This window comes from Coloeus monedula (assembly GCF_965178545.1).
Source record: "Coloeus monedula genome assembly, chromosome: Z".
Taxonomy (NCBI): Eukaryota; Metazoa; Chordata; class Aves; order Passeriformes; family Corvidae; genus Coloeus; species Coloeus monedula.
The window spans coordinates 54,161,035-54,434,394 of NC_138822.1; the positions used below are offsets into that span (position 1 = coordinate 54,161,035).

At 40.8% G+C, this 273,360-nt stretch overlaps 4 protein-coding genes across 6 annotated transcripts; 1 reads left to right on the forward strand and 3 right to left on the reverse strand.

Annotated features, from left to right (window-relative positions):
- The first annotated feature begins 11,427 nt into the window (after window positions 1–11,427).
- On the forward strand, window positions 11,428–20,778 carry NANS (N-acetylneuraminate synthase). The gene is made up of 6 exons (XM_082300868.1): window positions 11,428–11,561; window positions 12,923–13,138; window positions 16,252–16,351; window positions 16,623–16,777; window positions 17,782–18,048; window positions 19,118–20,778. The coding sequence occupies exons 1-6, from the start codon at window positions 11,430–11,432 to the stop codon at window positions 19,325–19,327; spliced, it is 1,080 nt and encodes a 359-aa protein (XP_082156994.1). The 5' UTR covers window positions 11,428–11,429; the 3' UTR covers window positions 19,328–20,778.
- Window positions 20,779–21,982: 1,204 nt separating this feature from the next.
- Window positions 21,983–31,428, reverse strand: TRIM14 (tripartite motif containing 14; the record flags this gene model as incomplete). Its single annotated transcript, XM_082301215.1, has 6 exons — window positions 21,983–22,569; window positions 23,706–23,798; window positions 24,842–25,004; window positions 26,105–26,338; window positions 27,223–27,318; window positions 31,246–31,428. The coding sequence occupies 6 exons, from the start codon at window positions 31,426–31,428 to the stop codon at window positions 22,034–22,036; spliced, it is 1,305 nt and encodes a 434-aa protein (XP_082157341.1). The 3' UTR covers window positions 21,983–22,033.
- Window positions 31,429–51,858: 20,430 nt separating this feature from the next.
- On the reverse strand, window positions 51,859–158,386 carry RNF38 (ring finger protein 38; the record flags this gene model as incomplete). 2 transcript variants are annotated; one of them, XM_082300847.1, is made up of 12 exons in its annotated part: window positions 51,859–55,720; window positions 60,768–60,867; window positions 61,189–61,310; window positions 62,781–62,865; window positions 64,386–64,492; window positions 67,336–67,497; window positions 69,125–69,295; window positions 73,287–73,454; window positions 76,262–76,475; window positions 81,462–81,655; window positions 101,542–101,612; window positions 157,861–158,386. In XM_082300847.1, the coding sequence occupies 12 exons, from the start codon at window positions 158,384–158,386 to the stop codon at window positions 55,658–55,660; spliced, it is 1,983 nt and encodes a 660-aa protein (XP_082156973.1). In that variant the 3' UTR covers window positions 51,859–55,657. The 2 variants fall into 2 exon arrangements, with proteins under 2 accessions (XP_082156973.1, XP_082156972.1); XM_082300846.1 differs by lacking the exons at window positions 101,542–101,612; window positions 157,861–158,386 and adding an exon at window positions 96,079–96,162.
- A 36,686-nt stretch (window positions 158,387–195,072) lies between these two features.
- Window positions 195,073–255,933, reverse strand: SHB (SH2 domain containing adaptor protein B). Of its 2 annotated transcripts, XM_082301873.1 has the most exons (7): window positions 254,986–255,933; window positions 240,060–240,177; window positions 217,684–217,899; window positions 210,806–210,977; window positions 206,474–206,593; window positions 197,795–198,011; window positions 195,073–196,249 (listed from the first exon to the last, which is right to left on the reverse strand). In XM_082301873.1, the coding sequence occupies exons 1-6, from the start codon at window positions 255,916–255,918 to the stop codon at window positions 197,828–197,830; spliced, it is 1,743 nt and encodes a 580-aa protein (XP_082157999.1). In that variant the 5' UTR covers window positions 255,919–255,933; the 3' UTR covers window positions 195,073–196,249; window positions 197,795–197,827. The 2 variants fall into 2 exon arrangements, with proteins under 2 accessions (XP_082157999.1, XP_082157998.1); XM_082301872.1 differs by having other exon boundaries at window positions 195,073–198,011.
- Window positions 255,934–273,360: the final 17,427 nt, after the last annotated feature.

Consider the following 273,360-nt stretch of genomic DNA (forward strand, 5'->3'; position numbering starts at 1 on the left):
TAAAATCCTGTAGTATGGTAGAGAGCTCCCTTCACCTCATTTAGTCTAATAAAACATGTGCCTAGTTTCTCCTATGAAAACTCAGAATCTGGTATGGCAAGAGGCTAGACTTTCCTGAATTTTGTCTCCCATAGAAACACAGCAAGGTTATTTATTTTACATGATGTCCAGCTGCCATGGAAAAGCTAAAGAACTAAAAATAATAGCAGAAAGCAGGCCCCTAACTCACAACAGCAGACCATAAAAATGAAATGCCATCATGAAGTATATGCCATGCTCTCACAGAAACTTGCTGACTTTGTTCCACAAGTTTTGCTAAAAACACATTCCCATGTTCATTTTCATCACTCTTGTTTCCCTATATGTAAGTAAAAGTAATATTTATTGCACTGCTTCCCTTTAACTATGAATAGTGAATTTTGGATGACAGTCTAGCTACTTCCTCTTTTGCTTTTCCACTGCCTCTTAGTCCTCTGGGGGATTTCTGATGGCATAAACAGAAGTAGGACATTGTGACTTTAAATGAAAAGCAAATCTGGTTACTTGCTTGTCTAAAAACTGCAGAATGGGGATTAAGGCATTTGAAATATAAGCAGAATTACAATGTTTTAAATGGTCCAAGAAAATTATTTTCTGTGTTCCATCAGAATGAGTAACTGAATGTTATTTGCTTTAGATGCAAAGGAAAATACAGTGAGCCATTAGATATGTTTCGATGATGCATTCAAAAATTTGTATGTTACCTATAATTCCGATGCACCATGAAATGCTCTTGCACTGACAAAGCTATTATTACTTTCTTGTTTTCTTACCCTGTGAAAGAAGTCCAGATACCTCCTTTTCTAAAGGCAGGTGTTACTCCTTAGAGAGTAGTACAAAACATAAGAGTAGAATACCCTTTGTTTTTCATCCATTATGGTTTATTGATGTGTCACACTGGGGAGAAGAGTTTATTACAGAAATACTAGATTAATAAACCCTCATGAAAATACGAAAAGGTAATCAGGCTACAAAGGAGCGTCACGATTTTTTTTGTTTCTCTCCATTCTTTGAAAGATGATGACATTTAATTCCAGTTTCTATATGTACTGAGATTTGCTTTAGCAGTAGTTTAAAAGTATGTTTTTGAGCATTTATGAAAATATGGGTTTGCAATTCTCCAATTCCAACATTAAGAAAGTCATTGCAACAGGGTAGTGGGATTTCTCTGACCCTTTCACAATGTTTTTTATTTAAGAAATTAAATAATTAGTAGAACAGATGTTTCTAGAGAAAAAAAATTGAAATGCAAGTCCTTACAACATTCTGTCAGTATGCAAATGATAAAGGCATTGCACAGCTGTCATCTGGACATGAATCACTTCTCAGGAAATCTCTCTTAACTAGAACCTCCCTGCCCAGGAGCCCACAGTTAATGGCAAGTAGAAGGTGAGAGAACATAATGACTAGGACTCGGTCCAGTTCCATTGAAATCAATTAAGGGGTTTCCTCAAACTCCTGATGGCTAGTGACTTTCAAGCTACAGACAGAAGTTAGAAAAACCTCCCAGCTTTTCTCTTACAAGAACCTAGTATTTATAACTAGACTCCTATAACAGAAAGATGGTCCCTACTTGGGGTCAGATTGCCTCTCCTTCATAAGGTACAAGAGCCAAAAAGAACTGGTTTGAGAGGCACATAACGCTACCAGTATCAGTCTGCTCCACAGCAGCTACCCTGCACATCACTTCACATCAATCTGGAAGCTCCCTCAAAGCAGATTTGTAAAGGCCACTGCACATTCACTGACTTGGGCACTCAGAGCTACAATTAACAGTTCTACTAAATGGGTTTATGAAGACTAAAGCCCACAAAGAAAACATTCGTACACATCACTGCCATTCAGCTCAAGCCCATCTGCGCTACAGACTCATGCTGCAGCTGTTCACCTTGTTTCGATGGCACTGGATTTAAAGCTGAGCCATGGTCTATAGCTCCTATTGACACTAGCAGCTTAAATAAGCCATCTGCTTCTTCTGCCTACCTAGGAAGACCAAAGAACAATTCACCTATTCAGACAATAAAACTGGAGACATGTTTATTGCTACAACCCCCAAGGGAAGTCAGTCTTTAAATATAGGTAGCTCTCATCCCCAGAAGAAAGGCAATTTTTTCATGAGAGAGGCTTCTTGGGTACATCGAGTTACCAGCTAGGCAAGAGGGTTTGAAGTGGCCCACCCTTACTTCACATGCATATTGACAAACATGTCTTCTTCTACAAGACCTCCAGTACCGCAGCAAGACACACTGCTTTCAGTTTATCAAGCTGATTTTCTGCCATGAGAATTTAATTAGATGGAGTAATGAAGAGATGCTGCTGGTAGTGTTCACATTGTCAAACATAAACATCCCAAGATAAGAGGTGCAGCTGCTTTCCCAGGAACACCCAGTAGTAAGTAAAATAAGAAACATACCTACAACTAAAAAACATGTGGTGCTCTGCTGCTTTTTTGTTGCTCCTACAGCTGTATCTCTAATCATCACAGCCGTGCATGGTATTCAAACAGAATCTGAGTAAGCAGAGCATAGACATTGTTTCCCTACTGAAGGGAAGCACAGAACTGCACAAAGATGAAGAGAGTGGAGGGATAGACTGTCAGAGCAGAACAGTCGGAAGTAATATAACAAGAATAGTATAAAGAAGCAGGGTCAATATACTTGAAATTATATGAATTATAGAGTAAGCAATACCATAAAGGTAAAGTCTTGCTAACATTTTCAATGGATAGAGTGGGCCTCTCCTTAATACAAAAGATACTTCAGTCCTTTAATAATCTTTGGTGTCTTGCCCTGGAGTCACTCCAGTATGTCCATGTCTTTCTTGTTCTGTGGACCCAAAACCGGATTCAGCATTCCGGATGTGCTGAATGCAGAGGAAGGATCATTTTCTTTCACATGCTGGCAGTGGTCTTCCTAGTGCAGCCCAGGATGCTCTTGGCCTTTTTCACTGTGAGGGCATATGCTGGTAGATAATAAGCTTCTTGCTCCCAAAGACCCCAAGGCCCTTTCTTGCCAAGGTATTCTCCAGCTGCTCAGCCCCCAGAATGTACTGATGGCTGGAATTATTCTTATCCCAGAGTAAGACTTCATGTTTCCCATTGTTGAGCTCTATGAGATTCCTCTCTGCCTGATTCTCCAGCCTATCAAGGTCCCTCTGAGTAGCAGCACAACCCTCTGATGTAACAGTCACTCCTCCTGGTTTTGTATAATATGTGAACTTGCTGTACAGCTCTCTGTATAAGTATAATGCTACTGAACTGGCTTCCAGCTTGATTTTGTGCCACATTTCACAAGCTCTGGAGATGATTGTTCAGATAATTTTCAATTCACCTCACTATCCATTTATTTATCCCATACTTTGTCAGCTTGTTATTAGAACATTGTGAAAGACAGAATTAAAACCCTATTAGAACCAAGGTAAACGATGTCTCACTGCTCTCCACGCAGCAGGCAAGGCAACTCACTGTGGAAGGTTATCAAGTTGGTTAAGCATGACTTCACCTTCATAAGTGCATGGTGGCTACTTCTGATAACTTTTTGTCCTTCCTGAGATTGGAAACAGTATCCAGGATTAGTTGCTCCATCATCTTCTCAGGGGCTCACCTGAAGCTGGTTGGTCTGTTATTCTGTTGATGTTCTTTCTTGACTTTCTGGAAGATAGGTGTGACACTTGCTCTCTTCCAGTCTTGAGGAACGTTCCCAATTGCCATGGCCTTTCAAAGATTATCAAGGCTGGACTCCCAAAGATATCGGCCATCTTTCTCTTTGGTGGAGTATGTAAGGTCTATTTGTTTATGTGCACCTTAAACTGGTCCTTCTCCACCCGGACTAAGTTCTTTGCTCCAGACAAATTCTCTGGTCCAGCCTATTCCTCTGTTGCAGAGCCTTGAGATTCTTGAAGGTTAGGATTATTTTATTGCTACAGACCTAATATGGTGCTCCAAATTTACTCATAATCCAAGCTGTAGAGTTTTACTTAGGTACATACAAATCCAGTGTAGAGATAGGTGTCTCTCTGATAGTTGAATCAGTAGTATGTGGCTCCCCATGGATCATTACTTCCTCAGGAACACAAGAAAACTAGAACTAGATTTTTGATGCCTTACAATTTGTTTTCTTAAGAGCATCTGGTGTGCTAAAAGGAATCAGAGGAAATGCACAGGGAAAAACTCTTATAGAACCTTGCTTTTCCATAAAGGTGGTGACGTCAACATTTTTATGGTGTTATGAGAGGTGTATGAAATGTGATGGAAGGGTCCCTTTTAGTTCTTGGTACAAAATTCATTCATTATCAGGAATAAAAAGCACTACACAGGGACAGAAGAAAAAATTACCTATTTGCAGGTATGTCTGGAACACATTTGCAAGCCAGGTCATTGATTCCCCTTTTCAGGTTAAAGGCTTATTACCAAGAAGAAAAAAAATGTTACCATGCAGAACTGAGGAAGCCTGCAGGAAGCCTCAAATTCATGCCTTATTAAATTTGCTTAATCTACTTTTGTCTAGCATGAATGCCAACAAGGAAGATGATTGATGTCATTGTGAGGCCACTCAATCATCTTTGAAATGTCAGTTGGGAGAGTTCCTTAAGCCTGAATATGGGCAATTGCTATTCATATCTTCAAGAACAAGTTCACAAGAAAACATTTTGAATTCCTCACTAGTGAAAGATTAAACAGAATCTCTGATTCCACAAAGCAGTGACATGTATATTTGACTTCAGTTTCTTATTGTTGTAGAATGTCCTGAATGTCAAGTTCTTACATCCAAAGGAAGACTTGTCAGCCTGCTTGAACTGACGTGAGAGAAAAATTGATTTTCCACAGATGATAACTTCCTAGCATGTCTGATCAAACTGATTGCAACTGTGTAGGCAATAAGCATTTTTCTGTTCTATAACATCAACCCTTGACTTCTCTGACATAACTGAAGGGACCTATTTAATTTACAGCAGAAATGGTAAATGCCCTCAACACCATCAGAAGTATTCAGTGTAAAGTTTTTCTCCAGTAGTATGTTTGAAAATGTATTGAGTAAATTAGTTTACATCAAGTTGTCTTGGACAATCTCTATTACATCTTTGTTCCACAGTTTGGATTCCTGAGGATACTTCACAATACATGGTCTTAGTCCTTCAGTATCACTTCTAAATGTGGAACTTTCGCAACTCCTAAGGTAGTAAAATGAATTGAAACAGTAGCAAATAATCTACCACTTCTTTCATCCAGAAAAGTCCTGTTGGCTTCCTTAGAAACAATAAAGCAGTGGACTTTTCTGGATTTGATTTACAGACACAGAGGCATTTCATGAGGTGCAGGATGAGCATTTCACCTTGCCCAAACCCAACACAGGTCACAAAAAGTTGAGAAGAATCTGACTGCATAGAAGCAACTAATGCAAGGATGCACAAATAAAAGTAACTCCTTATTTCTACTGTAAACGGCTTTTCAAAGTGTGATTTTGTTTTTAACGGTTAAATTGAATCTGAAATAAATTACAGCCACTTGAAATGCAGGGATCGTTGAAGTACATGCTGAGTAAAAATCATAACTTACTGCAGACTGTTGCAAGGTAAGAAAGTCAAGTTAAGAAGGCTCTGGTAGAAGGGAAAAGCCGTTCTATATTGACAGGGATTTTTCTTTTTATCTTTTTAATTAATTGCCATTTTTAAAAGAACTTTGAAAGGTAGTTTGACTATATGGAAAACTGTGTAGTCAAGAGCTTGAAGGATCTGCCAAGATTTTCTCATTTCTCTCCTAAAACAGCAACAGGTTTATGATTGAAATCAATACAGAAGGTGAGGTATTTCACCGCTTTCCCCATCTAAGTGTCAAAGTAATCTACATTCTGAACACATAGAAAGCACCCATTCAGCTGACTTGTCACAATATAAATTAACTTGACTTTTTTTCCTGGGTAATCAAGGTAGCAGCATCTATGGGAATGCTTATTTTTCCAGCCAGAGTTCAGTTTTCATTCTAATACTTGCAAGTGTTAGAGATCTATTTCCTTGCAACAGCACACCTAGACTGATCTGTTGGAGGAAAGCAACTGGGTCCAGATGCAAAATGTGCCTCTTACAGGGGGAACTTGTGACTAACACATATATGGGTTTGCCTGTGATGTGACCTCAGCCCACAGATTGTAGTGATGAGCAGGTCAATGATGAACGATGTCAGCCAGGCAGGCCAGGAGGCTGAGATGTAGACTGGCACTCCTACAGAACCACTGAGGCAGGACTGACAGCCCCAAGCTAAGCTGACAAACAAGCATTCTGTTTATTCTCACTGTTATGTGTGTCACGGGTTTCTGCATCACACACTTTTCAACTGTTCCTCTGACAACAGATGTATTATTTCTGTCCTATGGCTTTCCCTTGTGCCTTTTACAATAGTGTGGAGGCTTCTTAAAGTAATAATTTACATTTACACACCTCTCAGAAAACTGAGAGAGTATTATTCCTCTCCCTCTCTGCCCTCAATTTACAGAGTATACTCTCCTCCCTCCTCTGCTCCTACAGAGTAGAACTGAAGTACAACCAGATTAGAGTGGCATTTATTCCAAATGCCAATTTAGAGATGCCAAAGACCTGGTACTTTATATAAATATTGTGTTAGTTCAGTGCATTTCTCATACTGATTTGTAGCTGCAAGAATTCAACAGATCTGTCAACTAAACAATAATGCCTTGCAAAGCCAGCTGTAAGAATTCAGTTCAGCAATGAGATGTGAAAAGCTTATTTTTGTGATTAGCCCAGTACCATCCAGCAACCTGGTGGCAAAAACAGTGAATCAGAGCTGGTTGATTTATTTCTCTTCCCTAAAGCTTTGGTCACTGTCTCCCTGCTGTCTTCTAAAACACAGGATATACAGACTAGGACAGTCACCTCCACTATATTTGATATAGTCTGGGGCAAGACTGCTCTCGAGGGGTATATTTTACTGACTGTTCATTAAGTATGGAAACGAGGCAAAAATGACAACTGAAAAATCTTTAAACTAGTAGGCCCTCTCCTTTGAGGGTTGTATAGCCCTAAACCTGTGCTTTGTGTCATAGCGCTAATCATGTGTATTGTCAAGTCAAAAACTGCAAGTCAGTGCATCCCAGTAATACACACAGGGTTGGAACATAGAGATCTCTGTTCCTTCAGCTCAGGAAATAACTGAAGGAGAGAAGACAGCTGTGCAGAAGGAGAGAGAAAATATACTGATGGTAGGCCTCTAGCTAAATTGTAAATCTTTTTTTGAATTTTGAATATGTTCTAATGGATCATAGTCCTTCACTTGTGATTTTTTTAGGAAAAAAAGATGGTGTTTAACATCATCTGCCTTTTTGTCATGCAGACCCCTTATTTCTAGCTCCCTTTGTCTCATATTCCTCATAGCACTAGGGAAAGGCTCTTTTGAGTTTCATGACTCAGTCCTCTCAGCTGCTGTTTCCAGCAGCATTTCTCATGAAACCAGTATCCTTCAAGTTCCCCTATCCCCCAGCTTTCAGTCCAGCTTCTTATGCTCCTCAGCTTTTGGGCTTCACAGCATTCTCAGCAATCCACTGGCCCAGTATCAGCCAGTACCACTTTATTCTGTCACTATTCCCTAATTTCTCCTTATATCGTTCCCCTTCTGAATCCCTTCCTGCCTCTGTAACTCTTAATCACTCTTTGTCAGTAACAGTTGTCTCATTCACATCATCCCAGCCACCCCTCCCAAATATTGTGTGCAATCTTGGCCTCTCACTTCTTCCTGTGGAAGCCATTTAAACAGTTACTTAAACTCCACAAGACCTGGTGAAAGTCAATCCATTACTGTAATTTACTGAACAGTTAGCACATGCTGGACTCATTCACAATACACAGCCCTGCTCTCAAAGCTGCATGAGAAAGTTGGTCAGAGCAAAAGGGAAACATGCTGGTCTTCTTAGCTTGTCAGAATCTGTGTGGAAACTAAAATTCATATGCTGGGCTGAAATAAAGAAGATCTGCAGAAATCAAATTCTTGCTGTCACCACCAGGAGATGTACTGCCTGTCACTATTGTCTGGATGGCCCAATAAAAATTATACTGTCATTGCTAATAAGAAACCTAATGCTAGCATTGCAAGGCCATAAGAACTGGTGGGGTGTTAGGTTTGTTATCAGCTTGAGTGAATTTACTCAGTGCAAAGTGAAGTTGGGTTCCAGGTGTCTTTTGTTATGATGTGGAGTTTAAGCGTGGGGTAATACTTGAGACCTTGAAAATACGTGCACAGGCTGGAAACAAAGGCCACAAGAGTATAAACATCTCACCGGCGGTCAGCTTCTGGTTCTTGAGGAGTTATAATCTTAAGCGCTGAGAACACTGCTTTAGACATAAAAAAGAGGACAAGGAAGCAATCAAACAGAAGAGTAAGACAAATAAATTGGTGGCCATGGGAAGTTAATACCCCCAGAATTGCAGAGTATATAGTCCCAGGAAAGGAGACCAAAGAATTAAAATTCACTGATAAACTCAAGCATTTTCAAAATGTGCTAGATCTTGATATTTGAAAGGAATTGCTGCTGGCAAATGTTTGTCATTACTGGATCATCATGGAATTTTCTTCCTACAAATTATGTCAAAGCTGCAAGCACATTACCTGTTTCAAGGACCAAGAATCTTAAAACATCTTTTATCGTGCCAGTCAAGTTTTAGGGCTGTACACAAGTCTATGTCTGAGTGCATAAACTACATGTACTTGTTGTCTCAAGCGGTAATTCCTGAATAAAGCATTATTGCACATAAATTCAGTTTGCCTAGTGTGAAAACTATCAGTGTGACAATCACACAACCATCAACCCTGAAATGGTCAAGCAATTGCACTAAATAATCATTGTAGGTCCCTTCCAGATGGAAGTATTCTATTGTATTCTATGTATACTTCTCATTATTGTCTGTACATACAGCCATTAAATCCTCAGGCTGAGTTGGCTCTCCCGCTGAAATAAAAGACAAACCTGCAACAGAACCAGGTTTTTAGGCATCACACAGGAGCACAGAGTTTCTTAGAATACAATGTTGGAATTGGTGTGGCCAGACCTTCATTAGGAAGTGTTAGGGAGTACAAAACTACCTGAGTTGGAATAGTTCACAGTTTCTGTACTATTATTATTTGTTTCTTACTTCTGCGCTTTATGTTAGAAATATATATATATATATATGTATATAAAACTGCATTTTGTCTTATCTTCAGTTCTACTGCTTTAATACCGGATAATTAAAAGCACTGGATAATTAAAAGCACAGGGGCTGGATCTTCTATCATTTTTGGGCTATAATATGCAAAGTGTTATTCTGTCATTGCAAAATTATTCCAGAAGTTAATTACCTGTGTTCTGGAGGCAATTTTTTCCTTCTTCTTTACCTGATGATTGAACAAGGAACTTGCCCCAGGAAAGAAGGGTGTGTCTGTTCTGTGGAGCTGGTGGTAAACAGTTTGTGCAGGAAGAACCTAGAGCACCTAAGGAACTACAAGGAACAAGCTGGGCATTTGGCCTCAAGCCATGTAGTTTAGTTGGAGAAGTGTCTCATAGGGTGGTATACAAAAGTGTAAACTAAAATCCAGTGAGACATAGCTTATTAGAGGCTTGCTTTCAGGCATTACAATTAAGAAACCCTTAGTGAGCTGCTTTTTCAATCAGCGAATTTTTGGGGTAAACTTTGTTTATAATTACTCTTAGTGTTTGTATGCATGCAGTATTAAGGTTACATTCACAAATTGTTTTGCATAGCCAATATTGAATGTCAGGTGTTTTAATAAATTGTTAGTTAATTTTTAGTATCCTAAAATTCAACAGATTACAGTATGGCTTTCAACTCTATGCAATTCCTGAAATTATGCTGTTATAGCCCATAGGGGGTATATCAGTAATACCTGCAGCATAGTTTTAACCTTTTATTTTTTCTCTGGAAAATTTTCATAAAAACATGAAGTATGTATTACCGATTGCATAAATGCAACCATTTTTATAGGGACTGTATTTTACTCAGATCTCTTTCTGTAACAGTCGTTCAGCACCCCTAAAAAAATTATGCCTGCATTTGTATCCACCTGTGACTCTAGTCAATGTAATTGACCAGTAGAAATTATTAGCATGAATTCTGTTGTCAGGAAAGTTTCTCGTCTATGAGACAGTCTCAGACAACTGACCTATTTCTAGAGAATTGGCTGGGTTTATGCAGATACAAACATTTTATGTGGTCTGCAATTCTTAGTCACACATGCACAAAAAAAATATTTATACTGTGTCCTTACCATAATTTACAAAATTCAATCCTTTGTAAAAGACAGCATCCTTTTTGAGAGCCACTGGCATATTGCAGTATGTCGCTCACCAAGGCCATTTCTGATTTGAAATTAAGGGAATTTCTTAGGCTATTTCTCATGTAGTACTACACAGCTTAGAGTCTGCTGGTTGTGTTCAGCCAGTCACTGCAATCTCTCAGAAGGATGCAATTTTCCCTTGGGAGAACAGCCAACACCAGCAAAAAGAATGGCTGTACTGTAACTGCAGTATCTGGTGCTAACATTGTGTGTTGATGAGATGCAAGTCAGTTTCATATCCCTCGCCAAAACAAAACTAAACAATCAGATAAAACAAACAAACAAACACCAGACATGTACCGCAAAATCCTAACAATTGAAATTACTGATTTTCAGTTCCATTAAAAATCTAACAGATAGGCCCAGAATGTCACAAGTGTATCTTCATGTCTGTCACAGGAGGATTTTGGAGTAAGATAGTCTCAGAAGCGGCCTTAGCCATTGCTTTACATTTTACCATTTTTTTCCATGTATCATTGAAAGTTTTGTCTGAACCAAGTCTCTACAGCTCCTGAAAGGAGGGTGTAGTGTGGTGGGGGTCAGTATCTCCTGCTGCGTCTGCAGTGAGAGGACAAGAGGAAATGGCCTTAAGATGACACAGGGGAGATTCAGACTAGATATTAGAAAAAAAAATGTTATCACTGTCAGGATGGTCGGGCACTGGAATAGGTTGCCCAGGGAGGTGGTGGAGCCACCACCCCTGTAAGTTTTCAAGAAGCACATGGATCTGGTGCATATGATATATCCCTATCAATGCACAGTAAGGGTCTCTCAGGTGGAGCTCCCGGCTGGTGTGTGTTTCCCGGGAAGCCGCTCCCGTGCGGCGGTGCCGATGTCGCCGCGGGGATCGCTCCGCGGCAGGAGCGGCACGGCCAGCGCTGAGGGCGGCCAGCGCTGAGGGCGCAGCGCCACGGCGCCCCCTGCCGGCCGGGAGGTGGCCCATGGGGCGGGCCAATGGGGGAGGCGCCGATTGGCTGCGGCTGGGAGGAGGCGCGGCGGGGCCGGGAGCGGCGGCGCAGTCGCGGGCGGGCGGTGCTGCTGTCGCCATCTCGCCATGGCTCGGGAGTTCGAGCTGTGCCCCGGGCGGCGCGTCGGCGGCGACCATCCCTGCTTCATCATCGCCGAGATCGGGCAGAACCACCAGGGTGACCTGGACATTGCCAAGCGCATGATCCGCATGGCTAAGGTGCGCGCGGGGGGAGGCGGCTGAGCGAGAGCGCCGGGGCGCGGCCGGGGGACGCGCGGGAGGTTTATTCGGAACACAGAGTGTCTGCAGGAAGACCCTTGCATTTCACTCCGGTGAAGGGTCTGGAGCGCTTGTCCTGTGAGGAGCGCCTGAGGGAGCTGGGGTTGTTTAGCCTGGAGAAAAGGAGGCTCACGGGGGAGCCTTATCACTCTCTACAGCTCCCTGAGAGGAAGCTGTAGCCAGGTGGGATTCGGCCTCTTCTACCAGGCAGCCGGTGACAGGGTGAGGGGACATGGCCTCAGGCTGTGCCAGGAGAGGTTCAGGCTGAACAGCAGGAAGAATTTCTTCACAGAAGGGGTGAACAGACATCGGAATGGGCTGCCCAGGGAGGTGGTGGAGTCGCTGTCCCTGGAGGTGCTTAAGGAAAGACTGGACGTGGCACTTGGTGCTATGGTCTGTTTTGACAGAGTGTGTTCGGTCACCTCAAGGACCCGATAATCTCAGAGGTCTTTTCCAACCTAGTTGATTTTGTGATCTTGTGTCATGGCTGCAGCCCCGCAGGTGGGGCCGGAGCTCACGGGGAATTTGGGAAGTATCAGGCAGCTGCTGAACCATCTCTAATTAACCTCCAGTTTGACTTGGTTGACATTAGGGATTTACTACAGTAACACTTGTGTCATTCAGTAAGACAGCCAAGCTCCTGTGAAATTCGGTGTTACATCCATTAGATAGAAAACTGCACATCATCACAGCTCAGGGCATGGTGTATTTAGTTCTGTGACTGGGGTGTAAGTGCAGACTGCTCTAATGAGTATACATCTTCACTGTTTGTGTGACTTCAAATGAATTACTATTCCTGGAGGTGTTCAAGAGGTGTCTGGTGCTGGTGATGTGGTTTAGGGGTTACAGTGGTGGTGCTGGGTGGATAGTTGGACTGGATGATCTTAAAACCAACCTTGATGATTCTATGAATCAGATTCATACTCCTTGTTCCGCAGAATCCTGTGTCCTTTTTTAATGTAAAATTATCAGTGACAGCTAATCTGGGAAAAACACCACAGAAGTCAACTCTTGAATAAGCGCCATGCATAGCAAGAGACTAAGTAGTTTTGTAGGTTTACTATGATTTCTCTCCAGACTACTGCTCTATGAAATGTATAGGCACTTTGAAATAAAAGGGTTTGTGTGTGTGTAGGTCCACAGTCACTCTGTGTTCATTACCATTTCTGTGACTGCTGTGATGATAATGTGAAAACTCCACAACAGATGGGCACATCAGTTGCTAACTCCTTGCATTCAGACTTAGGATGAGTGCAGTTTCACTTGCACTTCCACTCAGTGTGCACCAGCTTGTCTTGCAGGACTGTGGAGCAGACTGTGCTAAGTTCCAGAAGAGTGAACTGGAGTACAAATTCAACAAGAAAGCCTTAGAAAGGCCCTACACGTCTAAACACTCCTGGGGAAAGACCTATGGGGAGCATAAGCGCCACTTGGAGTTCAGTCATGACCAATATAGAGAGCTAAAGAAGTATGCAGAGGAGATTGGCATTTTCTTCACAGCTTCCGGCATGGATGAGGTATGTAAACCATACTGGAATGACAAGGGGAGTCTGGCTGTTGTGTCTGTTGGGTATTACTTAGGTGTGATAGTTCTTACATGAAGAGAATATACGGACAATGAATTTCTAAGAGACCTAGAGTAATTTGCTAGTTCACCTGTGTCTCTGTAATGGTTGAGTAGATGGCTGAATATTTTGGAAGACTTGCCATGTGTGCTGAGATACTTACACACAGTAAGTAATATTAGGGACAAGGCTTCATTTTGATATTCATAAACAGTTGAGGCTTTGAGAGTGTAGATCAAGATGGCAATCAGACTGCACTCCAGTGTTGGTTTCAAGCATACCACACTTCCTTCTGTATTTAAACCAGATTCCTTTCTTCTAATCCCTGATATTTCCCTCTTTTTTTTTCCTCCTTCCTTGTTGTTTACTAGACCCCTGTGGTGTTTCTAAGCAGCAGAAATGTTTATGCCCCTATTTCTTTTACTAATCTCATGGAGAGGCTCAGCACCTTGCCCTGTTACTCCTGAATCATTTACTCATTTTTGCCAGTGGGCTCTTGAACAGTCAGTCACCAGCTTCACAACTCCATGAAACTCCTGCTGCTGTTTCCCCTTAAGACACGTGTATTTGTAACTGTTGCATGTTGCCTACCTCAGAATGATGGTAGTGACAATATTAACAAATGCAACATAAAATTGAAATGTGTAAGCTGGAAAGGTCAGGTAACACTTGAACGTCAGTATAAATGAGAGATTGTATAGATTGTTTTACTTTTCTTTGAGGCCTAGAAAATACAAAGAGCCAAACTGAAAGAGACCCTACAAGAAGTAAGCTAGCCACTCTTGCATATGGCCAGCACAGCAATGTCCCTGAGTTTCTGCAAGTAGACATATCCAGGATGAGACTAGGATGTGATTTACTTAGTCCTTGAGGTGATCTGTTCATTGTCTCACTCTTGCAATCAGAGGAATTACTGATATATCAGTGTTTTTCTTCTTTTCTTACAATTTATTCTCCCACTTAGTCTGATGATAGACAAATATGTTTTGTGTATGTAGCAATAGCTCAGTGCCATGGATTCTGAAACAGATCTGTGAAAAGAGAGTGTAGTGATGTTTCTTTTAGTGCTATCTTCAAGTCCAGAAGACCTGCTGAGCAACGTGCACTCCTTTAAGAAAGGAGTATATGAACCCAGGAGTCTTGGACTTCTTTATCTGGGATCTTAAAGACCCATGTGCCTTTGGGGAGAAAAAAAACCCCCACATTCCTTCTTTGATGTTAAAACCTCTGGTTTCTAAAGGCTGTAGTGCAACACAGAACACCTTTCACAGGCAGCAGCTAAGATCACTTTCTGCTGCTGGAATCCCTCTTTTTCTCTGCTGTGCTCCTTTGTACAGCTAATAAACAGAACTGATACATGTTTGTGCCTTCTTTTTTGAGCACTAATTACATTACACAGCTGCTAAGATTTCTGGTGGCATTTTTGCAAGACAGGGGTTTGGAACTCAAGGAAAATATTGCATAAATTAACATAATAAATCTTTCAGAATATATTAACTTCAGTAAATTTAATATAATCTTTGGAAGTCCAGCTATGTCAAAGAGGTTAAATTTTGTGTTTAACTATATGAGGAAACTAATGAAGTGATGTGTGAAATAAACACAAAGGCTATGAATAACTTCTTTATCTATTCTGTTCCAGTGTGTACTGGAGACAAAGCAGGATCTCACTGAACCACTCCCTTTAATGTCATTCCTGTTACTTGAAATTGCTTCCTGGTTGTTGAATCTCTTAAAGAAAAGCTGCTGGTTTTCAAGAGATATTTACCTAATGAAGAGTGGCCTTAGATACAAGGTCTACCTGTCATATTTAATTTTTTGCCATCTCCTGGGATAAGATCTGTGCCTTTTTAATAGAGAGTACTCACTGTCTTTATGCACAATGCATCTGAATAAACTATGTTGAATAGTTTATTATTAAATTAAAGAGATGCTATACGTCTTAGGTACAAGAAATGGAATCTCCATCATACTGATGGTGGAAAAATTAGACTGAATAAGATGTGATTCTCTTCTGGACGTTAGCATTCTTACTCTGGCACTGAGTAAATTTAACTGTAACAAGGAAAGAGCTGAAGAAATTAAAAGTGTTTGTGGGTGGTTGACAGGGGACAAAGGTAACTATTCCGTTATTTTCCCCAGAGGCGAATGGAGGCTTTAAATAACCTCTTGCCTGTGATAGGTTTGGAATTTAAATTTTCTTCTGATAAAGTACTAATTTTTAAAAGGCCACTTACTGATGTAATACCCATTTTCAGAGAGCCTCTAATAATTCTTGAATTGTCTTCAATATAGCACACATATTTTTAGACAAAGGCAGAGTTTAACTGGCATTTGAATAAACGGTTTTATAGTCTTTGCTTCGGCATATTTTGTTGTCTAGTATCTCTCCTAAAACCAAACTCATTTTGGACTTCCCTTTTTGGGCACTTTTGGGTTTTTTCCTAGTGCTTATTTAATACACTCATACAAGTTTTCAGTGTGGCAAATCTATTCTCCTGCCTGTAGTTTTAAACACTGTGTGGTTTAATAGTTCTGACCTGCAGGATGTGTGTGGCAGGAAGACAGTGTGCATGCTTGTAACACATTTCTTTTTCAACAGGCGAACTCCCATCTGCAGGTAGTTGCTCTCTCTGATAGTGTTTAAAAAAAGGAAAAAAAGCAAGAATGCCGTGGTATGCAACTTCGTCTTTAAGCTGAGGTGGAGCTCACTTGAACTAAGCAGCAGAATGTACAGCTGGTGTGACCTGCTGTGGTGGGAGGCCAGAGACTGCCTTGAGACAGTGATCCTAGTCAAAAACCTGCACAAAAATAGTAGAAGTATGAAAGAAGACACCATAATGATACTTCACCTGGAGGGAAATCAGAAACCAATACTGTCAGGATAGCAAATGTTACTTCAGGAGCAGTAGTTTTTGGGGAGATGTCCATAATATCTACCTGTTTAATCAAGTTTTGGGTTTGCTGTTTTGAAAGGTTGCTTATTTCCAAGCACAGTAGTTCTTTATCCCTTGATCCACCTGAAGTGGAGTGTTAAAACACAGTGATTTTTTTTTTCCTTGTAGATGGCTGTGGAATTTCTACATGAACTGGATGTTCCATTTTTCAAAGTAGGATCAGGAGATACAAATAATTTTCCATATTTGGAAAAGACTGCCAAGAAAGGTAAGCATTTTATTTGAGCCATCTTGGTGAACATCACCATTTCTCTGTAGCTCAGTTATTAGATTTTTCCTCCAATTGATTTTTGGGAAAAAAATCTGAAGTTTCTTTAAAAGAAACTCACCCTCAGACTTTGAAAAAAAAGTGTTTACCCAGCATTCTTTTCTAGTTTTACTAGTTTTACTGAATTACTGTACTTAAAGAATTTAATTTAATATTGGGTAGGTTTCTTGTGGACGTAGCACAAAACTTGTGCATATTTTCTAATGGCTAGGTCGCCCAATGGTGATTTCCAGTGGGATGCAGTCGATGAACACAATGCATCAAGTTTATCAGATTGTGAAGCCCATCAATCCAAACTTCTGCTTCCTGCAGTGCACCAGCGCATACCCACTTCAGCCAGAGGATGTCAATCTCCGTGTTATATCGGTCAGTGAGTAACCCAGAGCATGCCATGGGTAGGATAGCAGAGAAGGGCTGTGCCCTTTTATGGAGAAACACTTCCAGATCTTAGGCATGCTGGAATTCATTTCTGAGAGTTATGTCTCATGTTCCTCTAAATTACAATGCAAGCATTGAAGTAAAAATATCCACCGGATCTTTTTTTCGTAGAACTCATCTTTGAGGAATAGTTTAAAGGATATTGCTGGAGTATTCACAGTTTGACAGAGGAAAACATGACATGTAGTTAACAGGTTAACCCTGTGCTCTGTTGTGCAAAGAAAAATCATGTAGACTGTTACTGTTAAGAAGGTGCGTGAAGTGAGAACATAGTTCTAAATAGGGAGCTAGACGGGAAACTTCATGTGACTATCAGAGCAGTGAAGAAAATTGGTTATACCCTAGTATAGTTTCTTTCATTGGAAATATTATTTGAATATGCCAAATACTGATGTAAGAAAGTTTTCCCAAACTGACCAGTGTTCAAGCACTATCTTAGATTTATGCACACATAGTATATTATTTTTAATAGAATGCCGCATAGTTGCCTTTAATTGCCTTTAGAATTTGGTGACTGTCCTCAATGTATGGATTAAAAGATTGCTTCAGATTTTAAATACAATGTTGAAGAAAACTCTTGGATTAAGTTCAGCCAATCCACTGGATTGTTGGATGAAAATAGGATACTATTACTTACACTGATACAGGCTTCAAAGACCTTGAGTAGCAGAACTGAATTAAAAGGAGAAACGTAAGTTGTAGAGGAGGACATGCTTCCTTTTTCTTGTCACTATTGATAATATTAGTCAGATTTGGAACGTGGTGATTGGTAATGCAGTGTGACTTCTTGAATTTACAAAGTTGCACTCTCTGCATAACCAACTGCTTGTTTAATGGCACAGTATTTGTCCATTGCAGTTATCACTGTAAAATTTGCTTTGTCTTTGAAACTGCTACCTTGGTAATTCAGACCCACTCTGTCATGATTTAAGGCATATCAGTCAGCTTTTCCTGATATCCCCATTGGCTATTCGGGGCATGAAACTGGCATAGCCATTTCAGTGGCAGCTGTTGCTATGGGTGCTAAAGTACTGGAACGCCACGTGACTCTTGACAAAACATGGAAAGGAAGCGACCACCAAGCATCTCTGGAGCCAAATGAACTGGCAGAGCTAGTGAAAGCCATCCGTACTGTGGAAAAAGCAATGGGTTCTCCAATCAAACAACTCTTGCCCTGTGAAATGGCTTGCAATGAAAAGGTAACTTCTGATTTTGGTTTGTGTAAACCTGCAGCTAATTTAGTTCTCTAGCTAATAACTCCATATTCAGAAAAATAGCTTGCAAATTGTTTATTGCAGTAGTGTTTCTGCCTCTGCACTTAAAAAATTTCTCACTGCATAATGTTGGCCATTTTGATTATAATAGAGTTTTATATTTATCATCCAGTGGTTACCTAAGTTGAGAAGAAACATAGAGTCGTTTAGGTTGGAAAAGACCCATAAGGTCATTCAGTCCAACCACTAACCTAACACTGCCAATTCCAACCACTAGTGTATGTTCCTAAGTGCCATGTCTACACGTTTTAAATAACTCCAGGGATCATAACCACTTCCGTGTTCTAGAGTGTTTGAGTGCTTGATAACTCTTTCTGACAAGAAATTTTTCCTAATATCCAATCTAACCCTCCCCTGGCACAGCTTGGGGCCATTTCCTCTTGTTCTGTCACTTGCCGCATGGGAGAAGAAACCAACTCCCACCTGGCTACAGCCTCCTTTCAGGGAGTTGTAGAGAGTGATAAGGTCCCCTTGGAGCCTCCTTTTTCTCCAAGCTAAACACCCCCAGCTCCCTCAGCCCCTCCTCATAGGACTTGTGCTCCACACCCTTCACCAACTTTGTGGCCCTTCTCTGGACCTTCTCCAGCACCTCAATGCCCTTTGTGTAGCGAGAGACCCAGAACTGAGCACAGGACGACTTGACCTCACCAGTGCCAGGTATTTGGTAGTAGGAGTAATATGTCTCCGTGATTGTGTGTGAGCTGCTTTTACACTAAGCTGAAATACCAGTTGTTCTAATCAGATTCTCTCCACTGTGATTTTGAAAAATTTCAGTGAGCCACTGTCCAGTTTCAGGAAACATCTGCATGTTCCCGGCAGCCTGGTTACAGTGAAAGCTTCCATGCTAACTTAATCTTCATTTGGAATAAGTAGTGGAGAGGACAGTTCTCCACATCCTGTTCTCAAATAACTGCAAAATACTTTTTACCTTCTTTTGTTAGACTAATCCTAGCAATGTGTTTAATTTAAACATTTTTTTCCTCCTCCCCTGTAGCTGGGAAAGTCAGTAGTGGCGAAAGTGGCAATTCCTGAAGGTGCAATATTGACACTTGACATGCTGACGGTGAAGGTGGGAGAGCCTAAGGGATTTCCCCCAGAATCCATCTTTGATCTGGTGGGCCAGAAGACTAAAAGAAATATTGAAGAAGATGAAACCATCACTGAGCAAGTAGTGGATAATCATGTAAAAAAAGTGAAGTGCTAAACCAAAGCACTCCATATTTCTCAGTGTAGTACTGCACAACGTATCTAAGTATAGCAGCATGGCAGATTAGAAGAAAGTGGTGTAATTATGAGGATGCAAACAGAATTTTCAGGTTCTTATTCGCAGGACATTTCAGAAACAAGGGGATATAAATTATACAGATTTTATTAGAAACTGTGTAGTATTGTGCCTAGAAAATACCATGATCCTCTCTTCTCCATTTCACTTAACCTGGATCAGTTTGGAGTTTTGCCAAATGTAATACCACACTCTGCTGTTTTCCAGTTTCCCTTTTCTGTTAAGAATACAGTAAATCATGAGAATTTTGTCTACACTTTGAATTGTTCTAGCTCTGTATCTTTTGATATTCCTCTCTTTTCTGCCACTTGCCTAACCCCTCTGATAGCACAACTTCAGTTGGAGTTGAATACAGATAAGTGAAAGTTTACATACACTGAACAGAAAATTACAAATGCAACCTGGATGGATTTTTTTTTTTAAGATGAAAGCCTTAAAAGTGTCATGATAAAGCAGTGGTTGCAGGAATCTGCACTCTGTGGGAAAATGGCTTCTTGAGAAAGCTAGGTTCTGAAGAGACAGTACCAGGAAAGGAAGCATACTCGATATTTAGAAAGGTCCCATTTAAGGGGCAAGAGAGCCTTTTGTGAACTGAAAGGCAAAAGGGCAGGCCAGAGAGATTGAGCAGGGAAGAAAAGTAAATCTGAGATGGATCAGAGCCTAACCTATGCTTCAGAAATTGTGAAAAGCATCTATTGCGAGTTGAGTGAAGTCTGGAATATGAAGTCAATTCTGCAGAGCATTTGGATGTCTGTTTGGACCTGGGGGGCAACTTCTCAGGTAAAGCCAAATGCTGGTGAAGTTCGAGCAGCTGGTTTTTTTTTTCTAACCAGCAAATCCTCTGCATTGGGGTTTTTCTCTCAACACTGGTGTGTGAGATGGCTGAGGCTGATTGCCTGACTACATCACACCACTATGCTTCAGCATGATGGTCAGTGCACCTTTTGTGTGCTCTACTCTTGCATCCCAGCTTCTCACTTTTCAAGTAAGAAATGCAATCCCACTCCTATCGCCTGCTGCTTTTCCTTTGGACCAGTAGGGAACTGTATAGCAGCAGCAGCTGCTGCAGACCAGTCATTCTTCAATTACCTTGCTTAGCACAGAACTGCTTTGGTATAATTCATTTGCTTTTTTTCTGTGGTGGAATCATTTGCTAGTGATGGTTACTTGGAACTTGCTACCTTTGGTCATGAGCTGGTGAAGTATCTTAAATTTGGTGGTGAGTGCTTATGTACCTATGAGCTCTTTCAAAATGTTTACCCTTGTGCAATTCTGAGAAAACTCTATTCATATCTTTAAATGGGGAAGCAGAGGTTGAATCATATATTGACCATATGTGAGCTGTGACTGATGAGTATGCTTGCTTTACATTAAAAAACTACTCAATTGTTAAAAGATTTTTTTTAAAACTTCAAATTTGAAAAATAAATCTAGCTTATAAAACAAGCTCTTGTTTCTGCATTTCCAGCTATGGTCAGACCTTGCCTTTGTCAGCACTGGTGATGATTCCAGGGCCTTTAGTATTTGAACACTGTAAGATTACCTGGCCAGTTTAAAGTAGCAGTGGTTTTTCACTCTAACAGGGCTGGTCCTGGAGACTGCTGTAAGCAAAGGCTCCAGAAGTTTCTGGGACTTTAATTAAAGTATTGGTGGGGGGAGAAATATCCATATACAAGAACTTGCAAGCTGTGTCTCCTAGTTTTATGTGAATATTGCGGATTGGACACAAAGATAAATGGGGTACAAAAGCACCACTGGCCTAGTGTTTTTATTGCACCTGTGAACCCTGCAGACATTTCATTGTCTGTTAGGGGTTGCACACAGCTATTTCTCATGCTTCCACTCAGTGGGAAGAATAGGGCCACCCAGAAGTCCAATTCAGAGTTTCTGTCACATGTAAGACCAGCTAATGGCTATTAAATGTGACCACAGAAGTTCCCACTTCAGAAGGGACCTTTCCAACAGTCAATGCCAGTCTGTGATTTTTCCAAAATTACACTTAAATATGAGCTAATTCACTTAGTGCATTTATTATCCAAATCTGATCTTGTTGATGATAACAATATGCAATATATAATCTTGGAGGCTTGAACCAAACTAAACCTGTTGCCATACACAATTGCAGCCTCTACAGGCCGATGAGGGAAGGGAGTTCATTAAAAAAAATCTTTTTTAAAAGTCAATATCCAAGTTCCAGTAAGTTGTAATATCTTTCAACTGGACTTCTTCCATTTTGCAAGTTGAAAAGTATTACATAGAGCACCTTGGGTGGTACATGAATGCCATTTATAAAAGTCAGATCACCTCCCCCCATTCAAAAATACATATACATTGAAAATTACAGTTGGTTTTCTTGAACTTATTCTTAAAAGTTGAAAGAACTACAAAAATAGGACATGTGGCACTTCCAGTGGTACATCAACATCATTTATAAAAGCAAGATCACCTTTCCTCATTGAAAAATACATACACATTAAAAGTCACAGTTGGTTTTCTTGAACTTCTTTTACTTACTAAAAGCATCATAATTACAACTTTGATACAACAGAGATGAATTCGTGTAGATAATTGCTGAAGTGGCATTCACAGAAAAAGCATGAAATAGTAGGCTTTATTTTGCTTTGTTTCTTATGTTAGTTTGCATGTTCTAATGGACCCTTCCCAGAGTCTCAGGGCTGGATAAACTGGTTCTGTGAACTTGCAGCGGAACGTGTGCAAATGAGACATGCCATCACTAACATTGTAGAAGGAAAGGATTCCTGCTTCGTAATCTAGAAAAATGCCAATGCAATCAGGATCATCCTCTATCAGGATGGGGATTCTCTCTCCCTTGTGAAATGCCCAGTATTCAAAATCAAACTTCTTAAGGCACCAAGATGCTCTGTTCCAGCCAAGTCGACAGGCTTCAGAATCTCCTTTCCTACCAATGGTAGGGTAGGCTGCGCCAATCCACCATCCTGCTCCAGCATGAAGCAGGTCAACTTCCCAGTAATGGCTCCCAGAAAGGAATGCGTCTCTGCTTAGCACTTGCCATAATTGGTCGAACCTCTGGGGACCACAGGGGTAAAATATTCTCCTCCAGCTACAGCTTACTTCAAGACGGTCATCAGACAATTTCAGTCTCGGGTGAATGCTGTCATATTCCCAGGTCGGTGATCTTGCATCTGCAGTGAAAGCCGTAAACATAGTTGCTACATTTATCATGACCCTTGGAAGTCCAAGTTATAAAACACCTGCAAAGGAGCCTAGAGGCAGCAGTGTCTTGGGACAGTCAGAATGCCTGCAGTCCCAGGAACGCAGGCTGGAAAAGGCATGCCAGGGGGATCACAACAGGGTGCTAACGTTGCTGCATCCACACCTGGGTCAACCAAGGTGATGGGGACCTCAGCCACAGCACCAAGGTTGCTTTATGCTTAGGGTTAGGGCTCAGACAGAAATCCCAATGTCCAAGGACACGGTCTGGAAAAGGCATTCTAGTGTGAGCAAGGTGGGGCCCCAACATTGCCGGCTCTACACTTTTCAAGTCTGGGTTATCTATTGTGATGGGGATGCCAGTTGCAGCACCAATGTTACATTAGGTAGGGATGGAGTTCAGCTGGCCACAGAGCCTACAGCTCCAGGGACACCAGGGCTGGAAAATGTATGCCAAGCACATAAAGCAGTGTGCCAACATTGCTGCCTCCACACCTTTCTAATCTAGGCCACCAGTGTGATGGGTACCTCAGCTGCAGCACCAAGCTGCCATTTGGGTTAAGGTTAGGATTCAGAGAGCCACAGCCTACACCTCTGGAGACTAGGTAGGGACAGCAAAAGGCAAGCCAAGGGAATCACAGCAGGGCACCGACACTTATGCCTCCACACATTCCTAATCTGGGTCACTCATGGTGATGGGATAAGGAGAAGCTGTACACAGAGAGTTACGGTCACTTGGTCTGTTCAGCCTGGAGGAGACTGAGGGGAGACCTCATTACAGTTACAGCTTCCTCGTGAGGGGTAGAGGAGGGGCAGGCACTGATCTCTGCTCTGTGGTGACAATGACAGGACCGGAGGGAACGGTCTAAAGTTCTGTCAAGCAAGGTTTAGGATGGATATCAGGAAAAGGTTCCCAGAGGGTGGTTGGGCACTGGAACAGGCTCCCCACGGAGGTAGTCACAGCACCAAACCTGACAGATTCCAAGAAGCGCTTGGGCAATGCTCTCAGACACATGGTCCTGTGCAGGGCCAGAAGTTGGACAGTAGTGATTTTTGTGGGTCCATTCCAGCTTAGGAGATTCTAGGACTCCAGAATAATCATACTTACGTTTTAAGAAAAGCAGCCGATCAACAGGAGTCATGGTTTTTAGCACTGTCCCAGGCTCCTTCTTTGCAGTGGGATTCAGGCTACTGAAAACATCTGGGCAGAGATGAAAAGGGGCAGGTTAGGGAGTCTGCCAGTTTTTCAACTATCATTTTCCAACTTCATGGACAAACTATGTTACTTTTTTGGGGGAGGGGATACTCACTCTGTATGCTTTTAACGTTATGTTCTTTGGATAGCATGGAGATGCTGGACTAGTGTTGCCAAAGAACTACGCAACTGAGAAGAACTCCAAGTAATCACGCCTGATTCCTTAAAAAGTAGCCCCTATTAGATGAAAACAGTCTGGCAGCTGAAGATAGCTGCAGATGCTTGCTGCAGAGCACCTCCACAATGCTTTCTAGCAATCCTACACACATCCCGCAGTGGCCTTTCAGATCAGGTCTGACCATTTGCCCCAGAAACCTGCTACTCTCTTCTCAGTGGCAATTCTCAGACAAGGGATTATTAAAAGGCAGCTGGGTGAAATGTGATGGCCAGTGTTGCCTGCTCACTCAAAGAGCAGCAGGGTTTCCCCGTGGTTATTTAGCTTCGTGGCTCTGTGTCCCATTTGGAAAAACTCCTTGCCTTAATCATGACAAAGGTCACTTAAGGATGAAATAGCTCAAAGACAAAAGGATTTCTAAATAAAACACGTTAGCTCATCTTTACCAAAAATCATCATTTTTTTTCAGACTGAGGCAAATCACCAGGTACATTAATTAGAAAAGGCTTTAAAATTCTAGAGGTACCCCAGTGCCAGAGCACTTACAATGCCAACAGTAACTCAGAGAATAGATACATTCTGTAAGTGTGATGGACTACAGTAAATTGTATTGAAGTATCTGATAGAACTGGGGGGGAAAAAAGCAGCAGACAAACCAAAGATCGTTTTCAATGTTGAAGAGAGACCCCTTACATTTGTAAATCACCACTGCTATAGAGGCATTACACCCATGCTGTCAGAAAAGAGTACCCATGCCTCAAACACTTCCGTTTCTCCAGATGATTTGGTTAAAAGTCCTGTTCTTACTTTAAAAGCACACTTAATTTGCAAAGAGAGCAAAAGAAAGCAAAATCCAGAGCACTCTCCCAGGTACCTTCTTTAAGCCGGGCTTCCAATGGTTTCTCCAGAATGGACTGAATAACTTTGATGAAGTGTTTATAATGGTTAATTAAGTGTTCAAACGAGAGAGGTATTGGATGCCACTCTTCTGACAAGTGGCTGGATTCCTTAATTTCCTTCTCAACTGCTGTGTAGTTCTGAGGGCAGAAAGCCAAATGCTGTAATTAGCAGAGACTGTGACATGAAAGGACTCTTCCCTCCCAGCTCCCATACACCACAGAGCAAGGACAGCTTCATCACTAGGTAAACCTATGGGCCGTAACAGGCAAGCCTTGCTGAGTTCAGCCTGCCTTTTAGCTCATTAGCCTGCCCATTACCGCCTCCTGCCGGTGGAGCCAGTGGCCACTCCAGACATGGAGAACCCAACAGCCATGGTTAAAAGAGATCCCTCCAGGATGGAAATGGGTTTAGCCTGGCCAGGGTCCTTTGTGGGAAATCCCATCAATGGCAAAGTCAAACCACTAAGTTTTAAAAGCATTCTGAAGAATAAAATCCAACCTCCCCCACAAGAAGATCACCACAAAATCATGAAGAGCAGCTCCTGTGTGGAGGTATGTTGCTAGCCCACACAGCAGAATGCCAGGGCCATATCACAGCAATGGATACTCAAGTATACATTGCTGTGAAACTCAAGTCTGCCACATTGTAAGGATGCAAAAATGCACCAGAGGCATCATCCTGTAATGAACGGCATCTTTTGGCTTGTATCAGGGCATAACCACCCTTCCAAAGGAAGGTGAAGATCATTAGGAGAGAGAAGGAGAGAGAAGCTGATGTTTATCTGTAGGCAAAAAGTAAAGTGCTGCCCCCTCCAGTGAAGTGATGGCTATTGCTTATGATGATTAGGATTTCTTGCAATTAAGTAAATTACATATTTTAACTTCCCTCCTGAGGTTTCCTGAGGCCTGCCTTTTCTCAGACCTTCATATTACACTGGACAAGGAAAGACTTGATACAGCAATTGTCTTCAAGATTAAGAGACACATATCTGTCTGTTCCATATTTGTTTAAAATTAACATGAATTTCATACAGACCTGAAATCAATGCCATAGCAGGAACACCTCATAGCTCAAAAATCAGGAACCAAATTTGTTTACCAAAACACCAACACAAAGCAAATTAAAAAACAGTTAGAAAGACGCTGCTTACATACAGAAGGATCTGTAGAAGAGATCATTAGAGAAATTTACCAAGGGCTATCAGGGTAAGAGGTAGAAAGAGACCATACAATACCACCTCCAGCAAACGAATAGGATCACTGTCCTGTTGTATTTGTCTGATTTGAAGTGTGAGGGTCTCTAGGGCTGCAAGCTGTTCTTGACAGGACTCCAACTGCTGATCATGTGCTCCCAGGGCTTGCTGAGTCTTTTCATCAATGAAGTTTTTTGCCAAACTCTCTTCTTCCCGAAGAAGTAACTGAAGTTCTGTCACTTTTTCTGACAGCTGCCTTTTGATCCTGTCAGCATGTGCCTATAGATGAAGCAGAAGAGTGTCTCCTCCCTGCTCAACAGACCATAAACATTTCAGACATTTCTCTTTCAGGCTTTCAGTGCTACATTTTGGTTGAATTTTACTGATTTTCTGCATCTCTTCAGAAACTTATGTCTACCACTTAAAAGAGGGCAGCCATGGTTTACCTGCTGATGTCTGGATGGAAAAGCTTGAGGGAAGATTCCAAGATGCCTATTTGTGCAGTAAATTCTGTTTTCAGCTGGAATTAACGGGGTACAAATTGCAACAAGAAGTAGATCTGGTCCTTCAGTAGCAAGACTTTGACCCCTTTCAAAGCAAGCTAGAGAGAAGTAGCTGATAGGAAGAGAAAGCCTCCAAAACAAAGAGACATTAAACCAAGTCTCTAAAGCCCCCTCAGGCTCTTACTGACATTTCTGTAAAAGAACTGCTTGCAGATGCTCCTTAGAGCAAAAGTAATTTCATGCTCTATAAATGAGGTGCAGCTTAGCACACATTCCCGTCCTTGAGACACAATCAACAGAGCTCTTCTTGTGTTTAGTCAACTCTGAATCCAGGCAATTCAATAAAGCAGTTCAGTGCAATGCAAGATACATTAGTAAAGCCAGAATAACTTAGGCAGCTAAGGCTACCTGCTATTCCTCTGCACAAAAATTTCAGCCTTGATCTTCCAGAGGTGTTAAACTGATCAAGGAATGAGGACCAGGTCTTTGGAGACTCTCCTCTTCTCTCCCTTTGACAGTGTAACATACTGTGATGGATACAGGGGATACACTCTTTTCCTGAGAAGCAGTAGGTGTCTGGGTCTTTGAATAGTTACAGAGAAAACAAAATGTCACCTCTTGGAAAATTACCATCCAGTGGAGAAGGAAACCACACTTTACCTTCACATCATTTACAGCCTGCACTATGTTCCTTCTGTTGCCAGCTTCTTGCTCTTTTCTCTCTTCTAGATGATTCAAGCACAATGCCATCAGTTCCTACACAGCAGTGAAACAAAATAAAACACTGTTTCGTAACAACATCTGTAAAAAAACAAAAATAAGTATCCAGCTTGTTTTCCATATAGGGGGGTGTATCACTGAAATACTCTGTTTCAGAATCATAGAATAATAGAATATTCTGAGTTGGAAGGTACAACTCTTGAATGAATGGACTTTAATGAGGCTTATTAATGCCAGTATAGTGATGAAACATAAGGATCTCAGCATTTCACCTGGTGGTTATACTGTTAAGGTTTGAGAGCTGTGCAAATTAGCACCACCTTCTTAAGGCACAGAGAAATCCAAAGCAAAAAAAACATTTTCATCTTTAAATATGTGGTGCTGTGCATTTCCAGACTACATGCTAATGCATTTAGTAGCTGAAGGGCAGCTAAGTAAGTACTTTTATTTAGAGGATCGGTGGGAGGCTCCATCTAGAATCAAAATTCAGTCAATGTTCAGGATGCTTCCCAGTGTATAAATGACCAATCAGATACCCAGCTATCACTACAGTGATGCTGTAGTCTGAATGTCTACAACAGCTAATTGTGTCAGGATGGCTGGTTATCAGTCACAGTATCTGTGACACTTGTGGTGTTCCCAGCACAGCATAATCAATGTTCTGCTTATGTCTTGCTCCAGTTTCTCACCTGCAGCCCTCTGAAATTGGCTGCCCTCTGCCCAGCAGGTTGAACAGTCTTGGTGTACCTGCTGATGCATTTTTGTCATTAGTACCATGAAGGATACAGTCAATGCTGCCCTGCAGTCTCCACACACTGGTGCTAAAACAGAGGCCCGCAGTAAATACCAGGTAAGCTAGCTCCAGCTGTAGCTGCTATCAGTGTCCTCTTCTGCAGCTGAGACCCAGTCAAGAGCATCTGCATGCACATGTACCAGTTCACTGCAACAGCCCCAGGGCAGCACAGCATTTACACTCTGCAGCATGGACAAACAGAGCATAAAGCATTGCTTCATGAGCAACAGTTTGCATTTCTGACGTGTGTCTCCTTAGAAAACACATGCAGTTTGTCATTGGATTATGACAGAGTCAGAAGAAAATGGACTCCAAGCAAAAGCCAGAGACTCCGCATCTGGAAGGCCCTTGGCACAGATACATCCATGCAAGCAGATAAATATTCTTGCATAGAGAAAGACATGCTATTTATTCCAGCCACAGTTTTCCAGTCTTGTCCCTGAAGAACCAGAAGAGTTCCACACCACTAGAAGATTCAGGACTTCTACCAGATACCAGCCTTCCTTAGTTTATTTTGCAGCCTACACCTCATTCCCTTCCTAAAAGGCTGACAAAGACCACAGAGAAAAAGACAATCTTCCTTCTTTGCTAGTAACACACATCACTTTGTGCACTCACACCCTCACAACAGTGACCATATGCAAATACTTACATCAATCCCCAAGCATTTCTGGTTAAGCATTACCTTCTTTACAGAGGTACATGAAAGAACTCCTTCCTAACGATTGAAGACCCTGACATCAACCCATGTCATTAACCCTGAGGAATCAACTCCAAAAATCTTCCTTTAGGGATTGCCTTAACTCATTCAAGTCTAAACACTGTAAAAGCAAGGATTTCTGAGATGACACTCCTAGCTCCAGTCAGGCTCACAGAACACATACCAGTTGCAAAGAATGGTGATCCTGTGTGCTGCATTCAAGAGCACAGGGAGTGTCTTTCTCAACTATATTAAACAACCTCTGCTCCAGGGATGAAGCAGCTGATGGACCTCACACAACAGTTCCCATCTCTTCTCAGCACTCACAGCTAGGATTTGCTGAAAGAGCTGTGGAAGATTCTCAGTGGAAGAACTGCTGCCTGGCTGATGTCACATCACAAGGGCTATACAGAATAACTGCTCCCAGCAAACAAAATCACTAGTCAAAATACCGTCTCTTAGGCTGTAACTATTGATAGTTTGTGCATAAAATCTCTGCATCCCTAAACCAGTAGATGTCAGCAGAAACCGCCTAGGGATAGAGGGTCACGTGGGAGTACAAGTTTCTACCCTGCTCACTTCCTGATTTCGCGCAGAGACAACTCTTTATCAACAGCACGTGCTTGCCTGTGTCCATCAGACCCCCAGGGTAGCAGCAGAGCTTGTAGCTTTGTGCACTTTACTTTGCCTCAGATCAGGTTGCCACTGCACACCTGTATCATCCACACATTGCCGCTCTGGCCTGAAGGGAAAGCAACACTGTAGTGAGTTCCCAGTGCAAGAGGGACACTTTGGATGAAAGCATACCAGCAGGCAGCAGCCATGCTCTGCATCGCTCAGACGTCTTAAATGGTTTTACCTCTGTGCTGCTGTTTGTGGCAGCCTAATGCACAGCCCTCTGCCCTTGTAATGCTCTCTAACATGAAATGCAATAAAATGCTACAAGGGTTTATCGTGACCTGTGTACTGGCTCACAATCTGTGTGAACTTCCAAGCAGGAAGTTCGGTAGGAACTGTTTCTTCCTAGTGTTTTCTGTAGGAAACCTCTAAGTAACTCTGCTCCAAAATATCACAAAAGGAGTAGGAAGGAACTTTCTGAAATTGTAGCTGAAAAAATAAAAATAAATAAATAAATAAATAAAGCTTCTGAACATCAAACCTCTGTGTTACAGCATTTTAAGTCTCCCAAGTTCAGCACCACAGCATGCAGGCCCCAGCGAGCCTCCTGGCAGGCTCTCCAAGTAAAACAAAGCACAAGCAGGAGTATTGGCAAGCTTGCAAATCTTCCTGAGGATATTTGGTGGACAGCTACACTGGGATGAAGAAAAAAATCTTAGAGAAGACCCGCGGGGCTGGTTGCGGCTGGGATGGAGTCAGTTTTCCTCATAGCAGCCCATGTGGTGCCGTGTTTCAGATGTGACTATACTGTGAGTGCACAAAAGGCTGGGAGGGGACACAAGCAGAAGATGGCGCCTACTAACCAAAGAGCTATTCCGTACTATATGACATCATGTTCAGCAGTAAAACTGAAAGTGGGGTGTCTAGGTGGGTTTGCTGTCTTTTGCTCAGGAACTGTCTGGTGAGTATCTGCCTTTGCATCAGTTTCATTGTTTTTCTCTTCCCTCCACTTCTCTTTCTCTTATTAAATTTTTGTCTCAATCCATGAAATTTCTTGGTTTTAGTGTTCCTCTTCTTTTCCCTTGTCCCACTGGGCAAGGGAGGAGAATAAGCAGGCAGCTGTGTTGTGCTTAGCTGCCTACTGGTGTTAACCCACAACAACCCCTGCTCCCATCCCAGAGGAGTTATCAGAGAACTCTGCATAGACAGTCACTGTGATCTAGCAAGCTACAACGGTGGGGGCAGAGGGTAAGCGGAAGTTACCTTTCCCCTGCCCCTGAGGCATCTGTGTTTCTGTCAAAGGTACTTCCAGTCTGGCAATAAAAACACGTTTTCTGGGGCAACCACACTCCTCTGATTCCACGTACAAGGTCTGCGGATAAAATGCTGCTGCGTGTGACCTAACAGTCAAAGCCACTTCCTCCTTGTCCCCTGATTTATACACCTGTTTTGGGGACGTTTGGGTGTGACTGATTAACTCTTTCTCCTCGTGCACGAACCATATCCTTGTGCAGTAGCATCAGGCTGACCCTGTCTGTATGGGGTCTACAAAGCACTTGCTGAAGTACAGAAAGTACAGAAACTTTGTTCTGCTAGTCAACACAGCCTACAAACCTTGAACTCCACAAGGTGTTTATAAGGCAAGCAAAGCAAGGCTGAAGTCTGAAGATCGGCTTAGTACTGTGGCAATTCACTAATACTCACAGCTACCGCCATCACACCCTGGCAAAGGAACACTCAGCGGCACAAGTTTCAGAAACGAGGGGAAAACCGGCAAGATATAAAACCAAACCAGGAAGTTCTTGGCTCAGCTCCCGGTTTATACCCTCTCTCCACGGCTCCCGGCACTCACCTGCGTGCGGCGGACGGCGTGGGGCAGGAGGCAGGCGCGGTGCCCGCGGTGCGCGCCCAGGACCGGGCACAGAGCGCACACGCAGCACCTGCAGTCCTCGCAGAACAGCTCCAGCGGCCGCCCGGCATGGACACCGCACACCCGCGCCCCCGGCGCTGCGGCCCGCGGCTCCCCCTGCGCCATGCCGGAGGCGGCCGGGACGGCGGGGAAGAGAAGGATGCGGGGCAGGCGGACGCAGGGAGAGGCGGATGCGGGGCAGGCGGGCGCAGGGAGAGGCGGATGCGGGGCCGGCAGATGGGGGGTGTGCGCAGAGGGCGGCAGTGCCACACTGGGCCGGCGAGCCGCGGCTGTGGCGGCGGAGGGCGGCCGCTGCCCCGCCGTGCCTCTTGCCCCCTCAGGGGCGGGCGGGGAGCAGGGCCGGCCCGCGTCACTCGCCGCCGGAGAGGGGACCCGCAGCGGGGGTGTCGGGCAGTCAGTGCCGCAGGAGCTGTGCCTGGGAGCGGGAGAGCCGGGACCATGGGAGCTGCCTCCGTCCGGCGCCCGGGATGGAAAACGGGCTGATTTGTGGAACTTCACCAGCGTCGATGAGGGGTGGGCTTCAGTGTCGTGGCTGAGCAAAACACTTACCTGATACAAAAATGTGGGAAAAAATTGTCTTCAGGGCATGTTTTGTCGCTTTCTATTTTTCAATTAGAATTTTGTGCTCTGAGAAGTGTCATTTACAGAAATCAAAATAGACTGCTCGTGCTCTTACAGAATTTGCACACTTACTTTCATTGGCCAAAACTCCTACCTACATTCAACAAAATTCATTCTTTTTAATGTGCTTGGTTCTTTCTGTGAATAAAAACAATACAGAGTATTCACACACACACACACACACACACACACACACAGACGTGATGTGAAAAAATGGGAAGATATTTAAAAACCAAGCATTTTGGTGGAGCATTTGAGAGTCAGAATATGCATTAGTATGTGAGAACATGGAGCACTGAGGAACAAGGGCAGTCATGCTGAAATCAGGCAGAATTTCATGCCTGCAAAAGAGCTGCTGACAAAATCAAGGATTTAGAAAGTGCCCTGTACATACAAAAGTCATGTTTTTTTCTTGGGAAGTGTTTCATGCAGACCCCACACTACAGTCATAGGAATCTTAGGAATCATTATAAATATCTGTACATTGTTTGCTCTTGTTCTACACACACACAAAAAATGTACTAATGCCTGCTTTAATAAAATAAGAGTTTCACATCCTCTTTGGGACCCTGTTCTGGTGTTTGACCATCCTCAGAAAGAAAACTTTTCCTACTGTCAATCAACATTTTTCTCATTACAGCTGGGAAACCTCCCATGTTGTTTCACTGTGCCTTTCCAAGGGGAGTTTCAGTCTCATCTTCTCAATCTACGCCCATACAGGAGCTGTAGACAGCACTAAGTTCTCTGACAGAGGCTGAACAATTCCAGTTCCTTCCACATGTGTTTTGAAATGCCCAGCTTCAGCTCCAGTACCGTCTTTGTGGCTTCTGCAGGGGGGTTTGCCTGATAGAGTCAGTCTGTGTCTTGTCCAGAGGAGTCTGTGTGTTAAGTAAACGTTCCCATCTGACCACTCAGGAGCACTCTGGCAGTCACACCACCAGAGACTGTCACTGCTGGGACTGAAGCACCTTCACAGTGATAGCTCCAGTGAAGGGTGCCTGCCTGACTCCCTATGCACCCTGCACCCACATGGTAAGACAGGGCTTCCTTTAACAGTTCAACACCAATTTTCCCGTAGCAGAATCTGAGATCTCTGGATCTCTGAAGAGATTTATTTACAGTTCAGTAACAGTATCAGCTCCAGCTGGTGCCTCAAGGAGGAACCCTGAACAAAGGATTACGTGGGCTTTTATACCCTCACAATCTGTGTGCCAGAAAGTCTGGAGTCTTCCTGCTGAGTCCTTGGCTTCTGGTGTGTCTCAGTGTCTGCTCCCCTGGCTGGATCACAGGTCCCTGTGCCCTTTGTTGTGCCAAGGGTTGGCAGTTCCTGACCTCTTGCCTCTGGCTCCCACCCAGAGCTCAACCTGCAGCTCCCACTGCAGCTGCACCCTGAGCTACCTGCGCTGAGTGTTCGTCCCTTTTCTTGGATTGAGCATATGTGCTAATACATAAAAAGGGAAAAATAAAGCTTTCACAGCATCTTCCACTGCCCTTACGTACAACATTATTATAAGTAACAGAATGAAGGCTAACATTACTGTCATAGGGCAGAAATTATTGTCAAGACAAGATCATGAAAGATCCTTGAAACTCAGTTATTGACCCACTGGTTTATCATTCACTACTTGTTTGATATGAGACTGGTGTATCCAGTTTTCCTAATCCAAAATTTTAACAGCAAAGTAAGAACACACTAAGCCAGCATATGGTCCCTCCCTTTTAGGTCCTAATTTGAATTTTTGTGAGATTATCTTGATTAACACTACAACGGCAGGTTGTATATCACTTGTATTTCAAGTGAGATGAGATGTTACTATTCTGCATACTTTCTCCATTCCTCAAACCCTTTCTATATTTTATATATAAAGTACTGGGTCAGGCATTCATTTCCGTCCAAAAATGGGCAGCTCCAGGAATTTATGCCACCACAAAAAGAACAAAAAATGGCTTTCTAACCTATCAGAAGTTCTCAAGCATCAGACCAAGCTCAGAGTTAGGATGACTAACTGTGAACCTGCTTCACTTTTCAGCAAATATAAATAGCCTCTGTGGACACCTATGGCTGGGTGTAAGCATTTGCTAGTGATAGCAGATCAGCTATCAGGCTAGGCAGTAGCCTTCTCAACAGAAAAGGAGAAGAAGAAAAGGCCTTGGCTAAAAAAAAGGTATACCTAGATACAGGGTTCCAGAGTCAACTGAGTCAGACATGGGTGCTCATTTTACAGCTAATATAAACAATCAAGTTGTGTAAGTCTTTGAGAATAGAGAGAAAATTACATATAACTGTATCACCCTACAATCTTCAGGACAAGTAGAGGGGATGAATAGAACATTAGAAGAAAAAGCAAAAATATGCACATGTTGGGATCCCTCCCCTGCCGTGTAGCCCTGGCAGAGGGGCCCTGAGGGGAGGCACGGGGTTTCCCTGCCCCTGGTCAGCCTCGTTCCCATGGGTTGGTTTGTGTTCCCTGGTGTGGCCAAGGACCCTCGGGTCCCGGGACTGTGAGAGTTCCTCAGGAGAGCCCCGGCCATGCGGCTGGAGAAATAAACATCTCTGAAACATCTACCAAGAATCAGCCTACACATATTTCTTTTCCACGGACCGCCTTGTTTGATACATGTGTTACAGTAATCCCCACTGTAACATGCACATGCACTTACCTGAATGGCCACAAGCCTTAAATTTGTCGCTGCAGAATGCTTGGAATGTTCCATCACAACCCATAGCACTGGCAGAAATTCTCTTTGGAAGGGACTCAGCTATATCAGGAACTTATGTTCCGGCTAAGACCAGCCTTTTGGATGGAAATGAATGCCTAACCCAGTATTTTATCTATAAAATATAGGAATGGTTTGAGAAGTGGCGAAAGATGGTGCCACAGATCCCTGTGCCCTTTGCTGTGCCAAGGGCTGGCAGTTCCTGGACTCTTGCCTTGGGCTCCCACCCAGAGCTCAACCTGCAGCTTCCACTGCACCTGCACCCCGAGCTACCCACACTGAATGTGTTCCTCAATACATGGCCAGTCTTCATCACCACAAAGCCACACAACACTGATGGAAGACACTCAGCCCAGGACCCTGGTTCCTTTTCTGGCAAAGTCAATCCCCAGTCTGTTTGTGTCCAGTCTTAATCGTTGCTGAGTTACCTTATGGTTTGGATAAGCCCAGATGCCTGTCTTGATCTTTGTGAGGTTCATGCTGGTACATTTCTGCAGCACCTCACAGTCCCTCAGAACACTGACTCTGCCTGCCCCTTAATCTTTCCTCATCCTCTGCTTCATCCAGTCCTTGTTTGTAATGACAACAAACGCTCTGAGGGCATATCCCATCCTATTGCTCTGATTGCTGTTAAGAACATTAAGGCACATTGGGCTCAGCATCTGTCCCTGGGGAATGGCACTAGAATCCAGCTGCCACTTGGACTCAGTACATCTAGTGACAGCACGCAGTGTCTAGCAGTTCAGGTGTTCTAGCCTATCTATCCAAACAATGTCATGAGTTTGTCTGTAAGGACATTTCAGGGCCCATTACTTGCAGCATTAAAATTTGCACATTATTAGTACCTAGGGCATTTCCCATTACAAACGAACTTATTGAGCTAGATTCTCTGTGCTTTCTAGTGTTTTAAATCATTAATTATGGAGAAGAAAGTTGTGATAAAACTAAATAATGCTTGTGTAAATACTACTGGATTACCAGGTGCTGTTGTAATGCACCAATTTAAGATGTAATTTGCCCCCAGGACTTTGCTGTCTAACACTGGAGGGAAGTGCTGCTGTACTGTGGTTGTGAAAGGTCTGAAGATTTTTTTTGCATTCAGCTCCCACATTCCTCTCTCTGGAGGAAACACCTTTTGTCTTTCAAAACAGGTTTTAAATGCCTCAGAGTGTGCCTCAGGCTGTTTTTGCCAAGAATAATCATCCTCCAGCACAGGCAGTGGAGAAAAGAGTTAAATCAAGACGGAAACAGGAAGTTATAATGTTTTCCTAATTCAGCACAGTCTCAGCATGAAAGCCAGCTGAGGAAGACGTGTGGGTGGAGTAATCTGGTAGGGTCAGAATGGGTTTGAGTCTTCATCTGCTAGTTTTGAGGTGAAATGACACTTTCCTTCTCTGGACTTGGATCCAATAAGCCTTCTGCAAAATAGGGTGCATTTCTGCCAAGTTTGTGTGTGAAGCTGCCAGCATGCAATACACAGAGACCAGGCTTTTGTTCAGCCATAGCATCCTCTATTTCTTTGTACAGAAGATTCCTAATACAAGTTCTGACTTCATACTTGCATGTAGGGGTAAAGGAGGGAAGTCTGGTTTAGTGTACAATTTACAGGTTTTGGTGCAGATCTGGACTTCTTTGCAACCATCTACAAAAAACCAGCCAAACAAACAAACAAACAAATCAAAACCAAGTGGAATCACCACTTCAGCAAAGACATTGAGGACTGCAATTTGAATGGCACTGATACACCATGTGTGTGCACTGAACAGCCTTTAGTCCCTGCCACACAAGGGCTGAATGTTAAATATGGCTGAACTTAAGAATCCTGTATCAAAGTGGGTTGTTTTCAATAGAAGTCACACTTCTCACTGGCTTAAGAAGATAAATAATTTTTACTGCGGAAGTCAGAGTTTATCTTGGTTTGGTTTGCCTCGGGGTTACCCATTTCCAGAGGGCCATGAAGGGAACACCTATTTTATTCAGAATCAAGAGAACCTTCGGGAAACACGCATATATGTGTGTATTTTAGGTATTTCAATTTTACGCTTAGAAAAATGTCTTAGCAGGGCTACATGAGCTCAGTTTTCATGTTCAAGGTTATTTTTCCTGAAAGACAAATAAAATTTTGAAACTCCTAGTTTTACTGGCACTGAATGCTCGTTCTCTTTTGACATTTTCATTAAGAAACCAAATGAAAGTAGGAATTCTTCTGGGGCTTAGCTGCCCACTATTTCATTTTAAAAGATATTTTAGGCTCTCAAAAAAAAATATCAGAGTATGTCTTTCTTTCTAATTTTTAGAAAAATATACTTTCAAACACATACTTTTCAAAGTATACTTTCTGCAGTATTGCAAGAAGATAGTATGCATTAAAGAAGGTCAGAATTATTTCACACTGACATGAAAATTTTGTCTTTCCGTGTAGTGTCACTGAGTTGGCTGTGTACTGGCAAACCCTTTCAACACACACATTTTAAAGCACTGAAAGTACCCCAGACAAATAGGGATAAAGAAGAAGTAAGCATATTTGAAGCTTTTTATGCCTCAGTTTTTAATAGTAACAATAAACCTTGTGTTGCCTGGTCCTCAGAGTTGGGAGGAACATGACAGTGGGAAGTGACTTTCCATTTGTGGTCAATGAAATTGTCAGGGACCAGCTGTAGCAGCTGACTGTTCATAGGTCTTGTGTGGCCACATGGGTTTCATCCCAGAAGGACAAAGGAGATGGTGGATGTTCCAGCAGGACCCCTCTCAATCACCTACCAAGGTCTTGGGAGTCTGGAGAGGTGCATGCTGACAGGCAGCTAGTCAGTTTTATTCCAGTTTACAAGGACATGAAGGATGACCCAGGGAAATACAGACCTCTTAGTCTAACCTCAGTACCTGAAAAAGTTTTGGGGAAGATCATACTGGGTGCTGCTGAAAGGCATTTAAAGGATAATGCAATCATCATTCACAGCCAGCAGAGATTCACATAGGGGGAGTCCTGTTTAATTAATGTGCTGTCCTTCTGTGATGATGTAACCCACCTAGGGGATGAAGAGAAGGCAATGAATGTAGTTTTTCTGGATTTTAGTGACACTCACTGTCCCTCACAGCGTCCTGAACAAGTTTTCCAGCTGCGAGATGATCAGATACGTGGTGTTCTGCAGGGGTCTGTGCTGGGAGAAGTGCTGTCCAACATATTTGTTGGCAACATGGACAGTGGGATTCAGGGCATCCTCAGCAAGCTGGCCACCAACACCAGGCTGTGTGGGGCAGCTGACATGCTGGAGAGAAGGGATGCCACACAGAGGGACAGGCTGGGAATGCACTGGTCTCAGGTTGTTTACTCACCCACCTAATACCTTTGTCTTCCCTCAAGGCTGAGCTCTGACGCTGTTACTTTTGGATGGGTTTCTAGAGGAAGACAAATTCTATTTAGGCAGCCCAGACTACAATTGTTTTCCTGGGCTGTAAGTGCACATTGCTGGTTCATATCTAATTTTTCATCTACTGATATCCCCTGGTCCTTCTCTTCAGGGCTGGTTGCAGTCCATTCATCCCCCAGCCTGTACTGATAGGAGGGACTGCTTCTTCTTTTTATTTGCTTGTATGTGTGGTTTTTGCTTTCCCTGTTAAACCGTCTTTATCTCAACAAGAGTTTTCCAGCTTTTACCCTTCTGATTCTCTCCCTGATCCCACTGGTGTGGGAGTGAGCAACTGCGTGGGGCTTTGCTGCTGGCTGGGGTTAAACAAAATGCAGGGTAAGGTGCCCTCTGGGACAAGCCAAAGTGGGCAAAAACATGGTTACAGGCCAGGAGAATGTTCTCCCTGGGGTAACCACAGCCTCTAATACTGTACCATGAATGGATGCTGGTTGGACTGCTGTCCTTCCCCAGAGTTTCTCACTAATCCTAGTCCTTCCCTGTCACAGGGGAACTGTGTTCACCTCACATGTGTTCACCTTCACATGGCATGCAGAATCATAGCAGTTTACTGGTTTCTCGATTACATGCAATTAGCTGACAACGAGCTTGCACTTCTAGTCTTCTGAGAGGTCTTGGGCTGCAACTGGGCAGGGCAGTTGGGCAGGCACCACCTTAATTCAGATCCTAGAGTTCTCCCAGAGGGGATCAGAGCTCAAGGCAGAGCAGGAAAAGAAAAAGGAAATGCCATTGCTCCCTGTGGCAGAAAGAGAACAGACTCATGGTCATTCTGACCCAAGTTCAGCTACCCCTTGATAACTAACATAGAGAATAAAAATTTTCAGCTCCCGTGAAGCTGCTGAATAGCGCTTAAAGACTAACTGGCAAAAAAGAGAAAAGGATGTAAAGGTATGCACACAGGATGATAAATGTAGCTGGAACCAGTGGAGAAACAGATAACGAGGTCTACAGTGGTTTTTTAGCAAGTTATATAACAAGAAGCAACAGCTCATGCCCAAAGAAAAAGTTTGACGAAAGGTCATCTTTAATATTGAAGTATGCAGGGAATATGACCACCAGAGACCCCTCCTGATGAACCTCCAGGACCATAAAAAGACTTCCAGTAGGAGGCAGATGCATGCAAATTAGTTCTAGGAAAGCGATGCTTATGTATTAGACAAGAAACACATTTTAATTGAGGTAAAGAAATTCAGCCAATTTAAATTTAATAAAGAAATAGATTTTATTCCGTGGCCGAAAGACCGGTCACACAGAAAGCCATGATCGAGAAAAGCAGTCCCGAGCCTGGGGTCGGAGCTGGGTGAACAGGCATAGATCACGACTGCTGCTTTGGCTGGTCCCTTCTTATACAGTTTTTGGGCAGAGTCCGAATTAATTCTATTCTCCTCTCAATTTAGCATATTCATGATGTTTTCTTGTCCCAAAGTTGGGCTGCACAAAGCCTTTCCTGAATTGTCCATCCTGGGTGATTAGTGGGCCATCTCTGATGATGGATGGGCCATCTCTGGTTCCTGGAACAGTTATTTTTAGTTCCCAGAATGTCCGATTCCTTATCAGATGAGATGTAGATATCAGAAGATGGTGATCAAGTCATCGTAGTGTTAATGTCCCGGTGACAAGATCCAACCCCACCTGGGGTGGAATCCTCACCTATTGATTACATCTGTGCTGAAAAAACTTCTTGTTCAACTGCTCTAGTGTTGTGAAATTTTCCTCTCAGCCAGGTTGGTGGGGGGGGTGGTTTAAACTCTGCCTCTGCATGGTTTTATTACATTTCAGTTTTATACATAATAGCACGAATTACATACTGTATTTATAACATAATGAATATGTATGATTATGATGGATAAAACCCCTGTTGTGAAGTTTCACAACATGAACAGAATAAAGAGATATCCTCTGTGTGTCCTGCAGATAAAGAACGTTTACTTTCTAATGCTTCAAATTGTGTTAAAAATTTTATTTTGGCCGATTACAGTATCTGCCTCTGCTCCAGAAGAAGTTGTCTGCTCATGAGGGATGGGAAAGGTTCTTCATGTGTTAGAGGAGCTCCAAATACAGGCTCCTGGGCTCGGGGCAGGCATGCTGGTAATCAGGCTTGGCGACTGCTGGGAGATGTGGGAAGCAGGGACAGGGTGCTCAGCAAGGGCACGAGGGTGGGCGCAAAGGTCTGCTGGGTACAGCCAGAGCAACTGGGCTTTTCCTTGCTGCCAGGGCTGGGTCATGTGGCCACTGCAGAGCCCCAGTGAAGTCCCTGGCAGCTGGGAAGTCTGGGAGCTGCATGGTGGCCCTGGAGCAAACCCCTAGCATTGGATGCTGAGCTGCAGGTGACCCCTCAGCCAACATGAGAGGCAGCTCTGCACAGCCCCAACAGCATCAAGTTTTGCCTTGCCTTTGGCTCTGTTGGGGCAGGGCTCCTCTGGCTTTGGAGAGACACACAAGGACCTGAGAGCCTGGGGCTCTGCAGGAGGTGCTGTTTTCAGACTTGCTGGTAGGGCTCCCCAGAAGGCAGTGACCCCTGCAGCAGCACGCTGGCCCTAGCTCTGGCCCTGGCTCGGGGACCCTGCAGCTGAGCCCATCTGGAGCACAGGGGGCATTTGTAGCCGGAGCCAGAGCCCTGATGCATGCCTGGCAGCAGAAGAGATGTATTGTGCACCACAGCTAGGCACTTGGTGCTTGCAAGCACAAACGGATTTTTGAAATTAAATCTCCTTCCCCTCCTGTTTGCTACCTCCAAATAGGTATTTGCTATGCTGTGGCTCCACAGCAACCATCCTTAGTCATCTTAATGGCCCTTTCTGGACTCTCTCCAGTATGTCCATATCTCCTTTGTACTGGGAAGCCCACAACTCGGCTCATTAACAGCTCATTGAGCCTTTTTGTCCATGTCCAGCGGCCTCACTGAGCTGCTTCTCTGGCCGCTTGTACGGAGACAGGTCAACACCGAAGCCTCTCAGTTTGCTGAATACCATGAGATGGGAAACATTGTTGGAGACTTGAAAACGTTTCCTTTGAAACCTGAAGCCCCAGTCCATCAGCTGGTGGAGGAGGAAGGGCAGAAGAGATGGGAGTCTTCCTTCAAGGATGGTATTTCTCCAGAATAACTTCGGGGGAGGTGGTAGCCCTGCCTGCACCTGCAGTCAGCCATCCTGTCTGGGAAAGGGTTCCCCAAATGCACTCCGACATGCCAGCACTTCATGCTCATTCTGGGTGGCTGACGGCTGAGAGCAGCTCTCTGGCAGCAGACTGGCACCTGGGAAGGCATTCTTAGGTGTTATGTTCCTTACCAGCTTTCCCTGAAACTATTAAGGGCCGAGGCATTCACAATATTGTCCAACAAGATTTTCTCAGCCCTGTCAACTGTTACTGGCAGCACAGGGACCTCAGACAGAGGACAGGAAATAAAGACAGAAAAGGGGCAGAAAGAGGAGGGCCTGGGATTAGCCCCTACATCCCTTGGGAGGCAGCACACATGCAGGGAATAGGGGCACACTAGCAGCCTCCACTGCAATCCCCTTCGCTTTCCCTGGTTTGGGGTCTGATTAAAAAAAGCCTTCCCAAGCTAAACTTAAGAGGGCTGCGTGTGCTTCAGGTAAGCTCCTCTCCCTGCGTAGTGGTTCCTCTCCCTGCAAGAAGTGGTCTCTTCACCAAGCCACACAGTGCCATTAAAAACAGTATGTTTCAAAGCATTCCTCTAAGCAAAAAGATTTTGCCTGTAGTTCAGGCTGTTACTCAGACAGCAGCAGAGCATGGCCACAAGCAGCCCCTCCAGAGAGTTAACCCATGGCTTTTCACAAACAGGTGCCAGAAAAGGATGCATATGCCTCCCCACCTGCTTCCTAAAATAGTGCTGTAAGTCAGACATAAAAGGAGGGGTGAAGGAACCGTCCTAGGTTTCACTGAAGCAGGGATAGAGATAGTTAAGAGATAGTTCCCAGTTACCCCATCAAGCCAGGCTTTGCTCATGTCCTCCCACTGGTGTCCTCACAGCTGCTCCATCCTGGGCTACCTGTGCCTGCAGGGGTTGGGTTAGCTTTTGGGTATCCCTGAGTGTCCCTAGCCTAATGTGTTCAGCATCTCAAAAGAGGATCTCTTTGTAACCCTGCTGCTCCTCATCCCTCTTCTTGCATAAGGGACCTCTGTGCTGACATTGGACAAGTGAATATCTCCTCTTGCCCCTGGGCCGCAGTACAAGCCATGGATTTGGCCTTAGAAGCATCTATCAGAGTTTATCCATGGCTTGTGCACTGAAAGCCTTCAGAGCAGGAGGAGCACCATCCCAGACCCCCTGTGAAACAAGGCACTCAATACTTACATAAAATAGACCAATTGTAATTCATTGATTTACTTCAGATTTATTGCTGCAAGCAAAACATTTTTATTACACAGGCTCTCTGGTCTCCAGCCACATTTCAAAGCATGATACCACAACTGAAGACTAGCTGACAGGAGAGAATTAAAGTGCAACTGGCTCCTTCCTCTCCAGTCACATGCTCTTGCTTTCCACATGACACTCCCCCAGCACCCCGGCAGACTTCCTGCTAATTTGCTTTTTGATGACAGGCAGGAGTTTCAGACCCACAGGACCGCCTGCCCACCCCGGTGCAAGGAGTGCTGTGTCAGCCAAGTGCCTCATGTGGGCAACCACGGCCTGGAGCACAGGAAGCAGCATCACTCCACTGATGTGACTTGAGGGCTGAGGTAGATGAGGTTCTGCTAGGGGCAAGTCCCAGGGTCAAGGCAAACAACTCTCAGCAAAGCCCTAGTGATGGTTAGGGGTTACTGCTTTCACAGGCAGGAGAGGGGTTCTCTAGTGCCTGGTGTTCTAAGTCCCAGACAGGATCAAGGCTGCATATCCAGTACGGAGATGCTCAGATCAAGCAAGACTGGTTTCATGTGGTTTGCTTGGAAGAAGACAGCTAGGAAGAGACAACAAGTTTCAATGTAAACACACAGTCTGGATATGCAACTGAGAGAGAGATTGCCATTTGGGGCTAGGAAATGTTGTATTTCTGCTTGTCATTCTTATCTATGCATTTCACATACCCGCTCTCCCGATTTTGTACTGATTTAATTTTGTTTTCTTCTTTTCTCTCACTGTTGCTGCACTTCAGCCATGGGTTCTTTCTGTGGCATGTTCTGCTTACTACAGACAATGCTCTAACTGGCAGTAAGGCAAAGATCTTTTTTTTCTGTATTATCTTTTCCGATCTACCTCTATTTATGACAACATTCTGATTTCACTTTCTGTTTTTCTACTTTGCTTGTCCACGAGGTTATTGATGAACTGTAGCATCAAAAACACTCTCCTAGGACAGCCCAGCAAAGGTAGCACTGAAATCAATCTGCACTCATTGGGAACAAAGATTTTCTTAGAATAGTTGTTCTCTGTGTCCTCTGCCCTTTGCTTACCCATTATATTATCCTGGTTATCAGTCCTTTGTAATACTTGCTCAACACTGCCAATCGCAGAGCAGGTGGTTCTTGCCTGAGTAACAAACAGATGGTTGCCTTTCAGGGGCCGAAGTACAGCAGCTGAAGTTCCTGCCCAAAAGGCACATTACACATTTCCAGGGAAATAGAAACTGCCCCACTAAGATGTGGTAGATAACAACCTGCAGAGCAGATTTTTGGAAAAAGAGTCCAGGAATATCAGCAGGTAGGTACCATCTATGTACCACCTGAGGTGTATGAGGTGAATTACTATGTAATAATGTAATTATTGAGGAGAACACCACTCCGTGCCTCATTCACCTAATAGCAATGTCAGCAATATCTCTGAGGTGGAAAGGTGTTACCTAATGTCATGGCTGTGCCACAGAGCTTCAGCAGGACTGTAACAGATTCAACACTTTCTGCAACATTCATAGCACACACAACAGCATCTATGAAAGGGCTTAGAGACCGGTTTCCCCCAGCAGTACCACAAGGCAGCAAGGCTGAGCTGTCTGCCCAGCTCACAAGGAGCTTTGTCACATTGGCAGTAATATTGTCCTTAGCTGTGTCTGTTCTGTGCTGTCGTTGTCACAACGGGTAGGAAATTGGTTCAGTTTGGCAATAATCCATGATCCTTCCCACTACTGAAGGGGAAACACGCCATGTGGGGAGGTGGGGGAAGACAAAAGGGAGGAGGAGGGATGGGAGTATGTAGAACTTGCACTGTGTTTGAAGGTTTTGTGTTATAAAACTGCAGCTCTGAGACACAGCGAGATGCACAGGGCAGTGGAGGGAATGCCCCATGCAGAAAGAATTAGTTGTTGAATTGCTGCCATCTGCAGTTCATAGGGAGACTGGAAGCCTTCTGCTGGTTAATGCATTTTGCCTCATCCAACAGGCACAGTGCAGCAGGGGCTTGCTGTGCTTGGCTACAGTTTTCTCAACTCTCCTCGGCTCATTTTTTCCTCCAGGTCCTAAAACAAGAACAAAATGGAAGTGTATCTTTCCATTTCCACTCTCCGATAGAGCCACCTACCTAATAGTCCATGAACTGAGTCCATGAACTGAGGGCAGTAATTCTAGCCACCAAGCTGTTGTGTATCAGCAACAGACTCAGCAGTTTCTGAAGCTCAGGGACGCTGTGATCTGTAAGACAGTTGATGTCAAGATTCCCCTCGGCATCAGATCCTGCAAAATCCATCAGAACCAAAATTATGGGCTCACTACGACAATCCCCAGGAAGGCCAGAGCCCAGGGGTGTTTGGTATTAATGGATTCCCAAGGAATAATCTCCTTAGTCAGCGAATAGTCTCCTTAATTGAGCAAATCTTGTCTGTGCTCCAAATTTCTCATACTCTGAGAAAGATTCACCAAAGCTGATCATTGCTTCTTTTCTTAATGGATTCAAACAGATTGCACCTTTTGATTTACCAAAATATGAATATCGATCTAATACCGATATCCAACTGAGACGGACAAAAACTCTCCAACAGCTTAGAGTTAGAAAGTGCATGTTTTATTTGGCGCCAGGCTCTGTGTGGGATAGCTCCCTAAGACTCAGGGCCCCGATCCAAGCAAACACAGAGCTTTTTATTTACAAAAATTATGAATATCCAAAATACAAATGTATATTCATAATATTAACACCTCCCATTCTCCACTTGTATGTAAATGAGCTTACATGTCATTAAGCATGCGTAGTGTGTGTTCTGAATTGAGTCGGTGGTCTTGAATTGGGTCAGTGGTCCTAAAAAAGATGAAGTAACTCATCTTCCTCATTTTGACCTTTTTGCCTTTCTAACAATCCTAATTACTTTAGTGACCTCTAAGTTTCTTCTTGCGTGACTTTTGGATGGGTTCCCACAAAGGGAGAAAATTGGTGATTGCCCTTGTTCCCTACAACAACTTATCAATGTTTCTACTCCTCATTCTAAGCACAGCTAAACAAACATGCAAATGACAGGTCGTCAGTTATTTGGTAATCAGTTACTAACATCTTAAAACCCATTACAGGTCCAGCTCTCCTAACTATTTTAATTAACTCTCACTGGGCCCAAGTTATTTCCTATTCCAACTAATCTCAACACAGCTAGCCTATAACTAAAATCTCTATGTTTCTTCTAAATCTATGTTTCACTTTCACTTCAGGTATGGAGTTCTGTCAAAATAGCACTCCTACCTGCTACCCCAGGATGAATTTAACAGCTAACCATTCCACAGTGACCTTCAGTTAACTTGAAGGTTTGTGCTTCTGGCTCTCATCCCTAATCCCTCCCCTGCGGTAAAGTGAAGTCACACAACAATTCTTTATTTGTTTCACTCTTCTTCTATCAGTAAATTGATGAAACTTGACTTGTTGAAGATGTCACAGAAAAATGAGGGTACGCAGAATGGTATGACCATACAAATTCATTACTGTGATTGTGTTCCCTGTGACTTCCTCAGCATCTGGAATTGATATTCATCAGAAAATGTCAAACCCCATAGAAGTTTTACGGTTTCCTGTCCTTTCATATGCAGCTAATGATTGTGCATTGTAGAAGCACATTCATTTGTTAAATGAAACCCCCATTTATAACAGACAGATGGTCTGGTGATAGAATTCATTTTAGTATGTGAGTGAGCAATCATCCAAGACCGAAACTTTGACATCTTTATTTTTTTTGATGCTGTGTCATTTGTAGTATTCAACTGCATTTACTCCTTTTGTGGCTAATGGATCATTCTCCATGCTGAAGTCTTAAAGACGAAGCACAATCGCTTCTTTTCATGCTCTGCAATCTCCTTTCCCTGCACTATTTCCTTAAATCTATCAATACTGGCTCAAGATGCAATGGTGTATGTCCTGGGTTGCAGTGTATTCTATTACCATCCTCATGAGATGTTGAAACCAGGTGGGGCAGTGTTCCCTTGCCTCCTCCCTCTGGACTATCTTCTGTTAATGAGCCCATCAACGCCTGGCCTCATGACTCATCATCCCATTGTGAGATGCTCCACCCAGAGGGAGGAACCAAGCATTCCATCCTGGATATAATCTGAGACTCCAAACACCACAGCCACCCTTTCCACTGGGTTCCCAGAGGACAGGAGCTACATTGCCACCACTGGACCTTCCAAGGAAGAGCAGACCCTTCTACAGGATCACTGCTTTGACAGAACCACATCCACCACTTCAGGAGGACTGCAGCCACCATCTTACCGGACTGCTAGCACCACCCTGACTAACAGGCTGTCGGGTTGTATCCTGACCCTGTCAGTTTGAACCAGTGTTTTCTGCCTCTTTTTTTAATTTCCCCATTAAATTGTTATTCTGACTTGGTGCCTCCCACTGGTTTGTTTTCAAACTAGTACAGTGTCCAGAGGAAGATGACAAGCAGTTTGCAGCAACCATTTTTTTAATTTGGCCTGGCTCTTCAGAAAGAGAAGATAAAGCAAAATGTCGTAAGGCCAAGCAAAATGAAATCATACAGGCCCAAAGTGCTCCTGGCTTTGCATGTTGGACTAGATTTAGGTAGAAAGGAAGCGTATGTTGCATAGACTAGCAATAACCTCTGTATGCAGAAGGGATATGGTGTATGATCAACCGTAGGTCAGGAAATTGCAGAGCAAGAGCAAGCTGTAAGAGAACCAATACTTTTTGGTATTGCAAAAGCATGTGTTTTAGCAGAACCAGTATGCATAATTACTTCTTTCAATTAGCACGATTGTTTTAAGAATTTTCACAGAAATAATTTCTAGTTACTGTGCAAAACTATCACAGCTACTCAGTAAGGATTTTTAAGATAGTAGACCATATAAACATTATGGTCTGTGTGCCTCATTTTGTTACTAGTCTGTTGCACATGAAAAAAAGATTTCCATTCCTTGTTTTGAGTACAGTTCCTTCTTGTTTCTCTTGTTGAACTCACAGGTTTATATTCAGTTTTTGAACAAGACTATATGATGGCCCAAGTACTCAAATGAGCTGTGAATTGCTTCTTAATTTCTCTCTCCATATTCTTCCCTTAACTGCCTCTCAAAAAAATCAGACATTCTCCAAACCTTAGCAAGCATGGCTTGGTCAACATGATTCTCCTGCAAACACAAACCTATGGGAAGAAACAGTGAGATGGAGGAGCTTTGTCAGGTATCTCCCAGGACATTTATCATGGAGGACTTTGCTGGCTTGGGCATCTGCACAACTGTTAACTTCAGACTTCTGCTGGTGCCAGGATGAGCCTCTCCAAGATGTCCATTTCAAAATGAAAATTTGCTAAATTTTGTTCTAGGTGGAAGTCTGATGGTACCTGAATCCTTTCACAGCTGGAAACTGCACTTTGGGACATAGTGATGTGTTAACTGGCCCAGTGCAATCCACTGCAAAAAGCCAGCATGTGACACTGTTTTAGGCAGAATATGTATTTCAGAACTGATGGCTCACATTTTTATTTGGGTGTTTGAAAAAGCACAGAGCTTTGTGGGTGCAGTAATTCATACACTCAGAGAATTTGCTGAGTTGAAAAGGACCCATCATGATCATTCTGCCCAACTCCTGGCCTAGCATGCCACCATCCCCTAGAATCACACCATGTACCCAGGAGTATTGTCCTAACCCTTCTTGAATTCTGCCAGGCTTGGCATCATGACCACTTCCTTGGAAAGGCCATTCCAGTGGCAAACCACCCTCTGGGTGAAGGACCTTTTCTGATAATCCAACCTAAATCTCCCCTGACTCAGCTTCAGGCCATTTCCTCAAGTCATGTCTCTGGTCACGAGGGTGAAGAGATCGGTGTCTGCCGTTCACTTGTGAGGATATTGAAAACCACAATGAGGTCTCCCCTCAGTCTCCTCCAGGCTGAACAGACCAAGTGACCTCAGCCACTCCTCATACGGCTTTCCCTCAAGGCCCTTCACCATCCTCGTGGCCTCCTTTGGACTCTTAACAGCTCAACATCTTTCTTATATTGTGGCACCCAGACCTGCCCCCAGAACTCGAGGTGAGGCCACCCCAGTGCAGAGCAGGACAATCCCCTCCCTTGCCTGGCTGGTGATGCTGTGCCTGATGCACCCCAGGACATGAGTGGCCCTCCTGGCTGCCAGGGCACTGTTGGCTCATGTCCAACTTGCCACTAACCAGGACCCCCAACTCTCATTCCATGAGCTGCTCTCCAGCCTCTCGCTCCCCAGTCTATACACACACCCAGTTGCCCTGTCCCAGGCACAGAATCTGGAACCTTCCCTCATTGAACTCCATACAGTTGGTGACTGCCCAGCTCGCTCATTTGTCCAGGTTTCTCTGCAAGGCCTCTGAAGGAGCAGACAGCTCCTCCCAATTTAGTGTTGTCGGCAAACTTACTTAGTATCCCTTCCAGTCCTGTGCCCAAGTGGTTTATGAAGATGTTGAAGAGCACAGGGCTGAGGATGGAGCCCTGTGAAGCCCCAGCAGGGACAGGTCGCCAGTCTGATGTCACCCCATTCACTGTAACCCTTTGCACCTGACCCATGAGCCAGTTGCTCACCCATGCCATGATGTGTTTATCCAGCTGTGTTGTTCTGTCCAGAAGGACACTGTGAGAGCCACTATGGAAAACTTTACTGAAACCCAAAAAGATCACATCACCTGGCTTCCCTTGGTCAGCTAGGTGAGTTACCTTGTTGTAGAAGGAAATCACGTTTGACAAGCAGGACTTTCCCCTCAGGAAGGTGTGCTGGCTGTGACTGATGACTGGGTTGTCCTCCAGATGTTTTTCAGTACTCCCAGAGAAATCTTTTCCATGATTTTACTGGCCACCAAAGTGAGACTTCACTGTAGTTTTCGGGGTCTTCCTTGAAAATTAGGATGTCACCAGCTTCCAGTCAGCTGGAACCTCTCCAGATTCCCAAGACTGCTCAAAAAGCATGGAGAGGGGCTTTGTGATGGTATCAGCCAGCTCTTTGAGGATTCCTGGATGAATCCCATCAGGCCTCATAGATCTGCAGGGATCCAGCTGGAGCAGCAGATCCTGCACAATGTCAGGGTCAACTGGGAGCTGATCTTTCTCAAAGTCATGGTCCTCCAGCTCAGGGCACTGAGACCCCCTTGGTCCATCACCCATGTTAAAGACTGAGTCAAAGAATGCATTAAACACCTCTGCCTTGTCCTTGTCCCTGTTTGTGAGGTGACTTTCCTCATCCTGTAATGGGCTGATGCTATTTCTACACTGCCTTTGTCATTAATGTATTTGAAAAGACTGTTTTTATTGTCCCTGTTTCCGGCCAGCTTCAACTCTGGGTGAGCTTTGGCCACATAAATTTTTTCCCTACAGTGGAAAGCAGAATCTCTGCATTCTCCTCGTGTTACCTGATCTTACTTCCATTGGGCAGACACTTTCCTTTTTTGCCTTATTTCCAAGAGAAGATCCCTGCTCAGCCAAGTTGGCCTCCTGCCTCACCTGCCTGACTTCCAACATTGAGGAATTGCCTGCTCCTGTGCCCTTAGGAAGTGATGTTTAAAAAGGGATCAGCACTGATGGACTCCAGCATCTGCTCGAACATTTTCCCAGAGATTTTACTTACTAGTTCCCTCAGCAGTCTAGAGCTGAGGTTTTGCTGGCATTTTCCCTCCCATCAACAGAGATTTTAACTGCTTCGTTGAGTATGTATGGCAAAGACGGACGCCAATCCCTGCTCACAAGATCCTCTCTGCTGACAAGCAGCAGAACAAGGAGCGAATCTTTCCCAACCACTCCCTTAGCTTTGACAAAGCTGTCACCAAGGTTTTTTAAGAATGTTACAACCTGGGCTGTACCAGCTGTGTGATGCTCCCAGTTGATTTCTGGCAAGTTGAAGTCCACCATAAGGACAACGGCAGTTGAACTGGAAGTGTACCCCAGTTCCTCAAAGAATCATTGATAAGGGAAGACCCTTATGCCATTAAATAAAGCCATCTAAGCCTACCAAGGTTAGCACAGGCTAGAATTGGACAAAAGCTGCAGCAGTGCCACTGCTCCTGAAAAGCCAAGCCCATCTACTGCACATGTAAGACAAAGTAAGAAATGAGGAACTCCATCTGTTCTTAAACAAGCTGTCATTCCTGAATCAGTTGATAAGCACTGTGGGCATGCAAATCAAGGATCAGTTGCAAGGAAACACCACACCTGAAAGTCACATGGTCATGCACACCACAGGGTGAGCTGTGGGGGAAGGTGGGTTACAGCAGACATACAAGATGGAGAAACCAGAGCTGTAGCCAGTAGTTGAAAGCAAGACAAGAAAAAAGAACCACAGAAGAGTACATAGGATGCAGTATCTGGTGGCAGTGATATGATTTACTAGAACTTAGCAACAGAAAGCTGATTTGCCAGCTAATTATCGAGAACACCAGGAGACTCACAAGCAGTGGTAACACAGGACCAGCAAAGACAGACACTGCACAGGCTAAGCAAGAGAGTGAGATGCTGTGACACAAAGAGGGTGGGAGCAGAGAGCAGATCAGGAAAGAGGAGGAGGGCAACTCTGCTCTTCAGGCTAGTCATGGCCAAACTACTGATGATCCTGGAAGCTGCTCTGCAATATACTTGAGTGCAAAAAATGTGGCTTTGCAAGTATCCGAGCTCACAGACTGACACCTTTCTCTTTTCCAGTGTCTCCCAAATCCAGAAGTTATGTGTGTGAACCTGCATAAGGATTCTCAAAAGCACAAATGAATCTTCAAATATGTCTGAGTACCAAGAACGCCTGCTACTGATGCAGCGATTAAATGTCCTGTGCAAATGAAAACCTCTTAAGTAACTACACCTGTCAACTTAGTTTGCATTATCTTAAAACCAAAATCATGCAAGTCTTTTGTTTTGTTTTGTTTCACAACCAGTTTCTCATGTGACCCTGGCTAATAAAACCCATTATAACTCAGGATGCATCATTTACTACTGTTAGGGCACTGCAAAAGTGTAACACATCTTCAGCTGATACACACTGCCAATAGTACAGCTAAGGAGAGCCTTCATCCCTGCAAATTTTTTCTGGCAAAGTAAGATCTTTAGAACGCTGTCCTTTTAGGCAAGGCTTTGAGTACTTTGAGTTCTCACATTCTCAAAAATATGGTACAGGATTTCATATCAGTTTCTTACGCTCAACATAAGATAAAAAAAAAAAAATGTTGTGTGCTACAGTTAAGGTGGCAGAATGTCCCCCTACAACACAAGTGGCTGTTGCCAATAATATTTCAATTTGCATGATCATGCACAGAAATATGCCCAGTAACAAAAGAAAACAATACATCCCTCAGAGAAAGAACAGGACAAAATTGTGTAAGTGTACATCATACATTTATTACTGAACAACTCTCTCAACTCCAAAATTGGGCACAGGGATTAAAAATAAAAATTCATTGCACTACCTAGTAAAGCATTACTAGTAACTCTCATAAAAAATGTACAAATTTTGTTAAAAATTTATCAAGCCTTCAAATGATTTGGTTACAGATATTTATAATACATTTAAAACTACATGTTAAATGATACAATAGCATATGATTTAAAGAAAACACTTAACAAAATATGATTCCAACAAAAACCATAAGCTTTCATAATAATTAGCAAGTCTGAAACACAAGTAGCAAAATGAGGTAACAATGTACCAAAGGAAAAAAACACAGCTTTTACAAAGGCCCAAAGATAACTCAGTTGAAACTGTTTTCTACAATTAAACAGTTGGTTAATCTCATCCCAAGTATTATGCATTGTATTAACAGCTCTGAAGTCACATTCAAGACCCTGTACATAATGACATACAACACATGGCCTTACTTCTTCTTCTAAAGAAAGCCAAAAAATGAGACACTGGAATTATCTGTAGGCCTTGATATCCACTAAAACATCAAATTAAATTGACAGTTTATGCAAAAAAACCACAGCAGTGCCAATATGATAAAGCAAACATATTAGAGGTTGGATGTTTTTGCTTGTTTTTTGGAGAAAAAAGAGTCAGTGGATGGCAGAAAGGCAATGAACATAAAAGAAGTGTTGCTGAATTCAGGTGCTGTCAGGCACCATGGCAGCTGTGCATAAGACATGGCAGTTAAGAGCTGAACAGAAATCCCCTGCCCTTGACAGCCACCACAGACGATGTGGTTGTAGCTTGTCTGAGCTGATTCAGAACATAAGCACGTGTGCTGTTTGTACACACTAACCACGGGAAGCAAGTCCACATTCATCCATGCAAACCAAAGAACCATTCCAGAAGAGATGAGCCATAAGAGTGCAACAATTAATTGCAGGATTTTACCAACTTAGACCCTCAATCTCCTAGATCTCCCACTGTCTCACTGAATTTTAGTAGGGGGAAAAGGGACATTCCTCTAGTTCCAGAAAGAGAACTACTTTCTCTTGGCTTCAGAAGGATGTGTCTTGTTCACTTGTATCAAGTTTAGAAAAAGTACCCTTTTCCATGCTTTGAACTGAATACTAAACACAGAAATGTTAGTCATTTTTAAATCTGTACACAAGGATTTTTTTTTCTTTTGCAGTTATATAAAAGAGGCTAAGTTTTGTAAGACATATGTGGCATATGCTTTTTAAACAACATGATTTATTTGTTAAAAAAATAAATTTTATTAAATGTAATTTAACCTGCTAGGCGCTATTGTGAAAAGCCTATTCTTTAACTCCACTGGAAGAGAGGAGAAAGAAATTCTAATATTTTGAAGTGGATTTTTATTTATTCAGTGTTCCTAAGTAAGGATAGGTATGGAAAGCTTCACTGTTTTTGAGAACTATCTGCATTGATGCCATGAAGATTTTTTTGCCTTTTCTATTATACCCCTGTTATACCTTTTTACAACTTCTGTATTCTTAGTGCTTTTTGCCTACATTCTTGGACTTGTCTGTCCAGCTAGGAGACTAAACATTTTAGAAGCCTCATAAGTAAGGGTTAGTGTGCCCCAGACCCCAAGGTCCTCTCCAGATCACATTCTGTAAACTAAGACAGAACCATCCAGGGGAAGGTTCCTTGGGGAGGGGGGCTCATTCAAGCCTCTCATTGGGGAATTTTTGATAGATATGCTAATTAGTAAGACCTATAATGTTATACCTGATCTTTTTTGGGGGGGGGGGTGGGGCGGGGCATTGCGGTGTGCATTGCGGTGCATTTGACCTGGATGTGCACTTTCAGTGCACCTAAGGATCCTTAAAATAAATAGCAAGGTAAAATCCCTTCTTCCCTTCTAACTGTGTTTGGCTCTTGATTTTAAGACCAGAAAAAGGCATCAGCATAACTAAACAGACAGAAAAACATCTGAAACAGGGCAAAATTGTGCTTTTATTTAGCTGCACAAAGAGCTGTGACTGGTCTGTAGAATGTTCAAAGAGAAAAACCAGCATGGAGAACATCTAACACTGTTTGAAATTGTAACTGATACTAAAGCATAGCAGCATACAAAAGCATCAGAAATGATAATGAAGAAACTTAAAGCTGAGACTGGCAGCAAGTTGTAGCAATACTGGTAATTGTGCCACTTGTGGTGCTGCAACCAAAGTAATGACACTGAATTTATGAAAACAGTTTAATTGCAAAAAGTGCATCCTTTTAGTAACTGTGGTATATACAGACCTAAATATTTTGCTAGAATGTATCAGAGATGTTAACAGTGTCAATGTTAAAAAGAAAGCTAATTTTTTTTCAATGGCCCAAATAAAATACTATTCAGAGCACTTGAATAGGCATTATCCCCTCTATTTCACAGCACTGTTCTGGAAAGTATTCCAAGTTTCTCCTATAGTGGAGCACTCTGGAAACTTGATTGCAAAAACCAAGGGAGTCCCTTCTTCCTATTACACTCATCATGAAATAAGGAAGGGAAAGAAGCAGCATCAGGGCAACTGAGTTCTGCGGTTAATGACCAAAACCTACCTCCTCTTGAGATATGGTGAAAAAAATATGAAATTCTACTTCTCTAAGAAAATGCTAAAAATTGTATTTTATTCATGAAGTTGCAGGAATAAAATTGTAACCTTTTACAAGTTATTTTAGTTACATACAAACTTCCTTGTAGATGACAAAGAATGTATGTGATTAAAGCCAGTGTTTATAAGCTAAAAGATGATGTCCTTAGCAAGTACAATGGCCAAAAGTTAAGAGCTGTTTCACAAAACCAGGACACCCTCAGTGTACTTTCTGCTTCCTTTCATGGAAGAAACACACAACTGGTAAACCCAGCTAGAAAAATTTAAAAGGAAAACAGAAAAATATTGATATTCATATTAGCAATTGAAAACATTAATATTGCTAAATGCGATATTGCAACTCTATATTGATAAAATAACTCGGAAATCAGCCATTAAAAAATCCAGACGTTGTAACATATGATAAAACCCCCAAGGTTACTCATGTATGAACAATCAATCCATTCTTTAGTGGTACACACTTAAAGCCTCCAATGAAGGGGAAGCGTAACAGCTGTTTGAGTAGCAGTAGGTAGAAAGGTCTTTACACCTGTAAGTACGTTGGGGAGGAAATACTAAATGTCTGTAATTGCTGCACCCATCGCATTCAGTGTGCAACTGCAAACACAAGGAAAGGAACCAGTGTACAGTACTAGTACTGTTTAAATAACACACAAGATTATACATTGCAGCATAATTATTACTACACACATACGTTCTCAGTACATGCTGGTATATAGGTTCTCAAACACGCACGCACCCCCCGTCACAAGCACACTTCACTCACCCTCTCACACTCACACCGTTCATCCCCACTCACAGTATCTGAAGGCTCTATATAAGGTAGATTGCTATATTGTTTGGAGCTACCACTTTTTTTTTTCTTTTTCTTTTATATAAAAGCACATGCTAAAAGATCACATCCACAGTAATCTCGCAGCAATACTCGGAATGATCACACAAAACCCAGGGAATGTTAGTGCACACACAAAATTAAGCTAAAAAAAAAAAAAAATCTTTGGAGTTCCACTCACACTTGTTAGTATAACAATCCCATAACTGTGAAGACTAGTTATAAGCTTTATAATTGATTAAGTCACACAGTGCAAAGTAAGGTCCACTGACCCTTTTGTGTAAAGGGTAGGCTGGAAGCCACATGGGTAGGTAAGTTCAATAGAGAGTTCATATATACAGGCAAGGAGAAACACCCAAACCAGATTTGTGCTCTTAGATTGGTCATTCTGAATCACGATGCACTTCTGAGGCATCAGCTCTACAAATCGGGCAGGTGCGATTCGCCTGTAAAACCAGAAAAACAAAAGAGGGTTAAAGAGGGTTAAGACTGACAAATACATTGTTAAGGTAATGTGTATGTGACACTGACATCTGTGACCACTGAAGACCAATTCAAGAGAAGACAGATGTGCTTAGGCCTTTTCTTAGTTTGTTTTGTTATGTTTGAGTGGTGTGGTGAGTTTGCCAATACAAAATTACATTTACAAAAAGTAATTGTGCCTTTTATCTTTTAAGACAAAGCAAGACAACAAATTAGGCTCTAGCTAAGTGATGGTGGTTTTATGAATGCAGATTCACAGTTACAGTATATTGCAGTCAGATGGGTGGAACTAACAACCTGTACTGTATGCTGTAGAGAAAGCCACCAAAACCAATTGAGACATCCTGGGCTGCAAATAAACATCCTGTGTGAAGACGTCATGTTATCACAAACCCTACCGATCAAGAATGACATCATACTTTGTTTATTCCATTATCGTCACACAAAATCATCATACAGATTTGGTCAAAGCTGAAAGCAAACCAGGGAAAAAGGGAGGGGATTTTAGTAAAGGGGAAGGGGAATAAAAAAAAGAAATACAAACAAAGAGAAGATGACTCGACCAAGCAGGTATTCAAGTAACACACACCAGCAGGCCTAGATTTAGCTCTTCAGTAAAGCACACACTGAAAATTAAGTCCTGTGACTTGTTTACTTTTATAGCTTCCTTAAAAAGTAAGACAGATAAGAAGTAGTATTTCTTAAGCTACTGGGAAAATACTTCTGCTTTCTCATTCCCCCTTTCAAATAATGGCTAATTTTAGCAAATGATGAGAAAAATCCCCAGACAATTATGTAACATCTGTGAGTCAATACTTCCCTTGTAAGGGGAAGAGTGAAGAGAACTCTTCCCTATCCCAAATTCTCTATTTCATAGCCACCAAAACTGCAGGACCAACCACTGCCCACAGCAAGTCTTCTAAGGAAACCAGATTTTTCAATGAAAATACAAGCAAAGAGCATCAAGAAATATGACTCTGCAGGTCAGAATTCTTTATCAAGTATTTTAAATCCAAACAATAACTAATCCAATGAAAGTAATACATTATTTATTACTGAAAAACATTATTCAGCAATGGAAGTTAAAGTGAAGGTTTATTTTTCCTGTCAATTTTCCTGCTGTCAACTGTTACCATTGTCCCTAATTTTTTAATTTTAATTTTTGTAAAACATGGATTGGAGTATAAATTAAAATTTTATTTCTCTCTCTTTCACTAGCAGTTTCAAAATATACTTCAAAATGTCCTTACCTGGTCACTTCATGTGCATGATTTTAAATATAATCTGGCTAATATAATGTTTAAAATAAAAAGGTGTGTTATTCAACATTCAGTGGATTATGAATCAGGAGCTATTCACTTAGATTGATAATGAAGTAACAACCACTTGCACCACAGAACAGCATTCAGTAGGAGTAATTTCTTGATAGGAACTGCAGAAATAGATCTACTGTGCCAGGATAAAATGAATACTTATGGACACCACACCACTGCTTTTCAAGGAACTTTTCAAGATCCTACATGAACATGTGCTTTAAATTTAGTCACATTCTTGTGTCTTTCATGAAATTAATTTTCCCTTCCTGGCATTTAACATGACTCTTTCATGCCAAAAGAGGAGTAAGGGGGACATAATATTGTAATATTGACCTTCTAACTTGCCACCCTTCCAGGCAGACTTAATTTTGTACTGTAACTAGAGAGTGCTGCACAATAAATGGATTTACTGTTTTATATTTTTTATAGGAATTTATAGTTAAAATGAACTGCATTTAGAATAATGAAACTATAGGACTACTAGAATCCTCTAAAAACCATTGCACTACTTTGGTGTTAGTCCATCAGAAATAAGCTGAAGTATAGTTACAGTTTGTCTTTTCTCATATATAATACAGCATTTCCTATTACACTGCTAAATATAAAGGCAAATTGTCCTTTTAAGGTTGTTCTAAGCCTTCAGGCTGAACACAAGTCACGGTGTCAAGCTCTCCTTTGGAATGATGACTTTTGTTTTATAGAAGAACACATTTCTCATGTATTCATATTTGACTAGAGGATATAGGGTAAGAAGTAGCCAAATACTGTGAAATATGAGAATTAGGAATACTACAAAAAGTAAAAGGATAACATCCCTCTTTTTAATTCTGTTGTTTCCTCCACTGTATTACATCTTTTCTCCTTAAGACTTTAACCTTGCTTAAATAGGGAAGTATTTTAGCTAAAGTGGGCAACCAAATGCATTGTTACAGAACATTTCCTCTTACTTGCTCAAACTACCTAAGAAGATAGTACTGTCAATTATCCATGCCTACAAGCCACAAAACTTTTTTTAGATAGTTTCTTTACTCCTCCATCATCACCAACAGGCAGCCCAAGAAGAGTATTTTTTAAAGTAATGAGACTGAATCACTAACCTTTTACTTAGATCTTTCACTAAAGTGACATACAATGAAACTAAGAATCAATTTGACTCCATAGTTCTAGAAATAGTCCTAGATAGCAAATACTCTCTTCAAAAAAATGAGATTAAATTGGTAAAAAATAGCAACAAACCAGTAATTTTCTTCTTTTTCTATCTTGTGGAATAACAGTACAAGTGCTGAAAGCCACAATTTTAACCTTCCCTTGCAGAATTTATGAACATGATGTTGACTGGATGAGGTGAATTAAGTGGATGTGGACATAATTATACAATCAAGATATATTTTAAAAGGTTTTCAAATTCATAGATGAATGAACAGAAGCAAAACTAAAACACAGAATACTTTCCAGTTATTATCACTCCCAGATGTTGGCTTATTAACTGTAACCAAGTTTAGGCAGAGGCTTAACTAAAATAGACTGGTGTTACAGGTAATTCGGTACAGCTTGCAAACAAAATAATCTTTATTTCCATATACCATCTTTGTACCACTGTAACTGAACCCACATGGTGTAAAAGTATTGCCTTAGTCATCCTACACTAGGATGGTTTAACCTTGTCTATCTTACTTTGTACTCAGCTCTGGAATAATGATGTCAGTGCAAGTTTTAGTAGGTTTAACTGCACCCCCCTATATTTTGATCGTGTATCTTGCACCTCATTCTGAACACAACCTTTACAAAATACCACATGTGAAGATCTGTTAGAAAATGCAGTTTCTAAAATGGGACAAGAACATCAGCAAAATTATTTCACCGCTAAATAGTACACTATGATTTTGAAAACAGACTACACTAAATCTACTTTTTTCACTTTGCGGTTCCAAATGCTATTTGCAGCTCATTACCAGTTGAAAGGACTAACTCTTAACTTTAAACGTACTACACTGAGTCCCAAAACAGCTTAACTCGACATACTTGTCTGACTCCTGAGTGAGATGTCAGGTAAGAAAGAGCACTAAGAACAGGACAAGCATGCATCATACTTTCCTGACATGTTCTTCTAACTTCCAGAAATCTGCAGATCAGGGGTTCTATGAATCAGAAGTGTGTATTTTTTTTGCATCAATAGCCTGGAAAGAGCTATCTTTAAAAAAGTCCACATAATAAACCTATAGCATCCACTATCTCACAGGCTGGGTCAAATGAGATTTTCTTTAGATAGTACTATCCCTGGATACTCACTGTCCACACCACAACTGAGTTAGAGAGTTTCATGCAATGAAGTTGACACATGCAGTGTGAACGCTGCTCAAGAAGAGGAGGGGATGCTGAAGAACACAACTTTGATACATACAGAGTCTACTCTTAATTTGTAGTAAGTGAATAAAACTGCATACATCTAGCAGAGAGAAACTGCTAATATTATGTGGGGTGTGTGCGTGTGGGTTTTAATATGACGATATAACAACCAGGTATTTAGTTCCTCTTGCTGATTCTTGAGCACGTACGTGAATTCAGATATTTTTGGACCACTTCTACCAAAAATTCTGAGCATTGCTGTAGAAATAGTTTCACTGGCCCTAGATTTTGTAGAAGCTTTAGACATAGACTACCATGGATACTGTAGCCAAAGGGCAATTTCATATCCCACCTTTCAAATCCTTCTCGTTATTCTTCATATATTGTTAGCAAAAAAAATACCACCAATATTAATTTGATTTTTTCATTCTCTGCACATTTCAGCACTTGCCTAAGACATGATGCCATAAAGGCAAGGGGTTTCTATCTCTTTTTTCAAAACAACAAACAGCATCTGTAATTCTCTATGGACCATATCAACATAGTATCATTGCAGTTTCCAATGTTCTGCACAACAGACTAAATGGATTAAAGCTGAATAGAATAAAACAGTAAAAAAACTGAGGCAAGATGGTAATCAACATCTTGCTGAAAGTAGATCTGGCTAAATGCAGCTGGTAGGAATGTCTGCCATAATTTACTTGTATTTCTTGTTCTTCTCACCTTCTGCACAGCTGCTATTTCATCTATGCTCTTACTGGGCTGCTGCCTTGATTCTTGAGACTTTCTTTTTTGTTCAGATTCTCTTAGATGGGTAAACAATTTTGAAAAACTGTAATTTCTATTTATATGTATTTTTGTGTATATGCATACACATAAACGTACACATGTAACCCACTTTATTTGCCCCAGAAACTAACATTAATAGCAAAGTGGGGAAGGAAACGTGTTGGTACTCATTCTTGCCAGACAAGCTATGTAACAGTTGAAGCCACCATCATCATCTATGTCATACCTCCTATATTATTTACTTTTTTTCAAGTATTCTCTAATGTCATGCATTACTCTAATGCACAGTTACTGTTTTAAGCAAATGGAAAACACAGCAAGAGCTGTCCATGAAAATAATTGTATTCACATTCATTTTCCCTTGTGCCAAAGATTATGAAGAAACAATCTTCGTCAATTATTAGAATAATATCCTGTCTAAGCAGTGCTTCCACTCTGCTGGCATTTCTAAGTGTCAGAAACATGAAACAAGGTGAAAAGAAATGCAACAGCAAAATATCCCCACCCTCTCCTATAAAACTACATAATCAATTTCACCTGAGATAGGATTTTTCCTTACCTTCAGCCATTTATCAACACACTTGGCATGGAACTCGTGGTTACAAGGTAAGACTCTAAGTAGCTGCCTTGATTCAAAATCACACATGCACACCACACATCTAAAAAACAGAATGAAGTTTAAATGTATCTGCTATGTAAGAACAACAAATATGCAATTCCATACAAAACTTTACAGGTATGATTGCAACACAGCAGCTATTTTACTCCTTCAGTAGCTACAGTGATTGACATCTGACAATGGAAACTGAGAATTGACTCTGTGGGGTTTTATGGGTGTTTTGTTGCTTTTCTTATTTACTGTGCTTTCACATTGCAAAGCACGTATTCTTGCTCTTCTGACCTAGCTGTGACTGCAAGTTAAAGAAATGAAAATCAAACCATCTAAATCACGGATCTTTGAAAGAGACCAATATACTTACAGCGTCTGCTCTGATTGGTGATTGTTTGGATTGAACCTGTAGGATGGAAGCTGCTCAATGTCTGCTTTTGTTAATCCCCGTGGTTTGGCTTCTCCCAGACGTTCCGCCAAATTCAGCAGTGCCTGCAAAACATGGAAACTAGACATTTAAAAATTCACTGATCAAACAGGCTCTGGTTCTGTTGGTGTTGGGACTGCCACCACATCTCACTACCCCAGCTGGTAGTACAAAACACCCTTCTATTAAGAAATATTTAGAACTTTAGCTCTCCCATACAGTACAAGCTCCTTGGAAAGTCCTTCCGAACTTAACCATCTTTGTAATTATTTAACGTATTATCTTTGGGATTTCAAAACCCACTCCAAGGACCCAATTTCCAATTACTACTGTGACTGCATGTACAGCTCAGCAAGTAATTTGCTTCTGAGGGATCCCCTCACCCTGCTATGAAATTAACAATGCTGGTAAACCAGAAAAAAATTGTCACCTAATTTCCTTCGTAAGAATATTTGAGTCTGGTCTTGTGAGAGAAATCATAAATTTAATGGGACAGTTTATGATTTCCACTCCACATTGAGGGCTAGTTGAATTAAAATATGGAGATTTTATCCTCAATCTGGAAAACAAATACATACCATCAAACTTTAAGTGCTTTTTTTGGCTGCTAATTTTTATGTTAATTTTCTGTAAGCCAAGCATTGCAACTAAAATCCTTCCATGTATATAATTTGCAGTCTGTCATGTATTTAACTCACACTCCTTCATGAGGGCCCTAGGAAACGTGTGATACAGAATCAATGCACAGAAAAGACCCTGTGAAAGCTGCCAATGGTACTGTTTTCTTACACTGCTAAAACTAGGGCCCAAATTCTCAGAAGACATTGCTTCTTCTGAACCACCACAGAAGTTATTACAGAAGTGCTCATTGTTAAACTGAAGATGTGCAACTACACAGAGATCTTAAGGGGAGCACAGGCAAAAAGATGCAAAAATCAGGGTTAATGATGACTAACTCAAGAGAAATCAAATGGAATCCATTAGCTTCAGAACCAGCAAAGAAACAACAGTTGGAACAGCCCCATAATTATCTAGGGTATTTAAGAGGGTTCTGCATCTCTAGATGTGAATTACCATCCCCTTCTGACGGCAAGAAGAACAGGCAGTAAGGCAGTTTTATAAACATTACATTTAGATCAATTAATCCTATGATATTAAAACTATTCTGAAAGTTACACTCATAAAACCAGTAACTTACCCTTTTTGAAAGTGTTTCACTTCTTTCTGGTATTTAAAATCAATTAAATTTTGAAAGGAGAAGAGTAGCATGTAGAACATAAAAGTTGAACAATTTAATGATTACTAGCCTGGAAAGGTGAATTCTGGGAAAGAGCAATAGACAAGAAAGAAAGCTAAACACTCTAGTATCCAGTTTTACAAAAAGAATGTGGAAGGACTGTTTTTGGATTCTGTCTTCACAGTCATTACATTTATTTGAAAGACAAACCAGGATTAAAAGCAAAATATAATAAAATTTTATCTATTGCTTGAGCTAACATCTGTTCTTTAAAGGTAGTTGTAGTTCACACACCAACCTCATAGTTTTCTACCTCTCCATCTTCCACATCCAACTCAAAGCTGAAAGCTGGTCCAACTGCCGGTGGAACTGGGAGCATTGATCTACCACGAGAGCAAACAAGGATAAGGTTCAGCATCATGCTGAAGGAAAGCACAGAAACATCTGGCAGAGGTAAAGTAACCTTTCTGATGCCTCTCTAGTCAACATGTTCTCAGAACTGGCAAAAATGTTACGTTTGAAGTCAAGAACAGACATTTGAAGTGAAAGAGTCACAGGAAAAGCTTTTTCTGCTACTTTCTGATATTGGGAGTGCTGACTTTTTAACTGCATGCACATTTCACTTGGTACTTTTAACCAAGCTCAGCTTTATTACAAAAACTAATGTCTTAATTACCACACACTATGGAGGACTAAAACTGACAAAAAATTGACATTCTGGTTTTAAATGTATTTCTTTAAGTGGATAAAAGACCATCAAAGAGGAATGCTAAGTTCATTTAGGTCTCCAACACAAAAGTCTTTCAAGTTCTGCAAGCCTAAAATACACGATGAAGATAAACAGGATTTGCTACTGGACAAACTTCCATACTGAAGGCAAGCACAAATTCATTTTCTCATGTACTGTGATGTTGGTTAAAGCCGAACCCCTTCAAACTGAGAGATCAGAGAGATGTTTTTCTGCTTGTATTTTTACCCCCCAAGACAGTACAATGGGTCAAAACTTCATCCACACACACGGAAATGACAAATTCAAAGCACTAATATAGTAGAATCAGGAATTACTGTGCCACATCATGTCCACAATGAATAGGCAAGAAGCTATGACATTACTCTCAGACTGCAAGATGCAAAGCTGAACAACTTTGCTGAATCAGATTTCTGGTGCCATTTTCATGCCATGTCTGACACTGCGCATAGAGAAAACTACAGATCTGGTGTCAGTGTTTGATCATTTCCTTGTCAATGTCACCTTTGCCACCAGAAACTTAATCTTTGTTTTCCAAACATTTAATTCTTACTTCCAATACAGAACATTAGAAGATAATACATCTCATGTCATAGACCCAAACTCTTCCAGAGTCTACCATAACACACTACAGATAATTCCTAAATGTTAATTGTTCCACATCTTTTCCAGAAACAGCTAATCAGAAGCAGAACAGAAATGTGACAGCTGTGACAGAGTAGCACTTCAGCCAATAAAGAGTAACACATCACAGAAGCTCCCACCCTTGTATTTTGTAAGTAAGAACCAAACCAAATTAATTTATTCCATAAGTGAAGACTCCTACAATGTGATCCTACAGTGTAACCATGCCTCTGCAAGAGTATCACAGAACTATGATTTAAAATCTGTTGAAGACTTTACCAAGAGTTCAGAAACAAGAGGCTACTGTGCCTCAAAATACCTGCAAAACTACACTGGACAAAAACTGTTCACTTGTATTTTATCTTGCTCAGTGGTGTAGGTTATTCAAAACAGGCTGAAAAGTTTACACAGAAATGGAAGTTTTCCTCCGAGACAGGTGAAATATGCCTGGTCAGTCCAACCATAGGAAGTGCCAAGATGCTTGCTGCCTTCTTAATAGCCTACATGGAAGCAAATGTACTTTTCACTTACAGCACATAAGGTAATAGGCTGGGATGGTAAGGGTGTGGTGGTATTGGCTGCTGTGATCGGTATCTGCTGCGCCCTGTGAGTCTTCGAGGCATAAAAGGTGGGTAAGGCTGCAAGAAAGAAGAAAATAAGCTTCAACTGAAACTTGTGGAACTGGAACTTGTGTCCAGTTTTGGGCTCCCCAGCACAAGACAGACATGGACATACTGGAGAGAGTCCAACAAAGGGTCACTAAGATGGGTCTGGAGCATCTCACGTGTGAGAAAAGGCTGAGAGAGCTGAGCCTGCTCAGCCTGGAGAAGAGAAGGCTTGGGGGGGGATCTTATCAAAGTATATAAATACCTGAAGGGAGGGTGCAAAGAAGATTGAGCCAGGCTCTTTTCAGTGGTGCCCAGTGGCAGGACCAGAGACGTTGGGCACAGACTGAAACACAGGAGGCTTCATCTGAACATCAGCAAACACTTCTTTACTCTGAGGGTGACTGAGCACTGGCACAGGTTGCCTAAGGAGATGGTGGAGTCTCCCTTTCTGGAGATACTCAAAAGCTGCCTGGACGTAGTCCTGGACACACGGTTTTAGGTGGCCCTGCTTGACCAGATGATCACCCTTCCAGCCTTCCAGTCTGTGAGCCCGTGATTCAACATTTTCTATCCTTAATCTCCCCCCTCAATAATGAAATCCACTTTCAGTAAAGCATTATTTTAAAAATCCAGCCTCTGCTAAAATCCAAAAGAATCTCGGCCTCAATTTGAAATTACTATTCCCATCTATAATACACAATCAGACCAACCTGTGCAAAAAGTAGTAATATACAACAGAACTCCTTGGAAGTTCTTGTGTTTTGGTCTACAGTCAGTATAGTTTGGGAAACAGGACATGAACTGCTGAGCCTGTTGTAAATATAAAAGCCCAAGGGCTATTATGCAGGCTTCCACACAAGCAGTTGAGTAAAGAAGCCCTTAAAAAATTCTTTAAAATGAGAATTTTTTAAAAAACCTCTAACTTTTAAGCAGTGGTATATATTTACATTTAGGCTTAAAGGCTTGAAGCCTTTCAAGTGTATGTGGAAAGTTTAATCAGTACAGTTTCTGCAGCTGACCACACCTAGAGAGACACTCAATACTAAAGCTTCAATGCATTCATTCCATGGATAAATCAGGGCACTTTCTGTCATCTTTTACTAAAAATTGTTTTGTATTTTCTACAACTGAAATTCATGTATCCCTATTGAATTCATATTTGAGGGCCTTCTGACCTTATTTTTGAAACAAAGACCCTAAGTCTTTACAAACACGTTTTTCTTCTTACATGTTTGGAACTGGAAAGCACCAAACCCCAACAACCTCAATGACTAACCTAAAATTCCCTAATTTTACATTATGATTAGGTAGCCACAGTCATACATAAAATTAACTTATGAATATAAACACAATGCAAAAGAGCCAGGTTCCTTTTGGTTGAAGTCTTAAACTAGGCATAACAAATATTAATTTTACTGCTTTGCGAATTCTGCAATCCAAAAACATAATTAGAAACTGTTGTGTTCACTGAATGAAAAAGAATCAGAAATGCAGCTATTCCATTCTAATGTTAATGCAAATAAAGCTTTATAAAGATTTAGTATTACTTTATAAAAGGCCACGTGGTTACTTGCAGGAAGTCTCTATTCTACTCCTTAGCAATAAACAACATGGAGCTGAAGCATCTGAGAGGACACATGCTACTATCTGCAGAAAATGGTATTATGTTCCCTACCTATTTTAACAACTGAATTTAAAATTGAAGGAAGTCTGACTCCCAGCAAAAGATGTGTAATTTGACTAATGCATCGAAGCATACAGAAGCTTTCAAGTGTCCTGGTCTCCAGAGTGTCTCATAGTGACTGAAAACTTCATTGAAAATCTGTGCATCTTTAAATTAACCATAAGTTGACCACTTTTTAAAATGGTGAACACTTACTTGAACCTTTATAAAAACTGCAGCAAGCATTTGACTAGGTTCTGTGATTTCAACGAGATTAATTAAAGACAGATACCTGTATATTCTGCAGCTGCAGGGTCTAAAATTTAATTCTTATTTAAAATTTAAATAATACGCCTCTAAAACACTGACAACTTGATACACATGTCAAACAATAAATAATATCAGCACCCATACTTGGGATCTAGCTATTTCTCCCAGCATCACACAGGCAGGAGAGGGTTTTTGTTTGTTTGTTTTTAAAAAGTGACCCACACAAAACAACAAGAACAGCAACAACAACAAACCCCTCACCCATTTCAGGACTAATATAATTGCAGATTCAAGTACAAGACAAAGATCCTATAAGTAGCACCACTGGACACACCACAGAAACACACAATTCAACAAAGTTCAACACAGACTATCCTGCACCGCTTTTAATTTTATTTTGTGCTGCTGCAGCTGAACCACCTGTAGATTACCTGAAAGCTGACTTAAATCAAGATTTGTAACATGGCTATCTTTATAGTATGTATAGTATAGTATGGTATGTTGTGGTCTAAATTATGGAAGCACTCTACAACTGCTTCAAGAGAAGAACTGTTTTTAAAGCATTCTGGCTTTCCTGAGCTGTGGAAACTCAACATATGATGAAGAATTAACAAAAGTGACAACTGTTTTTCTAAACTGTACTAATTACTAATTACTCCCTGCAATAGAAGTCCTGGACTGTGTGACAACATGGAAAGTTTTCTAAGTAAATGCTGCTGCACTCCGCAGATAACGTTACTGGAAATAATTTGCTGGTGTCATTAAATTATCCTTAACTTGATTAACACAAGCTTAAAAGAAAATACCACAGTATGCAGCTATTCCAGTAATGGAATATGATTGCAAAAGTGTGACTTTTCAACAAAATGTACTACTAGAATAAAGATCAAGAATGTTAATGCAGCATGAAAGAGAACGTAGCATAGAAAACAATACTTACTACCCCAAATGACATCTCCTGGTGTAATGGATCATGGGCTAAGAATTGAAGAGGAGCTGAGGGAGGCAACGTTGGTGGATGGGCTGAGGGAGGGTATGTAAAACCTCCTACAGGAAGGTGTTCTCCAAGCAATTCTACGTCATTTTCTATCCTTTGAAGCGGCTAAAAAAAAACCAGAGATAGCCTTTGTTGCAGTAATAGAGATGAAATTTTTCCCCAATAAAGAACTGCAGTCCCAGTTGTATATTCTGTGCTGCTGTGATCAATTTTGTAGTAACTCTGTGAACAATTCCTAGGTCATTAACACTACCCAAAAAAGCTAAGACAACACTACACATTTGATATAAATTCACCTTTTCCAGCTAGCCATGCTTATAGACCAGGAATTTATGAGATCTAGCAAATATAGGAGTGGCTGTAATTTCCTGTATCTTGCATTTTTCAGGAAAAATATTTGCTCTCCTTCTTGCCAGGCTCCTCTCACTGTATAACTATGTGAGAGAAAAAAATAAACCACCATAGACAAGAACTGAAATTGTGCCAGAAAAACTGAAAATCGGGAAACATGGTGGTTCCAGTAGATGAAACTGATAATGACGTCCAGTAATCAAGCAGAGGTTTTCCTAGGAGGGTCATGCAAGTAGTCCTAACAAGCAGTCCAGAGGTTGCAGAAGCATGAGATTCCAGATTAGTTTTGTAGCTAGTCAAATCTATTACATCAGTCAGGTCCAAAAGTGCCCAAGAAACAACCAGAAATTCTCCCTGTTTCATAAATACGTCTTTCTGTTACTGACACTGAATTCCACCATTTCAAGAAATTCAGCTAAGAAAGCCACCTTGTGGAACCAAAGGAATATTCTGTTTTCCTGTTATGCAGAACAAACAAGATATTCTTTAACCACTACAATGCAAGCTTTTTGCCAGAGCTGAAAGTCGACAGACAAGCCTGGGTAAAAACCTAAGTAAGCAACTCAAGCTAAAACCTGAGTCCACACATTTTGTAAAGGAAAGTCTTATAAAGATTACTACCACAGAAAACCACTTTGTTATGATGATGGAAACTGTTTTCCCAAGACTGTAATGAAGTGATTACAACCCTATCCACACCTGAGACACAGCATGAAGGAGTCTCAGCAGTGTTTGCAACAATAAAGCTATATCCTATTTCTGCATTACTGAAATATCTGCATCTTCTACTTAGTGGGGCAAACAAATGGTCCAGTACTCAGATAACCACACAGAAAGTGTGGTAGGCCAAAACTGTAAACCTGGTTTCCCCCTAAATCCAAAACAGGGTCACATTTTCCCATGTTTGCATAGTCCCTATCACTAAGCCAAATCTGCTTAAGCAGACAAGATCAGTAACTTTTTTAAGTGTGAAAAAAAGCTCCAGGAAAAGGACTGGTCATTTAAAAATTAATCAAGAAGTAATACAAAAGAAGCATGTAATTAAAGTAACATTCAGTACTTCTTTCTCTGCTGAGCTTTTCTCTGACATGCTTACTATGCTTACACAACCTCCTCTGGATTCTATTCTGCTTCCTGGGAAAAAATACCTGATGGTGAAGAGAGATCTTTCTGAGAGAAGTAAAAGCGTATGGAAAAACAGCACAGACAATGATGATACCTGAAGCAAAACACTGAACTTCAGAAGTATTTTTTCATCTTTTTCATCAACCAAGTGGTTACAGCTTGGAAGAAAATCCTTGTTTCCTCAATCAGGTACCAGTACTGTGTACCCATCCAGCCCACCAGGTCTACTGAGAGTGGGGTAAGAAGCATTACTTACCGACCGTGACTGCTGTGCTTGGAAAGGAACAAATTGTCCTGGAGGAGGTAAGTGAGGAGGGTGGTGTGTAGAGATATGAGGAGGATGCAAAAGGAATGGGTCACTAGAAATGAGGGGTGGAAATGCTGCATATGGTACAGGTAGGTGCTGGACTGAGCATGCCTGAAGCATCTGAAACAAAATGAAAACAATATATTTTTGTAGCACAAATATTCCCTATACAGTGTTCCATATTCTATGTATTTATTATGGAAAGGTATCCTTATAAGAGAACAGTTCTTTTGCCTTGTTGAAAAAGCCTCCAAAATACACATAAATAAAAACTCATTCAAATACCCAAGGAACAGTGATGAGTACAGAACAGGCTCTAGGAAGTAGCATAGTGTGACATCTGCTACGTGCTCATGAGGTCAGCAGGAGTTTGGATTTTCAATACTCCAGGATTAGACAGGCTCCTAAGTGATGAGAAGATACATTTATCCTGGTTCATTTTATTTTTCCCACATATCACCATCAAAATAATATGCCAGAGCAAACGTCTTGCAATCACTTCAAGCTCGAGATGCAGCTGAGGGACTCTCAGCTGTCAGACTGTACCTAAAGACTTCTGCTGCCTCATATACTATGAATAATTCCTACAGTCTGCTCGGTTTTGCACTTTTGGGTGAGTCCTATGCTCTAAAAGCAGCTCCCTAGTGACAGATACTATGAGAAATAGTTCTTTTTCTCTCCTCCTTTTAAATTCCTGACATAAAAGCAACTTTGGGTACTAAAGTTTGAGCAATAAAATGATGAAGGCACTGCAGGGGAACCGGAATGTGCTTTATAGCACTGTTCAGTTTTACTTCCACCTTTCTATATGGCAGAGCAAGGAACCTGCATTCTCTTTTTTGTTATGCTTTGATCCATTATGAGAATGTCAGGTATGTCTTTTACACTTTTAACAATTAAAACAGCATTTAATTAAGATATTCATTATCAAATCTTGAAAAGAAACACTACCCACCCAGTTTTATATCTAATTTTTTTTTTATTAGTCATGTCACACAGCATACATTTGCATATTGACTATAAGAGCACAAAATGGTAAAAGGAACCAACTTAAAATTAGATTTCAGTAGTGGAAGCGGAACTATCATCTCAATTTGCTGTGACCATGACTAAACATAAATCTTCAAATGCACCAAAACAGTAGTAGATTAATTTGATTTGACTACTGTTTTTCCTTAAATGCTGACTATTCTTTTCCCTCAGTTACTGCATCATTTTTCTAAAAAACAAATACTGTAGGCAAGTCTTTCTATGGTTATAACATATTTTTATTGTATTTATTAAGTTGAAAACTGTCCTCTGAAATAGCTGAAGATAATTTTGCAGCTAGAACATCTCACAGTCCTCTTCAAAACATGAGATTCTTTCGGAAACATCAAAATAGGATTTTATGCAGTAAAGAGTACCCTAGTTCCTATATATATTTGGAATGTTTGATTTGTGCTATGCCCTTGTCACTTTTTTAAGTTAGAGTAAATGAGGCCACCTAGCTTTCAAGCAGAAAGGAATAAAAATTACCTGTTTATTCATGCAAGCTTTTAAAAGAGTTTTTCTGTTTGGACATATCACAGAATGACAGAATGGGTTAGAAGGCACCTTAAAGATCATTTTGTTCCAAACCCCCTACCTTGGGCAGGGACAACTTTCACTAGACCAGGTTGCTCAGAGCTTCATCCAATCTTGCCTTGAACACTTTCGGGGATGGGGCATCCATGACTTTTCTGGGCAACTCATTCCAGTGCCCCACCACCCTCATAGTAAAGAATTTTTTTCCTAGTATCTAATCTAAACCTACTCTTTTTTAGTTTAAGGCCATTCCCCACCTTGTTCTGTCACTACATGCACTTGTAAAAGGCCTCTCTTTGCCCTTCTTGTAGGCTGCCTTCAAGTACTGAATTAGGGCACCTCAAAGCCTTCTCTTGTCCAGGCTGAACAAACCCAATTCTCTTAGCCTCTCTTTGTATAGGAGATGATCCACCCCTCTGATTACCTTGGTGGCCTCCTCTGGACTCACTCCAACAGGTCCCTGTCCTTCCTGTGCTGGGACCCCAGAGCTGGATGCAGTGTTCCAGGTGGGGTCTCACCAGAGCAGAGCAGAGGGGCAGAATCCCCTCCCTCCCCTGCTGCCCACGCTGCTTTGGATGCAGCCCAGGGCACGTTTGGCTCTCTGGGCTGTGAGTGCACATGGCTGGGTCATGTCCAGCCTCTCATCCCCCAGCACCCCCAGGGCCTTCTCACAGGGCTGCTCTCCATCTATTCAACCCAGCCTGTGTTGATGTGATCCAGGTGTAGCACTTTGTGTTCAGTCTTGTTAAACCACATGAGATTTCACACAGGCCAACTTCTCAAGCTTGTCCATGTCCCTCTGGATGCCATCCTGTCCTTCAAAGAACTTTTAAAACTGATGAAGGTATTTACTAAATGACATTTGTTTACTTCATAGCTACACATGCAGTGAGAGAGACAAATATTGTGAAAATAACAAAAGGATACTGGGAAGTTCACAGATTAAGCTGGTGAGCAGGTGACATGCTGGAGGGCACAGGCTACCTTTGAGATGAATTTTTATAGGCTGGAGAAATTGGCTGACAGAAACTATGTAAAGTTCAAAGGCAAATGTGTAGTCTGGCACTGGAAGAGAGTAACTCGGTGGAGCAGGACACTCTGAGACTAATTGGTTGCAGTCAGATTTGCAGAAAAAATACTGGGGTTGTGGTGGACATGTACACAATACCCACAGTCAAAAAGGCTTATGGCATGCTGGGTTGCGTTGCTAAGAACGCAACTCGTGAAACCAGTGAAGTGATTCTGCCCCTCCATTCAGAACTTGTGACACTAATCTCAAGTCCTAGGCCCAGTTTTGGGCATTCCAGTGCAAAACAAAGACAGTGACAACATGATGACCAGGAGCTTGGAGAAAACTGCATAGAAGAAGTGTCAGAACTAGACTTGTTCTGCTTTAAAAGAGAAAACTAAGCAAATACCTTACCACTGTGTCTAACTACTTCTCAAGAGTGGACAGGAAGAATCCAAATCCTCCTCAAGAAGCAAAGTGAAAAAGCACAAGCACCAATGGGACCAAGATGCAGCAAAGAAAACTCAAGCAGACATACAGAGGAAATTCTTCATTACAGGAACAGTCAAACACTGGAGCAGAAGTTCAGAGGCATTGTGAAATCTCCATACTTGGAAATTGGTACTGCAGCAGGTGACCACCAGATGATGCCCTGAGTCCCCTCTTAACTTAAAACTGTTCCTCAATTTTATGCTCTAACAGAAGAAAGCATAAAGTCTGCTTGCTGATGCTACAGAAATGTAACTGTTTATATCCACTTGTACTGGATCTATTCTCTCAACACACTTATTAGCTGTTGTACATTCAAAACAAAAACTAGAGCTTTAGTCCTATATGTATTAAAAAGACAACTGCATCATTGAATTAGAAAACATTTTATGAATTGCACAGATAATATACCTATTCAAAGCAGAGGGTAAGATTGTTAGTATCCATTGGATGGATTTCCCTAAGGCCCAATATAGTTTCAGATTTTTCTTTGTTGTTGTTTCTTAGGACATGTTGCTTTCTTGCCTTGCTGAATTTACTATGTAAGTATTGTTCCAGTCTCTGGGTACTCATTCTGAGATTGCTTTGCTACACTAACACCACCACTAAACAGAAGAAAAAGGCTGCCTCTCATGCTGCCTCAGGGATACACAGCAGTTTATGTAACAAATTTTCACCAACTTGACAGGTAAGGGGAACTGATTCTCACAAATACTCCAGACTAGCCAGCAGTATGCTGCAGACCTTGTTGCCTCTCATGGGGATAAATGGCACTTGGACATGATAAACACAAATTACCTTTACTCTTCAATAAGCAGCTTAAAGAAATAGATGGGTCGTATCAAGGGTTTTGTTTCAGCACCACACAGGCTTATTCATGTCACAGAATGCACCACAGGGAAAGCAAAGTCACACACTGATGGCAGAGACCAACATTACACCAACATCAAAAATGTTCACCAGACGCTGTATAAAGTACTGTGCATGACATTATAGATTTATACTAGAAAAAGATTGAAGCAGCTGTAGTTACAGAGACCCACTTACTGGGGGAGGCACACTGCAAACTGGAAGGTGCTGGCCACTGAAAACCACTGAGCACCCTGGAACCTGCTGCGTGCTGCAGGCTGGAATGTGCTGGCCTGTGCAAAGTGGTATTCCATGTGGAGCCACAGTTGTCACTGTGTATGAAACAGGAACTGTGCCCTGATGGATCTGCAGCAAAAGGGGGAAAAAAAAGTATTTAATAACTTACTGCAAAGTCTTAACACTAACACAGCACAGTACGATTAAAAGCTTTTACTTACATTTCAGAAAAATAATATATTCACAAAGAAAGTGTAAAAGAAGGCACATGGTTGTAATTTCTGTTCATTAAAATGTTTTTATCAATGGAACGTTATTTATTGATTGGAAGTTTCTGGGCAAGAGGGATCTCTCAGTTTAAAATGTTAAAATTTCAGTGGCACCTTAGTCACTCAGAAGTATGTCAGACCTGCCCACCCTCCCTTCTTTCCCCCAGGTTAATTTTATGAAATAAGAAGGTAGTAACTCCCACATAAAAGCTAATCTACAAGCAGTTCAAGTTATTTTTTTATTTCTGAAGGGACTGATTCAGTATTAACTCAAGAGACTTGTATCTTTAAACAACAAAATAATTTTAAAGATTTTCTTTCTTCCAAAGAGACTGCTCTCTTGATTCACTTTCAGGACAACATTTAAGCTAAATTCCTAACCTAAGTAATAGAACAGCTAACCAGGAAGCTGAAAAGGAAAAGTTAACATGACTAAGAGGCAGTAGACCCTAACTATCCAGATTCATATTAGGAAACCATGTAACCCAATTCTCTAACTAGTGGCAGTCCCTAAAATTTAATCATCAAACTAAGATTCAAAGTTATTCTCAACCAACAAACCACACGGGTTGTTCTGCATGTTTGAAATTTTGTTGTTGGTTTTGTTCTGTTGGATTTTTTAACACTAAACAATCTTTTAACACTAATAAAACTGAAAAGGTTTAAGAGTCAGGCAGCACAGATTAATTGAAAGTAATTATTTCAAATCTCTCTCTTCCTTAATGACCAGCCAAAATAGAACCTGCTTATTTAAAATGGAAGAACAGCTCCTCAGGAAGGGGAGAATGAGTAAAGAGAGCTAAACTGTAGAACCGGTAGTGTACAGCCAGACAAACAGAACACAGATCACTGAATAGAGGTTAAAATCTCAACCTGTGTATCAATGACAGAAACCACTCTCAGGAGAGACACTGAACTTGAACCAGTTCTGGCTCTGCAGCAAAAGTTGGGTGTAAGTGCAATGCTGTGCATGATCCTGGAATGTTTATTGGTCATAATAATAGTAAAAAAAGACTTCTCAAAATATTCACGCCCCTGAACTGTAAAGTAGCACCATGGAAGACCCCATTTAGTCTGGAAATACTGACATCTGAGCACAGATGGTGTGTGGCAGTGGGATGGAAAACTGTTCAGCCAGACTTGTCATGATGTAAGCTTACAACATAAAGCAAGAGCATTATCTAATCTGCAGCAGAAGAACTGTTAAAAATAGAAGTTTGTGAGATGGCTAGAATGGCATTGGCTTCCATCCTTGCACTTGGTCCCAAACGCAAATACTTCCCTGCTGAGAACTGCTCTGCACACATCATATGACACATCAGTGCTATGCAACTGCACAGAATGCAAACCAGCTTTTAAGCAGGGATGTTAGAGTTGCATTCTGAGCACATGCAGCTTCAGATCTGGACATCCACACAGCCAGGTCTAGTCATGGCTATGTAGCAACTAGTGTACTTGTGCTGCAGCCTGTTAATTTAGCAGACAACAACAAAGGTTACCTCAACAGGATCACAGAATCATTTAGGCTGGAAAAGACCCCTAAGCTCATCAAGTCTAACCACTAACCCAGCACTGCCACTCCTAAATCATGTCTGTAATTGCCACACCTATGTGTCTTTTAAAAACCTCCAGGCATGGTGACTCCACCACTTCCAGCCAGTTCCAACATTTGACAATCCTTTCAGTAATTTTTCCTAATATCCGATCTAAACTATCCCTGTGCAATTTGGCACCATTTCTTCTTGTCCTGTCACTTGCCACGTGGGAGACCAACCCTCATCTGGTTACAACCTCCTTTCAGGTAGTTTTAGAGATTGCTAAGGTCCTCCCAGAGCCTCCTTTTTTCCAGGCTAAACCCATCCAGCTCCCTCAGCCACTCCTCATATGATCTGTGCTCCAGCCCCTTCAAGAGCTCCATTGCTCTTCCGAGGACATGCTCCATCACCGCAATGTCCTTGCTGTAGTGAAGGGCCCAGAACTTCTTTTACAGGTCCTCATTACAGAATTCTATACAAAGTGCTGTCACAGAGAGGAATTCTTTACTTTCTGGACCAACTATGTATGTAACTTTTTCATATAATTTAAGGAGGATTTGACTAGGCTTGAATGGTTAATTTAGTTATGCAACAAAACTGCTGTGAGTTCTGCTGTTATGTAGGCAACCAACAACAGGCATTGTGAATTCTACTTCTAAATAATACATTTTAACAATTTAATGACTCCTAAGCTAAGGTGAGGTATTTCACGTGAAATCGAACACATAATTAGTAAGTACCATCTCACATCATCATCACAAGAAACTAATTATGAAAGCAAAATAACTGATTTCAAAGGTTTTAGACAGAGACCTAGAGAAATATGCCAATTAATACATTGACAAATCGTTAAGTATGAATTATTAAGTATCAATCTTCTTTATTAGAAGAGTGAACTTTCTTTTTGGTTTTTTTTTTTATTGCCTACTGCAATGCATCATACACATAATAGTCAACAAAAACCACCACTCTGTAAGAAGTCAAATAGAATTTAGTGCTCTGTGACCTTCATTGTCAACTATGAGGTGAGGTGAACTATTTAGTGAGGAGAGGGCTCTTGAAAATGTTGGGAAACTCCCCCAAAACCAAACACATCTTGAACAGCCTTCTGTTTGTACTCTAAAAATTTTACCTGATCATGAATGTCAACCATCACGGCATTCTGCTGTGGTGGGTGAGCGGCTGGGTGCAACATACGAGGAGATACATTCGGTGGGCGAAAGGCTCGAGGCTCTTCTATTGCTTGCTGCTGTCCATAGGAGAGATGGTGATAGTTTTCATCCTGGCTAATAGAATTATGTCTAGACAAACGATCTCTCCTTGTTCTCTGACGTCGAACAGGAGGACTGGAAATGCATTAAAAAAATTAGAGGTTATATAAGCAACACAAATCCTTCTTAATAACTATAACCTCAGACAATCAAATACCAAGAAAATTTTAAACTGGAAAATTTTACTAGAACAAGCTTATTAGATTGGAATAAAACTTTTACTGACAGAACTGTTAGAATCCTTAAAAATGATAGTTTTTTCAGTATGGAAACGCTTAACATTGCATAGCTTAATGCTGTTAGGGAAACCAAGAGAAGAACTCCTATGTAAATATTACCTTGTTAAAAGCTACGACACTTGGATTGCCGCAGTTGTGCTCAAAAGTCAAGACAGCAATCTTCATAGTATTTCCATGTCTTTATTCTATCTAGGTAAAAATCCTTCATTAAATGATCACAGATTTCCCCAGGGTCTTTGTTTCAACCATGCGACAGAATGATTGCTTGCTTAGTGACAGCAGAAAAAACAGCAGACTTCTTTGAAGAAACAAATTAATTTTTCAGCTCTCACATGTTCACTACATAACTGAGTGCTTTCTAAAACTCTCTCCAGAAGATCCCAGGAAATCATGATTGCAGTATTTTTTCTTTCTTGGAGTGGAGAACTTCTGTAGATAGATAGATTTAGACCAAAGCACATACCTCTTTTGAGCAAGTGATCTACAGGTGTGTAAGATTTGATTATATATTCTTATATAATTGTGTGTATGTTCTGGGCAGAGCTGCAAATACCTTGAGCTGAAACTTACATAAATCAGAGACCAGTGGCTCAGGTTCAGCACTCAGAAAATGATGCACAAAGAGGTGATAAACTCACTATAAGAAATTTTGAACAAGTCACTTCTCATTTATTTGGAAGGGGAAAGCACTGCAAGCACAAAATGATCTTGCAGTACTTCCAGCACATGCCTTCCAATCTTCACAATGCACACAAGTTACAGGTCCCAGAAGCAACAGCAAATTAAAGCTACACGGGGTGAAATGGTTTCCCATTTATGAAAAGGGCTAAAGGACCCAAACTGCAGAGAACAGACAAAAAGGATCTGTGATCATTATTGGAACATGTCCTCTCTAACAGTGCATGGAACAGAACTTCTGCTATTACTGAATAAAAATCAAATAAACCTGAAACCTGTTGGCAAATCCCAGGTCTTTCTCAGGTTGAGTCCAATTTTCGTGCTGCATGAAACAGACATACTCTGGGGAAGTGAGACCACTTTACCAGCTATCCACATGCTACTGTGAGTATATGATACGATGTCTCAAGCCACTCTTTTTCAACCCTATTTCACAGAGATTTTATGACATTATTGCCTCTGGAACTGAAACAAATGCTAATTCTCAACAGGTCAGATAGAAGGCACAAGGCCAGGCTGTAACACAGCAAAGAAAAACCCAAACAAACTAAAAAATGCATAGCCACCTTTATTTTTATAAACTACCATAGCAGAACATACAAGCTGAGTTTTCTTCTAAGCATTGAGAACCTAAATTTACATTCTTACGAATGTATTTTTTTGTAAATCCAGTTTTCTTTCATTAAGTTTTTGCTGCATCCTCTATTGCTATATTACTAATATGATTCAACTGCTACATTCTCTTTAGGTAAAATTGGCATATAATTTCTAACCATGGAACTAGTAATGCAGAAGATGTTCTCCTGTTTGGAGTGCTCAGGTTGTTTTAAATTTGCTATTTCCTGCTATGAAATAGAAATGGTCTGAATATTTTAATATAAAAATATCTGTGTGAGGATTTTTCTTTGGAAAAGCTCCAAAAATAGAGGGAAGTTAGGAAAGCACCAGTGCTTCAGAAGAACAGAAATTCTCTTGACTGCCACCAGCACTTAGACAAGGTGGCTTCTAAGACAAGGTAGTTCTCATAAAACTAGTCTCGCCTCTGTCTTGGTTAAAAGGCCTGGCTTTACTTTTCTATGAACCCAGAATTATGAAAATGCCAACAAAAGCTGGCAAAGTTTCTGGAATGTCTTTTTAAATGAACAAAGAAGTATCATTCTCTGGTAAAAAGCAAAGCTGTATTATTTCCTGTGCAGAATTATAAATTATACTATACTTTCAGTCAGCAAAATTCAGAGCATCAGGATACATAGCTTTATTAGCTTCTGAATTATTGGAAATTACTTCAGAATAATTGTCAAGTCATGGGTCTAAACTATTATTAAACATCAGTAATGAACTTGTGCTTAAAGTCTTTAAAAAACAGCCACAAAAAAATTCCTCTGTTACTACATGCACAGTATAAACATGGTAAATGCCAGGTTAAAACAAAGAGACAGGATAAAGTGGTGAAAAAATTGCAGGAATTCCTACCCTCAGGTAAGAACAGTCATCAAAAGGTATCCATAACTGCAGAGTTAGTATGTGCAGATCTTAGTATTTCTAACAAGGGTGATTTCTTTGCAGTAAGACATTCTTGAATCCTTTTAGTTCAGAATTACATTCAAGACAAGAAGGAAAGGAAGCACAGATGAAAGATAAGGCCCAGCAATGCAACAAATCCTCCATTTCACAATGACTGATAAACTGGAATGGCCTTCTCTGTTTCACATAGGCATCCATCATGCTTTTACATTCATAATTTATCTGTACTACATGTAAGTATCTAGACAAAAATAATCTTTCTGCAAATTTACACCAGAAGGCTATCTTTCTTAACGCAATATGTATTTGCTTACAATGAATCAGAATAAAAAACCCACAAAAAATTAGGGCACTGTTATGTTAGGCACAATACAAAATCACTGATACCAAGAGGTAAGGTCTAAATAGTAAGCCAGGTAGTTAAAAAAATCCAGGTAATAAAAAAACCCAAAACAAACTGTCCTGACCAGTAGGAGCCAACTGGTAGGACAGAAGAGTTAGTGCTGATGACACTGGGGCAGTGATGTCCACACTAGACACACTTCATAGGTTTTGTCTGCACTTGCCCTAGCCTGTTTCCTTAAGCTCAATGACCATTTGCAGCTGGAGTGCACCTTTCATCTTATTTTAACCTGAAAACCTGGTGAACTCTTGAAACCACTCTGCAATGAGAAGAGAAAACAAAGCAGGCAAAACAGGAAATTTGCTTCAAAAGCATGTGCATAACCTCACCTAAAGCATTAATAACAGATGTACTCATAATGATCTTAAGAAATCAAACTTTTGATCCATAAGAATGGCTATTAGTTCTGATATGACTCCAGAGCATTCTTAAGACTCAAAAAGACTCCTGCAAAACAAGAAACACATATGTGGTGTTCTCCCTAAAAATCCTGGTTCCTGAAGAAGAAACTGGGTCCAATGCTATTCTGGAACTGACCTAAAGATAGCTCAAATGCAACACTGCACCCAAGCTAAAAAATGCCCTGGCTCAAGTGCAGGGAAACAAAGTACTGACACATTCAAATGTCTCTGATTAGAGCAAAAACTTGTGTTACTACCCAGGACCAGGCGAGCTGGCCCTAGAAAGAGTAACAATTTGTGTCCACAATGCTGCAGCCAACCTAACAGCTCCTGTTGGACTGAAGATGGCTTTGCAATGAGGTGTCTTGCTGTCTGCAAATGGCTTACCTGCAAAAGCCACAGACTACTACCTCAGTGACACTTGACTGCATCTGAATGTCAAGACACTTGTCCCATGCACATTCACCCCTTACACATTTCTGTTCTTATCCTCCATCCCACAGTATATCCAAACTGTTGAGATTCTGCTATCTAGCATTAATCTTGTTAAGCACAGTGCTTAACTCTGCAGGTGTTAATGAACACTGTGAAGAAATTTGTGTAAGCTGACTGGACACCAAACAAACATGACCAAATGCAAATATTCTAGGCATCTCAGTTCCAGACATTTGATGTCAAGATAATGTTGTGGACCAAATGCCCCTAACAGAGCATCCTTGTACCAAATGATATAAAAGGTCTGATCTTCTGTCTTCACAACAACCCTTTTAAGTTCACAATTCAACCTCTTTCCAAAGTCTGACAAGCTGCATTGAGAGCTGCATATTTTGCATGCCACTGACAGAAAGCTTTCAAATTCATGAAGCTGAAGCAAAGATACCAAACTAGTAGGCTCTAAAATTCCTTGCTTCAAAATTACTGGCTGATCATTGTTGACAAATCTGACTTGTGCAATCTGAAGAAAAATAGCTAAATATATCTTAAGCCTAAATTTTATATTCATTAAAAAGCATATTCACTTTTTTTTTTTTAGTACAAACCAAGCCAAAACATTTCTTAGAAGCTAACAGAGACAGTGTGTTTTAACTTGCATAAGATGACTCAGTATTTGTGAGGCAGAATGTGAGGAAATGAAAGCTTCTGTTTTGGATAATTTGTTTAACTGGAATAGCAAAAAAGTTTGTGGTTTTATGCTTTGCTAGACTGTTATCTGTCCAGGCACCAGTTCCAATCTCTCTTCCATGACCACCGGAACTTATTCTGAAAGCTCTGCTTTGAGAAGTTAATGAGCCACAAGGTAAAACCAACATGAAAATCTATATCCTGTTACACGTGAATCACCCACCTCAGCAAACATTTGACACTATGCTAACCTCTTCATCTCCCCAGCTAGTATCTCTCATCTTTATTTTGATTGGTTTTAAGTACAAATATAATTGTGACTTTAATGAAAACGATGGTATTACATGAGCAACTCTTTAACACCTTTAAAAGTACCCAGATGAGAAAGATTTTTCATTGCACTTTTCTACATGCTTTTTGCCTCAGTGCAGAGTAATAGAGAATTAGATTCATAATAAAACATGTTTTGAGCACTCTTTTCCTCAAGTGGACTATTCACATAAATTACATGATGATGCACAAGCCTGAATTACTTCCAGTAACTTTTTAGTCACAAATGCAGTATCTTACAGCCCAGGAAATGTTAACATGTTTACCACATTTAATCTAGTCAGTGCTGCCCCAAAATACACCTTCCTTGAGGTAAAATCAGAAAGAATAAGAACTTGTTTCCCAAGCTACACAGCTTGCTTACCTCCTCCTGTTACGTGCAGGTGTGTTGCATCGTTCCCCTGAGAAGTGGTGTTGGTTGGGTCGAGCCAAAGGAGGCTGCCTATTTGATGTCATCTCCCATGGTCGCATTGGTGGTGATGGGGCTGGTGATGCTGCTGTGTAGTCAAAGACTGAATGGGAAAGGCGTTGTCGCTTGGGACTAGGACTGTCTTCGCTCTATGCCAGTGCAGAGAAAATCAAAACAAAACAAAAACAAAACCCACCTCCAGATGAGTGAATTACAAGCCATACTTCAGTTATTGCTTCACAGCTAGCATTAGGAGTGATTTATTGAAGACTTAAACACCATGAAATTTATCCCCTGCAAGTATTCACCTTTATATTGTGTTTATAAACACAGATTTTTGATGGTTCCCTAAGCCCTGGAAGAATTACTACTAAATTATACTTTAGCAGCACTAAAATATAAAAACTCCAACATCCACACAAAATCAAAACTCTATCAGAAAAGAGTAACATGAAGAAAATAAGGCATCACCTATTTTACATTCCTCCTGCCTCAGCACTTACAGGCTACAGAAGCATGGAAATACGTACAAACATATTTGCACATATGCACAGCAATGGAATCTGTAAGGTCAGTAAGCAGCTGCCACACAGAGCTTGCTCTCTGCATTGCATCCTTTTCCTATCAGGTCTGTACTTAGCTAGTCAGACATTTGCTCTGTACTGTAGCCTATTTTAATTCTGCTATCTCAGCACAGAGATGCTTCATCCATCTAGTTATTTGTGTAATAATAGCCATTCATACACATAACCTGAAAAAAACAAATCATCAATCTCTGGTTAAGTCTGTGTACTTCATTAAAATTCCACAGGTGTGGAATTCCTACATAGTGCCTGAAGTTGCCAGTGCTAGTGATGTGAAGGTCATTCACCTCCAAGGAATGTTTTCCCAGTTGGTTATAAGCACAACTCCTTTTCCTCTTCACTGTGTGTCCATGCTATTGAACAATTCGATAAAGCTGTCATTCTTCTCAGAAGTTCCCACCAATGCCTATGAAGCCATCAGCAAATGCAGTAGACATCCCTCCCCTCCACCCCACTATTCTGCCAAAATTAAAACACATCATGCTGTTAACAGGCATGGCAACTGAAAGTATAGAAAAGTACATGTCATACTTCAGAGATCACCAACTGAACAAACATGGAACCATCCTTGAGTCCAAACATCATGTGAACTTCTCTGACAGAGTTGCTTGTGCAAGCAAACTTACAGTATTTAGCTGCTCTCCAGCTTGTCCACTCACTCGAACACTTCTGTTTCAGTCCACCACAGCACTATTTCCATTACATTTGCATGTAATTGCAGATAGCTGAAGCAGAGAAAACAACTTGTCTGCAATGCCTCTGGGTTCCAGAACTGCCTCCTCCCCCTAGATTGTTAAGAGGTCTCATTTCAGACTTAGTTCTAGACTGGACCGTGGACCTCTCCTAGCTCCTAGCTTTACAGGGGCATTTTGTTTTCTGAACTCTATTAAGATGCTTCTTGGTAGGTTTTCACCACCATATAAGTTTATACTCCAGCATTCTTTCCAGTGCAAGGACACTCTTTTTAAGAACTAGAAATTTTGTCCAGATGTTCAAGAGAAAAAAGGTATTTTTCCTCTCTTTGACTTCTGGCCATTTTAAACAAAATTTTAGAGCTTTTCAGTCTCTTGCTTTCAAATACTTTAACACAGATTGTAGTTTTCCCCTACTGTATCTTATCTAAAGCAATCAGCTTCCCTAGGGAACCAGCTTGATGATGCATCTGTTTGTTGTTCAATCTCTTCTGAACTCCTTAACCAACTGCACTTTAATGTTTTAGAGAAAAATAGGTGAAAAGGCAGGTCTGCACCTGTCAGTTCATGACAATAGATGTCCAGGCAAAGGGTGACTTTTCCAGAAGGCTGCTTCTTCCCCTCAGAAGCTCAACACCAAAAAAAAAAAAAAAACTGGAAGAGCTAGCCAATAAGCACCTTGAGAGCACAGCTTCTGTGAAAACACATGTTTTATTAGACTTCAGAGAACACTGACAAAGGACAAATCTTAAAGGAACTATGCTACAAGAACAAGAGAAAGATGATTTGTGGCCCAATTTTTTGCACCATGATGACTAAGCCTATTCCAAGAAAAAGACAGGTAATAAAAATGCTGGTAAATTGGTATGCTGGGATTTTGTGAGTGCAAAAGAAAATGCCAAATGGAGGAAGGAAAAAAACTGGATTTAGTGAAGCTATCAGAAAACAAAACCTTGAACTAATCAAATAACCACTCCTGTCCTAATACGATCTACACATACCTGGGTGGGGATCTCTCACTGCTACTGCCCTAATTTAAATGTGACACCTTTCCCAAGCATTAACACTAACACACTCTGCCCTGTAGAAAGCAGTCTACTTTGGAAAAACAGTTCTTTTATTATTAGCAGTAGTATTATTACTATTTTCCTTTTGCTTCAGGAGTGCACCATTTCAAAGACAGTGGAGATGCAAACTGCTAAGTGGTTTGCCTTCATCATCACTCCAGATTACTAGCTCTCACAGATATTTCAAATTCTGTAAGTGCTAACTGCCCTCTGCAGTAAGCAACAGTAATTTTAGTCAAAATTGTTTCCCATCAGCAAGAAAATAAAACTAAAATAATTTCTTGGAACTACATGTACAGAGACTTAAAATGTAATAGTGTCTTTTTCTGTACTGAAAGTACAGAAATAACCTAAAGCTAAGTCCAACTTATTTGCAAGCAGATATTACAAAAAACCCCAACACAAACCTGAATTCATTGAAGACTTGGTGTTTTGTCTCAGCGTTTATTAAGAAACCAATTCTCATGTGAACGCTGTATCAAGATAATACCAGCATGCAGGAAAGTACAAGGAACTAATAACAGACATAAATCCTGTATAATTTTGTTTTTATGTTATTTTCAATCAGCATGTGGAATAACTATATATTGACAGTATGTTTTTTCATTCTACTCTATTATTGTGGAATACAATACTTTCCACAATGACAGGAGCTCTCCAAATCCCAAATCACTCTAGTTGTTTCTTGTTAGTATTCAAAATATTTTCTGGGACTACTGATACTTTATCCAGCCACATGCTAGTATTTTTCTCATGTCCAACAGGCAACAAGAACAGACTGGATGACAGTTATCAAGAACACTCTATCTAGCTTTTAACTAACAAGATAAAGTCACTGCCCTTCTTTAAATATACACTTAACAAGAAGAGCATGATGAGCAGGAACACAGATTACATCATATTTAAAGGAAGCAGTATCAGGACAAAGTCATCAGGTTTTTAATACTAAAAGGAGCAGTATATGTCAGACCACTAAAACCTACAGTCTCATCCCTAAAAGTCAGCATTTCACTGACATACCCAGTACAGTTTTGTCTCATTCTCATCTCTGTACCCTATAAACTCTCACAAATGTAATGGTAACAAAAGTGAATAAAGAATATGGCTGCTTGTAAAACAGTGTTTGTTCTATTTCTGTATACATTTCTTGCAGTAATGTTTTATCTAAAAGCTTTTCCATTTTATTTGGGAAAAACTACGTATTCTCACCAAGACAACACCCTTTGAGGTGTATCTTTTTCACTGTCCTTTTCCAGTAAAATTATAGATACTGCAGCCACACACTGATTATCAACCATCACAGAAGGGTACTATTACCAAAGTAATTCCTGCAAATATCTGAAAATCACTTTCCAACTCCCTGTATATTCCTACTTAATGGTCCTGGGAAGCACAAGCATCTTCTCCATACTGTCCATCTCAAATTCAGAGAATAAACTACATCTATTCTGTAGCTTGCAAAAGACCTGTATTTGAAAAGTAAACTAATACTTCAGGAGTATTCTCAAGCATAGCCCTTTCCTATAGAAGGCTTTACACAAGGACAATCTGATGGGTATATGCTATCAAACCCTACCAGGCCGACTAGAAATCTGCAGCTGCATGTTTCCTCTTCATGAGTGCATACTGAAAACGAAATTATTTTTCCTCATGATATACACTGGTAAGCATCAACATTTATAAGCATTTTCAAATTTAACTATAAGCATCTAATCGGCTAGTAAACTGAGTATACTCTGCATATCCTATCTGCTCCAAGAATTCTAACAACTGTAATTTGAATTACATTTCAACATTTCTATTAGTCTGATTGTACCTACAGTAACAGTAAATTCTTGGGCTGAACAGACACTTACATTCAAATGCAGTGGCCTCAGTCTAGTAAGCTCTATAAGAGCTGTGCCCCACAACCCTAAAACCAAGACAAGGGGAATGACTTATGTGACTAGATGGAGCCATTGCAGCCCAGATGGCTTCATGAGCATTACTGCCTTTTTGCATCTCTCCCATTGAAAGCAGCAGAGGCAGAAGTTTAACTTAGGTGTGGCATTACAAGGTACAGTTTATAAGCTCACACAAGTCCCCTGTAGCTAGCACTATAGATACAGACAGCTACAGCCCCCCCAGCTCCTGTCACCAAGAGCCTCACTCCCTTCAACTACTGTCACTGCAAACCTGGTTGGTGCCAACACCTCCAGTGAGATGCCAGTTGCTGGCCTAGTTTCTACTCAAGCTGGACTCACTTAGCTGCTGCACACACATGGTGTAGAAAGTGAAATTACATTGAGAAGTAGTTAAGAAAAGATCTAATAAAACAGGACAGACTGCCGGGATCAGGCACAGGGCTCAGCCAGACAAGTGTAAAGACCAGCCACAGTTTACCTATATTGGCCCTTTTTCTGTCTGGCCCTGTTTTGTTCCTTTCCCAACTCCCTTTCCTTGCCTATCACTTCCTCAGCTAGCACAGTCTCACTGACCTGCCCCAACAACCTGGACCCTCAGGTCTGCATCCTTATCAGTCACAGAATCCTTGTTTGTATGCACTTTTCTGACAGCTCATCAGTTAGTGTGACAGACCAGGTTTTGTTTCTTGTCTTTGTCTCCATTAAGTTTGCCTGGCAGGTTTGTGTCTCTCTCTACATCTTGTTTATGGCTTCCTCCTTTCCCTTATAATACCATTTCATGAGGTCTACGATCAAATAATCTCACTGAAATAAACATTCCCACATTCTACTTACCCTCTTCAGTTAGTGACTGATCAGGTTTGGTCCTTTTATCTGTCTCCCTTATGTTTTGGTTCAACAGATTTGTGCCTCAGAATGTTCCTATTTATTTCTCCTTTTCTTATTATCCTCTTATGGTACTGAAAAGTTCCTTGACCAGACACAACTTACATGAGCTGATGCTCTCTCCTTCCATGTTCCCTTACAGATCACAGAACTCTTCCACTAACAATACGCCACATAATTGTAAGGACTCTGTTAGATACTACAATCCAGGAAGAGTGAGATGAAGACTATTTCTGAAAACAGTAAAAAGTAACAAGAATATGGGAATAATCAACAGCACTACACCTTGTGCCCTAAACAAGAATATTTAATGGAAATGCAAAGGGTTGGTGTAGGGGATGAGAAGAATTTGTTATGGTAAACCAGGAAAGTTTGTCTCTCCCATCCAGATACATGAAGTCCAAAGGACATTCTATCTCCTTGCCATGATAAGCCAGCATAGTTCACACACCCTAACCTGCAAAAACTTTAGCATCAGTACACATGACAGAGGCCAGCTGCAGATCTTGGAATCCAGACAGCACCTGCACTACATCTGCCAGTTCCCCAATGAGCAAACCAGGACACTACATAAACATCACATGTTAATAAGCATAGGTTTTATCATCCTTCCCTGCGGTGCTCTCCCTTGAGCTTCACTCCCAATCAGGTCCCCATTTGATTAGCACTGGTGTCTCAGGACTCCCACGCTGGTAACTCTCAGGTTTCACGAGAGCCAAAGCTTTCACATGCTCATTGTCCTGACTTACTCCTGAAGGATCCACACCTGCATTCTGTGTAAGTGGGGAAAAAAACAACAGGATGAAAAAAGTGGGATCATATTAACTTGTAATCTGACAGATGAAAAGCTCTTGGGAACCATGAAGTTTGACATTTCCTTTAAATATATTCTTAACGTTCTAGCTTTAAATAAAACCAGGAAGGAGCTACTTTAAGAAGCAACTATGAGCAGTAAAGTAAAAGCCCTGTGCCACAAGTGGCAATAAAGTAACAGATTTTATGAACAAGTGGACTACTTCCAAGCCTAATTGATGTGCTTTTTTCAAGACAAAATAAACAAGGCTTATCCAGTTGGACTCAGAGCTGCAGGACAAAGAACTTGTCCATGTATAAAGATTTGCCAGCAGAATCATACTGCAATGACACAAATCTTTCACTGGCAAAAGCTCTTTAGAGGAACTTCAGCGGACAAAATAAACATCAGAAATAAGAATCTTTTGCTAGTATAATTGGATTTGCCCAAAGAATTTTGCTGGCTTAGCTACATTGGCCAACATAGTGATATTCCTCATCCTGCCAACTGTGCGCCATTCCAAATAGAGCATACAACACTGCTTGTTCAACTTCTGCAGGGTAAGCAGGATTCAGTGCCTTTGCTTCAACTCACCACCATTCACATAATTGTTATACATCTTTTCATGAATAAGAGAACACCTGGAACAGATACAGTGGTTTCTCTGGTAATAACTGCAAACTTGATACACACAATCTTGGTATATAACAAAGTGATAAAGTAAAGGTAAATGGGTACATGGTGAGAAAATAAAAAATTTGATATTGATGTCCACACCCTGTATCCTCCAGGCACTACACATAAATCCTAGAATGCAAAAAATGCTTCATTTTTTGTTTTTGAAGAACCATTTAAATTTTACCTAAAAACCTCATTACCAATAATATTCAGAGCTATTTCTTTCTAGCCAAGCTTTGATTTCAGAGTTGTGACCAGGACATAACTTGGAAATGTGGCTGTCTGGGTGCATACCAGACAACTTCCTGATGAAGGAACACTAAGGAAAATCAGAATTTGTTCTAATAAAAAATTCACAAAGAAATGCAGACCTTCACAAAGCTCCAAACTGTTTAAAAAAAAGTAGACGAATGAAAGGAAGGACAAAATGAGCCAATGTGATTCTGCAATTGATTTTCATGCAATGCTAAACACAAGGCTTTTTGAGCCTTTTTACTGTGAAAGAAGTAAAGTGCAACTCAAATAGTACTTTGGGGTACTTCAAGACATACCATTGAGACACAAAGTATCCCTGTGAGTGTCTATAGTTCCCAACTGAACATGCGATACATCTGAGTATTCAAAAAGGAAGACCATTTCTTTCAGTGCTTCAGAACTTTTTCTTGATTTTTTTTCTTAATTCTCACACTGTCAGGAATTAAGAAAATGAATCTGTAACTAGTACTTGGGATAAAAATTCTACAAACAGAGATCAAAAACCACTAAGCAGTTAGTAAACTGTTTCCTATAGCCACAACAAAATCTCAAAAAAAAAGCAAAACAGCAATAAAAAAGCAGTTAAAAACCCCCACCCTACTCATGACATCTCTGTGGATTTATAAAGAAAGTATTTTATACTTCAGACAGAAGAGTGCTTAGCAAGGCACATCATTCTGAAATGAAGCCTACAATGTTTCCTTTAACTTGCTTTTGAAATATTATTATATGGTAAGAAAGCTAGCCACTCCATCTTAAAATGGAAACCAATGTTCAACAGCCATGTCAGGTTGCTGGCGCAAAATCTGCTGCAGCAGCTTTATATTATATATCAGGTTTCTTAGTAATTTATGTGATTAAAGAGCCCTTCTCACAATGGAACAGTAGAACTTTCCACAGTATTTAGTAAAAGGAACACGATTTGTAAAATAAGAGCAACATTACCAGACATGGTAAAAATATGCAAGTTCATCTCTTTTTTTTGTCTTTCAAAGCTCTGATGGTATATATCAATTACATTGTTACTATAGCTAACAACTGTACCAAGAACATCCCTCAGTAATCTTTCTGGCCATCCATAATTCACTCATGACTAACAGGATTAATTCATTATTTACTGACCATGGGCACAAAAGCCAGTTTGTTCTTCAGCAACCAGAAATGACAATGAATCCTCCATGCAAAGTTTATTTGTAAAGACCTGAGGCATGCAATAGCAAATCACACAGCAATAGCATAGAACTGTTTCAAAAAAAGCCAAAATGAGCCAACTCTTGTAAAAGTCCTGGGACATAGCATCTGGAGTACTGTATGCAGTTCTGGGCTCTTACTACTACAGAAATACTGACATACTGGAGAGTCCAATAGAGAATTTTCTTACTTATGGTCAAACATTAAAAACTTGAATATTTAATTTGTTGCTTAATCTACGTCGGATTGACGTTTATCTCCAGTGCTTTCTCTGTATCAGTTTCTTCTCTGAAATGCACTTCTCACTTAACTGGATGTTCAGGATATACAAAAAAACAACATTCAGAGACTGCTACATCTAAACTGCTTAAGTTTCACACAGTAAGTACTTCAAACAGTCCTAAGAATTTGATTATTAGGTATCAATTTCCCATTCCAAACACTGCAATATTACTTTGCTGCACATGAATTTAAAATGAACAAAAACATTAGGAAAATGCAAAAATATTAGCATCATATTTAGCACTGCAGGACTCAATAGCATTAAAAAAAGAAGGAAACCGTATTTAGGTAAGACTACATGTTTCTTATTTTCAAGCTCTACTGCTCATACAAAAGGGACAGTGAAAACCATATCACAACTGTAGCACTCCTTTTCTAATACTGCAGCAGGTTTAAGAACTGAGGCAGCACACTGCCATCTCAAAGTTCTTCAAATTGAATTTTATGAGTATTTGCTACTGCTTGCAGTACTTGCTGCGTGCAAACAAGAATCCTTTGAAATATGAAAAGCTTTTGCAATCATTTTTGGAGGAATAAATCAAAGCAACTTAAATGCTCCAAACTCACAAAGACGTTAACAAGTATTTATTTTTTGTATCACATCATCATATTTTTTCTGAATGGGAATCCTTAACTCTCAATATAAAAACACCAACCAAACATCAATAAGGGAAGAAACCTCAGCTGTACCTCCCTCTCTACTAAAAAAAAACCCCAATCGTTGCAAAAATATTAACTTCACCTTAAAATCCCAACTTACAGTCTCAGTTTTCAACTCAACTTTGTCAGTGGTATGTGTGATAGAAAACGGAAAAAAAATTGTGCTATTTCTGCAGATGCTCCCTGCAATTAGTATGTACTATGACAGTAAACATTTCAAGCTTTTTTAAAACTGAAAATTTAAAGAGTTCTGCAACAAACAGTACTAGTATCCAATAAGAATTTAAAAAAATATTTTCCATTAATCAGTTTCTATCAGTCAATCTCCAAAATGCTTACCAAGATCTGAGATAAAATGTCTGTGTTTTGACATCAGTACCTCACACAACATAGAAAGTGTCAATTTTCAGGTGATGGTGCTAAAAGCTATCTCTGGGCCTCCACAGAGTCCTGATCTCTTCTTTCGTATGTAAACAGAAGATAAATTTTTAATTAAAATCACAAGAAATAAAGATACAGAAAGAAAACTAATTTTCCTATATACAAAGCTGAAACGCATTAAACTTTGCATGCATACCATTAAAATGTATTCATTACTGTAAAGAAATTTCTTTAAGTGTCATAAAATGTGCTGAAATTGACATACTTAAAATGATGCCAGGGCAAGAGTAAAGTGGTGAAATCAAGACAAGGTGTTCAGATACAAGCACATCTCAAAAAGATTAAGTTTTCAATTTTAAAAATAATTCTGGTCTTTCTGCTTTCTTGGGACAAGGGGTCTGAAGAGAAATCTGGCTCAAAATTGCTTCACAGCAAAGTATTCCCTACAGACAGGTTGCATATTCAGTGTGTATTGACTAATGATTTTGCCATTTAGGCATGTGAAGCTAACAACACAGGCATCTCAGCTGAGACAGGGTAATTAGGACAATCATTAAAAGAAAAAAACCAAAATCACACTCTTTCCACTTAAAGATTTTTTCCCCTGTCTTAAACTGCACATATATAGATGCACCAGGTATGCACACACATATATGAAACACAACATACATAAATGGACAAGCTGTCACTCAAGCACTGAAGACTGAAAACTTTTATTTGTGTGAATGAATGTTATACTGACTGTATCTGTTGACAAAGCATCAAAAGAACATCTGAACACTTACACCAAAAAAACATTACTCACACTACTATAACTGATGTCCATAATGGGCACAAGTGCAAGTCAGCATTTGAAATCTGTTCTCACTCCTCAGTGTAAGTGACAAATTATTTGAAATGGCAAAACTAAGAAAGAACTGGCGTTTTCTGTTAAGTTAACCAAAACAAGGAATAGATGAGAAAATACGGAAGGTTTTCAGCTTCAAGAAACAGCTTCTACTTGTGTAGATCTTTTAATTTACTTTAGAAAACAAGATTATCCTCACACCAAGTCACAGGAAGGTCTGCCAATAAAAAACAAACCACGATACACATTAGATGATACGCAAAGGAACACAAGCCTCACTCCCCAAACACACTCAAGTAACAGTTTGCCGACTCAGTTCTTAAACCTCATTTCACACCTTTGATAAGAAGAAAAAAAAAAGGGCATTAAGAACTTAAACCATGTAAGAAATTAGGTGAGATGTTTCCTTTTTCAAAACATTCTCAAGCTCTGCCCAGTGTTGAACAACACAACAGGCAGCCATAAACATTCACATACAGAAAGCAGAGCCAAAGAATACAAACACTATACGAGGTCTCTGTATTTCAATTTGAGAAAAAGTGTTCTGACTGTTCTCTGATACAGCAAGGAAATTAAATAAAGAGGAAGAAGGCATCACATATGGTCTCTAACCTATGCTCAGTACAGCTTCACATACAAAATGACCAAATGCATACTGGTATTACCAGGTCCTTTGTGTCCACATCTTAATGTTTTTCTCAAAGCCATACTCATCCACATGAAACTTATTCATCTCCTCAAGTTCCTTCCAGAACAATATTTTAAATGAATTTTCTAGTCTTTCATGTCTCCCATCTCTTCATTTCCCACCTTGCTTTATATTCAGTTCGGATGTTTTCCCAAGACACAAACACAGAAGACAGATCAAAAATGCCCTCCCTCAGTACTTACTAACAAAATAGTCTTTAAATCTCTTTCCAAGAATTAGATTTTGAAAACGCAGCTCATCAAAAATACTCATCACGTACCAACTTTTTTAAAGAACAATCCCAACACAGATCATCTAAAGAAATAACGTAAATAAGAAAACTCCTAAATTTTAGTCTAGAATGCCACCTCCTGTAGCCTTCATGAAGACTGCCAGACAGAGCATCTGCTCAGCAGCACCATAAACTGTGCCATGAATGTTCTCATCCCTTCTCACACAATTTACTGTTACTGCAGTGTGACAAAAAAAAAAATTGACCACCTCTGTCAGAAATTAGCAAAGCTGGCAAAGACAGACCATAAGGCTAAGAAGTTCTAAGGTTCTGTAGAGAGAATGTAGCTGACTTAATGCAATTTCTGAGTTTTTCTAGGATAGAGGTGTTCACAGACTTTTCAACAGGCACAAACCTGCAAGACTGATAGTGTGAAAGGGCTACTTAAACTGAAAGTAAGCCAAGCACACCATACATAGTGGTGCTCACATGAAGCACTAGGAATTTTTGTAGTATCTGAGGTAGCAGTGGGAAATACAAGAAAAGCGAAGTTATTGAAAATAAACAGGGAGATGAAAAATTCTGAGACAGCAAACATGGAATGTATTTACTGAAACCAGGAACTGTAGACATTAAAGAAAGAATGTCCCTATTTTCCTGAGAGGAGAAAAGCTAAGGAATCAGTCTTTTTACTGCTACAATGCCAACAGAAGGCAAGTCAGATATACGCTGCTTACCTCCTCTTCTACCAGGCGAGGTATAGTTCCAGTGCAACCCAGACAAACTGGCTGGAAGGCAAACAGCAAAATACTTAAGGTGTAAAAGAGCTTCCTTTCCCTCTTTCCGCTTCCCACTGCTCTTAAAGAGCTGCTATTGTTAGCAGTTAGTGATAGTAAAGACCGAACACAGCACCAGTTTTCGATGTTCTGACAAACAGACATCAGCAGAGGGCACCAAAAAGCAGAACAAGTTTCCTTATCTTTAAAGAGTGTAGTAGAAGAGGAACCTACCCGCTCCCAGGAGAAGATGAAGAGTAAAAAAAATGAAAACCATCCAGTTAAATCATAAACCTAGTCAAGTTCCGCCCATAGCAGCATTTAAATATTCTGTATTAGATTATTTAACTTGATATAAATTCTTATATAGGGAAAGAAGCCACAAGTTCTATTTCTGTATGAACTGACTAAGTCAAGCCTGTATCTTCCACAAGTTTCAACAACCACTCCTCCACAGTCAAAACAACTTTCTGACTGAAAATAGGAAAAAAGAAGTTCCACATCTTTCCTCTACCCTTATATCTGCCTTTCAAATCCTTCTGGGGCAAGAGCAGGTGGGGATGGTAAAGCTACGTACAAAGACTGAGAACTTTGCAAATCAAAGACTTGCTCTGTACAAATTCTCATTAGATTCCCTAGCAATTCAGCCCACGGAATCTCTACAAACAAACATGTATGACAGCTTTGACTTACGAGACTACAACTTCTTAGTACAAGACTACAGCTCAACAGCAGGTCTGAAGAAGTAACGTCCCTTCCTAACCACACCATTCTTACACTTCAGTAAGACTTTGCTTAAAAACCGCCACAAATCTTAAAGACTTTCTTAGCAAAGAGTTGAAAAAGTAACTTGACTTTATCAACAGTATCTCTTTAAATCATAAAAGTTATCTCTTATTATAAAGTGAATAAACTATATCAAAAAATTTATTTAGACAAGCTGACACATAAACTTAACAAATCACAACAGTAACTGATTCAAGTAATACAAGTTTCTGAGTCAAATCCTTGTATTTCAGAAAAAGAAAAGACAATTACATACACCACTACAAGTACAAAGCAAGGACTGCTCAACATGCACCTTTAATTTAGTATTTATTACACCTGTATTAATTAAAAAACCCCACGAAGTGAACCAGATGAGAATCAAATTAAGTTTAACCTGCTCTGTAAGTCCGCGAGACAATGAAGCACAATTCACAAAGCAGATTCATTAGACCTTTAGAAGACCCTTTTATTTACATACCACTTTTCACAATTAACACTTTTCACAAAAGTGTATCTCTAGTAACAGTTCCCCGAAAACTTTCTCCGCATGTTACTCTATGTGTGCATAGGTTTCGTTTTTTGCCAGAGATTTGGTGATTAAGGAAGATCAAAAACATTATCAACTATCACTAGCCATGCAATCTGATAAAGAACCTATTTGTTCTTCCATCTTGTACTTAATCCTCTAATGACTGCACCATCCTTTCTCTTACTGCACACATTAGTATCCAAATGCAGTTATTTTACTCTCAGAACAGTGAGTCTCTATTACCACAGCTGCAATACCCCCTTGAAGGTACAAAAGATAATGTAATACGAGGCTGCAAAGCAGTTAAGGAGTCTGTTGGGTCCGCAGATAGCAAGATCCCCGGGATGTGGATAAATATCATAAATTTGGCAAATACAACCAAAGCAGTTGCTTCAGTGAATGACATTTAAGAACAAGCATATCATCAGCAACACCAAATCAATTGTAATGCAATTGTATTCAGTACCTGAATAACGCAGACCTCTAATAATCCTGTTCATCTTACCATTCCAGCTGCCCCACTGCACAATGTGAAAATTATCAGGAAATACACATCTGCTTCTAATACTACCTCTAAAAATCTGTTTCAAAATGCAAATGCGATACATTCATAAACATTGTCATGACTTCCAGTTCAATGAACTTCTGTGTAAGTAATAACTAAGCTACTTGCTCTGAACTGTTACAACTTGAAACTGATGCCCTCAGTTAACATCTCAATGCACAGTCAGTTTAAAAACACACTTCTTAAGGAAACAAGATGCAACTTTACGGTTTAAGCATAAAAAAAAGAAATCCCCTTTGTGTCGTTTATGAATAGGAATTAACTCATGTGTACTGAAAAACACTGAATGCCCTAACATGTATGCTTGCTAACATCAGTGTTTACTTAAACAGTTGTCCTTTTGACTAATATAAGAAGATTAGAGATACCTAGAGACATCATTTTACTAAACGGACGGTAGGACCTTCAGTGCTTCAGAAACACTTGCCACCGCCTTGCACATTGAACCTGCCTGAGGACAGCACACAGCACTGCAGTTCTGGAAAGTCTGTTAATTTTTAGGTTCCAGTTCTACCTTTTGTCAAAGCAGATAAAGAACTTTAACAAGATCAGACAATTACACCCCTTCCCTAGCTCTCGTGCACCTCGCGGGCCGCCCCACGTGGAAGAAGCTCGGGCTCGCCGTCGGCTCAGGCCACTGGGCCTCCTCCACCCACTACCTGTGCGGACGGCGTCCCGGCGCCGCCGGGCCCGACGGGAGATCTCCCCTTCCCCTCCCCGGCTGACGAGCCGCGGGCACCAGGCGGCGCCGGTGAGGCCCTGCCCCGCGCAAGCCGCCGCTCCCCGCGCCGGTACCTGCGGCCCTGCGGCCCCGCCGCGGCTCCCGCGGGGGCTGCCCCGCCTCGACCTCGGGGCCGCCGCGGCCGCCCCGGGCCGGGCCTGACCCTTCCGCGAGCGCTTCCGGGAGCGCGGCCCCCACCCCGCGGGCCGGTGACGTCACTCCCCGCGGGCCGGTGACGTCACACCACGGCCGGCGCGGGGCGTCCTTTGTCTGCGCCCGGCGGCGGCCGAACCCCAGCGCGCCTGCGCGGCGCGGTGACGGCGCGGCCCGCGCCCGGCCTGGCCTCGTCGGCCTCTGTTTAGTTTCGGTTTCACAGGATCACGGAGCTGACTGCGTCGGGAAACACCTCCGAGATCACCGAGGCCAACCTGGGACCGGTCTCCACCTCGTCAAGCAGACCGTGGCACCGGGTGTCACGTCCAGTCTTTCCTTAAACACCTTGAGCGACGGCGACTCCACCGCGTCCCTGGGCAGCCCGTTCCAGTGTCTAACCACCCGCTGAAGAAATCCTGCCTGATGTCCAACCCGAACCTTCGCTGGCGCAGCTTGAGGCAACGTCCTCTTGTTCTGTCGACTGAGGAGACCGAACCACACCTGGCTCTAACCTCCTTTCGGAGTCAGTGGAGAAACAGGATCAGCCTTCTGCTGACAGTGCCACAGGGGGCCGGGCTCTGAGATGCAGCACTGATCAGCACAGGGAGCAAATGGAGCCTCATACAACTGATGCACTCGAGTTAATCCCCTTCAGTAAGATATCACCGCCTTATTTTTCACCTTTCAAACCTCCCTGCACTCTCTACCTCAGCCTAATTAAAGTTTCCCCCAACTCTGATCCAGGAAAACAAACCATATACTGCACATATAAAGAATTAATGTTCTAAAGATGATTCAGTAGGTGTGAAAGTGGTTGAAAATTGGTAAATTACATCCTTACAGCTGCCAGAGGTGAAATGAAAAAGGCATAAAGCTGCTCAGTAAACATGGACAGAATGAACTGGGACTAAGAGTGTGAGGGCGTGGGGATGTGACAACAGTACACACCATGAGGAATGAATCTGACCTGTCCTAACTGACAGGAAGATTTTTTTCTATTTTTGAAATTGGAGGGGGCAAAAGAAATTCCTCCTAATACTCCTGTTTTTCTATGTACTGTCCCTCACACATTCCCCACAGGAGGTGAATATAGTCCTATATTAGACATCACTTATAAATAAATGTGACGGGTCCTTCAAATGTCTGAATTCGTGAATCATTTTTTGTTCAGCTATGTGTGAATTTTGTAGGCTTATGCTACCAGACACTGCACCATCCAAAGTGGAACACAAAGATGATAATTTTTACTTCAGGATTAGAATTTACAAATACTTCCCTTCTTGTGAAAATATCTTTTTAATGAGTTGACAGGCCTCTGTATTACAGACCGAACACCTGATATCCATGATGATGTCCATTAACAGGCAAATCAGAGTAAATTCACAGAAGCACAGAACTGTTCAGGTTGGAAGGGACCTCTGGAGATCATCCCATCCAACCTCCCTGTCAAGGCAGGGTGACCTAAGGCAGGCAACACAAAACGTGTGTGGAAGATGTACTAACTATAGCTGGGAAATTTAAAAGTTAGAAATAGTAAAATAAATTATGTAGCTATGTATTTCAGTCATAAGAACCAAAAAGTAAAAATAAATTCTTTACATAGTATGAAAGTAAAATAAATTAAAATAAGCTAAAAAGGAGAAAAGCAAAGTATAATTACCAACCCTTTGGTAGTAGTGAAAAAAATTCCACTGGATTGCCCCATAGTGATTTATTTTTTTCATTACTACTGGATGGTCAATTTAGTCTTTAACTGCACAGAACAGACAACTTGATGAGACCTCTGAAAAGAGATGTCACAACAGTAGTTAAGGGTTGCGTCTTTGGACTTTCTTTTCAAGATGAATTAGCATGCTTTAATGGAAGCACACCACTGGTGAAACAGCCACCCAAGGGACAAAAAAGTATTTTTAAAGCTAAATAAATTTGGTATGATTGAAAGGCTCTGCAGGATGATATACTTGCATTTATCTCTAACACTAATAGGAGTCCACTGCTTGAGCATTAAAGTAATATACCAAGCAATACCAGTTCCTTCTTACAGGTACCTTTCCCTAAATGCTGTGCTCTATAAAGAAATTTATTCAGTTATTTTATTTAATATTTATACTTCTAAACAAAAATGAAAGCAATTACAAACAAGAGAAAAGGGCGCCCTGACTCATGCACTGAGGTTTAAAAGCTCCCACTTCCAAAGCAGCGATTACTTTAACATAAATCTCAATTCTAATCACTTTGCTACAGCAAGTAAAATGGGAAATGTATTCCATACCTATGCTATATTAGATTTCTCTGTAAGACAAGAAGGACTGCTTTTGGTGCTATAAAATTAAACAAGTTCTTAGCACTACCAGTAATGCTCTCAACAATGATACGTCCCTCTTAATGCAATGAGTCCACACATGAAAAATCTTAGACTTTGGTTTCCTGCTGATGTCACTCAACATGAATTCAAGATTCTCATGTGCCAAGTCAACAAAATCAAGTAATTGGGGTGGAACCCTGGGAATTGTTTTCATTAAGATTGCAACATTCCTTTAGCATGTGTGGTGTAGAACTTTTCTCATGCCGTTGCTCAGAAAATGACGATTGGTCTTGTGGAGAAACTACTGTAAAATATATGCAGATTGCCAGTCAAATATTAACCTCTACATTTCTTCTAAAGTGCAAAAACTGGTTATACGCGATCAGGCAAAGAGCAGTAAATTATTTTGCTGAAGTATGCCTATTGACTAATCAAAGATATGTCGAACTATTTTAAATGCATGCTTTTCATAGAGTTTCTAGAATAAATACAAAAAGGCCTAACAGTTAATAAATTTGTAGACAAATCAATTAAATCCTGCATTTTTTCTTTAAATGGTAATTCATACAAAAAAACACCAGGTGGTATCTCTCAGTAAGGGCAGAATAGATCAGAACTTGATTTTCAAAGTAATTCACAGTGGAAACTGTGACGGAAACTGACACCAGAATGTAGACATATGTGAATACAAGCAAGGAATGATAGGGGATTGCAATTGTACCCTAGTATTGTAGCAAGCTACTTTTAGGAAGCATTACTTATGATTTTAAAAAAGTATTTCCATATACAAAAACCCTTTGACAAAAAAAAAAAAAACCCAGTCAGTGGGCATCCAGAGGGTAGTGGCCAAAAGCTAAGAGTCCCAATGGACATCAGTGACAAGTGGTGTGCCACAGGGGTCTGTACTGGGACCAGTGTTACTCAGTATCTTCATTAGTGACACAGGTGAAGGGACCGAGTGCATCCTCATCAAATCTGCAGATGACACCAAGCTGAGTGATGTGGTTGACACTCCTGAAGGATAGGATGCCATCCACAGGGACCTGACAAGGGGACTGTTCATTGTTTTTCCAAATGAGTGGTTATTTTTATCAAGGTATCAACTAGACTTTGTTATAAAATTGAAGTCAAACAGCTTCATGTATTCTTACAGAAAAATCAAAATCCTTACCAAATAAAACTGACACCTGAGGGATAAACAAGTCTTTTAAATAAACCCAAACCCATATTCTTTCTGCTTTTTATACTAGATCTACTTCACTAAACTTTACAGTTGGAAGTTCTTTCTCAGTTGGTGCAGAATCAACCCCAGTGAGAAAGATTGTTTCCTTCCACCATCTCTGAATAGGCAAAAAAACAACATTTGGCCCAGTTCCTCTACTAATATGGAGGCAGGTCGTGTGCCAAACAGCTGCTCTTCTGAAATTTATACCAGGTAACCTGCCACACCCCTTGCTACTCCCCTACCCCCAAACCAGTGAAGCACCCAACAAACAGATTTTCCAACAAGATTTAAACCAGTTTTAATTGCCGTGATATGAAATAAAACTAAGGGAAGACAATCAGTGTAACGCAAGAAATGATTTTCCATATAATGGCACACAAAAGGAAGAATGGTTATGTTGGTGCAATAGGATGGCTCTGAAATGAAATTTCCCCCACCCACTCCTCACCCAAGAATCCTCCAGTGCAAAGCGTACAGGCCCAAAAAACAAAGCAGTGAATACCGTTGAATACAGCTAACCAAATAATCAAGTGGAAGCTTAAAATAATGTTGGCCATGTTCTGGATAGCATGTTTGATCAGTATCTGTAGGTCGAACCAGTAACCAAATCTAGGGTGGTACCTAAAAATAAAATTAAACTAAAAAAACAAACCGCACCAAAAAACCCAACCCCTCCAAAAAAAAAAAAAAAACCAACAGGAAAACAAATACACACACAAAAGACCCAAACCAAACAAAAAAAAAACAAAAAAAACCCCCAAAACAACAACAAAGAAACCCAACAACAACCAAAAAACACAAACAAACAAAAAAAAAATCCCCACAAAACTGGAGGAAAGAGAGTGAGAGAGGAAAAAAAGATCATAAGGCAGTAGATCAGTAAAAGAAACTTTTTCTGCAAACAAGTCTAGCTCTAGGATAAGGTGAAACAACTATAAAATTAACTTACTCCAGAATTTCAAACCAGAACAATTAGTGCACTTATTAAGGCAGTGCCATGCAGGTTGCATTTCACTTCCCAAGAAAAATTTTATAGAATTTGACCAATACATGCCCCTTTCCAGGCATGTCAGGCCAAAAAGTTAGTTTACTATGAAGTGTCATACTTGAATACAATGTAAGACACATTACATGTTGAACAAAAGCTAATCAATTTGCATTATTTATGGACAATAAAGCTTAAGGTAAAACCATCAACAGCCAGTCAGTCTCACAAACAGTTCAATGTCAAAACTATTCCCATCTGTATGCCACAATTACAGTAGTGATCCAAGTATCATTGAACATTTAATATCCAGTATTCTACTGACCACGAGCAAGCTAATCTGCAAATGTGCAAAAAAAGTTAGGAAAACTCATGCACACGACTAGACAGGTTGCTATTTTAAGGTTGCACCACACAGAAAGTTCCAATCTGTAAAAGCTTCAATTCCCAATTCCAACCAGGAAAATACAGCTACTGTGGAAAAAAAAAGAGAGGCTTTGAACACTTAGTTAGGCTCTAATCTCTGAAGTCAGAAGAAACAAGACATACTACCTTATCTAGAAATTGGAAAAACCATTGCTGTTGTTTATTAACTGAAGGTGTCAATATGGCAAATCACAAATGTTTAAAACAGCAAAGGAATACAAGAAAAAATAAAAATACAATACTAAAGGAAAATTTCTCATTAACTGTCTAAAAGATTGTCTGGAGAATAATATATATCTTATTAAGCAAGAGACAGTTCAAAAAGTAACTAAAAGCTGACTGCTATATCTACAAAACAATACATCTTTGTGTAGTAAAAGCAATATATAAAAACCCAGCAATGCATATGCATCTTGTGAATGAAACATTCATGTAAATCTCACCTTGTCACTGTCATCAGTACAAATGTGATCTTGATGGATTGAGTGGCATTGAAACGATGTACCAATACTACCTGGAAAAGAAGAGGGAAAGGCAGAAAAAAAAATTAAAATGATAACCCAATTTCTGTGAACACTAAAACTAAAGATAAATTTAGCGAACTTTCTTTTCTCCAAGATTTAGTTGCCAAACAGCTACGACTGATAACAGAATAAGCATCAGAGACATTTTACAAGTGTGCCAATGTCTTCACATGTATTTTTTAAAGACATTTAAGCAGAATAAAATTACAGCTTGTTCATCAATCCAAAGTAAACAAATGCAGTAAAGTACATATGCACATATACAAATAAGGAGAAGTTACACAATTCAAATGTATTATTGTACTACAGAACATTTTCCGCACCCTGGGTAACTACTAACCAGCAGTCTCATTGCAGCAATACATTAAGAATAAAAGAGGAACATTTCAAGGTCAAAGTTTTAATTATGTCCAGTTTTCTTGTGATGAAATTTCTGCCTGCTTCATGTCTCTATGCAAGTTACTTTATGCCTAGGAATAAAAGGAACAGTACGCCCCTACAAAGGCTTACCCCAGTCCTGAGACTTCTGTCCAAGGAATATATGAAAATAGTTTACAAATCTTCTTTCTGTCTTATCACTTCAGAAAAAATACTATTTTGCCATAGGAGTCATTGTACTGGCTTGAACACAGGAGAGCATGATCATACTATGTATTTTTTGTAGGAAGGGAAGGCAAAGAAGAAATCACTATATAGTTGAAGTTTGAAGGTGAAAAAGGAAAAAGAGAACCAGTTTTACACTGTTCAAAATATGCAGTGCCCCCCTCCCACTTGATTTAGACTTACACAAGCCACAAGTGTTTCACTACAAACACTCCACAGGTTTTCTTGAAATTGGAATCCATTCAAGCTCAAAAGCAAGCTCTAAGACCCAGGAGAACACAGTGCTAAAGAAAAGGCTTGATATCTTTCTGCCCATTAACCAGAGGCAGAATTGAAGTAAAATACAACCTCTTGAATTAGTCTAAGATAAGAAAATAGGCAACAAATGAAAATAGTTAAGTTCTGCTAAATTATAACTAATACATATAAACTTGTTTCAGGCATCTGGATGATGAAAGGAATTTCCAGAGGTGGTGCAGAGCATACATCTAACCCTAACATCACCTAAGACGTATTCCCGAACAAATTAAAACTCATAAATGTGGACTTTGCATTACAGGCTACATTATATGCTTTACAGATAGGCTTTTCAATAACAGTGATCACATACACAGTCACAATGATAAGCTGACTTTGTTCTAACAATAACAACTGATACCAGCAGTAGCAACATAGCTCCAATACCAAGGCTTCCAGTTAGTAAATGCAACAAAAGACACCTGGGCAGCTCATCACTTTTCATTATGCCATAGCTTCAATTCTAACAATATCCACATTACCAAGAAAAAAAATCTAGCTTGGGTTTTATCTCCATGTTTCAGTCATACTCAACTGTTGTGCAGACAACCAAATGCAGTTAGCAGAGAATATGGCAATGTCGTCCTTTCAATTCTTTTTTTTTTCCTTAACAGGATCATTCATGGCCTTTATGACATATTTGTTTCATTTTCAGTCACCTAATACCCTACAGTAAAATAGCAATATAGAAGACACAATCCCTAACTGCGAGAAGTGAAGGCTTTACTGACATCCTGGCTGTTTTGCACCAGTGAGCTGGCTGACCTCACCAACAGCCTCACCAAAAGCTGCCTTTGGAAAAGGATTTACTTCAAAGACAGCACTGATAATGCAGTCCCTTGAATGGGGCCACCAGAAGTAACAGATCTGAAGACACGGACACAGAGGACTACCAGCTAAAGGCTCTACTTCACAACAGTGCAAACTATAATGTTGAGTTACATAGTCAGGAAATCCTGTAGGACTTTCCTGATCTTTAAAATATTTTTTATATACATACACATAAAATATAAAAGCAGTTTTTAATAACTGAGTTATTGTGTTTTTACAGCATTTTCCTTCTGACAGATTAATCACCTTTCACCCACCTGCAAGGAAGATCAGAGTCAGAATCTCAAAAGATGACCTCAGCAGCTCTCTAGTCTGCATCAAAGACTTTTCAATTGTTGTTTAACCGTTAAAGATGCCAGAGGACAGAAAGGAACAGAAAGGAACAAAAGCCAATTTGCATTGCACTGACTGCAGGGAGTAGGTACCAACTCAGTTAACTACCTTCATATCCCCAAATTTACAGGGCATTTCAGACCAACTCAAGACTAATTGCACTCCAGGGCTAGCAGATCCTAGGGCTACTACAATCAACTTTTTAATTCTGACTGAAGAATTATCTCTGCGAAGCTGGCTGAGAGTGGAGAAAATGCCATAAAGACTCCTACGTAAGGGACAGAATGTGGCACGAGCGCCTCTGCCCACAGCACCTTCCAAACACACTTCCTTGCTACTGTGTTCAGGAGATGCAACTATGAGGTCTAATGCCCATCATTTTCTCAAGCAACATCCCATCCTCTCTCCCACAATCCAAAACTATCTCCATTGTCTCCCACAATCCAAAACAACCTCCATGCTGTGCAACTAACAGGGCACTTATAACAGTTGTTTTCTCAGACTCACAGCTTCTAATACCTAGGTGACAAAACAGTAGCCTCAATTTATGCTGAGACACCATCAACAGACAACAGGCATCCATGAAACATCAGGTAAGACATCCCTTCACCATTAGCGGTATCAGTCAGGGTAGAGAGCAATGCCCTTCAACTGATGCACTATATATATATATATAGTGTATATATATATATATATATATATATATATATATATCACAGTTATATTCTTTTGCACACCCTTCTTCAAATAAAGTGAGATACCCAGCTTAGTATTACAAGTTGCACTCCAGGAAAAACATCAGTTCTTTTGGAACAGGCAAGAAACAAGGAGTTCTGCACTCCCCAGCTACCACAGGAAAGGGACTGTTTTTCTTCTAAACCCACACATTAAAACTGAAGAGCAAAAAGAGTCTTATTTCATGGGTTCTGTCTAACTTGTGCATTGTAATAAAAAGAGAATCAGTATCATGTTTGAATGGCCTGTTTCATGCTTGCCAATTTAAACCATCCAAACACACACAATGCTAGTCCAAGGGAAAAAGAGGTGTGAATTCAAACCTTTTAATTCAGTAATGTCAGAGCTAATGGAAGTATCTCATTGCTTAAATTAATGACACTGATTAATATATTCACTGACTGCCCTCTCCAGCACCAGTCTCATTAGGAAATCATTTATGCATGACACCTGTACTATTAAACCTACTTTATCTAGAGCGAAGCTGTTGAGTTTTACTAACTTGCATGAATCAGACAAGTTCTGGGCTAAGCGTTTGATTTGCAGACTAGAGTTTGCAAAGTAGGAAATGCATGGTAACAAAGTCTGAATTGGATCAAGTTTAGACCCTTAATTAACTGCTCCCTTTAAAAAACCTGTGAGTTGAACGGAGTATATATATATATATATATATATATATATATACTCCGGTGAGATACAGCCATGGATGGCTAGTCTACTTGAAAATATACAAGGAAGGGAGGTTAAATTATCTGTGATCTAGGAGCCTCAAGTTCCAACAAAACATTGCAAACCACAACTGCAGATTATTATTATCATGTGCTAGTCAACAATGTCCCTCTACCTGCAACACATTATTTAGATTTTTAGATGCCCCTTCTAATTCAAGAGCCTTTCAAACTGCAATGAAGAAGTTACTTGATGGGTAAACAGAATACTTTGCTGTTACAACAGAAAGTTAGAGGTGAGCTCAACAAAAGATACAGCTACTCAGGCTGGTCAAGTAAGAGCAAGGCTGCAAATTGACTACATTATAATGCTTTTTAACTTTTTTCCCCGTGTTTGCAAATCTGACCACAAAGAAGAAACATGTTAGATTGTATGCTAGCTGCATACAATGCATGCCAGGATTGCCATTCTTCCCTTCTTTCTTCCACTCCTTTTTTTATGAACTCCAACAAATTGAAATTCCACTGGTTTCCTATAGAATTGCATCCACTTTAACTTAAGTTTTTTGGAAGAATGTATTACACTCTAGGAAGAGCCAGTATTTTTCAGTTGCATGGTATGGGGCACTCCATTGATAATTTTAAGCAATTCCTGAGCTTAAATGGAGTACACCTATCTAAGATGCTGAGGTAAAACTCTGGAACACATTCTAGCCAGGAAGCAGCCTAAAGTCACTAGAGAAGAAAAAAAAGGTAAAATGCCAACTGAACTTGTCTCCTTCTTTTCCTCCTGCTTCCCCTACTTTTCAAGAAATCCTTGCTCTTGTCAAACTGTAAACAGCATAGGTTTGCTGGTGTTTTCTGAGTTCTGGTGTTCCCTTCCACACCCAGTCAGCCTTACTGGTAAACCTGCCAGCCCCTTTTCCCCACCGCAATGCTCAGCCAAGGAATGCTGTCCACAATTCCACATACCCAGTGAGAACTTACATACAGTAAGCATCAGGAAGCATGGTACACTGCAAGAAAAGCTCCCTCAGCTTTTCCTTTTTCTGCAGCTATCAGAGAAGCACACAGCGTGCTTACCAACCAGCAAGAAATGGGATAAAAATGAAACAACTGAGAGTTCAAAATGAAATCTGGGCCTATGTTATGTTCATATAAGCTAACTGTATCTTCCAGTCAAACTTCTGACTGAATGACACCTCTCAAGACATTTTAGGAGAAAAGGAGAGGAACCCAAAAGGAAGACTTTGTATTTTAAAACCTTGAAGTCTGACATATTTTAACAATACCAGAGCTTAAAAAAGGAACAGACACACTTACTTTAATATAGCAAAAAGCCCGAATATGAGGCAGGCCTCAGTTTCACAAACAGAGCTCATCTATAAATCAGTACTGAATAAAGATCTTTTTACCCGAGGTTTCTGCTGTGTCTCTACAAGACTACATACTTCTGCTTCAAGGAACATCTAATTTAAATTTACAGGTACAAACTGGACAGCTTACTCTAGGAGCTGTTCACAAAATGGCCTTCACAGCAGCCATCTTAATATAACCCCACCTATAAACTCTTTACCTTTGTGTTGAAAAGTTTATACTATTTGAAAGTAGATAACAGTAACTTGAATTGTTAGGATGCAAGCTGAACTTTACCTGAACTATAAGGCTATGCTGTGTAAGTCAAAGGGGTATTATTGTGAAACCTGGAGCTAACAATCTGAACATCAATAATAGGACAGACAAACCTAGCAACTTAAATATTACTTTAAAATAAATAGCTAGAGTAGACAGCCCATAGATTGTGGTTTATGAACTGTAAGAACCATATTTCAACAGGGACTATAAAACCAAAAGAAATTCCCACCAAAACCAGCCTAAGATGGTGTGAAGATGACCACATGGCAGCCACTTGGTAAGAAACAATTAATCAATGCAGAGCAAGAAGACCCCAGACCCTAACATTGCTATATGTCCAGACTGTCACATAACAGATAGCCAATAAACCTACCTAATGGAGATGGGAACATATTGTCAAATATTTTAACACTGTGCTTGCAAACAAGCTTATAATAATGGCCCCCTCACCTCATACGACGAAGTACCATGGCCTAGCTGTTGCCTTCTGCTTTCTGCACTAACTTTAGCAGCTACATGTTTTTTAGCGATGAATGAGAACAACTACACTTCAGATGGACTGGTAACCCACAGAGTCAACCATATGGTTTCATCCCCTCCACAGCAGTCTGGGACAAGGAAAGAGGCCACTGCTTTGGCAGCCACCCAAGTTCACCTTGCAAGGTCCAAATTCTGAAAAAATTTGCATATTTTTAAGCTAAGCACATACCTGCTAAAAAATGTGAGTCACTTCCGCACTATAAAGTGTCTGAAGGATTCAACTCATCAGCAACATGATTCCCCACATACCCTACAGTTTCGCAGCTCAAGTCATGTATCAAGTACAACATTGGAAGATTTTTTCCTCAACTAACAATGCGGCATCACTGAATAACCAAAGACTCAATAACCATGAAGTATTCTAAAATTTGTGTTTTCGTATCTTTACAGTGCACATACAAAATGAAGGAATAAATTTTCCGTAGGCTTATTGACAGCTATTTGCTTTGCTCTGGGGATCAGTTTTTCCTGTTTATTTAAGGAGCTGTTCAGCAAGAAATTATCCAGTGAAAATATTTACAGCATGAATAAACCTTCAGGAAATCAGCTTAATGCAGAAATACTACTACACCCATAAACACAGTACCAGTATTTTACTGGTGCTCTTAACACTCAAAATGTCAAGACGTGAACTGTGACTGAAGAGACTACACAGCCAAGCATCAACAAAATGTTAGCAGGGTGTTAAGTCTGGTTCCTAGTAGTAAGTCACAATCGGAGAAAATGAACTACCTAAACAAGTAAGGTAAAAACACTATTTGTGTCATATAAGCTATTTAGACCATTCCCGCTCTATTACCTTTATATCCTCCTATTTCTCATGAACTGAGTTCATAAAAATCACACTGTTTCTGGCTGTCTCATGCAAGTGTCAAACATGGAAAATTGACAATAAATCAGGACCAGGAGATCATTGAAGAACTTTGCAACCAAAAAACCCGCATCAGATGACTGTTCAAGTCCTCTGGGAAAATTCACTGCTCATTCAATAGGGTACAAGCTAATTTCAGAGAATCACAGAACCACTTGGATTTTAAGGAACCTTTAAATACCATCTAGTCTACCTATCATTAGATCAGGTTGTGCAAAACACCGTTCAATCTCACCTTTAATACTTTCTGTGATGGAACTTCAACAACTTCTCCACAATATCCACATGAGGGCAACCAGCTCCAGTGTTTCTCCAACCTCATTGTTAAAACTTTCTTCCTTATATTCCTAAATCTACCCTAAAACCACAAAGACCCCAGAGCTGGATGCAGTACTGTAGATGGGGGTCTCAACAGTTGAGTGCAGTAGAAGGAGCAGAATCACCTCTCTCGACCTGCTGGCCATGCTTCTCTTTAGAAAGCTGAGGACATGAGGACATGGTTGTGAGCTGTAAATACACACTGCTGGCTCATGTGAATGTTCATCCACAAGTACACCCAAAATCTTTCTTCACAGGACTGCATTCAGTCAATTCATCCACCAGTCTCTATGGAAATGGGGAATTGCACTGTGCCAGGGCAGGACCTTGCCCTGTAAAATCCATGAGATTCATGTGGGTCCGCTCAATGCCATCTAGTGATGGATGGCAACCCCTTCATCAAGCCTATCAACTGCACCACTCAGCATGGTGTCATCCACAAACTTGCTGAGGTTCTGCTCAATTCTTTTATGCCATTGATTAAGGTATCAAAATGTATTTGTCCCAGTAGAGACCCCTAAGAGACACCAGTTGTTACTAGTTTTCACATGGATGCTGAACTCTTTGGACATGGCCAGCCAGCCAAAGTCTTATCCATCAAACAGTACATTCATCAGATCCTTCTCTCTTCAATTCAGCAACAAGAATGCTGTGCGGGACCATGTTAAAGGCTTTACAGAAGTCTAGGGAGGTATCTGTAGCTCTTCCCTTGTCCACTGATGCAGTCACTCCAACACAGAAGGCTGTGAGATTAGTCAGGCACAATTTGCCCTTGGCAAAGTGCTGCTGGCTCTCTCTAGGCATCTCCATGGCTTCCTTATGATTTGAAATAGCTACCAGTAGGATCTGTTCCATGATCTTGCTGGGCACAGAGGTGAGGCTGACTGGTCAGTAATTCCCAAGGCCCTTCCTTTTACCCTTTTAAAAAGGGTATGACCAAAAGAAAGCCAAAAGTGCCTGTGGGATTATTGATTATAGATAAATGAATCTCAATCATCTCAACTGCTCTAAGGACATACAGAAATAACACCTAATATATAAGCCAACCTTTGTGTGAGGAAACAATTTTCCAAAAACTGACATTCCCACAACAAGTTCCTGTTTCTTAAGGGGTGATCTACCTGTACACTCTGCAAATAATTTCCATGCTGCTGCAGACAAGATGTACAGGTTTAGAAGAGATTACTCCCATGGAAGTGGCAGTCGGGTACTTGAACCAAGTGAACGACACAATCACCAGCTCCTCCCCCTCTAAGCAGTCATTCTCTTTAGATTTTCTCTCATAACCAAATAATTCTGAGGTGATTTTCTGAAGAATTAACATAAACTTAAATTGCATCTTGAAACATATGACCTCTGCAGCTAAAGCACAAAAACATACTTCCTCTTAACTGCTGTACTACAGGACTCTTACAAGACCCACCTAACAAAAAATACTTGAGACACAAAGCTTCATGCTTTCAAACACAGAGATTAAAGACAAGTAATGTTTTATTTTCCATTCTATCCTCCCCTGTGTACAGTAAGATTCACAGCTCCTACAGTGGAGTTATCTCTGATATGTAACAAAAATAATTCATAGTTTATTAACAAGCTAAAAGGAGACTCCCTTTCTGCATTAAAATTCTGCAAGAGAAGGACACTATTGCTAAGAAACTCTGAACAGCATCTCCAGTTTGTGGTGTCTGGTCCCTGTGGTAGCTTTGCTTAGTAGTTAGTCACAGTTTCCTTGCTGTTCCCTGAAGGTTGTTTCATCAGGATTGCTTCTGTGCAAGTGTAGCCTAGTGAAGGATGCTCGCAACCTTCATATGCACATTTAATGCCATTCCAGAGAGAACATAATAACATTCATTTATACAGACGAAGAGTGAGGTAAAGCTCACCAGAGAAAATACTACCCAAGGGCCAAAATATAACAGTGCCTTTTCATAAGGAGCCTCTTATCCAGGAAGTTCAGTATCTACTTAGAAAGAAGGAAACTTTTTGCCTGTTCTTATCATCTTTCAAAAGGAGGCTAACAGCAGTACCATAAGCCCAAAAGGCATCCAAACACAGTTACTATAAAGCATATGCAACTGCTAGAAAAAGAGAGAAAACAGGTATTTCAATAACTCAAGGCTGACTTTTGCTGAAAGTAAATCAATCCTAGAACAAAGAATAAAACTGGCAAGCCACAAAGCATTTTGAAAAGATAAAATCTTTTAATCTTGTCCTGGAATTCAGTTTTCATCAACCACTGTGTGGGAGCTGAAGCAAGAGATGCAAATACCAAGCACAACTACATTAAAAGCCTGGTATGAGCAGATAAGATCGCACAGATATCCTCTACACTGTTTCCATCTTTATAGGAATTTGAATTACTGGTTTTGAAGATTCAGTTGTCTTGAATTTCTGAGCCTCCTGAATGTAAGTTATTTTTCAAAAGCTACCTGAAATTTCAAGCCATTTGATCTTCTCTATTTGTAACTAGATTATCAAACTGATTTTCTTCAAATTAATCTTCTCTTGAGAATCTCATATAGTCTCAAAAACATCAGACTGCTTATACAAACTTTCTGTCTGCAATGAATAAAGGGCTTCTCATGGCTTACATTTATTGTTACCAACATAAACCAACCATCATTACCACAAAAAAAAACCCCAAACAGGCATAGAAGCACAACTTTAACTCTAGACCTTAGCTTGTTGTCCCCTGCCTGTTTCTTTTTGGTATCACTCATCAAATGTAACATTAATTTGCACAAAGGCTGGGGTATTTTTTTGGTTAGGGTTTTTGGTTTTGATGGGATTCTTCTAATTAAAGCCTTAAAGCTCCCATCCAGCCTAGCCTGGAGAAGAGAATGCTTCAATGGTAAAATTGGTCCCAATTCTTGTAGTCTTTGACACAGACAGGAAAGAGCAATCCAGTCCAATGTCAGTGAAATCCTGGAAACAAAGTTTTAAATGCACCTCAATTATTTATTCTTTTGTCCTTTATTTTCACTGCATATTCAATCTAACCATAAAGCAAAGGGTAATAAAGAGGTATTTCCTACTTAGGAACTGACCTTGCAAATATCTGTTTGAAACAGAATCAATTCTGAAAACATGGTTAAAGGTGCATGATCAAGCGATCTGTAGGAAGTTGTTTGAAACGAGAGCCCAAGCTCTCTCTAAAGACAACTTATTTGGTAAAATGCAAAAACCTGAACACAATCAAAACTGGTCTAAGAGAGAAACCAGAGAAGTGGGAGTTAGGTAGTGCTCTGTTACTGTGTATGAATTCTCCACATCCCTCACCTACCTGTGGCTGATTAAGTGCTTACAACTGCAACCTACATTAATAATCCATAAGGAGTGACTTGCCCCAACAAAATGAAAAAGTTAATTTATATTTGACAGGCCATGAAATAACATTCTCTCTTCCTGTCTTTTTTGGTTTTGTTCCAGTTAGTAGGCACTTGTCCCAGTCTTGTTTCAAAGAAAACCATGTTAACAATCAATTTTATGTCTTTTTCTCATATGTACAGAGCTTAAGGCCGTCAGCAGCCAGAGACACCACACCAACTTCTCAAAAAAATCATAGAAAATGTTTAGCAATATTTCTGTCCCCTGAACAAGCCAAGCTATGATGGTAACACAGAAGTTACTTTGGAGGAAAAGAACAAAAGATTGACAGAACAACTCTTTTAACCCAATGCTGCTTGTAGTAAAAGATAATAGAGATTTCAATTCCACAATATCAGAGTTTTCCTCCCTTTCTGGATATATCCTGTCTCAAACTGACAAGGCTTTCACAAAGAGAGAAACATTCCAAGGAACCTCAACTTGGTTCATCACAAGCAGCTAGTATCATTGTCATCAAGAAGACAAAGCTTCTGAGAAAATAAGAAGAAAATTTGACATCTACACAGCTGAATGTTTCTCTGAAAAAGCAGGTTCCAAGTTTTTGGAGTAACATTCAGTAAGTAAATTACGTTAAGCTTCACAGAATAACAATTCTGTGCTGATTCTCTCATGGAGAATTCTTTACAACTCCTTTTTTTGTACTCTGGCTTTTAAAATCAAGATGTACTACCGCATACTTTGTCCAATCTTGGTATTCCTTTCCTAAGATGCCTAGGCATCTCCACAGCTCCCAGTCCCTGTCACTTGCTCTTGTCCAATTTTCAAAACCTTTTTCTTCTACACTATCCTGATGAAGGATATCAACTGTTACATAAAGTCCCCAGTTTTAGATCTGGTGCAAATATGAGAGACAGTTATTATAGGCATAACTCACAGTTAAAACTACAAGTAATTCAGCCAGCAATCAGGTATGCAGAAAGGATCAGGTTTGTTGCTTTCAGTTTCCAGCATTTCAGAAATCTGGTTTCTTTTCTGATGATTTTGAGTTTTAAAGGTTCTTTAATTTAAAAGGATATCCATAAGGAGGGTAAATCAGAAGCCTGGCACAAGAGACCAAGCCTCTGCCAAGTTTCAAATCTGAACAGCGTATTAGGTAACTAGAAATTTTTTTAAATTTAAAACCTTTGCTCCCTGTCCTGTCACTACAAGCTCTGACAATAAGTCTCTGTCCATCTTTTAAATCTCCTTTTGAAAGGTCACAATAAGGTCTTCCCAGAGGCTTCTCTTCTCCAGACTGAACAGCCCCAACTCTCAGCCTCTCCTCAAAGGGGGGGTGCTTCAGAGGGCTCTCTGACCATTTTTGTGGCCCTCCTCTGGATGCGTTTCAACAGGTCCATGCCTTCTGTGTACTGAGGTCCCCAGACCTGGGTGCAGTACTCCCACTGGGGTCTCATAAGAGCAGAGGAGAGGGCCAAAATCATACAGTTAACTTTCTGACTCAAAATGCATTTCTCTGTGTCCTGGACCCTGGAGATTGCAGAATAGATCTTCTAAAGTCTTCCCAAATTTAACACAGGAAAAATCCCTTAGTTTCTCCAGCAACAACAACAGACAGAAAAACTCTTCTGAAAACAACCACATGCCCGACAATAGAGGTGAAAACCTTCCAGGGTTAAATATGCTTCTTTTTCACAGTAAGAACACCCACACTGCCCTATTGAGTATTGCAAATAGGACAACTTTTCAGTACAGTTGTGTCAGTCATCATTTTTGCACACTGTTGTCTTTTCCCTTTTAAAAACAGAAATTGGTCTATCCATATTCCACAGGCTACCAAGACTTAGCAAGATCATTAAAGGTTAACAGAAGCACTCTTCTGATACATATCCAACACCCAGATTAGAAACCTGTCAGCCATGGAATGAGTTAAGTTTGTAAACAGGAGAAAGTGTTTACATTTATTTTACCTTTGTTAGACATTAAGAACTCTAATAAAGGAACCCTGGAAGCTTTGATACTTCAGAACACATAGATAATCTTGTTGCAGTACTGGTCAATAGCAATTCAGCTTGGAGTGAGCACAGAAGATAGCACTGCATTTCTCCTTCTTTTGGCACAGCCTATCTGCTACAACAAACAATAGTTGTGGGACCCTGGATCTTCAGGTTGTATGTGGATGGTGTTGACAAGTGAAGAGTGAGGGATCCATCCCCCATGAATTTGTCCAACTATTCTCAGTCCTCTACTTTTCATAACAAATTTAAACTTCATTTAGTTTTTCCCTTCTAAAAATCCTTACATTTTCCAAAACTCATCTAAGGTTCTCAATAAAAAAGAAATTTTTTTTTAAAGAGCACATTAACAAAATTAGCTCTAACATCCTGTTCTGAAATGAGTGCAGGTAATATCCATCAGAAAGGTAATTTACCCTTCTGTCAAGTATCTATTTAAGCAACAGTAGCTGGATTGCACCCATATGTCTATGTTAAAAATTTGGAATCCAATGGCCTAACACTACCAACATCAGAACTAATGGGATAGGTGAAGGTTTAGCTCCCTTTGGTTCTGTAAAATATGCAGCATAATGACAGTTTCTCATTACTTCACAGCATACAGAATACACATACAGAAAGATTCTTCCATCTGGAAGTCTGCTGAGACTCAAACAGCCATACAGCCCCATTTTTTGGACTGTACATTCAACTTGTCAGTATTTTAAAAGATAAGAGTACTGAGTAGTTCTCCAGAGAGCATTTCTATTCCAAACCCTTTCATAACAAAGGACAAAAAAAAAAAAAAAAAAAGCAGAATAATGAAATGCCATAGTAACACATTGTCCAAGAAAAATCATGATGGACCAATATAAAAATTGTATGGACAACCTTGCTTACAATCCCTGATCCAAAGAAGAGGCTTTGAACACCAGAAACTAGCAGGTAAAAATACTTAAGTTTAAATTAAGACACTGTATTTACACTTAATCAAAGCTATTTTCAAATGTACTTGAAATGGAAACCTAAGTTGTCTAGAACAAAAACCAAAAAGTAATAGAATATTTCAGACAGTGAACACTAGTCCTGAACTTTTTGAATCAGTCAAGCCTCTGAAGGAAGTTCTTGGCCAACCAAATGAAGTCAGACATGTTGAGGTTGTTCTTTCAAAAGCTGATGTCTTTTGTTCCTCTTTCCATTGTAAAGAGTTTAATACCTTGCTCATTCAAAGTTAGGAAATTTATTACAAATTGTAGGAGAAAACAGTCTAAGTTTTACATATTGGAAAAAGAAGGCAAAGTGCAGGTGAATACTAAATCACTAGTTCTACAAATACTACAAATATCAAGAAAAAAAGGCTAAAATCTGCATTTGCCACAAATAATTTTGTTTCCATTTTCCTGATTTCTCAAAGCTGCTTTATTCTCAGCATACTGACAAAACACACCTGCCTTTCAAGACTGTTTTAACAAGCTTGCTGTCTAAATTTAATTTATATTTCTATTCAGTAGAAGCCCATCATGAATTAAGAAATAAAAACTGACCTTATCAAAGAAAACAAAGTAAACCATGCAATTTTTCAAAAGACTAAAACACAGAACATAAGAAGCCAATAAAATGTGCAGCTATATAATTCTTTAAATGTGCCTGTAAGCTACCTTCTTTCCTCAGGAAATTTAGCAAATAAGAGTTCAAATGTTATGTTCAATAGGAATTAGACTTATTGACTAGTAAGATTCAAAGTTTCTCTATATGAATGCTCCAAAGTTAAACTGAAAACCATAAATCAAAATAGTACCCTAACTGGCAATTTAAATTAATTAAAACCAACCTTACCCAGTTTCCCTGTGAAGGCATTTTTGTGGTGGCCTATGGGTTGTGCTTCAGGCTTTTTTCCCCAGGTTAAAGGTGAACACAAAGCATGCACAGCCTTTATGAATGCAAAAGAAGCAAGATGTAAGGCACACTAGCGTAAACATATGCTAAGTAAAACCAACAACAAAGTAAGGGACATCCTATTTTGACTTACAACAGCATTTGTTTTCAAGGTATGAAGTTGCAAAATCTAAGTAGACTGAAATGTAAAGCAACTTGCTAATTTGTTACTGGGGTTGGGTGGTTGATGGAAGCACTACCAGATAAACAAAAGACCTCTGAATGGAACAATTATGAAACCACAATATAACTTATTTTTAAAAACCTACAGGATGATTATTAAAAACAGTCCTGTAAAAATGTTTGAACTGTTAACTGCATCCAATATTTAACCCATAGATACCTGCATTTGAGAGGTCTTCCAATTACCAGCCTCCTCTCCTATAAGCTTGTCTATGCAGCAGCTCGTATATTCATGGCCAGGCACCACACACGTGCTGAGCCTTTCTTTGCTACTTCGTAACTCCAAGAGCCGTAAGCACAAGCAGCCTGGGCGGTATACAATGAGGAGAGAGATCTGTGACCAAGAATGTGCACAAGAATCTTGCAGCTAGCTAGCTTCCTTGATCGGTCTCCAACAGATCTGCTTAGTGACTCCTGACACAACAGTAGAAATACTCCTCTCTGTGCATCCATGTCTTCTCAGACATCATTTAACTCCGTGCTCAGCAGTCACCAACTGACCAAGAGAGGCATCACCTGAAAAGCTGGCATAACATTACCAAGCTCAATTGTAAATGGGATTGTCTCATCCGGAGCAACTTTGACTAAAGTTGCCACAGTGCAACTCTGCTATGAACAGAAGTACTTCCCCATGCTCCTTCCACTACAAACAGAGGAGTAGCATGAGAAGAATAACTTGAATGATTGCTCATTTTTTAAGCATCACAAGTACGATGGATATAAAGAAATTTTTTCTCTCTGTCCTAAAGACTGCATCTACTTTAAGTCTATAACCTAGAGAAATTGACTAACCAAAGTTTCCCAGTGCAGAACTGTCCTTTGATCTAATTAAAACAGTCTTGTAACTTCATTATATTTAGGAAAAATAAAGGAACAGAAAATCAAGAAGCCTCAAATGCTTCATTCACAAAAACATGCAATGCACAGAGTTTGCCTGTGAACCTGTCCCAGTGCTGTTCCACCTGGCATTGCAAGATAACTAAAACCCAGTAAAACTAGGAGTAGTGTGGTCTGTACTCAACAGGCTTATCAGATGTTAGGCTGAGAGCAAAGTGCCTTCAGCTACCAAACAAGTGAACTAAAATCCTAAACGATCTACTGGGAGCTCATTTTTTTCTTTCTTTAAATGTGTGTGTGTGTAACTATACCTGCCTGTTCAATAGCTTGTAAAATCTGAGAGTTGCCTCGACACTGTGCACAGTGGCACACAAATTTAAACTTTATTACTTTACCATCAGCTTTAAAAGGCCAATGCAGCACACATAAACATGAACATAGTTTAAAAAAATAATATACTCTACTTCTTTTTAAAAGCAAACCTAGGCTAAAGAGAATTTTTATATATGAGACTGAGACAGTTTTTCCCAGCAGAATATGCTTTTGCCAATATAAACTGCCTCAGTGCTGTAACCTTGGTTTCCTAATCACATCAGTAAACTCATTCTAGCTAAACTCTGTCATACAACACCCCCACAACTCACTACAAAACAAAGTATTGTTTATAGTCCTACTCCAGCTTTCTCTCAACAACCTACACTCTGAAGGCCACTTATGAGTACAAAAGGTTCACCTGCACTTCTACAAAACTGTAGAAGCTAGCAAAAAAAACTAGAACTTGATGCAGAACTACCTATCATTACACAGTAAACATCTGCTGAATAGGCTTCTCTCAAAAACACCCTCTTGCAAAGTAATTCACAAACAGAGACTCCTTTTAATCACCTGCTCGAATCACTGTGTCACTGCACAGTGTCTGCAGCAAGAACTGAAAAGAATTAAAAACAATCAGAAAAAAAACAATCATTAAAAACAATCAGATGGCAGGACATGCAGCCCAGGAAGGCTAAGCTACACTATCAGTCTCACTGCAATCAGTTGAGAGGGCTCACAGGCAAACTGAGGTTGCCGAAGTCATAGCTCTGTTTTTCCAGCTACAGCAGACGGTGTTGTGTGCATGGTCTGTTTCTGTGTCTGTAGGGAAGCAATAACATGTATTCAAATGGATATAAAAAAAAAAACCTGATACATTTTTGACATAAGCTTTACTGTTAGTTAACATTAAACATTCAAGTACAATTTTAACACTGTGTACATGTAATGGAAACAAATTAGATCACATTATTAATTACCCAGAAATTTGTATACAAACAGAATATAGCTGCAGGAGCTGCAACCACCAGCCAAATCCGTAAAACCTCTACTACTCAGGGTCTTTCAAACCAAAATAAAATTATGTTTTTAAATAAAAAAGAAACAAAGAAACCAAAGAGTAGCATTTCCTTGGGCTCTGCCCAGGAGTGCCAAAATCTATTGTATGCAGTATGTTTTCACTGCAAAGTAATAAATTCTGCCACGGAAGAGCTTATAGTATAAGCAGCAATTTTTAACACAACCCTAGTAATAAGAACAGCCTTTAACACATTTCATGAAACTGTTAATTCTATCTTAAGATTTGAAGTTGGTAACCAAACTGTCTTCCTTTTCCTCTCTTCTTTTTCTTGAACAGTCTTAAAAAAAACCAAAAAAAACCCAAAAAGAACCACCAAAATCATTGAACGACCCAAAAACCCACAAACCAACACACAAGATTTTGGCAAGGGAGGTACCAGTGATTGCCATGGGCAGAAGATAGTCAGTGTGAATGCTACATATATCCCATAAACCTAATTTTTCTACATCTCTACATATACCGCCCATTGATTTAACTTTTAATTAACACAGCAACAACCTCAGTGTTATCACACAATTTAGGAAGCCTTTCCCAAGGCCTCAGGTCAAATGCGGTGTGCTTCTGAGGATCACTGTCTGTCACCAATGAAATTCTCAGAACTCAGGGTTCCAACATGAATGGATATTATGCTTTCCACTTCCTTACACAGCAGCATTAGCCAAGGCAATACATCAATTTTCACCAGCTATGTTACTTTCAAACTCAACATCTCCAGCTGGAAAGGGAGACTCACAGATAAGCAAAGAACTGGGGAGCAGTAGTAGAAAAAATAAAGGACCCTGAGCGACAAGAACAAGAGGCACTTCAGGACCAACATTACAGGCTGAAGGGGGCCCCTGTCTGAAATGTACATGCAACATATCCAGTCTGAAAACACACAGGAGGAGAAGTAAGAGCTCTGCATCCAGTCACCACACAACATGACTGGAATAACTGAGATGTGGCGGGAATGACAGAGCTGTGATGGACCAATAGATGCTCTTCAGGAAATGAATACAGGGAAGATGAAGGTGAAGGGTGCCTTTATGCAAGAGACTAGTTTGGATATATGGAGCTCTTTCAGGGGAGAACAGGTGGGTGAGGGTTTGTGGATCCACATGACAAAAGATGTCAGGAAATGTGGCATCATGACAAAGACTTTTTTACAGACCTCCCACATAGAAGGAGTACCCTAAACAACTTGAGGATTGCTCTTGATCACAGTCTTGGTTCTTGTGAATGATCTTAATCTCCTTGACATCTCCTTGAAAAATCAACAGAGCAGGTGGGGACACACAGTAAAAAGAATAGAATAGAATTTCTATAAAGAATATCTCCTTAAGATTGGTACTGGACAGGCTAACCTGGGCTGGTGTACGGCTAAGTACATCTGTGATTCACTAGCTGGGAAGTACCAATTAAAGATATAAAAATCACTGGCAGCCTCAGTGGTAATGACTATGACATAGGGGAATTCTAAACCCCGGGGGCAGAGAAAAAGGTGAGCAGTAGAGTACAGACCATGGACTTTTGGAAAGCAGATTTGGGGATTGGGAGGTATGACCCCACTGAAAGCTGCAATGATGGGTAAAGGACCACAAGAAAGCAAGGAGGTCAAAGGACATTCTCCAAGCACAGGAACAGTCTGGCCCAATACTCAGGAAATCAAGTTCATGTATCAGCCAAAGAACTCATGGTGGAACTCTGCTGCTAAAAGGCAGTATACAAGAGGTGAAAGCAACGTTAGGCTGCAAAGGAGGAGTTTAGAAACATTGCCTGGGCCTGCAAGAATGGCATTAGGAAAGGCAAAGCTCAGCTGCACGTAAGACCTGCAAGCATCAGAAGGATAACAAGCAGAGTTTCTACTGCTCCATGAACAGTAAAAGGCTGACCACTGAAAAAACAGGATAGGTACTGAATGGAGTAGGTGATTTAGTGTACCCAGGAACAGATAAGAGAGAGGTACACAATGTCTTCTTTGCCTGTGTTTTTTACCTGCAAAGTCCTCCTGTTCTTATAGGCAGGGTTCAAGGAGGTTCAAAGGACAGCCATCAGCTGACGATGATTTAGTCAGAAATTGTGTAACAGAACTTGAGCCTTAAAAATCCATGGGATGAAACCTGCTGAATCCAATGATACTGAGAGACGGGCAATGCCATGACAAGGCCCTCTCTGTCTCACATCTAAAGGCATGGAAAAAGCATGGAGATCAGGGAGGCCCCTAATGACTGGGAAAAAACAAATGTTACACCAGCCTGGGGGGGAGAAGGCCAAAAGGTCATTGGGAAATTGCAGAATGGTCAGATTCACTTCAATCCCTGAGGAAATAATGAAACAAGTGAGTTCTCTGAGCTTTTTTCTGAACGTACAACTGGAAGGTGACCGTGAATAGTCAGGATTTGCTCCTGTAGTCCTCACTCTATCACTAGTCAACAGGCTGAAGTTAATATGGAATCTCATGCATATCAGTACCTGCAGCTGAAAGCAATTAAAGAACCAACATGTGGGGGGATGAGAGAGGAGGATGAACAGGTGTCAAAAGCACATGCCTCTAATTGGAAACCTCCACTTAAAAGCTGGCTATTGAAGTATTAATACAGATCCTAAAGCTTACCTTCACTTTAACACCTTTCTTAAGCAAACAGATAAAGCAATGAAATAAATGAGACAAATTTACAGAAAAACTAGTTTTAGAGAAAACAGTTTATCACAATTTTTGCAGTAAGAACAATAGAAAAACCTCCACTGGAAGCTCATAAAAGTCCCAAGTTTTTAGGAAAGAAACTGTTCTTTTAATTGTCAAACTGTCAGTATTATTGCAAGCCAATCTTTGCCACTGAAATCCACCAACATACAAACCCCAACACACCTTCTAAAACAGAAAGAATGGGCTTTCTTTTTCAAAAAGAGGAATGTTTGCAGGTGTTCCTGAAAATTATTATCTCTGGGAGCTGTAGGTAGCTCTGAAGAGCTCAGCTGGAACTGAGAGGCCCTCAGCACCAGCATCCTCCCAAGTCTCAAAGCATGAAATGACAGCACTCCTTGTGCTCTCACACAGACCACCCCTCAGAAAGAAGAGGCTTGCATTCTACAAATGCCAGCTGCTCCCTCATTACAATATTATTGTCCAGAAACATTCACTAAAAGCTTTTGAGCAATCTGCAGCTTCACACAGGTCCTCTCTCATTCTACCTCTACACTGTCCTCCTTGTGTATTATACTGGCCTAAAATTACTTACTGAACACCCATGCTCACGTAACAGCATCTGGGCTACAACACCCCTTCTAAAGTCTCTTCCCTACTCCTACCAAGGCCTCTCTGAGGCTTGACTCTGAGAAAGGAGAAATTAAGATGAATGAAAACAACTGTCTCTTCTCAAAAATATTGTGAGCACATGGTTGCTTATTTTTCATTTGTTTATTGGGGTTTTTCTGCCCCCAGTGTTCAAAGGCTGAATGTAAATGTGAGAGGCAAAGAAACAAAAAAGACCAGAAAAAGTGAAGAGGCTATGTAGTGAAGTTTGGTATTTTGTTGCTCTCACACAGACTTCATGGGACAACGAAGCACACAAAGATGATTTTTCTAGTAACTGTGACATGTAAATATAACCAAGAAATAGCAAGAAAACCCCATAACCCTATGAGAAGGTTATGAATGTGGTAACCCAGGATGGCTCACCTTCCCTGACCAAGTATGCATAGTCAGGAGCACGTATTACATTGTTGTTACAATCAGCTGGGACAGTTTGCTTCCCAGCATCTCCAGGCTGAGTATACGGAGCCTCAAGCATGTTTTATTTCCTCACAGTAACCCACCATAGCTCACCCACCCCATCTGCACATACCCTTGCACCACTTCACATGATTGAGGCCAGCTGCAGACCTCAGAATTCAGACAAAAGCATATGCACATCTTGTATCAAGCCCCTCAAGTTCTGAAACCAACTTTGCAATTTTTTTTTGTTGCTGTCAGTCAGTAGATGTAGCTAGACAGTTATTTGTCTAGCAATTGCATTGTGAACATTACATGCTTGGCTAATGTTTGTTTTAAGGAAAAGGGAAGACAATCCCAAGATGAATGGGCTGCCTGGATGAGAGCCACCAGGAATAAGGTCAGGACTGAGCAGTAACTGGGAGAAAGGTAATTCCAGCAGTGGGAGATCTCGACCACCAGCTCAAGGATCACCTCCTCCAAACAGACCCCAGGGCCAGACGGAGGGAAGAACTGTGCCTGCAGACTGATTAGCATGAGGAGCAAGAGACATAATGAGCAAACAGGGTGTTGAGTACTAATTAATGAAAAAGTCATGTAATCTGTAAGCAATGAATGCTGGTGCCTTTGTTAGAATTTACAAATGGTGTAAAGTTTTGATGACCGGGGAGCCAGCCTTCTGTGGGCTATCACCCTGCTGCCTCCTTTGCACAAACCAGAATAAAAGGTAGGAATACCTTGCCTGGGTGTGTGTTGGTGCTGCACACTGGGGAAGGAGCCCGCAGCTGGGACAAGTTTTTGGAACCCAAGTGTGACAGATGCAGTGCCCTGCCCAGATTGACTGGACACTCCAAGCAAACGGGCTCAGTCAGACAAATTCCAGTGCACACCGACTTCCTGACTGGGGACTTCAGAAAACCAACCCCGAAGTCAGGACAACCAGCATGACACTTTAGAGAGGTATTTCACCAGTAAACGGGGGTGATTGGGAACTGATACAGAGGCAGGAGGATTTTAGGATGGGACTCTGCAGAAGCTGCAGGAGCAAATATTTTGTTTCTACACTTTGGTGACGTGTCTTGGATTTTTTGTATTTTGCACATACTTTTCAGACTTGTTGGTAGTGTGAAAACTTGTTTTAAGGTGTGTGCATTTGGATAGTTTATGAAACATGGAGAATTTCAGTACTGAAATGGGTTCCTCTGCTTGTACAAAAAAATTCCTCTTATTTGCTCTGCCTCTGGATGCATCCTAAAGAATTCGAGTAAAGGTCAGGGTGACCCTATGACTCAAGAGAAATTGAAAAGGTACTGTAATCAATGGTGGCCTTAACATGAAGTAGATGATGGTGGAAAATGGCCAGAAAATGGGGCTCTGAATTAAAATACGGTTTTATAGTTGATGTTATTTTGTAGAAGGCAAACCAAATGAGATTAAGTCTATTATGTAGCTTTGTTTTTTGCTTTAAGAAATAATTGTGATGTAAGAAAACCACATCCCCACCTGCTTTCCATGAGCAAAATTTCAAAAGTAAGTATCTTCATCAGGCTGATAAATTTTCTTAGTTCTTATACCTTATCCTTTTTAACCAAGTGCAAATAATCCTTTCATCATTATAAACACAAGAAAGGAAGCCCAAGATGAAGGCCCTCATGTTAACATACGTAGCACCAAAGAAAAAGACTAGAAGCACAGTAGAGCCAGCATAGATGTATTAATCAAAGCAATAAACTGCATGTCAAAACACAAAACTAAACCTCTGGGTATTCCAGCTTCAGCAGACTAGGTATAATGAACCATTCTTACCATCCTGTCTTACTCAGAAAAGCTGAATGAAACTCAGCTGACATTCAAACTTTAAAATGACACTACTCCTACACACCCCACATGTTAAACCAAATAGAAAAGGAATGACAGAATTATATACTTGTAAAAATAGAAAGGTCTTTCCCAGCAACATACAGAACTTTTGTTAGGCCTTGACTACTACAGTGGATAAATCACATTTTTCAGTGATTAACTGTATGTCAGGAAATCTGACACACACAAATATTGCTGCATGCAGGACATGCTGACCTTTAATATGATTTCTAATTCCAATGTTTGATGCACAGCTATAAAATCACAAACTGAGAGCTGTAGAATGTTTTACTGGGCTTCATAAGGAAGGGAAATCTAACAATTAACCCAACTTTTAGCTAGTGAAAACCACTCTATAAGGAAGCTAGACTATTTTCAAATGATTCCAAATTATTTGGAAAGGCAGAGAATCACTTAGCTAATATAGTGACTGAAACCAGTATCTGCAATGTTCAAGGACAACACTGTGGATAGTCCTTGGCTGTTTTTAGATGAGGAATTGTGTTTAGCCAGGTATTTCACAGTCTGAATGCTACCAGCATTCAGACTTGTTTTTCAAGGTTTTCACTTCTTCCAAGTTTTCCTTAGCCAAAGAAAATCCAAAGACATTTTCACTGTATAGCTTACCAGTATGCTCCTCAGCAGGAACAGCAAGACTGAAAGCTACACACACACACACGGTACAGCCCAGCTCCCAAGTAAGGGAGGAATCATGGGGACATAGCTAAAATCCAGGACAGAAACACAACTGAATGCAGTACACAAACAAAGGACAAGCAGAGAGATTATGTCAAGATGTAGAAACCCACTGAAAAAGCCACACCTGCACCCTGAAGTAGTTTTGTCTCTCAGGACTAGTCTAAAAGACTACCTAGTGTGTGACAGGAGCCTGAAGAAACATCTGTAATAATAATTTTGTTACCAGCCTTTATTTCTAAGATACTCTCTCCAGGATTCAGTTCTGGAAATTCCTTCCCATGTTAATACATGAAACAGATAAAACAAAGTAGGTGAATGCAGCACCATTACTAAATTACACCCTAATTCCTTCTACCCTCTACAACCAGAACAAAACAGTCACACTTCTTTCTGAAAGGCTGGGAGAATTGGGATTGTTCAGCTGGGAAAGGAGAAGGCTTAGGGGTGACCTATATGCAGTCTTCCAGTACCTGAAGGGAGTCTGCAAGACAGATGGAAAGAGACTACTTACAAAGCCATGTAATGACAGAACAAGGGGCAACACTTTCAAATTGAAAGGCAGCAGGTTTAGATGAGATACCAGGAAGAAATTCTTTACTGCGAGCGTGCTGAGGCACAGGTTGCCCAGAGAAGTTGTGGATGCCCCAACCCTGGAATTGTTCAAGGCCAAGTTGGATGGAGCTCTGAGCAATCTGGTCTAGGGGAAGTTGTCTCTGCCCACAGTAGGGCTGGAACTAGATGATCTTTGAGATCCCTTCCAACCCAAGCCATTCTATAATTCTCTCATGCTACACTAGGGATAATCTAAATCAAACTCTCTTTTCTCATCCCAACAGCCTTCAAATAAGTATACGCATAGCCTCCATTTAGAATTTTATGCCTCATATTTCTTAAGTCTCCTTGGATGAAAAATGTCCTCCTGCAATTGCCGTTGAAGGGTCTAAGGGCTCACAGCCCTCACAAAGCTCCCTGCTGTGTACACAAGCAGCAGCCTCTCTGCTGGAAGGCACCTGTTGGCAGGCTGATAACATCAGGAAATGGGCCTGCAGTGACACCCACACTTGACACACAACTCAGGCAGCAAGCACACTGTAGTTCTTTATAACTCCTTTTTCAAACCTAGAAAATGTCAATGAGATCTGTACACTAGGGTCAGGGTCCCTTTTGTTTGAGTTAAGCACAAAGCTACATATTTCACTAGCTCTGTAGGTAAGAAACAGCAAAGAAGTTTGACTCCCTGTCTTCTCAACAGTTAAATGCATTTCAGCTATTAAAATTTACTGATCATACCTCAAGACAGAACATTCAGGCAATTTTTAAAAATCACACCAAATTTGCTATGGAACTAGAGAAAAATGAGTGAAAAACACTATTAGGTTTCATATGGGTATCTACACCAGCTGCTGAGTGGGTTTGTAACTGTACATAAAAGCAGAAAAACATCATTCTCCTTGCTTAACTGATACATGAAAGAAATGCACAAAGTGATCACCAGAAAAGATCTGACGAAGTAGATGGAAGTACTAAAAAATAAGACTCCAGACATCAATTGTCATCACATACTTAAAGTTAACAAATTAGGAAAAACATTCCAAACTCTCTCAAGTGCTTTCTAAACTTGTTGATTTTAAATGTTACACAAAACAGTTCATGATTACAGTTCATAGAAACAGTGCAAATACATACAACTTGTAAAGGTCATAGAAGCAACATCTGCATTCTGTCTATATACCACAACAAAGGATACACATGCTTAAAAACAAATTGGAAGAAGTAAAATAATAAAGACTTAACAGTAGTGTAATTTGGGGAAAAAGCTATCCTTTCTCAGGCTCTCTTCATGAAGAAGTGATGTGTGTATTCAGGACAGGTGTTATTTGGTTGATTTGGGGTGTTTTGTTTGCGTTTTGTTCTGGGGTATTTTTGGTTGTTTGCTTTGGGGGGCATTGTTTCTTTTTTTAGGGGCTTTTTTTTTTGGTGTGGGATTTTGTTGGGTTGTTGTTTGGTTTTTTTTCATAACAGTGACCGAACTTAATTGGACTACTTGACTCCTAAGTATTTTTTTTCCACATGAGTTGTGCTGTCACAGAGAGCCCTGTCTCCATATTAAAATTCACAGCAGCATCTATCCTGAAATCAGTTTCAGGATCTGGAGATATTAACAAAATCCAAGTGGACACTGTCCTGGGCAACCCGTTCTAGATGACCCTGCCTCAGCAGAGAGGCTGGACTTGATGATCTCAAAATATGCCTTCCAACGTCAACCATTTTCTGATCTGTATACACTGACAGAGCTTACTTTTGCTTAATTAAGGAAGCTCCAGAACAAGGTACACTATCCCAAGCAAACGTGGTATTTTAAAGCTTGCCACACTCCTTTAAGGACAACACTGTATGAAATGCCATTATTAAAAATAATAACAAATTATTCAAAAAGAGCATGAAAAGCTATTATTAAAAATAGTTTAAGGTATTCACCATACCATCTGATTCAATTCACGAACACTCTCTCATTCTCCTGCTGTATATCCAAGTACAGAGCCTGTATCTGTATTTTAGGTAACTTCTTTATAGATGTAGGCAAATTATTACTACATATCCCTGCTCTATAGTTGTCTTTTCTCCACACCAAATAAGTCCCAGTCCCTCAGCCTCTCCTCGCCTCAGATTCTGTGGTGCTTCATAATTCTGTACTGAGCTCAGTCCGGTTTTGCATCATTTTTTCTCATACTGGGGCATCAAAAGTGGATGCAGTATTCCAGATGCAATTTAACAAGTGATAAGTAAAGAGGAATCCCTTGGTCTAATTTCCTTGTTACGCTCCTGTTAATACAGCCCAGGATGCTGTTGGCCTTCAGCAGTTGCAGAGCGCACTCTTTGTTCATGCGCGGCCACTGTTACCCAGGATCACTAAGAGCTTTTCAGCAGGAGCCAGTCAGCTCCTGTCTGAGGGAAACAGCATGTCCTGCTGCCTGTGACTCTGTTCAATTTCACAACATGCCTGTTGGTCCACTCTTCTAGCCTGTCTTGATTGTTCTGGATGGCAGCCCTTACTTCAAGTGCATAAACTGCACACCCAGAGCGGAGTCATTCACAGATTTTAATGACGTGCATGATCAACAGCTGAACAAGGAGATGTGAAGACATTAAACAGAGTTTAGGACAGACACCCATGATATTACTATCAGGAGGCCAGTAGTATTACCCACTAACCACTACTTTCCAAGCTCAAACATCTAGCCAGTTTTTCATACACATAATCACAGATCAAAGAATCACAGCATATGCTGATTTGGGAGGAATCAAATCAGGATAATCGAGTCCAGCTCCAGGCCCTGCACAGGACACACCCAAGAGTCACTCCACGTGCCCAGGAGCATGGCTGAAATGCTTCTTGAACTCTGTCAGGCTTCGTCCTGTGACCGCTTCCCTGGGGACCCTGTTCCATTGCCCAGCCACCCTCTGGGTAAAGAAACTTTTCCTAATACCCAACCTAAACCTCCCCTGACACAATTTCAGGCCATTCCCTTGGGTTCTCTCACAGGGCACCACAGAGAGATCAGTGCCTGCCCCTCCTCTTGCTCTCACAAGGAAGTTGCAGACTGCAATGAAGTCTCCCCTCAGTCTCCTCTTTTTCAGCCTGAACAGACCAAGTGACCTCAGCCATTCTTCACAGGACCTTCCTTCAAGGACCTTCACCATCTTTGTTACCCTCATCTAGCAGTTTTTCATCCATCCAGACTTTACCATCCCAACCTGGATGCAAGGATGCCATGGGAGACCATAGCAAAAGCCTTGCTAAGAATCAAGGCAGATGACAGCCTCTACTCTCCCATCATGCACAGATCTCGTCATATCATCACAGAAAACAATGAGGTTGGTGAAACCTCCTAATTCATGTACCCAAAAAATGGCTTCCAACAGATTATATTCCACTTAGGACAATGTAGTCTACTTCTTTCAAAATAGAGACTACTGTGCTGTTCTGTTTCTTTTCTTAACTAATTAAAGATCCGTATCACAGGGAGAGAATGTACTCATTCTCCAGCCAAGGTGAAAGGAAGGCTGTAAATATTTTAAGACTTGTCTGATCATACAAGTAAAATTGTAATACATAAATAATAGCAAAAAAAATTGCTAAGGAGACTCCCCAACACTGCCTTATAACTTCAAAGTCAGTTCCGCTGACAATTTTACAGAATCCATGTTTGCTGGTATTGCAAGGTTTGTATCTTCTCTTGTGTCATGTGTCGTGCAGAGCTCTAATATTATCTTGCTCTGCTTTAGTTTTACCATCTGCATTTAGAGGAGTGAATGCCTGCTTTTGGCCAGCAGATATCGCAAGTGAAGGAATTCACTCACAGCACTGGACAACAGGGTTCAGTCATTTAATCCCCTCCCGCACTGCACACATCTAGAATGCACGCTTAAAGTAACGCAAGCTGCTTTATGGAGCACTTTGGGAATATTTGAAACTATCTAATGAAGTACCAGAGCTTACCAACCGGTCTACAATCCCAGGTGGGTTGCTTACTTAACTGCTCTGTAATGAGTGAGAACTCCCCGTACAAGCCAAGACTGGTCCAATAAACATGCACTTGACCTCTTCTAGTTTTCGGTTTGCATGGTCTCCAAAGGAAAATCAACAGTCCTTTGATTTACATAGCTACTACAGTCAAGCATTCTTAACTTCAAAACAATTTTGAAAAAGACATGTGATTGAGCTTAGTTTCTTCAAACTTCCATGGATCTTTCTTGTAAATGTGTTTTTTCCTTATAGGGCAAACAGATAATAAAAAGCAACACTTCTAATCAATAAGAACAATATACAAACTCACGCCATTCCAGTACTCAAAATTACATATAAACTCATGGGATGGTTACCAGCTTCAGGAGAGTTCACTCAGCTAAGATTTGAATGACAACTAAAACCAATTTTCCTGTCTTCTGCCAAATAGAAAACAGTAAGCTGTTTGGGCTGATAGAAAGCAGAAAGGCATTAAAGACAAGAAAACACAAAGGATAATTGGACGGTTAGAAGTAGAGCAGGCTACGAAAAACTCAGCATAATTTAAATTAGAATCTGCCAATAAGTAAAAATAATTTGGTTTTGACAATGTTTCAGTGAGTTCCATTGGTCCCTCACCATAGCAATCCCCTGGCCAGCCAGGTTCTCTAGGAGTCTGGACCACCACTCCCAGGCTGTGTCTCTGGGGCCACCTGCAGGACCTGCCCAAGACTCTTGACTATTCACAAACGCTGCAGTAATCAGCTCCATAAAACCCCAGTGTTCTCCTCCCCAACATATCCTGTGCCCTGATTAGGGAGAAAGTAACTACTACCTAAACATGTTTCTATTGTCATCCCTGCTTTTGTGTGCCTCGGAATTAAGAGCAAAAGTAAGGAAATGGGGAAAAAGAATGCATGTTAAACTCCAAAATGTAGTAATACATTTTAGTAAGACAAAATGGAAGGGCAACTCTGAATGAGATATCTGTTAGAAAATCTATCTGACCAGTTAGAGGGTAAGGATGTCTGGGAATGCAAAGGTAGGTCAAAGGAAAAGCAAAATTTCTAACTGATTTTGGAGAAAGACGAGTTGTTTTTGTAATGAAAGGGGAAATTATTTTAAGGAGTGAAATGCTGTTTCAACTCCTAGCCGTACCTACCTTTCCCTCTTCAGAAAAAATTTTCCATGCAATGCAAAAAATTCACAAAAACAGTCCAACAGCAGAAATACATTTTACCTTTGGGGAAACACCAAGAATTTCTGTGCTTGTGCCCTAAAGCTAAACTGGCAGCCCCTTGGTTGTTTGGAGCATTAGAAAAGGCTTTTCCCTGACACAGACCAGTATCAGAAACACCTCTACAGTAATGCAACCCATACTGGTGTTTTCCACATTCACCAACACTTGGTGTTTCAGATATTAAACTAACATTTTCCAATAAAATGCACAGACTCTTGCATTGAAAGAAATGGGGTCTGTGTAGGTAAAGAGCAATAAAAAGCTGTACAAAAATCTGATCTAACTTCAAGTCCCTTTAAGTATAAAAGGACACATGCAGCATTTCTAAAAGCTGCTACACCATGGCAGTAGTCAGTCACTGCACAGCAGCGGCAGTGTACAAACCTGCACGGCTGCTGGCAATTCCACAGCTTGATAAATCTGTCAGTGATTCTACCCTGCAAAGGAGGATACTGGCCACTAAAAACATAAACTGCTACTGGCAAATCGAACAACCATGTATGTGACATGCCTCTGGTCAGGAAAACTGCAGGGAGCAGTCTAAGTGATCTCAGTCAAGTCTTTGTCACTGCACTTGGCTGGAGTTCCAGTTTATCCGAAAGTCAACTAACAGTCCTTAAGTGTTGATGCAGAATTTTGCTAACATGTTGTTAAAGAGCTCAAAGAAAATATCAGTACAACAGAATTACGAACCATTTCAGTCTGCTCGATTTCTGCTGTAGGATGTGAGCAGTTTGATACAAACCTTCAAAAAGCTGTTGCAAAACATGAACATTTGGTTTCTAAAAAGAATAAAATGCTTTAGATTACTTCTGACACAAATTTTACCCTCACCAACATTTGATTACATAAGTCAGACAATATCAGAAAGTTGGAGCAAAGTAGCAAAAGTCCAACAACGACACACACACAAACCCCCCTGTTCTTTCCTTATGTTTTCTGAACAACTTTCAGAGTTGGAATAGCTGGAATAGCCAGTTACCAAACACAGGACCTCCAGCTAATATTTTTTTGACAGCAATCCACAAAACAGCCAGGTCAGAAGCAACCACTGGATTTCCACAGTACACAAAAAGTGTTCACCTTATTCAGTAACATCATCTTTGCTAACCCAGGATGAATTTGTTACGATCCCCATGACTGGAAATTGTGTAGCTGTTGCAAGGTGTGATGTGGGTAATTTTTCTGAAGAGCTTCACTTTTGTCTAGCCATTCTTTCACCAGTGTCCTCTGCAAAAATGTCCAGAGTTCATTCCTGTATGAAAGCTCTGGTGAACAGGCTGCTCATACCACCTCCAGATAGCAAACTGCTTCACAGGCTGCCAGCCCACCCCCATACCCCCAATCATTTTTGCTGCTAAAACCTAAAATTCATATTCATGGTACTTAACAAAAGCTATGTGGAGAAGTGACAGTTTGTAAAAGCGGCCCAACAGATCTTTTTGTCTTGTACATTACTCTGGAATGACATGAGCTTTTTTTTCTGGCATCTCTTCTTTCATATTGAAGGAGGAAAGTTCTTTCAAGGTAAAGCACTACCTCAGCACTTAATTAAAGAATACATGAACAGATTTTCTTCAATGATCAGCAATTTTCACTGCTGACACAACTGACTGTGTGCCTTGGTTGGACCACCTCATCTATTTGGCACTCCAGAGGCAGAATATGCATTTTCACTTTATAGATTCATCAGAAATATCTCATTTTTCAAGTAAATTTTTTTCTTCTTTCCTAAAATCTGCTTTTATCCACACATAAAACTAAAGAGCTTTAAGACCTTATCATCTCAATGTGAAAACAAGCATATGACCTTGCCTTCAAAAAGACTGTCATAACACAACAAGATGTTTCTGCAATGAAGCCAGCTGGTTTGTTTTGTTTTGGGTTTGTTTTGGTTTGTTGGGTTTTTTTTTTTTTTTTGAGCCAGCTAAATCTTGGAAGGTTTCTGTTGTCCCCAGATAAGTAGTTTGTCGCTGTTGGGGCGGTCATGACATACACAGACAGTGCCTCAGATAAAGTGCAAAAAGCTGTTTATTAAACAAATCAGCCTCTTTTATACACCTTTTGTATGTTATCATTCATGTTACATATTCACTGGCTGCTAAACTACCACAATAGACTTCATTGGCTACCTATAGCATAAGCATTCAGTCAAATAACAGGTGCAGATATGTTGCTGTTTTTCTCCTTCTACTGTTTAACTTTCATGCTTCTGTTGATACTCCATTCTCATGGGTAAAAACTAACTGCTTTTCTTCTCACGGGCTTTTCTCACAAATAGAAGTTAACCATGTCCAAATTAAGGTCTATGATGCCTCTGGACCTGCTGTCGGCCTCAACAGTAGTTCTCACTCTCACTGTAGGAAACCTTGTGTCACTTCTTTTCTTTTCATGGAATGGGAATTCTTCCAGTGGGTTACAAGTTAGACCACACTTGTTAACTGAGAAAACTTTCAAGGGCTTATGCTTCTCAGCAACATGAAAAGTTATGAACAGGATGAGAAATTCAAATCAAAGCCATTAAGTCAAAGCATAACTCTCACCTTCCTTCATAAAATTCATCTGATATGGTACAAAAGACAGTCAGAAGAAAGTATTTTTCGTCTCTGAAAAGCTGTCAATTCTTACTTAAATTCCAAATTAAAGCACCAGTTGACATTCTGAAAAAAAATTAAAGTTTAAATTTGCCAAATATATTATTAAGGGGCGAATACTTTAGCACAAATATGTATTTGCTTCAGGTGTCCCTCTCCTCCAAAGAGCTTACTATGGGAAGATGCCTTCTCCAAAACAGAAGCTGGGATACTCTACGTAAATTGACCTTCATCTATAGGCCCTCAGCTGAAACTTAACAATATTTGATTTTGACCTTCTGAAGTTAGTATAAATCAATTTCTGGTAAATTTTTTTTATTTGAAATGCCTCAAAAGTCACTTCCAAGTATTAGAAAAGAAAGCACTTCTGGAAGAAAGAGAACATTTTTTGGAGGTAGGAACTTCCCATTTCATGCTTCAAATAAAAATGTTGACAGCTTTTTTAATGTGGAAGAAATAATCTGCCATCATTGCCGATTACTATGGAAACAAGTCTGCTGTGAAAAAGACAAAGAATCACAGAATCACAGAAGAGCTGAGGTTGGAAAAGGAAGGTCATCTTGTCCAAGCCCTTTGCTCAAGCAAAGGCCTTGAGCTCAAGCTCAGCCCTTTGCTGAGCAGGTTGCTCAGCACAATGTCCAGATAAGTTGTATCTCCAAGGTGGGAGACTCCCAAATCTCCCTGGGCAACCTGTGTCTAACTGCAGTCCCTTTCACCTTTTCTTGATGTTCCGAAGGAAGTTCTTGTGTTTCAGTTCATGCTCACTACCTCTAATCCTCAATCTCACAACCACAGTTGTCATAACAGAAGGAAATAAAATCACTATTTTTTCCTCCAAATTTCAGCTGTTTTGGCCACTTCTCAAGATAGCATGTAACCCACAAATGAGGATGCAAGAGCATAATATATTGTCCACTTGATTTACAGAGAGACTATATTGAGGCAGAAGAAAATGAAATTACTCCAAAATCATACTGCTGTCTGCCTACTTGGAGAACAAGGAAGAAATTCCATCCATTCTTTTTTTTTTTTCCCAACATGCATTTGCAACCTTCTCAGTTGCAACATCAAAATATAAAAAGGCATTTTTATCCTCAGTAGGAGGTAGTATACCAGAGGAAAGGAAATGTATAGTAAAAGAACAGTTAGTTCCCCAACTACACACACTGAGACAATCAAAAGCCATGCATTTAGAAAGCATGCTCAATTTAAAAGCTAACTAAACTTAGAAAAGTTCAATGCAAGAACTAGAAATGACTGTGCCCTAATTCTTTTTTCCTTCTAAAAAAGGTGTAATTTGGGAGAAACTTGCTGAGCTTACTGGATTGTAGTAGAAGTTCTGATTCCACAATTTTAACAATGCACAAATATTAATTCCAGCATGTATGTGACAAGAAATAGGAAGGGCTACAAGCCTTGAACAACAATTGTTTATTAGAACCTGGAAACCTTATAAAAGCCTTCCCCAAAATGCTCCCTTTCATCAGCTTGCTGTTTTCTCTGAAGTTTAAATAAAAGCACTACAGTTACCAAGTAGAGGGCCCTACACAACTGCCTGCAAAACAAACTGAATGTAATGCCAAATATGTAATCATGGTCAACACAGAATTTACAGACTTTTCCAAATGCTCTTCCAGCAGAGTGATAAAGCCCATGGCACAATTTATTTGTATTTAGGAAATCCATTACAACACTGTTCACTATGTGTGCTATCTCATCTGAAAAAGCTGTAATTCAATACAGTGATCGAAACTAAGGACTAACTACTGGAAATAAGCAAATTAAGTTTTTTGAATTAAAAATGCTTCTCTTCCTAAAAGCCAGCTATATATATTGGTGGTCTCTTGCAAAGATTCTGTTTCTCACAAACTTAAAAGTCCAACTAACTTCAAAGAAAAAACCTGAAGATACCATATGCTGAGAGAAGACAAAAGATTAAGTTTCAGTAGTGCTCAAAGAAGGGAGTCAAGTGCTATTTATTGCACATACCAATTGCTAGTTCAGACTATCAAAACTTTGTTGTGAGGTCACACATGAATAACAGAGACCTTAATTTATTACTCGGCAAAACGAAGAAAGAATTCAAAGACATTTTAAGTAAAATGTGAATTTTGCTTACAGTCAGGAAAGTCTTTATACCCTCCAAATGACTATATTTGATATGGAAATGAAGAAACAGAGAACCCAACTGTACAAGCCTTCCAGATTTAATATGCTTTCTGAATTACTCCCTACACGAAAAAACTGTACACTCAATGAAGCTGATTATCAAGGTATTGGGATGAGCACTTGTATTTGTAACAGGTTATTTGCCTAGTGTTCAGTGCAGCATACCTATGCTAGACAAAGTCTACTAGCTGAGGGTAACATAGCTTATCACATTCACTAGGAGGCTACGAAGACCATGCCAGAACAAGGCTTAAAAAGTTAGGAGAGAGTAAGTTAGGAGGTAGCAGCAACACACTCACAGCATATTTCAGTTCCACATTAATATACTTCTCTCCTTCACCAGCTTTCAGTGACTGAGGTGTGAAGACTACAAGAGAGCTGAATTTGTCAAGGAGGCAGATGCAGAGCAGCAAGAATCAAAGGCATACACGTCAGGATATGCTCAAACCTGGCAGACAGCACAGTGACATGGAGCAAGAATGATCACGACATGAAGAGATCATAAAAAGACCAGTACATTTTAACTTAGAGAAAACGTAACTAAAAGACACTACACTTAACCCTAAAAACATGAAGTCATAGGTTTACATAACAGTATGAAAGTCAGTGATCATACAGGGAAGAGTATCTCTGAAGATGACAGGAAAGACACACCAAAAGAGAAAGCAAAAGGTCAAGGGGCATAATGTATGTTAAGGAGGGCAATTTTGCAAAAGGTCTAAAAGAAATTACCCAGAAGGAGCTTTTATACAGGAGGAACTGGAAAAAGTCCTAAGTGTATCTGGTATGAGATAAAGATCGTAAGAATGATACTGTTCAATAATACTACATAGTAAATATTATAATAATTTTTGGGATAATCACACATCAGAATATTTAACCTGCAGTTTCCTAACTTAAAGAAGATGTTTTAAAACTTAAGACTTTACAGGGACAAGAAACTGCAGATGTTGCTCACAGGAGAAAAACAGCAGTGGAAAAACTTCAGGTAACTGCCTGAATACTGAGGAGCTGAACTGTGATCATTAAACAGTCTCTTCTAACTCAGAATGGAGAAACAAGGAAGTTATCCTATGTTTTCATGGCTACAGCAGAAATTAAACCACAGGACACAACTTTTTTGAGTACTCTTGGAAGTTCATCCTTTAAGCATGTATGGTTCCGTATCCCACCATTGCTTTAACTGTTCATTTTTCTTTCTCTCTTAACCCCAAACGTGTAACAATTCTTTGCTAGTATGACTAGATCTGCTATACCATTGTACAGAAATATCAAAATATCCATTTCTCTCACTGCAGCAATTAAAAGAAATTATTTCACTCATCCTCCTTTGTACCTGAGCATATTGCCAAATAATAAAAGAGTGACAACATGAAGTTAAACACCTAGCCAGTAACCGAGACCAAGTAGCATGCTAACGATAATGCACATCTCACCTAAGACTTCTTTTAAATAGAAAGTGTTAATGCCATCTAGAGAGAACACTTCAGCTTCCTCATCCATCAGAAGACTCAAATATTCACCCATTTCTTAAGTTGGACAGCAAGCAGATGTTATGTATCAGAAAGCTTAGAACTCCAGCCAAAGCTTATTTGGAAAAAATTAAGGACGTGGCTGCCACATTAAAGTACAGCAACTCCCCAGGGTGAATCCTTTTGCCTTTTCTTTTCCTACCAGCTCAACTGCAGATGCAAGATATGAATCCTGCCTCCAGCACTTCCACTACTGCAAAAGTCCATATGAGCTTAGTTCATCCTTTTGGGACACTTACCTCAATGAGAAGTGAATATATTTACAAGAACACTGTCAGAACATGGTTTACTTTGCCTCTGAAAAACGAAGTTCTAAGAACAGGGAGACTGTCCTAGGTGTACTACTAACTGGTAGTAGGACTAGCAGTAATACTACTAGTAGTCAATTACATTCAGGAGATTTCTCCTCAATAGCATTGTTGAAATCTTATTTAAGAAATTTACAGTTGTTTACCCTGCAGTGTAATTACCACCTGCCTTTTGCTCTCTGTTTAGAACACAAACAAAGCAGACACGAGACATACTTTTTGGTATTTCTAATTTCAAGGAAGCAACAAATTGATTTAGCTAGTGAACAGAACCCAGACTTCTCAAGCAGGTGCAAAAACACAATCTAAAATCGGAGTAGAGCAAACCGCTGGAAGCACTCCTCAAAGAAAACCACAAGATTTGTGGGGTTTTGTGAGATCTTCCAATCTCCATCCCACTCTAGTGCAATTACAGCTTTGTACGCTCCAGCTTAACAGCAAGATTTTCTATTAAGATATCTCTTAGGAATGATATGGAAAAGAGGCAATCCCAGCAGTGGAATGTGGAGTGAACACGTTCCCAGAAAGCAGGGGAAGGAGAGATCAGTAGATTCACTAAGTCATCTTGAAGAAGCACTGATGGCTTACTACAAAAGCTTCCTAATTATTCATAGCAATTAAATATCAAGGCTGTTGACCCAGTTACTTATCATTTTAAAGAGGAAAAATCATTTAAGTAACTTCATAAGTAAAAGCAGGGAGAGGGCCAAAAAATACCTTCAAGGAGATGAAAGGAGGAGTAAGAAGACAAAATCATTATTGAAATCAGAGGAAGTTACTCTGTGCAACCTTTGTTCCCACTGCCAGGGCACAGCCTTCACATTTCCAGAATATCCTCAGGACACGCTCTATTCAGGAGCAGGGAGAGCTGCACACTGCCAGCAAAGTAAATGTGAAGACATGACCCAGCCAGTTGCACAGACAGGCAAATATGCTTGATTAAGCGTAGGCAGAATTGTTCAGCTAAGGAGTGTTTATCCTCATCTGTCTAACATGGTTCTGTAATTAATGGACAAAGCCTTCAGAGTTTCAAAGCAATCCATTTCAAAGCAATCCACGTTTTCTAATCTATTAAAATCAGCAGCAGGCACAACCTGGGGTCAAATGGAAGAAAAATACAACAGAATTATGACAGGATTTAACAATAGCAAGTGAGGGGTAAATAAAGTGACTGATGAAATTCAGTGCCAGTAACTACAAAAAAGTCCACACAAGGAGAAAAATCATCCCAGCTACACTTGTGGACCAAAAACTTCCTTTTGCCTCCTCCCCTTAAATGAAAACATTCTATTTGTTCATCTGTTAATTTTATCGGAAGTTCTGTATTGAGAATTATCAGAAAAAGACTACAGAACAAGACTGAGAAATACCTCAGGGTGTTCCAGTACCTTGAAAACTGCATTCTTAAGAACCTCTAATTAGTCACAGAACACTGATAAAATAGATGGGTGTGGGGAAAAGCAGGAAGACAGCATACAGACCTGGACTCTTCAGCTTTTAAATTGATTGAGCCAGTATAATACCACCAAAAAGAACATTGATGAAAAACACTCACTGTGCCTCAAAAAAAGTCCAGCCCACTGAACAAAATATTCCTGGTAGAACTTCCCCCTCAGGAAGTCCCTGACCAGGACTTCCTGAAGCTTGGTAATATGTTGGGACAGGTTCAATCTAGCCTGTCTTAGGACTAGCTGGTATCTGAAAAAACAAGAACAATTTGCTCCAAAAGCCATTGTTCACCTTCTACAAACATTCCTCCAGACTTTTAAGTCCATTTGTAGACAGGCTCCAGGTTTTGGAAAACTCTTCAGTACTCTGTGTGGTATCAATAAAGCTGCAACACAGAACAGGGCACCATCAACAGTACTGACAGCAGTCCTCTTCAGGACAAGAAACCCCTTAATAGACACTGTGTGGTTACTGGGGACAAGCAGTTTTCCACAGCCCTAGTAGTCCTATCAGACTGGTAAGTGCCTGAACAGGACAAAAGAACATTCCCGACCCCCGGTCAGATAAAATCTATATGACACTTTCTCCCCACTATGAAAGTAGTCTGCTTGATTACAGTTTTTCTTTTTTGCACCATCTATTTGCAGCACTTTGCAAAATACAGCCCCTCCAAGCACAACAGCAATGTAAGTAAAAGGATTCTGCCCCATGAAGAAAAAAGCATCGCATGTTGTTTCCTGGTTCAGAAGCCCAATACCAAGCCTGTGATTTTCCTGGAACATGACCAAGCATCAGCTGTCAGTTTCTAGCAGTATACAAGCACTGAGGGAAGGCTGAATTTCTTTAGATTGCTCAACACTTAGTACACGACAGAACCTTCTGGGCTCAGGTGCCTGGAAACTGAAATCAGAGGAAAGAACAGCAGGTTGACATAAGGGCTACAGAAATCAAAAGAGAAGAAAGAATTTCCAGAGGAAATGATGTCTTTATTTCTCTTCTTACTCAAGACACCCAGAGGTGATGGATGGCAAGACAAGTCGGAACACAGGGAACATTATTCAGAATGAGGATCTGAATGTCAAGGAAATAAGCAAGAGTATGTGTGGCCAAGACTCAACAGTGGGAAAAAAGGAACTGGAGAAAACTCCCAGATGCAAGCTCAACCTGCCTAATACTAAAAGATTTCCACTTCTGCCAATAATGGGATGTTATAACATCTTCAAATCATCCTTTCAAGAGAGCTGAACACAGAGCAACAACTAAAGTAAGTGCTCTCAGTACAACTGCTCAGAAAGACTGAAAGCCTTGCTTAGTGCTCCTAATAGACCTAGGTCCAGATCTTCTTTCAAGAGCCACTTTGAGAGAGAAAAGCACAATTCAGATTATATAACTCAAGTATCAGCAGTTTGCCTCAATAAACCATTTAATTTAATGTTATTTCTCCTAGAATCAAATGACTAAGCTATGCTCTGGATTTCTAGACACAGATCCTCACTTGTCTAACTGCCAATGTGTCTACATTATTTTCATAACAGAAGCAACATCTTATGATGGGAAACTCGCTCAGTTTTTACAGGAAATTGTTTCTCTCCAAAAATGTCAACCATACTAAAAAGCTTATGAGAATGAACACTAAGTTGAAAAGAACTGTGATGCTAAAATGTTTTTAATGAACAGTTCAGCGGGGGGAAGAAGTGCAATGAAACACTCGGTTTTGTATGACAGGGTTAATACATTTCTGTGAAATGATAGCATGCTTCTGATAAGGGCAATAAAGGTTTTCTGCTTTTCACTTGATATGAAAGAAAAGCTGTCTAATATTCATTATATGCCTTGTACATGGTTTACATTGTATTTGTTTGTGCGTATCAAGTACCAGACAAATGGCACCAAGCCTGTACTACTACTGTACAGGAGGAAAGCACTGGGGCTACATGAGCAAACCATACAGCAGGGTCAGGTAAAAATTTCATTCAGCAGCTGAGGTTGGCATTTACCAGCCTGCAAGCTTATGCTTTGCAATATTATTTGAGGTCGGGCAGGAAGGATCAGTACCTCAAAGTGAGAGGTCTCTAGCTTCAGTCCCCTGATTTATGAGGATTACTTAAAACTGCAGTTACAGAGTGCCTAAGTTATTCTCTTTGATTCATGAACAATCTGAACCACATAAATGAAGGTTAAGTTCAAAGAAATATCTGCACATTGAGGCCATTGTGTGTGTGAAATTTTTCATTCACTTCACACTACTGTAGAACTGTACTCAATGGAAAAAAAACTTTTCTTCCTGAAAAAAACAAGTTTACTCTCTTTTTATCTTCCTCCCAAGTTCCCAAGTATATGTACCTTCATCACCGATGCCATCTCTATCACTATTTCCACATGGGGAATTTTTTTAAGAGCCAAAAATATAAAAAAAATCAATGCCGTCACTATTTACTTACTCTTACAAAGCACTTCTTTATTGTGTTTATTGTATATCCTAATAGCCTTCTAAAGACTATCAAAATAGACTGCAATAGGTACAATGGATGACAAAAGGAGGAAGCAAATATCACCTGGAAGTTACTACAGACAGAAAATAAGTGGTTGCAATCTCTTTGCTTTAATTTCTTGATCCCACATTAGAGCAGCACTACCAACGAGAGAAACACTTCCAGATTTCCCACATACTATAGGCATACATCTGTAAGAACACCCAGTGAACCTGCACAGGTGGTTTACCTCAGTTAATACCTACTGCTAGTGTTAAATTGGAGCAGTACATTCAGCCACTTTAGCAGTAAGGTGGTCAGAAACCAGGTGATAATGTGCAGCTACTTCTGCTGCTCCAGCTGCAGCTTAAGAGCACATGAAGTTATTACCCTAGAAACACAGTTTTTGGGATATTCCTTATACTGTTTCTGCATAACTAATAAAAGGGTGGATGCCCGATTCAGAGCTTCATTGCATGAATCAGAGAAAATACACACACACACGAGCCAAATGATTTATGAACTCTGAAAAGAGCAAAGCTATCCTTATCTCCTTTAAACAACCAATGCCAGCCTAACACTCGAAAAACCACCACAAACCAAACCAGCTCTTGCAGCATGTCTTGATTTCACCTTCTTCCTCTGTATTGTCACAAAGGTCCACAATATCACACTCAATAAAAAGAAACATTGAAACACTTCTAGTAACTGATTCAGATGGTGTTCTTTAAAGAGACTGTGCATCACCACAGTGAAAACTTCACAGAGGGACAACCTACCGTAGAGCTCATTAAAAGGCCCCACACCCACTCACTCCAGTGAAAAGCAGATCCTTTCAAACACAAATCAGAAAATTTTCTTCAAACAATACAGATGTATTTGCTCACTTTGGAAAGGCTAGAAATGGGCAAATTTTCAACACTGCACAAAATACAAGATGGGTCACCTACAGCAACACCGACTGATCCTTACAAACACAAGAGTTTTTCCTTGATATGCAAACCAAGTGCTACTCAGAAAGAAGCACTTCTATATAAGCATGAGGACAGAAGTCATTTCCCTTTTCTCCTTACTCATAAACCCATGCACTCTTCCAGAAACATGGTTTCACTGCTGAGTAAAGTTTATTACTCTCTATTTCTGTCAACAACCTTGCTGACCCCTGTCCTTACATGAAAATGTGTTACTGAAGCTCCCTCTGTCCTTGTGATGGATGTGACTGCTTTCTGAAGTTTACTCTGAACATCACAGACACTGACATTTTACCAGAAGATGGGTATTAGATAGACATAATCCACTTAAAAGATTGTTGCAAAAACATGCTCAAAAATCTAGATACTGTATTTACAAGGACAACAGAAAAAGTGCAGAAATTTCAATCAAATGACAAAGCAGCAGGTCAGTCATAAGTAGATTTTACTAAAAATCAGAGATTAGTCTGAACACTATTTCCATCCCATTTATATTGCTGGATTATTTCTGCATCTTTGTTAGTCCTGCAGTTGCTTTCTCTCTGATGTGTGAGGGAGAAAAAAAAAAAAAAAACAAAACCCAGAAAAAAACCCCAAACAAACACCACCACCACAAAACCCCCACAACTTTCTGAAAGCCTTCAAGGTAAAGTTGAAAACCTGAAATCCCTGAAAATCTAAGCAAAATACATGATACACTAATCTATATCTACATCAAAAAGTTTCAGTTTAGCATTTCACTTTGAATTTCATTCTTTTATTTTTTTTGTAATTCCAGACCTCTCCCCAATGGCAAACTTACAAGTATATACAGCATTTTTATTTCTGACAAGTGAGTAATCTAGTAGGATTCATAGCCTTTATCTAGATCCTTCTGTATATACATATTTATTTTTTCAATATAATGGCTGCAATGCAGTCCATTTTCAATTTTGGATGCAAGCTATAGGATGAGAAACCCAGAAAACCCTGCCTTTAGGGTCAACTACATTACCCTTTTCAGCCGTAGAACTCTTCTAGGCAGCAAACTGTTTAAGTCATAAGCAATCACAAACCAAAAAATACAACATGCTGAATTCACTCTACTTCCCTGCGTTAGCTTTTCCACCCAGTTCATCATACAACTCATCTTGCTCCAGGACACCCTACGGAAAGAAGCTGTGTTTCCTTCTTCAAGCAACTGTCTTGGAGCTGTGACGAAATCATGACATCACAATCTTTGCGTAGCCAAAGGTCAGATACACACAAACATACAGGTAATGTTTGTCTGCACTGGTTACCTATGCGGATAATTAGAGGTTTTTTCCAAGCCATCCTGTGTGGCAAGGTTTCAGTAGCTGGCTACAGGGATAACTTCTGACAGATGATGACAGAAGCTTCCTCTAAGTAAAAGAGCTAGTGCAGCCAGCTCCAAAACAGAACCACCACTGGCCAAGGCTAAGCCCATCAGTGACAGTGACTGCATCTCTAAGAGAATATATTTAAGAAGGGGGAAAGACTGCTGCACAACAGCAACAAAGCAGACCCCAAGGTCAGTGAAAAAGGTGGGAAAGGAGATACTCAGGCACTGGAGCAGAAATTCTTTTGCAGGCTGTGGTGAAGACTATGATGAGGCAGGCTATTCCCCTGAAGCCCACTGAGGTCCACGGTGCAGCAGAGATCACCTGCAGCCCACGGAGGACTCCACATCTGAGCAGGTGCCTGAAGGAGGCTGTGACCATGCTGGAAGACATACTAAGGCAATTCATGAAGAACGGCAGCCCATGGGAAGGTCTCATGCTGGAAAAGTTGGGAGGGACCTCACGCTGGAGTAGGGGAAGAATGTGAGGAGGGAGGAGCAGCAGAGCCAAGTGTGATAAACTGACCACAGCCCCCATCCCCCATTTTCTTGAGCCACTCAGCCAGAAGAGGAAGAGAAGGCTGGAGCTGAAGTTGAACCTGGGAAGAAGGGAGGGGTGGGGGAAAGATGTTTCAAGGTTTGTTTTTATTTCTCATTATCCTTCTCTGACTTTTCATTGGCAATGACTTAAACCAATTTCTCCAAACCAAGTCTGGTTTGCCTGTGACCGTACTTCCTGAACCTTGCCTTATACCTTTTCTTCCCCATCCAGATGAGGAGGGTGAGTGATAAGAGCGGCTTTGGTAGGCACCTTGTGTTCAGCCAAAGTTATCCCATCACAACATAACCTCCTTTCTCCACTGAATTTTATTTTAGTTTCCATATTGTCTCATTTTTTTTGTTCTGCACAAATAAACTATACTCTGGAATTTGCTTCATGTCTCCTAATTCAGTGACAGGCTACAGAGGTAATAGTGGATTTAGTATTTCCTTCTCTGTAGCTGCCAATTCTCAGCTTGTGATATACTCTTTGACTTAGTAAAGAATCTCACTGCTTGGTGATCTTGCCTGGCTAGTTATCACCCATTCTCACTCTGTTCCATCAGGAATTCCCACAACCCCATCACACTCTTACCTTTCTCAAGTAAACAAGACCCAGCTCTCCCAAACACTCCTACTACCATAGCTCCTTGTGCTCCAACTGATACTCATGGTAACATCTGAAAGCAAAAGCAGCAACACAGATGCACGTCAGCCAATACCTGTGACACATCCACATAGCTCAGCAGTTTTCAGTTGTTTGTCTAGCAGCTTAGCAGCCAAAATACCCCTTTGACATGAAAACTTTGAGAAAGAGAACACAAGTTACTGCAGTTACATCCAGGCTATATGGTCATTTTAAGAGACTAACTTCTGTTGATGGGGATTGTTATTACCAGTATTTTTAAACAACTGAACAAACTACCACTGTTGCTCTTAATGAAGGCATACCTCTCTCCAGCCCAGAACACAGGGCTCCCACATTTACACAAAAAGTACATACACAGATTTAAAGACACATATATAGTCCAGTTTTCTTTTAGGCGTATTTCAGCCGAAGCCAAGATCTCAGTAAGGAGCATACAGAACTGGAAGAGAAGTGTCAAAGTCGCTGGGCCATCCAGTCACATAGCAAACCATTAGCTATACAACTGCATAATGTAGACAAGTTTCACAAAAAAACCCCTCTAAGTTTACAATGCATTCAACACACATAATTCTAGGAAACCATAGAGCCAGTTTCAGCAAACCTTTTTTTTTTATACCTTACATAATGCACTGAGGCACAATTAGAAGTGAAGGACTGTGGCCACTGCCAAATGGCGGATCTTTTTAAGAGACAGAGAGATGACTGTTTATATATCTGAGGTATCTGAGTTTGTGTGTCTGTCTGTGAGCATTTCCACATGCATGTGCACTTTGTCTCTAGATGCAAACAAAGTATGCATGTCAAAACAAAAAAGGTTAGAACTTAAGACACTGGATTTAACACTAGTCATCTCATCACCAGTGTTGAACTCTCAAGCACTCTTTAAGGTCACCAGCATGTTAATAACAGTAATAGCCAGTGGAAAAATAGAGGATAGTCAACAGAAATGTGTATGTAAAGGAGACTTTGAATGACTAACAACCTTGTGATCAGAGAGATATCCAGTTTTTGTTTCAGCACACTACCCTTTTCAACTTCAACAGCTTCTGTGTCATCTTCAAAGCAAAACAAAGCTTTCTAACAGCCTCTCCATAGTAACGAAGATCAGCCATTGGACTGGTGGAAGAAAGTCTCTTGCCCTCCTCTTTACAAATACAGATTTCAGAGTACAATAACACATTACTCGTTAAACATAGGCATAAAGAGTGAAATCTACACAGAACAGTAGATCACACGTTAATTCTGTCTTCATGATACTTGATTTACAAAGTTCAAGTATGACTGTTTGTGGTTGATGGTGAGAATTATGTCTACACTTCTGAAGATAGTAGAGCAATTCTGCTCCTCAAAACCTGCCTCCATCTGCTCTGTTTCACAATGCTTTCTGGAAAGGAACATCTGCAGTGCTTGGGTGAGTAAATTCAGAATTCAAGCTCTCACTACCCAAGTTTTTCCAAAACAAAATACGCTATAGCCAGAGCAAAACTCCACAAGTTCAGACTTAACCAGAGATCAGACTGCCACATTTCTTTTTAATATATACAACAACCAAAGTCCACTTCCCCTTCTTTCATAAGTAGTACATTCATAACAATAGCAGGTTGCTTCATGTGCAAAAGTCTTTCTTGGTAACACTGTAAAAAGAAAGTTCTGAGCCCAGTTTTGCAGTTCATACAAAATCCTCACAAGGAATCCAAGCAGTTGAAGCAAGACAGCATTTTGTTTACTGGTGCTGAGAATCACTTTCACATCCCAGAAATGTGTCTCCCAGGACATGATTCTTCACCCTCAGCCTGCTAGCTGTATCTTCCATTGAGCACTCTGGACAGCCCTGGAGAACACATGACCTGGTTTCCCCTCTCCTAAGACTTTGTAATAGCGCTCCCCTCTTGATGTCGCTGCTCCAGTGATAACATAAAAAGCTTCAATGGTCACAAGAATGCTGAACATAATAATCTGCAAGAGGCGGAATTCAGCCCAGCAAAGGATTTTTACTACACTTTGAAATTTGTTCCTTCAGCAATAGCCTTGAAAAGGACAAGCTTAACTGGCCTGGGAGGTAGCAAAAGCAAGGAAAAAGCCTGGAAAGCCATGAGAACAATCCAGGAGGTTCCAGCATGACTCCTCAAATGAGCTGAGGGGAGCACAAAATTTTTAAACACAAGGAGCGGCAAACCCAAGACAGCAAGAGTTAGGCAGAGCAAGGTAAAAGCTTAAAATACAAATGTTTTATAGGAAATCACCTCTGAATTTCACCACATGGACTGACTGCAAGGAAGAGGCAGCTGACACACACACTCCAAAAAGGCACCACATGGGCCCCAATGTGGCTGAAAATTTCTTTTCCGTACCACACATAGCTGCTAGGAACTTCAAATTTCAAGCATCTACAAGCTGGTGCTCTACATAAGAGAACAGGCAAGTCTATTTGTAAGCCACAATTCTCCAGACGCACTGTGTCTATAATCCAAGAACAATGGGGTTATCAGACTGAAATACTCATACTGATGAGTTACCCTGTTTCTCAAAATTGGACAAACTCTCCCAGAATGAGCATTTCAAAGGCACTTTTATGTCTGAGAAGACCATCCTTGCCCCTTTGGATATAGTGACTAAGTTAGCATAGCATAACTTTCTAGCACAGACAATCCCTAAGCAGTAACTCCAAAAGTTCTGCATAATAAATATCAAAGCATGTCAGTGTACAGATATTTAACAACAGTCATAACAAATGTACTATGCAGTTTTGAAGTATTCTCATCTATTGCTCTCTAGAGAGTTCATAAGATCTTTCGTGGTTATTCTAGACCTTCCTCCTAAAGAGATTCAACAAACCTTAGACAACATTTCTTCTTCAAATTGTGTAAAATCTTTAATTTTGATCTTTAGAAGATCAAAATTAAAACCAGTCCAGGTGGCAATCATTCAGGTATCTCTTTTCTGGACAATCAACCCTATTTTGAAAATCCATAGGGACATAAAAGGCGATATACTAGACATGGTGCCTTGAAAAAAGAGCTCTTGTACAGCGTTGTACAGTGGTAGAATGATATCTTATGTCTTGCCTTCTAATTGCAAACTATTAGACTGCTACTTCATCTGTGTTGCTACTTGAGACCAAAAAAACCCAAAGGGCTAATTCAGCAGAAAATGGAGAAACATAAAGGTACAGAAGAGCTAAGTTGCTAGAAACAGATACCTCTCTATGACATCAGTCGCAAACAGAAAATGCAGCATCCAAGAAATAACTGATAGGAAACAAAAACTTGATGTAATGCAGAAATGTAACACTACTACAGAATAATAAATGAAACAAATGGCACAACTCTTTGTTTTAAAATACTTTAAATCCACTTTTGCCCCAACCTAGCTGAAGACTCAGTAACTCCAGAACACTCTGGCATCATTGTTTGGTTTCACTACCCACCCTGCCACACAGCCTCCACGCAGCCCATAAACAAGAAATACAGATGATGCTTCACTTAATTCACAGTAAACAAGTCCATAAGAACATGGACAACTCACTTACTTTGAAAATTCTCTTTTATAGCACAGACTTTTTAAGAGTGATCCTCAAAAGATATCAGTTGTTACATGAACATCAGAAATAATGAAAATCTGTGTTCATGGACTTTTGTTCTGTATTTTTATGTCTTCTCCCTTCAATAACCCAGTTTGCCTTCAAATCCTTACAATTCCCATTCCCTGCAATTCCTTCGGTTTTCCTACTCCTCGAGATCCTCCATTATTTCCTATGTCCTTGTAAGACAGACCGTACACTGCAGCTGTTTGGAAACAAAATACTGTCTAACTGCCCAACAACTACCTATGTCCACGGATCAATATGTCAAATGGAACAGCATCAGATCCCTTTAAGCTGTTTGCTTCAGAGAGCAGACTATCTGCTACTTAACCAGTGATTTACTAGAAGTCTTTTTAAAAACCTAAAAAGCCTCCCTCAATTTTGAAGCTATTTACAGAGAAACAGGAGTAAGTTAACAAGTATGACAGCTTTACTTAAGAATGCCAATTTCACTTTTATGTGGAAAGGCAGCCTGAGGAGGTCAAATACCACAGTTTTTCACTCTTCTCCTACTTTCTGCTGTGTTCATATTTTATATTATTGACTGAATTCTTGTTTGGACCATTCTCTCTTAAAAACACTACAGAAAATTTATACACTAGTAGAGTCATCATATCAGAAAGACTGGTTTGGTAAAGACTAACAAAAAAGGATAAAAATACATCAGTGAACATATTCTTGTATTTTTTAGATACCCTCCAAGCTTGGAAACCCCTCCTCCCCCCATTGCTGAACACATCTCTCAATTACTTTATCTGGCGTTTTCTGAGAGTGTACCAAGCATGACAGCAAAGACAGGACCCAACATGCCCTATACCTCTAGGACTGAAAAATAATAAAAATTAAAGTGCATACTTTTGTCTGTCAGATGAAAAACAGACTGTTTTTCATAAACCAGCAAGTAAGTTAGGAAGAAGGGCTGAGAGGCAGAAATGTAGCTCTGCTTTAAATACAAAGAGCTATTTATGCTTTACCCAGAAACATTCATACATTAAATACGCATCACAAAAGGTACTGTTGGGTGTGTGGGGAAGAAGCATATGAAAAAATCAGAGTTAAAAAGCAGTCTCACAGGACTGAGGTGACATTTGTACGCCGAAGCAAATTGCGTTTGCACCATCACTTCTGACCATGTGCAACTTAACCAGTCCCAAATTGCTGTTCCTTCTCTATTTACAATGCCTGAAGCAGGCATCCCCAGGCTAAAAGTAACACACTCACTACAGAGTCATAGAGAGTTATTCAGGCTGCAAGAGACTGCTGGATACCCCATAATTCAATCCCCCTGCTCCGACCAGGCCAGTTTAGAGCTGTGCCTTGCCTGGCTAAGTTCTGAATCTCTCCAAAGTTGTAAGGTCCCTAATGTCCACAGTTCTCTGCTTCAGAGCGAAGAAAGGTTCCTCCTAATAACATCACATATTCAGGTGTTTCACATATTCAAGTGTTTCAGCCTGAGCCCTCTTCCCAGTCTCTTGCCCTACCAGCAAGCAAAAGTCTGGCTCTATCTTTACTTCATTTGCCATAAGGAGGACAGACGCCATTGGGATCTCTCAGTTGGGATCTCCTCTGGGCCATCTCTTCAACCAAGCTGTCCAACCTACCTCTCCTCAACGGTGCCATGATGCAGCCCCTACATAAGCTTGCTGCCCTCGAGCGAGCTCACTCCACCAGGTCAGTACCCGCCTTTTCCGCAGAGCTGCTACCCACCCCTTCCACCCGCTCGTGGCACAGAGCCCTTCTGCCCCCATGCAAGACCCAGCCTTTGCTGAATGCCACAGGGTCGCCAACTCTCCAGGCTGTCAAGGTCCCTCTGAATAGCACACGGGCACCCCAACATGCTGACAGGTCCTCACCATATAATGCAATCTGTGAGAGAGCTGAGGATCACTATCCCACCAGCGAGATATGTTGTTCCATAAAAGGGTTTTTTCCAGGTTTGAAAGGTGACACAATCCTAGTCACTATTTATAATTTTTACCATATTTACCACTTTCATAGCTCTTCCCCTTCATATTCAGAATGCCTTATCAAATAAAAAGCTGCCAAAATGCAACAAACTCTTTAAGCTATTTTTCCTCAGTGTCCAAATTATTCATTAGTAATATTTTTTTTGTATCTCATTGCATAAAAGCAGAATCAATACCCTAAGGGCACAAGAGATTGACAGTGTTTTAAAAATTGAATTAAGTTTTAATAAAGAAAATAGTATTTTTCTATCTCATCCACTTTTTTCAATCCAACTCAACAGGCCCCTATGAAGAACAAAATCAAATACATCTTGAGTCTCACTTTCTTGAAATATGTCCCTGCCGTATGTACCCCAGTTCACTGATCTTTACAAGGATAATCACATATTTCTTAAGTTTGAAGACACTTGTCACACTGGTGGCTAAAAGCCTTCACTCCCAAGCCTCCAAAAATCAAAACGCATTTCTGAAACAACTCGGAAGACTAACCTGTACCCAACCTCCAAAATAATCTGCAAAAGCAATTTTCAGATAATATCATAAACACTTTATGTAAACTTGCTCAAAAACACACACGAACCACAATGATCACAGACTCACAGGGTTTCTGTGCCAAAAGGCTCAATATCCTACTACTAAATCTGCATGATAATTCTTTCCAAAAACTACTGCTTACTCTGCTTGGCTTTGGGCCATTTCAACTTACAAAAAGGAAAAAAGTGATGCCATGGAAAAGATCTATACAGAAAGCCTGCACACACCAAAAAAACACAGATAAACACATTTTTAATGGAAATTCAAAAAATCACTTCAAAAATGTCAACTTGTAGGCAGGGAGGAAAAAAAACCCACCACAATTCAGATCTCTCAAACATTTGCACAGGCTCTTAATGAAAGTGGAAATATCCATGTGCCTAAAAAACAAAACTTCACAGAGCAAGAACGCAAGCAGAGAGTAAACATAAATCTCTAATATTTTCACTCTGGAACCTGAATATAGTTTAGGTGCCAAGCAACAAAAGATAAAGAGGTGATAACTTTCAACTGTGCTGTAAAAACAGGCAGCAAATGTTTTCAAACTGTATGTTGCTGTTCCATGGTGCAGGTTCAATCATACGGCACAGGAGCTGTTCCAAGTATCCTCCGACAGACCCAACTGTTCCATATACACAGCTAATGTTTCTAGCCATACTTTGTGGTTTAATAGCCATTGCTCAGGCTCTTACACAACTAGAAGTCATGCAAACAAATAAACTATTTAAGGGTAGTCTTCCTAACAGGGAATTTTCCAGGCACGCAGATTATGAAGTATTTTAATAAGATTCACAGAATTCATACTTTACTCCTCCACAAGCTGGCAGAGAATTTATAACACAACAATCTTCCTCATACCCTCCTTCCAGAAAAATGTGCACAAGCAAAAATCACATTTTTTGGAAGCAGAGATCGGTAGTATTACAGGAAGAAGTGCAATTCCACCATTCATAAAGGGTATCAGAAACAATCATAAACACCTCTAACAGTTTAAGCAATGTTCTTAACTGATACTGGCTGCACACCCTTGTGCTACAGTTGTGTTCCTTACACAGAAGAACAGAAATTCAGTTAAAGACTTATGTAAGTTTTTCAGGGGGTTATTTTGCTGGAATTTTGTTGGGTTTTGGTTATTTGGTGGTTTTTAGGCTTGGTTTGGTTTTTGTAATTGAAATGCTAGAGTACGTTTCCTTTAATATTTTAATTTCCCATTTGGGATTGTCCTAGAAGCTGGTGACCAAGTCCAAATGCTTAGAGATGTGAGCTTTGAAATACTACAATGTTGCATTGAAGGCTGGTTATTATGACAGCCCATGTTCAAGAAAACCACACCAGCTGCCAGACAATGCAGCAAGCAACACAGATTATTTGTGTGGATGCAGAACTTCAGTCATTACAAAAGACATTAGAGAAACATCTTGACACACCTTCCCACCAAGAGACTGATAACATGTTACTTTTTCATGCATCATGGTCGCAAAGGGCTTGCATGACACATGATGCAGAGACCCAACCTAAACACAGTGCCAGGGATAATGGGAACAGCAACTCAGGAGCGTAGAGCTGTGATGCCAGGCTCTTCACTGAGAAAATCTAAGGAAAATTGTTTTAAGAATGAACATTTGGAGCATGTGTGTGCATTTCAGAAGCTCAGAAAACACAGTATATCATACTTGCTTAAAACAGTTGTGAAAATACCTAGGACTTACTGTTTAAAAAACTTCCTGCATCTTTCCTTAAGTGAAGTACGCATTCTTTGCCCTACATTACACATCAAGCAACTTCCTGAAGGAAGCTTTATTTTAAGTCATCAAAGCACAAGAACAACAGTATTTTTCCCATCAAGAATGGAGGGTCTTTTCTTTATGCAAGGAATTTCACCAAGCATTTACTGTACTTCACATACACAAACAATAAAAAAATGGTTTAGAACAAGCATAGAAGAACGCAACCAGAAGGTGTTAAAAAAAAGGCATGAAAAAAGCCATAACATAAAATAAACAAAACCAAGTAAAACAAAGGTGGGGGAAAACATTACGAGCATATTAGAATATTTATGTAAAGGGAGCTCCCGGTGTGCCATGGTTTAACCCTGACTAAGCGCCAGCAGCAGCCCTCCATCACTCTCCCCCTTTGCCACTGGGAGGTGAGCGGGAATCAGGAAAGATAAAACTCGTGGACTGAGATAAGAACAGCTCAGTAATTGAAATAAAGTAAAACCAAAACAGCAATAATGATACAGTATTATAATTATAATTAAAAGGGAGATGAGGGGGTGGGGGGAAAGGGGTGACCCAGGACTAAAACCCAAGAGAAACAAGTGATGCACAATACCATCACTCACCACATGCTGACTGATGCCCAGAGTGCCTGCAAGGAAGAAAATTAACTCTATTCCACCCAAAACCAGAACAAATTCGTGCAAAATTCGTAACACTCCCTCTTATTCTGGTACCCTGCCTTCCTGTTAACCCATCCACATCTTGCATCACACGAACACTGACAACCCTTACATTTAGATGACACATCTCCATTTGAACTTCTAATATGAAGCAGATGACATACAAGACCATTTAAAATACCTAAGGTGCAAGACCTAACAGAAAAGTTGCAAAGCTATTGGTTGAAAAAGGTTTAAAGCCTATCTTTTTCATGGAAAAAAAGAAGAAAGAAAAAAAATTGGTCAGAAATATTTTGTCTGCATGTGGATTTCATTTTGCCAAGATAATTTGTGGGTGAAAAAAGGGCTGTATAAGCAACAAAATTAAATATAAAAAGGCAGAGAAAAAACACCTGAACCCCACCATTACTTTTTAATTGAACACAGCTTTTCCAAGAATTTACAATGTTCTCAATCATGCTTATTAATATTCTTTAAAGCAGTTTCCCATTTTAACCTTTCTGTGACAAGGCAAACATATTTCTCAAACTCATTAGCATGATGGCTTAGACCAAAAGGATAATTCTGATTATTTCATAAGCAGATGTTGCAAAGCAGAGCATGCATTTCCAAATTAAAGACATATCTATGGTCTTCTTGCTATTATAAACTGAAATTTGTACTTTAGAGATTATTCTGAATTTTTTATTTCCGTGCTTTTGTATATTTTACATCTAATATATGGCAGATTAGGAAAGGATCGAGTTGTTCATACTCTATGAATTACAATTAAAAGAACTGTATATTAATTTTATATTATGTATTTTATTTAAAATAGATTTATTTCAGTCTCACACTACCCTTAAATACTTATGTTGGGGGTGGGGGGTAGCAGTATATCAACACTTGCTAGCATCCACTTGAGCTGCCTTGATGCTGGCACCTAAAAGGCACACCTCCAAAGAACAATTTCAGGCTATAAAATTATAATTTCCAGTTCCATAAACACTACAAAGTAAAAGTGAAATAAAAATATAGAAGTGATAGTCACAGAGCATGGCTAAAAATGAATGCATATTATCTGAAAATAATTGTTAAGGAAGTACATTTGCATTTATTTCCCAAATTAATCCTATAAATATGCAACTCATATCTCTTATAACCAACTTTTTGAAACAAACATTTATTATATGTCTGTTAACATTAATTCTGCAATTACTACAATCTATTCAAAGTACAACTAATTTATGTAAAAAACAAAGCCTCCTATCTTCCTTTATAATTCAAAAGTAGCAAAACTAACATACCAACATTATAATGAATAATTCTGATATAGTAAAGGTAATTGCAATCTCGTGTCCAAAACAGATCATGTTCAAACATGCAAAGTAATAGATTTACAATATTGTGGTAATTCTAACCAAGTACCATCAAGCCATTTCTTTACATCACCCTTTGACCAAATTAAGATGGAGATGCTCCAATGATAGTTTCTGGTTTTGGTGGGGCTTTTTTTTGTTTGTTTATTTTCTCTTTAATCTATCAAAATCAATTGTTACTCTTGAAAAGTCTCCACATATTGAACACACTTCACTTGCTCCTACCAAGAAGCCATATTTCCATCTCACTTTATTTTATATGGTTATAAAGCTGTGAAGGCATCACCATGTCATAAATAAAAAAACTAGCATCTACTCCAAGCATGCCAGAATTAAATATGACTCTCACTGTAAAGCCACATTAACTGCTCTCCAGTTCAAGAATAAAACCACAAATACCACACAGAGATGGTATAACTATGCACAACTACTAAAAGCACAGAAGTTTGTATGTGTCAATATGAACACACAATTCTATTACAGCTGCTCAGCATATACAGCATTAAGCTGTGTATTAATTCAGATTTCTACTGCACTTAACTGATTCATACAATCTTTACAAGAAGTACAACTTCCCACGTTCTACAATCAACTATGTTTGAAAACTGGCACTAATCCTTTTGGCAGAAGTTTCAGCTTCTCCAAACTGAAAGACTTAGCAAATGCATAGCTATCTGCCAAAATAAGCACCTTCCATTACCCCTCTTAATATAGGACTTAACCTCGTGTGCACCTTAAAAAACAACTAAACTAACTAAAGACTTAGCAACAGAAGGAGAAAAAGCAATATTAAGTAAATAAAATATATAAATATATAAAATAAAAGTTCATCAGGTGACATCCAAAGAGCTGATATGAGTAACAAAGATGTTTAAGAGCAAAGCTGTTTTCACCAGTTATGGACATAACACTGTATCTTAAATAGAGCAAAAAACATTCAAAAGCTATCTTTCCTTTCCAGATGTTGCAAAACCTGAGAACACCAATAACAGACCTTAAAAACAAATAAACAAAAAACCCCAAACCAAAACAAAATGCAAAAACACTAAGAATTTCCACTACAGACACCCTTTTCCTAGCTGACAACTCCTCCTCGAGGCGAATTACTCTTTTTCACCAAGGAGATGTAGGTATCCCAGGAGAGGCAAAAAAACTTTATGGACAGTGAAATGCCTTTTAAGATCAGGATCCGTTTTCTGAATGAAGCAAAGAATCAGCAGCATTTCTAGTCCAATATCCTTTCACATTTGATAGTCACGAATGGAGACTTTTTATTCTGTTGACACATACTGGAAAAAAACACAAAAGAAACAACAGCAGAAGAGACCCAACCATCACTGAACATTTTTTTGCTGGGAGAAAAGACATAGCAAACATTCTCTTAACCTTGCATGTAAACTACAGCAATTTCATTACCTCTCGATGTTTTAAGATTAGATCACAATACAGGTTTTTATTGAAAGTTAATATATTATGATCAAGAGTACGACTAAGAGGATGCTCAGCAAAACAATCCAGGTTTGGCCCTGATGCCTGAGTTTAGTGCATCGTTCTTTTCCCTGGTGACAAATATTTGACTGAAAAAAGGTAGACCTTCACGAAAAGACTTTCCCTTTGGAGAAAAGGAAGGAAGCAAGCAAGCAAACACTTCTCATGCCCAATCTAGAAATCTCCTGGCTTTGTCTGAAAATTATGACACTATTTCAAAATTAGAAGAGGATTTACATATCATACTATTTGAAAATGCTTCATGTATTTTTGAATGATGACTGGCCACAAACATTCACCTGCTACTGTGACCTAAGTATACTGTAAAACTTAACCTTTCAATCTGGGTGTCTGCAAGAGCTCTTTTGAGCAAAATCGTTACAGCTATTGCAATTACCATTAAACGCGGGACTTTTAAGGGCTTTTAAACTAGTGCTAGTGAATACCAAAACTTCAGCACAAACCCAAAAAAGGCCCTTTTGGAAGAATAAAAAGTCCACCATTCCCTAATCTAACACTAAGGTCTTTGTACACTAGGCCTGTGAAGAATTCATTAAATGATAAAAATTATAGTTCTTTCTCCACCATGACTTTCCAAATCACGGAAAATACAAAAGCTTTTATCTCCCAGCAGTAGCAGACTAGGTCAATTTGTTTATAGGATTGCTAAGAGCTTAAGAAGATTAGGAGAGGTTTTGAGATCAGGCTTTAAGATAAGTTTATCATCTACACCAGGAATGTCCACGCAATTTTAAAACAAAAAGTTGAAATAGATCTTCATCAGGTAAAACCTCCTTTTCCAAATAACCTATACTGGAAAAATATTTTTCTTCAATATATTTTATTTGGAAGGCCTGGGAGAGACTAATCTGCCCCGTGTACTGTGTGGTCTCAGGACACCGAAAAAGCTGCTTTTGAACCATATAACACAATGCAAAGGTAAAAATTCAAGTTCTCCCTCAACTGTCTGCATTGTAATCCTTTACTATGTTGTCAATCACGAATTTCAAGAGGAGCTTGTCTATAAAACCTACTTCATTTCAGAGCAAGATTTCTATCAGTATAAACACCCATACCATAGACTCTGGTAAATCACCCAACTAAGTGCCCAAGACATAAGCACCACTAAAAATACATTCTAAGAAAAGACTTAATTAGACACCCCGTTTCTTCACCCTCCAGGCCCAAAGAATGATGTCTTGTTTTCTGACCTTCTCCCATACCACCTCCTAATTAGTAACTTCATATATGCATAAACAACTTCATTCTGGCTGCCATTCACAAAGAACAGCTTAGGAAAACATCTAAGGCCCTGATCCCAAAACCACACAGACACGCGTTTAAATATAAGCATGTGGGAAACTCTAGCACAGCCTTGGAAGCGGCTCTTGTGTTTGACTATAAACAAGCACACCAACCCATATGTTGGGACCATAGTCCTGAAAACATCGAAGCTTCAGGATGAATGAACCACATGTGCAAAACCAGCTCCTCAGAGGGACCCTCCTGTGGGGCGGTTTCTAAGAGGAAATCCAAGAACATGTCTATAGGACTGACGATGAGAGCCCCGAAGACACTCAAGAAGGGTCTCACAAGGCAAGAACCTGACTTGCAAACAGCATTTTGGAGCTCCACGCAGGAACTTGTTATGACCGGTCACTGTGCTCCGCGAATTCCCGCAGTTACCGGCAGCCCGCTGCGAGGGGCGGAGCCTGGCTCCGGGCACGGACACGGACACGGACACATCGCCCCCTCTCTCTCTCACACACACACACAAAAATCCTTCCAGGAGCGGGGCACAGCCGGCAGGCTGCAGCAGGCCGGCGGCCGCTGCGCAGAGGAAGGAGGGCGGCAGAGCCGGCGAGGCCCCAGCGCTGCCCAGGGCACATCAAAATGTGATGAGGCGCAGGAGAGAGGGCGAGAGCGCACGATGCCCCGCACGGCGCAACCCCTGCGGCTGCGCCGGCGGGCAGGGGCGCGGGGCTGGGGAGCGCTGGCGGCAGCAGCGCGCAGCCGGAGGCGCCCGCCCGAGCGCCAGCACTGCGGGCCGCCCGCGCTTCGCACCGCCGCATCCCGACCGACCGTCGGGGAAAGAGCCGTCGCTGCGCCGGCCACCGGCGCAAAGGCGGCCCCGAGCACTTCGCTGCCGGCCAGGCGACACATGGCCTGCCGCCAGTCGCCGCCGCGATTCGCCACGCCGTGCTCAGAACAGCGGGAGTTTGCCCTCCATCCCATCCCGTCCCGTCCCGCCCCGCCTGTGGCCCCCACCCGGGGACGGACCCCGGGCGCTGCGGAGGGCAAGTCCGCGGCCCTGCGGGCCGGCTGCGCTGCCAGCCGGGGGTGGGACGCCCGGACCCAGTCCCCGTCCCCCGGGGCCCCTCTCCCGCTCACCTGGTGGCGGGGCTCTGACGCCCGGGGCGCCGCGGGGTGCGCCGTGCCCGGCGGGGCTGCCCCGGCCCTGGCTTCGCGCTCCCGCCTCCGGCAAGCTCGGCCCGTGGAGGGGCGGCGGCGGGCAGAGGGCGGCGGGCGGCGGTAAGCGACCGGAACCGCCGCTCATGGCGAGTCCCGGGAAGCCGGAGCGGGAGCGGACACGGGCGCGGGTCCGGGGGAGTGCCGGGAGAAGGGAGGCAGCCGAGGGGGAGGTGGAGGCGGCGACGGCGGCCCCAGCAGCGGGGGAGGAGGCAACGGAGGAGGCGGGGGGCGGCGGAGGGGAGGAGGAGAAGGCAGGCAGGAAGGGGGCGGCGGAAGAAGCCACCCATCTGCCGCGCCGGCCCGCCTCGCCGGCCTGACGGAGGTGCCGCTCGCCGCCGCTCTCCTCGCCGCGCGGAGCGGCGCCGCGGTCTCGCCGGCGGGCAGGGGCAAGGAACCCGGCGTCGGGCTGCGCCCCGGGGGCTGCCGAGCGGGCGGCCACCGGCATCGCTTCCCGCTCTGGCCGGCCGGCGGCAGCCGCCGCCCCGGGAGCAGCCCCACCGCGGGCACGGCGGAGCGGTCAGCGCCAGCGGGGACGCGTGGGTGGCTTGGTCGGCGTGGGGAGACTCCGGCCGGGACGCAGCTCACCGCCGGGCGGGGGGAGACGGTGCCCAGCCGTGCCGCCCGCTCCAGCGGAGAAGCTGCTTACTGCTGCCGCTGAGGAGGAGGAGGAAGTCTCCCCGCCTGCTTCCTCCCTCCCTGCCTCCCTCCTTCTCTCCCTGCCTCCAGCCCCAGCGGCCCGCCGGCAGCCCGGCGCCTCCCCAAGGCCTCTCGCCGCTCGCAGCAGCGCTGCCGCAGGGCGTGACGACCCGCGGGGCGCGCACAGGCGCGGCCGCCCCGCACTGCGGCGGTGCCTCCTCGGGACAGAGGGAGCGGGGTCCGTTCCGGGGCCCCCGGCGGGCCGCGGCCCTCCCCGAGCAACCCCTGCGCACAGAGCCTGGAACCATCCTCGCCCTCTCCCGCGTTCCGTCTCCACGGGCACGGGCACCGCCGCGGGCCCTTCGCCCTCGCTGTCCGGTTCCGCGCCCACCGAGGCGGAACGGCGCTGCGGGGACGGGGGCGACAGCCGGCGGGCAGGGGGCAAAGGTCGCGATCGACGGGCGAGCCGGCCCCCACAGGCACATGTAGGGAGCGGGGACCGCCCCATCCAGGCGTCAGCGGGGGGCGGTGGGTACTGGTCCCTCACAGGGACACACCGCGCCTGCCGGTGTATGCAGCAAAGTCAAGGATGTCGGTAAAGGGATAGGTTAAGGACGGGGATGTCCTTAAGCTGTCACGGTGACGCCGGTTTATTCCTTCGTTGTCAAATGAACAACATTCTAACAAATGCGTTTACATGAGAAGTCACCAGGAACGCAACTAAGAGTTTCTCTGGAAGTGAGGGAAATGCCTCTGTGCGTGCGTCCGTGTGTCCCTGAGATGCGGAGATACAGCTGCGTGTGCAGTGAGCCCAGCGGGTTTGGTTCTCCGGAAGAGTAGAATAGTGGGGAAAAAACCACATGCATTAACCAAGAAAATTCACAGCGAAGTTTACTACTTAGAGGGGTGTACTTGCTGTCCTCAGCTGTACAGCAGTAATTCTCTGAGATCTAAATGTGCCGACAGAGAATTCATTTCATTTTGCACATCACAACAGTGCTGCCTTCTCCTGTGCAGTGCTGTGACTGGGAAATGTTTCTGCAAATCCTGCGTTTGCCAGCATTGCCCCACTGTGCCAGTCTTTTCCCTCACTCCATGTCATTTGGTTGAGGTTTTCATCCAGTGTGGGAGCAGGTGACCGTGACTCCCCAGACGATTAACAACTCTGGGGTATGTAGCAGGCTATTGATATGATTCTTGTGTCCCAACAATTTTTTTAAGGTCATTCAAAACCTTTCAAGATTTTTTTGCTTAAGCATCATGGAGTGTTAGTTCTCCAGCCCTGAAACAGGAAACAACTTGAACAGCTCCTATCTCCTGATTCTATGGAACATGAGGGTCTGAAGTATCTTCCACTTCACCTTTCCGAGGTGTCTGCACTTCTTTCAGATTGCTGCTCTCTTGCATGCACATGCAGCCTGCATGAAGCTCCTGGCAGTAAACAGCTGGCAGAAAATGATGAACAGAGCCACTATTGCTTTTATGATGATTCATTTTTCACTCACTTCCTGGGGGGAAGTTGCTTTAAAACTACTCCCATGCTGAAGATAATACCTAAAAGTGCACTGTCGCACAGACTTCCTTTTTTGTGAGCCCTCCAAAACCAGCAAATTTGAATACTAATTTTACACTACAGGAAAGGTGTGAAAATAGCACAGGTCCTTCAGCTAAGACAATCTTTTTAATCTTCCTGTATGTAGATTGTTTTCCAGAAATAAGCGAAGCTATTTCTTGCAGTATGAAGCTACTTTAACTATCAGTCTAGCACACACTCCAGGCTACCGGCTGTCTGGAAGTTCAGGAAGGCTGTTTTCTGTGCAATTTGGGGCAGGAGTCTTGCAGCCATAACCTGACAGTGGTGGTGCACTGCACTTCATTTTCTTCTGGAGCTTTGGTGTTCCATTTTCCTGTTGGTTCTAAATTTAAATAAAGCCTTTTCAAGATAACACCATTGCAAAAGCTAGATCCAGATTTTTTTTTCTGGAGTGTCATTTTACTCAAGTAGGATAAGAGATACTACCTTTAGTCTAATACCCTGTTCGGGTAAGTAACGCATTTGGAAAACAGGCAAACTTTTAGCAATGTACAAATATCCTTTTTCAGATCTACTTAAGGTCTTCAGGTACTTAAAGACAAGGTTTTATCTAAGGTTTCAAACAACTGTTAACTCATTTTTCTAAACAGAAACATACTGATGGATATCCAGAGTTACACTCCTTGGTAATTTATATCAAACAGATCCAGGGAAAAGTTATAAAAAGCTTTTTTTCCCCCCTTTGTTGTAATTTTTGTTTTAAAGTTTACAAATTTGAAATGCTGCAATGATCAGAGAGCCACCACACTCAGTATTTTAGGCTTCTTCTTGCTTCAGGTGAATTCAGATTTCACTGGTTTGAGTTAGATCATTACAAGAAATCTGACACTGATGCAAGCTCTTTGCAGAACAGGAGTGCTTTTCTCCCAACCTCATAACCAATTCTGCCTAAAAAACAATACAAAATTGGAGTCTAGGTTTCCATACCTCTCCCAATGATCTGGAAGAATCAGTTACATGTATGATTTTCAGGGTTCTTACTGTGATAAATGTTGAAAACTCTGAGATTAGATACATTGTTTCACTAAAAATTGACAAACATCCACTGTGCCCAGAGTATCTCTTAGACGCTGGTAGCAGCTGGAGTGGTATAAGCCAGACTTAGCAATGGGATGATTTCTATCATTAATCCTTCATTATCTCTGTTTTGTTTCTATTGGTGCTGCTGAAGTGCCTGATTGTTAGACAGACATATAGAAAAAAATTTACTGCAAGTAAGTCTGGCAAGATTGAAAAAACTCATTATGGACCTTGAAAATTGATATGATAACTGACCTGTGGGATGCCTCAAAGGCCCTGGGGAGTATTCACCTAAATAGGTGAAACAACCTGTAACTCAGGTGGACATCATCCTCATGGTTGATGTTTACTACAGGCCACCAGATCTAGGGGAGGATGTTAATGAAGTGGTTTTACTTCAGCTACAGGAAGATTCACACTCCAAGCTCTGATCCTGATGGGGAGGCTTCAACCACTCTGAATTTGCTGGGAAAGCAGCACAGCAAGCTGTAAGCAGGCCAGGAGACTCCTGGAGTGCCTTGAGGTCTTAATCCAGGTGATAGAAAGCCCAACCAGAGGAGAAACTTTACTACAGTAATAAGAATGATAAGAAGGACTTCTGCAAGTATGTGGTCAGAAAAGGAGACCAAAGAAAATGTAAGCGCCCAATAAATAAGACAGGATAACTGGTCTGATACAGAAAAGGCTGAGGCACTTAACATTTTTTTGCCTCAGTTTTCTGTGGTTAACTCTCTTCCCACATCTCTCAAGCCCCTTGCACCTAATCTAAATTAACCCTTCTTTGATTTAGAGTAACTCTTCTCCAATAAGTTTTGATTTATACGGAAAAAATTTGCAGCTCAAATGAGTATGAGAAATACAGTGTGGAAGGCACAGTGCAGGCAAAAGGATAGGTGGTTTCATCGTGCATTTTACTTTATCACTGGCAGGATGTTTCTCATCCTTTCAGTTGGTGCTCTGGATTAAGGCTGATAGTCAGGCTCTATGTAGAGTACAAGAGTTTTGCCCTGTGGTCGCACAGGTTTCTCACAAGAAACCCAGGTAAAACAACTTCAGTCATTCTGAATTTCTTATACTCTAGTCTTCAGTTATATTAAAATGCACATCAAAGGGGGATGTTGTGAAGCCCTTCTGTGTTACAATGGAGAGTATGGTGTTGTTTGTAGTAGATATTGCAGCTTTATCCCACACTGTAAAACACCATGCATGCACCCCTCTGTTTCTGAACAAGTAGTAGCAGAAATATGGGCCAGCTTTTTCAAATGACTATTACACATGGTGGCTAATATTTAAACCCCATATGATGTTGCATGATTGTCATAGCTACTGAGTAATGGTTGCAGAGTATAGCCAGACTGAGCAGAACATCAAACTGAAGAAAAGTAGACCCACTATTGCAGTGTTGAAGTGCAGATGTAAAAGCTAACCTTTAGGCAGTTAGACTCCTGGACTGTGTTCACTCACCTCCTGCTCAGATTTTGGCTAGCATGTATTGAAGGGACAGTCATGGGTGGTCTCATGGGGAAAGTGGGAAAAGGTGCAGCACACCATTTGGCCCACAGTTTACCTCATGCAAATACATCCCTGGCTGTCAATCTGTTGCAAACAGCTGCTCCTTTATCCCATAGCAATCTAGTTGATACTTCACATTACAAGTTACCTTCTAACGCTATCTGTCCTGTGGATTGATGAAAGAATTAGATAATTGAATTGATATGATTTTGCATTGATATTGATAGAAGAACTGCTATCATGAATATTATCTTGAATTGATAAAAGGAGTAGAGGAGTGGGGAATTGTTATCAAGTCTCATTCTCCCTGTGTAGCTGCCAGTAAAAGAAATGTCATGGCACATGGCAACTGACAGTAGATCACAGAGCCTTGAACAGTGTCCCTGAACCACCCACTGCAGCTGTTCCCAGGAAAAGTGATATAGTTAATATTCTTAATGAATAAGATGCATGTACTGAGCAACACCAGCAGTATACTTTAAATACCTTGTTGTGGTATCCAGGAAATCAGGAGAGGATTCAACGCCTATCACTGAAAAAACACTGAGTCACTTTGCTGGACTTTTAAGGGAAAGGAATAAGGGAGACTGTGGATACTGTGAGAATGAAACTAGTCATTACTGAGGCTTGGATACAATCCAAGACTTAGTCTTCTTTCTCCTCCACTAGGAACTGATAAATGAACAAGTGAAAGCTGTCATTCAATCTGCATACCACAGAAAGTAACTATCTAGAAAGTGTACTAAGCATTCCCTGGAACTTTATGAACACACAGATGATGAGGTGCTGTAACTGGAGACAATGCTGACAACATCTAAAAAGGTAGGATGCTTCATGTATCAGGCAGTGGTAACCCTTGCATTGAGAAATCTCATGTTCTGTCATGTAAACCCACAGAAATTGTTAAACTCTGCAGTAACTTCGACCATGAGGTGCAAATATCAAAAATCTCACATCAATGCCAGCAGAATTCTGGACTTTAAGTTGGCCTGTACTCTTAGGACCAATATGGAACACTGCATACTCTCAAATTGAAGAACTAGGAACCTTAAAAACCAGATATGGAAAGGCTATTATGTAACAAAAACAAGTGACTGTTGCAATTAACCATGATACCTGCTGGAACTTTTCTAATCGAAGCAGAAATTCAACAAACTGCTGGATATCATTGGTGTGATATCTTTATGGGATTCACACCATCTGCATCCGGCATGTTACATTTTATATTACATCCTATGATCATTGTATTATTGTGTTCTATTTTATTAGCTTTTTTATTCTTATGCTGATATGTTTGCTTATTGCTTTTCTCTCCATGTTGAAATTATCTCACATTTAACGCATCGATTGTTAAATGATTGCCTGCCAGTGAGAATACTATGTCCTTCCAGGTGTTGCATCATAGGGTATTAGAAATGTATTTATAATCAACAGAAGACCTGCAAGGACTACTTGAAAGCTAGGTTTGTATTTGCTTATTCACTGGCAGGGCTACAGAGCCTGGCTAGAAGAAATAATCAGTATGCAGTCTTGAACTGTGGTCAAATGTCAATTTTTAATTTTTTTTTTCCACAAAATGCCTTTAAATATCATTGTACCTTCCCTAAAGACTAGAGAGGTCCAGGAATGGAACAAGCAGATGTTTGATTCAGAACAGAAGGATTATCAGTCATAGTGAATGGAGTTCAGTTACAGAGTGAGAGGAGGACAGGCTAGAGTAATACACCTTGAGCTAGAGCTTTGACAGAACATTAGAACTGGTGGTTTTGTTTAGGTGACAGAATTTATTGTCTGCCTTGTTTAATGTTTCACTGGTTTTGTGTGTACATTCCCATCAAATACACACGGAAGTAATTTCTCGTATCCCAGGCTGAAGTTTCCTGAAGAAATAGAACTAGAAATTTAAAAAACAAGTTTGAATGACAGAAACCATCATTAGTGGCTGTGTGGGTCTGAGGCACAAAGAGAATTTACAAGATGTCTACATTCAGAATTGACAGGCTCTGACTCTCGGTGCCTCTGGAGGCTGCATTTCACTCTTAGGCATATTTAACAAGTAGTAGAGAAATTTCCCATTCATCCACCAAAACCAGAAAACACACCTACAGAGGGACTAATTATACTGTGACATTTATGTCCTTGCTTGACAGAGCTACATATTTCATTGATGCACGTGCTTTTTTTTTTTTTTTTTTTTGCTTTCACATGCTGTATCACTTCAGTGAAAAGAAAGGATTCTGCCAAGAGAGCAGTAGAACATCTGTCTCTGTTAATGGAGAACCTGGACTGAGTTTCCTTCTTTTCTCCAGTTAGACCCCAACAAGTGAATTAGCATTTCCATGTGAATGTCCATGTGTACAGAGAAGCAAATCAAGGATGAGGTGGCAAAGATTGACGTTGCTTGTTTTGGCTACTAGTCTTTGAAGGCTTTGTTATTTACAAATCAGAAAATACTGACTAGAAAATTATCAAATTCAGATATTGTCACCAATATATGCATATACATACATATATATACATACATACATACATATGTATATGTATAACACATATATACATACATACATACATATGTATATGTATATACATATATTTATATATGCATCTACTATGAAGTTGACTGAGGACTGAGACAGAGTCAGAGGCATTTGTACTTAAGCCTTTAAAAACTTTTGAAATCTTGATGGAGTTAAGACAACCTCACCACCTTCTGGAATTAGTGTAAGATTCTCTAAGCCAATTCATTTTCGTGGGTTGATTTAGGTTCAGGCTAAGGCTCCTGCTGGTGTTTGGTGAATGGCTGTAATGGGGGGACGGGGTGTTTGTGTGTGTGCATGAGCACATGTGGATGTCCATGTGTACAGTCTGTATAACCATTTTCCATCCAGAGTGAGTTTATGAAAAAACAAACCTGGATGCGGAAGGAAAAAACTCCAGGCAATTCCAGAGTCTATTTGTCAAGGAATAAAATGGAAGAAACTAAAAGAAGACTTTGTGGTAAAGTGTTGGCTGACATATGAGCAAAGAAGATGGTAATTGGTCATCGTTGTGTTTAGGCAAGTAAGACTTTATATTACTGAAGAATACACAGCTAATGACTGCTTCATTGTACTCCTTGGGGTGAATTAAACATGTGTTTTTACTTAAGTATAAAGAGATCTAATGGGAAGAGCCTTGGACACAGTCCTGCTGTCACTGATGGTTCTCCAAGGAGTCTACAAAGATGCAGCATGAGCTGAATCTGAATGTACATTTGCACCTGCAGCCACCATGTCATGGTTGGCATGGAGCACCTCAGCCCAGCATTGGGTTAATTCTCCAGCAACTGTTCCACCTACCAAAGTGGCCCCTGACCATTTGAATTACATGGTCCCGCAACATCACACTGGAGCATTTCTGTTCTCATCAGCAAGGGAACCTTCACTCCTTTACATGGTGGTTGATCTGTTTTTTGGCATTCCTGCTTCCAGTCAGTTTAACCAGTTCTGCAGTTAAGTCTTCTTGTGAACTACGCCAGGTAATTCCTCTGTCACAAATTGCTATTGCTGAGCAGTTGCCATTTGAATTTTTCCTTCATGACAAAAGTCCCTTTTGGTTTGATCAGGGCAAATCGTCCACGTGTCCCCAGACTGGCTGTTTTAAGACTAAGGCTATAGAAGTGTTGTACATATGCAACCATGAGGAATGTACATAGTTCTGTGGGGTGGTAGAATTTATTGTCTGCTATTACTTTCAGATGTATGAGACAGAAAGACCCCTCAGGTGCATTCAGTCAACATGTGGAGACAGTTAAGCAGCGAAGTGTGCGATAGTTTAAGTGTGCTCTGTCTTACCCAATTTCTTAATGATCTCTCTGTGGAGAGCCCTATTTCTTCTGTAAAATCATCTCCAGAGCATGGTGCTACTTATGGCTTGGTTGAAGGAGGCAGGACAAGGCTCTAAAAGGAGGCTCCCTCACTGGATGATATGCTTGATATATAATGAATATTTTAATTTCTCTTTGACTGAGATGTCTTTCCCTCCTGATCAGTACAATCCTGCCATATCTCAGGATAGTAGATTTTCTGGAGGAGCTTGGCCAAACCAATGCCGTTATATTACTGTCAGCATGTTATTGGTCTACTCTTCCACTGAGCCCTTTTAAAGCCACTTGGCTAACCAGATGAAAGGGACACACTGGAGGACCACAACTCTTTGATTAATGCCTAAAACAAAATGTCATTTGTGGCTTTATCAGCATGGTTTATGAGTAACATAAACATTCAGCACATGGCTGGTGCTGAAACAGATTGAACAGCTCACATCCCTCAGATGTTTGTGAGAAGATGTTTGTTTGCTGGCATTTGATTTGCACCAGCCTAGAGTGACTGATAGCGCAGGGCAAGGTATTATTGTAACAGATAGCAGATAGATCATAAGTCTGCATGTAGCAGAATTGGGAGTATGCAAGTTTCTGAGAGGGTTTTGTGACAGAACACACAATATATCCAGACAGTGAGGAACAAATACTCCCAAGCATCAGCTTTCACTTGTGTATCAATAAGAATACAAATCTTCCAGGGTCTCCAAAGGTCAATTTCTTGTTTCAGTGGTCAATAAGATATCAAAAGAGAGTCCAGAATCACTGTGTCAGGCATGGATATAGGAACATACATATGCACTAATATGTACAAATACACCTAGAAGCATAAAAGGATGAAACAGAGTCAGGATATGTAGAAACGTCATAATCTCTGAAAACTCCTCTGTAAATAAGATGTCAGTCCTTTTTTTTTTTTTTTTTGAAAAAGAAAGTAATCCAAAAACGCTTTTGCCAATAAGTAGTCATGATCACTGCTAAGTGGGACACAAATGCTACTCTGCTTATTGCTGCTTCTTAGCTCGTCACTAAAAATGGCCCAAGCAGATGAGTGCTGCTCTCTGCAAAATGCAAATTCCAAATCTGCACTGCTGGCTATAGCTTAGTGCTAGGAACTCTAGTGTTCTTCATGCTTTCAGCACATAGAAGAACATCAGCTGTGTGAGGGACTACTGTTACAGTCTTCATTTTGAAGATGTGGGCTGATTAATGCAGTGAAAGCTGCTTACTCCCCCTCCTTCTCCTGTCCTCCATTCAGGCCAAGCAAGATCATGTTCTGATGAGAAACTGGAAGTCATTGGACAACTCTCCTCACATGACAAGCTTATTAGTCTTCCAAACATTAGAAGAAGGACTGCATTTTAGTTGATTAAGCATTAGAGGAGTAAAGAAGTCCAGATAGATGGAAAAGATTTATGAAAGTAATTTTTTGTTTTGTACATTGGTGATGATTGTAGATGAAAGACGCATGATGGAGCCCTGTTTTCCTGGAGCCTGCTAATGGGAAGTGGTGAATGGATACTTTGGTTTTCTCTGCTTGCCTGAGCAGATTTTGCTTTACCTGTTAAACTGTTTTTATCACAACGCATGATTTTTCTGCCTTTAAGCTTTCTGATTCTCTTCCCCATCCCACTGGATGGGAGTGGTTATGTGGGGTTTGGCTGCCTGCCGGGGTCAGCCCATCACAATCTGCCAACAGTAGGCTAACTGCCATGGTATCTGAAGTGGAGGGCTTTCAAACAAAGAAGAGCCATAAGACATGGATATATGCTTTTTTTTTCTGATGTTGCTAATTTTAACTTTTCATGCAGCTCTGTAACCTCTGAGCAGAAACTGTGACTTTTGTCTGCAGACACTTGTGCAACTACAGTGACATTCTGGCAAACCAGTGGTTCCAGATTCTTCAAACAACTTCAAAGCTGTTTTCCTAGGTAAAAACACAGATCCAGACTACAAAGTAGCATCTCCTCTTGCTTTTTGTGGTGAACAATGGCACATGCTCTTCACATTTTCTTCATCAGTCTTATTAGTTCAATTCCTTCACATGTGCAGGGGACCCCTGAAATCTGGCACTTGTGGCTCGATGATCTCTTGAGCCTTGAGGCTCAGTGTGAGCGCTAAAGAAATAATTCCACAGGTAGCCTCATATACCTAGTGGGATTACCTACTCAGGACTCACCAAGAGGGAGCTTTATAGGCCTGCCTACCTCTCTCAAAAGTAAAAGATTTAGCTGGAAATGCTTAAATGCCTGCATGATTCAGGCATCAAAGATGTTCAGAGATGTTAAGGTCCAGATCTTCAATGGCAGTCATGTGCCAAGCTGAGATTTGAGTACTCTTTGTGCCAAGCAGGAGTTCACACTGGCTAGATGAATGCACAGCATTAAAATTATGACCTCCAGGAATCCCACAAGACTTTGTGAAAATGGCATTTTCAAAGTTAAAAAAAGTAACTTTCTGCTACTTCTTTTCATGGTTAACTATTAGTTTTCAGTATTTTATAAATCTATACAGAACATCCATTCAGCAGAATGCAGTTAAATGTTTACCATCTTCAGAAATCATGCTTTAAGGAGCTATAACAAATGGAATTAATAATGTTAATTAAAAATTAAATGCCTTGAAACAGACTGAAAATTCAAGGCATGATTAGACTATTAATGACAAAATCCTGCAAAAATGAACAGTGCTAAAATTTGGAAACTGGTCTTTGCCAGACTCAGCATTATCATGGAATTGTATAGTGGTGTGGGTTGGAAGGGACCTTAAAGATCATCTAGTTCCAACCCTGTCCACCCTGGGCAGCAATGTCACCCATTAGATTAAGATGTTCAAGGCCACATCCAACCTGGCCTTGGGACGGGGCATCCACAACTTTTCTGGGCAATCAGTTCCAGTACCACACCACCCTCTGAATAAAGAATTTCTTCCTACCATCTAATCTAGATTTCCCCCACACCATTTTTTTAAAAATTATTTTTTAAGCTTGAAACCATTTCCCCTTCTCCCATCACTATCTACCCATGTAAATTGCCATTAGAAGTGTGGTCTGCCCACCACTGACCTTTCCTTTGGCCCTGTACAGAAGTATATTTCAGCTTTGTCTGTCACCATGAGATGAGTTTTTTCCTCATAACCATTAACCTTCTTCATCTTATATGATGGACTTACTCTGGGCATGAACAGTGGTTTCCCCACCCCCCTACCTTTTTTTAAAAAAAAGCTTATGGCAGCATGTTTGTTGGCTTTTACCGCTGTTACACAAAACCTCTGTTCTTTTGTTAAAAATATTAACTATACAAGGCAAAACATTTGCATTGTCTAAATCAGCAGAGGTACTTTTACATTTTCAATGAACAGAGAATATCTTAGAGGCAAAGAAATACAGTGACATTTATATGTACCTGCTCAGCTGGCACTGGAAGCTCTGCAAAACATTTTTCATTTCCTCTCCATCACCTACACACTCCTTACTAAGGATGAGTATTGGTTGTGCTGGTACAATTTCCCTGCCTTTTTCCTGTTTCCTTCTGTTTCTGGCTTCTGATATTTTTTTTCAATACGTGGTGGTGATTACAGAACAACATTATGTGGCCCTTCAACATATAAAAAACTCTTGTGGGTGCCTTCGGTGGAGCTGTTATCTTTCCTTACACTGGAGTCCAGAGATCAGTTAATGAAATGGTACTAAATAGGAGGCTGAATCAGAAATACACACCTATATACAGAAGTATGTAAAGCCCTTATATACTTTCCTCTGTAGTGGTCAGACTTTGCCTAAACCCATTAAACATTTATGGCTACATTTTCTTCAGCAGCAGAGTAGAAATGCCTTAGACTGTGGATTACACCTTACAGGAGGCTTTTGAAACCACCCTTATTTGGATGCTGTAGTAATAGAAAGGAGGATCTTCAGTGCATGGCAGTTCACAACCCCTTGCGGTTTATGATAAACAGGACCAATCAGCAAATCAAAGACTGGAATAAACCACAAACTTCTCTACAATCTGTGCTTGGTAGGCTGAAAGTTTGCTTCGAGCAACAGAGTGGTGAACTGCCAGTGTTAGACAAGAGATCAGTTCTTAGAAGATGTTTCCAAAACAGGTCTGTGTGTTGGATGTAGCACCACAGAATGCAACAGTAAGTGCAAAGAGAGGAGAGGAGCTTACTGGTTGGAGCAGCATTCTAGCTAAGCCTAACACTGACTACAAGACAGATTCTTCACTTTAATAATAGCTACATTTATTCTACTAACAGCATTCGTGGGGAAATGGGATATTTGGCTCACATTTTAAACAGTTGGTAATTTCATTAGTATATTAGAGTATTTCTCTATCAATAGCTACACGGCAGTATTTTCACAGAAGTGTTTCAGCATAAGAGAAAACTGCAACAAATTCTTGCACAAACTAGGCATGCAGCAACACTTCTAGATCACTGAAAATGCAGGTTCAGCACATTCTCTGCAACCTGAGATTCTTAAAGCAAAAGAAGTGAAAACGAGTAGCTAATGATATTAACTAATTGCCATTGTTCTTGTATTCCCACTGCCGCTATGCTGTTTAACATTAGATGTGCACACAGCAGTCAGCCAGACATGACTGAAAGTCTTGTCCCTTTTTAAAAAGATACAAAATCTACAGTATCCACACTGGCATTATAGACCTGGGTAAGCCATCTGCCAAATGTACTAACTTGAAAGTTAGCAGTTTTAACTCCCATGGCTGGTGTTTTCCTTGACAGAACAATGGTTTGATATTTTTTTGCTCCCAACCTGAGGGCTTAGCACCTTGCTAGACCACATTCCTATCTTGCTGTAAAGAAGAGGAGATGCAAAACACCTTCTTCTGGCAGCAACTGTGCTGAGCTCCATAAACGGGAGACAAATAAAGCCTGGAAACCACGGGTTTAAAACGAGGCATAAACAAAATATGTGTCACAAACACCTCTGGGCAGGTCCAGTGTCACAGGCAGGACTGGTATCTGCTCACAATCCTGGAGCAGAGGCTGTCACATACACGGAGTGGAGACTTTGCAGGAAATCGTGCAGGCTGCCCTGAGCACTGGACTGATAACTGATTCTGCATGGTGCAGAGGGTTCCAGCTTCTCTATCAGTTCTTGGATGCCTTGGGATCTGAATGTCCCATTTCTCAAAAATGTGTCTGCTTTTTCAAAGTGGACCTGATTTTTTTCATCAGGCCCTGGAGTCTCAGCATTTCACAGAGTTATAGAATGGTTTGGGTTGGAAATACTTAAAGATTGGCTAATTTCAACACCCTGGCATGGGCAGGGACACCTCCCAGGTTTCTCTCAAAGCCTCATCCAATTTCGCCTTGAACACTTCCAGAAATGAGGCATCCACAACATCTCTGGGCAGCCTGTCCCAGTGCCTCACCACCCTCATGGTAAAGAATTTCTTCCTAATATCTAATCTAAACTTACTCTCTCTAAATTTGGAGCCATTCTCCTTTGTCCTGTCACTACATGCTGTAAAATGTCCCTCTCCAGCTTTCCTATAGGACACTTTTAGGTACTGGAAAATCTGTGAGATCTCCCTGAAGACTTCTCCAGGTGTAAGATATGCAGCCCTCTCAGCCTGTCTTCATAGAGAAGGTGCCCCATCTCTCTGATCATCTTTGTGCCTTTGCTGGACTCATTCCAACAGGTCCAATTGTTTCTTGTGTTGGGGGTCTTGTGTTGGACATGTGTAATGGTTGTCTGGCAGTTTGCTGCTAGCTAAACCAATCTGTGTTCTTCTGCCCAATAGCTCAGAATAATAAATTTGAATCCACAGTCAGATCTTGTAAGAAGTCAGCTGGGAAGCAACTCCAGGAGGTATCTTTCAGTTAGGGATTAATGATTCACTCCACCTTCTCTCTGTAGGCCACATCACTGAGAGGGTTATTCTTCCAGCAAGAAAAGTATATTTTAGACTTTGCAAATAACAAGCTCTTAGACAACACATAGTTTCAGACCCAGGATTCATTTGTTAGAGAACTGAGTTGTTAGGAAACTGAATAGTTTGCAAATGTTTCACTCATTACTTGTATAAAGCCTTTCTAGTAGAGAAGAAGTGGAACTCTTTGCAAGTTGTTTCATTACCTGCCTCTTAAAAACACATATGACACCACCTATTTAAATGCTTATCTTTTGGAGGAAGAAAGTCTGAAAAAAAAGAGATAATCCTGTTTAGGACTGTGTTGCTAGTTTGAATTGTGCATTACGGGTTTTGGAAGAGTATGGCTTAGATGTTCAAGAGATGAGACATGTTAGACTGAGTTTTAAGACAAATGGAGAGTTTTACCTGTTGGCATCCTTGTGGGAATTTTCGGCATGCAGGAGCAGGCTGTCTTCAGAGAGTAATGATGATCAACAATCACCTTGGTATTTTTTTTTTTTAATTTGGTCCTTCCTGAGTTATTGTCCACCATTATCTGAACTTCTATCAACAAGATAGAGTCCTTTTTTACAGATGCTTCAGTCTGCTCTTACTCCAGGATATGTTTTTCAGCTGGCCATAATTTCCATTGGGGCATCATTTCAGTATGTCAACCAAAAAATTTATTTGACATTTTCATCTTTTTGTGCCATTCTGTTTACCCCTACAGACTGTTTTTACACCTGGGCTTTTTCTCCTTGAGTACAAGTCAGTCAGAGACCCTCCTGCAATATTATAGTAGCTAAAGAAGAAACTGAAATATGCAGTGATACATACAGTACACATAAGAAGCTTTACCTGTTGAGTCTTGAAGAAACTCTTGTGCTAGATCTATGTGTGCAAGGAGCAATGCAGAGATGTTCCCCAAAATTCAGAGTTTGGCCAAAACAGCTCCTTCTCATTTCTGCATGAACTGATGTGATTATCTAATTGCAGCAAAATGCAGCACTGTTAGTCAACTTACCTACACCAGGAGTTAGTGTTTTCTCTTGCTCTGAATAAATCTGATTGGTTTGTTCACCACTTGCAAAGGAAGTGGCTTTATAGCTGGAGTGCGGGCTATCAGTACTTTTGTCCAGAATAAAAAAGGAGAAGAAGGTACCCTGGCAATTATTCATGAATCTTGTTCCATGAGTTACACTTGCATAGAATTGAGTGTGGTATTAGAGACTGTAAATTACAGGTAGCAAATGAGACTGAATGAGGCTGATTAGAAACATCTGTTTGCATACAGATACCACTTTCTGGTAATGAGCAACAAAAGAAGTAATAAGCTGAGTGAGGTTTGGTAGCTGTTTGCCTGCTTGTGGTACTGGATCTCCTTTTGTGCTCAGATACTTATGTTCCAACTTTGAATAAATATTTAAATTCTCTCTCTAGATATAAGAGAAAAAGCTAGATAGAAAGTGGCACAATATCCATGATTTTTCATATTGATACTTAGGACAGACCTGCAAGCTGCACAGTCTTTTAGAGAAAACAGGAAATAGTATCAGTCACTTAGGAATGAGAAATACATGTTGTTGAAACCACCCATTGTCTGGCACAAAACCTGCAGTGCCGTTCCTTTTTTAATGTGAATACCATTGAAAAGGATAAGCCAAGTCAATTTTGCAATACTGCTCTGTTTTAACAGAGCCGTGCAAAGTGTAGAACAAAACCTTCAATCACACAACAGTACTCCAGCTTTCCTCAGGTGGTTGTCATTTTGCTTAGAACCTCTTACTCATTTCTCCTAGAAAAATAGAAGGTTCTTGTGAGAATATTAAAATTTTGTTTCTCCTTCTAGAGCATTGGCTATTAAATGCTACATACATTCCAGGTGGGATTTTTTTTTTCTCCATCTATATGAACAATAAATCTTTTTCCTAGTACTTTAGCAAAACCCTGTCAACATGATCAGTCAAATACTGCTGCTCTAGATAACTTGAAACAGTAAGAAGTTAGAACTTTTGTATTTCATCTTCTCAATGAAAATACCCTGCTTTCAAGTATCAAATCCCTCACTTTCACATTTGGAAAGTCCTCAGTAAGGTAACATCCTAGTCTCAGATGAGTGGTGAAAGTTTCCTATTTCAGTTTTCCCCCTTTTCCCTAGAAAAGGAAAATTGGAACTTCACCTTTTTCTTTTTTCCCTCTTAATTATGATCTGCTGGTTCTATCTTGAAATATTCAAACAGAATAATCAGTCTTACAATTGAGAAATTATATTGCTAAGTTCTATATGTGAGAGTGTGATTGCTGATCTAGTCAAGATATTTACCAATTACTGCCATAGAAACCAGCATAGCTCTGCAAGGACCACCTAAGGACTATAGCTGTTATTTGATTTTGGAAATAGTTTAATTTTTTTTCCATCATTCCAGATGGTGGGAGAAACTGTGATTGCTTCAGGGCTGCCAAAAAATTAAAGTGGAAAAAATGTGAGCAATTCTTTGGTGTCAGCCTTTGCCCTGCACATTCTAGTTGCATTACTTCTGCTTGGGGTGGGTAAGTCTAGTAGTGGTCACTTTGATCTGGCAAGCTGGAGATTTTTCTCTTAAATGCGAGATTAATTTAGAAACTTCTTACATAAAAGTTTACCTTCATCTGTTCTGCTAGCCTGGTTCTCACCAAGGTTCTTGTAAACCCTTTCATGAGTATGAGGAAGGAGCTTTCCAATGTGAGTCTTCTTAGCCAGTAAGTTTCTCATTAGACATTACAGGTCTGTTCCGAGAAACAAGTTAAGGAGAGCAAGTTTGGGAGTAGAAAATTAACATTTCCCCTTCTGTCTTCTGGGATAAGAAAATAACTGTGATTACTCAGTCAGGGCTCGCAGAAAGAGCACAGTGCCTGAGGAAGTGAAAAGTGTTGAGGCCACAAGCAGTCAGACTGAGGGAAAGAAACTTGGAGCTTCTCCAAGCAGTCTGTAAACTGCTGTTTTGCCAAGACCAGACCTTAGGCTGGCACAGCTTAAGGACCCAGGACCTGGTTCCTCCCTGAGGTAAGCACAATTCCTGAGTGGGGCCACCTGGTACTCTAAGGACACAGTTTTCCTCTCAGACTCATACAGCCATCCTGAGGACCTGTAGTCCTCGCACATCACCTGTGAGAAAAAGTTTTTAAATGCAGAGTTTTTTGTGGAAAGCTCTCTTTTAGAACATGAAGACAAGCCAGCACCATGAAAGGGAGTGTGAGATGAGCCATACCCTGTTGTGCTCATATTGCTGCAGAGAAGAGGGGTAGACTTCGGCTACACACCAATCAGTGTCACTTGCTTTTTTAATACCAAAAATTCTGAGTGGTGCCATGCTCACATGGGCATAACAAACACTTCTCCACTCATAATGCTGAAAGAAATGTGTCCTTTTACCCAGGGAGGTTTCAAAGCCTACATCAGAGAAATCCTGTCATGCTTCTTCTGTTTTTTTCCCATACAAATTGATGGTGTGAATTCTGTAGCTACTCTGACAGTAGATTTGCAAAATAACAGTGAAGACACAAGGATAAACACGTCTCTGTGACAGAAAATATATTCACTGCTTGTCCTTTTGTGATGTCAGCTGCCACCATTGCCTCATGGCTGATCACAGTAGTTGGACAGACTACAGGCAGTAAAAGTCAGAGGTCTGCAATTCAGACTTTTATTAATAATACAGCCTAGGAAAAACCATGTGTGAAAATCTCTTGTATGTGTCATTTCCAGTTAATAATTCCTGGAAAATAAATATATTATTTCAAGTGCTCAGATTATGACAAGGATATAGTGTCTCACCTCCACTTTAAGTAAGGTATTCTGAATGTAGGAATTGCCATATATCAGAGTGCCAAGCAAATTATTTATAGTCAAGAGATGCCTTTGCTGATAAGCTTTGAGGTAAAGAACCCAGACTGGCACTGGTTCCTGGCTTAGGAGGCCTCATTCCTTCTGGCACCTCATCAAACTGCCCTCTGAAAGATTCAGCTATGCTTCTCTCAAAAGCCAGACTGGCAGCCTGTCTCTATCAGTCCTGGGGGCAGGCACTGCTGGAACCTCCCTTCTCCAGTGACCTTCCCAAATTTCTATTCTAAACTTATTAATAGCAAGTCTGTACTCATTTGTTCTGATGCCAACATCAGGTTTTAACTCAAAAAGTTCCTCACCCAACACAGCATTTTGTAATCTGATGTTTTTACAGAAGGTAATCAAGTGCCTTCAAGCCTTCTCTTAACTGGGAGAAACAACCATGCTCTTTCTGTATTCTTTCAGAAGATCTGTGAGTCTGCCCAGAACCCTGACTGTAACACTGGACAGTACAGGAGGTATTAGGACTTGTTTGAGACCAGGTTTTCTTCAACCTGTGAGCTGAGGTTTCTGAACCTCATACTGTGTCTTTCAATTTTCTAACTGCTTTTTCCTTTATTAAATTTTTCTGTTTAATCTCATATTTTAGTATCCAGGATACTCTGAGGTCTGTGAGTGGCATGAAGAAACAGTTATATCTCCATATAACAGTTATATCATGTTTTGAATAAGATGATTTCTTTCAATGATGTCACAAATGAGTGATTTAGGTCATTTAAAGAATCACCTTTGAAGGTATTGACAAAAGCACATTCACTATAAATTTGTGAAAGCGTGACTTAACAAAGTTTGGTAGCAAGGTTCACTCTATTACCTACTGTATAGATGAAGCATACAGAGGATAATCAGATTATGAAGCATACTTAAAACAGTTGGATTAGAGTCAGTTTAGAATGATTCACACATAGACTGAGGATGCAAAAGGATAAGGATGCAAAATGGTAAGGGAGACCCTCCTGTTGAGCCACGAAGTTCAGTGAGGACCCCCTTGCTTTCTAAACTCCTGATGGAGCCTAGGTGCAGCTCCTAGAGCACAATCTTAGTCCCAGCCCCCTGGTCAATGGTTTATGTCTAAAAGATTTGACAGTGCATGATCATTGACAAATTTAACATTTAGAAAGAGAAGCAGCAGGATTTACTACAATTACAACAGTGACATGACGATAGATTCAAGATGGCAGACTCATACTGTACTTGATAGAGGGCACTTGAATCAATTCAGACACACACAAACACAGATGCGTATACGGATATAGACGTTAAAAGGTACCTGTTAAGATTGATGCCAAATGTCTTAGCATCTCTGTGGGTGAAGGGTTGAGCCTCAAGGAGTTGGGTACCAGCACAAACCCCACTTTCAGTTTTCAGTGACTGTCCTGAGTCTTCAAACCTGTGAATTGGTGAGCTCCAAGAGACCCTGGGCAAGATGCTGGTGCAGCCACTGCAGCCCAGGGGAGCTCAAAGGGCCTCACTTGGGACTGTTGTTCATAGAGCTGCAAGTTGCTTGGCTTTAGTCATCAGTCAGTCTCCATCCTGGCCTCAATCCAGATCAGTAATTTTCCTCAAAATTTCAGTAACAATAATGTTGTTCCACTTGGGCTATGATTCAGGCAAGTAATGTTCCAAGGCTTTCAGAGTTATCTCTTGTCCCCTTCCTTGGTTAGGTAACAGAATTTCCTGCTATGGACCAGGATAAGATGTTTCTGGTAAGTTGAAGGGGAGATTCATCACCCCAGTACAATTAATCCAGGACCAAGCCTAACAAGAATTCCTCAGATCTCAGAGCAGTCTAGGAGATAGCAGGAATGCACCACCACATGTGCTACAAGTCTCTTCTAAAATGGTGAATTTAAATGAGCTACAGATTAGCTGATCTGAAAGTAGACTATAAAACTAAATTACAGTGGTTCACACCTGGATATGTATTTTGCACTAGTAATCTCGTATATTGGCTAATAACCTTATTCATATGTCCTGGTTTTTATTCACTGTTCTCTCTTGTAACTCTTTTTCCTTTCCCCTCTGAGGCTGTCCTGGTTCCATGCTGGCCATGATGTTTCTTGTCTGGCTGGTTCAATGCTTCTTGCACTGTGGACATGGAATAAATAGAATGAAAATAAGGAAAAACAAATAAAATAGTTTATCAATGTAGTATAAATTCCATGGTATTACAGGTCTTCCATTCCTCACTAAGTCTTGTTTTGGAAAACAGTATCTTCTCTCTTACTCAAGCAATTGCAATAAAAATAAACAATAACCCAAAGATACATTGACATCCAGATTTTAAAAATCCTGGCCATTATCATATCCCATTTTCTTCTCCTAAGATTGGGTGATGAAGGAAGAATTTCCATTGTTTTGAGTGGGAGGTGCTAGGTTGTGAGTTAAACACTGTGGCGTGAGTTGAGTTCTGTAAAACTGAGAGCTCTCATTTATGAGTGAGAATGCCTGGGAGCTGACTCCCTGGCCCTGCAAATATATCCACTAAATTATCCCAAAGCTTTTGTGATCCAGCAAATGCTATAGTGCATGCCTCTGCTGGAAAGTTTGCCCACTGAACAAGTCATTCAGACTGCTCTAACAAAGGGGCCAAGAGGCAATAAGAAAATTTCACCATAAATGAGGTGTCCTAGGCAGGAAAGCTGCCCTTTTGATGCTGTCCTGAAGTTTCATTTGCACCTTTCTGTAACATAGCTCCTATTTAGCCTTCAGACTGCATTATCCAAGGTCAGGTTCATGTCCATAGCAAAGGCAAACGTCGAGAGGAAGCACCACCACTACAAGCAGTGCCTCAACCTCTCCAGCTGGCTCTCATGCTTCTCCATGGCATGAAGACAGTAAACAACTCACACAAGTGTTGACTGGCTCCAGTGCTTTTGTTAAGGTTGTGCCAGGATTTTTGCTTTCCTAGGAAAGTTGGAACATAAAATACCATTAAATGAGTGGAAACTTGAGAGTAGGAATGCAGGAGCCAAACTAAGAATTTTCACATGGATTTTTTGCTGGGGAAACTCACTCTCTTTGACCTGTTTCCTGGTTTTCCATATTATTTCAGGACAAGCAACAGTTACTTGGGCTTTGTCAGATATTTGCAAGGCTTTGTTGCTACACTAAATTTCATCTTCTGTATTTTCTTGTTCCATAGATAGGTTTTCCACTATGTTATCCAGTCCTATTGTATTAGACCATTAAAGCAAGAATTATAAATTTTTTTTAGTTTTATAGAGCACAACAACGTTCTGGAGTCTGACCAGGAATCCAAGAAACAAGTGATAACAGCAGACAGAAATTTAGATTAAAAATGGAAGTGGTAAATGTCAATGATGCCTAACTAATTATGGTCACATTCCGCATTCTATCCTACAGCTGGGATCTTATTCTACAGCTGTATGCTTAGGTAAACTCAAGACGTATTCAGGAACATGGAATGGGCCACTGTAGTGATCCTGAACAGAAGATTATTGTTCAGAGCTAATGATCCACAAAACAGCTCTCCTGAGTAGATCCTGGACAGTGCTATGCTGCACTGTGCAGAACGGATGCCTTGGCCTTCAGTCCTTAATCGGTTTGACTTTTGCACTTTGCCTTTCTGTTCAGAACTCTGCATCTGTTACATCCTCACTGATTTTGGCAGCCTGTAGTGAAGGTACAGCCCAAGTCATAGGATTCTCCTGTGAAGCTGGATAAAAAAATCATCTCCACTCAAACTTTTCCATATATTAGCCTCTGCAAACTGACTCTCCCCTTCATCCTTTTCTTCCTCAGAATGGCAAAAGACAGAGTCCTTGGCCAGTGCTGCAGGTCTGCAGTGCTAAGGTCTGAGTGCTCGGGTGATTTTTAAAGAAATCTTTTAGTTAGCATGGGAAACATAATTTGCAGCCTATTGAAAGCAAAATTCGAATCTTAAAGCACTGAGTGCTTTAAGAACTCGGTCATGTCATATGGGTAGTAAGTAGGAAATCCTGTTTTCACTGTTTTTCCTTTCCCCTCTGAGGCTGTCCTGGTTCCATGCTGGCCATGATGTTTCTTGTCTGGCTGAGAATTTTGAACTTAGAAGACAGCAAAGATTGTTGTGTTCCCAACATTTAAATAATCTTAGGTCAAGAAAAGGCCTGAAGAAAAAACATGTCATTTTTAAGTGGATGTGCAAAACAAGTTGTGCAAATGGAAATTAACCTGAGAGAATAAATTCATCTCTGGGTTTTCCAGCTGATAAAATATACTTCACTGGGCTCTAAATGTCATTGAAGTCTTTGGTTCAATTAAATATAAATTATTCTAGTTTTCAAGTAACTTAGTAATTGTTTATTGCTATTGGTCACACGACTTATAACTTTCAGTTTCATGCCCGTTCACTTCGCAAATTGCTTGTTCTCAAGCTGAGTCAGCTTCCAACATGCAGCATGCCATGCAGCAATGACCCATTGCAGACATGATCCCTTTTTGGACTTCCAAGCAGTTACAGGTTTTCTTGCAAGAAACAGCTTTATTATTACTTTTTTTCCGTAGTCAAAACTGTAACGAAGTGCACTTGAAATCACCTTTCTGCACCATTAAAGGCAAGAGTTGCAATCGCTACTTCCAATCGGGATGAGCAGGACTCTGTGTTGTATGGAACTGGCTGGGTCTATGCTGCAGCCAAGAGATTTCCACATGTGTGGGGCAGTGCCTACGTACAGACCAAAAAGGGATAACAGTTTGGGTTATCTCTGCCTTAGGCATAGGCAAACCCATCTGTGGGATGTCTTTTGCTTAAGATCCCGGGTGCACCTGGTGGGTAGTGCAGGAGTATGGGGAAGTCCAGTGTGTACCTCAAGGGGGTGTACCTCATCTTGGGTGAGAATAGCCGATTAATTAAACTGTATGATGTTATTTGCTACATGCATATAAAGGTATACATACTGTTTATCATCATTTCTATGGCTGCTATACACCCTTCATCACACAGTGTGCTTCACAGTATCCATCTCCTCAACTCCAGATTTTCAATCTCCGCATTAACGAACTTTGATGAAACTGCATGCGAGCAGTAGTGATGGAATCAGAATTGTCTACAGCGTGCAACAATCAGACACTACACACCATCTTTTCTGCCTGACTGTTACGAGAGTCCGGGGTCATGGACTAAATGAATACAACAGACTCTTATAAGGAGGGTCTATAGACTTAGGGAATGACAGCAGTGGGTATATCAATCAAAAGATAGGGAGGGATGCTGGGGAGCATGGGACCTGGCATGACAAAAAGGGTATGGGACAAGAGGTGGATCCTCACCTGGATTTTGCTGGGATAGAGTTAATTTTTGTCTTAATGGCTGGTACAGTGCTGTGGTTTTGATTCAGTAGGAGAATAATGTTGGTAACACACTGATGTTTTAGCTGTTGCTAAGTAGTACTTGCTCTAAATCAAAGACTTTTCAGTTTCCTGTGTTCTGCCACATGAGCAGGTGCACAAGAAATTGAGAGGGGACACAGCCAGGACAGCTGATGTGAACTGGACAAAGGGATTTTCCATCACACGGAGTGTCATGCTCTGTGTATAAACTGGGGGGAGCTGGCCAGGTGTCACCAGTCACTGCTCAGGGACGGGCTGGGCACCAACCAGCAGGTGGTGTGCAGTTGTATTGTGCATCACTTGTTTTCCTTCAGTTGTATTATTTTTTTTCTCTCCTATTTATTACTGTTGTTGTTATTGTTGTAGTTGTTGTTATCTTTACTTTGTTTCAATTATTAAACTGTTCTTATCTCAGTCCACAAGTTTTGCCTCTTTCCTCCAATTCCTATTGCCATCCCACCATGGGGACGGGTGTGAGGGAACAGCTGCATGGTACTTAGTTGACAGCTAGGGTTAAACCATTACACCTGGTTTACACATGTTGCACCTGCTTAACTGAAATTATCTCATCACAGAAAGATCAAGTGCATGCTGCAGACATGGTGTTGGTTCATCAGTGAACCTAGTGCAGGCAGACAGAGCCAGAAGCTTGCAGAAAATGAACTTGGAAGATAGGTTCCTTTGATTGTAACAAAGGCAAAGTGAAACAGAACATTCAGGGTATTCTGAAATATTATAAATAGGTTTAAATAAATTGTATGCATATTCATCCCTCCAGAATTAGTAAAAAAATTGCAGTGTAAACTCTGACTTCTAGAAATATTCAGGGGGAAAAAAAATCAAAACAGGAAATAAGGATATCTGGGAAAAAAGAAAAAAGGCAAATAATCCAGGAATGTAACAATTAGTGCTAGTAACTCATAAAAATGCATATAAAGGCATCCACTCAGTCGTTATTGGAGTAAAAACATTTATCTCTAGGACATGTCATACTGTTTCAAATAATCAAAACTGTCCAGAGAACTTTGAATGCTAAATGAGGTCCACTTCAACCAATGTAGAGGATAAATACCTCACCACTGCTATCTGGGTGACAAGATATATGGCATGAGCAGTTTCATGGAATTCCTCAACAATTTTTTCAACAATAACAAAAAATCTAAGTCAATCAAATAACTTACTCTTCTTCGGATCTCATCTCCATGCCCCAGTTCTGCAAAATGTATAATCATTGTTTAAATCCGACCCACATACTAAGACTCAGCTTTAATCTGTGCAAAAGCCACCCCAAGAAAGACAGATCAAAAAGCTGTGCTGAAGCTGTTCTGAGCAGAAGCAGGTGCTGAGTCAGTGGTGGTGATTCTATTTTCACTCTTTGTTTCTCTTGCCTCTTACTGCCCTAATGATGCTGTGTGTTGTTCACAGCCTGGGAGGTTCAGAGGATAGCTCTTTTTGAAAACACTCTGTGACAAAGACTTTCAGATGCTATTGCTAGAGGACATGTGAAAATGCTATTCATGCAAATAATTAGCCTTGTGCTTCCTGAAGCCTTCTCTCACAGCTGGCTTCTGGGGGAGCAGAGGGGCATGAATATGAAATAGTTGATAGAAGTATTGGGTCAACTATAATAACATGACCAATTTTACCTGGAAGATAATTTCTTTCACAGCTTTCATGCATTTCAGGGAATACTACCATTTGGCCTCTAGTGGCTTTGGGAATATTTTCCTATTATTCTGGATCTCTCCCAGATGAAGAAATATCTTTCCTTAGTAAAGACATGGGCACATTCATTTATTTGCACCTATACTGCTTGTTTTACAGCCAGTTAGACTGGCTGCATGATACGACATAGGAAAAATAATGAAAATGAGATAATATAAGATAACTTATGCAGAAATCCAGCATCAAAATTGTTTTCCACTGGAGAGACATGGCAGACCAGATTCAGGTATTGTCAAGAAATGAAAAATGCTTGTGAACTTTCCCTGGCTGATCCAAGGTGTTGTATTGCATTTTATGCCACTAAAACAGTAACAATGATAACAACAAACAAGCATGCCTGTCAGGCACATGTTAATGCAAGTTGAAATGACTGCTGTATGCCTCTCTCCCTGTTAGAAAAGTGTGGATAACTCACTGAAAAAGTTTTCTGATGATAGTACTGATCTGGGAGAAAGAATGTGGTAAATTGAAAAGCTGAGATTTTGGATTATGGCTGAGCACAGTTATAAGTGTAGCAACTACCTGGATTGGTTCACTGTCTTCTGGCTAGGTAATTTCTGTGTTTTCTCAAGGTGTTATGTTTCTAATTGCAGGATATCTGAATGCTGTACAAGGGTAACAAATTTTATCATTCTTCGCATAGCTCTGAAAGGTGGCAGTTGTGCACTACTTTTTAGAGTAGCTGCCTAAAGATTCATTGCATCTGATGATACATTATTCCTCATTCTTTGCATTTCTTGAGTTAAAAACCCCAAAGAGACACAGATTTCTGGTTAAATTTAGTGCTGAGATATTTCCCCATTTGTTTTCATTAAAAATTCCCTGATCCTTTTCTGACCCACTCAGAATATGAGCTCAGTGGAAATGTTGGTGAACCCAGACTGATCACTAATGAGCTGGAGCTGACCTCTGCACTTCATGGAGATGAATTTTATCTTGCATTTATTCAATTATAACCAGAACCTTGAAAAAAAAAAAAGGGGTCTAGTCCACAGATACTGAAGGCAATAAAACTTTTAAACATATTTTGAAAGTCCTTGGATGTATTTTTTGTTTATGCCCCTTGCATGTGGATTCTCACTGAAATCTGAAATTCAAGCCATAGAAATAAAAGGTCAGTATTCTAAAAAGAAAAGAAGGACATAATTATTATGTGCAATTGAAGAAAAAGTATTTTGAATGGGTAAAGGTTATATCTGGGCTTATAACAGATCCATTTTTCACTGTTTATCTAGACCTGCCAGTGTAACCTGAAACACTCCTGTGAGATCATCAGACGGAAGATTTATATCTAGCTGGGATTCATTTAATCTGACTGAAGAAAACCAAAGTCTACGAGAACTTCTACAGGAGATCTGGTTCTTAGTGGTATCAGTGTCCTGGTTTCTGTGTGATTGAAGCTGCCCTGATTATATACCATACTAGGGAGGTAACTCTCAGATGCCACCAGCCCCATCACCGTTACCTGGGAAGCTTACATGGGCCGTGCTGGTCTTGCTCAGTCCAGAAGATGGTATCTGTCCTGAACAGCTTTGACAGAAACCGGCAGCTTAGCAAACAGATGAGAAGCCCATGTGGCAAGAATTTGGCATGAAAACACACCCTAAGAGGGCAGACACAGCATTGTGCTGTGAGGAGCTGAGATGCAGTTAACACAGGCTGCCCCCTCTTGATGGCAGCATGAATGCACTTTGCTGTCAATGGTGGTTTTACTGCGTAACGATAAAAAATTGGGAGCAGCGTCCCCTGCACTGAGAGTGTGATTCCCCTCTGGAAGGGATAATTATGCATGGGCTGTTTACTCCCGGTAAAACAGTTAAGTGATATCCATGCCACTTGCAGAAAAGCCTAGATTACGTGGGCTTTCCTTGTAAAAGCATGCAGTAATCAGGCAGATCCACATACCTTTTCTCCTTCACAACCGGGCGTGAAAGGACTAGATGGCTAGAAGCTGTATTTATCTTCTTCGGCTGCTTTCTCTTCAGCTGCCTGTGCAGTTCCTGCAGTGCGATGGGGTTTGATGAAATTACAAGGATGTAAATTTGACAAGGTATTCCCATGTCTGTTGGGATGCAGGCAGTTTTATGAGTTTTCCAGACTTGCAAGGCATTTAACTGGGGAGGCATAGCTCCCAGGAGAAGGTATTTTTAGTTCTGTTGAGTAATATACTACCTCCACTGGTCAGATTTATACCATACTCAAGCTATCTGAATTGTCATGCTTTTCTCTTGCGTTATTGTTAACTGCATGAGAGATCACACTGCATTTGTCCGAAGTATAGCAGCACATGTGCATCACCTTGGCTTCCGTCTCTGGCTTATTATTGTACATCTGTTGGTTGTCATTCAGAGCTCTTTCACACTTAAATGCATGTACTCACCAGGAGCTAATCACCAAAGCTTGCCCACAGTGCCATTCTGAAGATGGAAATCTTTGGATGGGATACCCTTCCAAACAGATTATTGGCCATATTGCCATGAGGAAAATCTCACAAGGAAAACATCTCCTTTGATTACTCTGCATGACTTCCCCTTTAATGCAATTTTTAACTGTCATTTTCAAACTTTTTTTGCACCTCTTCCTGTAACATCCCATCTTTGACATTTTTCTCCAAGCACCAAATCTTGTAAAGGTCTCACAACATCTGAACTTCTCTGTTACATCATGGAAGTACATGCTTTAAAGAAGCCATTCATAATTAAATCCTGCTTTTTCACATCTTCTGTATATACAACTGTAACAGTTCTTAGTTCCTAGTTTTCTAGGTGGATTCTAGAGTTGGGGTTTTTAAACTAATATAATGCTGGATCCTTCCTAAATTCACAAAGGTCTCTGCCAAACAGGGAGACCTTGTAACAATCCTTCTTTAAGCCACTCCTCCTACCTAGCATTTTCAGATGTGTATTTTTATTCAGACTACCTTCCCAATTTTAAAAACTCATGATTAGATTTTTTAATGCCTGATTCATCTATTTTGAGAGAAAATCCTAAGCTGAATACTTCTTTATGAATTGCAAATAACATTTTCATTGACTTTTTTTCACCCATGATGCTTACAATTCTTTTAACTGGAATAAATATTCTAGCAGAAAATGAACTGCAAGGAACAGATTTTTTGATGTAAAATGAAAGGATCTATTGCTTCATGGAAGTTTCTTCTTGAAAACAGAATGTGAAAATGAAGACAGTTGCTTTTCCATAAAGAAAGGCAGCCTTCACTGTCTGAACTAAATCACAGTCTTCAGTTTGGAATATATTCTTCATTCCATGTTTTTTAAATCAATTCACAGCATCATAAAGCTTCCCTAATATATTGACACTTCCTCCAATATTTTACTCAGTCAGATGACCAAATTCCTCTTAAATTAATAGCAGCTCAAAGCCAATCAAATACAGTAGATTTTCTTTCTACATGTGATTACACTATGGGAGTCAGGAGATAATTGCCTGCAAAAAAATACAAAATTTTGAAAGAATTTCCCAACTTTAGGTACAATTGAACTTGAAACAACTATTCTAAATATTTATGCTATGCTTGAAGTTATCTGGAATGCTACTGAAGAGTTTCTAAAAGATTTTCAGTCTGACATTGACTCCCTTTGTGTAGTAATAAAGATCTAATTTTAATTATAACATTGTGACTCATTCTGGTTGGGCAAAGGATCCTTAAAAGAACCTGTCCCCATTGCATTGGGTAGCATTAGGTAACAAGGACCACAGGGTGAAATGCCCAACAAAGCAGCTCCAGGACTGGAAAACATTTCTTTCTGGTGCAGGAAGTGCTGTCACTATTTCATTCAGTTGGGACTGTGAGGTGGGTGATGGAGTCAACACTGGCACCAGGGCTCAGGGGTTTGTGTTGGGATCCAGGCCCTGAGCCCACAGCACACCCAGGACTGGATTCTAGGTGAATCACAACTTTGGAAGGCCCAGCTAGCTCTGTAGTATCCCAAAGCAGCTGGACAGTGGCTCATGTCAAGGAGGGATGCCTGTTGGGCTCTCATTGTGTTCCTGGGGAAATGCTGCCTTTACAGGCCTGGTGACAAAGCTCCCAGAAGAGAACAGAGAGTGGAGACAGGAGCCCACAGAGGCAGGGCTGAGGTCTGAGCTTCAGGGCACTGCCTGGCTGAGCACCCTCCCCCGTGCTTCCTTCCTCAAAGGCAGCCCAAAGTTGCAGAGTATTCCCTGGTGCTGGGAGGACGCAGATGCAGGTTGCCTAAGCGGAAGCATCTTCATCAAAGAAGAGATGTCAGGATCTGACTGAGGCAGGTAAGCCAGCCCACAGCAGGCTTACAAACAGCTGCTGGCTGTACCTCAGCAAAGGGCAACAGAGCCTGGGGAGAAAAAAGCTGCCACTTTGCTCTGCAACCTGGCAGCTGCTCCAAGACACAGCTGTGCTGAAAGCCTGGCCGGCTGTACACTGTGTTTCCCTGGAGCAGATACAAAACCTGTAACCCAGTTCTCACTGCTACAGTTGCTGGCAACCATGAGGACGGACCTGCTGTGGCCAGTTGAGAGAGCCAGATCCCATCCCTGCAGCAGTCTTTGCATCTTTCCAAAAATGGCCTAGGGACAGAAGGCTCTGGGGCAAGCAGACCTCTGATGAAGGCAACTCTAGGCCCATTAGGAAGCAGAGGAACAAACCTTCATGGCTGGGACAGGCAGGTCCTAGTGGTTTTCTGCCCTGCTTCCTGGACTTGTGGAGGAAAGCCAAGTGGAGAGTGGCCAGCAATGTCAATTGTCAGCTGTGTGGAAGAAGGAGGTTCCAATGCCTCCTCTGCTTTGGGGCAAGGGAAGGTTCTGTGTGAGGGTCAGCCTGAAGAGGCAGAGGACAGGGCTTTCCCTAACATTGCAGGGGTGAAGTGGAGGAAGATGGGGTTCTGATTGCATCTGGGTGACACTGGACTCACAGACGAGCATGGTGAACATACTGGGTCTGGCTAGAATGGAGTTAAATTTCCTGGTAGCAAACATTATAGAGATGTTTTTTGTACTTGTAGCTACAATGGTGTTGATAGCAGACCAATGCTTTGGTCATGCTGAACAGGCCTCACACAGCAACAAGGCTGTTTATTCATACTCTATCTGATGGCCAGTAGGCTGGAGGTGGGAAAGAATGTGGGAGCACACATAGCCAGGACAGCTGACTCAAAATAATCAAAGGGGATATTTCATATTATATGATGTTGTACTTGGCAGCAAAATAGAAGTGAAGGATCATGGGAGGGATTTGTTATTAAGGTGTTTGTCTTCCAAAGTAATCACTACACATACTGAGGCCCTACTTCCCAGGACACCACCTGATGATGAGAAAGAGAGAACAAATATTTTTACTTTGCTTTGCTTCCATGCATAGCCTTTGGTTTTATTCATTGAACTGCCTTTATCTTGACTCACAAGCTTTTTCATCTTATTTTCTCCCCTGTCCTGTTGAGTGATAGAGCTGTTCGTGGCCACTCGGCATCCAGCTGAGGTCAACCCACCACAGTCCTTTTTGGCATCCAGTATGTGGATTGAGACAATGGGAGTTTTGAATTGAGCATGCTATAGCTATAGCAGTCAGTAACTGGCAGGTTTCTGTGTCTTTGAAGTTGGCTTGCTGCACTGAATACCTCTTTATTTTGTTGAGCTTTGGAACATGTTAATACATTGACAACACCAACAGGTAGAATAAAAAAGTGTGCTAGGTGGGCAGCAGGGTTTATAGGGGTGGGAGTCTGTGATTTGATTTCTAATGAATTAAATCACAGAGTCTCTAGAATCTGGTGAAGAAGTCAAGCCTGAGTTCTTTTGGTATTGAGAAAACATTTGGGGCTAGCAGTTAGAGCAAAGCAGGGCTAGTGAGCAGCAGGGCACCTGGGCTTCCTGGAAAACAACAGGATCTAGCACTCCTTTCCCCATCCTCACCTCTTACAGGATGCATCTTCTGCCAGTTGTACCTGTGCTGAGGGTTGATGGTTATGTCTGCTTCCTTGGTGTTGCAGGTAGTTTTGCATCTATGTCCCATTACTTAGCTGAACCTGGAACCTCAAAAGGCCCGGCTGAAGTCTGCCTCATGAGGGAGCTGTGTTCCCAGGAAAAGAGTGAGTTCATTTCCCCCAGGATATCAGTCCTAGAGACCCAGAACGGGGTTGAAGGAAATCTCCCTTCCCTCTTCCCGTACTCCCTGTCGAAGGAGTGTCTCTACACAGCCGCCAGTGGTGTCCCATAGAGACACAGGAGCAGAAAACATGAGGATTTAAGGCTGTGGGGGACAGGATACGGGGAAAACAGGATGACTGCCTACCTGTAGGAGGGATCCACTTCTGGAGGAGTTTCCTTATGCTCAGTCTCTATATTGAACAGGGCCCCACCTCAGGCCAAGCTGGGGGGTGTTCAGTCCTCACAAGGCTGGAGGACCTTCCTTGTAACCCAGTATTGGTGCATTGAGGTTAGGAGAGTGTTGGCAGTTCTGGGCAGAGAATACAGAGCCCTACCCCCTTCAGCCCCTTCAGGGTCCTGAGGACTGCACTGACTGGCTGCATCAGGACCAAATATGCTGGGAGTGGCCACAAAATTTCAGTTTGCATAAAAATGTTCATAATTTTTTTATATTTTCCAAGACTCAAACCAAAATACTTGACAGATAGATTTCAGCTTTTCAAGTAGGTAGGCAAAAAGGAGGAGGAATGGGAGATTAAGATGAAGGAAGGAAAGAAGAAAAGCATCTGGAGAGACAAATATAAAAAGTGAAATGAGCAGAAGCAAGCCAAACACAACTGCAATTTTCATTGCTGTTGTTGAAATAACCAAAATTCTGGGATTCAATAACAAGAAAGTTTAATGTGGAGAAAAATAATGATATGATGAACATTAAGCTAGGATTTAGCATAGATGAAAGAAAAAAACTTTAAGAAATTGTAATAGTCCCCACTATAAATGCTCTGGGTTTGGTTAACATGTCATTTTTTTTAAATCAAGACAATTCTGTTTTGCCCACGAACCAGCCTCCTTCTCCAGCCACTGGGTGGCCACAGCTGTAAATGGAAGACATAAAAACTGAAGGGTAAGCATGCATGCAAGCACTCAGCACCTCAATGGGTAAAAATCAGAGCAGTTCAGCAGCTTTGGCCATCCCAGAATAATATCTCTTGCTGTCAAGCTCCATTTTCACATGACCTCTATAGCAACTAAACCTACAAATGGAACAGGATGCAGAGTTATTTTTTGTTTATCTCTTTGTTTGTATTTTCTGGCATGATTCTGAGCCAGCAAGCCAATCTCAATCCAGTAGCAAAATAGCAGGTGCATAGGGACATAGAAAGTCTGAGGCTAAGCCTGAAAACCAAGGTGATGTGTCAGGATTAGGGCAGAGTCAAGGAGATACAAGGCAATGAGTTACCTTAGTGAAGATACTACAGAGTAGCACAGGTAGGGGTCAGCAGTAAAGTCTGAGTGTAAAAGCAGCTTCCAAGTGCAAGAGGGGCACACTCTCACCTTTAGTTTTCCTCACAAGAGTTCCTGTTAGTGACAGAGCAGACCCTGGACTCTGCAACTCAAACTCTTTAACTCAGCCAATACTCAGCACCTTGAAATCAGAATTATTCCAGCAGTCACATGGTGACAGCAAAAAAGATAAGTAAGGGAAGGGACTGTTTTATTTGTTTAACAGAGGTGAAGAATAGCCTTAATAGCTGTAAAACTGGTGCAGCTAATGGCTGGAGGATGTCTGGGCTGTAGTAATTATGAAATGATAGAGTTTTTGAGTTTCAGAGAATTAAGGAATGTGGTAAGGAGAACTACTAGCTTGGACTTCCATAGAGAAAACTTTGGCCCAGTTGAGAGAGTCTCTTTGGAGGCACTTCAAAGAAGGTATTGAGGTGCTGGGGTGAGTCCAGAGAAGGGCAGTGAAGTTGGTGAAAGGTCTAGAGGATAAGTCCTATTAGGAGAAGCTGAGGGACCTGGAGTTTGTTTAGTCTGAAGAAAAGGAGGCTCAGGGGTGACCTTCCTGCTCTAAAACTCCCTGAGAGAAGGTCGTAGCTAACTGGGGGTTGGCCTCCTCTCCCAGGCAATTAGTGACAGGATGAGTTGGATATCAGGAGGAATGTCTTGATGGAAAGGATTGTTAAAATGGGCAAGGGCTGCCCAGGGAAGTGGTGAAGTCACCATCCCTGCAGGTGTTCAAGAAAGGACTGGACTTAGCATGACCTAGCTGACAAAGTGGTGATCAACCAAAGATTGGACTCGATAGTCCAGAGGTCTTTCCCAGCCTAAATGATTCTGTGATTCTGTGCAGAAGTACCATCCCTGTATGCCAAAAGACAAGTGCTGGAGGCAGTGGGTGGGGGGGTTGGGGGGAAGAAAACCAGTCTGAACAAGAGAGTTTTGCCTGTGACTCAGTAAAGAAAAGAGTTTATGACCTTTGGAAGAAGTGGAACTCCACTCAGGAAGACTACCAAGACTACCAAGATGCAAGTTTGTATGGAGAGAAAATTAAAAGAGCCAAAGCCCACCTAGAACTTAATTTGGCTACTGCAGTAGCCAGCAAAATGTTTCTATCAATACATCTGGTGAGCTAGAAGACATAGATGGGGAACAGAATGATGGCCTGATAATCCAAGGAAAAAAATTAGCAATTGATACACCACTTAGACACACACAGGTCTATGGGGGCAAATGGGATCCTCCCAAGACTACATGGTTTAGTGGCTGATTTGAAGCATAAGGTTAAATGTTGGACTTGATCACCTAAATGATTCTATGTTGATATGTTTATATGGAAATAAAAATAGTCTTAATGTGTAGACACAGCAGACAGATGACAAGATCTTAGAGGCTGTCCTCTCTATAAATGGATCTAATTACTGGAGGTAAATAATAAGACAATTCCAGAGGAAAGTTTACTACATTTGTGCTGAAAGGAGATTATGAACGAACAACAAAAATCAAAGACATTGTTTACATGGCCCTTATTTTTACAGAACTGGTAATAGGTTGAAACCATGGTCCATCCTGGCCCTACAAAGTTACTAACTGGAATCCTTTTATTATAATAATGTAATACAATTATATCACATAAGTTTGTATTTGAAAATAATGAACAATAATTAATTAATAAGAAAATAGGGAGTGCAGGGCTGGTTTTTGCAATTAAAGACCAGACCAAAAGTGCAGAGTCTAAATGAAGCCAGATCCAAAAACGTTTTAGACATGGATGAGCGTGTGATGCCAACCATGAGCAACATGACCTTCCTGTTCCACAGAACAGTCTCAGAAGAAAAGTTGGTTTGATCAGTGTAGTGGCTCCTAATGTAACTTCTTTGTCCTATGTGGGAGACCACACAGTCTGAGAGAGAAGTCAGGAGGGTCAGTGTAGCAGTTCCAGCCTTACTGTGTGTAGTCTCTAAGGATGTAGGGTCCCCTGTGTTTCTCCCAAGATATTAATGAATTCTCCCCTTTTCCTCCCCAGGGTTTTGTTTGAGCTCTCTTCTCAGTCTCTCTGGATGCTCATCAAGTTTCTTTAGTCTTTCCTCATAATCTCTTCAACTGGGTTACCTCTTGCAGGTCTCTTCTGTGTCTCTCTTGAGGGACCCTGGACAATATCTGCTACAGACTGGTAGAGAATGCCCGATTCAGACTTATTCAAATTCTGTGTCTCACACTTGGCTCTTGCCTCACTGGCATTTACAGTCCGCCCTTTCTGAAAGCATCGCCACACTTTCTCCATGACACTTTTACAACTCTCATAGCAGTTAACAAGCTGCTTACCTGTAAACCGTTCCCTTATTCTTCTCTCTTCTTTCATACTAAATTTCAGCCAGGCCCAGCCCATACCACCTGACACAATCTAGCCCTTATTCTATAGACAGTCCTGTAACTCTTTCTATATATTAATTTCATATAATCATCATGTTTCAGTCATCCCCATGGCTTATGAAACTCAGTAGATTTCCAACCATGCTGTTGATATTTCTACTGTAGTTAGAACCATTGTTTCTTGGAGGCAGACTTGGGGAATGGGTTAATATAATCAACTTGCCAACAACCTTCACCAAGCTTTTGTCTTGGAATTGTCATCAGCAATAAATGCAATTCAGGGACCCTGAAAGCAAAGGCAATGTTTGGTCTAATCTTATCACTGAACTAAATACAAGGTGCAGAGCACTGAAGTCGCCACAGCATCTCTAGACTGTGCATACCTGGCTCTCAGAGAAAGCTCAAGGCTCAAGACAGGTAATCACAAGCTGCAGAAAATTGGATTGTTCATCCCTTGCAACATATGAACATTTTTTTTTCAGTAGGGCTTCTACTGGCTTCATTTCAGATCAACAGCTTTGTTCGGCTGCTGTTATTTCCTTACTTACTTTTCTGTGATTACCTTCTTACTGGGGTGTCTTGGGGTGACGTTATGATGTGTATCCCATATCGCTGCCTATGCCCAGAAATTAATTTTTGTTCCTTTCTATGCCTCTAAACTGAGGTGCCTGCTTTGCATTTCTCCTAATTCTTATCTCACAGCAGATAAACAGTAATGAGTATTTTGGACCAAACCACTACATGGGGACTCCAGAAATATGTAATAAAAGAAAGCAATATGCAGTATTTTATGTGGGCTCATTGCAGGTCATTAAAAAAAATGTACGATAACCAGTTGAATCCCCTTATTTCCTTCACCCCTTGCTGAGACCAGGAGTACAGACAGTTCTGTTTCATCTTGGTTTTGTTTTACCCCCTCTAGAGGGAGATAGTAGAGTAGTGTGTGGGGTGATGTCTTTGTTTATTTGAACTTCTGTTAAGACCTTGCTTGTTCTGCTCAGGCACCACTTGAGGTACGACCTGAGGAGAGTATGAGTAACTTACAGCAGCAGAGGACTGAGTCCACCAGGGTATAGCTTAGCAGTGTAGCAGTGTCAAAATGGAATCAGAGCCTGGTTAAAAGATGTCATTTGTAGACTCCACCAACATTGCCACAGGGTGTTTGTGGCCAGCTTGAGCCATGACATCAAGATAAAGTGCAAAACCCTTTGGGACGGTGAGGAGAAGCACACAAATGTGTCATCCTCCAAGCAGTAACCAGTTTTCTTCAGAGTACAGATCCAGGCCATGTTCTTTGAGAAGCTGCACATGACTGTTTTGTACCTTGGCATTCAAGACAGCCCTGCAATTTGCATCCTGCCTCTGAAGACTTAATTTCAAAGTAAGAGAATAATCTGTTAACAAGTACAGAAACCATGGTGATGACTGTACTTCCACAAACCTAAATTATTTTTCCAATTATGGAAGGAGCTGTGAAATGCAATCTCGGCCACTAAAGCTCTCCTACACATCATACAGATGTTCACAGCTTTCCTCGTGCTGTGAAATACTCATCAAAATAGAAGCCTAATTAACACCTCTTATAAAGTCTGCAAAAAGTGACTCACCAGAGTTATGTTGTGAGCAGCAAAAACTGGATTCCTTGGACATCACCAGCAATATCATTCACACATGTACCCATGTCAGCCCTTGTAAAGGTGCACATGATCAAGAGAATTAGTCAGGGTAGAACTGAGACATATCATTTTCCAGACTCCAAATTATAACCAAATGATTACTTTCACAACACAGTTAAGACAAATAAAAACGAGTTGTTCTAAAAGGCTGCTTCAACTATTAGCTGTTTATGACAATCTGAATATACAAAGACAATCAGAGGAAGAAAAGGGAGAGGTTTATATTTCTTTTTAAAATAAACTTTTAATGTGCTATATAGGCATGATCACTACAAGATCTTCCACCTATATGCAATACTACACACTGTTAACACACTGCATTTTCACTGTACATTAAAAAATCTGGGAAGAATATTCCTTCACTGGAAAAATATCATACAATCACTTAAATAAACAAAGACAACATTACAGTGCAAACAAAATCCTGGTTTTATTTATTCTGCAATTACCGAATACTTTCTAAAAGTCTTTTAGAAAAATAATAAAAAAACCTTCCCATGGACAACCAATACTTTCTGAGATGATTTCCTCTTGCTGAACCAAGAACCTTGATCTGATCCTTGAAGCTGTAATAAGCTGTATACACATTTGTATGATGCATATTCCCATGATTTGTATGAAGCAATGAATCCCAACCCAAAATCTGCAGACAGCAATAAAATGGCACTTGCTGGCTTCATCTGACTTTTGATCAGACCCATGACAAGAAAGGTCTGGTACAATAGTTATCCCCATGAATTAAAGACAAAGTGCTTAAGGAAGCCAGACAAGGCCTTGGTTAATGATGCTGCTGTTGGTTTCTACTGGTAATTGCTGTTAGACAGAGTAGGGGCATACATTTTTTTTCCTTTAAAGAAGAAAAACAGACCATGGAACAGCAACCATGCCAGATTCAACATGCAAAAGAAGAAACATGACATATTTCTGTCCCAAAGAGCATGATAGTGTCGCTTGAACCCGCAAAGGCCAAGATTCAGACAGAGCAGATATCACCTGATTCCTAATCTGTGTGAGCTCTGCCACCTTCATAAACTCCTACTCTGGTGAGAGAATATACTAATTTAAAAGTGCCTGTATGCTCTTGTCAGTTGGGTGATGTTAAGAGAGTAAAGAGTTATGCAAAGGCTTTAGGGAAATAAAAAAAGCAGGTAGGTGAGTACATGAAAAAGGCGATGGTTGTTTTCACTTGGAGAGGAATATTGTCTCTTTGTCCTCCACTGTGCCACCCTTCTCAGAAAACTGGAAAACCTATTTCAACACAGCTTCCGATTCTGGGTGAGACAGAGACAGTTTGACCCACTACCGTTGCTGCACAGAATGACACTGGGCTCTTCACATACATATGATCCACTTCTGTTCAATCTGCATTGGATGTCATATAAAGGATAAGGCAGGCTTAAAAAGAAACAGAATATTTAGCACCAGTGACAGTATATGGGTCATCCTTGAGGTTCTTATCAGAGTAGACAATACAATGAAGCACTACTTTTACAGGCAGTAAGTGGTTATTCCATTACAATTTTCAGATCTGCACTTCTTTCTAAGCATACATAAAAAAATAGTAGTAGCTAAGAAAGCTGAATTAAATAGCACACAATTTCACAGTCCTATTGCTGTCTGTAAAATATATAACCTGCATAAAACCAGTTTGCTACTATACCAGCTGATGGGTTAATGCACAACATTCTAAATGTATGTGGGAGATGGCACAACACGAGGACTATAAGGCTATAGATTCCCCAGTTCCAGCCTGTGTACAATTATAACTTTTCACTTATCTCACTGAATGAGCACACAGAGCATGTAGAAAATATGTCCCAAATGGATGGGCACTGAGTTGGCAGGACTAAGATACAGAACGGCTTCTACAGTGCTTCTGGCTGTCAGTGACTGAAATACACAGCAGGAGGCAGGCTTCTGCTCATGGTGAAAAAGAACACTGGCCAGAAGGTATGTGCCAACGGGGCTGTGCTTTAAGAATGCCTTGGCAGACGTGAAAAATAAATTCTGCTCTGCCATACACCACAGTTCTCACAGCTGCAAAAGCCATCTTGTGGAAAGGCAGTGTGACACACGTGCTAGCCTGCTACATCAGTAGGACAGCTGTTTGATCTAGATGAATGAGCAAGTGAAGATTTTGCCTATTAAAGCTTTATAAAAGCCTTTGAACACCCTCATGCATAAATACTAACCCACATATCAAAATTACTTATCCTAACTACTTAAAACATCATGGTGTAACTGCCCCAAACAGAATTAGCTGCCTGTACCTACAAATGAAACTTGCAAATGAAGACAGTAAACATTAAGAGATTATTGTACCAAAAAAGGATAAAAATATATAACAAACTACTGTTTAATTACATCCCCTATTTGTAAGTAATTGACTGTGATTCACTCTCACAAAATTATTTTAAGTTTGCGTGTCTAACAGAAGTTCAATATTTGACTACCCTGAGAAACTGCATTAAAAAATCCCAAACCCATCAAGCTATGTGACCAGAGCTAGAGACTTGCCTGTTAAGCAGCTCCTTCTCAGGTCTATCAAGAGCACCCTAGGGTCCCTCAGAGTAAGGTTACTCTTTCTCATGGAGAAGTTTCTCAGGGTAGCAAGAGAATAAAAGTTGTTGGTTTTTTACTGCTGAGAAGAACTTGTTGATTCTTCTCAAAACATGAAGGAAGAACTTTTGTTGGGAAGCACTTTCATTCACATAGAAGGTCTGGGAAGGTTATCTGCTCTCCTTGCACTAAAATAAGTGTTCTTTCTCTTATGCAGCAATACATAGAGGCATGCTGCAGCACAAGTGTATCACACACACAGTCCCACAGACAACTCTGCAGAGAGCCCACATTCACAAGACTAAAGGCTGCCTCTCCCCATCATAGACTCAAGCTCTGAATTCTGGCAACGAATTTTGTACAACCCAGCTTATCTCTCACCTCCCATCCACAGGAAGGGGTGAGACCAGGTTGTTAGAGAGTCCGTACAGCCACAGGGTAGAGCAAGGACAAGTGTTCTGCTCCTTTGATAGGCAACTTTTTTGTGGTGTAGTAGTGGATGACTTCAGGAACACTGTCGAAGGGAGGGCTGTTCTGACCCAGGATGTATTTCTCTTTGGTTTTCATCAGCTTCATATGCATAAAACCTTGACTGCTCCTGCAAGGAAAGCAAAGTGTAAGTTCATGCTTGTGCATAGAGAGGAGGGGTGCAGCACCGTAACAGGCTCTCCTCATGGAGGGGAATGCAGAACAAAATGCCAGTAGTTGCTGGGTGACAGCCTGAGACAGTGGCCAGACTTGACAGAGTGACTGCTAGTAGCAAACCCATGGACAGTCCACCACAAAGGCAGCCTAAGGTAGTATTTTGTTTTCAGCACCTGTGCTGCCTGGATCCACATGCAAGGCTGTCTCACTCAGAAGGTAATCCCAAGGTGTGCCAGAGGACAATCCATTTCCTTCCCATGGCCCCTCCCTCCAGCCCCTTCAGTATTTTCCTATGAACACTTAGTTTTCATTATAGCAAGTCATTACTTCTGGACCCAAAGATATTTGTGGTGCTGGCCTGTCAGAGGCCTGAGGGTCCATTCACAGGCATGAGTGGGCCATAAACCTTGCTCAGCTAGGCAAGACATGTCCTGTTCTACCCTGTGGATGCCTCAGAACAGACCTTACCCATGCCACCCTGGCAGTAAATGTCCAGAACATATTTCTGTGTAATCTGGTGGCTTCAGGTGGGAAAACTTCTCCAGATGAGCATGTTCCCAAGGTTCATGGTATAATACTGCACTATACTGAGCACTATAATGAGCAAGGGCTGCTATCCTGTGGTCTTTTTGCAGGCAGAAACCACAGTGTGACTTCCACAGCAGAAGCATTCTGACCGGTCTGCACAATACACTGCCTCTTTGAGAGAAGGCTCGTGATTACACAGGCAGAAGAAGAGTGTCATGGAACTGACCTGCCTGCTCTTGGCAAAGCAGCCTGTCCAACATAATGCCATTCTCATGGGTAGCACCCACACTGCCATACAGCACCAGAAGTAAAGCTGGCCTCAGCTCTTCCCAAAAGTGACCCTTCAGTGTCTGCTGTCTTAACATAACATTATAGGCTACTTTAAAAGTGTAGAGTTCAGCTAGGACAACACAAGCACAAAGAACAGCTCCTACATGTGAAGATGTTAAATGAGGCTTAGAAGGTTTTTACAGCTTGTTTGATGTCCCAATCCCTAACCTTCTGGCTCCAAGCCATTGCATCTTCTAGGTGTGTCCAGGGGCAGAGACAATAGCGTTAAAGCGCTGGTCTGTGTCAGCAAAGAAACCCAATTCAAGATGACACAGAAAGCTGCAGCAGGAAAACAAATTATGTTAAAACCAGCTTCTCTAAAATCTGCCATATTCTAGCTGGCAGGTGCAGCATTCCCTTTGTAAGCATCTGTATCATAATCAAGCTCATGTCTTTCAGATGTATTCAACAATTCTCTGATGAAGAGAACCTTTCTGGTGGGCAGAAACCACTGCAGGCACTGTAATTACGGCTCTACATGCTTAAAATCTTGCTTTAAAGATCAATTTCTTAGTGGGAAAATATATCTTTCAAGTCATAATTGATCTCTAAATTATTTCCCTTAAATAAGAGCGACATCTTTAAATACTTATGAGGACAGATGTATTGCTCTCTTTCTTCAGTTCACTATGAATCTACTTTGCTACAACATGACTTGAAAGTGTGCAGATAAATTAAGGTGCATGCTAATTTCAGAAGTACAGCAAGGTTTGGAGAACAATCTGTTAAGTGCACTTTAGTGAAGAAAAGGAAAAGACACAAGCCCTTTTTAGAACAGAAGGACAACGCACACAGTAGGAACTAACTGCTACAAACCATGTATTCATGACAGACAGCTGTTGCTTCCCCAAAAAGGCCCTATGTATGTACTCAGGTTTCAGTAGCACATAGTCATTGAGCTTACACAAAAAGAATCTCTACTATATCATGACAGCTGAGCCTTCTGGAAGGTCACACTGAAGGTGAGGGAAAAGAATGTGAGCTAGAAGTCATGAATAGCAGGCTAATGGAATGTAGCCCAAGCAAATCTACAGCTTCTGCCCTTGGGATGGAGCAAACCTAAGCAGCAGTGCAAGCTGGGGCACAATGGGCCAGAAAAGGAACTATGGTAGGGAGGACACATGGTGGGAAGGAGAATGATTCAAAGGACTGCCCATGAAGGCCTACTGCAGCCCGGGCTGCATAGCAAAGTGCAGCCAGCTGCTGGAAGAGAGTGACTACTACTTCTACAGAGTGCTTGGGAGGCTGCACCTGTAACTGGTGAGAGGGGTGTCCTGTAATAAGAGATGTCAATACTGGAGCATATCCAGAGCAGGACCACTAAATGTGGTCTGGGAGTGGGAGTACATGATGTACGAGGGTGGAATTGTGTCTGTTTAGTCTCCAGGAGGAGAAAAGGTGAAATGGAGGGTGTCAGGTTGCAATCACCCATCTGCTTAAAAGGGAGAGTTATAGAGAAAACAGAAGTTTCTCAGTCAACAAGCACAGGCTGCAAGGGAGTTCCCACTGGACATAGGGGCTTCTTCCTCACAAGAGTGCTAGAGCCCAGGGACCAGGATCAGGCAGGTCAGGAGGGTTTCATCCTCACAAGTTTCCAAAGCATTCAGCAACCTGGTAAGTGTGTACTGCTTGGAGCAGGGGATTGGACTAGACTCCTCCAGAGGTCCATTCAAGATTAGATCCTCTAGGTAACTGGAAGGTGTGTGAAACTGTCTTCAAAGCTTTGCAGTTCTCACACACAAATTTTCTGTTCATAAAGGAGTAGAACTGAGAGGCAAAAACCTTCAGTTAATGAACTGGTTTTACTTACTGCTAGTGTTTGCAGCCAATATCACATTGGATAGACCTGATTTCTATCCTGGCTACTTTTCTGGGTATCCAGAACTCTTTAAACTGAGCCCTATTTCAGGCTTACTGGTAGATGAAAGCAAAGATTATGTTTTCAAATATTTTTCTCCTTCACTCCCTTTCTGCCGTCTTTACGTTTCAAATGAACTGTCACTGGTAGCAAGTAAACATAACAAACCAGACAATTCTCATCTTCTATAATGTAGAACAAATTAAGTAGGAAGAGAGTCAACTTAGCACCTTGAAACCATGCCCTTGAATTAAACACTTTCAACTGTAAACTATCCTGTGAAACTATTCACATCTATTCCAAGGATCCTTCTGTGCTGGTCTCATCCTCTCTATTTTTCCTTGAAATCTGTCTCACAGTCTCCCCTCTTCTGGTATGCCTGGACTCAGAGAATCAGTGCCTTTAGAAACAGGTAAGGGCAGAATGCATCTGCACTTGATTAACAGCATTATTGCTGCTAGCCCAGTGACTAGAATTACAGAGACCATGTCAAAAATTAACCTGGAAGTCATACTCGCTCTTCCTCTCCTCCAAACTCTTTCAATCTAAGCTCCGAATTTAGTATGAAAAGAAATGACTGAAATTTCATGGTAATGATGGGGAAAAAAGCTTCATGGTTGAAGTGGTTGTAAATAAGTTTCTGCTTAGTTTTTGAAGCACTTTTGGAGTCTACCTGAACAAGTGCCTGACTGAGCAGTCCTGGTTTTGGAATGCCTATTTTTCAGCTCTTTCAACAGCAATAACTATTGGAACCTGCCAGGCACAAGGGTTTCAAAGAAAAGAACCAAAACAGTGATCCCAAATTCACATATGTGAGCACTGATGAAAGCCAGTGCCTTGAAGAGGTAAGACATACACATTTTGCAAGAGAAGGTGTTGGGACCAGAACTAAGGCATGTGATACTGTTACAATGTGAATTCTGCATGTCATGGTGGTTTTTCAAATGCTGAAATAACTCTTCCCCACATCTTCATTCAATTGAGGGAAAACAGTGCTACCAGAGACAATATTCCATCCTTTCTTTCCTTTTTGGAACCATTCCCATGAGTTTCAAATACAGAAGAAAATTGCTAATTGCTAATCCTTTCATCAAAGTTCTTTGGAACTCTTAAGCACAGATGATTACACAGACACAATTCTTGATACATGACTAATAGTCAGTCACACCTTGTTTAAAATGTTTGGCAACACAACCACAACACCAAGAGACTTTGAATTACAGTTTCCCCTCATATTTTCTTTCAGTCTTCAAAACCCAGTGAGGATGGGAAAGGAATTGGGCAGACAGTTGATCGGAACGTGTTTTTTTGATCTTACACATGAAGTGTGATAAAAGAAGGTTTAATAAATATTAATTAGATATTAAACCTAGTATTTTTTTTCCAGGGAATATTAATGGCTTTGAAACCTCATTCAGTGCTCACAATCAGAAAGTTTGGCCAAGTCTTCTGAATACTACTTTTGCAGAAGAAAGCACTGTTTTGTTACAACAGATTTTCTGCATTCATTTTGATGAAATGTCACTTGCACAAGGAAAAAAGTAACAACTTTTTAGTAACATCAGAAAAAAAAAATCTAGCAATGTAGGAAATACATGTTGTGCTCTTTTTCCATCCAGAAATGCTTTTCCAATTGGGTTGAACTACATTCCATAATTTTAACTTATATTACATGCTGTTACTTTGAACAAAACCTATAATGTTTCATGTCAATGTGTAAGAACAAGAAAATAAAATAAAACCTCTTCTGAAAAATAAAAACCACTACTTAACCTCAGACAAAAAAGTAAAAAATTGAAAAAATCATTTACTGGAGACATTCAGAGGCTGGCCTATGAACTGGTTTTCCTGTTTCAGTTTTTCTTTTTCAAGCACATTATACACAACACTGTCATTCTACACCTGACAGACACTGTCTCCACAATAAAATAAACAATGTTTCTTCCCCTACAAACAAGGTCTAGAAGTGTTCATTCGCACCCACTGTGTGAAGATCACTACTGAGTCCAGGCTCCATTCTCTATAACCAGTTCCCATCTACTGCTTTGAAGGTAGTGAGAATGTTTAGCTTGCTGGATTTTCTGTAGAAGTGACAGAATCCGTGCTTTCTGCTAACAGCTGGGACCCATTATGGTTTAGGCTAGCAGCAGACTAGTAATACACTTTTACATATTTTTATTCAATTTCTAATTTAGAGACATCAAAAATCCCCCTACCTCTTTGTAAATTATACTGACAGGAAGAAACTTGTAATCTTTACAATATGACAAGGGTTACTTCCAAGAACAAAAATCAGCAGAAAGGTGCAAGTCCAGCATTCATCCAAACCCCAGAACTACCCAAAGTTTATATACTCAGCTTTGGAAATCAGGACCACTTCTACAGACTGTGATGACAAAAAAAAACATAGCTTGCAGTTTCCTTTGCTATTCAGGGAAACCACATGCCTGTTTATTAGTCCACAGGATCAGGATGTCAATAGGCACCACCCTCTCTGAACTCAGCTCTGTACTTCCAGTGGCTGTGATTGTGCAGGAACTATCTGACAGAACAGAAAGTAATGCCTGTTACTGTTTTTACTCACAGACCGCACATTTAGTTAACTTGTGAGATAATCCTAATCTAAAATTAAGAACAGTCACTTCCCGAAACTGAAATGCGAGTCAGGAGATGAAGTGGTGTGGGCAGGGTGCACACTGCTGCAAGAGCCTTGGGAAGGGGAAATCCCAACTGAAAGGTTTAGCTAGTAGAGCTCAGTTGATGCCCGGTCTTCACTGAGCAAGACTGAAAGATGACAACCCTATCCTGAGATCCTGTTCCTTGGTTACATCAGGAAGGCATCTCTGGTGAGCCTGATGTGCACTGAAGTAATTGCTGAACACCTAAAACATTTACAAGTAAGAAATGGCTCTCCCTCTTTAATTTGCACATCTACTTCAACCTTTTTCACCAGTCTGCTTGTTAGTAAAGAACAGGTCTCAGACAATGATTTTGAAACTAGGCATTTCAACAGCAGGCAGGAATTCCTGGTCACAGCACAGTTACCAGGAGTATGGATCTCCAATTTTTACCCAGCCTTGTGCAATTATAACTGGGTTTAAGGAAAGAGTGGGTGGGTATGAGTGAGCCAAATATCTACAATCCTGAAGGAATACAGAGAAGAGGAAACACAGGGAACAATCCAGGGCTGAGAGGAGATTCAAGAGAATGTACAGCTGCCCCTCATGCCTTTGGGATCATTTTGTTCTGGGAAGGTAGATCACACTCCTTCCCTCTTCTGCTGTGGCGAATTTAAACGGTGTTGACGAGGAGGCTTAGCCCTTTAGATCACAATCCATAGAAAGATGCTTTTAGCTTCAAACACTTGTCACCAACAATAACAATTCCTTGTTTCTAACTGAGATAAGCAACATAAATGTGTACTTCAGTAAGACGTTCTTTGATGCCCCCAAAGATAGCTAATCCACATGCAATTAAATTTCACTGGGTAAACTACAACATCTCAAAGTGACAGGCATTGATATGAGCAACTTAAACTACCTCAATGACTGTTCTATACACACATGCACTTTAATTTAGCAATTAAGCTATTTTCAAGCTCATTTCATTATATTTGGAATGAAAATTTTTGGAATTTAAATCAGACAAATATCTCACACAAATTCCGCATGCAAGTTAAGCCTGTCTGGCCCTCTCATAGCCACAGAACACAAAAAGGTTTCCTGCTATTGGAAAAATATGGTCCTCAGAGATGTCTCCATAGTGCAATATTCAGTTATTTTAAATGAAAATAAGCAAGTTCTATCATCTTTTCACTTTTTAAATACAGGTAATATCTGGGTAGATTCTCATTGATGTGTTTTGGGAAACAATACTTTGTTACTAGAGAAAAGAAAACTCAAAAACCAGAGTGAAGTGGTTTGGTTTTGTTTTTTGCTTTCCATTTTGTTTTTAGAAAAAGCTTGTCACATGAAACTGAAGAATAGATTTTAAATCACTGTTACTTAATCTCAGTACAAAATCAGGGTGTGATTCTTTTTCCCTGCAGCAGAAGTGAAACATTTACCTGAAAAAAAAATGCTGACTCACACATGGTAGTAAAGGTCCCTGAGAAGCATAAACACACCTAACAGACAACAGTGAACCTTGTAGTTCCATGCAAAGAGACTACAAAAGGATACAAAAGGTGTGAACTCAGCGGTCCAAAATAGCAAAATATAAATTTAACTGTCACCTTTTCCTCTGGAAGTTGTGCTCTGGTTGAATAACAAAATTCACTGGGCTGATGCAAGAATTAAGTTAAATACTTTAAAAAAAAGGTCATAGTCCAAGACTCTAAATTTAAGGGAAAATTTAAACCTGAGGGAAAATTTATTGCAAAGACTGTGCCATTAATGCTTCGATGTTTGAAAATATCTAGAGGACATCTATATTGGTAAATACACAAATCAAATGACAAGAGACAACAGGAACTGAACCACAATTCTAAAGCAGACGTGTTTCAGCTCAAGGCAAACCTCTGCATTACAGAGAGATCCCCAAAATGATAGCAAAGGAATAATGACTTAAAATATTCTACAAAATATTTTTCTTCTCAAGTCCTAGAATGGAATCTTAAACTAGTTTAACAGATGCACTTTCTCTCAACTCAAATTGGGGATATAATACCAGTCTGAAATGTACTGTTTAGACTATAAGACCAACCAAGGTAGAGTAGATGTGGGCCTATGTTTCAAATGAACCTATGAATGTGAAAAGAAGGATCAGCTTTGGTGCTGTTTATAAAACTGCTTGTTACCACCAGGTATCACCATCATTCCCAGCAGCAAAATGTATCTCCAGAACAGACTTGTGAAAAAATGTCATAAAAGCCAAACTCGCAGGAGCAATGCTAGTGAAAAGGGCAAGTTGGCCTGTGTCCCAGACCTACTTGGAAGGTTAGGTTCCACATCAGACCCTATCCTGCAAGAAGGAAAGAAAGGAAACATTTTTATTTGCACCTGTACAGCCTATACCAAGCTCAAGGGGCTTCTTTTTCTCCTGCACAGAAAATCCTGACAATCTTCCTCAGCTAGAAAATGAAGTGCACTCATGGTCCTGTCATGGGCAGGAGAGCTGGGTTAGATGGTCTTTGATTATCCCTTCCATCCCCAAATGTTCTATGACTCTATTTTATGATATTTTGAAGACAACATCTGTAACATACCCAGCTCAGCCTAAGCTAGATAAAGCAAATTCAGAGCAGCAGTAAGACTGGAACACTGCTCATTTCCTAATTCTGTAGAGCTTTCATCCTCAATCCGGGGCTTTTTACTTTAAAGAACTTTACTTTGTACGGCTTTGCTCCAGTAAAGCACACAAAACAAAAGGAAAAAAATCCCCAAACAATACAGTTCCTTATTCAGCCTAAAGCAGAAGCAGCAGGAGCATTTCAAATTAGAACCAGAAAAAAAATTAATCCAAGTTTATTTAGTTAAGTGGACACCAAATGAAAACTAAAAATCTCTTAACATCCCCAGGCAGGAAGGTACTAATTCAGTGACTGTAACTGTACATCATGCAGGCTGACAGTCCCAAACTCTCTGGGACCCCTTCAGAGCTAAACTAGTGCAGCAATAAACTGGATAATTTTCTCGTCTTGCCCCAGAGAAGTTAGGGCTTAAAAATACATTCACCATGTTTTACCGACAAGTACTTACTTCAGTGAAAGGGAATAGTCATGCTTGCTTGTTTGACTATTTCTTACAAGGTAGCTACATTCCTTACATAAACGTAACAGGTTTTCTGCATCTGTCCGACTGATTGCTCCATGATACCATCTAGAAAAAAAGCAAAGAGGTTAATACACACACAAATATTCCCACTCATACTGCTTTCACTACTTAATTTTTTAAGGTATGAATTGTTATCAATAGCATATGGATACCTTTAAAATCTAATATGTTACAAATAAAAAGCACTAGATGTAAGTTATTATAAATTGTGAAGGCTTGTAATTCCTGTCAGCTGAGGGGAAAAACTACGATCAGGAGACCACGCAATAAGACTGGTGTACATGTTTACATAAGAAATTCCCATTTAGAGCAACACATTATAATCTGTCTTGCAAACAGTAGATCCATCTGCTCTATTTCATCCCTGGGATACATCAGTTTTTAAACTAATATACGAGATAAAAAGACAACAAAAGCAAAGAAATAGAAAATCACACGTGGAGAATATGAACAGTTAACAGTGGAAGAGATTTGCTAAAATAAATTTTTGAAAAAGGAGAAGAGTGATAAAGTGTGAAGATCTATCAAAAAGACACATCCTAAACAAAGCTGTGGCAACTCTGAGAGTGTTATATAACTCTCTCTGATGGATCTGTGGAGTGGGTGTGAACAATTCAAGGAAAAAAGGAAATTGGGAGAGGAGAGATGGGTCCTTCATTAAACTAGCCCCTGCAAACAAGGAAGCTTCTCAGCACATGCTGCTCTGCATCAGCTTTCAAAATCTCAAGACTCCACAAGTAAGCACTTTGACCCTTTCCCTAAGTTTCCAGAGCAACGTAGCGTGTCTTGCACTGTACTGGGTCAAACACATCCCTGAGGAAGATCTCTCCCTCCCTGCAATTGCCAGGTGCCCTTTGAAACGCTGTGTGACACTACCACATCTGCCTAAGCAAGCCAATGCACACATCAGAAGTGCTCTCTGTCTGTTCTTGCCAGGAACTGTTGTTTGCTTTGTGTAAAAGAGTTTTACTCCATTTGTTCTTACTCTAAGAAAGATGCTCCAACTAAAAGATAAATGAATAAAGACCAGATAAATCTCTTTGACAGAAATCATGCTCTTAACTACTTTGTGCTGGTGTCTCATTGTCAAATCTGATGAGTGTGTTAAAAAAACAAGTTGGTATTCAAATTAGAACAAAACGATTAAAACAAAACTCTTTATTAGAGGGAACTAAAAAGAGGTTATACTTTGTATAGTCAAGACAGACTAGAAAGGGAGGTCCTGGTGGCTTCATCCCTTCACAAATAAGATGGAGACACAGATGCAAATGATTTCAGGCAGTGTCTTCCTCTTCATGTCCCACTAGATATTTACTGGTGAAGGACATTTCTCAATAAGCAATTTAAAAACTAGACTGCCTTCTGAGTGTGAGGGAATAATACTAACACAAGTGTGAATCAGAAAATGGATTTGGGAGAGTTTAAAAACTATTCCTATTAAGCTAAAATTATCTTTATTTTCTTTTCTCCCCAAAGGGCCAAATTAAACAAAAGTGAAATATTATGTTACCAAAATCAGGAAGATATCTTGGACTCTGATATTCAGAGAGAAATGGAAAAAGAACACAGGGCTGGTTTGAGGAAGAAACACCTGCTTTTAAGAGTTGAAAGTAAAACAGTTGATAAGAGAACATCTGATTCAGATGTGACGTCTGGAAACTGTTTTGGCTACAGCTGAGAGTGAACAGCAGTATCCAGAAGCGTAATTGCTTGTGAGTCATACGCCCATGTAAATGGGACACTCAGATTGCTCCTGTTCCAGCTACCTAGAGTGGCAATCATAGTGTTGACAATTAACTTTAAGTTCCTGAGTGATTTGCCGTTCAACTGTATTGGGTCTGTTTGTCCTGGGTGTGCTTATTTTTTTAAATGTCATCATATAGGCATTTGTGAAGAAAGGTCAAAGATTTAAACATCAGTTGTGTGGTCTTTAAAAAGTGCAATGACAGCTTGTGAAAGACACCAGTGCAAAAGCATGGAACAACCTGAATGTCTTCTAAGTATCCTGGAAAACACAAGCACACAATGCAAACCTGAAAGCAAAATCCCAACATAATCACAGTTTGACCCTTTATCAGGATCTCCCAAGTTTTAAGTACCCTGATTGTGGTTTACAGAATGCTCTTCCTGATATCCCTTACTTTGTCAATGGTCAGGTGTCAGCCACTAAGGAGCCACAGCTCCACCGAAGACAGGAGAGCAGCATCAGTTATACAGTAAATATAATAAGTTATTACAACTTACATAATGCACAGCACTACTCTGTTTCTGAGTTAGAGCAAAACAGGAAACTACCAGATCTTGATTATAAGGCTGGGAGGGATTCACTTTCAGTAAGACAATGGAAACAGCAGAACACACTTTTTCTTTACACTGTTATTGAGGAAATAGAACAAATTACTTTGATTCCCTTGGGTCCATGAGTTACTAAGTTCATAGTCACAGATTCCTCAGTCACAAGTAACTAAAAATATTTTCTTTATATACTAACACACCTTGGTATTTCTGCCTGTGTGAGGAATATCCTAACCTACCTATCCACTTGCCAATTTGTGTGCTGCCTTTCCTTCAGATCTTGTACTCCTTTCTGCAAAAACAGAGTCCACTTCTGCAGAAAAAGAAGGAAGAGTTTGGCATGTCCTGTGGAGATGTCTCACACTACTAAAGCTTGAGGAATTTGAATTATTATGAATAATCTATGGTACAATAAATGTAAACTCTTCCACTTTCTGACACACTATTGTTAACCATGCATTCATTTTAGGTTTGATCCATCATAAGAATCAAAAATACCTAATGTCACTGGCATTTGAATAGTTAAAGAAGGAAAAACTAGACCTGCACTTTTCAGTTGTTACATGTAACTATAGTTACATTAAAAGACAGATGAACACAACAACATATTTATGAGTCAATAATTAGGTAACAGAAACTTACCTTCCTGCAGTTATTTTAAATGTATTTGGGGGTGGGAGTGACTTTGGTGAGCTGGAACTGCCCAAATTGGAGGACCAAATTTACAGTTAAATTTATAGCCTTTTAGTCATTTACCTAACAATATCAGTGACTGATTTCACAATAATGGTTGCTACTTCCTCTACTGAAGATAAGCAATCTGTCAATGGGCAGATGGTTCAAAGGCTGAGGTTGATTAGATGGAACATGACAACATGCAGATGATATTATTATCTGTTTCAAACTTAAGCTTCCAAATACTGCCTAGAAAAATAGACTGTCAAGGAAAAGCAATTTCTGGAACTACCTCCTCTCAAACACTAGGAGAGGATTCCCTCCTACAGAGGATTCAAAGTGCAAAAGGATTGTTAATTCTCTTAATACCACTAGCATTAAGGAACAAAGTATTCTCAAAAAGGGCACACTCACATCCATGCTAAATTATGCCCTCCCTTCTCCAGTGCAAAGAAATTCTGCCTCTAACTCAGAATGACAGTTTCTGGAGTGGACTGCCTTCAGGGATTCAAGACACATCTTCTTCACTTTATTGCATGAATCCACTGGCTTCTCAGTGCCCAGAATTATCAGTCTAACCTTTTTGAACTGCTCCACATGGAGATTTTTCTCTGTGTAGCAGGAATTCTGGCCCCTTCTCTGAGGCTGCACCTTGGTATGATACAGGACAGTGGGTTGATCCATCACACAATCCAGTCTGGCCAAATTGTTCAAGGAAGGGCAACAGTGAGGCAGGACAGGGGCCACTCTTGTGGATACCAGACTTTTACTACAAGGAATTCACCCAGAACCTGAATTTGGAGCTGATAGAAGTGCATCTAAATACCACTCTCAAGTCTGATACCAGAAGAGTAGAAGTAACACTCTCTTTTCTGAAAGCTCTTTAAGTGGTCTTATCATTCTCTTCCTGAAGGAGAGATGCAGGGCACATCTGATGTGTTAGAAACATGCAGACACATATATATGGAATTCATGCAGCTTTTAAGCAGAATTTGGTTATATGTGATATACAGCTTTTTTCCCCTAATGCAGTATAAACAACAAGGTTGAAAATGGAATAACTGCACATACTTGACAGATAAAATTCACTGATCCTGAGACGAGTTTCCTGTTTAACACTATTTTGTTCCCCTACAAAAATTACTTACACTTTGCAGGACTAATAAGAGTAGGTCTTTGGGGCTTTGCGGATACTGAGGAGGGAAGCTCGACGCTAGGATCTGGGCACTTGGTGCTCCTGTAAGTGGGGAGGCAAAAAGCTAGAGAGCAATTACTGTGCTTACTTACATCTGCTTTTCCAGTTGAATAGTTGGATCTATTCTCTCTCCCAGGATCCCACAAAATTCTGGACTGCCATGTTTGATGGGTTTAAAGCCTCCTCCAGGTGCTCTTAATTGCCTGTGCTGGTCATTTGAGGGACAAGGAGATGCTTGCCGTTTCCCACTTCCATTAAACTGGGCTGCAAGATACACAATAATTACCCCTCCAGGCAAGGTTAGCAAAGACCAAAAGAATTGTAGCACTTATAGAGGTTTTCACACCCTACAGAGAATAAACATATACCCACTAGCTTTAAGATGCTTTCTCTACAAAGTTATATGTATCATGTAAAGTGTTTCTTACTATGCAAAGTACAGTCCTAAAACTCTCTTGCTTTTCCAGTAACAAAATTCACACTCTTCTAAACCTTGTTACAATAACTAGTGCTTATCTTAACACTTGATACTTTGATCCTCCAGAGATGATGCTGTTAAGTAAGAGTAACAAGCCTTCAGTCACCTGCCATAATTCCAAAAGCAAGTATGTGAGAACATCAATTTGCCCCAGTTTATGTGATATCATTGTAACAGTGATCCGGGTGCAAATCAGGCAGCTAACACCCATCTATCCATATCAGAAATACTGTCAAGTAGGAAAGAATTGACAGTGGGTTCACTTACACACTGCTGGCACAAAGCTTTTGCCTTCAAAGTCTAGGAAAGTGAGGAAAAAAGAAAAATAGCCTTCCATCATTTCTCTCGCTAACTGTACTATTCCAAGAAAAGCAATACAACTTATTTTGCAAAGCTGCAACTTATTAGAGCACTGCAACACCTGTAGCCAAGCACATGCTAATGATGTCAGCATCCTCATTCTACACTTACAGATTCCATATAATTACAATTAAAAAAAAAAAAAATTTAAAAAAAAAAAAAATCGAAGGACAGAATGTTTACAGGAACAGCGAAAGAATCTACCCACACCCTACTCCTGACTCTCATTGCCTCTTATGGTTTGCTGCTTCATCAAAAACTAACGCTCCCAGCTGCAGATTTTATTTTAAGGTCATCTAGTGAGGACCAGGCAGAGAACCTTCACTGTGTCAGGAGGTAAAAATAAGTGGCCACAAGCACAAACAGCTCAGTCAGCCCCTATGTGAGCTTCTGTCCTGGGGTAATGCTACGAAGCCACTTTATTCCTTACCCATCCGCTGAATGCCCGAGGATGCTGCTGCTTTAAGATGGACCCGGGGCCGGGGCCACAGGACTGAGTGCGGGGCCGATGAACGGCTGGACCCAGCGGCTTGGGGGCTCTGGAGGGAGTGTGCCAGGAGCGCTGTGCTGTTTTTCTGGGTTTCCTTTGTGTTCCAGCTAGCTGGGAACTGGTCCTGTTGGGTTATTTTCTTGTTCTTTTTTCCCTTTCCTTCCCCTTGCCTCACTGCCTCCCTTCCCTCCTTGCCAGTCCGGGGAGCCTGCGGGGGTGGCCCCGGCTGGTCCGAGGCCGGGTGTTTGTTCCCTCTCCGGGAATTTGTTGTACGTTGAGGGGTTTTTTTATCCCATTCTGCCCTGTTTTGTTTGTGTGTTAATAAACAGTTAGGTTTCTTTTTCCCACTTTCACTCCTTGTGACCCATTTGTCTCATTGACGGAGGAAAGGGGGAGGCCCTTTTCCCTTCCAAGGAGACACTCACTCCGAAGTGTTTCCTCCTGAAGTTTTGTCTCCAAAACCGAGACAGTTTCAACAGCAATAGCGGGGGAATAAAAGTTACAAGAAAAACTGAAGGGACTCCCTCCAAAACTTACAGGCATTACATGCATTTAGAAGTAAACTTACTATAACACACAGCCAGTTAGGTATATAGGTGGTAGTATTTACTGTTTTGAAGCACTCTTTTAAAGCAGACAGCTGCAATGTTCAAAAAGTTCAAAAAGATAATACACAGAGATATGCTGGATGAGGAAGATGTTCTGGAGCTGCTTAAAATTTTTTTTTTTGCAAAATAAATTTTATTGCAAAATTTGGGCAAATGCATTCAATCATGTTCCTAAGTATGCATGGCAGAAATATGCTGATTTTTTTCTTAATATAAACTCAGATTTAACCTCATTACTGGATAATGAGAGCTGATTAGTATAACAAGGAGAAACATTGCATGTGTATACTTGCCCATGATGTATATGAGCAGTATCATTATTTTAACTTGGGGACTCTCTGAAAACCAGTGAGCTTAATGTCACCTTCTGAACAAGGAACATCTGTTAGACACCAAAAAATTCAGTTCACAAAACAAACTCAGTTCTGACTGTTACCAGCTATCTTTACAACTCAGAATCATAGAATGGCTTGGGTTGGAAGCAACATCAATGATTATCTAGTTGCAACCGTCTAATGGCAGGGAGATGCCACAATAGGCAGTGATTTCATCCACTAGACCACATTGTTCAGAACCCCATCCAACCTGGCCTTGAACAGCTCCAGGGACGGGCCATCCACAATGTCAAACAGAGCAACATGTTCCAGTGCTTCACCACCTCTGACTAAACAATTTCTTCCTAGCATCTTATCTCAATCTCTCCTTTTTTTAGTTTAAAAACACTCCCTCTTTTGTTATCTCTATATGCTTGTGTAAAAAGTCACTAACATGATGGTTAAAGGTAGGAACTGTTCTCCAAAAATAGGACAAAGTTAAACTTCAGATGCCTTTGAATGTTGGGGGTTTTTTTTCCTGAAAAGTTCAGTTATGTCTCTGGACTTCTGGCTTTTTCTTTTTTTGTTTGTTTGGTTGGTTGGTTTGTTGGCTCTTTTTGTTTTCCTTTTCTTTGTGAATTAATTTGTCAGGAAGAAGCAGTCTTGAAGGGATATCCAGGCAGATTAAACTGACAAGTGTGATACCCAGTTAGGTACCCATCCACCCAACAATGTAATCAGGTCTGGGTTTTGGCTGCTATGAATCCTCTCCTTAAAAAAGCTATAGTATATTCAGCCATTGTGGTTATGGAACTGACTGCAATACCTGACTTTCGCACCCTCCATACAGCCTCTCTTCCACTGCCCTATAACTCCTGCCATAGCCCTGTGAAAGTGGCATGCCAGAACTTCCTTGCTTTAAGTCTCTCAGGGTCCTAGGCACCACCTTTTTGTGCAACAGCAGTAGAAGCCAGCAAAAGTCTGGCATTTATAAAACCTCCTTCCAAGACTCCATGACCATTGCTGGAAACTATTACCAAATGGCCCTCTTGATCACTGAGACCCACTTTGTAACAGAGGGCCATATATTTTGCAAAGCAATACAAAGAAGGGCTTTACAGACTTCACAGGCGCTTCCTTTACTGAAAGGTTTTCTGTGCCTGCACGACAGTCTGAAGAGGACAGATTTCTCATAAACTCAGTGGAAACCAGTGTCAGAGTGACATTCTTGAATGGGCCCTCTGATGCCCACGCTATTTTCTATCCAGTGGGCTCTCCCTGGTGTTATCCCCTTTTCTAGCCAGACTTGTGTACCTGAAAGCTACTTTGTCAACCTCCACTCCTCTGGGCAAACCAGTCTGCCCAGCTCAGCAGGAGTTCTAACAAGACCTGCTCACTTCCCAAAAAAGCCATCAAAAACACATTTTAGCATCAGCTGTACAGCCTCCCATAAAACAAACCCAAATTTGATTGAGAAAGAACTCCAGCTGCAGACAGTCAAAATGCTGCATTCCAGTTCTGCTACACAGAGATGCCTCTTTTAACACAGCAAAATCTGTGGGCTACGTACAGCTTGTTCCATCCACAATGCCAGCATGACACCAGCCCCAACCTCATGCTTAGGAGTCAGAGCACAGACACACTCCCCTCAGCCTCAGCACATTTCATAGCTTGTCCACACTTCCTTTCTGACAAATCTCAAAGTCCAGGTTGGATATACACAGGTTTTAGCTATGCTTCAGCAACAAATCCTGAAATCATGGCATAAGAACAAATTTTTTCCTTCAAAGACTTGCATGAGTAATTAGGTTCATGATAATTCTAGTGTTGCTTGCTGTTTTGGTTTGTTTCTATGGTCTACCACCTGACAAATCAAAAATATTTCCTGTACAAGTCTCTGTATCTGCAATTCACATCACAAATATCTGCTGTTCCCTTCAGATGAATTTCTCAAAATAGGAAAGTTTCAGCAGAGGGGTCCTTCAGGATCTCTACAGTTCCGTGTAATTGGGAGATGGTAATTGTGGGCCTATGAAGTGGGACTTACCCATTGCTAGAATTTTTAATACCAGTTAGACCAACACTGCAATTTTCAGAAAAATCCACCTCCGCTAAGAACTGAAAAAACCCTTTCCTGGAGAACCACCGAACAATAGAACCACCGAGTAAGTCAGAAGAGCACTTCAGACATCTCAGCAGAAAGTCAACACTCCTCTATTCCAAACTTTCCACCATTTCAAACTTCAAAGTTGGACCTCTTCCTTCCTTATTCTAAACGTTTACAACTCCTTGGACTAAGATGAAGTCTAGAGACACCAGATGAAACAGCAGCTTGCAACTGTGCTTGAAGCCAGTCCTTAGACATTTCTTTGTGACAAATAAGCTTTTACCTAAAACAAACTAATCTATAATGAATGGCAGATGTAATCAGAGAAATCGAATTAATCTCAAAAAGTGTCTACTCTTCTTATTTTAAATAAGAATTCTCCATGGTGAACCTGTAAGTAATCCAACTATATCATAATACCATTTAATTAAATCTCTCTTTAGTCTATTAGTTCTGTAAAGCAATATTTTGCTCTGCACATTTTCATAACTACATAGAACTTTAAAGAATATTCACACATAAGCCAATTGTAAAATCTTGTATTGGACTGACCTTGTTAATTTACAGTTATATGTAAAAACTGAAAAGTAGATATAAAGAAAAAATTGACAAACCTAAGATCCTTTTTTTTTTTAAATAACTCAAAAAAACCCTATTTCAGAATTTACCTGATAAAAACCAAAAAAGTGGGCATGAAGATGAACACAGAGCTTATGACAAAATCCAAATGAAGTAAATCTCATCAATTTCATATAATATGACCAATACATGAAGAATAATGTCTATGATTTACATATGCACACATATGACTCTTAAGACTTAACTTTTAAAACTAATAATCCAGTTTCTGTAGCTGCTGTAATACTATTTGAAAATTTGTGAAATGTGATCTCACTGAAGACAGATGTATATTGGTCCCACAGGTGGTATCTCAGCATTGTTCAACAATAAAGTTGCTGATTTTTGAAAGAAAAACTGCTTCTGGGTAGCACACAATCACCGTCCTTGTGTGGGAAATGACGTGATCAGATCAGGTTGTTTATCCCATCATTTCTTCACACACTATGAAAAAAATCTGAAGATGGAGACTGCAAGAGCTCATTGAACAATTGTTTCCAATGCTTAACTGTTCTTGCAGACAAAAAACCAACTTCCTGTATTGAGTCAGAACCTCTCCTGATTCATCTTATATCTCATCTTCCCATCACACACCTGCTCATTTGTGAAGAAACTGGCTCCATCTTATTGAGGATCTCCTCACAGGCATTAGAAAGTTCCCATTATGTCCCACCCAAAGTTTTCTCTTCTCCAGGCTAAGCAAGCCCAGTTCTCTCAGCATTATCTTCACATGTGCTGTCATGTGCTGCACTTTCTTGCCATTTTGTTGGCTCTGTGCTGACAACATTTATCAACATCCTTCTTATATCAGAATCCTGCCACAGGATTATGCATAATCCAAGAAATGTGAAGTAAAGAGGAACAGTCATGTTGCTTCATCCACTGGCTTGCTCCTATTCACACAGGCTACCATGGTGAGGAGCACTGCTAACCACATTTAGTCCACTTTCCTCCAGGACTCCTTAAGCCTCTTCTAGCAAAGCTGTGTCCCTGCAAGTCAACCAGATCTAGGTCTGTCTAATTGCAGGGGGTGAGTTTCCTCCAGATGCAAGTCTTTGGGTCTATTCTCATCAGGTTTTGTATGCTTGTTGTCAGTCCATTTCTCCAGCCTGTTCAGGTCCCTCAGAATGGCAGCTTTGCACACACCCTCCCCTCTCTTGGCTGTTATTCCAAGCTTCATAAGGGGCATTTCCTCTCCTTCTGCTTTGCGTATCTAATAAGTACACTAAAAAGGAAGGGTTCCAGAACATATCCTCAGAGGAATCACACTTGTAACCAGATTCCAGGAAGAGCATGAATCACTAACACTACCCTTTGAGGTCAATGACCCTGATAGGTTTTTTCATAAATCTACTAGTCCACCCATGTCAGCTACAACAAATTCCAAACACAGCTGATGCCACAGCACGGCATGCTGAAAGCTAAAGTCAACATAGATGACACCAACTGCTCTCTTTCCATTAAGAGATCTAGAGTTTTAACAGAGAAAGCAAACAGGTTTGTCAAGCAGGATTTACCTAGGGTAAATGCACACTGACTACTTAGTAATCATGTCTCTCAGGCTTCTTCCACAGTCACTCCCAGAGCCACATCTCTTTACTTTCCTCCTCATCCCCAACACTTCATCACAGTCAGTTTGAGAATGGCTCCACAATTTCAGACCCTGCAAAGCAACTTCCTCATCATAGAGATGCTCAACAATAAACACTATCTACATCCCGTCCATTAAAATGGGGATATGGACAAGAAGTGGTAGAAGCATAAGTTTTAGTAATATGAAACAAGTGCTAAGATGATTGACAACAGGTTGGCTGAAGTACCAAACAAAAAGTACAGTGTTCCATAATTCTGCAGCAGGTCAAGATTTGAGATGACCCACATTTACTTTTCAGACATTTCTTCACACACACACACACACATACACATCGAAAGAGGGCAAGTGCATATGCTATAACTGTGAGAGAAAATTTTGAGGCTGGAATCTAGGAATCCTACCTGCCAAAGCTGGGATGGTGACTTTGTTCCACTCCCACGGCTGATCATACTCATCAGCAGGCCTGTCATCATCCTGTGGCAATTTGCTTTCTCGTAAATGGTGACTCACCACACTTTCAGAATCGGATTCCACACCACTGCCTTCTGGTTCATAGGGTGTGTCATAGAGCTGCATGTTTTTCTGATGGGTCTTCATGCCTTCCTGCTGTTGAAACTCTGTTGGCAAGTAGGAAAATTGCATCAGAATCAGTACTAACCACGTCTTATCATTACAGTCTATAATTTTAGAGCATTCAACTTCCACCCATTTCTTAATAGCCACATAATTATAGAGATGACAAGCTTGTACAAGACTTCTAAATTCTACCTCTACCTTGGTAACTGGCTGGAAGCAAAAGTTTGCTCCAGTTAACAACCACAGCTTCATGCCTCCACCAACATTTCCCAGCTTGTGCAGAGCCAGATTGCAGGAACCACACAATCCCTGTCAGCCGATATAAAGCACACTTACAAAAAACTGTACATAAATTCCCAAGAACACTGAAATTTGTGTATAGTTAACTCTTCAGGAGGAGATTGTTCTGAAGTGCAATTTGAAGACACAAAGAACATAAAAAAATAGAGCATAATTTTATATGCTGATAAAAAAAAATTGTCTGCATTTACGCCTACAGAGTATCAGTAAAAAATGAACTAGGACTAGAGTAAGAACACTAAACAAAAGCATTGGTAACTAGAGCTTAGCTCACATCAAGGGGGTTGTAAGAGCACCTGTTAGCTGCCTGAAAAGCAGTAAGAACCAAACCCTCTTGGGCAGAATCGGAAGAAGCAGTAAGGAGAAACACGCACAAGAGGTAGCTCAGGAGATCCAAGTGGTACATTGGGGGTACCTTCTTCCCCTGGTGTGTGGTGCAGCCCCGGGACAGGTTGCCAGATAGGTCATAGGAGGTGTCTCCATCATTTGGAGTTCACAGAGCCTTGGTTAGGCAAAGCTACTGTGTATACTGACACAAAAATTGGTGGAGTGAGTGATAGACCAGGCGGCTGTGCTACCATTCAAAGGGACCCAGAGATGCTGGCAAACAGCAGGCTAACAGGCTGGGAAGCTGCTCAGCAGAGAAGGACACTGGGGTCCTGTATGACAGCAAGTTAAGCATGTGGCAGCAATGCACCCTCAGAGTAATGAGGGACAACCTAACCTGGGCTGCATTAGGAGTGCTGAACGTAGACCAAGAGATGTGATTCTTACCCTCTACTCAGCCATGGTGAGACCCCATCTGGACTGCTGGGTCCAGTTCTCACCTACCCAGCACAAGACAGACAATACTGCAGGAAGTTTCAGCAGAGGCCATGAAGCTCAATAATGGGACTGGAGCACTTTTCATATGAGGAGAGGCTGTGAGAGCTGAGACTTGCTAGCTGGGAGAAAATAAGTTTTAGTGGGGACATTATCAATGCATATAAATACCTGATGGAAGAGACTGAAGATGGAGACAGACTTTTATTGACAATGCCCAGTGACAGGCCAAGATGTAATAGGCACAAAGCAAAATATATGCAATTCCATCTGAACCCAAGAAAACACTTTTTGACTGTGATAATGGTCAAAGAGTGAAATAGGCTGCCTGGAGAGGCTGTGAAGTATCCATCTTTGGAAATATTCAAGATCTGACTGGACACAATCATGGGCAACCTATTCTAGGTGGTCCTGCTTGAACAGGTTTTATTAGATGATATCAAGAGGTCCCTTCCAACTTCAGATGTTGTGTGATTATACTGACCACCGCAATGACAAAATAAGAATGTCAATAATTGCAGCAAAGTGCAAAGTTACTAAAAGACTCAGCGAGAGAACTTTTCAAGCTACAAATGAAGCAAGGATTTAGAGCAGTTCTCTCCATTACTATAACAAAAGTCATAAATCAATTCATACATCAACAAGAATATTATAATCAAGTAATTTCTGCAGACCACTTCAAAGTACGGTGAAAAGTCCGCAAAATGAGAGTACCCTTACTCCTTGAAAGGAATGATTTAATTTATACATTAAAAACCCAGTAAATTTGAAGAAATATACACCAGAATCGATGAAGATGTAAATACAAGCAAGATATGTTCTGCTAATTTCTAGTTATGAACAACTACATCAAGAAAAAATGCTGCATTGACAAAAAACTGTAATATAAAGAATACACAGCTCTCCTGAATACTCTGGATCAAAAAGATACACATTTTTTTTTCTTCTAAAGTCAGAAAAGTGGTATGTATCTGTCTTTCAGTACTGTGGAGCCAGTCAACGCTACACCAAGAAATGTGCATTTCTGAGGAACAGAAGCCATGATTCACCCAAATTGGTTTTAAGTGCCAAACACAATTTGTGTGCCAAATACAGACACGCAATTGGCTCCTTGTGTGTGAGCGTGTTTGAGTACAAGAACTCTTGACTGACATTTTTCTTTTACACAGAAGACCAAAGCATTAGACCATACAGAAAAGTTTACTAGTAAATAGAAGGTGGTTCATGTTCGCAGACCACTATTAGAAAAATTATGAATATTTGATCCTAAAGCAGAAAAGTTTTTCTAGGAAAAGCTAAAACCTAGAGGGAGTGAAGTGCAGAGGCAGGAGTTTGACTTAATGATCCTTGTGGATCTCTTCCAACTCAGCATATCCTGTGAATCTGTGATATATAAAAACATATGTGCGTACGAATATACACTTACACGTTTACAATCTCTTTTGTAAAGCTTTCTATTAATGTGCTTGAAAATTTATTTACAAATACTCTTAAAGATGAAAGTAATTTTACTAGAAGTTGAATCAGAAAAAGTTCATTTCAATAAATGACAGAACAGCTGAATCTGTACCATAAGCAGTATTAGCATTATACACACTGCTAGCTCAATGCAAACTTGATATTCAAGAATCAGGTAGTAGAAGACAACAGAACATTTACATTTGTGATGAAGCACTTCTCATGGTAATTTTACAGCCTCTAATAGTGATAGCTCTAAGGGTTAAAACAGTCATTGGAATGACTAGGAAGTCCAAAACTGTGATAATTTAATGTATTCTTTAGAAAAATCACTTTTATGAATTATATAATTTGAATTCTTATCGCTGATAAAAAGTACATTTTTATACAGTTCAGCATTAATTTAATAGCTAACAGAAGAGGTAACAATTGAAGTTTTGAAATCACTAATTTTCCTAGCAGTCTGTAAGACTCCCACAAAAAATTCTTCGTCTTACAGATCAGTGGTTATAACTGAATCAGGCTCCAGAAGTTTGGGCTCCTGTGTAGAACCAAGAACCTGACCAGGAGAGGTATAGAAACTGAGACAAGACTATGAGATACAAGATTCAACTTGGTATTGTTCTTCCCACTTGGTGAATAATTCTGATACTCACGAACAGAACAGAGGTCCACAGGACAAGCAGCCACATCAGCCACACTAAACACCTTAATAGCCCTAAATAATTCAACAGCATTACACATAGATGCACTGTATTCCTGAAAAGAGTTTGAAGAGGATTAGGGCATATATCATCAGGGAAGCGGAACCGCTATAAAGCCAGCAAAAGGAAACATTCAAAACATTACTACTTGCTTACAGAACCCAACACGTGAACTTCTACAGCTTGCCTTCCAAAAGGATGCAACAGACTGAAAAATAATCAGATCATTCTATAATGGCCAGATGCCAATAGATAATTCCTTCATCTCAAACTAAAGCATGCAGTTACAAGAGGTCAAACAATGTAATTGCACTATTAAAAAAAGTTCTGATAACACAAAAACACATTTTCCCAAATAAAGCACATCTGTAAATGTCACCAGGCAGTAATAAACTCAATGCCATTTTACAGCTCCTTTGTAACATTTCTTTCGATGAAACACCAGACAAGCAAAATGCAGAAGCCCTACTGCCACAATTGTCTAAGGAATGTCAGATACAGAGAGATTCCCTGAAGTTAAGTGCTTGCAAGAGTTTTTGTTCTCCTGTGTGGTGAAAGACAATGAACAAGACTCTCTGGGCAGGTTGGGAAGCAAAGACAGGTTCCTGCATCACAGTAGCAGCACATTTTGCTTGTCTACATCTAATACGCAGGAAGAGTCTTAACCTGCAAGAGACAGAAGCACAAAGTTTTATATATGTCCTGATTTTTTCAACCTCTGCTATTCTGTTGGGAGACCTTTTAAACAAATCACGGCATTAGTAGTAAGACAGACATATGTGCTTCTTTATCGGTCTGACAGCAAACAGTAATTTATGCACGCTCCACTGAAAACCAGGGAAAACTATAATGCAATTGGATACAGCCACATTAAATTACAGATTAATCAACAGCAGCACAATAAAGGTGTTTTGACTAGCCAGTATGTCAGATTTCAAAGTGTACTGGCCCACACATATCAGGTGCAAAAGCGATAAACCAGACCCATCTCCATGTCGGCTACAGCTTTCAAGACTGGTGCCAAATTAAAATGACGGTCCTACCAGTTCCTCAGCTGTTTTCTCTAGCCAAAAGCCCTGTCTTAGTGAGACAAATCTGACTGTGAAGGTATAATGCTGGAAACAGTACTAAGATGCAAGGTCAACTTTTGAAAAGCTAGCACTGAAACTGACTTTTAAGCAAAGTATAGGGGTTACCTACACCCTTTGTATCTGACAAGCCTAAGAGCAATATTCAGGACAGAGAACAGAATTCTACTGATTGGATTTTACAGGAAACATTTAGCTGCACTCATCTCCATTCAACAGTACAGAACTCAGAGTTTATCTGGCCACATTGCTGAATAAAACTTCATCCTATTTCAGAAAGCATGACACAAAATACTTGGAAATACTCCTAACCCCAGCAAGCAGCTGTTGCTAGAAACCCTTTAATGTAAGTATAATGACTTCCAAGGTCATTTTTGCATACACTTAAATTTGTTCAGATACAGAGTTATTTGCAGGAAGCCCAGCAGATTTTTCATTCATTTATTTAACACACATTAACATGTAAACACTATGCTGGAATAAGGTTGTACAGAGTACAGCTGTCAAGCTGTCAGCTTTAAGAATTTCTGTCCTCCTACCACTGGATTCAGACTACAGGTCTCCTCCAGATGGTTGCTTCTCTTCTGCTCTCTTTCCAGAAGTCAGCATTTAAACAACTTCAATCCTACTGACCTGGATTTAGTTTCCCACTAACCAAATAAAATACACAACCTGCTGTTAACTACATGCAAAACTGTAACCAGCCTGCAGTGAACACCAAATACTGTGCTTCTATTCTCATTGAGTACAGTTGTGTCACTCAAATCTACCAGATAATTCCAGTGATGAGGATCTCAACATTGAAGAGACTTTATCTGGAACTCACAAAACTTTTCAAGACACACAGACAGACCAAACATTTATCATCAGAAAGATATGGATATTTAATTAAAGCAAGCAAAAAACCATACTCTGAATAGAGTCTTCTTCTTGCATTTTGTCCTCCTGTATACACAAAATTCACCATAAGGAGAATGAGAGAACTCTGCAATGAGAGAACTCTGCAATGAGAGAACTCTGCAATGAGAGAACAGGCTAACCTGTCTTCAACTAGGATAGTCAGAACAGAATTATGAACAGCACAACTTTTGGAATGTGGATTTGAACACTTTATACTCAAAAACCCTAGAAGGATAGTCCGCAAAGTGTTTGCAGGACTTGCCATAAGCTGGCTTTCTATGGATACACCTGGGAAAAATAAAATACCATATATATATATATATATATATAAAAATATGTGAGAACATAACTCAGGAACAAGGCCTGTTTGTGGACAACAGCCAATTACATTCCTTGTATTCTCACCTGTCACTGAAAACTGGAAGTTACCAGTGAGAGCAGAAAGAAACTTGAAAATGCTCAGGTTCCCATTGAGAGGTAGTGGTGAGTATCTGATGCATTTCCCCCAACATTATTCTGACAGTCTGGCAATCTCAAGCAAGTGAAGGTCACATCAGAGCCAGATCTGATCAGAGAAAACCAAGCCTCATCTGCAAGACTTATTATCAAGGAACAAGTTTTTCTGAAATGGCTCAAACCTCTGCTTTTTACATGTTCTGCTCTTGAGGCTTCTAATGGAAAATCACTGAACTGGCAAGTAATCACACTGAAGGGCAGTGAACTGTTTGCTCCAGGTGTATGGGTAGGCAACACATCAACCGGTAACTTGCCAGTTTGCCAGAGGCATAAGACAGATCATTAACGCAAAGATCACCCTGATATGAACATTTGCTTCCATTGAATTAATTCCCAGATAAACACGTCAAAATACTTAGCCAACTGCTTACTTAATCCAAGCCTTACCATTAATGTTTCTTTTCACATCCATTTTGGAAAGATAATCTGAAAGTATTTCAGGAGTTTTGATGCAGAATTCTCATTTTATTACTGCAAAGTCTGTTCACTAGAGAAGTTAAGTTTTACCACTGTTCAAATTTCACATCAAGTCACCAGAAATCAAACTGCTTTTTACTCTGCTTCCAGATCCAGCTGGATGCCTCCAATTGCTGGGGCATAAGGCAACACCAATTATATTCCAATGGCGGGGAGGGCTGTTTTGCTTTGAGACTGCAGCAACTGCCACCCAATGGTAATTATTCCAGATTTTGCTGCAGGAAAAGCTGGATATTAGAAGATCTTCCTTCCCTCATCTTTTTTTTTTCTGAACAGAAGCCAAGTGACTCAGAAATGAGCCACTTTCCAGGAATGAACAAACATTTGTTCCCCTGCCTTAATGTGAGAGCTTGGCATTACCCCATGATATGAAAACCAATGTCTTCACATTGCCTGCATCATGCCGGAAATACTAATAAAGTCCAAGTATGACTCATTACCCCAGGAAGAAGCATTCAAAGCAACCTTACATTCCAACAATCCTGATAAAGTAGTTAGGCCAGTCAGAGCAGGGACAGGCACGGAGAAGACTGTTTATGATAAGTATCAATAAAACAGCTAAAAAACCCATTAATATTTTCCACAGAAGGTATGTACCAAATTAAAACAAGCAACCATTACCCTGCCCAAGAAGACAGGAAGCACACGTTTGTCTTTGTGGGTGGGAAGGGGTGAGGAAGAGGAGGGGTGAGTGTTGGTGGAATTGAAGGAGGCTGATTAAAAAAACAAAACACGTGGGAAGAAAACCTAAATCCTGGTGGCTTGGAAGAACAGCAGTACTGCTTCTAAAGGACATGAAAATGATCCTTGGAGATGTATTTCTCTTTTGGCAGAGGTAAAGAAATAAAAAATTAAATTTCTTCAGTCCCCTGGAGGCAGAAGTTTATTATACAAAGCCTTCCCCCTCAACACCTTATTTTCTGATAAGTAAGCAGTGATTAAACTCTCTGTAAGTTTGAAACTCTTGATTTCTGCAGACTTTTCCTCTTTGGAGGTGCTTTGATGCTGCTTAACTACTTACTCCTTGCACATTTTTCAGTAAGACACAGAAGAAGAGTACGGATGCCCTTTTTATTTAGATGAGGGGACAAAGAATCCAAAAAACCCCACGAGTCTGTACATTTACTGCTGCTTGACCAAGAGCTAACTCCAGGTGCTGCTACAGCCAGTTACACTACAGTGCTATATTCCTGGCTTGTTCATAGGTTTTCTTGACCTGTCTGGAGTACTGACCTTTGGGATTCAAGGATCATTGTTTCATGGCCAAACGGAGCAATCCAAGAGGTAACAGTGCAAACCACAAAATTTAAGATCCTCATTCCATACTCCAAAACTTCTAAGCTGTATAAAAGAGCATTCATTTCTTGTGGTAAGAGGGAGTGGAAGCCCACTGGGAAAGAGAGTGCTGTTCTGGGGCTTCCGTGTACACCAGTTAGTACAAGGGTTCCCATCAGCCCAGGACACAAACTGTAGTGTCTCAAAAAATTTGCTTTAAGATTAGCACAAACACAATAAATTCTCCTTGAAAGCCATCCTAACAACCAATGTCTAAATGCCTATTTTAAACAATCTAAAACTGTCCCATGTCAGGACAGAGAAGTTTGTAGTGAATATGACTGTTTCCTGCAAGTTAGGTCAGTCTCACTGCTCATGACTGCTACTGATGCCCCTCAAGCCCTTGTCAGTGCTCTTCATGAACACAATATCTTACCTTCACAGGAATCACCTTGAGAGCAGAAAGGGGTGGAAGAAGAAACCATTCGTAATTTAAATGCCCTTCAACACTCACATAGAAGGAAGACATTTTCTTGCATCATGTCTGCCTGTGAGGGTCTCTGTTTGCTGAAAGCTTACTCAAAAGAATCAAATGAGATAAGCACTGATCAACATTTTTTTTTTAGTGAGTATAAATATATATATTTATATACTCAGGATGATATTGCAAGGAATAACCAGATGTGAGCAAAAGGGAGTTTATACAGACAAGACAAAATGTTTCCTGATAGCTGGAGGTTTAATTCTATGAGAATTACGCAGAAGAGACTTATCTATTCTGCACGTAACTGACTTTGAGCGCAGACCTACCAGGGATGTGGGAGAGGCCAGAGAAGGGTAAGTAGATAGACGCCTCACTCCAGACTTCCTCCCTGCTATGCCCTGTGATACAAACAGTGGGAAGAAGTTCCCTACAGGTACAACTTACATGGCACAGTATGGTGGTACACTTACGTAGCCAGAAGAAATGCCGTATCTGATTTAACAAAGTCAGATGAGATGTATTCTCAGCCAGGTGAGACATGTTATCTTCATTCAGCCACCGACTAGCATTTGCCTTAGAGAGTACAAGGCAGGGAGAAGAACTGATACTTAGTAACTCCTAGAACGGATTTATTCCATAGACCTGGTACCTACGTCATTAAAAGGAACACAGAAGTGTGAACTGTTTTCATCCAGCCCATGAATGATTGTGTTGCTATGATTAAAAAACTGAAAACCAAATGCCAGCTCAAAACATAGACTGAAACCTCCCTGATGACGAATGCCCATTATTTTATCTTTATTAGTAATTTTTGAAAAGAAAAATGCTAAGAAAACAAAGAGAAGTCAAAGCTTTGGAAGCAGTATCTGATGCATTTACAAGAGCTCTTTCTCTCCTCTCTCCCCAGCCAGCATTCCAGGAAGAGCAGGCACTATCAGTACTGTTTCCTCCTTTGGCAGGACTTAAAAGCCACACTGCATCTGCATGCTAAACCATCTGGCTTTTTTCCTGTTCACTGCAAGGAACAGCCACAGTGATTATTTGCCACAGTGATAATTTGCCATTTTGCAACCAGCAAGTTTCAAGAAGCAGAGATCAGCCACCATGGCTCATCAAACCCTTTCCTGCAATTTTCCCCACTTTAACGTGCTTTCCCCAAGGGAATTGTCGTCCTAGTTGCAATCTTTCTGTTCTGTCATTCACGCTGAGTTCCTGGTATATTCTAGGAACTCTGATCAGCACCTTAGCATGTAATAAAGATGAATCACCAACTCTTGGACACAAAAGCTTTCAGATATAACTCCAAATGCTAACCTCCAATGTAAACTTAAAAGTCCAGCACGGTTCTGCACATGCATACAGTAAGGATCAATAATGTAGACATAAAAAATTGTCTACATTTGCTGTTTAGCCCTGGAAAAAAAAAGGTTTAATTTAGAATTCTACCTTCCCATGATTAGACAAAGAAAGCTGTTCAGTTGTCATTACATGCAATCACAGATTTTACTCATCACAATCCAAGGCCTCGCATGTATTAAATGACAGCTGACAGCACAGAAAGAATGACAGGGATATGAACACTGAAATTACTGGGAAAATATTTCAACTCATCCTCTTTGGCCTATGATCTCTTTACTCATTGCATCAAGTAGGTCAGCAAATGATGGAAAGAGAAATGTGTCTAGTATTTGTAGGATTTCAATAGTCTGCACTGAGCTGTGCAGCTGCCAATATTCAGCAGCCCGTGTTTGCAGATTTATCTGTAGTTACTATACTACTCAGGTAAACCCTGACTGGATGTCCATTCCTAGTTAAAAGCCCAATTGCAGAGTAATCTGTCAGTTACAGTGTGTTGGGTTTTCCCTTGGGACAAGACTTATGTAACAGTACAGAACAAGAAGCAGTGTTTGAATGTACGCAGTATACAGTCTATCACATCATCACTCAAGAGCATTTGTGCTAACACAGATATGTAACAACAGCAAATAAATCTGGTTAGCACTCAGCACAGATCATTAGGAACAGGTGCTTTAAGAAAGCAAATATCAGTCATGTGCAAACATTGCAAAACAGTACTTTTTTTCACCTCTTGCAATGGAAACACCACAAATCCAGAAGAGCAATATTTGGTATTTCCCACTTAGGTCAACATCATATTACAAAAATTCATTGCAATCATGATCCTGATGCATACAACTGAGTCAACACTTTCTGGTAGTTTTTCCAGTTACACTCTTATATTCCAATATGCATCTCTAAACCACTAACCACTGTGCATGTAAATGTTTACAATGGACAAAACCACACCCATGGAGACAATTGTTGAAGTCTGTATTTTTTGCTGGGTTTTTTGTTATTTGTTTTAAGAGAAGGATACAGAAAGATCCTTTAAAAAATGGTTAGGAGAGGCTGTCGTTTGGTACGCTCTATATTCTACCAAGTTCTCAGTGATGATGCATCTCACAGCCAAAGGAAAGTATGTGCTACTCAGCAAAAATACCATACAAAATCAAGGGTACATATGAAAGACGGCACCTTTTTTTTAACTTCATCTCACTCTTCCCTTTCTGTTTCAACTGAGGCATCAGCACAGACACCTAGACAATCTCAGGCTGCCTTAGAGCCATAAATGCTGCTGCAGGACTTGCTTAGGAAAAGATCACACTTTTCTGTCTTGTAGCCCATCCCAGACAAGTGCAGCTGTTGTTAGATTGCACAAAAGACAAAAGCCAGAACAGAACAAAATGCATTGCTTCATCACAGGGAATTTCACGTTATTCACTCCACAGAAAATGAATGCAGAACTGAAAGCAAGCCAAGTTCCTTCAGGCAAGTCTAATTTCCCCCAGGTTTACCTGTGTTTCTCTTAATTGTTACTGTAACCTGCAACAGCATCGGCTTTGCATGCCTACATCCTGCTCCATGAAAACTAGATGTATGTGGACTCTCCCACCTTAGGGAACCAACACATGAAGCTGAACAATGCACAGCCTTGTTCAAACCCAGATGAAGACTGAATATTCCCATTTTCTATCTGCACATCGATATTATTCAACAAATTTAGTCAGAGTAGCACAACACAGTCCATCAGCAAGCAGAAACACACTGAAGGCTTCCTAGGTCTATACCCGACTAGGGATAACAGAAATTAATGCACATATCAGCATGCCAACAGACACCAAAACCAGATGAGGCTTACCTGACCCCAGCCAGAAAGAACAGGCTGCTCCTGCAGACAATTGCCTCTAATCATTTTAGCAGCCAGAATGGTAATGAACAGCTGAGTTTGCATAGATATTTGAGCTCCTCCAAAGGAGCACTTTCAAGCAGAGATCTTCATAGCCAGAAATCTGGCTGTATGAAGCTATATGTTTTTGCCAACCTACATAAAATGAACAGAGTGCAAAAGCTCTGTTTCTCACCACCCACTGAAGTTTTAAGTTCATTTTATGACGCTGCTGTGACACCACATTAAACTGTTGGTAAACTGATGTGGCAAGAAGTTCAGTCTCTGTGGCAAAAGAAGTTACAGAACTAACTGGTTGAATCTTCAACTCTTGTTTATTTTTAAGGATAGGAAAACATTCACTTTGTTTGGGTTCTCAAACTGAAAAAGGCACAAGAGAAACTGTAGCTACTACATTACAGAGGATGTCAGAAACAGACTTCATTTACTGAAGATTTCACTCATATTTTGCCACTAGGGACTTTCAGAGTCTGGATGCAAAACCAGCAGGCAAAAATTTTATTCATTTACCAGCAAGCTAAGCACAGCAAAGATGACAAAATATCGGAGCTGAAAAGGTTTATTGTTCCTTCAAAGAACTACTCTGTTTTACCACAGGCTTAACTAATACTACCTGTACCAGCTTTTCTGAGCTTGCTAAACTCTTCTGTACAGTGCAGATAAAAAACCCAAAGTGATTTGAGCAACTGAGAATATAATACGAAAGAATGATTGAGAAAGTTCTTCTGAGAAAAAAATCCTCACCAGTTTAGGGGGGAAAAAAGACCCCCAAGCAGGACTTCCGAGCTGAGCACAGCTAGCTAGAGAAAGGGTAGAAATTCCTTCTGACTTACAGCACATGTAATGCCCACTAGTTTTCTTAAAAAAAAAAAAATCCAGGTTCAGCTAGAAATATCTATTCCCAGGATTGTCATCCTGACACTAGCTTGTTTATTAAAAGGCTGTTCTTAAGCATTTTCAAATTTCCTTTAGCTAAAAGCCTCTTTGCAAAAGAATAAGAGGAAAGAGAAAAAGAAAACAAAACGTAATTTTGAAGATACATACAAATGTATGTATCTTCAAGGGATACAAGGGGTTTTTTTGTATCACTTTTTGTCCCAAGTGCAAATCTCCTTTTTTCTTCTAGTATCACTAGTCCAGCTCCATATAATAAATCCCTGTAAAACTCATGAGCAACAGCCTACCTCTCTCATACGCTGGTGATTCTTCATGTAACAAATTCTCTGCATCCTGCTTTTGAGCAATGTTGCAGGATGCAATAGAGCTGGCACCAGAGTTTGAGAAGATTGAGAGCTGAAGTGATAAACTGGCAAGACGTATCCCTGATGTTCCCCTGCCTAATAAAAAAACTCTCCTCCTAGTCAGACCCAAAAATGAATTTACAGTGTTCCCTTCCTTTGCTATGGCAGACCACAATGGTATCAGTCACCTATGCTTCCATCACACCTGCACCTGGAAAGCACCCAGAATTCCTGCCAACAGAGACCACAAGTGCACACACAGGCTGAGGCCAGTCTGGAAGCCCATACGTTCAGCCTCTGCTCCTTCCCCCCCTAAGAAGTGATAGTGAACACAGCTGTCAGGAATCATACTCCCTTGCTGCAACAGCATGCTTTCAGCATGGATTCTACCCATCTAGGGTTACCTCCACAAAACTGGAATATTTGTGGCTAAGCCCCTGCTCAAGCCACATTTCAGCAGAGTGTTTCCTTATGCCTCACAGTCACCTGTCCGGTCTTCCCAGCGATAAAGTTTGAAAGGACCTGTATTGGGAACATACTGTCATGGTGGGAAAGCTGGAAATCAAGTGAGACTAAACAAACGGGTTCCAGCAACCTAGTCTGGGATATGCTGACTCTCACAGCCACTTCTCACTTTCACAAATCAGTTGCAGGATCATAAAACAAGGTCTCAGGAAGTTTTCTTGTTCAATGTCCTGCTCAAAGCAGGTTTTAGCTACGAGGTCAGACAAGATTACTCAGATTCTGGTTTCTTAGTCCAGTCTTGAAAAATTCCAAGGATGGAGACTACACAATCTCACTAGGCAACCTTCTCCACAACTTGACTGTCCTCATAGTGAGATTATTTTTTACACTGTATTCAATGAACCTCTTATCTCAGTTTATGTTTACTGCCTCTAAGCCTTTCCAGGCACAGAAAGGACAGATGGAACACTGATTGAATCAGAGGTCTGCTTACAAGGGAAAATGCAAAACACTTTCATTTTTTTACTTTATCCAATTTAAGGATTTACACAACTCACACAAATCTCTACAGGACAGTCAGAGGATCCCTTAATGGCCATATATCTTCATGTTCAGGCATATTCTAGCTAAGAGAATCCTTTGCACCAAGATGAAGTACATCTTTTCTATCCCACTAGATGACCAGAGAAGTGAGGCACCTTCAAATTCAACATACCTGGTACTAGAGGGTAGGGGCTGGGGGTAGGAGGGTAGAAGTGAGGGAGATTAAAAGGACTTGATCAGATGAGCAAGACACAAAATGAGGAAACAAGTAGCTCTTTCATCTTGATAGCCAAAAGAATACCAATATTCCAGTGAATACTTCACTGAATTCTTTTCACTCTAGAATCTATTCTCTTTTTTGTATTTCTCAAGAGACAGCTGCTGGAGTTCTAAAATTACAGATCCTCTTGGACCACAAAGGCCTCAGTGCTACTCAAACTGCTGCCAGAAACATCGCTGTCTTGAAGGGACAAGCAAATCACATCCAATATTAAAAGCACCACCATTCTTAAGAAAAGCAGCCCAAAATGTTGAAACTTATCAGGGGGTGCGGGGGATGGAGTAGAGGGAAGACATGTGATAACTGGCAGGTGAAAACAGACACAGAATCAAAGCAGCATATTAAGAAACACAACTATAACTCCCTATGCCACAGGCAACGCTGCATGTAAAGCACACGTAGGCACCAAGGAAAAAGCACCTGCACACATTACACATTTTGTTTGCATTAGGAAAGCAGACAGATTTTGTCAAACTAACCGTCTTGATCAAAAGTGGCTTGAAACTACTGCTTCTTTGCCAACACAAGTCCTCCAGACTGCAGGCAAGGGTTAAACAGCATTTTGAGCTCATTGCTTTCTCCTTCCCAAACATCCAAGCATCCATTCCTTCACTTTGCTTTTTGTGGAAGTACCTAGGCCAGATTCATCAGACAGTGAGCAAGAAAATCGAATGAATGAAGTTACAGTCCTTCAATATGCACCCTTAACTAGTCTACTACAATTCTGATGTACCTTTCCAAAGTTCTAGACATCTTGCTTCCATTATTTTGGGTGTAAAGTTTGTCTTAATGAGAAGAAGTGTCAAGAAACTGTGAAAAACTCAATTTATATTCAGGCTTGTGATTCAAGTTTCACATTTAGTCCATTTCCAGACTATGTCAAATCATAACAGCAAGATGAAGGTGTTGAAACAGGGAAAAAAACCCACAAACAAAACCAACATTAAATTAAACGTAGTATTAAACATTATAGAGAACATTTTAAATCTTTCTACAGGAGGAGACACCTTTAAACATAGAGAAATTGTATTAATTTTATGCACAGCTGTTTTCCAGCCCAGTTATGCACCTAGTTATAGCAATCACAACATACCACAGTCACTCCCAACATAAGAAAATAGGCTCTATCCTTTCTGAGCTTATCTTCTTACAATCATCAGTGGGGTACAAAGTGCTCATGAAGACAGGAAGAGAAGTACTGATGATCCTGGCAACTGGACATGCTTCTAAACTGGTACAGTTTCACAGTACATGTGAGATTGATTGCTTTGCTCAGAGAAGGTAAGGACTTGTGCTGAAGCAGATCCAGCACTATTTCAAACATTTCTCAATTCATGCACATTAGACCTAATGCCAATGAAAATCTTCTCTTCTGTAATTGTTCCTAGACAATTTCTTTCCTTTGAATCATTGCCCAATGGAATCTCTGTCCAAATTCCAAATGAAGTAAGAAACAACTTGAAATAGATGCTGAAGACCAGGAGGTTTCTAATTAACACTACCTCTAGCACACTATAAAGAAGGAGCACAGCTGTTCAGACCATATGTCCTCACTTCTCATGGGCTGCAGGGAATTTTGCACTACAGGATAGCAGCAGGTGACAGTAACACTAGCACAATTCTCCAAATGATGGGAATGCTCGGAACACATCAGACATCCCTTCTTTGTCACTTCTAGGAAGAGCTCCCCAAGATTTTCAGTGCTGCTCTATAGGAAACTCCCAACATGTAAACAAAACCATCTTCTTACCAGTCACAAGCTTACTTTCGTGTGCTACTGATGTTCTTCAAATCTTACTCAGTGGCTCTCCACATTGCAAATGTTGAGATGAGAGCACATACACATCAAATTTCAAGAGTGAAGAGTTACCTCGCACTTTTCCACACTTTTAAAAGAAGTTCTTGTTCTACTAGAATGACCAGCATGTGGTCTATTCACATCTGGAAACAGGACAATAAACATAGTGCTAGTGAGGAATTCACAATACCACATGAGGTAGGCTGACAATGGATCGATTCTCATTTTGGGTTGATTTTCAGTCATGGCTAGCCTATTGTTGGACTCTCAAAGAGAATTAGAATTGAAACACAAAAATGTAGGAACAAGGGAAGGAACTTAAAGCGTTTTGAAAACTATGCCAGCTGTTGAGCTTAGTGGACAAACACACTGCCTCTTCTGTGTTGGCTACAGCTGTCTGCCATGTTCAAATACAGTCAGACAGCAAATCTTACACAGAGCCACTACAGTGCTTTGAGATCCGGTTAGCTTGCTAGGCTCAGTGATTTTCAACAGGCCAGAAATAGTCTTCCTAAACTTCCCATGCTGTACGTGCTCATCTAGACATACTAACCAAAGCCTTTATCAAAGTAGTTATGGCTCTTTTTGTCTTGCAGTTTGTAAACTCAGTGCCAACAAGCAACATGCCAGAGGACACCTGGTAAAGAATTTTACAAGATCTGACTCATCACCAGTGTGCTGTAGTGACTATTCAGATGAAGTTACATGTCTGAACAAAAAAACAGCCTTTCTAGTTACAAGGGAAACTGACACCCAAGACCTTTTGAAGTAGGTGCAGGTTCATGGGAATGCTGTTTTCTCCATACTCCCAGCATTTCTGTGCATGAAGACGGAGCTACTTCTCCCAGCATGTCCATGGGAAGCTCACAGTTAAGGCAGGTGCACTGTTTTTGCTAGGCTGCCTGTCATGCATAAAGAGATTCCAATGTGATGCAGCCACGGACTCTTACCTCAGTCCCTAGAAAGAAGCAGTGAAGTGCAGGAAGGCATTTACTCTTCTAGCACTGTCTGCACCTGGAGAGGAGTCTTAGCTTTTTGCATCCTCAGGGAAAGAAGGCCAAGCACAAAATCTCTAAGTGTGAGCTAGTTAGACTTGCTCACTGCTGTTCTACTGCACAGTCAGGATGACGCATACAGAGACAGGAAGATAAATACACAGAAAAAGAAGAAAGGAAGAGGATGCTAATGCTGTGAGCCTAGGAACAAAGCTGCGATTTTTCCTTTGGAATTCTCTCTAATATCCCCTCATTTAATTTTTAAAAAGCTCCTGTTGGCAAAATGCTCACACTCATTAAAGCCCCTCTAGATGAAAACCCTGCCCTTCCTCATCACACATTTCCCTTAGTTTATGTTCACTTCTGCTGGTACTGCAAATGTGTTGTTGCTCAGGTTGATGAACACATTGAACAACACAGGCAAGAAAACAAGTATCTCTGTACCATGATCCTAATGCTCTAGAGCATCCCTAGGAATAGATTCCAGCTCTTCAGGTCCAGTACACAGATTCTTCTGCCATATCATTCACCTAGCCCGGGAGCATGCACACAAATTCAACTATTCAGTTTGAAACTTGAACTCAGCTTTCTATTTATGGCCAGAAGTCTTCTTGTGACTTACTTAGATATTCCAGTCTTCAAGTAGTAGTGGCATCATGCTTCTGTGTTGATTTGGGACTCACCAAATGCACATTGAGTACTTTCCCTGATGTCATGGGTTAGCACATCCCACCTGCAAGATCCAACATGCCCAGCCCCTAGGACAAATGTGTGACTAAACTGCTGTGAGAAATGCATCAACAACAAATTTAATTTCTTCTTACTGAAACACCTACTTTGGCTGTCCAAAAAGAGATATTTTATGCCCTGAGTAACCTCTAAAGTTACCCTGATCAGAACAGAGGCACAGCATATATCTTATCAATAGTGCTATGACTATTAGCCTTCTTAAGTCTGTACATAACACAGGATTTGTTCCATGAGGATACCACACGGTATGTTACATCTCAGGGAAAGTAACTGTTTTCATAAATGCTACCCTTTTAATTCTTCAGAATTCTGAGACACAAGAGGAGGGTTTTCTCCCTGGCTACCACATCCTTGAGGCAGGTGCATGAACTAGAGGCCAGAACCCCATAATGTCTCTGGCTGATGTCCCTGGCACAGTCCTAGGTCATACCTATAAAAGCAAAGGAAAAACATGAGGTACATCAAAACAGCCAGGGCACAGACCTGAGGCATCCCTAGGTCTCCAAGAAATCAAGGCACTGAGGCACCACATGCTTAACTCAACTTTCAAATCATTCTCCTAACTCAAGGGCTTAGGCTTCCCTATCTCTCCTTCCCTAACCATTCTAGAGAACAGAAGACACAATTTGTGATCCAGAAAAGACAGATGTGATTTTGCCAACACACATTTGTCATGGTAGGCATCATATCCCAACAATGTGTTCTACTTCCTCTCTCACCAAACAGCCCCACCTCCCCTGCCCCTTACCCAGCCATTTTTGATGATGTAGTTCCAAATTATTTTGAGACTTAAAATGACCTTAATTTTACTGTTGTTTAAGTAAGCTGAATTTTACCTTATAGTATGTATCATGCTCAGCACCTCACACTCAAGAGGTAATAAGCTGTTCTGATCAGAGTAACTTCAGAGCTTACTCAGGGCACAAAATATCTCCTTTTGGAAGCAAAGGGCTCTTTTCAAATCCAAGCACCAAGAAGGATAACAGATGCACTTTATTATCTTGTTCTTGGAGCCAGTATTCCTTATCATACCTTAAAATGACACAGTTCTTTGTGCAACAACTTGCCTGACAGCATATCTCCAAATCTGAATGATGATCCAAAATGCGATCCTTCTCCAAGGGCAAGCTTTAGATGCGCTCTATGATGCAGCACACAGAAGGCTGTGGTATAGACAACCTTGATCTGGCATTCGACTGCAAATGTTTGATGCAATCTGAGGACTGGTGTTAATTCCTTCTGAAATGCAGAGATGCCTGGAAGAGCTGTGTCAACACGCACAGCTGTCAGGAGAAAGAGGAAAGGCATGCCTGTAAGGCTATGGCAAGAATAGGGCCTTATGACTTTTAACGGATTTTAAAGGCAAAAAATTGCACACATTTTCCCGAATCATAGCCATAGTCATATCCATGAACTGAGGAAACCTTTTCTCCTCTCAGGAAAGGTCTTACCACAGAAAAAAAACAGACCCATCTCCAGGATTTGACATTCAGTTCAGGCTGATGGCAGTAAATACTCAGGTGGAACCTAACTTCTCTTCCCCTAACATTCCTTGAGAGCAATGCATGACAGAGAAGCCTGGATGCTATGGTCACCAGCAGTCTGACCTGACAGTGTCTCAGCCATTCACTTCTGTTCAAATGCAGCATCTCCAACCACTGCTTCTCTGGTGAACTCCGTCTCAAGCAAGAACATCCTCCTACATCTGATTCAAACAGTCATGCCTGGTTACAGTCTAGGTAAAGCAGCACAGGTTTCTTTCTGTGACAGGCCACATGTCACTGCAGCAGCTACAGGCCGACACCAGGGGAATAGTAAGGTCCACCTACTACTCAGGATCCTGAGAAATCAGCATCTTAGCTATCTCTATTGCTGCCATGCATGCATGATAGTGGCCAGTCCAGAATCTCACTCCATGCATACTCCAGGATACTTTATGTCAGATATGAAGATCACAGAGAACTTCCTTTATACATATGTAGTTACTCTGGGACATCAAATCTCCAAACAGATTGTGGACAAGGCAAAGATGCAACCACTGTCGCTGTGGCTTTGGGTGCACACCCAGCCAAGTTGAGACTCTCACCACACAGCACTTCAGGAACTGGACTGCCAGGGATTCTCTGTGAACCTTTGGCATGGTCTTCTTGAAGATAGAACAGACACTTATGAATATCAATACCACAGCAGATGTGTTTGGCTGACAAGAGATGATAGCTTCTTATCAACATGCATTCATTATCAACACACTCCACCTTAGCCTCAGGTCAAGTCTTTCTCTGAGAAGTCTTTCCAAACCTTGTCACAGAGGTTGCTATTTTTCAGTCATCACGACTACAAGTCTGGGGAGACAGTATTTTTGGGGGGCACTATCAGCAGAAGACACTTCAAGCCTGACTTAACCCAATTCTAACCACAGACAACATGGAAACAGATAGACCATTTAATAATTAATTGCAATAAATCAACTCAGGGACTCCCTTTTTTTTTTAAACTAAACATCAGTTCAGAACAAATTGCCTGACAACTGCAAAAACACAGAACTTTTAGGGAGAAAGGACAAGCTCTGAATAAAAATATTAGTTATTTCAGACACCATGCATTTCTAAGCATACTTTCTCATATTGAAATCATAGGGTCTTATTTCATATGGACACCTGCTTTTGTCTAATCCTCCACTAACTGAAGGAGCATGTAGTATGCACAAAAGTTTCAGGGTCCTATTTCAACTCCCTTACACTGTGTTCCCAGAGTACAAGAGTTAGTGTACAGCAGTAAACACAGAATAAGTGATAAAAGGCTGTTTTATTTTCTGGCTCTCCTACAGTGCATTCCACTGGAGTATGCAAATTCCCTCTCTTTAGGATTAAGCCATGTTAAATGCAATCAGAAGGACTTCATCAGATTAGTCAGGCTAAACAGCCATCTCATGTGCTTCTATTCATCAGCCAACAAAACTAACAAACACAACAAAGTAGTAAATATTTTGAGGCAAGTCAACCTTCAGTCAAAAGGTCTTCTTCAGAAGCAGCAGGTAGATAATAGAACTCATTCAGTAAATACGAACGGAACCTTTAAAAACTCTCCAACAAGATGCCTTTGGATTTTCATTTATCAAGTAAAGTGCAAAGGCAACACCTGAGCAATAAAAAAATCCCCACACATAAAACTACATGCTTGCATATACTCAACATAACCTGATGTCATGGAGGTTTATGGGGAGACCTTCTCTAACCACATTAGGACAAGATAGCTGGAAACTAAATACCTGAATCTCAAAACACTAAGCATCTTCACAGGTATATCAACCATCTTCTACTAGCTCAGTCACATGCATATTCAGAACACTTACTCTATCACTATAATCAATTAAACCCTATTTTCAAAAGTGCCTTTATAAAGCATCTTTGAGAGCTCCTCATGTTTCCTTTATAATAACATGGAGCAGATATAACAGCTTATCAGTTGCACCAATTAGGCAAACGGGTATCTTGTAATTGCAATGGCTCACAAACCTACTGTCCCATACTGCAGCTAAGCCATCCAGTATTGTCCACTAAATCATCTCATTTGTTATGGCTAATCTGGAAACGGAGAGAGAACAAACTCCAGTCCTAAATGCAGGAAGAAACAAGCCAATGCACTATAAACTTCATAGTTGAAATTACAAATGCTCATCACTGCTGTATAAAGAGCAAGAAATTATTTGGACTAATTTGTTTTTCTGACTAATTCCTCAACTTAAAATGAACGGATTTACACTAATGAGAAATAAAAACTCCCAGCCCTTCCAGAAGGTACTGAAAACTTCCCAAGAACAGTTTCCATGTAATTTCCCATGTCTCTCTTCAGAAATGCTTTAAGAAAAGAAAAATAGGAACACTTGCATGAAAAAAGGATTTTTGCATCCAACAGCCTCATCTTCCCCCACTGACTAATCTTTCCTGAGGGCCCAAACCAGGAACTGGCAATACAAAATGAAAGTATACAATCAACTTAACTGGGCACAAGAGTGACTTTTACCCCAAAATGAGAAAAAGAGGACCTGCTGTACAAATCCAAGAAATGTACAATTAATCTGCACAAGATGTGTGTTGACTGGTCAAATTGTCACAAATTAAAAAATATATGGCCCCATACCTCAGAACATTTTACAGACTACACAGCCAGCAAGTAGGATATTGATCCTGATAAGGAAAATACATGGAAAATAGAGTTGCATAATGCCAGTAAAAGGGATTCAAATAGTCCAAAGGCATACAACAATGTCACCACTAACCACTTCCCTACATGACAGAAAAGGAAGGACACTGCCCAGAAGAGCAGTTAAAGGCTCACAGGCATCCTATAGTGCCTCATTTTAATTATTGGTAAAAAAACATCAGAGAAGCAAGGAAGGAAATAAGGAAGCTACAGAAAGATGTAGCTCTGCAGCCCTCCTACACCAAGAAGTCTAAATGTGATTGAGGAAAAAAGTCCATAAGCAAATTGATCAACTGTTTTTTAGTGAAATAACACAATGTCATGCTTTGGCCATCCCTACCACATACACAGACAACAGCCTTCACACTGCCGAGATGAGCAATACACACTCCAACTACCATGGCTCTGACTTTTTTCATCTTATCACATGACAGTGAAAAACATCTATATTTAAAAGTGAGGTACAGAGCAGTATTTTTAGGTATAAAGCACATGCAGGAAAATGTAATGCTTCCACAGCGTTTGCTGTTGCCTACCTAAGCATCTTCAGAAACACGGTTTTCCGTGCCAAAGACATTTCTGGTTCATAGCAGCCATAATAGACATGTGAAATGCCATACAACTGGAGCTCACACGTGCAACCATCTTTTCTTACCAGCCATTATTCTCTGGGCTTCATATGGTTCCATATAGCCAGTGTTCTCCCCTTTTCCCATTCTGTTCAACTCACTTTTGGCATCAAATGGATCTGAGTAGTCATCAGCTATCAATACCTGAAAGACAGGAAAGTAACTGTTACTGGAGTCTCCACTCAGATATGCAAAGCAGAAGGCAATGACATCCTATCAGCAAATAAAACCAGCTTCACATGGCTGCATCCTATGCCATCTTCAAAGCACAGTCTCGGTTCAGAGGACAAATACACAATTGCCACAGATCAGATACTAAACGGCACTGAAAGAGAAGTGTGCTCCTATTTATACCGGAAACCTCACAAGGGCAGACTCCATGTCAAAAAGATTTCTGACTAGCACAAGCAATGGAATAATTGGGATGGACAAATTAGAAAGAGCCAACCAGTCAGCAAATTCAATCCAGTGCAAATCTTATCAGAGAAGTCTTCTAATAGTCAGAAAAAAAAAAAAAAAGCACACTTTCCCTTGCACATATTCATCTCCTCTGCTTTTAAGGTTTATCAGCTACAACTGAAAATATTGCTAGAAACTTTAAAAATAAATATTCTAAGGCTACTCTTTTCACTGCATTAATAAGAAGCCTTATAATTTTAAGTCTTACCTGAAAAAAAAACAAGACACAAAAACTTTTTGACTAAGCTTAGATCTTCATACCATTCTTTCTCTCAAAGGAACATTATATTTACTTATATTTTGTGAGCTGAGACAAAAGGCAGCAAAAAGAAATTATCTGTCAGAATATGTTTTCTTCTTCCACTAGGAGACTAAAAAAATCTGAAGGTTAGAAAATCTCACACTTGACTTTACATTGCTATGCTCTCCTGACCGCTGCAAAACCATTGCATGCTGTGTAGATCCCAATTAAAGTCACAGGAACCATTTCTCCCTATAATTGAAGGGGTAGAACTAATCTTTGTTTCTGGGATGTCACAAGGAAACTGGGGCAAAGGCAAAAATACTCATATGAGAATTATTGCAGAGCACAGAGATGTAATGTACAGCAGGCAAGAATCTGAAGCAAACAAAGCAGACAGAGGCAGGCTTCAGCACCAGAATCACCACAAAATCATAAAATTATTCAGGTGGGAAAGAACCACAAGAGATCACCCTGTCCAACTCACCTCTCAAAGCAGGGCAAGCCTAAAGGGTTCTGCCCTGAAGGCTTACTCTGTTTAAGAGGGGTTTATCAGCTGAGTTACTTTACATTTTTAAGACCAGCACTAGTAAGACTTACAGCACAGTGCTATTCCAACAGCTTCAATCTTTTCAACAAAGAACCAGGAGTACACTGCCAGCTAAGAGACTGAAGCTGCATCTGCTTCTGTCTCCTGCTGCCAGCTTACCCCACCAGACAGAGAAGAAAAACAGGACACACAAGTATTCACAGATCAAACACCTGCACAAGTGCCACGGAATAAATGAACACTGTGTTAGGAAAGGCAGAGATCTCCCTTAAGATTAGGAAACAAAACATCTAACACACTTCAGAGTCATTACTCAGGCCCTGTAACACTGGCACATTGTAATTTTATACTACTTATTTTGCTTATTTTACTACCAAGACTGATGTTTTAATTATATTTTTTGTATTTTCCTCCCCTCCGAGTTTAAAGTGTCTGGAAGCTTCTTCTGGACCAGAAATCACCAGACTGACATGGATCATAGAAAGAGCAAAATATAATTCTTTCTTTCACTTGGTGTTCAAAATTACTCCCTCATTATTTCGAAAAACAGTTAACACAAAGGGAAAAAGTCCCCTCCCCCCGGTCTGGCAACATATGCCCAAGCAGCAAATCAAGTGACAGCAGCTGCACACACTTGAGACAAAGACGACAATGTGTATCATGCAGCAGTAATTTCTTCTAGTCACAAGGGCAGATTTATTTCCAGAAGTGGTGCAGTTGAAATGTCATCCATGTTGTCTCCTGATCTGATCCTGTCAAGAGCTGCTGGGTGGTAGCATGTGCTCTGTGCTGCTCTCCTTTGCAAACGTTGACACATAATGCTTGCCAATCCTTAGTATAACTGTACTAGAAACAGAAAGCAGACTTATCACAGCTATTTGACATTTCTTCTCCATTTGACCAAAGTATACTTGGTGGAAAATTATACATAAAAGATGCTGTCAAACAAGACCACCCCCCAAAAAAAGCCACCCAAAAAACTCCAACTTAAACAACTCTCTCCCACAGCAAATCCCAAACCCACTTTCCAGCACTCAAGTCAGGCAGAAAGGGCAGTCTGCTCCACCTTTCCTGGAACTGTATATCTCATTACAAGCGGATTTACAGTGCTGAGTTGTCAGAGGACTCCCCAGCTGACTGTTACTGTTTCCATATATACTAAATTCAGTAATTTTCAGCCTAGATGTAGCAACTGGCCAGTGGCAGAATTTGATTTCTTCTATACTTGCTAACAGCTATACATTCTCCACTAGAAAGTCTCAAGCATTTCTACTTCTTTCAAAACAAATCCAAGGCTTGAAAACCTCAAATGAGCATGATTGCTAGTTCTATTATAACATACTTACTGTAAATGTCTGAACTCTTTTTGACAATCCTATTTCAGAGGATTATTTCTCCTGTTTTCAGAGATCTCAACCAGAAAAAGAGCTCCTACTCTGCAAGTCTTTTTGCCATCTCCACAAAAATTACTTTTACCTTAATGAGCTCACCTTCTAAGCTTCTACGCAGTAGGTCAGACAAAAAAACAGAAAACAAAAGCTTTTGATGAAATAGACGGTACTTAGTACATGAATTTTCTAGTCATGTACCAATAAACAAAAACACTTGCTTCATGATAGATGTCATTAATACACTGTCCTCATACCCCTTCATGCTATCCTCAGAAAGCAAAAGCTTGCCAATATTACACATGAGTTCTCTTCACTGATATCACAGGTACATGCCTTGTATGTGTAGCAGGGTTCTGCAAATCATGATCTTAATCACCTCAATGCCACACAGGGAAGATGCACTGTGAGAACACCATGCTGTCACCTCTTCCCCACAGGCATGTAGGAGCAGGTCCTTCTGTATGATAATCAAAGTGCCCTTGTGTTCACCAGAGCTCGTTAGCTTTCCAGAAATGGTGTGCATTTTGTTTGTTTATATTTCTCCCAACAATCTTTCAGCCTCTGCCCAGCAAACTGGTCTCAGCTATTTGTTTTCTACAGTCCAGGGGCCAAGGCCAGCGCAGGAGATCCCAGGTTAGGGCCTGCATGCAGTGCCCCTTCCACACCTTTGATTTAGTGTACTTCAAGGCAAATGGTTAAACTCATTCAAATGGTCTACAAATTGATCTTTCATGTTACTGACTGACAAATACTGGAAAGGAAGTAGAAGATAATGGATGGCACCCATTGTCTACCAATGCATCCCCCCTAAAAGTCTCAGCTAGTCAGATTATCCAGGGTCTAATGCTGTACTTGCCATATCTACCCTGGACACAATAAGAGGAATGGCAACATGTTGAAGTATTGCAAGCACAGCTAAGGACAGCATTCATACACAAAATCTGACCTTTGGAGCGGGACACATTTAACTTGGCTCCCTCCTCTGCCAAGTCCTGCCTCCTTCCTCATGAGTCCTATCTGTCAAAATGAAAACACGTCAATCAGGAATGCCCAGAAGGCAGTCATTCAGATTTCAAATTAATGTCTAAATCAGCTGCATTTGTAAGGGTTATTGTCAAAGACCTGTGGCTTATCTCTTAACAGAATGCAAGACCTACATTCTGAGAGTGGACTGTGAGCTCCTACAAGTACTGATTCCTGTTCTACACAAGCCTGTTCTATAGCATCCCATACATATATTATACTATTTTCTATTTTAATACGTGTAATATGTAGTAGTAGTAGTTTGAGGCATCAGTAATATCAAGCAAAAGAAACTCAAACACATAAATAGAAGTGCAGTGACCAAAAGAAGTCAATAAGGATTTAGAGAACACTCATAGGGGCTCTTCCTAGCAGGTTGCCAGTTAGAAGTCATAGAAAAAGAGTACAGCTCAGTTATCAAAAAAGTTGACAAATTAAACACCGTAACTCCAGCTAAAGAGTTAATCAGCAGATACAAGATCAAAATACCAATAATCACTCCACCCCCCAGAAAATTAAATACAAGCTGAGATCATGGTTGGTTTATCCCTCTATTATATATTAACTAAGTTGCAAGCTTCACTGTTGATGCATAGTCTTTGTTCTTCTACAGCCTTTAAAAAACAGTCTGACAAATATTATCATATTAAATACAAGTTTAAATGGGTATTTGCATATACAAAAGCATTATTTGCATAAGCAGGCACAGGAAGAAACCAAAGAACACACCTAAATGCATAATTTCACAGGTATCTCTCTCTGACTAAACCCAACATTTTAAAGGGAATGAAAAAGAAGGAAACAAATGAGAACCTACCACACTGAAAAAGTAGGTATAATCCCTTTTTTTAATTGAAAGGAAATGCAGAAGATCAAGCTATCTTTAAAGCAGCAACATCAGCACAGAACTGTTAGCTACTTCACTAATTTAGTGGCTGTTGTGATTAAGGACACACTATTCTAGAAGAATCCAAAAGGAATTATGATAAACAGCATGTAGCAAAAAATCTAAAAGACCTCTCCTGCCCACCAGGCCTTTGAGGAATTTATTAGGGGGGACTTTTTTGTAAAGATTTATTATTATTAAATAATATATATTATTATATTATCAATATTTAGATCACAGAATGGTTTGGGTTGGAAGGGACCTTGCCAACCACCTTGCTATGGGTAGCCACATACTTAAATAACTATATAAAGGCAGACCATATATTCCTCTTTCAACTTTTGTGAGTTGCAATTAAGTCCACCAATATCACAGATGAGAGCATGTGTCTGTCACCAGACATACAGAATGCAAGGGCATTTAGCAACCATGAATGTTTCTGAGAACACCATAGTTAACACATTTAAAACAATGTAATGAAAATTCTTCATAATCTCTGAGAATTTGTATTCACAAAAGACCAGTCACTAGCTACAGTAGACGTCACTCTATATTATCACAGAATGGCCTGCTTTGGAAAGGACCTTGAAGATCATCTCGTTCCAACACCCCTGCCATAGGCAGGGACGCCTTCACCTCAGAGCCCCATCCAACCTGGCACTTCCAGGGACGGGGTATCCACAGCTTCTTTGGGAAAGCTGTGCCAGTGCCTCACCACCCTTACAGAAAAGAGCTTCCTCCTAAAATCTAATGTAAATCTACTCTCTGTGTGAAGCCATTCCCTCTTGCCCTGTCACTACATGCCCTTGTAAAAAGTCCCTTTCCATTTTTCTTGCAGGCTCCCTTCAGGTACTGGAAGGCTCCATTTAGGTGACCCCAAAACCTTCTCTTCTCCAAGCTGAACAATCCTAGTTCTCTCAGCCTTTCCTCATACAAGAGGTGCTCTATCCATCTCATCATCATGGTGTCCAACAATGATTAACAATATTACATGGGGGGGAGGGGGAGGGATGTTATTTTGTTTGGTTGCTCTTGCGTTGCATTGGTTGGGGGGTTTTTGTGGGGGTATATTTGGGGTTTTTTTTACAACAACCACATAAAATTTTTGGCAAATGCCAAATTTCTCTCTTTGCTCCCAAGGAGCCTCCAGGTCTCCCATCCCAAACATGCCCTAAGCAGATGTTTCCCTAAAAATAATATTTTCTTGTACTATTCAGGCAACTACACATCAGAAACATCTCTAATATTGAAGCCTGGACAAAGCTCAGCCTGCATACAGCAGGACTGTGAAGTTTGGTCTTGATTTGTTTTCCATATTAATAAAGACTTCCACTTAAATTTTCTTCCATGAAGCACTGAATTCAGGAACCTGTTGGATAATCCTCCCTGTAGCCTAAGTACCACTTTTTAGTCAAAATAAATTTCACGGTCTTGGAAAACTTGCTAATAGAGTGATCTGTGCATGGTCAGGTTCCCGAAAGAATCAGGAAAAATAAATCAAAGATTTTTAATATCTTGCTAACAAGTCAGAAATTTAGGGTATGATTCCAGGGAACTAGTCTACTGACAAAGTGTGCACAGAGCCTTTCCTTCTAGTCCAAATTTGAGGATTGGAAAGACCAGCACTAGCTCTGCCCCTGGAAGGAATCACAGGCCTGATTCACAGTGGTGACTTCCAGAGACTGACACATCTCTCCTAAAAGATAATTGAAACACAATTTAGGAAATGTAGCGCCTAAATTTCTCAGAGAGTTGTGAACTGATAGTGAGGTGCTGGGGAAAAAAACACAAAACAGTATTTAATAACAGGATTTCAAGAACTACTCCCCCACACACAAGGTTTAGTGCTCAGTGAAGGTGAATTGCTCTTCAGTTTTTACAAGTCCACACACCCACAGGGACAGAACTGAACTGCTAACAAGCTGATACAAATAACAGTTCTTGCCTTCTTGCCCCTTGATTTCTCTCCTCTATTCCCAGGCAGAAACTGGGGTCCCCTGCTATCCCACGTGTCACTACTTCACATTGGGCAATGCAGACCACTCTTCACACAGGGCAGGCAATGCAGCACCTCCAGCTCCTGCCCAAAGTTAAAAATGCAGTTCTACCTGCTTTCCTCTCAGCAAGAAACAGGTGCTTCCTTGACCCATCTACTCAACTATTTCAAATTTGAAAATACACCTTCAAGGATTTTTCAGTAGATCCAAGAGTTACTGAAGGAAGGATGGACAGAACAATCACCAGCTATTGTTCCCTTTGGAAAACAAAGTTTAAAAAAAAAAAAGTTTAAAAAAAAATCATATCCCATGTACTGTCATTAGCAGAATATGTTTTGTAAAACAATTCACCACACTTCCTGGACAATGCACAACTACTTCAAAACCACACCTTATGTCTGTTTCCTTGTAAATAGACTGTTTAATAGTAACATTTACAGAAACAGTGACATATCCAGGAAGATCTGCACCACAGTCTTTTCCTATCTGTTGCCAGAATCCACCATTATGCTGTTTCAACTGCTAGGTCTCATATTACTTCCTACACTTCCAAACAGTGCCTAGCACACTGTTAGTTAAGGATACAACTACACTGACACAGGTCAGCAAAGAAGTGAAAAGTCAAACCATTTCCTTTGCCATGGGGTAGTGCTCAGCACAAGCAAAGACATATACAAAAGTGTTTAGAGACACAAACATCTCTCCTATCCCATTGCCAGTGAGCCTGGGGAGCAAAGAATCTTGTAAAAAAAAAGACATTTCTTCAGTGATCCAAGCAAATACAGTGGTAAACTGGCCATGAGATCAGATTGCAAACTTGAGGAGATTACGCGCAAACTTGATGTTTAAAAAGAGAAACACAGCTTCATCTTCTTCCTTTCTAGATCCTTTCTCCTCATTCATCAGGCTAAAATACTTACATGAGTTCCCATACAGTTATTGCTGTGCCTAATTTCTTATTTATAATTAGAATGCACTTTGAATCATAACAAATTGCACAACCCTATTCAGACTATAGAAGGTTTCACTTTCACATATATGTTACAACAGTCCTAATGCTAACAGTTGGATTGCAAGTTTACCTAAAGTTGGATATGTAAAATAGTGTAATACACGCCTCTTTCCTCACCTGGACAGTTTTGAAGAAAATCTGCAGGTAATACGTGTGCTATCATGCAGTAGCAAGAAAGCTGCATTTATGGTGGCCCCACTGTTGTAACAGAACCGTGTAGTGCTGTTTTGGATATGCTTGGAGTCTTGGTACTTCCATGTTCACATGCAAACTCACCCAAACCAGCTCCTGTACATACACATGTGAAAAATCAGAGGACAATCTACAGAAGCAAGTACAATTCATTCCTCTTGCTGATCATCATCAGTACTCAGCCCTGTTTCTGTGTCCTCAGAGTATCTCTCCAAGTGACAACTCTTGATCAGCCATGCCCAGCTGTGTTCACATGCGCTTGATCTGAACAGAGCCCTACTCATTCTTTCATGCTGCTACAGAACACCCTTTTATGCCTTAGTCTATCATCAGACTAACTCCACATTCACTTACTGAACAAATTCAGGGGGAAAAGCACTTCAGCTTGAGAGACTGAGATCCTGCACCTAGATCCTGCACAACTGTCCTTACTGAAACGTGCTATTTTCACATAGTGTAAGTCTGTTGCCAACACTCACACTTCACAGCAGTTTTTGAACATCAGTTACATGAAGACTTAGGATCCATGAGATCTCTGAGGACCTGCAGGAACTTGGGTCAGGGGAGGTTTAGGTTGGACATTAGATTAAGGTTCTTTCCCCAGAGGGTGTTTGGGCACTGGAACAGGCTCCCCAGGGAAGCGGTCACAGCACCAAGCATTACAGAGTCCAAGAAGCATTTGGACAATGCTCTCAGGCACATGGTGTGACTCTAGGAGATGGTGCTGTACAGCGCCAGGAGTTGGGCTCGATGATCTTTGTGGGTCCCTTCCAGCTCAGCATTTTCTGTGGTACTGTGAATTAAACCACTCTTCTGCACAAAGCAGGGGTAATAACAAAGCTAGACCAAGTTGTCCAGGACCTTGCCCACACAAGTTTTGAAAGTCTCCAGAAACAGAATGTCCACAACCTCTTTCTCAGCAATACAGACATTTATGCATATGAAATAACAAACAATAATAACTAAATGTTAGTATTTATCATATTTTATCTATGTATGTATATACATATAATGTAGATTTCAGAACTTTACAAATACTTTCAACATATGTACCAAGAAAACCTAAATTCACTTAAATAAAGTTGTAGACTACCGCAGCAATAGTTTGAGCTCAGACAGCAGATGTGTACACCAGAGAGATGTAAGACACAGAGATCCGAGAATATAATTAAGTAGGCATTTGGAATCCATTCGTGGATATTATGGTTCCCATGAAGATGGAAGACATGGTAAGTGCTACACTGATGGACTGCTCCAGACTCAGTTCAATAATTTAGAAAAATCCTTTCACAGACAATACATGGTATCCACCATACAGTTTTTGCTTTTATTTAAACTCAGAACCTGTAAGACAATAAATTTACTGTTGGCATTTTGACTCTTTTCACCTGTCTTCTTTTGCCACCCACGAAAACTTCAAAACTACATTCATTTTTAGTTAGGTTTTTTTGTTTCATGATCCAATTTAGCCATATCCAGATTGTTACTACCTTTTGAGGTTAAACAATATAAACAATATATATGCTCCTTGTCTCCTGCCCTTAGTGGTTTTATCATTCTGAATACATTAAGATAAAAACACAATGACAAAAGAAGTGTCATTATAGGGACATAGCTCACTGCTACTATGAATATTTGCTCTTTTAACACTTTTGGTAAGCTACTGCTGGTTCACAGATGAAAAGTTAACTTCTACGAGGAATCCTTCTCGTAGAAGGATTCTACGAAAATCTTCTTATGTGACATAGCAATCCACAGATGAAAGAGTGATGCAGAAATGTTCTTGCTCACTGGGGGCCAAGTGGAAGCGATTCCCAGAGATTAGATATACAATTTGCATGGAAAGGGGTGGAAACTGGACACAGGTCCACCACCCTGCCACATTCCCTTACAGTCATTTGCGCTTAGGTATTAGCCTTTTTACAGAATAAGGCCACATGAAAGGTGCTCAGTTACACTCTGCCAGTAAATAGTTCAACAAGCATATTTTAGTTCAGAACAGGCAAGTCAGTCCCCTTGTTTGAACCCAGCAGCCGAGGTACTTTCTAACAATGGGGTTGATATGCTTACTGCAAAGATATACACATGACAGACCCTTCAAGAACTCCACCACTCCCTCCTTTAATCTCCATGTCTTCCAACTGCTTCATACTCCTTCCTGATAGTCTCTTTCTGCTTGGACCTCTCTTTGCGTAGAAGCCTGACAATTTGGATGGCTTCCAAAGCTGAGAGTGTTCCAAGCTGTGCACACAGTGCAGATGCCAGGCATACTTTGTAACTGAAGAGCCTACCACATCATTCCGAAAAGCCCTGAAGTCACCAAGACTCCAAAAGCTCAGGTCATATCTGAGTATCTTCTGTTCACAAGACTGCTCTAGTCCCTTAATCATGAGACTGACATATCTGAAAAAAATTGCATTTCTAGATGCATTACAGTTGCCTTATAACAGTATAGATACACAGAAAAAATATAACTTGCTGCCTTTATGTGTGGCCTTCCCCAAGCAATTTATGCAAGACCAGCAGCCACAAGTATTTTCTTTCTTCTTTTACGCAAAGACAGAGCCATATACCAATGGGAGCCACCCGCATATAGGAAGACTGTTTCAGAGTAGAACCAATTGTATGGAGAGGCAGCTTGACACTCTGCTGCAATGGATTAAACATGTAAATAAGACACGGAGATACATCTGTAGTTTAGGATTTCTAAATTCCAGAAATTCTATATTCTCTGACATAAGTAATCCCAGCACTGCTTAGACATCTTTGAAGTGTTTTCTCAGTGCACCTTGAAATACCAGCTGCAAGATTCAGTTAAATGCACATGACTTTTTCTCAGTTTAAAGATCAAATATAACACAGACTTTCCATATACAGAAATAAGACAAGCATCTTCTCAACCTTAAAACAATATTTTAATTATATAAAGTTATTAATAATGTTTTATGGAGTCTAATCACTCTTATGCAAGCTGTTAGAAGTTCAAAAAGCTAGACTACTTTGCTAGTCCAGTGCAAAAGTACTTGTTTCTCACACATAGATAGTGTTTTCAGAACTTTGTACATCAAGTCAGCAACGCTGCTGTCCTGAACAGTTGCCTGGTTGGTTGAACAGTTGCCTGCTTGATTGCTGCTACAACACAACATTCATGTTCTTTTGTACTAGGTCCACTCTGACTGTGCAGAATCAAGCTACTCTCTACTGTATCAGATATGTCCTGTCTCATTGTTGAAAATTTTGTATTATTTGAAAGTAGCCAAGTGCTTGCTTGACAAAAGTTGCTAGAATTGTTAGGCTGTAGGTTGAACTTTATTTGAACTATAAGGCTATGTTGTGCAAGCTGAACAGAGATTACAGTACAACCTGAAGCTAACAGTATGTACATTAATAATAATTAAACCAGACAAAGCTAGCATTTTCAGTATTACTTAAAAAATAATAGATCAGAGTTTATGGACTGCAACAACCGTATTACAACATGGACTGCAGTACCAACAGGGCAACCAGTTGGTGACAAAAAAGCAAACCAGAAGTAAGACAACCCCAGACCCTAATGTTGCTGTTTATCCAGACTGTCATGTGGGGGACAGGGAGTTTGGATTTTAAGTGTGTAACTGCCGAGGGATTTATTTGTTCAGAGCCCCTGTCTTGAGGCATGACCAGATATGGTAATCAACCTGTGCCAACAAACCTATCTCCTGGAGAAGAGAAATTAGTGTCAAAAATGTCTTTAACACCTGTGGAAATGGATCTTGCGACTTGCAGTGTCTTCTGCATTCAATATGCAGAACTGTTGCATTGTTCTGTCTCCACTGAACAGACATAGCACAAAATGCTTTTCATTATGAAAGAAATGTCTTTAAAGGACAATATACTATGAACACAGCTTTTAAATCTTAAGAACTTCCTGCAAGGAAGTATGATACAGCTTGTCTTTGAAAAGTGTCCCAGGTTTTTCAGCTGCAAAACCAGGCAGAGAAATCATTAGGTTCAAATAAGTAATATGTGAAAACATACATGAAGTATCCTTTCACACAGACACTTCCCCCTCAGTTATTACTTCATGGATTTACATACACCACAATGCCAGATAGAGGACAATCACTCAGGAAGACTTCAGCTCATTTCTTTTGATCTCCATTTCACAAGTGGTTTGCCTATTGAGTTGGTCTTAAACCAAGTCTTGTGTTTATTCTTATACAAATACAGGAGATGCCAGATTGATCCAGTATACAACCACATGTTGTTTCAACTTGCCCACACTCCCTAGCTCCTCTGTGGCAAGCAAATAAGTTAAGTTTTCACAAGCCAGCACTAAAGACGGAAGCCAATAATTTTTTTACCCACCATACTGGAGGATCTGAGCTGCTTCAGCCATGATTTCTAGCATAGCCTGCTCTCCCTTGTCTGAAGGTAAACATCACATTTCAAGTTCCCAAACCCACTTAATTGTATTACCCAATAAAAAAAATCCACCCAACAATTTGAATTCAAAGACATCTAGAAATGATGAATCTCATTGGGCATCTGTTGCAGAGGTTAGTCACCTCGCTATTAAAAGGTGCATGGCAATTTGGGTTTGTCTGCTTCAGCTTTAGCTGGTATTTCTACTGTTACACATCAAAACTTCCTGAATCCCAGATACATTAAATGTCTGTAGTTCCTTTACCAGCCTTTGTCTAAAATCCTGCAAAATATAATCATGTCCGCCACTGCTTTAAATCTTCATCTCCTTTATTCCCTGACTCAGCTAGTTTACAATTTTTCTTTTCCTCTGGGTGTTTCAGCTAACCAGCCTGCCACTATCCATACCTCACCATTTGCCCTTTGTAAGTAATCACACGAAACAAGCATCTTCCTGAATCTCCTTCCCATTCCAGTAGCTCTTTCAAGTATGACACACAACTGAGCTTTTCAGCCAACTCTTTACTGATGACAAACCACAGAAGATATAAAATTGCTCACTGAATTTGCTGGAATCCCTACTTCTCACTTCTCCACTACCACATAAAGGAAAACAGCACTCTATCCTTATAAATGAAATCAGAAAAAAAAAACCAAAACACTGAAACAGATGCTGGAACGAAACACAAGCACTTACCAGACATTATTGGATCATTAAACACTAACATACTTCTAGGAAGACAGAACTACATGGCACTTAGATTTTTTTTTTTTTTCATTCCTAATGTGTTTACCAGCTTATGCTGTGTTATACACAGATTTTCTAATGTTTTTAGCATGTTTATGAATTCTTCTGAACAGTGGACCTCTAGCTTCGGGGGATTTTATTCCATCTTTACTGTCTTCCTTATTGTCTCTTTCTTAGGGAAATTTATTTTCACTTGCTTTGTTCGCTATTGAACTACAGACACGCAGTTTACTAAATTCCTTAATTTTCTTCCTCAGTGAATCACAGGTGTAGAAGAGAACCAGTTCCCTGCCTGCCCACTACGACCACTGCTTACCAAGTTAGCCTGTCAAACTCTACATTTCAGGGCCGTGAAATAAGAGAGATTTCACATCCATTGCTGGGAGAAAACACAATTGAACAAAAGGCAAGCTATGTTGCCTCTCACATCTAAATGCTGTTGAGGCAGGCACAGTTGGCTCTTTGAGGCACAGGGACAATTCTATTTCTCAGACATATTCAGATTTTCTGGTTGTCACCTATAGTTCTCTCAATAATTGAAAAAAACACTAACATGACTGAGAATTTTTGCCTACAAGTTTTAAAACCTGCAATAAGGGTGTGGGAGCAGCACACAGATTTATGACCATACAAAGCAGCAGGTTACCTAGCAACAAATATGTATTTTCTATTTGAAAATTGCTTCAGTAGGCTCTAAAATTGAACAATGATTTTAAAAAAAGAAAAAGAAAGAAACATTTTGCCCCAAGCAGGTTTTTTTGCTGAAAGTGGTTTCCTAAGAGAAGATACCTAGTATCAATGTAGGAAATTTAAAGAAGACTGGATAGATTGTAACATACACTGTAAAATGTTAACTTTCAATCAATCACCTCCACAAAAGAAGTTGCCTCCAGTCAGAAACTATACCTACTAAGACAATAGAACAAATCCTAGACTTTTCTCCTTGTATCGTCACTGTCACAACCAGATTTCTTTGGAATTCCACCTGGACAGATATAACTTATCAAGTTGTCATGTAAGTGTGGCAATGCAATCGTGTTACATATTTAAACATGTACACACAGACCATTTAGACTGATAACATTCAGCAGATACTTGAAATTCCTGTGATGTGACTGTTATCCCGGAGTTGAAAATGCCAATCAACAAAGTAGAGAAACATTTATTTCCAATATATGAGAAAAACTAAACTATATTCACAAGAACAACACAGGTGGGGGAATATGCTTTGCTTAAAAAAAAAAAAAATTAACTCTATTTCCCTCTGTAACTTGAGTTCCCAAGTCCTGCACCTTCCAGTGTTGTGTCTACAATATTTTGTAAAAAATTTGTAGAGAATGACCAGTAAAAGGATAACAGTTGGAACTGGGCAATTATCTATGGAGCTTGCTTCAGCTCCGTGCCAGATGGAAACACATTATCATGGAAGTTGCCATGCTGTTGTAACACAGGACTTTGAACTACCTCACCTTTGACACTGAACTAGGAAGCAAAAAGTTTATAAATAAACAAACGACAAATTGTCTCCTTAAAAACAGACAGTACGGCACGGGACAGCATCACTCTTCCCCCCCCCCCCCCCCCCCAGTTTATTTTTTATATATGAGTGCTCCATACCACATGCAGTGGGGCTGAGGCCTCAACTTGGGGTTACAAGCAGAAGGCTTTTCAAGGGACTCTAGCGCTCCCCAAGCACCCCCCTAACGACTCACATCCTGTTGTGCAGGAGCGTACCAACCCAAGAGCCTTGGTACCCATCTTGAGGTTGGCAGCGCGCCGTGCCTCAAAGCAGGGCTAGACACACCTGTGAACCTGCCCCATCAGAAGGAAGGTGAGCTTGAAGCCAACAGGGCACCATCACTTCACGTGCTGCTCTTGCACATGCCCGGCATGCCCATAGATAAAAAAGGCCAGGCCACCCACTGAAGGATGGCTGAGAACAGCGGCAACTCCAGATGTGCAGGAGCTAGTCCCCTCGCCAAAAATCCTTCCAGGGGCCCAGCCCTACTACCTAACTTACAGGGGCGGGAACAGGAGCACAACACTTACTTTATCTTTCACGGCAGAGTGGGCAGCAATCGTGGGCTGCTTGGAGCCCTTGTTGAGCTTCTTGCCCGCGCCGTCGCTGCCTCCACCGCCGCTCTCCACTTTGATCAGCCGGTGCTTGGGGGAGATGTACTTCACGTCGGGTGGCGTCGCCGGGCGGCGCTCGCTGTGGCTGCGGAAGAGGTGCGGGGAGCCGGTGGTGGGAGGCGTGGCGCAGCACGACGAGGAGGAGGAGGAGGAGGACGCCTTGAGGGCTGCCTCACCCAGGTCCTCGGGCGCCGAGTAGTCCGGGCGGCACATGGCGCGCAGCTTGCGCAGGGACGAGCCGGGCCCGCTGTAGGGGTCTTCGAAGTCGCGGTCCTTCTGGGCGCGGTAGGCGCGGAGCAGGTCGCTGGTGTCGTCGCGCAGGCGGCGGCGAGAAAAGCCGGGCGAGGTGTGGTGGTGGAGGTGGAGGTGCGGCGGCCCCTCGGGGCGGGGCGCGCTGCCGGCACCGTTGCGCTTCTCCCGGTAGTCGGGCCGCGGGGGCTGCGGAGGGCTCTTGGTCTTGCTATTGCCCAGGCTGAAGTACTTGTTCAGCCATTTGGCCATCGTCTCTCCCGGTCGCGGCCTCAGCACCGCTGCGCGCTGCCCCAGGCGCCCCGCGCCCCAGCCCCGCTCGCCGCCCGCATGGAGGAGCGGGGCGGCGGGGCGGGCCGAGCGCCCCGCTCCGCGCACTCGCCGCTCTCCCTCCGCCAGCGGCTGGAAGGGCCCCGCCGAGCCTCCCGGCTTCCCCGGCGGGAGGGAACCGCTCCCGGCCCGAGCCAGGCGCTCGCCGTAGCTCCGCGCCCGCCCCCGCGGCTCCGGGTCTGCCGCGACCTCAGCCCCGCTGCTCCGCGCTGGCAGCGCAGCCCAGCCTGACCTCAGCACGCACCGGAGAGGCGGGGGACGCATCTGCATGCGGGACCCGCCCACCGCCGCGGCCGGGCGGGGCCGCGCCAGGTGCTGGCGGGGCGGTGCGGAGGGGCCCGCCCTGCGCGGGGCGGTGTCGGTGTCGGTGTCGGTGTCGGTGTCGGTGTCGGTGTCGGTGTCGGTGTCGGTGTCGGTGTCGGTGTCGGTGCAGTCGCGGTTCGCGTTCCGGCGTGGCGGGATCTGCCGGGGCTTCCCCGCTGCGCCCTCGAACGGGAGGGGGAGCAGAGCTGCCTCCGTGAGGAGGCCGGAGGTGCCTTTCCGTTCCTTTCCTAGGTGCCCCCGCCTGTCGTCTGGAGTGGCCCGGATACCTGCAGCCACTACCTGCACAGTTTGATCTCTGAATTCTCTACTACCGCTACATGTGTGTCCCCCTTCCCATCCGTGGTGGGGTCGGAGGGCTCCAGCTGGCGCCTAAAAAAGGAAGCAAATCCTGTTTTTGACTAGGGCTGATGGTACACAAACAGGGTGTTGCATATTTTTTTTCGGTAGGTACATTTCCCATTCGTGTTCCTAGGTAAGGGCTACAGTAAATCAAATGCAGAGGTGATACCTGTGTGAATCATGCTGCTCAGTTTGTGTGTTGCCAGAAGGATTTGTCATCTGGGCCACCACAGATGCAAACACTTAGTATTGCTCTTTTAATCTTTCTCCATCTGCCCAAAGGTAAACATATACTACAGCAGGTTTTCCCAAGTTCTGCCTGCCCAGCTGTGATAGTCTCACCTGTATCTTTAGTTCTCATCCCAGTGTTGATTTGGTCTGGTCTTAGGGAATGCTGGAGGCATTGAATGGATGTTCAAGTGGGGATAGGAATACCTGCAGGCTGATGTCTCCAGGCCCATCTCTGGCATCTGCCACAATGAAAAATTAAGCAAACAGAAGTGCAAACTACACAGGTGATAGCTTTACCTGCGGTGCTTCAGTTGTGCATTCTGATCTATGACAGGAGAGGTTTGTTGCAGCTTTGTTCTGTCTACACTCCATAGTGGAATGCAGTTTCAAATGAAGAGTTAGAGAATGCCTCACAATTGCATTTTCAGGAGTCTTCCACTAATCAGAATTCAGACCTATCAATAAAAGCAATAAAAAGCTTTTCATTCCCCCAGTGCAAATGTGATAGAGTTTTCCAGAGCTATACCTTCATGTGAAACACCATTTCTCCATTGCTTAATCAAGTCCATCAATGCAGAGAGATGAGCAAGAAGGGGACCCCTCTTCATACAGTTCAAAAATCTGCACAAGAACATCACAGTTTTGCTAGGAGCTGTGGACATGTTCCTAATATGATGTGCTGGTTTTGGATGGGGTACAATTAATTTTGTTCACAATAGCTATTATGGGGCTGTGCTTTGGATTTGTGATGAAAACAGCATTATTAATACAAGAATTTTTTTTGTTACTGATGAGCAATGCTTACACAGAGCCAAGGCCTTGTCTTCTCACACCACCCCAGAGGCAAGCAGACCGGGGGTGCACAAAAGCTTGGGATGGAACAAGCCGGGACAGCTGACCTCAACCAACCAGACGGGTATTTCATGTCATATGGTGTCATGCTCAGCATATAAAACAGGGTGGGAGAGAGAAGAGGGAAGGGGGGTATGCTCAGAGTGCTATCATCTCTCTTCCCTAACGTGTTTTCTGCACAGAAGGGTGGCCCAAAATTAGACTTGAGATGCAACCCTTTTTTGAAGATGAGAAAGGCAATGTCATGCAGTGTTTGGAGAGGGTGCGAAGATGTCAGGGGCTAGTCATGTTTTGCACAGTTGTTTTTAATCATTTGGGAGTTGGAGCCCTTTTAACCTTTTTATAATCAGAACAGTGGGAGGGAAGAGAAGAGGAATCCTTTTCCTATTTACCATTACAAGTCATCTGTGTATTGTCCTGTTGCATTTTGGCAAACATCTATATAGCTCCCTGTTGGCATTGTTGAAGCCCAATGTCAGACACATACCTGTACTATATTTACACACCCACCTCCAGTCATTAATTATGAGGACAAAATGGACTCATTTATACTAATGAGTTAATTATCTTTATGAAATAAAGAGGGACTGGATTTACATATGTTTTATCTAGTTTAATGGACCTTTTTAGCCTTCCTCTTTGCTGCATATTCTCTATAAGAAGCCTCATTCTCTCTGAGTTTGGGCACTATCGTTGCAGCTTGCTCAGTGTAAGCATGTCTGTATGTTTTAGTGAGCTCCTGAGAACAAACCTCCACGGTGAGCACAGGCTTCAGTTGTAATTCCTTCCTGCAGCATTTTCATCAGTTTGTGTTGAAAGGAGGATTGCATGCTCCCTATACTGTCGTCAGCAAATGAAAACATTTTTCTTCTTACATCCGTAGTGCTGGTCTCCTGTTTCTGCTCAGCATATTTATCCTGTCCAACTATCATTTTTTTCTTAGAGCAACTTCTCAGCCTGATCCTGGGTAGTGTCCTATTCTTGACTGGCTAGTACCTGGGTATCTTAGGGGGTTGCAAGACTCCCAGTAGTTGCTGATTCAGGAATGGTATATTCTAGGCCCTTTGTATGAGAGAAAATTTTTGCCTTGAAGCAAGATGAGTCTCAATTTCTTTAAAACTCATAGGATCTCATCACCCAGAAGTCTAGCAGCTCCCTAATTCCTGTTCTGCCAGTCATGGGAGAGGCAAGAAAGCCGCAGGAGAGCTCCAAACTCAGCCTGATACTGTCCCTTGTGGCTCAGTCAGGAACCACGTTCTCTTCTCTGCACTGGCAGGCAGCTTGTGAGGTGACAAGTGAGCAAAAGCACATCGATGCAGGGCAGCTTCCCTAATACTTCAGAATTTCTCTTACGTTGCCTCCCAGCAGCATGAGAGGATAGGAACTATGGGTCTACTGGATAACCCTAGGAAAACCCAAACCCGGATAAATACCTACGAAGGAGGACAGAATAATCTGCAAGACAGGCATAGCAGAGAAGTAAAACCAAGGATTCCATGTCTAATCTCAGAGGTTGTTCCAATCTAAGTATGCAAGGCCCACAACACTTTTGCATATGCACAAGATGCTTTCCAATCCCCGTCTGCTCATGCAGGGTACATCCGCACCTGCAGGACTCCTAGCCCCTGCTCTGACTCATTTTCACATGAATTTTTGGAGGAAACAGGCTTCATCTTTTTCAGAACTTTGACCACATTTTTGAGTTGTGTTTGGCAAGTTTCCAGCATATTTTTTACCAAACATGAGGATAAAGGGGTTATGGTGAAAGTGAACTTTTTCTGTGAAATAACAAATCCTAAAATGTTATGATCTCAATAGAACATCTACTTCTTCTCAGATTTGTGTCTCTTGAAGTAGAAATAATTTACAATTTGTTTCAACTTAGGGAATTAGTAAAAAAGAGGCATTTTGATACAGGCATATCATTTCACACAAGTGACTAATTTGTGCTAAGCATGTGCCCTCCTAATCACATTATTTTAATTAAATAATGAAGTTAAGTAGCATCGACTCTGGAATTTATAAGGTCTTGTTTCCTCTCATACTTCTGATTGCCATGTGTAATAAGAGTTGCAGTACATGCAGTGCATTTCAAACTAAGATAAAGAATAAAAAGTAGCAAGTATCATGCAAAGTACTTTCTGTATTAATAAACACTCAAGCATTGCTGCTAAGTCTATCTTTACTGTTATGTTGCATGAAAACAAGTCCAAAATTTCTAGTATTGATCAACTCTTCACATTGAAATATCCACAAGAAAAATAGAAAGCAGAAAATCCTTCTGGTTAATATGGTTTTAGGCTAGGCAAAAAAATATCACATGCATTCACCATGTTAGGAACAGCCATCACAAAACAGAGAAATGTTCTCACTCTTGAGGTACTTCTTTCTTGCTGACTAATGTCAGAAAGTTCAGAAAGAGTGTGTAGCATCCATAACACATCTGGATTACTCCTATTTGTGTATGTTGCATCACACAAATCATAACCAGGTAATGATTAGACATCAGTTTGTTATCCACAGGCTATCCAAATGCCGGATGTTTTCCTTTTTGTGCATATGTATGACTAAATATAGGATTTTTAGAAAGTTCTGATTTTTCTACTTTCCAGGCTGACATCTTCCTGCAATTAGTTTATTCCCAAGTAAGGAGAAATTCTTCTACTGTGAGTGTGTCTTAGTTGTTTAAGTCAAACCAATTTGTCCCATATTCTCATGCTGCAGGAGAAAAACCCAATCAGATACTCCTCTTGAATTCTACTTTTGTGATGATCTCTTTGCCTCCAAGAACAAGTTCACACTCAATCATCTTTAGTTTTCTTAAATCACATGGGCTGTTCAAAGTCAGGTTTTGAAGAGTTTTGTCACCGACAGATATCCTGCAGAATCTTCAAAAGCAGCTTCATAAAGCCAGCTGGATTTAGAGTATAGGGTGCTTGTAGACGTTTCACTTGTCATTTTCTTGCATCTTTAGGTGCCTCTCTGGAAAGCTCTGGCTCAAGTGACCACTATGATCTGGGTCACAGATTTGCTTCGAGCACAGGAAGCCTGGAGTCATTGGAATTGTGTCCTTCAATCCCAGCTACCCTTCAGACAATGACAATTCCTGGCAAAGATATGGCTGTAACAGCACAAGGTTCTCCACGGATTGCAGAATTTGGCTGGGACCTTGAATTAGCCTGAACTCAACTGGATAAATGGGAGCTCTGTCATTTTAGTGCAAGCACTTTTCCTTGTTGGTTTCGTTTTTTTCTTTCTGCAACTTCACATTGCAATGTGCAATTATCTCAGGTTTCTGACTTCACTGCTCTCAGTTCCAGTGCAACACAGAACCAAGGTAGTAACAGGACCTCTGGCACAGCGAGAAGCTGAGCACTGGTACAGAGTGGTAATGAGATCTCTCAAGGAAATTGAGACCTCAGATAGAGAGGGCCCTGAATACACAGGTTTAGACTGGCCCAGCTTTCAGCAAGACAGTGGTCCAGAGATATCTGGAGGTTCTGTTCAGCCTAAAATGAAGCTGATCTCCTATCCATATTCTTTCCAGTTCTTGTGTTCCTATGCTGCATAAGGCAGGACACTGACGAAAACCCTGCACTGGCACAACAGGACAATTTTCCATACAGATATGCCTGATTGCTATCCTACTGAGATGTCACTATTCAACCTCAAACTGAAAACTGTTGTTCTACTTATCAACTGCAACTGTAAGGACAAACTGATTGTTTTGGAGAACCTCAGCAGAATGATGGCACTAGATTGTAGTTACAATTAAAGATTTATTTTTCAAAAACATCATTTTATGATCAGTATATCATTTTATGACCACAGTAGCACAGGAATTTTTTTGTAACTGGTATCAGTGTAGCACAATTTTATAAGTAGCATAGCACCAAATTTAAAATCACATCTTAACTGATGTTTCTTAATCACCTTGACTCTCTGCAGGGTGGTTGGCTTGCAGTATAAATAAAACAATCATAATCAGGATCACAGGAGTGGGGCAGCAGAAACTGTGCAGGGAAAGAACAGACCCCTAGATTCAATAATGAGGGAAATTTTTGACACAGCACAGGAAAAGATGCAAGATCCTGCTGGCAGTGGTACTGCTGCATTGCTTTAGGTCCATTGTTCAGGATGCATAATTTAAAAATCATTACAGTTAAATTCCAGAGCCTTCTGATAACAAAATTTAAAATAATTTATTAAAAATTTCCCCATTCCTGTGAACTTATTTGTTGTTTCTGTGGCCTAAATAGGTTCTTGAATTAGGAAATGCCTGTGATTTAAAGGGTTTCACATCACATTGTTGGAATATGTGGAAGTAGCAATTTGGAGACTCACAAAGAGCTCCCAGATTTGCTGAAAAATTGGAAAAAATTCTCCATTCCTTTTAACTCCTGTTCACATCAGGCTCAGAATACCCAATTACTTTTTCAATACAATAATGAAGAAGAAATAGTACTTTACAGGCATCAACTTGTGTATTTCTTAAGAAAATTATCAGAATAATATCAGAACATCCGGATAATTTCTCTTCATAATTTATTAATGACCAATTTTCACTGATCAGAGATTGAAAATGAACTTTCTTCATAATGAGCTTCTCAGCAGAGCATTAGAACAGAAGCATAGACAGTTCTGCATGCTAAAAAACATTTAACTGCCTTGATCAATTGCAGGGAATTGAGGTATAGCTCAAGTACAGAGACTCCAGGAAATTAACACATGCACCCATAAACATTCCTCTGAAAGGCTGAAGCAGACACTGCAGCACAGTGAGTACAGCCTCAGCAACTGGGCAAGTAATCATACTTCTGAAATACATTAGTGGCAACTACTGGGACAAGAGATAAGAGAAATGTCATAATCTTATTTTCAAATTGGTCAGTATGAAGCAAGAAAGGAAGGTAATATTGAACATGGGCTTCCAACAAGCAATCCGTCCAGCTGGTGCAGTAACTGAGTCTGGATTCTATGAAAACATGAAGCATAATTCTGTAATTAAAGGCTAAATCGTAACAACTGCAAGTAAGATATTGAATTAAGTTTCTGCATGCAACTTTGACTCTAACATTTCCAAATCTACAGGGCGAACAGAGGATCTATTATGTTATCGGCTGTATTTTAACATTTCTCTAGTTCAAGCAGAACAGTAAATTAATGACGACTCTCAGAAGTCTTGTGCTACCTGATTTTCATGAGGTTTCAGTTATAATAGAAAGAGGAACAGTTCTGCAGTTCAGTTTTTTAGATTGGCCATACATGTACCCTCATACTACTATTGGAAGACGGGCCTGCAGATTTTGCTGTTGATTTCTTGCTCTTTGTGGATCTAATGAAAAAGAACACTATTTCAGATAATCCATGTCAAGTGTTGCTTTATGCCTCTGAGAATCAGCAATAGTTATTTACAACATGTTTATCTGTCTTGGTGCTCTCCTGTGCAGTAAACAGCTCCTATAATCCTTCTCTGGTTCCCAAGTTCCTGGACTCACAGCTTTCCTGTCAGGTTCTGAATGTCCAGCAGGAATATTGCACTGATTGCACTGTGTTGACAAAAAGGACTTGGCCTCTCAACACCTGCCTTGTCCTACAGCAACATTTTATAGGTTGTTTTTCTTCTGTAGCTTGTACAAAAGAGGAGAATGATCTGTAACCAAACCAAATACTAAGGAGTTTCATAATAATCAAGCTCCTACAATGGAAACATACACACAATAGTTACCGAAGCCTGAAATTCTGCTTCTATAGAGGGAAATAGTTTGGTGACTTGTACACTGGCACATGCTGCAAGGCAAAGAAGACAGCTCTGATTCTTTAATAAATTACTCCTATGCCTTGAGTCACTGTCCTCTTCTCTGACATTTCATTACATTGGACTCAATATAAGGTTAATTGCTCCCATTTATCAAGTGTCTGCTGGCTTATAGATGTCCAAACGTGGCCATTTTACATAATGAGAGATTTTGCAATTGCCTTGCAAGTAATTCAGAGACAGATTTGCATTTTAGCATGCTTGGAAACCATAAAAGGAGCTTTACACAGAATCAGATTGTTCAAATGCAGACAAATGGCTGAATCCTCAGTTAGGATAATGTAACTCACATTAATAATATAGCTCACCCAAATGTCAGGGGTTTTTCTGCACAGATCTATTACAGCCTTTGCACTTGTATTGGGTCTGGCAGAGGTGGATTTCATTTTCACACAGCAGCCCTCACAGGGCTGTGCTTTGCATTAGTGGCTGGAAAGGTGTTGACAACACAGCAGTGCCTTGGCTGCTGCTGAGCAGTGCTGGCACAGCACCAGCCTCTCTCTCCAATTCCACCCCACACAGGCCAGGAGGCTGGGGGTGGGCAGGATCGTGGGAGGGGACACGGCTGGGACAGCCAACTCAAACTCACCAAAAGGGTATTCCACATCACAGGATGTCTGTCCAGGTACAAAACCTAAGGGAAAGGAGGAGGAAGGTGTGGCATTCATTGCTCATGGTGTTTGCCTTTTGGAGCATCTGCTACGTGTACTGAAGCCCTGCTTCCCAGGAAGTGGCCAGACATCGCTTGCTGGTGGGAAGCAGAAAATAAAATCTTTCTAGGTTTTTTTTCCCCTTTGCTTGCACATGCGCAACATTCTGTTTTGCTTTATCAAACTGCCTTTATCTCAACCCATGAGAGATTTTTTTCCCATGTTATTTTCTTTCTGCTCCAACCCTGCTGAGGAGAGTCATAGGGAAGGTTGGCGGGGTTCTGGGTCCCAAAGTCAATCCACCATATCACTGTCCCCTTGAAGCCCCAAAGTTCACCAAGTTTTTGAAGAATATTCTTAGTTTGAACCACAACGAGAGAAGTGGCTGCTGATTATCCACTGAGGACTTCATAACAGTCCATCTTTGGCAAAGAAACCTTTTTTTTTCTTTTTTTTTGAGAAAAAGTGTTGGTGATCCTTGGTATCTCCCTTTAAAACATTCATTGCAAATTCAAGGGGAGGATTTCTGTCAGCTGGTGTCTGTGATCACTTTTAAGGAATGGTGAAATGCAGTAGCCTTTTAAATATAAAAAAATATTTTTAGGGTGTTGTATACTTTTCTCCTGAAACATAAATGATACTTTGGAAGAATTAAGATTAGACTCTCTTCTTCAACAACACGAGAGATTGAATCATTTGAATAGTTAAGGTTGGAAGGAACATTTTAAAGTCATCTAGTTCAACTCACCCCTGGAACACACCTGAGCAGGGACATTCTTCAACTAGATCAAGCTGCTCAGAGCTCTGTCCAACCTGATGACTTCTGAAATGGGCCAAAGCAAAAAAAGCAGGGTTCAGATTTTTGCCAGGAGAAAAAAGGAGGCGAATGGGACTTCATGCTTCTCAGTCCCCAGAGAGGTGTTTATTAATTCTTATCTAAGGAGTACAAGCCACTGGCGTGGCCTAGACATAGCACAGAGCCGAGAATGCAGCAAGAAGGCAACTTATCAAGATTTCACAGCCTTTTTAAAGGTAAGTTACCCAATGAAAACTTAAAATGCAAGATATTTTCACTTTTTTACCAACGTCCAACAAGTTCCTAAATCACGTAGACAGGGTTATTGGAATTCTGTATCCAATCATCCCAAACCACTATTGCTGCAAAAAATGGAGTTAGTGAAGAAGGAGAAAGAAGCTTTTAACTACAACTTATCCTCCATTTTGAGGTTTTCTACTTTTATCTATTTACTATGCAAATAGACCTAAAAACACTACATTTTTCACCCTGTGATAATCTCACATAGTATTCTATCACCTAATTCACACCATTGTAGATGCAAATTCTTCCCAGAGGCTAGGCAAACTTTCCCATGGACAAAGGTCAAAAACAGTACTATCCAGGGGGGGTAAAACTCTTCAAAACAGGCAGAGAAATATTCTCTGCATTCTAGGTTCCCACAAAGCAGTATTTGCAAAAATTTTACTGAGGACTGCATCTCTTTAACTGTCCCAATCCCATATAAAATATTATGTAGTGGAACAGTAAGCAATGAGTATTAGGTCAGCTATTATAATTTCGCAAAATTCCATCTGTCAGTGCCAACAGTCACCTGCTTTGAAGGCACAGACCTTCCAGAACCAGAGTTATATCTACCTGTTGCTAGCCATGAGACATAATGCTTTGTGGAGAGAAGCTGTGAGATAAGAGCGTACATGCACCCTGCACAGCTCTAAAGCAGCAAATAATTTACTTGCTCTTGCTTTCTCAAACAATCAGTCATTCATCTTCTTGAAATGGGGAGTAGGTGCAAAAGAAACATTTGAAGTTAACTGACAGAGAAACTTTCTCTGCAGGCTGTAAATCTCATGGAGACTAAACTGTGGCACCAGTTCTGACATTGCTAGATGTCTGCTGGCAAAAAGCAATAAAGAAGAATAGACTTTGCTACTATTCCCACATGAACAGACATAAGAAATGTGCCATTTGTTGCCCAGAGGAGAAGATGTCACAACTATGGCCATAATGCAGCTGCCCGGAAGAGCAGATCTCAAGTGTAAACAGATGCTTCCACACTTGTCAGTTGCCAGTGTGGTGGGTTAATCCTGGCTGGATGCCAGGAGCCCACCCAAGCCACTCTATTACTTCCCTCCTCAAATGAAAAGGGGAGAGAAAGCAGAACCAAAGGCTCATGAGTCAAGATAAGGACAGGGAGAGAATCACTCACTAATTACCATCAGAGATAAAAGGCTTGAATTGGGGAAATTTGTTTAACTGATTGCCAATCAAATCAGAGTAAGATAATGAAAAATAAACGCAAATTTTAAAATACCTTACCCCTACCCTTCCTTCCTTTCTGGGCTTAATTTCACTCCCTATTTTCTCCACCTCCTCCACTTCCTGGAAGTGCAAGAGGATGAAGAATGTAGGCTGAGGTCAGTTCTCCCCATCTCTTCCACTTCCTCCTCCTCACAGGAAGGACTTCTCACACTTGTTCACTGCTCCAGTGTAGGGTACCTCCCAAAGGAGACAGTTCTTCATGAACATCTCACATGCTGCAGTTCATCATGAACTGTTCCAGTATGGGTCCTTTCCATGGGGTGCAGTCCTTCAGGAATAGATTGCCCCAGCATGGTTCCACCACAGAGTCACAAGTTCTGCCAGCAAACCTGCTCCAGCATGGGCTCCTTTCTCCACAGGGCCCCAGGCCCTGCCTGGAGCCTGCTCCACTGCTAACTTTCCAAAGGCTCACAGCCTCCTTCAGGCACATCCACCTGCTCCAGCATGGATCTGCTGCAGTCTAGCACGAGGATGAAACAGCATTGCTAAAGGGAAGGCATGTTCTGCATCCACACTGCACCTTTCTTCTCCTCAACAACTCTTCTACCCACAGGCCACTAGAAAGCTGACTGACCACATGCCCAGCAGCACAACAGTAGTGGCTGGGATTATGAATCTGCTTTCTGTCTGTCACAAAGAAGATTTTGAGAGGATTTTAGAGTGTGGCTGGATTGTGGACTACTACAGACGTTCCTGGCACAGACTTTTCTACTGCTGACATAAGCATCATATGTGCAAGTCTCCGATGACTGAATCCAGCTTTGAGGAATAACTCTTGCCATAAAAATGAACTAGAAAGCATAGATATACTTATTTTTCAAAACTGCAACTTGTAAACTTCTTTAACACATTAACCAATTTGTTTATTATCACTCTTTCACTCATGCAATTACATTCCCTTGTGAACTGCCACTGCCTTTTACACTGATTTAATTAAAAAGTTAGTTTTTCAGTAAGTAGATTGGAAATTGTGGAAAATAAGGCCTTTGACTAGGTGGTTTAGTTTTCAAGCAGTTGTAAAAATATGTTACTAGGAAACTAGTGAGAAATATTTGTGTGTGTGTGTTAATTATGATTAGATCAAAACATCATATATTATTATCAAATACTTTTTAGCAATTTCCCTCTTTCCATTAATAATGTTTTTTCTTTCCTACTTTCCAGTGTGCTGGAAAACTTTTCCAGATTATTTGAAGTACTTGACTGGAAAGAGACTACACAGACATCACGTGATTCTTTAGGGTTGAACCAAGACCTGCTACCTCAGGTCTGTATCTCTAAACTGCAGCTGCATCTTAGAAGTCATGCTTTCTTGTACTTCTCCTCCTAAGTATTCTTTCTATGGATTGTGGATTTCCTTTAAGGTAAAGTACATAGATTCTAACTGTATTTCAACTCTGCTCATTAGTACACTATGAATTATGTAAAAAATGCCTGGCAAAATGATCACAAAAGGCAAAGCAAGTAGAAAATTACTTGTTAGTAAGAAACTTAAAAGAGAAAAAATTAACATCTGCTCATCTAGGCAAGGAAATAACTGGCCTTCTGTTAGACAGTAAACAGAATTTTGCCAGAGTGGTTACAGTACAAAGAAGTGACATTTTGGTTAATATTTAATAACAGCATGTCCTTAGGTATAGTCTTACTCTGTCCCATCTGCTGCTTGTCAGTTGTAATAATGTCAAACAAGGCCACTTCCAATGTAACACATCTCTCTGATTTGCATTTCTTATGCTTGCCATGTAATATAGGAATGCAAATGCCTCCACTGACCTTTCTTATTCTTTGATTCTGCCAGCTGGTAGATTTATATAGTACTGTGTAGCAGTTCTGCTCCTTGGTGAGTGACAAAATCTCCTCAGGTATTTTCTTCTGCCCACCATTCTGTTTATGCACCAGAACACTGTTTCTTGCCTTTGTGAACACATGTACTGCCTGGCTTTAGCTCATGTGTTAATATAAGGTACCCCAGCTCAGCAGTGAGTGCCATAGTTGGCTAACAATTAGCTCGCTCAGGAAGGACAGACTGTCAGAGAGGCAGAGAGATAAACAGCCAGTGAAATCATCTCTGTCCTGTATATTGGGCAGATTTCCAGCTGCTTGAAAAATGCAGCATGTGTGTTCATCCAGCTGGTAACTTGAACTGGAATAATTCGCTTCTAAAATGAAAACCTGGCTGCCTTTTGTATTAGTCAAGTGTAAATTAACTGGAGGATTAATAATGGACGAAAATATGACCTCGTTATATATATGTGAAATATTTACATCGCAGATTTAAAATTCTGAGTATTTTCTTTAGTTTTTAATAAAACTCATATTTTTTTCTGAAAAAATTCCACAAAATCATAGACAGTCATCTCACTGCCAGCTATCTTCTGAATGCAAACACAAACTTTTACAATACTTTACCACTAAGTCAGTATGAGAGAAAAATAGCAAGTACATTGAAGTGCATTAAATAAAATCACAGTAAATATTATGTAAAATAAGCATTGATCTTGTGGTTGTGACAGACACACTTGACCCCCAGCCATGCCTTTGACTAAGGAGCAACAGGCCTCATGCCCTGAGGTGAATCTGCATGCTGTTAAGCTCCAGGCTCATGTATAAAGGAGTGAAAATGCCTCAGAAAAATATTTCGAGACATAGCTTCAAAACCCAAAAGTACAAGATAAGTAAAGCACAGAACAAGATGGTACAGCTGAAATGAAGACATCTGTCTTGTCTTTTTTACTGACTAGCAGCCAACTACTTCACTCTGTAAATGTTACCATCAGGATGGGCCCAATTTGACTCTCCCTGAACTGCAGCTGAACTGCATGCCAAGTGACTCCCCTCTTCAGTAGGGATGCCTCATGAGGTTTGAAAGTCCTTGCCTGAGACTAGGATATCCTTTCTTACCCATGGTGGAGAGATCCCTTACATTTGACAGATCCCTGGTAAGTGACGGAAATAATGCTGATTTAATAGTAATGAAACGCTACTAATCCATGTAGCTACTCAGTATTATTTCTGGTATTATAAACATTGCATAGGTTAATTCCACTGCACATAAACCCAACACTAAGATTGGACTTAGCCATCCCTAGGATTCATAAGGAGTTTAGAAAGGAAGGTGGCCTGTTCTGTACCTTGTGACTTAACAAGGGGGTCTCCCTTCTTCTTTGTGTCTCTGGTCTCTGTGTGACCTGTTCTTACTCAATTCACTTTTATTTTAGTAAAAACATTTTTTTGCTTCCTGATAGATGTTCTACTGTAATACTGTATGCTTCTTGTTCCTTCAGCTCAGCAGTGTTAAAAATGCTGGAGATGACTAGTACCAACAAGCAGCCTGTACTTTGAACTGCTCAGTAAATAGTCCTCAATGGCATTTGTTCTCCCCTGATTTAAGTGATTTGCAGCTCTTTGAACCATCAAAGGAAAAATACACTTGCAAATACAGGTTTCTAAAATGATGTCAAATCTCTAAAATCCTGTCAACATGATAGTTCTCTGATTATCACAGATGGTGTTCATCTCTCCCATGAAACTCTGAGGAAGTTGTAGGTGCTTCTCTTCTCCTTAGATTACCTCTGATGAGCAGTGTAGTGTTATCCAAGTTGCATCAGCCCTCTGGGATAGCCAGATAGCTACTGACATAGCTACTAGCCAGATTTACTACTGAGAACTGCTTTTCAATGCGATTCTAGCTATTTTTTTGGTCCAAAGTCAGGCTTTAATAAACGGTATTTTCTTCTTCTTTTTTCTTTTGCACTTTTTTTAATATCACTTATTCATACATAATGTAGATAGCTGTAAGGACCAAGGAACTGTCTCTACCACAGAGGCAGAGAGAAATAAAATAGAAAATACTGGTGAGTATCTACCGCAACTGTAGAAGAAACTTAAGCATTCAATCCATACATTCTTGTAGGAAATGAACAACGAACTAGATAAAGGCAACAGTTTAAACTTAATTTACAGGGAGATTAATGTAATATAGAGTCATTCCTCTAATAGTAACAAAAAAATTAATTTTAGAAAAATTTTGTTTAACAAGTCACTCTTACTGGATGTCATGGTAAAGAAGTGCTTTTAATTGGAATTATGTTGCTGTACATAAAAGGAAATTAAAAATAAACTCAATTGTGAGAATTACAGCATTCTAATTATTGCTGAAATAGATTCATATTCATCTTCACAAATTTTAATCAGCTTTTTTCCCTGTTAGAACTAATTTTTCTGGGAGAACATTTTACGCTTTTGGGGGGCGAGTTAGAAGATGTTTAGACATATCAACAAACTAAAAGCATAGAATACCACAATTAATCTCATTAAACTTGTGTCTTAGAGTATTGGAGCATGACTGGATGATTAAAGGAAAGAAGATGAGGTAAAGTTTGGATATTTATCTAATCAAGGATAACTGTTTAGCCCAATGTCTGTGTTAGTTCAGTCTTTATCTATGTAGTATGATAAGAATTAATGTCCTCCAAATGTATTGCTACAGGCAATATTTCTTATTACTGTAGTATGTGTAACCCCTCTTAAATTGTACAGAAAGAGATTTAATCTTCTGATAACTGTGTTTGTATTCAGGCTTTATTTTGGAAAACATACGTAGCTCACAAAACAGACATGCATATGATCAATAATCACTGTCACACAAGTTTTCTGGAGGCTGAAAAGATGTGTTTGTTCCTTTGTTTCCTACACTTATTTATTAAGCACTGGAAATGGGCTACTTTTAGAGACCACATACTGGGCCAAAAGATTTAATACCAAATGCAGTTCTTACAATAATAAACTCTTATTAAAATCAAAGTTTATTTCTTATTGAGAAGACTGCCCTAGAAGTCTTTATTCACTATTTTAATCACTATTAAAAAGTTCTGCAAAATTCAGTAAGTGTTCTATTGCATGATAGGATAACTTATTCTCTTCCTTGATATAAAACCTATCTCAAGAAATATGTAGTCAAAAGACATGAGCAGAATTTATTATAAATTAGAGTCATAATGGGCATTGCTTTGCAGGAAAACAAACTCACCTTGCTCCTGTGATCTTACAAATTTTCACAAGTCATTTAGTTAGGAAGATGCAGCCTCTCATGCACAGCCTTAGAAGTCAGGCTAAGGAAAAATCACAACTCACTAGTATAGTTACATATTTTAAAGTCATGATTTACCTTGTCTACTGTATTTGATAGGAAATGGTCTTCTGGTAGAGGTGCTTGACTAAAGCTGACTCAAATTAGGCACTGATTGACATTTCTTTATTTAGTTGTCTGTAAGCCTCTGGAGAACCATGGACTGTGGCTGTAAACCAGTGAGATTGTGTCAGATACCATCACTAGGAGCATCAGACAGCTGGTGAAAATTCTCAACAGCCTCAGACCAGCTGCTGAATCCAGGTTAAAAAGGATTGGTATGATGTCTGATATATATGATCAAAGTGAGAAAGGATATAAGTGTTTCTGTTCTCTGCTGGTGGTCGTGATTTGGATATAGTGTTCATTCAGAAAGAAAATCTCAGGGCAAATAGTCAAACCTGGTGAAGCTGGCAAGAGCAAAGGTATACATGTAAGCTGGCAGGAATCTTGAGAGGTTTTCCCTGTTTCAAAACTGGCCAATATGTTTGCAAAGGGCACCTGCTGTAAAAAAAACAAAGGGCTGTGAACACATTAGTGTTGTCATGGTACAATGCTGCAAATATCACCTTTTAAGAGTTAAGTTTAAGAGTAGAAGAGTAGAAGCTATTTTTTCCTATTTCCTTCTATTCCTCTCTTCAAGTTTATTATTATTTTTGCCTTTTACAGTTTTGGTAACAGAAAAAAAATGAATGTGGTACTGCTAAAAGCTTTTGGGTGCAGGCTGAATTGACTCAACTGGAAGGATGTAGGACAGAGAAAACAGATTTATTAGATATTTATTGAATTTTTTTACAGGTGCTTCCAGAACTTGCTACAGAGAATTAGTCCAGTAGAAATATGATGATGGGTTAGAGGATTTCATTCCACTTTTGGCTCTGTCAGTGAGCTGCTATATGACTTTAAATCAAATGATTTCTTCAATTTTTCTCACTCCAAACTCTCTCATCTCCTTCTGCTAAGATTCCACATTTTATTGAAACTTTCTCTTGAAAGCTTTCTTTGCAACAGTGGTCTCAAATGGAGTCTCCTCTCAGTGGTAGTCTGAAAAATCCTCTAGAATAAAGTCAGAAACCTGGGAGAAGAGTGTCCTGGTTTCAGCTAGTTTCCTACATGGCAAGTTCTTAATTCAGTTTCTCCCCTAGCCGAAAGTGTTTATTCACTTTGTTATCTTAGAACTTTCAAAAGAGCTAAGGCACTAATAGGTGAAATAAATGGTGTACAATATTACACTCTATTTTCCCCCACTCCCATGTTCCCCAAATCAGTGAGCAATATGTAAAAGCACAAAAAGACAGCAGGCTCATTTAAAAACCTATAGCACAACGTTCTAGAGGGAGCTTATTGGTATGTTGCCTTAAAGGCATTTAGCCAACAAAATACACTCTACAAACCATTCAAGTTAGTCAGCACCCACAACAATTTGACTCTTACTTCTAAGATTGTTAAAATTATTAAATTGACATTTTGGATGGAAAAAAGTTCATTTGTTCCTGAGGAAGCAGACTCCCAGGAAGCATCCAGCTGCCTCACACAATGGAAGGCTAAGACTGTGCAGCTAGGTTTCCAAAGTGACTAAGAATTTTACAAGGCCTGGATGATCAACTTGAAACACACTTTGGCCCAAGCCCTGAACGCTGCATCCCAGTCTGCAATTTCTAGGAGCTGAGAGATTCTGTATCTGACAACTGATCACACCGTTATCTCTAGTTGGTTTTTACGTCATTATATATAGTTCATCTTTCATATTCATTTTGGCTAAATGCATTCCTTCTCTGAGATTTGTTTTAGCCACATCCAGCACAGAAACAGAAGTCCTTTAGATGCTTTGAAAGTTGATCTGCCTTTAGCTTACCTGACATTTCCAGGACTGGGTGGAAAGAGGTGAGAATCAGCTACTCTTCAGTGGCTACATGTGATCACAGTCCCTTTCCTCTCTTGGAGAAGTGCTCTGCCAATAGAAAGTGTAAACTCTCAGAGCTAGTTATTATAGCTAGAAATCATTTGTATGCCCCAGAGAAAGCAAATTGAT

What these genes read in the sequence shown, in the direction of transcription:
- SHB (XM_082301873.1), bottom strand. Translation starts at nt 255,918, where the DNA reads ATGCAGATGCGTCCCCCGCCTCTCCGGTGCGTGCTGAGGTCAGGCTGG. An exon ending in ACTCTGCCGTGAAAGATAAA is followed by an intron (nt 240,178 to 254,985) that starts GTAAGTGTTGTG and finishes CCTGTCTTTCAG; the next exon opens with GTATTGATAGCTGATGACTA. An exon ending in AGCCCAGAGAATAATGGCTG is followed by an intron (nt 217,900 to 240,059) that starts GTAAGAAAAGAT and finishes ACTTGCCAACAG; the next exon opens with AGTTTCAACAGCAGGAAGGC.
- NANS (XM_082300868.1), top strand. Translation starts at nt 11,430, where the DNA reads ATGGCTCGGGAGTTCGAGCTGTGCCCCGGGCGGCGCGTCGGCGGCGAC. An exon ending in CAGCTTCCGGCATGGATGAG is followed by an intron (nt 13,139 to 16,251) that starts GTATGTAAACCA and finishes TTTTCCTTGTAG; the next exon opens with ATGGCTGTGGAATTTCTACA. An exon ending in GGAAAAGACTGCCAAGAAAG is followed by an intron (nt 16,352 to 16,622) that starts GTAAGCATTTTA and finishes TCTAATGGCTAG; the next exon opens with GTCGCCCAATGGTGATTTCC.